The sequence below is a fragment of the Stenella coeruleoalba genome, assembly GCF_951394435.1.
Source record: "Stenella coeruleoalba genome assembly, chromosome: 4".
NCBI classification, from domain to species: Eukaryota; Metazoa; Chordata; class Mammalia; order Artiodactyla; family Delphinidae; genus Stenella; species Stenella coeruleoalba.
The window spans coordinates 3,232,888-3,476,680 of record NC_137149.1 but is presented as its reverse complement, the minus strand read 5'-3'; the positions used below and the strand labels follow the sequence as shown (position 1 = coordinate 3,476,680).

Below are 243,793 nucleotides of genomic sequence, written 5' to 3'. Positions count from 1 at the left end.
CATCCCTTGGCCTCTCTCCCTGTCCTTCAGTGGAAGTCTAGCCTTGTGTGAGCAGAACTGGGGCGAGAGGAGTTCTTGGTCCATAAAGCGGGGGCTGGTCCCTGTCTGCATCAGCTTGGAGTGCAGAGAAGGGGCTGGTACAGAAGGGGAGAGACCTGCTAAATCTCTCAGTATCCTCACCACATTGTCCAGAACCTTACATGCCTTTTTTACCCAGCAAGTGGATTAAGCCACTTCAACCAAAGCCACCAAGCTGTATTTTACTATTTAAAAGAGTTTAAGTCACAGGTTGGTACATACATAGATTTCTGACCAGCCAGCCTACCAGTGACAAAATAAAGGTATGGGTGCCCTTGTCCCCCAAGCCCTAAATGTATCCCCACATGGGACTGACTGGTCTCCAAGGTCCTCTACGCCACCACCATCACTCTGCTCTGGACTAGGATGAATGTGATTGATTGAATGTGAACCCACGGGTGCACGCATGCGTCCATTCAATGTTCATCTTCTGGCGGCGGTAAGTTGTGCCTCTTTACACAAGAAAATGATTCACATAGAAACTTGTACCAATAAGTAGTTTTCCCCTGGACTCTTTATCGAAAAAAATAAGCACAGAACAGGCAGCATTCAAAGTTGCTGAATTTGAGCCTTGTGCGCGGGAGGTAGGGAAGGAGGAGGGTTAGCGCTCGGTGGTCCTGGGCTGGAATCCCAGCACCTCTGCTGAGCAGCCGTATGATGGTAGATAAGTCACCTAATGTTTCTGAGCCTCAGTTTGCTCATCTGTAAAATGGGTGCTTGTTCAGCTAGATGATAAGGTATGTAACACTCCTCGCCCCACGCCTGACATGCAATTCGTTCTCCAACACGGCAATGACAGAGGATACAGACACGGGCTTTGGTCTGAATCCGGCTGCCAGTTACCAGCTGTGTGCTCTCGGGCCATTTGTCTAACTTCTCTGAGCCTCCATTGCCTCAGCTGTAAAATGGAGATACTGCTACCTAGTTTACCAAGCTTCCTGTGGGCACTCCGGAAGGATCCCTCGTGAGATGCGGAAAGTGTTTTCTGTAGGCTAGAGAGAGAAAGAGCTCTGTGTGTTAGTGAGTCTGGGATCAGCAGTGGGGGTGAGGCCACGGCGCAGGGCCTCTGCCCTACTGCAACAGCAGCGGTGCCCATCACCCAGGCTCCCTCCGTGGCCCTGCACGGTTATGCCACGTGGCTCTGCTCACACCTGGGAAGGCCAGAGCACTAGGCTGGCTGTAAGAGTAGACCTTTCTTTCCCTGCCCCCCGGCAGGGGCGGCCTGATGGAAGACAGGTGTCCCCAGAAGTAACCCCAGAAACCAGAACTCTGTACAAACGGTTTAAGCATGGAGGAGGGAAGGGCCGGGGAAGGTAAGGAAGGTGCCAAGGGAGGCGTGTCCAGGAGCAGGTGGCCGCCGTGGGCAGCGGGAACTCAAGCCCAGTGTGGACAACCTCGGAGATGTCCCACCCATGGGGGAGGGTCTGGGGAGCCTCACTGGTTAAGGCTTCCCCGGAGGTGGGTTAACTCCCTGGGGCTCCAGGCCTGCCCCTCACATAGGCTGAGCAGAGCCCAAGGCCGGAGGTGCAGATGGTCTCATAGGAGCCTCCAGATGCACGGATCCTGCTGGCCCCAGGCCTCCAGGCAGGCCCGGCAGCGTCTCCCTGGCAGGGTGTACAGGTCATTATGAGCCGAGGTGGAAAGTGTCCCAGGCACAGCCAGGCTACTGTGGAGCCCAGGGCAGGGAGGGCCCCAAACCCCAGATATACTGTGCAGCTCCTGGAGGCTCCAGGCAGCTTCCGGTCCTAAGCCTTTGCTGTGCTGTGTCCTCGGCCTAGAATGCCTCTTGCACCCGTCCTCACTCCGGCCTTCACTGGCCAACTCCTGCTCACCCCTCTGAACTCAGCTGTAGTGGGGCTGGGTGTAGGAAGCCTTCCCAGATGCCCGCCCCGCTCCCAGTTAGGGTCCTTCCCATGCCCCCACCCTCCATCACAGCACTTCTACCTGTGCTGCTGTTGCCTGTTCCTGTGACCCTTGTATCAGTCAGTCAAGCTGCATAACAAAATACCCAGACAGGGACTTAAACAACATTATTTTATTTCTCATCGTTCTGGAAGCTGGGAAGTCCGAGATCACGATGCTGGCAGATTCAGTTCCCGGAGAGAGTTCTCTTTCTGGCTTGTAGATGGCTACCTTCTCCTGTGTCCTCCCATGGCCTTTTTCTAGGGCCTATGCAAGAAAACTTCTTATAAGGCACGGACCCTATTGGATTAGGGCCCCACCCTTATGACCTCATTTAACCTTAATTACCGCCTTATACGCCCGTCTCCAAATACAGTCACACTGGGGGTTAGGGTTTCAACATATTAATTTGTGTGTGTGTGTGTGTGTGTGTGTGTGTGACACAATTTAGTCCATAGCACATCTCTTCCATGGGTTTGTGATCAGTTCTTGAGGTCAGGGACAGTATCTTCTTCATCTCGGCTTTGTCACACCCAACTCAGTAATATTTGTTCATAAACAGGGTTATCTGAATGGAAGGAAGGGTGGTAACAGTTTGGGGAGAGGGGTCGTATCCTGGAAGTCTTTGCAGAGAGGATGACATCTCAGCTGGGTATTGAAGGATGAATAGGAGTTTGCTAGATGGGGCAAAGCAAAGAGCCCTCGTTAAGGGTGCCATGTTTGGGAGGGAGGTGAGAAGATGATGCTCAAGAAATAAGGCTGCCAGAATGGAGGAGTAAAGAAGAGTCTGGAGAGGGAATCAGTGGCCAGATGGTGCCCATGAAGGAGTCGGAGGACAGGCCACGGAGGTCCCTGTGGTGAGGTGTCCAGGCAGGAGATAGCACAGTCAAGCCTGCACTACAGACCAGTTGCTGTGGGCCTCTGAGCACAGGGTGGACTGGAGGAATGACAAGGCATGTAAGTATTAGGACAGAGAGATTCGGGGTGTTGGAGGCGGGAAGCACGGGCAGGATGTGGCGCCTGCTCTGTGGAGCGCTCAGAAATGATGTGCAGCTGAGGAGGGTTCACAGTGCTCACGCTGCAGACAGGAGAAAAGGAAGCCTCTATTATTCATGAAACCTGGCTCAGTAATAGCCTGTCAGCCTCTGGCGGTCACCAGGGAGGCACTGATCGCCTTTCTCATTTAATTTGTCAGAAGTGCTCTCACACTGGGGGACGTGCCCCCTCAGCCCGTGGGCTGGGAACTGGGCCAGATCCTAGCTCGCGTAGCACAGGTGGGTGACTTACCCAATACCAGGGTTTCTTCCACTCTTGAAGGTGGGGAAGGTGGAGGCTGGGGAGGGGGAGACAAGGGGCCAGGGGAACTGGCTTCTGGAATGATCCAACTTTCACCTGTTTAGTAGACAGCTTTCCCTCTGCAGCGGCAGCCTGGGAACTAAGAAAGACAATGGCAAGGGGTGGAGGTGATGTAGGGGAGGGGGGCCTGGAAAGGAGCAGAAGGAAGGTGGGGGCGATGGCCTTGGAGGAGGCGGGGAGAGGCGGGGGCAGTGGCAGTGGGAGGGGCAGCTGGGGCTCGGCCAGAAGGAGCCCACCCTCCACCTGCCGAAGACTGAGCAGCAGGGCACGCTCAGTGCCCTCGGGGCCGGGGCCGGCGGGCTGTCTAGGGATCGAGAGTGTCCCTGACTGTCCACAAAGACCGAGGCTTCTCTGGATGGTGAGATGGAGTAGCTGCGGGCCTCGTCTGAGGGCGACCTGCGCCCAAGCTCTGCACCCGGGAGACAACGCCCCTTATCCAAATGCAGAGGGCGGGCTTTAGATCTTTTATCGGACATTCCCCGTGCCTCAGTTTCCTCATCTGCAAAGTGGGGATTACAGAAGGGTCCGCCTCATAGTATTATTGTGAGGACCTCAGGTGCTCAGAACAGGGCGGGACAGACAGTGAGATCTGTAAAGGGACTTCTTCACCTCCCGCAGGAGCTGTGCCCAAGCTGGGTCCCAGGCCGGGGTCCTGGGGGTGGGCCTGGAGGCCCTTCTCCCTCTGCTTCCCCGGGAAGGCGGGCTCACAGGCAGGCCCCCTCCTGGTGGTGCTGGCCGGTGAGGGTGCTTCTGCCAACCCCTGTGCCACCAGCTGTCAGCCGGTGGGACCTTAGGTCCAGGTGCGGGTCGGGTAGGACGTGGACCATACTTGCAGACTTTTCTGAGCTAAAACACACGAAGCAACGTCTTCCAACTGAGCTGTTTCAGAAGCTCCGCATTGGCGCTTCAGACTCTGGTGCGTTAAGGAAATTGATACAGTCCCTGGTTCCTCCTCCGTCTCCTGCTGGTTCTCACCCGGCTCAGGACTTAGCGCAGGGGTGGGTGGGCTTATGGCCAGCCCCAAGCCACCCCCAGGGCCACTCACGATGTCCTTCATGCTTGTGACGGGCCACTCCAGCTCCATCTCCTTCCTGCTTCCCCCTCCTGCTCTCCTGACCGACTTCTCTCTGCGCCCTCTCTTTACTGCGTGGGCCCTGCTGGCTTGCACTGTGGCTGGGTGTCCCCTGCTTCTGTCCACCCCCCGGTTGACTCATGCATCTCACAGTCTGGCTCCCTGAGAGAGTGCTGACTGGGTAGACCATCTCCACGCAGAATGGAGCCTCTCGGGCTGGGCCTGGGGAAGAAATGTCACACAGGGTGACCAGGGAGTCTGCTCTGCAGGGAGCTCAGGGGCCATTCTTGGTCTGGTTACCTGTGCTGGGGGAAGCAGGTCGTGGGCAGGACACGGTGATTTGTGGGTAAAGCGCATTAAGGAGGGGCCACGGAACATGGCAAAGCCTCGGAGGGACTGGGGTCCATGTGGTGCTGGTGGGCAGCTGGGTACTGATGAGTGAGGGCAGCTCACCTGCAGAGGATGGTGACCGGGGCAGCTGGGGGCCTCCTGACACGGAAGGCACGGGGGGTTGAACATGGAGACAAGAAGGCCTCGGGGAGCCTGGGCTGTAGAGCTGGGAGTGCCCACCCATAGAGCGGGTCCTCTCCCCTTCTCAACACAAGGTGCCGTGCTTCCCAGATGCCTCTGCAGCTGCGTGGAGCCACGGGACTAACTCTGAACAATGGGCCTGACTGGTGGCGACACGTGTCACTTCTGAGCCAAACCCTAGGATGGGCTGTGTGGTCCGCCAGCCTCTCTTCGTCCTCACGTTCAAAGCAGTGAATTCTGAAGCACTGGGTTGAGATTCCAGTGGCTTAGAAGGCACAGCTACCCTGGCGAGAAGGGTCCAGGAAGGAGGCCTGTAGACATCTCCCGGCCCCATGAGTCTCGGCGCTCCTGACACAGGCCCAGGCTGGGGCCAATTCGGGAATGTTGGTGCCATTAGCAGACTCCAAGGCTGGCGTGGAGAACGGGGCCGGACTTGGCTTGGGACTTTGGGGTGGGCAGCTCCTTAGAACCCGAGACAGCTGGGGCTCAGGTGGGGATGTAAGCTCTGGGGGGCACGGGCTGGCTGTGCATACCTCCAGCACCCGGGACAGTGCCAGGCGCAGACGGGGGCTCAGCAAACGCACTCTAAACGACCCTACACACCAGGCACCGAACGGACACTCCACTAGCCAGAATGACAGGTCCCGAGCCTCCTGCAGCAGCCGGTCTTCCCGCTCAGGACACTGGAAGTGTCTCATCTTCCAGGTCCGCACTGTCTAATCGACAGCTGCGAGTCACGCGTGGCTACTTAAACTGACCTTTAAACTAATGAAAACTTAAAACTGAATTCCCTAGTCACACCTGTCACGCTTCAAATGCTAGTGGCTGTCATACTGGGCAGTGTGGGTACAGAACGCTTTGCAGAAAGTTCTATTGGGCTGCGCTGCTCCAGGAGCACCGACACCAGGAGGAACTCTGGGCTCGAGCACCGACACCAGGAGGAACTCTGGGCTCCAGTCCTGTTACCAACTGGTCCAATGACGGTCACAGAGCACTGTTATAAAACCTCCAGCCCTCTTGCAGGGAAATCATCAGTAAACAGATAAGAAGAATGTGCTGGGGAACTATATTCAATATCCTGTGATAAACCATAATGGAAAAGAATATGAAAAAGAAGGTACATATGGGTATAACTGAATCACTTGGCTGCACAGCAGAAATGAACACCCCATTGTAAATCAACTACACTTCAATAAAATAAACTTAAAAATTAAAAAAAAAATTAAAAGAAGAGAGAAAATGCAAGATGTCTCCAAATCAAAGTGAAACTGTGATTTGGGAAAAAAAGAAAAAAAAAGAAGAATGTGCTGACACAGGGGCGGGCATTGGTGGGGAAATTCCTAGAGTCAGCAGAGGGGCCTGTCTGAGGTGGGAACTTCAGAGCCAAACCAAGAGGGGTGAGAGGGGCCCTGCCTGGAGAAGAAGCACGCCCCCGACTCCAGGAGGGAGCAGAGTGTGCGCAAAAGCTGAGGGCTTGTGCCGAAGGAAGGCGGCGTGGCTGTGACGTATGGACAGAGGCCAATCCCGTGTGGAGCAGGGAGAGGGGAGAGCGGGGGGGTCATAGAAGGTGCTGTTGGGGGCTTGACATGATCCAGCTGATGGTTGCAAAGCATCACTCTGGTTGTCTGTGAAAAATGACAGGTCCGGGGGTGAGAGTGGGGACAGAAGGCTGATGGGGAAGCTGGGTTCACCCAGGTGAGAGGTGAGGGTGGAGGGAGTATGGTCAGGGTGACCACATGTCCAGTTTGCCTGGGACAGGCCAGGTGTATGCTGTGTCCCTGGGTCATTGGGCCACCTTCCACTCTCAGGATGTTTTCTGATCTGGATAATTCCGTGACAGTGTCTGCTGAGACGGAGAGATACAGAGAGATGCTTCAGGGTGGAACCAGGACCTCTGACAGGCCATCCTTGGGGGCAAAGGAATGTGCTGGTTTCTGACTTGCAAACCTGGGTATACTAAAATGAGGCGGATTGCGTACACGTGGACAGGCTTCTGGGTCTTTATGAGAGTCATTAATGTCATTGGAATAAGATTAGAAACTGCTGTGGATTAAATGTGTCCCCCCAAATCCATATGCTGAAGCCCTAATCCCCAGTATGATGGATTAGGAGGGGCCTTTGGAAGGTGATTAGGTTGTGAGGGTGGGCCCCTCACAATGGGATTAGTGCCCTTTGAGAAGCTGAGCGAGATGAGAGGAGAGATGATCTCTCTCTGCCCTGTGAAGACACAGCTCACACCTCTGTAAGCAGGAAGCAGGCTCTCACCAGAACCCGATCATGCCAGCACCTTGATCTCAGACTTCAGACTCCAGAACCAAGAGAAAGAAATCTTTGTTGTTTAAGCCCCCAGTCTATGGTTTTTGTTACAGCGGCCTGAGCAAACAAAGGTAGAGATTATAAAGCATTTCATCCCAGGATGACATCTGCCGACCTGCTGGGCCCTCCCTGGAGGGAGCCCGGTCTTCATTCTCTTCCTTTCCTTAGCCACGTGCTCCAGCCATAACCAGCAACCCAAGTTTCCGTAACCGGGGAAGCCGCCTCTGGCTCAGGGTCCACTCCTGCTGTTCCCTCTGCCTGGAACACCCTTCCCTTCCTTGGCCTCTGGGAACACCTCCTCATCTGTCAAGAATTAGTTTGGTAACACCTTCTCAGAAAGCCCAGCCCCCTGACCTCTGGGGTGTATATGGGGCCTCCTCTGGACCTTCCCCAAAGGGTCAGTCTTGTTGTCATTGTCTGTTTGCCGGTCTGTCTCCCCAGCCTGACTGGGGACAGGCATAAGCATCCTTCCCGTCAGCACCTGGTGCCTAGCTGAGGGGCTCTAGAGCAAGCAGAGGGCCCCACCCTTAGGGGCTGCCCCTGAGAGTGCTGTCCCGGGGCGTTCCCGATGCCAACCCTGGGGCCGTCCCGCCCGGCTCTGTGCAGGCTTCCGGGGTGACCCCTTTCGGCAGACGCTCTCCCCAACGACTGTCAGCAGAAGGGGGTCCATGCCTAGAAACGACGCACCTTTAGAAGAAGTGGCTTTTCACTTTCACAAGTTATAATACATCATCCTTTATTTTTCCAGGCTCCCCTAGTCCGACATGACGTTCACTAGTGAGAAACCGGGGGTTTCCAGTGGTCAGGGCTCAGATCGCAGCGTGGAGGGACGCGTACCAGGTGCTGTGAACTCCGCTCCCTGGCCAAGCTGGGCTGGTGAGAAGCCGGGCGCGCAGAGGGACTGGCGTGTTACGGGGCCAAAAGGAAGCTGAGTGACGGTGACGCACGGATGGGAACCTCGAGGACACACAGAAAGATGCAGCTTCACAGAGACGGGGAGGGGGACAGACTCCGGGGACGCTTCTGCAGTGTTTCACAGGCCTCTCGACGCACTGACAAACACTCCGCGTCAGGCGCCACGCTCTAGCCCACACCGAATCACGAGCAGGACGCCTTCCCGTGGGGACCCGCCGGCCTCCTGCCGTGGATGCCCTGCTGACTTTGCGATCCAGGTGCCACCTCCCATCCCGTCTCCCCGAGGGTCTGGCTGTCGGTCTCAGGACCGGGCACGAGCATCCCTCCCTGGGGGTGTCTGTGTTTTATAGGGGAGAAGGGGGGAAGGGGGGACACCCCTGGCCATGTCACCGAGAGGGCACGGAAATCCTTCATTCTGGGGCATTGGCCGTCAGGGGAGGATGTCTGCTCTCCAAGACTTGGAAAATGACAGCGAGAGAAACAGTGGCGGCTGTACTTTACGTGTACTTACACAGCATTATGGGGGGGCGGGGAGTGGGTCTGCCTTTCGGGGTACCTGTATGACAGGTCAAAAAGCAAAACAGCACAAAGAAAACAGACAAGGAGTCCTGTGTGTTAGGAACACACCCCAAACCCGAAACCACGCAGATGCGAACAGTGGAGAATCAGGCTGGAGGTGCTCCCCTGCGGTGGGACCATAGAATTAAACTCTTTATATATGGCGTCTTTAAGTAGGCTCTACTTTTTAATAAAATAAAAACTTTTGTGTTACTCTAAAGATATCATTTCGGCATCTAAGGGGTGATCTGGAAGAAAAATGCAGCGCACGGGGGCCCTGGCAGAAGGTGCCTGTCTAGACTGAAGTTCCTCTCTAAACACCGATTCATCACAAAGGCGTAAAAACCGAGCCCCCATGCTTCTTGCAGCCCTGGGTGGCACTCCCCCTGCCTCGGGGGTGGGGGGCCATGTGCCAGGCCGTGCCTCCTGAGGCTGAGCGGGTGAGGGGGGCCACGCCGTGCGCCCACCCACCCATGACCCTGTCATCGACAGGCCTCCTCAAATCTCCGGTCCCATCGCCTCTGTCCTACCAGCGTGGGGTGGGCACTGCCCGGAGGCCTGGGGGCTGGGCTGCCCTTGTCTGTTCCCCCATCTCCGGGGCAGTGACCTTGCAGCATCTCCGTGATGGCAAGCAACAGCGGGGAAGGAGTAGTGCAAAGCCAGGCGTCTGGGCCCTAAACTACGGGCGGGAGCGCTGCTGGCGGAAACGGGGTGGGGGGAGCTGCACCTGCTCTGGGACCTCCTCCCGCCCCCAGGCCCCGGCCCGGCCCTTCTAGGCGCCCACCGTCCACCGTGGACACAGAGAAGCCGAAGCCAAGTGCAAGAGGAGGGGTCTGGTGGCTCCCGCAGGCGTGCCCGTGGTCGGGGCCTCGGCGCGTCAAAACAGCAGGGCTTTCTTCTTGAGGTCGTTCCTCTTCCAGAGGGCCAGGCGGTCAAACTCTTCCATGCTCATCCCAAACACTTCCTGGAACTCCTCGGGCGACAAGTGTCTCTTCAGATAAAAAGGAAAACCCAGAGGGGAGCAGTCAGCAACTTCGGCCCCTGAGACGGGATCTGCAGCAAGGATGGGGTGGTCCCCTCAGCGCACCCGAGGCCCTCGGGCTTCCCACCCTCCCTCTGTATCCCCATCGCTCTGCTTTGCAGTGGACAGAACCAAGCCCAGAGGAAAGAGATCCGGTTAGGGCCCCACGGTGACCAGCTGCAGAAGTGGGGCCAGAGCCCTGCCTCCTGACACCTACAGACACGTGTCCCACTGCAGACGAAGTGCGAAAGCACACCCGGGAGAGGACTTCCTCCTGCCGGGAAACGGCTGAGGTTTCAGGAGATTTGCATATGTGGGCACATTCATGATCTCATTTAATTTTCATGGCCGCCGTTTGAGAGCCGGAAGTGAGTGGTTTATTTCGCCCCCATTTCACAGATGAGGACGCTGAGGTGTGGAAGGTGAGCAAAGGAGCCTCAGTTCAAATCCTCCCTCTTCCCCTCCTCTGCTGTGTGACCGTGAGTTTTTTGTCTCTCTGAGCCCGATCCCGGGGGCACAATGGAGAGCCTGAACGGCACGGTGTCAAGGGCACCCGCGCCAGCCAGCCTCTGGAGCCTCAGTCTACTCACCTGTAAATGGGGTCACCCTGGCAACCCCCCCAGAGCTGTGTGGGTGAGTGGGTCAGTGCAGGTCAGCTCTCAGGGCTGAGCCCGGCCACGGGCAGGGCCAGTGTGTGTTGGGCACGTTTGTTATGATCCGAGATACAGCCACCTCTCTGGAGCTTCCCCTGACTGCCACCCGAACTCTAGACTGTTCCTTGCAGGTCTCTGCTCCCATCAACCCCACATCTGTCTTCCTCAGCAGGCTCTGAGTAACTCCTTGTCCTCCGAGACCCGGCTCAGGTGGGCACGGCACCATCTCCCGGGGGGCTTCCCAGGGGGAGTGAGGCTGTCCCCCTCCTGCCTGGGAGGGCTGAGGGGAAGACGGAAAGGAGGTGGGGGACAGTCTGCAATAGGAGGGGGGGTCAGGTTCTGGCCCCAGAGGACCCGGTTCAAATCCCCCTCTGGCCCCCATTTGAGAAGTGCGGCTTCCGTGTGGCTGTGTGGAAACCAGTATGGCCGTTCTTCCACGTACTTAGCAGGATCACCGTGCGACCCAGCAGATCCACTCCCAAGCAGGTCCCAGATGACCCAAACCAGGGACTCGCGCGGACACCCGCACACCCACGTTCACAGCGGCATCATTGACAAGGGCCAAGAGCGGAAACAACCCAACTGCCCATCGAAGGACAAACGGATAAACAAAACGAGCTCCATTCAGACTCGGGAACGTGGTTCGTCCATAAAAAGTCGTGAGGCTCTGACGTTCGCTAAGACACGGACACGGCCGTGAGGCTGATCCCACTTATACGAAACATCCAGGATGGGCAGATCCACGGGGACCGAAACCAGAGTAGTCACTGCCGGGGTCTTGGGGAGGGAAAGGACCGGAGAATAGCTGGTCAGTGGTACGGGGTTTCCTGCTGGGCTGATCCAAGTGTTCTGGAACTGGATAGAGGTAGTGGAGGTCGTGCAACCCTGAGAACGTATCAAACGCCACTCAGTCGTACACTTTAAAATGGTTAAAATTGTGACTTTTGTCATTTAAAAAACCCAATTCTTGCCCCTCCAAGAGTGGTTTCCTTAAATTTAAAACAGAACACCTCATACTCAAGGTTACTGTGATGATCGAGAGAAAACGGTGTGAGGACACATGGCTAACTACGGAAAGCAGAAACATCAGAGTCACTGCCACTTGTGTCCTGCATAAAAATCACCGAATATGTGTGGCACGCGCTGGGCTTTGGAGCCCAGCTGCTGGCAGGATATGGGGGAGGGAACCCAGGGGACCCATTTTTGCTGAGTCACAAAAGGCCCTCCTAACTGAATCTGGGCCTGGGGTCCTCAGAGGGCGCACACACTCTCACACACACACACACACACACAGACATATAGACACAGACAGACACGCACGGAGACACACACACAGACATACACAAACACATAGATACACACAGACATACTAGACACACACTCACACAGAGACACACAGACACACATGCACACACAAGACATACACAGACACACACAGAGACATATACAGACATGCAGACACACACAGACATACACAGACACATAGATACACACAGACATACTAGACACACACTCACACAGAGACATGCAGACACACACAGACACACACAGACACACGCACACCATGAAGCTAGTCTCTGCCAGGGAAGGGCCGCGAGCTGCCTGCTGCCGTCTCGCACCTGCGACCAGGAAGAAGGTTCTGGCATATGCCAGAAACGAGCCACCCGCACGGCGCTGACACTGGGGCTTCCTGCCGATCTGGGGAAGCCACAACCCAGCCCACGGGGACTCAGAACTGTCACTTCAGACAGCAGCACCCACTTCCAGTACCGCGTCACAACCTTCCCAAGTACTGTGGGTCAACCAAGACGCCCAACGGGAAGGAGAAAAGGGAAATCGCGTCTCCTGTTACTGGCTGGGTGTTGAGCGGGAGCCTGACACGGGCCGGGGTCCTGAGGCCCCGGGGGGCGTGGCTGTGGGTGGTTAATGGGAGCGCAGCGGGGCAGAGGAAGATCAGAGGCCTGAGCGAGATGCTGGTCTCCAGGGCCTGGCCCTGGGGAGGTGGAAGCCAGGGGAAGGGGCCCAGAGGGGACGGCGCACAGGGATCCCAGGGAGGCATGGACCGGGCTGGCAGGGTAATGCCCAGCACCCCTGCAGCCTGTGATCTCCTGCTTTAGGGCCCCCCGCGTGTCTCCGGGGTTGGGTCTCCCAGGCGGTGACACACAGAGGGGAGGAGAGGGGAGAGCGGCGACACAGGTCACCGCGCTCTAAGCTGGGAAGGGGAGAGCGGCGCGGTGAGGGTGACCCTGTGCTCACCGGCCAGGAGCCTCCCGCTAGCAGCAGGGGGACCACGGCAGGGCCTGCGGGGGGTGGCAAGGGGGCCCAAGGAGTCACTTCCCCCGGCACCCCCCGCAGGTCCCATGCAGCCCGTCCTCCAGCCTCCAGACCAAGATGCCCTGAGAACTGAGTCCGAAAAGCTGAACAGGAACCTGGGTTCTACGGGCAAGGGGACACCCGACCTCGGGGACCTGTGAACTGGGGACATGTGGTGGGTGAGCGGGCAGGAGGACAGGCAAAGGAGAGGACCCTCTGGGGCTGGCGCTCCCAACCCTGCTCCCCCCGCCTGGCCCCCACCTGGCCACAGGAGCGCACCCCATTGCCGGGGAGGCAGCCGGAGGCAGGAGGGAGGGAGGGGTGCTGCACGGTGTCCCAGCTGGGTTCCCAAGCCCGCAGGCCTGTCACAATGACCCTGGGTGCTTGACACATCTGAGAGTGCCTGAACCCTCCCCTCTGCCCCCCCAAAACCTCCCAAGGCAGCCTTAGGGGCCCAGGAGCCCACGTGTGTCACATGCCTCCCAGAGCAGCTGATGGCAGCTGGGTTTGGGGACTCAGGCTAAGGGCAAGTCCTGGGGGCTGGCAGGGACCCCCGGGCTCTGGTCCTGTTTCCCCATCTGTAGGCTGAGAACAAAACTCTCTGGAGGGCGGGAGAGGGTCACAGGGGGAAGGCCTGGCAGAGGGATCTGTTCAGCCATCCCAGCTCCAGCTGTGTGGTCTCTAGTATCTCGCCACACCTGGCTGATCCCACAGCCTCCCAGGGAAGAAGGGGCTAAGGGCCCCCGCTCCTGGCAGCTGGGAACTTGGTAATGTCCGTCAAGGCAGCGTCAGGGCCCCCCATCCAGGGCTCTTCTTGCCCGCCCGAGTGCCTGCCGCAGCAGGAGGAACGTGGCAGAGCACGGCTGACCCCAGAGGCCAGAGCCGGCTTTCTGACCCTGGCCCAACTCCCCCGGCCGCTGGCTCCGGAAGGCTTCCCTGCCCCGCCAGGCACGGCACGGCCGAATTCCCTCCTGAGCCGGCAGGAAGGCAGCCCAGGGCGTGGTGCCTGGGCCGAGGGACGTCCCGGGATGGCCTCGCTTCTGGGGTGCACTGGGGAGAGCCCCTGGGGAGGAGGCCGTTTTTGCAGCATGGTAGGGGTCCCACACGCTTTGCCAGGGGTCCGCCTATGTGTCACCCTCCAGGGCAGCATCGTGCAAAGACCTCGGGCTCAGGAACCAGACACACAGGAATCCGGTCCTGGCTCCAGGCCTGTCCAGCTGTGCTGAGCGACACGACCTCAGTTGTGATGTTTGTAAAATCGGAATCATCCTGTCTGTGCCTTAGCCCACTCTCCCTGTGCCTGGAGTGCCGGGCCCTCCTCCTCTGCCCACGTAACCCCTCCTCACTCCCCAGAGCTGGGCGTGGGCGTCAGCTCCTCCAGGAAGTCTCTCCTGACTGCACTCGTCACCCCAGGCTCCCAGACCCGCAAGCCTCCTTCCGTGGTGTAAATACACCACGGCCAGTTTCAAGCTTCCAACGGGACGCCACTGAATGCAGAGCTGGAAGGAGATGCCCGGGGGCACAGTCACAGCTTATTCCTCCCGCGCACAGATGCAAGAGCGGTTAAGTAACCTCGAGAGCACAGATGGTAGTAAAATGTGGCTGAGAGATTAGGGAGGAGGGAGTGTTGGGTATTTATCACCTTTGCTTTAAATGTAATTTTCATAATCCTAAGTTTACATCATTTGTTTTTCAGTAATGGCTGGTTTAACAACCAGCGTGGGAAGTTCCTGAAAATATAACAACACGAGCGGCTCTAGCAGCCCCTGATCTCTGAGCGAGCCGGATGCACTAGGGGTCCCTCCGTAACGAGCACCCCCGGGCAGGGAGAGGGCCTGTGTGCCCGGGACCCTGCATGGGGCACTCCTGGGTGGTAGGGTGAGAGGAGAGAAGGGAGGGGAAGGGCTGGTCCTATGCAGGCGCTCTGCTCTCTCCTCATTCAGGTGCCGGGACGCAGAAATAAACCAGACCAGGTGCGCCCACCCCACAGAGATCGCACACCTGCCGGGCAGGTGGGTCAGAGCACAATTAAGTCCATCGAGGGCCTGGGACCTGGAGGCCTTGAAGCCTTGTGAAGCACTGATGACATGCCACCAGCACCTTACAGCCAGAGGTAGTTTTCTGAGGGACATGATCTGACTTAAGCCTGTAACCTGGCTCCATTGCCAAGGGCTCCCTGAATACAGGAATCAGTAACGGCCACTAACCTCTGCTCGCAGCAAGGGCTCCTCAAGGGACGGCAGCCGGGAGCCCAGGGCACACACGGCTCTGTGACAGATGCACGCGTGCACTCACACCCAGGGAGGCAACGAGTGTGGGAGCTGGTGGTGCCCAGAGGACGCGGACCGGACCACAGACGGGGATGTCTCCCATGTCACCCAGCCTGCAAGTGGCACATTAGAACTCGGACCTTCTGGCCGGGGGGCCAGGGCTCTTTCTGACAAGGTGTCACCTGCTGTTCCTTGAGACCACCGTGCCGTTCAGACCAGCAGGTCCACGCAGCTGGGGGGCTACCCCTCCCCTTGGCAGACGGGCCCACCGAGGCCTGTATACCTGGAAGCCGGGCCATGCATGCTGTCCCTCTGGGGCAGAAAGCCCCACTATTTCTGGGTCACGGGCCCCCCGAAACGATGACGCAGTGGCCCATTTTGATAGAATCACGCACACTCATACACGCAGCGTCCGGGTCCAGGAGGCCTACTCGGGGATCCCAGTTCGGACCCTGAACCCCGCCATCCTCCTGCACTGATGCAGGACCACTGGCCAGGCTTGGGAAGGGACTTCATGACAGCTGCTGCCATCGTCACCTGCCCTGAGATTCTAGTTTTCATTTTACGACCTCAGGAAACCCAGGCTCCGAGGGGTCCCATGCCTCGCCCGAGGGCACGCAGCCTGGGCGCCAGGCCAGGTGGCTCAAGGGCCCTCCCTCAGTCCTGACTCCCTGCCCGCTGATGCAGCTTCTGGAAGCATCCGGGGCTTTGTGGTGGAGGCCCTCGGCCTGTGCTCCCCCTGCTCTGCAGGGTATCCCAGGCTAGCTGCCACCCTGCTGGGACTGGTCTGCAGGCCATTCCCAGTACCCCCTGCCCACCGCACCAAGTTCAGATGTCCCACGCCAGCCCACCGGCCACTGCCAGGCCCCCCGCTCCAATGGGGGCTGATCGGGTGGGCTCAGGCCCCAGACCCGCTCAGCCTGCGAATCCTGGACCGGCAAGGGCCCACGTTTCTTCTGAGGCCTGGGTCCCACAGTGCCTCCCTGCCCCACACACTGTACAAGGAGGCCCTGTCTGCAGAGGGGAGCCCTGCTGAGCTGGGTCCATGCTCTGAAGCTTCTGCCGTCTTAGCCGGAGGTCCCTGACGTCATCGCCATAACGACAGCATCACCATAACGACAGCATCACCATAATGACAATGATCCCAGCCATCTGCAGACTGCTCCTCTGGGCCAGGTGAAGGCCGGGAGCTCTCCATCACAGGCTCGTGATGTCTGCATAGTGTATGGGGAAGGACGGGGACGGAGGCTCCGAGATGTGGAGTGACGTGGCTGCCAGGTGGCCCCGAGGCCCTGCCTCACCGTGTCCTTGCCCACCTCTTCCACCACCGTTCTGCTCCACGGTGGGCACCTACGGGTTCTGGAACATGCCATGCTCTCCCTCCACTGCACAGAGCTGCTCCTCCTTCTTCTACAGGTACCAGTTCAAATGCCCCCCTCCTCCAGAGGGCCCTCCCGGATTGCACTAGCCAAGCGAGCAGGCCCCAGGCCATGTGTGTCCCTCAGTACGGAGCCACTGCTGATCTCACCTGGTTCTCAGCTCCAGTAGGGCAGGATGGGCTTGTCTCCCATCCTCACCCAGGGACAATCTGTGCTCTTTGTATCCCTGAATCTACATCCGTGCTCTCACCTTGCCGGCCACGCTGCCTCCCAGCTTCCTCTCTCCTCCTTCAGAGCCCATTCCACTTGCCTGCCCTACTCTGCACTGTGTCGCCCCCCTCCCTCCCCGCCCTCCACCCCGAAGTCCCTGCCACTTGGCCTGGCCTTGGAGGACTCTTCCTGTTTGTTCTCCGAGCCTCTCCTGGGAGGCCCCAGGGTCCCGGAGGCTGCCTCAGACCCATCTCCCAGGCACACCCAGTGGCCGGGAACCCACACTTCACCATCAGTCTGTCAGGTTCTTATCAGACCGGTTGGATGGGTCTAAACAAAGGACGTATTCTTTGACTGCGGGGCCTTATTTTTCAGGCACATTCCTACAACTTGGGCTTTTCCTGCTTGAGCAAACTCAGGTGTGCGTTTAGCCTCAGGGTCTGGCAGAGGGGGCCCCAGAGGAGCCGCTCAGCCTTGCCTCTGCTGAGCACTCAGAAAGGAGGATCCTGGGGACTCGCCGGGACACACCCTCCTTCCAAACCTGTTCAGCCGGCAGCCTTTGCTCTCTGCATGAGTCAGCCTGGCTAGGCCCTGGTGCCCGGCTGCTTGGCCAAACTCTAGTCTAGGGGTGGCTGGGAAGGTATTCTGTCAATGTGGTCATGCCTACAATCAGCCTTTAAGTGAAGATGACCCTCCCTAATGTGGTGGCCTCATCCACTCCACTGGGGCAATCACTGAGGGCTTCCTGGAGAAGGAGATATTCTGCTTCTACCTGTCGGCTCCTGCCCGAGTGTCCATCCAGCCTGCTGCTGGTCTGCCCTGCGGATTCCACACTTGCCAGCCCCACGGGAAGCCAATTCCTTAAATTAAATTTCTTAATACATGTCTATGTCCATATCTGTCTGTCCGTCTGTCTACCTGTATCCTGTTGGTTCTGATTCTCTGGAGGGCCCTGGCTGATACACTTTCCTACCTAAGGAGCCAAATGTGTGCTCTGGGAGGTTGGGGCAAGGAAGGGTGGTTAGAAATTCACTTTTAATTCTGTAATTAATCCAGGAAGATGCACAGCGCGTGGCCCTGTGTGACTACTTAGCTGGAACCCCAGGTCTGTCCCCCAGAAGCCGAGGGCCTGTCCTCCAGCTCCCCTACCCCCACCCCTTCCCACCAAGGCCTCCCTGTAGCTGCTGCACCAACTTGTGAAAACCAAGTACAGGAACGTGTCCAGTGCTTGGAAGAGCCTAGTGATCAAGAGCTTGTAAACAAGCCAAATCTGATAAATTCTCAAACATCCTGTTTTTTCCCCATATCGGGCATCAGGGAGGGACCTCTGTTCTCCTGGCGGCCAAGCCTGTGGCCGATCCTACCTCCATTCACAGCCAGCCACCTTGCTCTTCCACTAAGTTCTTAGCAATCATTGTTCGGCCAGCCCATAGCACCCCATCCCCGTGGAAACCTTTTTCTAATCCATACTGGCCTACTCGGTTCCCAGGTTGGTAAACTGGGGGCAACATGGACAAAATAATTGAAACCATGTGCACATCACACCTGCCTGGGGCTCGCTCACGGCAGGTGCTCATGGCTACTTCTGAACAACTGAAGAGATGCTCAAACCACCCAGCAGGACAGGCAACAGCGATGTCATCTGACAAGTAAGGGTCAGGCTCAGAGTGGTTAAGTAACTTGTCTGTGGTCACACAGCTAGACATTATGGAGACTGGGTTCACACCCAGGCCATCCCGACCCTAAGTGCTCTCTCCCTCCACCAGGATGCCACCTTTGGATGGCAAGAGGCTGATGCACGAGCCCAATGGCCAGTCTTTCGGCAAATGTCGGGCAGCCCGGCAGAGGTTTGCAGGAGTGGCCTCAGGTAAGAGGACACTTGAGTCTGCCCGGGGCAGGCAAGGCTCTTCCCCCTCAGAGTGGAAGCTCCTGGCACAGCCAAACGCAGGAAGGATCTGAGACCCTCCAAGGCATGAGGTCCTTGGGTGCCAGGGGTAGGCGTTGGGACCCAGACCCCCCAGGACAGAAAGTGCTGGATCTCAGGGATGGTGTGAAACTGGCCCCAGACGGGTCTCCCCGGGAAGCCCGAACCTGGCTCTGCGCACTGGGATCACACGATTCATCCGACCGCCTTCCATGTGACAGCGCTTCCAGAGCAGCGGAGGACGGCCACCCTCCTTCCAAACACCTCCATGAGTCACCAACCTTTACTGAGCACCTACTGTGGGCTTCCAGGGGCCGACATGGCACCTTCCTCGCTGTCAGGCTGAGCATCCTGTATTCCCTTGTCTGTGCCTCACAGGCCAGAGCGACAAACACCATCAGAACCAGGGTTCGTCCTGCCGCACCGCGTGACCACCACTTACCCAGCACCCCATCCCGACAGCCCGGAGTCACGCCAGGCGTGTCTCCTCCCCTCCCACCTTGACCTCCCAAATCGGGCCTGAATCTACCCGCTTCTCACCTCCGCACTGCCACCACCCTCTCCAAGATGCCATCATTTCTTGCCCGGATAACCCAACCGCCTCCAAAACGGTTTCCCTGCAACCACACGGCCAATTCAGGCTTCGCGGTGCAGCCTCGGGCACTGTTTTACTTACGTAATCAGGTCTTCCTGCAACTTAAAAGCCTTGCCTTTCCTAGAAACCAAACTGCTTATGTGGCTCAGGGCCCTACGAGGCCTGGCCCCTCCTGCCCATCACCCACTCAAGCACAGCTAGTTCCTTCTCAAACAGCCTATGATGCCTCTGCCCCAGGGCCTTTGCACCTGCTGTGGGCTCTTCCCGGAATTCTCTTCCTACCTGCCATGACTAACCGTAGGTGCACACGCGCGCGCGCGCACACACACACAAGCAGGCACACTTACTGCACCCAATTAACTTTTACCCCCTTTTAAATGCTCACAGGCCCACCCTCCTCTCCTTTAGAGCCCTTACCTTGGTGTGTAACTTCACACACTCATTTGGGTCATCAGTTGATTGACGTCTACCTCCCACCAAGCTGAGTCTACGGGCAGAGCTCATGCTGGTTTCTGCTCATCGTGTGTCCCCTAGGGCCCAGCTCAGTGCCTGGCCCGTGTTCACCAAACCAGCGAGACCCGGCCAAGCACTCTGGCGGTAAAGGATGGATAAGAAGCCTTGACCATTCGACGGACAGAGTGGTCCTCCTTCCAGGGACCGACCCTACAGAGGTGTGTGGGAGCCACCAGCTGTCTGCCCACGTCCATCTTCTCCCCTTGCTGAGCACACAGCAGACCTGCAGCTTTGCCATGTGACCGAGCCCCAGCCAACGGCCTGTCACTCCACAGCCTGGCCCCTGGGACCCTCCCCGGTGTGGAACTGAAGCTGAGCAGGACACTGTGCAGTTCCCGGGCATGGAAGCCTTTCTGTGCCCCCCGTTTCTTGTTTGTAGGGAACAGACTCCAGTCACCACGACCTTCCCTGAGTTCCAAAGGGAAGATTCGAACAGTTGCTAATCAGGGAAGGGACGGGATGCAGAAACAAGGGAAGATTGGCCAAGAAACGCTAGTGCAGCCTTGGGGCAGGTCCTGGCTCCACCTCGAGGGATACACAGAACAATATATTCTGCGCTCTTTATAGAACTAGAACCCCAATAAATGGAAGATGTCAGTATTCTTCATTCCAGAAAAGACCACCTGAGGCCAGATTAAAGGAGTGCAGGCCCTGCACACACCCTAATCTTATCAGCAACCCCCCCCCCCCCAACCATTGCTAGAAAACTCATCAAATCCACCCAGGTTGGGACATACAGTTTTCGGCCTCAGAACGGGATGTGGGACCACCACGCAGCCAACGAAAAGGACGGGCAGATCCCCAAGAAATGGCACGGAAAAATGTTCACATAACATTTAAGAGAGAAAAAGCAGATGTCAAACTGCATAAACAGTACGAGGCTACTTATCCAAAAGAGAATTCAGTTATCTCTGGGTATTTGTGCAAAAAAAGAGATTTCCGGAAGCATGTCTGCCCCGGAGCTAACAGGAGTCTTGACTCGGTAGGGGAATTCCATGTAATGTTTACGTTCTTTGTGTTTTTCTGGACTTTTACAAGAGTTATGAATTGTTTTTATATTAAAAATAAAGCTCTCTCCCCTGAAATAAAAACATCGGTGTCCCTTTCTCTCCTGCTGGGAGGTAGCCCCTCGTGAGCCCCTCCTGGCTCACACCCCAGCTCCAAACCCCGAAGGCTGTGGGACACGCCGTTTGTGAGAAGCTTCCAATTTGCCTCCCGGCTTGCCTGAGATCAGGAAGAGAATGATTACAGAGAGACGCACCCTTGGGTGTGTTCTTGGAGATTTGGGTGATTAAACCCATTACCCCCGTCCTCCAAGGTTTTTTTTTTAAAAAAGGGAAACATTTACACGTATTAACCACTTGATGTTTTGCACCTTCTCTCTGTACTGTAGGAAAACAAGGGTTGGGGTATGGGAGTTGGTTAAAGCGAACCCCAGACCCAAGAGGGAAGTAGCAAGTTCCAAGGGGCGGGTGGCCCCGCGGCTGCTGCTGCGTCAGGAGCTGAGCGGACCCCCCCACCCCGCCCCACGGTGGGAGCCAGGAGCCCTCAGGGCACCCACGCTTAAGGAACAAACAAGCAGGACAGCGGGATCTCTTCAGGCGGCTCCTGACTGAGTCACCCAGCAGCGACACCCTCCTGCTTTACGGCAGTGGGACAAGACCACACCCTCAACAAGGGCTCACCTTCAGCAGGAGCCAGAGTGTGTCCCCTGCAGAGGCAGCGAGGATTGCCGCGGGGGAGGCCCCGGAAGAGGCTGCCTAGGACCTCGTCTTCCAGATCACAGGGAAGGCACCCCTTAAGCTTGACTCGGGGCCTGCTCTGTGCATTCCTGCTCTCGGAGCACCTCCACGTGCTCTCCCTGCCCCCCACTCACACCCCAGCTTCCTAGCCGGTCCCGCTGCCCCGCCCCCAGCCCCGGGAATGACCCGCACACCTCCTAACAGGTCAGAACATTCCAGTCGTCCTTCCTCTTCTACGGGGTGAGGTCCAAATGTCCTGCTAAGTGGCCAGCCTCCTGAGAAGAGGCCCTGGGGTCATTCGGCTCTGCGGTCCTCTGCTGGCAAGATGCTGCCCACACCCTGGGGACGCCAAGACTCAGCGGGTGGGCTGCACTGCCTGACCACGGCATCCACGGGCTTGCTGGCTCTGCTGGCTCCCCTCCCCGGCCTCAGCTCCCCACCTCCCTGCAGCTAAGCCCTTGCTGCTGCTGTGAGCCCAGCATCAGCCTCCCTGTCTCCAGGTCCCAGGTCTCAGAGCCCCTCTAGGAGCCCCCGCACCCCGAGTCTCTTCCCTGCAGACGCTGAGCCCGGGGGAGGGGAGGTGAACATCTGTCCATCAGTCAGGCCAACACACACAGAGGAAACATTCAAGAGATGGAGGGAGGGAATCTGGGTCTGGAGACATGATTAAGCCCCACCCGAAGGGACCCATCAGTCGTCAGTCGTAGGAGCTGGCAACTCCCTTTCAGCTTAAACCACTTGGGGCCAAGTTCCTACTATTGCAACAGAGAAGACAAAATGGACACACCCCCCCCCCCCGACTGCTGCAGCCACACCAGCGTCCCTGTCCCCTCCTCGCCACCACTACCCCATACCCTGGGGGAGGGGCTTTATGTGACCTCTTGTGGGTACAGCCACCCACCCAGTGCATATCAATACCCTCACCCTAAAGGGCGGAGATCAGGGCTCCACCTGAGACGGCGTTTCTTTACAGATCTGCCTGGTCTCCACTCACCCTAAAGGGCGGAGATCAGGGCTCCAGAGCATCTGTCTGGACCACCTGAGACGGCGTTTCTTTACAGATGATTGGCTCCCACCTGGCAGCCCTCCTGAGCCCCGCCGGGGCACTGCTGGTGCCCCTCAGCCACATCCACGCCCCTACGGCTCCCTCCCAGAAGCCACCTGAGCCCCCGCCCACAGGAGCAGCAGGGCAGCGGCTGGCGCTGGCCGGACACACACTCTGCTTCAGGTGTTCCCAGCCCCGGGGCACAGGTGGGGCAGGTGGCCCTGGGCCTTCAGGAGCCTCCAGACCCCTCACCCCAGTGAAACCTTCCTGACGTGGCTCGGGAGGTGAAGTCCACTGGGGCCATTGATCTCCTCGTGGGAAGACAGTGAGGATGGAGGAAGTACGCGCTCTGGCCACTTGGGCCCATGGCTCGCGGTGGGGCCCGGGCAACAGATGTCTGTGCCCTTCACCTGCGGGTCTTGTAAACATACACTTGTTCCCAGAGCTCAGTATTATTCAAGATCGGGGTGAGTGTGGTCAAACGAGAAGCCATGAATTGGGCCGATTTTCTGAACATCAGCGCTCAGGGAAGAGGCGAATGTTACCCGGTTAAGCACAGTGACGAAGGCTTTCCTGCCCCAAACCGCAAGCAGCTGTGCCCCCCTTTGCACAGCCACCTTTGTTGGGTACATGACCATGTTCTCCGGTCTTTGAAACAACGAGGGACCTGACTCCAAGCCCATCGCCGGGCACTGTGCGGTCGCCACGGGGACCTTGGGGGCGACGAACGTCGACTTTGTGGATGTCAAGGCAGCTGCAGAGACTCGCTCAGCAGACGTGACTCTCCACCCCTGGGGGCCCCTCTCACCTCCAGTCTCGTCCGGTCCACGTCTTTAGGCAGCTTCACGCGGATTCGGTTTGTGACGATGAGGGCGTCATAAGGATAGATCTGCGGGGAGAAGAAAGTCCGGGTTCACCCGGGAAGTAAGCACGTGCGGGGACAGAAGAACCGAGCCCGAGGCCAGCGGAGAGGTACATACTTGCGTCTGCATCTGACACACACACTTCACAGGGAAAGCACAAAAGGAACTTTTAACCTGGGCAGGTGCAGGAGGTCAGCGCGGGAGCGGGCGGCCCCTCTTACCTTGTATTCTGTAAGAGAAAGCAGAGACCACAGGGGCCGGGTTAGAACACGCACGAGCTCGGCCCAAAGGTGGAAGCAGCCCGTCCGGGACCCCCACCCTGTGGTGGGTCGGGCCTCGCGGTCTCCATCCCCGCCCGCGGCATCCTCCGAGCTGCAGGGGGACGGGCTCTGGGATCTCCGGCGGGAAGCCAGAGCAGCAGGCATGGTCGGGAGGCTGCAGGCCAGACTGGGAGCCAGACGCGGCACTGTGTTCTCCCTCAGCCGTGCTGCTGTCTCCCTGGTGGTCCGGGCCTGCCTCGGTTTACCCCCGTGGAGACAGGCAGCCTTGCTGGGGTCGAACCTCCCTGCCTCTTACTGTTTTCCCTTCGTGACCCTTTAGCTCCTCCTTTTCAATACACAGCTCCGCGTGCTAGCTTTTTAAAAAGGTTTTCCTTCCAGACTAAAAGCGGCTTGTTAAAAATTAAAGTCGTACGGATGGGAGGCCTCCGTGAGCACGCAGAACCCACAGGGCAGCATCTCTGGATCTCGGCCACAAGCAAGCCTGTCTCGGGAGGGAGACCCTGGCGAGGGGCTGGGCACCGGGGGGCCGGTCCTTGAATTTCCCCATGTGCCATGCAGGGTCCCGGCCGCCCCGGCTCTGAGCCCGGGGCCCTGGAGGCCACTTAGAGCTCCCTCCACTCCCACATCCAGCGCGAAGCAGCCCAAGAGAGCAGGCTCCGGTCACCCTCGGGTGACAATCATGAGTGAGCATCGCGGGGCCCGGCGGCTCAGAGCTGGCAGAGCCCTTGGGCAGGCGCCTGCCACGTGACCGGGTCTCTCTAGTAACACCAACCTCCCTGCAGGCCACCCTGCTGGTGTGAAGCCCTGGGAGCCACACGGAGAGCAGGGCTGGGGCAGCATCTGACCCGACTTCAGACCCGCGGGCTTTTCACTGCGTCTCTGCCTCCTTTACTGCTATAGAATTTAACAGTAGGTGTGGGCTGGCCTCAGCCCTGGCGTGGGACGGACATTCAAACACAGATCTCTCCCCAGGTGACCCGGAGTGACAAGTAAGTCAGGGTGGGGTTGGCAGTGCTCAAGAGGCGAGCACCCGGGTCAGGCAGTGGAGAAGCCTCTGAGTTAGGAGGCAGGGAGCACCGGAGGGAGGGGAGAGGAGAGGGAACATCGCCGGCAACTTTAGGATGGAGGTAAACCAGTCCTTGACTGGAAGAGGCAGGGACATGACTGCCCCAGGCTCCCCGACGCCACGATGCTCAGAGCCTTCTGCCAGCGGCCCTGGTCGGGGGTGGTTTCAGAACGAAACTCGTGGAGACCTGTTAGCGACCCCTGCCCCAGCCAGAGACCCACGGGGTCCCCGCTTCCTGTACCTCGCGTGCCCCAGCTGGCATCCAGGTCTGCTCCACAAGGGGCCAGATTGGCATTCTGGAAGAGAAAGAGAGAGGGCGGCAGGGGGCAGGTTGCAGGGCGCAGGCTGTCGCCGGGCTCCTGGCGGCCTGGCCGGGGAGGAGGGTCAGCCCACGGTGCTCACTGAGGCCGGGCTCTGGAAGGACCGTGCGGCCGCCCACACTCGTCGGGGTTGCCGGCTTCCCACGCGGCGGGTTTGCTCACATACCTCCCGCCACCTTCAGGCCTGAGCTACCTCTGCCTGTCCAGCCAGCTCCTTCCCGTTGTGATGACAGCTCCAGGGCGCCCGGCCCCTCGGCCCGCAGCTGGCCTGGACCCGGAGGGCGGCTCACTAGGGCTACGGCTCTGCTCCCTCCAGACACACTGTCCCCAGGGACTCAGGTGGCCGGTGTCTGTAAAGTCCCCAGCACAGACCCCTATCGTCGTGAGCACCCCGTACAATCACTGTGGCCTGATGAGGTCCAGGGATGGTATTCGGAGGGGGCATGGACCCGGCCACCTGTCTCAGGTGCCTCCCTCACCTGTCCACGGCACCAGCAGCCAACTCTGCTGTCTGGAATTCTCTTTCCCTCTGCCCACCTGAAAAAGTCATCCTGCAAACCTCGACAGAGGGTTCCTGCCCCACAATGCAGGTGCTGAGGCCCCGCAGGGTCAGTCAGTCCCTCTCCTGTCCGACTGTCTTAGCCCTGCATCCGCTGCCCACGGTGGAGAACAATGTTTTATTTGCGCCCGTATCCCTGGCACCCGGTACAGAGTCTGACACGGGGCCAGGGGTCTTGGCCAGCGCTTCTGGAACTGGGTACAGGGGTTAAATTTCCACGGAGAGAGCTCTGCAGTTAAAGAAGCGATTATATTCCTCACCCTCGGGTTGTATTACAGGGAGAGAGCTTTCAGCACTAATTTACTGCAGGAGGTGATAAGCCAGGAGCTGGTCAGAGTCCTAGCGAGCGCGGGGGCAGGACGAGGCCTCCGAAAGCACCGAGTCCAAGGTCCTTCATCCTGAACAGGGGAAACTGAGGCCCAGAGACGCCGGGACGAGGGCGGCGAGGCGGGTAAGCACCTAAGTGGAGGGTTGGAGCTGGTCTTTACATTGCTGATACTTTGTCCGTCATGGATTTTTTCCATTAATTTGGAGTTTTCAAAACATTGTATTACCTTGTTTACCTTGATAACTGAGTCCTTTGGTAAGTGCCCTGAATGCCTCACCTTAGTCCCAGCACTGGGACCAGAGCCCGGCAGCCCCTCACCTGCCGGGGACTCTCCGTGACCCTGCACCTCCTCCACTTGACTGAATGATTCCCCTTGGGAGTTTTCAAGAGCAATATTTGCAGACATTTTCTCAGGCCACTGACAAGGACCCCCTCCCCCCCCCCCGCCCCCCCGGTTAGGGACGCTCCTGCATAAAGCAAGGCAAACCTGCCTCCCACCTGGCCCGGCTGCGATACGAAAGAGAAATGCCGCCCCCTAGTGCCCGCTGCCCTGCATCACAGGCTGTAATCTCCACGGCCACCGCCACCACCTTGGGCAGTTGGAAACCCACTTCCGGGCAGCAGAACCGGCTTCCTCTGGTCCGCCAGGCTCTGAGACTAGACAGGGGCTCTCAGGAGGGAGGGTGGGGCGTCCCCCGGGTGGAGGCGGGGGGCGGGGTGTCACGGTATCAGTCCAGAGCAGGGAAAGAGCTCTCTACTCCTGGCCTTCTAAATGCCAAGTGGTGATTATTATCACCATTTAATAGCCGAGGCTCAGAGACGTGAAGCAACTTGCCCAAGGTCACACAGCTAATACATGGAACTGTAAAAAATTTAACCCGTGCATTTTACTTTTCAAAAATTATACTGGGATTGATAACGGTGAAAAGGAAATCGTGGCCATCTCACCATTGTTCTTTTCTTGCTAAAGCTCACACTGGAGCGTGCCATTTTACTCACTAGCCACTGAGGTGGAAGTAAGAAGGAGTAGAGACTAGCTTTCATAATAACTATTCGTTTGGGAACTACGCTATAGAACTTAGAAGATTTCACAACTATAATGTTATGTGTCCCGGCAATAACCTTAAGAGGTAAGGATAATTTTCTTAAAGACTAGGAAATAGAGACTCACAGAATTTAAGTAACTTTTGCCCAAACACACACCCAGGAAGTGACAGAGCTGGGATTTGAACTCGGGGCTGCCTGATGACAATGCATGTACTCTTTCCAGCATATCCGACTTTTAAAATTTGTTAAGGTTTTCTTTGTAGTGACATACAGGAACCTTTTCATTCATGTTTTATGGATATGTGAAAACCCGATTCAAAATATACGAATTTTTTTCATATGCCTATTAGATTAAGTTCGCGGTTTGCACTATTAAATTGATCTCCATACTTTTTTTCTCCTTCACTAGATCCATGTCTGATTTCAAGAGTCATGTTCACATGACCTACCATACTTGCGTTTTATCAAGGTCTCTGGCATTGCCACGTTGCTTGGCAAGTTTACATTTATGAATGCCGTTAACTGCTTTATAACTTGTGTCATCACGAGCTAGTGTTCTTTCTTTTTACCACAAATTCTACTAATTCATCTTAACCTTAACCTCTACCTTATCTGACATTAATATTGCCACTCATGCTTTCCTTCTACTTGTGACTTTGGTATCTCTTTCCCATCCTTTGACCTCTAATCCATTAAAAAATAATTTGTGTTCATCTCATGATGATACATGTTTTTCTTCTTTTATTTAAAAAAAAACTAACCTGACAGTTTTTGTCATTTAGTAGGAAAATTCAGTCTGTTCTTAGTTAGCAACAGCGTTTTTCAAAATGGGACTCCTTCCAAGGGGCTACCGTGTGGACCTGTCGGTGACCAGCGGTCAGTCTCTTAATAGCAGACCGGGTGGCACATGTTGGAACCAATGCTGTCTCATCCACAGGAAAGCCTTTAGTAGGTGGCTGTTTCCCTATTTATTCCACAGAGAGGTGTGAATATCTACCATGTGTCAGGCTCTGTGGCGGGCTAGTTATCAGGACGTTTTAACAAGCTTTGGGACATATGGTGCTGGCCCCTTGTGACAAATCCCTTCCAGAACAAGAACCAGGCACATCTCTGCCTCCCCTGACTTACTGACTTCCTTCCTTCCATTTGACAATAAGAGAACTACACAGCCGGTCACGCTCAGGAAGCTCACAGCTAAGCGTCGGTGGGTTTTCCCAGTGTTCTGTGTGTCTCTGATGTAATCTTCTCCTACTGCTTTCTCTTCCTCTCCTTTGGGATTTGGTGTTACTGGGTTTTTGGTCACTCTGCATCTGGGCTTTTACTTTAGGTCACCTGGAATCCTTTCAGAAACAACTTCATCTGACATGGTTGAGCCGTAAAAGACTGGTCCTCAAAGCACCTGGCTTCTCAGCGGAGAAGCAGGCGTACGATTACATTAGAGTCTTAGAAAGAGTGAAGAAAAAAAAATAGAGAACATGAGTTGGGAAAAAAGAATCCCCCGAAAAAGTCAGCAATAACTTTTATCAATCTCCTGGCTATTGTAATGTGAAACGCTAGAAGTCCTCATGTGGTGATGAACCCCATCTTTATCGACTCCCCAGGATGTGCAGAAGGCCTCACTCGCAGGCTTTCTAACACTCTGCTCCCCACCCTGAGGCCAGCAGGGGAAACATTCCCAGAGGGTTCAGCTCTGACTCTGTAAAGCTTAGAATCTGCTCTCTGCTCTAGGAGAGGCCTGAGATGGTGTCCCTGCCAGAGTGTCTGGATCGTCTGTTCCCAGACTCCTTGGGGGTGGAGCCTCCGGAGGCCACGCCTTCCTCACAGGTGCTGGGAGCCATCGACCCACGTCCTTCCAGCCTGGCAACCAAGAAGGGACTCTCCCTAGAGGATGCATAACCCCGCCCCCGATGACGCAAGCCTGGAAGGGCTGACGTTCAGGCTCTTGTCTCCCACATTTTGAGAGAAACCCCAGGACTTGGCCTGGGGGGTGGAACGCCTCGGCATGGACATGGCCCAGTCCGTGACCTCGGCACTCAGGGCCCCGGAGTCAGAGCACAGCCGTGCCGGGTGAACAGAGAACGTTCTGACTGGTGCTGCTGCCCTCGGGACCCTCACGCTGAGCCCAAGGATCTACGTTCCCCGGCGCTGTGGATTCCTGCTTTCTCATGTCCCCTGCATCCGTCTCCTTAGAAGGGAATTCAGAGAAGCATGCTACGTGCCATTCCAGCTCGGCCCATTCTGAATAAACGGGGTGGGGGGGACTGGTTAGTGGGATGGGCGGGGTTCCCTCGAGCAAACCATGCAGAAGCACCTGGGCCCTGGACACACACAGCAGCAGGGCCCACAGACCTCGAGAATGACAGAGAGGCCCGAGGACACCCGCAGCTTCCGTGGTGGCGTCCCTGTTCTTGGATGTGCCCCATGGCCTGGACCCTGGATTTGAGGTCTGCCTGAGGGGTCGCTGTCCCCTGCGTTACACACTTGTTGCTGGGACTGCCCCAGGGCAACACACGGGGACTGAGGTCTGAGTGGCTTCTCTTGGGGGGTGAATGGCCTCGGTTTGTGGACAAACTTCCTCCGACCGGGAAAAGGCTGCCTCAATGGTAGCAAGTCTCCTGGGGCTGCGTGTGTGTGTGTGTGTGTGTGTCTGTGTGTTTGTGTCTGTGTGTGTGTCTGTGTCTGTGTGTCTGTGTGTGTCTCTGTGTGTCTGTGTGTTTGTGTCTGTGTGTGTGTCTGTGTGTGTGTCTGTGTGTGTCTGTGTGTGTGTGTGTGTGTGTCTGTGTGTGTGTCTGTGTGTGTTGTGTGTGTCTGTGTGTGTGAGTGTGTGTGTGTCGGGGGGTTGGCGGGGCGTCTGGTGTCATCACGCCCACTCCGCCTGAGGGGTCCTCACTGGAGACCTAGCAAAGCTGTGGGGAGAGGGACAAACACGAGGGCCCAGCTGCGGGGGACAAGTCAGGCACCACGCTGTGTGGGCTCACGTTGTCATGTCCCCGGATTCAGACAGCTGGGAAGGGGGCAGTCAAAGCAGCCTTCGGCTGGGAGTGGACAGAGAAAGCCGGCCCCTCGGTGTGGCCCCAGTAACGGTCACAGTGCTAAGGGCATCATCAGTGGTAACCATGGTGATGGTACGAACACTGGGGGCCGCGGAGGAAGGGCGCTCCAGGGAAGGAAGTGGATTCTGGGCCCACATGTCTCACGAAACCCCTCCATCCTTTAAGACCCTTATTAGGCTCCAGGTCACAGGAAAAGGACGGTCAGGAGGGCCTTAAAGAGGGTCTGATTCCTCTGGGTGGCCCCGCTGCCCCTGCCCCCCGACACTGAGGTCTCCCTGGGGGCTGGGGGCTGGGAGCAGAGGGGAGGAGGGGTGTTGCCGGGTGGTGGTCTGGCCCTGGGTAGAGCAGCAGGCAGACATGGGTGGGTGAGCAGGGTCCCCAGGGCCCGTCCTCCTGGCCGTGTGGTCACCAAGCTGTGGGAGCCGCCCTAGCTCACAGTGGCCGTTAGTACCCATGTGCTGGGGAGGGCGTGCGGGGCCGAGTACCTACCCGGTGGTCCAAGCCATTCTTGCCATGTCCTGGGACAGGGTCAGACTTGGAATAGGGGAACCCTGAAACAGACACAGCACAGCTGTCACGCATGCAGCCAGGTCGGCGGGGCTGCGCAGGTGACATGGGACGGCCCTGAAAATCCCACTGCCTCATTCGCGACCTCTATCCCCAGGGCACTGACTGAGGATGAAGCCAGGAAGTGGGGGACGTCCCGGAGCCCGCCCATGACACCAGGAACGTCACGGAGCCCGTCCCGGCCTGGCAGGCACCTGCATCCTCTGGAAGCCTCTATCACCGGGCCAAGCTCCTCACCTGGCTGACCAGGAGAGCGGGGGGCAGAGGGAGGAAGGGGCCCCCATGCAGGGTAGGGCTGTGCTAACCTGTGCCAGAGGCGGCCAGCGGAGGCCCAGCACCACCAGAGGTGGCCTGCAGACTATTTTTTCAAAACCCTTGAGCTGTTTGCAGTTGGCGGATTTCACATTAAAATCCTAATTTCTAGCTTCTCAAAGGGCCAGTCTGAGACACTGGGCCCTGGATTCCCTGTGGGAATCCCACACCTGGTCTCCCTCCATTGACCACATCCCTGGCTGCTCTGGGGGGGCCTAGGGCTTTGAGACCTCCCCAGTGAACCGCTTCAATGCCACGTCTGGAGAGAGCAGAGCGGAAACTCCTGGCTCAGAAGTCCGTGTGGGATGTGCCCCAGAAGGGAGGCCAAGGGGCACAGCCTGGGCCCCCTGGAGGGGCAGGGGACCTCCACCATCCTTAGAAGCACCCTTAGGAGGCCTTTCCCGGCTGCCTGAACTGTCTTTCCATAGCCTGTGGGCCCGTAAAAAGCAGGGCCCATGTCTGCTGCATCTGGGGGTCCCTGTCCCCCACAGCTCAGGCAATAGCACTGGCTCCTGGGAGCCACCGGGCTGCCCGAGGGCTCAGAGGGGACGGCGGTCCCATCCCTCTGTGTTCACGAGGCTGTAAACCGGAGGACTGAGCCTCCAAAGGCGAGACGGGCGCCGTGCCCAGAACTGCCTGTCCGTCCACCCACCCGCCCACTCCAGGAAGGCCCACTTCTGAACACAGGATGCTGGTCGATCCAGGTGCCTGTCTTGTGGGGTGGAGGGTCAGAGAAGACATTCTGTACAGGTCACACCGTAGGAAAGGCCTCAGCTGGGGACCTGCCTCGGGGACTTGTTTGTCCCAGGGTAGTCAGGGTTAGGAAGGGCCTTTCACGACATCAAGGGCAGGGTTCTCAAGCTGGTTTTAGCCAAGGAGCCCTCTCGTCACAGGAAATCGATGTGAAAACTCCGATACATGAAACAGGAGAGCGGAGCTGGAGGGAGAGAAGCGGGGCCAGACGCTCGGGCATCCCTCGCCCCTCCTGGCTGCCCTGGGCTCCGCCAGGTAAGTGACCTAGCCAGCTCCTCCCATTTCACAGAAGGGGAACTGAGGCCCGGGGACACAGAGGGACCTGCCCAAGGTCATCCAGCCCTGGGACACAAGACAAGGGCCTCCTGACTTACAGTCCTGAGGTCCCTCCAGGACACACCTGCTTCCCAATTTACACCCAGAGCCAGGCACACTTGGGCATGTGAGGCTGTCGGGCTGAGGATCTAAGGGACCCTCAGCTGAGACCCAGGAGCTCCTGGTCAGTCGGGGATGCCAGCGTCGTCTTCTCAAAGTGGCGTCTCCAATAATAAGCTCACCAGCCACGCCTGGGAGCTTGCGACAAAGGCAAATTCTCAGGACCCACCCCAGACCTACAGACTCAGAATTCTGGGGCTGAGGTCCAGCGGTCTGTGACTTCCAAGCCCTCCAGGGCATTTTGATACACACTAAGGCTTGGAAACCCTTAGGGCCCCGAGAACAACTATGCCCTCACCTCCAGCCTTACCTGCTCTAAACCAGCGGTTCTCTACCCAGATGCACTGCAATTACCTAGCCAGCTTCTAAAATCCCCTGTGCTCAGGCTGCCGGCCTCTGGTCTCACAGTAGGTGTAGAGACCTTACTTCCACTCAGGCCACTCCATCTTCCTCACTCATCAACTATGACTGTCTTCGCTCTTTCTTCTACCAGCCTTGAGTTTCCATATCGGATGGTGTAACAATTTTTGCTTCGATCATCAATGATTTAAGAAACTCATCACAAGAAGGACAGTCTGTTATACTGATCCCTAATTTTAACCTGTTTTGATGTTCTTCCTTTCTGAATTTCCGAGCTCTCTTATCACTTCCTTTCTGTTTGGAGAACTGCCTTGTGCCAAGTACGTCTGCGAGTGAAAACTTGTCTGAGTTTTCCTTTGTCTGAGAATGTCTCCATTTTCCATTCATTCCTGAAGGATATTTCCATCCGAGATAGAATTCACGTCCACAGCAAACGTCTTTCTGCACATTATATATGTGCCATCTTCCTCTGGCCGCCACGGTTTCTGGGCAGAAGTTGGCTGTCATTTGCGTTGGTGTCCCCGGTAGGGAGTATAATATGTCTTTTCTCTCAGGCTGTTTTCAGTATTATTTTTTTCTGTCTTTAGTTTTTGTAAGTTTAATTATGGTGTGTTTTGGTGTGGATTTCTTTGAGCTTATTCTACTTGGGGTTCACTCAGTTTCTCGAGCGTGTGAAGTTTATGGCTTTTGCCAAATTTGTTAAGTTTTCAGGCATTATTTCTTTGAATATTTTTTCAGACCCATTCTCTTCTTTCTGGGACTCCAGTGATACAAGTGTTGTCTGACAGGTCTCTGAGGCTCTGTCCATTCTTTTCTGCTATTTTCTCTCTGCTGTTTAAGTTGGATAATTTCTGTAGTTCTATCTTCAAGTTCACTGATTCTCTCCTCTGACAAATCCCGCTGTTCTGTTATTGAACCCATCCAGTGAATTTTTGAATCTTGGTTATTTTATTTTTCTTTCCCATAATTTCCATTGGATTCTTTTTTTATAACTTGTATTTCTTCTGTGAGATTTTCTTTTTTTCTTTTTCATTTGTTTCAAGAGTATTTGCAATTGTTTGTTGAAGCAGTTTTGCGATGACTGCCTTAAAAATCCTTCTCAGGATAATTCCAATATCTGATTCTTTTCCATGTTAGGATGTGTTGATTGCCTTTTCACATTCAAATAGTTATCTTCACGGTTCTTGGTGTGAGGAGTGATTTTCCACTGCATCCTGGACATTCGGATGTTAGGTTGGGAGACCTGGATCCTAGCTAAGTTTTCCATGTCAGCAGGCTGTCCCTGTGCTTAAGTTTAACATGTGGGGCATGGCTTATTATGGGCTGTGAGTCCAAAGTCAGTTTAGTTAAAGTGCTCTTCTGGTCTGCTGCGTCCACCTGGTGTTTCTGGTAGCAGGCTGGGGTGACAGGTGCTTCCCCGGTTGCCCCGTACCCCGAGGTGGGGGTGGGAGACACCAGCCATGGGTGGAGAGTGTTTCCCTGGGCTTATTCTCTAGGCTGCTGGGTGCCAGTGGGCCTTCTGCTGGGTACCAGGGAGGGCAGTCATCTACTTGGTCACCTTGTCCACTGCATGGGAGGTGAGAGACACTGGTCCCGCATATTTCCTCAAGTTCTCAGTTCTCTGGCCAGTCCACCTTCCTCTCTCTACCCTCCAGGGTTCTGTGATTGTCTACTGCCCTATTGTTCTTGGGCCTTTCAGTTGTACTGAGTGGGAAAGAGCAGGGAGAGATCACATCCCTGGGATGCTATCAAGACCCATTAGAACTGGTTTCTCTTGGGATGGGACCAGCCATCAGTAGATTTCCAAGGTCCCAGGATCCCACAGGCAGCCGTGATTGAGAACCACCCATTTAAAAGGTCCCCTCACGTACTCATAGATTTTCTTGACCGTCAACAAGCCAAGGCATTACACATGAGCCCATTTTATGTTTCAGGAAGCTGAGGCCTAGTGAAATTAAGTGACCTGTATAATATCAAATTGTTACTCATGAAGAGGATGAGACAATCTCCCAGGACCCTAGCTTCGGGAACCAGTAACCTTATCTGCTCAGCAGCTCTGCCCTGGTGAGGGTTTGCAGGCGTGGGAGTCTTCTAGGGACCTGCCTGGCCTGTGGCATGGGCTGGCCTTAAGAGTGTGTGCTGTGTGTATATTGGAGAGAGAGAGAAGGCACACAGGGAGAAGGCAGGTGTGCCGGACCTGGACAGGTGGCAGCTGGGTACTCGTGACCCCGAGTTGTATCAGGCCCTGTAACCACTGGACACCTGCCCACGCCCCATGTCCAAGCTCAGCCTAACTAGGCTCCCCGTCACCTCCTCCCAGAAGCCCACCCGTGGCAACCTTGCCCTCAGCGTTCTGCTGGGATTGATCTTGGGTGTCCTTGGGTCTGTCCGTCTTCTGGGCTGGCTTGTCAGAGGTTAGAGGAGCCACTGGACGGATGGGCAAGGAGAGGCCCCTTGCAGGTGGATGACTGTTCCAGGGGCAGCCTCAGGCACATGGCTCATCAGAGCATCCAGGGTGCTTTGTGGACGACGGTCAGGAAGCCACTGCCCTGGGCAGATCTTCGTCAGTTTCACCGGCATGGTGAACGGTTTCCAGTTCACTGATGTGCGAACGTGTAAGCTTGCAGCTGCGTGGCCCTGTGCAGGTTCGGGTCCCCTCTCTGAGTCTCGGCATCCCCGTCTGAGGAAGGAGGGGCTGGGACCCCCTTCAGCCCCTAGGAACATGAACAGGAGGCCCCTTGGGCCGTCTGAGCTTCAGGCTTCAGAAGTAAGCGAGAGGGGTCCACTCACCATGGCTGGCTTGTGGATCTGACCAGCTCTGTGTGACACCCCGGGGCTCAGCCCACAGGATGCCCACGTTTGAGCCCCAAAGCCCGGGTGCCGCCTGCCAGGAGGACTGGAACATCCCCACTTTTATAGACGAGGCGATTCCAAACTCAGAGAAGTTTGCTCTCGTACCCAAGGTCACATAGCAAGTGAGAGGCGAGGATTCAACCCAGCGGGATCGCACCCGCATCTAGCCATCTCTGCTGACCCCTCACGTGATCTCATGCACTCTGTCGCTCCCCCCCAGCCCCCACCATGCTGGGGCCCACGAAGGAGGGAAGACCTGGGCACCCGCCGCCCCGTGGGCACTCACTGGGGGGCTGCTGTGGGCACAGGGGGAGGCACGGGGGGCCCAATCTGGACCCTGCTCCCCAGGAGCTAACAGTCCTCAGGGGAGAAAAGGACACACAGGGTCATAGATAAGGTGCTCCCGGTGGGGGTCGGGGGAGGGGAGACAGAGCTCCCAGGTGGGTGGGAACACCTCAAGACCTGGGCAGAGTTGTGTGTAGGGGGACAGAGGAGGCCCTGAGAGCTGTGACCTGGGACGTGGGCTCCTTACCCCGGACGCCTGAGGGTCTCAGGCACTGCCTGCACCCCTGCCCACAAATCTGAGGCCACACCCTGTCCAGTTCCCCAGCTGGGGGCAAGCTTGCCCATCACGGGGGGCACAGGGACCTTTGCTAAAAGCGAAGAGTCCCAGCCAGCCCCCAGGGAACGGCAGAGGGCTCTGTCCTGGTGCCCCCCTCTCGCACCTGGAGGTGGCTTCTCCTGGGCCGAGGTCCCCTCCCTGACATCTGGAACCCTCACTGCTCTTGCTGGGGCCGAACGTGAGCAGGGGGTACTCTGTCCCTCCAGCTGGAGGCCGGGCGGGCCATGCCCTCCCCAGCAGGCTCTGCCCCAGGGGAGTCCCAGCCAGCTGCTGGATGCCGGGTGCCGGACGCAAGCCCTCCAGCTCCCTCGGGCCTCTCCCTCTCAGCCTTCCCCCGCCCCCTCCGCTGGCCCAGGCTCTCTCCATCCCTGGGCCTCCCCCTGCCCACACTTTCTCCATCTTCCCGCTGCGTCTGACGGAGATGGGAAACAGGGCCCAAGGACTGGGGAGTGAGGTAGGCGCTGAGCAGGAGAGTCACAGTTTCTTTGGGCCTCGGACCCTTCTGAGAAGTAACACAGCTCAGGAAACCACCTGGAGCAGGGCCTGGGTCTCAGGTTACCCACCCCCACGTCCCCGGGCCCATCCGGGAGCCCAGGACCCCTGTGACTCTGCCTACAGCCCAGAATCCTCTCCTGAGCGCCCAGCCCATCCGTCCATGGCCCGGCAGCTCCGTCTGGGCATCTCGGCCTCCCGACTCAATGTGAAGAACCCACCTTGCTCCTGCCCAGCTGTGAACAGAGATGCCTCCACCCACCTGCACCAGGACGCCCCGGCCACTCCTGATTCCGCACCCCCCGCCCCGCCCCTCCCCGACTGCTTGCACCAGTCCTGCTGTTTAGACTGTTCAGGGGGGCCTCCCCATGGCTTATCTGGACACCCCAGCCCCTTGAGCCCCGGCCCAGCAGCCTCCAGTCTATCCTCTGCAAAGCTGCCCGTCCGTGTCTGAACACATAAAACACATCACCTCATCTTCTGCTCACGGCCCTGCCGCACCGACCCTGGGCCCCAGCAGACAGAGAAGAAAATTCCCAGCATCACGCACAGACCAGCTATTTCTGGCTGTCCTCTCCTGCCTCCCCACTGGCTTCCTGTTTCCCAAACTGCTGCTCAGAACACCCCAGGACACCCCCAAAAGACTACCTCCCCCAGAACCCTCCCCCAGCCTGGATGACGGCAATTCCCCTCCTGCCCGGACAGTCCGGCTGAAACCTCAGTCAGAGGCGGCCAGGGCTCTGCTGAGAACCCCTAGGTCTGTCCTCCACTCCGAGGCCAGGCCAAGCCCTCCCAAGGCCCATAGAGCCCTCTGTGACCCTGTGCATCCCAGGCTCCAGCCCTCCCGCAGAGCCCAGCAGCCAGGCTTCACCTGTGTGAGGAGGGCTCACTCCCACGCCTACCCCTTCAAGCCTGCAGCCCTCAAGCCTGCTCACTCAGCATCTCCCTTCCCCGAGCCATCGGCAGCGCCTGGCCCCCCGACCTGCACGCGCCATGGGCCTTACTTTCTGACGTGCTTTTTGTCTGTGTCCCCGCCTCCTCTGGACCATCAGCTCCCGGGGCTGGGGTGCTGTCCGTTTGGCCTCTGCTCCGGCCCCAGGACCTGTTCGGCGGTCACACCCTGTCTCTGGGCCTTCTCTTGCTTGTCCAAAAATGAGGGCCAGGACTGAGGTCCCGTCAGGGTGATGCTCGTGGATCCTGCCCCTGGGGTCCTCAGGTCCCAGTGCCCAGACTGAGGATGGCCAACCCCCCAAAATTCTCATGGGGTTGGCAGACAGCGAATCAGGTCTCTCTCTCTTTCAGCCGTGGACTAAGAAATGTGAGAATGATTTTTTCTTGCCTGGAAGCTCCAGAGGACTTAACAGGGGGTGAGGAAAGCCACTTCTGGCCAGGCCTCAAACCCGCTTTCCTCCTGCCAGCAGGGAAGGAAAAGTGGAACAGAGGTGCTGTCTCCCGAGCTTCACACTGGTGGGCACTGGGGGTGGGTGACCCAGGAAGCAATCTCGGATCCCAGCCCCAGACCAGGCCCGGACTGGGTGGGCAGCAGGCGAAGACAAGGGGACGGGACTCCACGGGGACAGACATGCAGAGGGTGACGTAAAACGGCAAAACCACAGGCCGGGTGGGCGTGCAGTGGTCCCCACGGGACCAGCCATCTGCACTGCCTTCGTCTCCAATGTGGGGCTTCCCTCACCCCGACCTCCAAGCCCACCCTAACTCCCCTCACGTGCTGGGATTTGAGGAAGGGCCTTATTCCCTTTGGCAGGGTGGGGTCCTTTCCACGGGTCACTGAGCCCTCAGGGAAGGGTCTCCAGCTGGCCTGGGGCTTTGTCTTACTTCAGCACACCTGTGACCACCTGGAGGGGATGTGGGGAACCTCAGAAGGGAGGACAGGACGTGAAGGGTTAGGAAGGTGGGACGCAGAGGAGCAGCAGGCCGGCCCACAGGGTCTAGACCAGGGGAGGGGGGCCCACACCCCCTCGTGTTCTGCTGGGGCAGTGAATCCCATCCTGTAAGGCTCAAGACGCTCTTCTTGTAACAGAAAATCAATACCATCCCTTTCCTGTGCAGAAATCAGATTCCTCAATAATATAACCTACTACATGCATAGTCCAGATAATGCCCTAAGTGTAGCATAAAGGAAAACAAGCTGTCTGTCATACAGTGTGTATTTCAATGACACCTCCTTCGGAGGGGCTGTCAGTGCTGGCTGAGAACCACTGCCATAGCAGAGAGGGACGTCACACTGGTTTGTCAGTTGTCTGCTTCCCTGGGGAACAGGCACTGGGCCATATTCACCACCTCCTCTCCGCTGCCTAGCACTGTGTTCAGCACATAGTAGGTGCTCAGTTAATGTCTGGTGAAGGGGTGGATGAATGACTGAATGATGAACTCAGTCTCAGGTGAGATGTGCTGATGGTGTCATGAGTGGGATGAAGTTGTGCGTGGCCCCGGAGAGCCCACGGAGGACCCCAGGCAGGCGGCGGCAGGGTGCGTGTGCACTTGCTCTCAACGGCGTCTTTGCCTGTCCCAGCTCCCTGCACGCGTCTCTGGGTCAGGGGCTGCTCTTGTCTTCTCGGTCTCCCCCTCGGTGCCCTACACAGCGTCTGGCACAGAGTGGGTGCTCAATAAATACCCGTTGAATTTAATGCATCTCAATTCAACAAACATTTATTGAGCGCCCACTGTGTTGAGTGTCACAATCCTACCCTCCTTGGGGCGCTACAGATGGACGTCCCAGGGGTGCAGGCAGGCGTGCCTTGCCACATGCAAACACTTTGTTCAATAACGGTTGTTTGCAAACGAAACTGGTGTGGATGGACTCACAGTTGGGGGCTACATGGTGAGATTGGAAGGAACCCGAGAAAAGAAGGCGGATACCCCTCTCTTCTCAGTTTAAGAGTGTGCTCATCCCGTCCAAATGTCTCAAGAGGCCGGCAGATAGCAAGGCACGCCTGACCTAGGCACGACCAGCAGCCTGGGTCCTCGCTGCTATTTCCATGCACATTGGGAAACAAGGCGATGTCACCAGGACAGAAATAAAGGCACAATTGCAATTGTTAGACACAGTGGGTTTTCCATTCGGAGGAATTGACGTCAGAACATGTGTAGAAAGCGAAGGGATGACAGAACCATTGTCATGGTCATCGTGAGCCTGCATCCCTGAAGGAGGAGGACACACACACACACACACACACACACACACACACACGCAGGTTGTTTGTACTTTGCAGGGTTCGCCCCAGTTAGAACACGAATTCTAGCATAGGCTTTCCAATTCCTGCCGGCCGGGCGCACCTGGATGGGAGGCGGTCCATTCCCATCCGCGGCTACACCTGCAGCTTGTGATCGGAACACGGCAGCAAGGAACGGGGCTGACAAACAGACCTTGAAGGTGTGTGACTGGCCAAAACACTGGCACAGCCTCCGGGTCTCGCAGGGCCTACCGCCTGGGGGACGCCTGGGACGACCGCAGGGCGCCCCGTCCAGCACGTGCAGACGAGGAAGCAGTGCACAGAGGTGAGGAAACACGAACGGGTCAGCGCGGCACAGGGAGGTCCCCACGGGGCGGCCCGTCTCCTGCCCAGGCTTCTCCCCAGATGGTGTCCCCACCTCCCTAAGCCCCAAGCCACAGGCAGACCGGAAGGTAAGTGGGACTCCCTGGGGACAGCAGCTGCCCCCCTGAGGAGAGACAGCACGGGGAGCTGCAGATGCAGGCCCACCCACCTCCCAGCAAGGGAAGGACTGAAGCTAGAAAAGACCACCCTGAGGACCCCAGATAGTCCTTTCCTGGGTGCTCTCGAGTCCCGGGGCTAACGCTTTGGTGTCCTCTGGGGGACTCTCCGGTGTGACCTTCCAACGGGGATGTCAGCCCTGTGCTCCGGCTCTGGGTCCCATTTAGAGAGCAGAGGCCCAGGCGGACGGGGCCCGGGGCACACAGACATCTGCTTACAGAGATCACACACAAAACGACACACGCTTTCTCTGTTTAGGCGTCTTCTTTAACCAGTGATCACCTCCACGCTTCTCACCCTCTTCCCACGTCGGAACACACGCACTTTCATTTGTGAGATGGTTTACAGTCACGAGAATGGTGGTGATGACGATGAGCACCTACTACGGGCCCGGCCAAGTGCTGGCTGCACACGTGCCCCCTCCTCCGGGTCTCTAACGACCCCGCCGGGCACACAGGTGAAAATGGGGCCCAGCGAGTGGTGAGCCACCATTTGAACTCAGGTCTGTCTTACGGCAAAGCCAGTGTCTCTCCCTGGCTTTCTCACGTCCACAACCATCCCCTCCTGGCCTCTGCTTCCAAGCTAAGCCTCCAGCTTCTCCACAGAAACCCACCCACAGCTGCTGAGACCCAAAGACTCTGCCCACCGTCTACCGCGGGCATCAGACGACAGCTTGCTGTCGTTTCCGCCTGGAATTTACAGCCTCTGGACGTGAAGAACGTTATATGGGGAGTTTGGCCCGGCATCTGAAGGTCACGCCTACTGCAGCTTCACGACCCCCCGGATCAGGCAGACGGGGTCTTTGTCTCCTGCACTCCCTGAGGATCTGCAGTCCCAGCTCCCGGCCCCTCGCCCAAGATGAGCACAGGAGACACGATAATGCCGTTCTCGGCTCCGAGTCTGGACTCGCCCCCCTGGACCATGCTCCTGTCCACTCCGGAGGGAGCCGGGCCCCTCAACTTCCAGCCTGGCAGCCTGCAAGCCCTTTTCCCAAAGGAGCCCAGGAGGCTGAGTTGGCCTTCTGCCCTCTTGCCGGCTCTGGAGAGTTCCGGGAGACGCTGGCTTGGCCCTTGGGCAGCGGACTGGCTGAATCAGGGTGTCACCAAGGGAAGCCGGCACACGGCTACTGGTCTGCTTCCTACCGGGCTCGCCATTCTGTCTGTGGGTTTGCTCTCGTAGTTTTTAATGAGCAAGGCTTAGATCTGGGGGGGACTGGCTCGAGGTCGTGGGCCCCTTTTCTGTAAGGACTTTCATGCCACACTGACAGCTCCTTGCTCAAAAGAACCACTCACGTGAGTAAATGTTGTCCCCTGGCATCGTTTGGAGAGGACCTCTATCAGTCCCGCTACTGTGGGCCAAAGACTGGCTGTCTAGGTCTGGAGAGTTGGTCCTAGTGTCTCCGTCCCCCTTGAGAAGCAGCCAGTTGGTCTTCTGCTGAGAAAAAAAACAGAAGTGAATTTTGAGGTCACCTGCAGTGGCATCGCCCCACTTTACAGAGGAGGAAACGGAGGCTCAGGGAGGTCAGGGCCCACATGGCTTCACGAGGGGACAGCAGGGTAAGCCGGACTTGGGCTCTTTCCACACACACCTATCTTCCTTAAAGACAAGCAAAGGGGGTCGTACCCCTTGAGCCAGGGTGGGCGGGCAAACTCAGCCCATGGGCCAAACCCTAACATGTGCATTTTGATTTGTTTTCCTTTCCTGTCAGACATCTCCTTGGTTCTAGACCATGACCAGGTTACACAGCATAGAATGAGGACTTTGGTAGTAGACGTGCTAGTTCTAACTGTAAGGGGGCTGGTGGCATCATCACCTCTTAGATTTGGTCCCCGTTCCATGTGGCCCTGCCTAATCCCTAAGGAGCACAGCCTAAGGGGAGGAGCCCGAGGCTTGAAGCTGGAAAAGTCCCCACAGAAGCAGGTCTGCCCCTGCATTACCTTCCTGTTATCCGCGTCGAAACTTCCGTCCTCCCCATCTGATCGCCGCCCGGCTGGAAGGGAAAAATCAATCTGTCAGGGCAGCGCACCACAGATTCTGGGTTTCCATGTGTCAGTTCCCACTTCACAGTCATGCTCAAAGATGGAAAATAATCAAAGAAAAGTCGCCAGCACTCGTACTTTTAAGGGCTGAGGAACCAGCCCAGCTGGCGAAGGTCCCCGCAGGAATGTGGCCTGGGGAGTGCCTGGGGCCTCGCACAGGATGCGCTAAATCGAGAGCAGATGTGTGAAGTGATGCCTCATTGACGTTCCAGCCAACCACCCTGCGGCCACTCGGCATTTCGAAGAACATACTTTCTATCTTCCAAGTTCAAAGGCACAGAAGGGCCCGGCGATCCAGCCCCTACTGGGTCAGACTCAGCTGGGTGCGTCACAGACGTTACTGCTCATCCCCACCTGACCCATTTCACAGATCAGAGGACTGAGGCTCAGAGGCGCCTTTCTCAAGATCATGGATCAGCGGGGGGCAGAGGCTGGCATTTGAACCCAGGCCGCCTGACTCTAAGTCCTTCCTCTGTCTGCCCCACCTCACTGCTCGCAAAACACAAAAAGGTGAGTGAGCTGTGCCGCTGGGAGAATTCCACGCAGAGCAGTAGAGAGGGTACAACAGACAACCAGAGGTATGCTCTATGGAACAGAGCAAGCAAACGTCTGTTATTCAGCAGACTATCTAGAGCTGCGTCAAGAGGTGTCTGTGCCTCCACCTGCCTGTTTGGGGATGGGGGCTCGTCACCCAGCCGGGCTGACATTATCTCCAAGCAAGCATGATGAGTAAATCACACGAGGGCAGGTTGACGGTTCTCAGCATCCAGTTCGGTAAAGACCCACCCTGTGCCTCCCAAGCTAAACCACTGACCCCCATGCAAGGAACGATGAAAGGAAAGACCCCAGGGTCCTTCGCCACCTGCCACGGAGACCGAGGCCATAGTAAGGACATGCCAAGGGTGGGCTCCTTACCTGCAGCCTGCGGAGGGCTCGGACCTTCTAGCCTTTTGGAGCACCCTGCCTTGTGCACCACCAAGGACAAGACTGACATCAGGCCCGAGAGCTTGGAAATTGGGGATTGGGCTACAGGACCTTGACGAGATAAGGCCACAAGTGAAGATGGTTCTGGATACACGGACATTTCATTACTCCCGACGGCCACCTGCTTCTCTGTCTCCCAGGAGAGACAGTGGTTTTCAACGTGAAGATAAAAACCCTGCCGGGTCTACTTGCAGAGGCAAAGTGATGACAAGCCTGCGTGCGGGGCACCGTGCAGGAGGGGCAGGGAGCAGGGGGCTCAGAGGGACGCATGCCCGTCAGTGTAGGCTCTCCTGTTTCCTGGACAACGGCTGTCGCCAGGCAGCGGAGCCTTGAGCGTCTGACCATACATCGGCCGGGACTCTTGGCGGCGGCGCTGTCGCCCCAGGGACATCGGGCCGGCGGCTACCTGGAGCTCTAAGACCACTGCCCTTGTCCAGCCCAGAGAAGGCCTCCAGGGCCAGGTCTGCTGGTACAAGTAAGCTAGCTGGATCCTTGAACAGCCCACAGAGGCCCCCGAATGGACAGCCACACTTGGGGTAATTTGCAAATGCAAAAACAATTAAGTGGCTCCCACCAAAAGGCTTTTGGGAATGTTGAGATCCCAGGAGTTCAGATCACAGCGTCCCTCCTGGGTCCGAGGACTTTCCATAGCCTCGGGGAGCACATTGGGCCAGACAAACTCTGCCTGTAGAGCTACCTCAGGGCTTAAAGAAGGGCCCCACCTCCAAAAAGGGGGATATCCCACCAAGATTTAGCCAGTTTTCTCTGCCAACGCCACCAGCTCCACGAGGTGTGCACAAGCTAACCAGACTCAAACCAAGGGCTTTCCGGAGCCCCAGTCTCTGCCAGTCCGCAAAACACCCAACGGATTCTCTCGAGAAATGGAGCACGGCTAGGAAAACAGAGGAACCCGGAGCTCTGTGTTATTTTCGGGCTGCTTCCTTAACAGCTCTGAGCCTCAGTTTCCTGATCTGTAAAATGGGCAAATGACGCCCCCCCCCCTCCAATTTACGAGGATCGCACGAGATAACACGCAGGTGCTGTCACATGATGGGGAGCTCAGCTTACACGTTTGGAATATTAGGAATAAAACGAGAGGCTAACCGGGCCGCTAATTTGTAACATGCCGTTTCAGAGTCTCGGGAAAAGACAGATCAATTCAGGACAAGCAGAGAAGTCGAGTTGCGTGTGTCTTTCCTATCACACAAGGCAGCTCCTTCCGAGCCCTGGGAAGTATTTCCCAGTGAGCACCCTTTTGGGAAAGGCTGACGGCCGACTCCCTGCGTCCCTTGGGACCTTTAGAGGGAGCGTCCCAATGAGAGGGGGAGGTCTCTAATTTTCTTTCTGGATACAGGGCCATTCCCTTTCCTCCCATCCCCAAACCAAAAGGAGACTCGACCCCACTACAAAGGAATCCCAGAGACACAGGAGATGTGATTAATTCCCGTCTTAAACCAGGCGCCAAAGGAAGAGCTGAGAGTACAGGCTACACGGGTCGCCTCTACCGTCTGGCGTGGGTGGGCAGCTCTGGGAGGTGGGAGCGAGCCCCCAACCGTCTGCAGGTGTGGGAGGCGGTGAGACGCCACCCCTGCTTCTTGGGCCTGCGTCTCCGCACACACTGCCATCTGACGGCTCCCGTGTGCTTACCAAGGAAACAAAACGTCTGTCCCTGCAGCTGGACAGTCAGCTTCCTGGGAAATTTGGGGGAGACATTACTTTTTCCTCTTGAATTCATTTTAAACAGTCTAAAAACTGGGTCAGCTTCACTCCATTGAGAGGAAAGTCCCTGCTCTGTGCCAAGCATCACGGGGCTTCATGCAGAGCCCCTCGAAGCCAGAACTCCGTTCTTCAGAGCGAAAGACAGAGCTGGCAGGGGAGCGGCTGCGGCTGGAATCCTGTCTGCCTCCCAAAGAATCCTGGGTTCAACACTGTGATTGATTCAGGACCGTTCGAAAGACACCCAAAATGTCCCCATAGCAGCTGGACCTGTAGCCGGTGGTGGGAGGTCCCCCGCACCCCACCTCCCAGCCCGTCCAATGCCTTCCGCTGGTCCTGAAGCATCTCTGCCCGACGGCATGTGGTTCTTCCTTCCCTTCCTTCTTCCCCTTCCTTCTTATTTCCCATTCAGTTCTTTTGCTTCCTTTCTTCTCTTTCTTATTCTTTTTTGAAGCCATTAAATTGTAACCAAGTAGAATTGGAACTGAGGTAGTCTAAGAAAACACTATTGGTCTCTAATGATGCAAAATGATGTAAATTAAGAGTGGTGGGTTCAGGGGTCCGGCAGACCCGGTGTGACTTGGCCACTGACGGGTCACTTTGCGGCCCTGGCCTTAGTTCCCTTGTCTATAATAATACCTGCCTCAGGGCTGTGTTGAGATGAAACCCCAGCACACGCGATGCATTCAGTGGCAGCCAGCTGACTGCTAACCCTAAACCTAACCCTGGTCCTCAACGCCAGGGTCCCACCCCCGCTGAGTCCCCAGGCCTGACCATCCTCATGCTGGAGGCTCATTTCCCAGAAACACCAATGGGACTAGAGCACCAGAGAAAAAACCAAAACCCAAAACACAACAACTTTTGATGAGTTGGAAATAAAAAGTTGAAAAGTAAATACATTAATTAAAAGGCATAACATTTTAAAACTCACTGAAAATATTAGCTTAAGCTAATTAAATGATCCAGGAACTCGACATCATCACCCGGAGTTTGTTTCCAGAAAGTCTGGCTATTAAAAGGATGGGGGGCTTCCCCGGTGGCGCAGTGGTTGGGAGTCTGCCTGCCGATGCAGGGGACGCGGGTTCGTGCCCCGGTCCGGGAAGATCCCACATGCCGCGGAGCGGCTGGGCCCATGAGCCATGGCCGCTGAGCCTGCGCATCCGGAGCCTGTGCTCCGCAACGGGAGAGGCCACAGCAGTGAGAGGCCCGCGTACCGCAAAAAAAAAAAAAAAAAAAAAAGGATGGGTTCTCCGGAGGTGATCCTGAGGTGTGTGCTTCTCTCCCTTGACAGATGAGGGGACGGTCAGTTTGCTGAGATGGGGGTTGGTGGCTGGCTGCACGTGGGCTTTAAACACACACGTGCACACTCACACTCACGCATGCTCACACACACGCATGCTCATACACATGCATGCCCCCCACCCCAATGCACTTCTGCCCGGATATGGTCCAGCTCGATGGGGCAAATCTTGTAAAATTAAGACATCTCAAATCTACTGGAAATCAAATGCATCCCATCACGTCTATTATGTCCTTAGTTTACTTTTTTGGCCGTGCCACACGGCATGCGGGATCTTAGTTCTCTAAGCAGGGATGGAACCCAAGACCCCTCCCGTGGAAGCGCGGAGTCTTAACCACTGGACCGCCAGGGAAGTCCCACATCCGTTATGATCTGACGGTTGTCTAAGGAAAGCTGGTGGAGAGGACTACACAGCACCCGTGAGCACTCACTTCATTCATGGCCCATTTATAGTCAAGCAGGGACAGACTGCATTCATGTTCATCCCCACGACGTGGCTGAACGCGTGGCAGAGAGCAGGCGCTCTATAAAGTTCATTTCATAAAATAATCAGTAAACCCACATTCTAGAATGCTAAGAGGGTTTGGGTCATTGTTCAGGGTTCAGTCAAAGAGGAATTCACTTGCCTTTGGATAGAAGAGGTGTTTCTATCCAGATTAAAAAAGAAACACAAAGATTGCCCCTGGTAAGAGTAAACCAGGACTTCCCTGGCAGTCTAGTGGTTAAGACTCCGCGCTTCCACTGCAGGGGGCGCGGGTGTGATCCCTGGTCGGGGAAATGCGATCCCTGGTCGGGGAACTAATATCCCGTGTGCCGTGCGGCATGGCCAAAAAAGAGAAACCGAAGCTCCACTGCACGATTTGGTTAAGGGCCTTACTGTCAGAAGTCCTCTGTCCTAGATCGGGCTCCGTCAGACGCTCGTGAGCAAGTTCCTAATCTGATTTACCGCCTATTCCCCTCCCGGGGGCCGGCCCTCTGACCCTGTGTGTGTACATGATGTGTTAGCTAGTGGCTGATAAAAGGCCGAGTCAGTCAGTCCTTCCCGTGGACGCGGACAGCACGCACAGCCTCCTGGCCGCAGTATGGGCGCCACGATGGGAAGACACCACTCTGCGCCTGCTCATGCCTTCCTGTGCCTCAGTTTCCCCACTGGTAACACAGGGAGCTAGTCTGGACCACCTCTGAGGGCCCTGGAGTCTACGCGTCCCTTCCTCTCCGATCCCTCGGGAAGATCTGTGCTCCCTGCTTCTCCGACTGAGAGGCAATGGTGAGAGGTATCGCCTTGCGGAAACCCAGGAGTTCCCATTCATCGTTTTCTTTCTTGGGAAGAGGAAGAAATACACAAGGCATAGGGCCTATTGCAGTCAAGGAGAAAATTATAAAACACACAAAGCCTGTGCAACTAGAGCACGGATTTGTCAGTAAGTCACAGAAAACACACTTCTACAGATTCCACCCAACAGCGTCCATCCAGTTGTCAACGGGGGACGTGGCTGTGTTTTGGGTGCATCTGGACAAGGTCTTGAAGTACGGGGATCCCTCCTCCCATCTCTCTAGTGTCTGAATAACAACCCCCATCACGTGCACCACATTCGACAGTTTAGAACATGATTCCACGTTCATCATCCCATCCGGTCTTCATAACCAGCCTGTGAAAAGGGCCGAGTGGAGGGTCGGTCCTGTTTTGCAGATGAGGAAACAGAGGCTCAGGATGGTGAAGCAACAAGCCCCAAATCACCAGAAGTTCTGGGACGAAACAGAGGTGAGACCTGGAGCCTTCTGTTCCCTGTGCACCTGTCCCCTGCAGACTCAGGTGGAGTGGAGGTGTCTGGTCACCCCTGAGAGGGAAACTGGGGGGCGAGAGATGCCCTTGGAATCAAGCATCTTCAGCCCCTATTTGCTGATGCAAGAAATCCCTTTAACCAAAGGCTCAGTCATTTATTCTATCATCAGAAATTCTCAAAACACAGGACGTGGGCTTCCCTGGTGGCGCAGTGGTTGAGAAGTCCGCCTGCCGATGCAGGGGACGCGGGTTTGTGCCCCGGTCCGGGAGGATCCCACACGCCGCGGAGCGGCTGGGCCCGTGAGCCATGGCCGCTGAGCCTGCGCGTCCGGAGCCTGTGCTCCACACGGGAGAGGCCACAATGGTGAGAGGCCCGCGTACCGCAAAAACAAAAACAAAAAACAACACAGGACTTAAATTCTCATGGAGGAATAAATGACTGATTCTGGTTTGTCCTGTTTTACAAAGACCAGGCTGTGTCAGATTGTGGTCCAAGCACCTCCGTCCCTCATCATCTTGGCTAAAGTCAGTCTGGCTGCCTCTCTCAAAGTAGCGTCCCTGAAGCCACACACCAAGACCAGCTCTTGGTTACAAATCCCCAGCCCCAGCCCGGCCCACGTGTGTTAGCCCCGGGTTTAGACACACAGAGGCGTCCTCAGTAGGACACACCCTTTGCTGTAATTTATGAAGGGGCCTCTCGGGAGCCTACCGGCAAATTTGCACCTAATGTTTAGACTGCGGGGCCTCCGAGGTACCCTCCCCATCACGTATCAGAACACAACAACGGGAAGCATTCAGTAGCAAAGGCATTGACAGACATGCAGGGCAAACACAGCAGCAGAGGAATCCGACTGCATGTACCATGCTGCTTGTAGATGGGGGGTTTCCTATAGATGTTATCTTTGACGCCAGTGTCTGGGAAAGAAGAAAGAAAAAAAAAAAGGAGAGAACAGCAGGGTGAGCAAGCAAATTGTGGTGGTTTCCATCCTACCGCTTCTGTGTGAGCAGCAATCCGTCACCCAGATTTAGGGTCCCCAGCAAGGATCTGGCTCCCGCCCCGGAGCCTGGCACCCAGGCCTCACAGCGCACGTCAGCCTCGCTCAGCCCCGACGCCACCCGCCGTGTGAAGGGGGGCAGAGGGACAGAGGCGGCTGGAGCGGGCGTCCAGCGACGACTGTGACCCGGTCAGCCCCGCTCTCTCCAGCCCGTTCTCAGGGGGGCAGCCACGCCTCCCTGGTGTTTGTGGAGATTCAGGAGAAACTCAAACACGTGCCAGTTTGGGGATGCGCACACCCATCTGCGGACTTTTAAAGCATCTCGGGATTTAGGGGTGAGGGAGACGGGGAGGCTCGGGGACCACGCCACCCCCGAGAGGCACGGCAGCCCGCTCCCGCCCCCCTGCCCCGACAGCTCAGGGGCGGACAGACGGTCCGCCTGGCGAGCGGCCGTGTGTCCTGGGCGCCTACCTGGGACGTGGAAGTGGCGAGGAGCCTGCTGGTAGGTGGAGGGGGGAGGCTTGTTGTCTGAGAGCACGGAGAGGCTGGAGGTGCTCCGGCCACTTTCACTGCCTCCAGACGGGAAAGCAAAGCCGGCAGACAGAAGGCGGGAAGGGAAAAGCAGAGGAGAGCATTTCAAGCATGAAAGTGAGCCCCTCTCCGCTGCCCAGGGAGAGGGACCCTCACCGACACCTCCAGGTGGGCCCCACGGCTTGTTAATCCAACCTCGAGGGACCCCCTTCGCTGGCCCCGTGGTGAGGGAACAGGTACGCCCAGGGCAGAGCCCGTATTGGTTCCCAGTTCCTGCAAAGTCTGGCCTGGCCGTCGGCAGAGCTCCCTCTCCTTGGGACGGGCACAGCCCACTGCTGCTCTGCCGTGGCTGCCATTGGAACCCAGAAAGTCACAAATTCACCAAAAGTAAGCATCCCCCCCACGCCCACGTCCTGAGTATCCTTGCGTAAAAAGACGCGGATTTCTTGGAGAATTCACAAACTAGCCATTCAGAATCGGGATTAAAGGGCTAGAACTCATCCACATCTGTCCTGAAGAGCCACTGAGTAAGATCCGATCAGTCACAGGAGAATAAGAGACCACTGGTTAATCAGATGCCACGTTCCCAAATAAAGCGATTTTTTTGCCCAGTTAAACGGAAAGAGTCCTCGGATTCCGGCCCCGAGTTCTATCCCGTTGGGACTGTCATTTCTGTTCTGCGAACAAGGTTGGATTATCAAGTCACAAATTTAGACAGCCGTGGCCACCCGCCGGTCCTACCTGCCCCCCCCCACGCCTACTGAGAGATGGGGTGGTACACAGCGGGTGACGGGCGTCGGACACGGCACGAAAGGCACACGGCTCCTTTAGCGAGACACGCGAAGGCACAGCGCATTCCCCCCCTTTAGCCCCGGGAAACCCTCGCCCGTTATGTGACAGCTTGGCGAAGGGAGATGGACACCCCGACGTGAAAATCCCCCCGGTTGGGAGCCGCAGGACCCCGAGGTGACGTGGTGATGAGGCAGAGTGAGCGCTGGGCCCAACCTGGAGGTGGGCTAACGGGGGGGAGACGCGGTAGCCGGGCTCGTGGGGGACGCTCTCGCCTGGCGGAAGGGCGCGCTGAGGGCAAAGGGGGGCCCGCGGGGCGGGGTGGGCTCAGCAGACCACGGCCACGGCCTGAACCAGGCTGAGGCCACACGGGGGCTGCTGACTACAACTTGAGCATCTCCCTGGGTGCGGCACCAACGTCACCTGTCGGCGTGGACGGAGCTTCAGGTAGATGACTGCCCCCCTCTCGGGGCATGAACCCTGCTTCTCCCTTAGCTGCCGCCTTCCAGCACGGCACAGAGCCTCCCGGAGCCTCACGCCAGGCCAGACTCCTGCACCCGGGGAGACCACACCCACGGGCACGTAAAGAAAACCTCAGATCCGTTCCGCCGGCTGGGCTCGTGCTTCTCCAGGGGCAGCGGAGCACGGTGGAAGCAGGGGCCTCACATTCATCTGCTCGGACCCTGGGGCAGCCGAGGACGCTCACTTACGGCGGCACCACTGTGCCGGACACGTCTTGACCCAGCTTCCAGTGGCCTGTTTCTCCCCACCCCTGCCCAGGTGGCTGGAGTCCCTAACATGTCACGGGACTCCTGCCCACCCCCCGCCTCAGTCCCCAGGCCCACCGTGCAGTGTCTGACCTCACAGGCAAGACTCTGTGTGTGTGTGTGTGTGTGTGTGTGTGTGTGTGCACGCGCGTGCACGCACATACGCGCACACGTATCTGAGGAGGCCCACGGCTTTCACCAGGGTCAGGAGGCACCATGCGGTGGCCACACTGGGCTCTCAGGCCCCCCTTACACCTGCCATCCAGGGGCCTCTACACCGGTCAACAGACTCTTAAGACCTTGGACCTGACCCAGAATGCCTCTGCTTCTCCCCCATCCCCTTCTGGACTTCCTTTCCAACCCTCCCCACCTGTGCAGACCCTTCCTGGGTCAAGGCTCAAGTGCAAAGCCTTCCCAGAGAACAGAGCCCAGCTGACCATTCCCTTCTCTGGACACGCACCTGCCTGCCCGTTCACCGTGTTGCTAAATGATCATCAAATGCGCCCTCACACAGACCCTACACGGGGCCTCTCGCAGCACTTTGCTCACGACGGCCCGGCGGCCACGCCACCACGACTGCCTTTTGCAGGGGCCGGTGTCCTGGTGAGGCCCGGCCTCAGGTGCTGCTCTGAGGGCCAGCTTCTCCCGTGGGCCTTGGGGGCAAAACCCCCAACCACTGATGTCACCGGGGATGGGGGAAAGCCAGAGGTCACCCAGCTGAGCGGCAACTTTGAAAAGGCACGGAGCCCCTCGGGCCAAGGTGTGTGGCTTCTCCTGGAGATGGGTCAGGACCGAGGCTGCTTCTGACCTCTGCCAGGGAGGGGCCCTCAGCGTCCTCAGGGAGATGCGAGGATGCCGGGAAGGGGACCTCTCAGAGCCGGGGAACCCCGGCCGGTGAGCGGCCACCTCGCCTGTTTGTCCAAATTGATGCCTTGTTGCAAAGCAGCTCCGGGCAGCATGGAGCCTTCCTGCGGCCCCCAAGTCATTCCCGCCGTTACTTTACGCACCACCGGCGCGTTGCCACGCAGGTGTTGTCTAAACGCCTTACTTTATTTGGGTTTCACCCGTTTTCCCCTTTTGTATCTGAGGATCCGTCCAGGACACCAGGCGACACTGGTCCTCACGCGTCCTCAGGCTCCCCTGGGCTGTGACCGTTCCTCAGACTCTCCTTGCGTTTCACGGCCTTGGCAGTTTTGAGAAGTGCTGGTCGGTGTTTCGCAGCCTGTCCCTCAGCTGGGGTTCGTCAGATGCTTTTCTCGTGATTGGACGGGGGTCACGGTTTGGGAGGAAGAGCACAGAGGGGAGGCGCCCCCCTCCCATCACGTCAGGGGCACCGCCATCCACGTGGTCAACAACTGCGATTGACCTTGACCCCACGGCCGAGGTCGTGCTGGCCAGGATTCTCCCCGTCCAGCTCCTCCCACACCCCCACTCTGTGCTCCTTGGGAGGGGGCCGCCGTGCACAGCCCACACCTGACACGGGGCGGGGGGGCCCTCCTGGAGGGTGGAGGGTCCATGTGAATGATTGGGGATTCTTCTGCCGGGAGTTTGTCTCTTCTCCCCCAGTTACTTATTTATCCAATCGTTCCTTTATATCGGTGTGGACGCGCGGACGTTTGTACTTTGCTTTACGATCCAACACTGTGTCCTTTATTCTGCTGCTCAGCTGTCCCGGCTCTGCCCTCAGGAGCCCCCTCACTTGCTCCGTGGATCTGCTCAAGGTGACCAGAGGCGAGGCCAGCCCCCAGCCCCTTGCAGGGACCCCATGGGTCACCAAGACGTGGGTGGGTTTCCACCTGCCCCTCTCACTGCCACGTGCCACCTGAGTCAGCCAGAGCCACCAGGTGGAGGGCCCCAGAATGGGGGCGAGATGCAGAGATGGCTACGGGCGCAGCGGGTGGGTGGGGGAGTGGCCTTGACCTGAGGTTCCGCAGCTGCAGCCCCTCCTCTCCCTCTCACGCCCTGTCGGGAGCAGGCTCGGCAGTCACTTCCCGTCACTGCCCAGCAAGACGGTTTCGGCAGCATCACTTCCGCTTGCACGCACCTGCGGTGCCGCGGCCTCTGAGCCTTAACAGCTGAGAAGTCAGTCTTAAACCCGACACTGTCCTGGGAGACACTGGGGACTGAAATTCATACTAAAGCGTAAACGGCTGTCACTGGCACCTACGCTGCACGCGGGTCCCGGGAGGAGGGTGGCCCCAGGCACCAGGACGCGGTGGGAAGGTGTGTCTGGGATGGGGGAGGGTGGGAAGGAGGGGCACCTGGCCAGCTCAGGGCAAGCGCTGGCCTCTCCTTGGTGAGCCCTCCACCCACAGTGCCGTCCAGAGGGAGAATCTCCACCTAAGGAGCCAAAGAAGCTGAAGAGGCTGTGAGGAGGGACCAGGGAAGGCTCTTCCGCAGAGCGTGGGTGGATGCCAGGTCCCGTGACCAGCTGAGGAGAGGGCAGGTGGCCCCTGGCACAGCTGGCTGCAGGGTGCCCACGGGCTGGGATGCGCCAGAGCCCGTGGGCCTCAGTGAGAGGTGTCGGGGAGAAGTGGTGGCCCCACGGCCAGCAGGTGGACGCACCTGGTGAACGAGGGCCTGCCTCTGGGCTCTGCCCAGCGACCTGTCCCTGAGCCTTGGTCTCCCCAGGGGTGAGTCCTGGCAAAAGGCCGGGGCTCCTGAGGTCACAGACGGCCCTTGAAGTCAGCAGGGGGCAGAACCGTGGGTGCCAGGCTCCCCTGCATCCTGCACCAGAGAGGAGGGCAGGGGGCTTTGTCTAATTTCTGAACAAAGAGAACTGGGACCCCGAATAGCCAAAGCAATCTTGAGAAAGAAAAACAGAGCTGGAGGAATCAGGCTCCCCGACTTCAGACTATACTACAAAGCTACAGTAATCAAGACAGTATGGTACTGGCACAAAAACAGAAATATAGATCAATGGAACAGGATAGAAAGCCCAGAGATAAACCCATGCACATATGGTCACCTTATTTTTGATAAAGGAGGCAAGAATATACAATGGAGAAAAGACAACCTCTTCAACAAGTGGTGCTGGGAAAACTGGACAACTACATGTGAAAGAATGAAATTAGAACATTCCCTAACACCATACACAAAAATAAACTCAAAATGGATTAAAGACCTAAATGTATGGCCAGACACTATAAAACTCTTAGAGGAAAACACAGACAGAAGACTCTATGACATAAATCACAGCAAGATCCTTTTTGACCCACCTCCTAGAGAAATGGAAATAAAAATAAACAAATGGAACCTAATGAAACTTAAAAGCTTTTGCACATTAAAGGAAACCATAAACAAGATGAAAAGACAACCCTCAGAATGGGAGAAAGTATTTGCAAATGAAGCAACTGACAAAGGATTAATCTCCAAAATTTACAAGCAGCTCATGCAGCTCAATATCCAAAAAACAAACAACCCAATCCAAAAATGGGCAGAAGACCTAAATAGACGTTTCTCCAAAGAAGACATACAGATTGCCAACAAACACATGAAAGAATGCTCAACATCATTAATCATTAGAGAAATGCAAATCAAAACTACAATGAGGTATCATCTCACACCAGTCAGAATGGCTATCATCAAAAAGTCTACAAACAATAAATGCTGGAGAGGGTGTGGAGAGAAGGGAATCCTCTTGCACTGTTGGTGGGAATGTAAATTGATACAGCCACTATGGAGAACAGTATGGAGGTTCCTTAAAAAACTACAAATAGAACTACCATATGACCCAGCAATCCCACTACTGGGCATATACCCTGAGAAAACCATAATTCAAAAAGAGTCATGTACCAAAATGTTCATTGCAGCTCTATTTACAATAGCCAGGACATGGAAGCAACCTAAGTGTCCATCGACAGATGAATGGATAAAGAAGATGTGGCACATGAATACAATGAAATATTACTCAGCCATAAAAAGAAACGAAACTGAGTTATTTGTAGTGAGGTGGATGGACCTAGAGTCTGTCATACAGAGTGAAGTAAATCAGAAAGAGAAAAACAAATACCGTATGCTAACACATATATATGGAATCTAAAAAAAAAAAAAAAGGGTTCTGAAGAAACTAGGGGCAGGACAGGAATAAAGACGCAGACGTAGAGAATAGACTTGAGGACACGGGGAGGGGGAAAGGTAAGCTGGGATGAAGTGAGAGAGTGGCATGGACATATATCCACTACCAAATGTAAAATAGCTAGCTAGTGGGAAGCAGCTGTATCGCACAGGGAGATCAGCTCGGTGCTTTGCGTCCACCTAGAGGGGTGAGATAGGGAGGGTGGGAGGGAGACGCAAGAGGGAGGAGATATGGGAATATATGTATACGTGTAGCTGATTCACTTTGTTATACAGCAGAAACTAACACACCATTGTAAAGCAATAATACTCCAATAAAGATGTTAAAAAAAAAAAAAAAAAGAGAACTGGGGGCCAAAGCAGTCAGGAGGGAACCGGAGCAGAGCCCTGCCCACCGCGGGGCCAGTGCCCACCCGGAGCAGACCGCAGGGCACCGTGCCCCCTGACCTCAGGGACACCATTGGAAGGGCTATGACATTTAGAAATGTGGTTTCTAAACCACATTTTGGTGGGCAGTGGGGTGGGGGCCTGCCTGCCCCGCCTGCCCCCAGCACAGGATGGAAGGAAGGGCCTCGTTGCTCCTGCCTGAGGTGAGTGGGCTGCCCTCTCCTCGGCCTCCCTCCCTGGCCCTCTCTCATGTGGCTGAGGACGCGGTGCTGCAGGCCGGGGGCAGCTGCCCAGGGGGCCCGTCCTGGGCTGAGGTCGCCTGACGCAGTAAGAACTCGAGGTGGAGGCTCCTAAGGGGCAGCGTCTGTGATGGCCCCTGCCCCACCTGGACGGACGTAGGCAAAACCTCCCCCAGGCAGCCAGCCCAGCCCACAAGGGGCTGCCCCGGGGCGCGAGGCTAGAGCAGCCAAGAGGGCGAGGGTCCTGCCGTCTGGCCTCGCCTCTGGGCCGCACCTCTGCCAGGGACCCCAAAGCAGGGCCACATCAGGCGGGAGGAAAGCCCTGTGCTCTTCTGACCTTCAAGCAAAGGAAGAAGAGGTATCTCTCCTTGGTGACCTGCTGTGACTTGTCTAAATGTCAAATTCACTCCAGTTTGCAGTGAGTCTTCTGTCCACCTCTGGGTGAGGGCACACTCCAGCCACGCGACACCCTTGTGCCACGCGGGTGTGCAAGAGGCCCTGTGGGTTGCTCTCCCGCTCACAGGATTTTGGGCTTTGCTGCTTCTCAGAAGAGTCAGTACGTCCAGAACAGGCCATGAGCTGTGGGCATAGGTCCACTAAGAGGAGAGGAAGGCACCCCGATGACCAGGGGTTCTCTTCTCAGTTAGGCTGATGGAGTCAGGCAAACAGGTGATGATGACAATGAGAACCGTCCAAGTTGCAAGGAGCCCCGCCGGGTGACCATCCAATGATGGAATAATCCAGCCGAGCTGTCCTCCCTTGGCCCCTCGGGGACAGATGATTCTCTTGAAACTTTCACCACTCAGTAACTGTAAGGAACGGGGACCTTAACACGCGTCTGGGGGAATCAGCAAGAGATCATTGCTGCTCCTCTCGTGCTCTGGGAGTCTTTCCATGGTGTATTAATCAGCTAGGGCTGCATAACAAAGGACCACAGCTGCAGAGGCTGGAAGTCCCAGAGGTCTGGCAAGCCTTGGTTCTGGGTGAGGCCTCTCTTCTGGCTGAAGACAACTGTTCTGTCCTCACGTGGCCTCTCCTCTGAGCGCGTGCAGAGAGAGCGTCTGTTCCTCTTCGTAAATGCCACCCACGCTATCAGATTAGGGCCCCACCTGTATGACCTCATGTAACCCTAATAACCTCCTAAAGACCCCTTCTCCAAACGCAGTCACACTGGTGGTTGGGACTTCAACGTATGAATTTGGGGGGACGTAATTCAGCCCGTAATATACGGACTGAAAAGGAATTGGTCCTTTTCCTGGTGTGATTCACACACGCGTGCCCGGGCGTGGGTGGGGAAGAAGGGTAGGTCTGCGCCCTGGGAGGAGTTGCAGCCGTGCGGGGTACGCCTCCCGCCCGGCCACCAGGAGCTGAGGTCGTGGACGTCTCCACCCTCTGTGCCTTAGCACTTGCTCCCGACAAGCACGGCTAGCGGTCCCCGCACCTGCCGAGCTGACGTGGGAAAGAAAAGGAGACGACTTAGGGAAAGGCTCTGGGCACCAGCCCAAGGGTGGGCGCTGGGTAGGTCCTAGACCCCTCTTCCTGCCTCGCCGCTTGCTCCCTGACACAAGTTACTTCCTGGGAACGTGTACACGCCGACAGAGCTGGACACACAGGACGCAAAGCGGGGAGCATGGGCGTGGGACATGGGCTCGGGGAAGCCATGCGGCGCACACGGGACAGCGAGACACAGACGCACGGCCGGCCCTGCACCACAGCCCGCAGCCCTGAGCGCCTTACCTCGGAAGTAGGGGATGTAATGATGTCTGAACACGGAGGTAGGGCTTGGGTGTTGGGACAGGGACAGGCAGCTACTGGTACCAACACTCACAGTACCAGCTGCGGGCAACAGAGAACAAGTCAGAATCGGCCCTGCGCTCGGGGCCACAAAGCCGCAAAATATTCCTAGCCCCGCTCTGCTAGGAACATTTGTGCTTCCTCTCTTGAGGAATGCACACCTTTCTGAGGCACCTGAAGGGGCGCCGCTAAGTACACTTTGGGCCAGTCTGCCCCGGGTTCCGAGTGAGGAAGCCCTGCCCTCTGGGGTCAGGGTGGCAGCGCCCCCAGGCCTGCTGGGTGGGAGCTGCTGGCCCCTGAGCCCTGCCCACTGCCCCACTTAGGGGGCTCCTTGGGACCCAGGGCCCAGGTGGAGGGCAGATGGCCAGACCAGGGAGTGATCTGTCACCTGACAGGTGCCCCGGCCTTGCCCAGGAGAGATTTGGGTCTCAGCTCTGGGGTGACCACCTGACCAGGCACAACCAACAAGGCCAGAAGACCCAAATATGGTGGGCAGGGCTCAGCAGAGGCTGACAGCCCTTCTCCTGGGCTCACCTGCTCGCCTGGTCACTCGCTCACTCACTCATTCATTCATTCATTCATTCCCTCACTCACCCACTTTCCAAACATCTACCGAGCAGTGTGTACCAGGCACATTGCAGGGAGTCCATGAAAATAACTTTGCAAATGAATGAGTTGTGATTTTTCCACAAGGGCTGCAAAAATCAGAGTTGAGTCCATGGAGGTGAGGATAGAGCCATGCAACAGCTGGCCGAGGAGGAGATGTTTGGCAAAAATCCCTCAAGAAGCAGCTCTGCGTGGAGTCCCTGTGGCTCGGACACGCTGAGGGCAACGCGGATTTTTAAAAGGGAAAGGAATGGAACATCGCTGGGCGCCAGGCGGGGGATGCGGTGGGATGGGGTAGAGGGTCCTCCTCGGGCTTCTCCCCACTGGGAGGGGGCTGGCAGTGGCCCCTGGGGACAGCTGTCTTTGGGGCCACTAACCCAGCTACCGGTGAAGTGTCAGTGCATGTGCTGACTCTAGTTTCTGTGCGTTGGTTTTGTCTCCACAGAGCAAACCTTCCCAGAGCCACGCGAGCTTTCCACTAAGTGACCTCTGGCCTCCTGTCCTTCGTGCCGGTTCGCCTTCCTGACATCTCCTGCTACTAACACGTGAGCTGGATTCTATGTGCTCAGCGCTGCCTTGTGGGCGTCACGGGACGGCTCCTCTAACCAACGGGGTAACCGGCTGCCCCTGCACTTAACCTCCCTGCCCCGGCACGAGAGGGCCTTTTCATTCATTAAAAGGACGGGCTCTCCATCGCCCACTGGCAATCCCACGCCCTGTCGGTCGTTTCTCCAGGTGCTAAAGTAAGAGACAGACTCATAAGAGGAAAAGCCACAAGAAGCAGAGCTTCACGGGGGTAAAAGAGGCCGCGGGGGGCGTGTACCTGGACGGCTGTAGTGCTGGGGCGACCGCAAGGTCGGGGTGTAACGGCCGAGGCTGACCGACCCGGTGGAGCTCGGGCTGGAGGTCCGGCACTGCTTGTAGGAGCGGTCATCCTGATACCCCTGGGAGAAGACAGCCTGGTGAACCCCGGCGCCGAGAGCACCGCCCACCCATATCCACCCACCCCTCCGCCCTCCACTCGGCGTTTGCTCTCCTGACCCAAGAGGCTGACTCAACACGGCCCCAGGACGCAGTCCCCCCACCTTCCAGGGCACATCTGAAGAGCCAGACGGGGGGCTGGCCTTGGTGCTGACACTCCCCTGGGCCTGAGCATCGTCCCCGTGCCTGCCAGGTACTGGAGGGCAGGGTCCCGCCCACGCCTCCAGCAGCCCCTCCTTGTAGCTGGGGCTCCCACAGAGGAGGCAGAGGCACCTGCATCCACCTCCGTCTTTCAGCTCCCCTCTCGCCCCATCCTTCCCGGCACCCAAGGCCCCTCGGAACACAGTTTGAGAACCACTGAGATTCTGTATTCCCCCCGGCCTTGATAGGGGCTCCCCAGGAGCGGGCAGTAAGAAGAAGGCCCCCGCCCCGGCCCAGAAGCCCAGCTGAGTCAGACCCACAAGCACTGACAACGCAGACTCCATTCAAGCAGGATGGCCACTGTCTGGGGTGGTCAGGGCAGGTGACAGGTGGCATGAGATGGCGTGGCACTATGGCACGGGGGCAGAGCAGACCGCCCGCCTGCCACAGCTCGGCACGTTGGCCTCAGTCACGACACGGGCCAGCGTCCTGCCGTGGGGTGGACGCTGCCGCTCTGCCCCTCCAGGCTGGCGTGGGATGAGTAATGGAAGAGTCTGGGTCTGGCGCTCACGGCTCCCACGCCCTTCCAAGCTGACCTCCCGCCTCCTAGGGCTTGCTCTTTAGCAGAACCCACGGAGCCACTGTCCTTAAAGCTTGCCTGTGTGCCCACCTGCACGCTCCGCTCAGGCAGCCCTCATGCTGGGAGCACACCTGCCAGGCCCCACCCATGCCTCACCCCGAGCCCCTTCGGCCCGGCACATCCTGGCCATGGGCACACACTCTCTCCCCTGGGAGGGCTGCAGCCCTGCCGTCTAGCCTCCATCCCCAGGCATCCTCTGCACAGCCCCGCTGGCCAGCTGACATCATACAGATGTCCTATCTTCTCGCCTGCCCTGTGCCCGGGGCTCGCGGCCACACGTGGGCGTGGCAGCTCGGTGCTAGCCGCCCACGTGCAGGCTTCGGCTGTCGCGTTCCTGGACCCGAGGTCTGATGCCCACGCAGACTGGAGTCTGACTGGTGGCTGTCTACGTCGCGGATCAGTTTTGAGAAGCGAGAAAAAAGAGCGGGATGCTAACCCGTGCTATTTGATAGAGAAATGCTTCCAGCACGTTTATCCTCGAGGACCCAAGATATTCCCATAAGTCCCACCTGGAGGCGCATGACGTAGCCCAGGCTAACCCAGCCCCTGGACTTCTTCTCTAAAGAAAGCCGTGACCCAGACCTCAGGTCAGACACAGGTGTCCCAGGTGTCCGTATCGCAGGGCCGGCAGACACAAGGGAAGCATGCAGATGGGATACGATTATAAAAATAACCAACGCCGAGGAGGAAGCCCCAGCCTCAGAGGGTCACGGCCTGATGCCACAGGCAGAGGCCACAGTCAAGGGCCTGGGAGACCCTCCAGGGGAGCCCCGGTTGGTTATCTTTACCATCCGGGCGGCAGTGCCACGAGCAAACGGGGTGGGCCGGGGGCGGTTACCTCGGGCGGCGTCGGCGAGAGCAGCCGTGGGGACTGTGGACACAACACAGAGTTACCCGTTAGGCCCGGCGCCTGGTGGTCACTCGGGGAGGAGAGCGCCCCGGCCCAGGCTCATCTGCACCACGGACCCTCCTCCACGTGGCAGGGAACCCCAGCACGAGACCCAACACACGTCCCAAAACCTTTTTGGAGACACACAGGAAAAGGTCCCCAAGACAGTCCTCTCTGAGGATGAGCCTGGACCTTGTCTCATCCTGGCCCGCCCCCGCCCTGCCTCTCCCCCACGAGGACTCATTTCTGAAGGGAAGACTGTTGGCTCTGGGCGTTGGGTGGCCACACCCTGCGAGCCCATCACCCTCGGGTTTCTTCCGAAGAGAGAAAAGGGGCCCAGAGGAAGGAAGCACGATTCGGAGCCTCGGGGCTCGGGGTGAGGACAGTGTGCGGGGTAGGGGGGTCATCGGGGCCCTGGGGAGCGGTGACCGGCCTCCCCGGCCAGGCACCTCCCGCTGGAGCAGGTGAGCACCGCCTGCCACCTACAGACGTGTTGCCAGGACTTAGGGAGGGAGCGCCTGGCAGAAGGGGCTCTGGAAACGGGGCTTCCAGGCAGGAAAGCTCACCTGTCTCCCCCTCTCCTGGACAGGTAGGAAGACGCTGTGGAGAGTTTCCAAGGAGGAGCCCTGGCGACTGGGGACATTTTCTCGTACCGTTAGAACGGCAAGGGGAAAGTGTTTCCCAATCTTCCCATTTCATTGAAGGGGAGACTGAGGCTCAGAAAGGCTGGCAGATCTCTGTGCTCCCAGCCCACTGCCCTTCCCTCCGCTAGCTTCCCACACTCGATGAACTGCTGGAAGGCTGCCGTTCCAGAGAAGCAGGGGAAGCGGTCCGGCCCCGAGGCCAGGGTTTGCTCAGCTCAGCACACTGACCCACGTTCTGTGGCCCACGCCACCATCTACCCACAGAAGGGTTCCCACAGAGGACACCTCTGAGCAGGCTTGCAGCCGGGGCATGGCAGGGCCTGTGGAGGGCAGAGGCCTCGAGGTCCCAGGAGATGGAGGAGGGACAGAAGCCCAGTACCTTGCTCTGGGCAATGGCCGCAGTCGGCACGGCGGCAGCAGTGACCAAGGCCAGCCACGAGGGCCCAAGCCCCAGCTCTGCCCCCGTGAGCAGCACGGTCCTGGGCCCTCGCCCTCGTTCTCCCTCACCCTCGTCTTCTCATCTACACCCTGGGACGGTCATTCCCAAAGTGCCGGGCCACAGGAGGCGGGGCGACGCAGAAGCCCAGTGTCAGCGCAGAGTGAAAGCGGGCCTGAGGAGCGGGTGATGACTGTGATATCAGCGACAAGGGCTGGCCACTGCAGCATGACCGGTGAGCGTGCCGCGGACCCCCGGAGCCCCGGGCTGTCCCCGCCCTGCCCTCACGCCCCGCAGCTGCGCCAGCTGCTGGACCGCAGCAGGCGTCTGCGTCGAGCCGGGCGCCCCGGAGCCTCGGCGACACCTTGGGAGACTCGGAGCGGGGCGCCCACGCTGGGCCACCCCACGTGACCGGCACACAGACATGGCCGACAGCTGGCAAAACACGCCTCCTCTCCATCCCAGGCACCCCCGTGGCCCGGTCACACTGAAGTCTCACAAAGGAAAAGTGACTTCACCAGCAAATTCCAGGGTAAATGGAGAGAAGCGGCCACGATTAGGAAGGTCCAGCAAAGGACACTGCCCACGGGACAGCGGGGAAGAAGTCGTCTGGGGTCAACCAGGCGTCAAGCCAGCTCGGGGAGCTCACGGGACGGCGGAGTGGGCCAGGGCGGGGAGAGCCGGAGCGCGGCCTGGAGCGCTCTGGACAAAGGAACAGGATACATTTCCCAACTTAAGAAAATAAAGAGACTCTCGCTTTGCTCCTGTCACTTTCCTGATCGCCAGCGAGATTCCTGCTTTCTGCGCCCGCCGAGGGGGCCTGTCCAGACCCTCTCCGTCAGTGTGTCTGCGAGGGGCAGTTCGGGGCCAGAGCACACTGGGAATTCTTTAAAGAGGAGGCGCAGGTTATCTGAGGGGGTAGAGTAGGCTGAGGCCGCCGGACGGCCGTGGGGACGGACGCCAAGGGGACCGGCTATAGGTGCCACGCCCTGCAGGCTGGCCCCGGGCCGGGCCGTACCTCGCTGCAGCTCTGCCTGTCCCCCACCGAGTGGCTGATGAAGGGCGAGTAGGAGATCATGTCGGGGCGGTCGATGCTGTAGATGGCCTTGTTCTTAGGGAGAGCGGCCAGGTCTCTGTAGTCAAGGATCTCATCACCCAGCTTGGCCTGCGAGAGGAAGGAAAGAGTCGAGGGGGTGGTCAGACCCACACCTGGAGGCGTGGTCGCTCGGCAGCCGTGGGTAGAGGTGGGGCCGGGGGCAAAGGCGTGGGGAAGCCTCGTGGCACACGGACCTGCGTCCCCGCGGACAGTGAGAACTCAGCCCGTGGTCTAAATACACACACAGCCACACACACACACATCTATGCTCGCACACATACACACACATGTACGTGTAAACAAACACACGTGTGCGGGCACAGAACACACACGTGTAGACACGCACACACACGCACACGTGGATGCGTGCTCGTAGTATACTTGTACGCACACAACGCACACACGCACGTGTGCACATAAAATACACACGTACGTAAAAGATGCACATGCGTGCATTTCAGCACGTGCACGACGTGTGCAGGCATGTACGCACACACGCAAACACCCACCACGGACATGCAGACCCGCACGCACAATCTACGCATGCACGCACACGGGGAACACGCCCGCCTACAGCTGCGGAGGGGAGACAGACACACCCGCACCTCCACTCACTCGCACCCACACAACCTCACCCACCAAACTAGTGCACACGCACACACCTCCCTACCCAGCCACCCACACACACACACTCAGGGGCCACCACGTCTGCTTAGGTGAGGTCCGCCTGGGTGCTCGCTCCCCTGCGCCGCCCGCTGGCCCCTCCTCCTGGCTCCGGGCGCTGCCCGGGGGCGCGTGACTGACGGGACAGGCCTTGGAGCAGGGTGGCCGCCTCAGCTTGGCTCTCACAGCAGGGCCGAGGTTCCCCCCCAAACACCAGTCTCAGTCCCCGTGTCCCTGCAGCACCCCTCCAGCGCCGGCGGAATGTTTACAGCCCACGAGCCCTACGGAAGAGAGGACGTGAGTCCCCAGCCTGCTCCCAGCACGAGCCAGTTCCTGGTGCGGCGGATGCCCAGGCTCCCATCCCTCCTGGAGCTGACACACCAGTCACCTCCTTCCGCCGGGTCCCCTCCGAGGATTCATCTCAGCCTGGCGTTGCCAGCCACAGGCAAAGCTGGCCACTCGGGCTGCCGCCGCTGGCTCGGCTCGACCCCCAAACCCAGCAGGAACCCTCATCTCAACCTCGGCTTCCCTCGGTGCCCCCGGCCAGGTCAACGCTGCCCCCGCCTTCCTCTCTGCCCCTTCCCAGACCCAGGCGGCTCTGGTCAAGGCCCTCACTGCCCGCGTCCCTATCCAGCCACAGCCTCTGGGGGGCTGTCCTGCCACCAATTCTTCTAACAAACACCACCAACAGCAGCGTGACACTACACCTTCCACCCTGGACAGCACTGGGGGCGCTCACAGGACGTCCTCTTCACAGAGGAAGAACCGGAGCCCAGAGAGGCCAGGTAACTTGCCCAAAGTCACACAGCCAGGGAGGAGACGCAGGCTTTCTGAGTCCAGAGCCATGCTCCCCACCATGGCTCTCCTCCCCACCATGGCTCTCCTCCCCGCCAGGGCCACGTCACTCAAACTCCAGCTGCACCCCGTCGTCCTCCAGCTCACATCCTCCGGCAGCCCCTTCCGGGATGGGTGACACAGCCCTCACTGCAGTTTCCAAACTCGGCCCTGATGTTTCCAGCCCATTCATCATAAGGTGTCTCCTCCTTGTTCCCCCAGTGTGCCAGGCTCAGCCTCCACCCTCCAGCTTTCCTTTATCCTCTGAAGTCCGGCAGCCCACCTCCTCCAGGAAGACTTCCCTGACCACCAACTCCAAGGCTCGCGTGAGTCGTTGGGTACGCTAGGGGCAATCCCTGCCATCTGTGACGTAGGTTGAGAGAGTGAACACCTGATGTCTCAGGTCTCTGGCGATTCCCTTGGGAACCCTGGGCAACGTTCAGAAGACCTGAGTTCAAACCCTGAGTCTGTCGTTTGTAACTGTGGTGCCGCCCGATCAGCGTTTTTGAGCTGCTCCTCTCTGCCTTCCGGGGAAATCTGAACTCAGGCCCCGGGGGACCTGGCCCTTGTGTATCTGCTCATCCAAGCCTCTCACTCCCCCACCCATGCCCCTTGTCACGCTCGACCCCTTACAGTTTCCAGAACACCCACAGCCTGAGTGAAACGGAGCAGGACCCTATGGTGCTTCCGCCCACGTCCTCCGCCTGCCTCTTGTCTGCAGGAAAACTTCAGCCAAAGTTTAATCAGAGAAGTGAGAAGATGCAGAAACAAAGGAAACCATCAAAGGAGACCAAATGATAATAGTTTAATCATTAAGCAAAGTCAAAGACCTTTAGTTCCTCCTTAAGGGCTACAGATAATATTCTGAGCCGTATCCTGGGAGCTGCCTTATAGATACTGAAACCCCTACCAGGTGGAAGAAGTTAACTACATGATGACAGACGGTAGCCATGACATAAGTGGCCACAATTCCAAGAATTGACCTCAAGGAAATGGGAATAGACTGACCCTGAAACCGAAGACTAACTGTACTTAAAACAATCAAGATGACGCTGGTCAGACCACCGATGACCAATTTCAAGATGACGGTCAGAGCTGACTGTGCAGTTTCTGCATGTAGACCCCTCCCTCCGTCTATAAAAACTCTTGCCCAGTGATTGTCAGCGGGGGGAGTCAGCCTTTGGACAGGAGTCCGCCCTCCTCTACCTCGCCCTCGTTGCCGGCGTCCAACATAAAGCAATGTTTCCTTTCCACCAGCCTTGCCTCTTTATTGGCTTTTGAGCGGCGAGCAGCTGGACCGCACTTTCGGTTACATGAGGGCTTGGTACATTCTGTTCCCTCCCTCCGAAATGCCGTTCCCAGGCCTCTTTGCCCGGCTCATCCTCTGGTCCTTCCAGATTCAGCACGCTTCCCCTCCACCACCTCCCCTTCTCCTGTGAGTAAAGGTGCTGATTTCGTGGGTGCATCTGTCTCCTTTGCTCCTGAGGCTGGTGGCTCCTGGGGGTTCAGGACCCTGATTCACCATGGAGTCCCTCCCCCTAACTCCATGCGTGACGCGGCATGGGCCCTCGGGGCAGGCATGCCGAATTGAGCCAAAGTCGTTGCGCATTTGCCAAAGCCAGCTGGGTTCTCTGGGTCTTTGTCTCCCCCTGAAAATGGGAATACCACCTGGGCCTTGTCCATCTGCTGGATTTCGTGACCATCAACACAGCTCGATATAAAGGGCGATGCTGCCGAGGGGCTGGGAGAGGTCGGCATTCACAGGTCACTGTGGAGGCTGTGTCCGCCCACCCACCTCTGTCCTGCTATGATCGCAGCGCTCAGTGCCCGCTGGCTTTCTCAGCCCCAGGTGCACAGTCAACAGCGCCCGCCTTGCCCTGACACAGGGGATCAGGGAGGCGGCCCGACGATGCCAACTACCACCAACACGACCCTGCTCAGAGAGAAGCCTGCCCGCCCCCACCTGGCCGGCTAGGCGGCTGTGCTCCTGGCTCCTCAGCATTTGTCCTGCCCAGCGGGGCTCACAGATGCATTTCCCTGCATCCAAGTCCCGGGGCGGTTGCCATGACAACGGGCTATGTTGTCTCATTGGCGGAAGGCCACTGGAGTGTGTGTAAGTACAAGTGTTTTCCCTTAGCTTTCTTCTCTCCTACACTGTATCCAGCATAACAACTAATGATAAGATATGACCATATATGATGTTATGGCTATAACATAATCCTACCGATGATATAATCTCATGATGCCGCTTTTATGCTATGCCGACTCACTGCTTTATTGCCCTGCTGAAGAAAGGTTACAAAACAATATAGCCAATGTGACCGCACTTTGTTAAAAAAAAAAATACACGCACACAGAGAAAAAGAAACCTAAAGGGCATACTTCAAAATATTAACAGTGGCTACTCTGGCTGGGAGGATTATAAATGGTATTCATTTTCACCTCTGCACCAATCGCTATTTTGTTGCTAATAAATGTGGGTTACATTTGTAATAAAGAAAAAGGCGGTGAAAAGGTTACTTTTAAAAACCCACAATTTATTGAGCACCTACTGTGTGCATGTTTTATCCTAGATACTAAGGTGAGTGAGGCACGGTCCCTGCCCGCCAGGAGCTCACAGCCCGTGTGGGAGACGGTAGCCACATCACATGATAAATTCCCTGCCATTCCTGCACACAGGGACTTCGCGGGGAATTGATCTCTTCCTGATGGGCAGGAAGGGAGAGGGAGGGAGAGGAAGCTGCATTTGAGAACAACCATCCCACAGCAGGCGGGTCCCAGGCGGCTGGCATCCTTTTAAGCACGCTGAGCTGGTGCATGGATTGGGACCACCGTCCTGAGGTCCTGAGTGTGCCCGGCGCTGAGCAGAGTTGGGTGCACAGTAGGGTGACAGGAGATACCAACAGGGAGATGGAAGGAAGAGCAGAGGGGCTGAGCCTGAGATAAGAAGGGCACTTGCTTGACCAGACTCTCGTCTCCTCAGGGAAGGAACTGCATGGATGTGCACTGCCAACTGGTGCTGATACCGACCCTGACTTGGGAGGGATGGCCAGGGTGGGACGTTTCCCGGCTGGGCGCTGGCCATGGTGCTGGGAGTCCATGTGTTAGGGATGGATGCAGGTCCTTGGACGGTGGCCCCATGACTTAGAGGCTGTGACACAGACCAGCTTCTGCACCTCTCTGAGCTGCATCTAACTGGGATGCTGAGAGGCAAAAGGAGACGGCAGAGTACACTCCCTGGTACCCAGGACTCAAGGCACCTCTGCAGTGTCAAACTAACAACTGCTGCTTCAGACTCAGGAGACAGGATTAAATTAATTCGCCCGAGGTCTTCTATTTACTTATTTTTTTTAACTTTTACTTTTTAAAACATATAGCCATGTGTACACTTCAAGGCCTTCTGTTTAAGCTGGAATCCAGCACACTCGTATTAGCTGAGCGAGAAGTCTGTCTCAGCTGGGACGGTGCGACCAGCTGGAATCTACCTCGGCTGAAGGCACAGCCAGCTGGTGGGCAACTTCTTTGCCCACCGTCATCATTGGCAAGTTCGTGCTCCCCAAGGGCGGGAAGGCCATGTGACCCGATCAAGGGGCGTGGACTTGGCTGTGCTGAGAACTGCCAGGTGGAAGAAGGGACCCAGCAGGGCTGGCTTTCAGCACTGAGCAGCGGGGTTCCCTGGGAAGAACCCAAGCTCTGTGGTGGCAGAGACCTGGGTTCAAAGACAGCTCCACTGCTTACCGCTGCATGACCTTTGAAGTAACAGTGATCACAGAGCCCAGGGACTCTGGTCACTGCTCACTGCACCGTTACATGGGCACTACCGTACCTAAGCGTCTTACAAACACCAGTTTGTTCAAAAAATAATAGTTCATGTTTAATGAGCAGTTTACCAGCAGTAGCTGCAGTCTGGGGACACGACCATGCCTGGCCGCATGCCGAGTGCTTCACAAATACGATCTCATTCAGATAACAATAGTCGTTATTACTATTATTCATGATGATGATGGTATTAGGGGCCAAATCGTGCTTCCCCAAATTTCTATGCCGAACCACTAGCCCCCAGCACCACAGAAATGACTACATTTGGTGATATGGGCCTTTAAAGTGGTGATTAAGGTAAAAAGGGGTCATTAGGGTGGGATCTGATCCAGTACGCCTGGTGTCCTTCTGAGAAGAAGAGATTAGGACACAGATGTGCACAGAGGGACGACCACGTGAGGACACAGGGAGAAGACAGCCGTCTACACGTCCAGGAGAGAGGCCTCGGAGGGAACCAACCCTCCAGACACCTCGACTCAAGATTCCCAGACTCCAGGACGGTGAGAAATACATTTCTGCGGTTGAAGCCCCCTGGTCTGCGGGGCTTTACGGCGGCCCCGGCAAACGAGCACAGACGTCATAACAGTAATCCCAGCGAGCGAGCGTTTCCTGTCCTCCCTCTGGGCTCAGGGCTGTGCCCGGGGCCTCCCACTCAGTACCTCAGTGGCCCTGGGCAGCAGGCACTGTGGGTCCCCAGGTACAGGTGAGCTCCCAGAGGCTCAGAGAGGCCAACATCCCGCCCAAGGGCACACAGCTGCCGGGTGACGTCGTGCTGCCTTTCTGAGCCTCTGGGTTTGCATCTGCAAAGGGTCATTCTGCGATTTACTCTCCGGACTAGAACCCTTGTTATTATCACCTATCAGAATTAGGGTCAGGAACGGCCCTAGCCCAACTAGAAGGAGAGTTTGGGGAGTGAAAAGCAGTGTTGAGGAGAGCGAATTCCACCTCCATCGTGTGAGAGAAAAATGAGGCCCTGGCCGATGGCGGGGGGAGGATGAGAGAGGCGACTCGTCCCAAGTCACCGGCTGTCCTTCGGGTGTGCAGCTGGGCCAAGACACCCAGTCCAGGGCTCGCCCCCTTTCCCTCCCCCACCCCGCATAGGCTCTTTCCCAGACAATGGAGTTTGCCACTTAGACAAGTAAACTAGCAAATAATTACAACCATCACCTTCCATGTCTAATCCCACCACCCAGAGGTAACTGTTATTAACTATTCGTTAAAATGTTCCCAATCATTTTTAGACTTGTATGTGCACGCACACACATACACACACAAATACGCATAACACACACGCACGCACACACGTGCACACACACGTGCACACACACATGCACACACACATGCACACACACATATGCGCACACACACATGCACACAAATACATACACACACAAACGCAAACGGGATCCCGTAACATGTATTACCCTTCACATGCTTCTAAAAACACGTTAGGAACTTTCCACAGCAGCAGCCACAGATCTGCACCGTTATCTGTGACACGGGCCCGAGTGTTATTTACACAGGTGAGTCCTGGCTGTGGGGATGCGGAAGTGACTCACCGTCACCCCTGTAGCCACAGCTGTGAGCACACCTCTCTGCGCACCTGTCGCCATCACGGGGCGGCCGTGGTCACACAGCACATCCACACTGGAGGCTCCGACCCAGCCTCACGGTCTGCACCAATCTCCCGCGGCCTCTGGGGGGCGCTGGCCCCAGCCCCCCACTCCGAGGGCACACTCAGCAATGACCCCAGGCCCCGGGGCCCCTCCCCACTCTCCACAGAGAGAATCCAACTTACATAAATCACGCGGCTCGGAGACCCTGAGGTGCTGGAAGCAGGGACGGAAATGATGCTCTCTGAAGAGGTTCTGGTTTCCTAGGAGAGGAGGAGACAGGAGGAGGCTGAAGCAGACCGTCAACGCGAAGAACCTTTCAGAGGCAATTGCACTCCAACAGAAATGCCGGCTCACGAGATACTTTTTATTTGCAGGTTGAAACAATTCTTAAAATAAACATGCAGGCTTGAATGAACGACAGCACAGCTGTAACCAGAAGACACAGCAGGTGACCCTGGCTGCAAGCAGAAGCCACGCTTTCAGCGCCGGCCGAATCGCTCCCGTGATCGCCAAGCTTTCCCGGCGTCAACACTATCTGTTTTCCGGAGGATGAGAGCAAGCGATGCCGTTTCCGCGTTTCTGCGCGCTCCAACGGCAAAGGCGGAACTGTGCTGCTCAGAGACCTTATTCTCCACGTGGATTACGGGGGATGTACTGCAGCTCGTTCCGCCAGCCCCGCCTCTGTTGTCTGACTCGGCGGCCGTCACGTCTGTGGTCTGCTCCTCGCGTGCCCACTGTGGCTTGGAACCATTCCCCCGCCCCTCCTCCCTCGGTTCCAACCATGACTCCTGCACCCCCGAGGTGACATCCCCGAGAAGACTGTCCATCTCCTCCACTCCCCCGCGTCAGGCCCCCCATCAGTGCGAGGACCCTGCCTGTCTCCAGCTCCCACCCCACTCGCTGCACCTGTGCCCATCCCCACCTGTCGGGCGTGACCGGGTAGCTCCTGGACCCTCTCCTGGTCCAGCCCTCACCCCTGCTGGGACCACTCACGTACCTAACACTCCACACCTCCCACTTGCCCCGTCTAAACGGGACCCATCTTCACAAAGCGCCCCCCTCTCCCTACCCACTCACGGCTCCTCTCTTGTTTTCTCAGCAGGCCCCTTCCTCCCACCCCCTGGAATTCTGTCCAGCCCCTCTCAGTGGTCCACACCCGCTGCAGTGGTCCCAGCAGCCTGGGAGGGGCCGCATCATGAACTGAATTGCATCCCTCCAAAACCCATACGTTGAAGTCAACACCCCAGGACCCCAGAATGTGACTGTATTTGGAGGTACAGGGCATTTAAGGATGCAATTAGGTTTAAACGGAGTCTTTAGGACAGGCCTGGATCCAACCTGACTGGTGTCCGTATAAGAACAGGAGACTAGGACACAGACAGGCACAGAGGGATGACATGTGAGGACACAGGGAGAAGACGGCCCTCTACACGCTCAGGAGAGAGGCCTCAGGAGAAACCAACCTGCCCACACCTTGATCTTGGACGTCCAGCCTCCAGGACTGTGAGAAAATCCATTTCTGCTGTTTAAGATCCCCAAGCCTGTGGCATTCTGTATGGCAGCCCCAGGACACTAACACCCATCAAGGACCCCCGCCAAGTGGATGACCCCCAGCTCTGGCTACAGCCAGCACAACACCAGCGAGAACGGGACAACACCAGATGTGAGGCCGACACGGTAGTGGGAGGGACAAACCTGAAAGGCATAGGGGGTGGTGCCTGGGTGAACCTGACTGGGAGCCTGGTTCTGTATCTACAAGGGAAAGAGAAGAGGGAGAGGGCGTGATGCTCCGTGGTCATCTCTGCGCTAGGTCACTCGTCCAGCTGGTCCATCCCCTCTCCTTGCCCCAGTTATCACCCTGGCATCCTCTGGAGACCTGCCCTGCTTCCCCGGGCCCCTCGCAGGCAGGGGCTGGGGTCCCTCAAGGAGCTCAGCTGGACCCCTGAGGCTCGGCCACCCCCAGTAAAACACAACGTCAAGTGCTGTTGCAAAGGAGCTGCACCGTCGGAGCCCAGTGACACTGGGTCTGTTTTATCACCGTCCCTGTGGCCAGGCTGCCTATTTTACTAGGCAAAAATGATGTACGTACACACTTAATACATTTGAAAGAAAACTTTGACTCTCAGCTTCCTTCTCTATGAAGCGGAAAGAGCTGCTTGGAAGGTGCTTTCTGTCTCTGAGGACGTAGGCACAGCCTGCTAGGGGCTTGGCACTGTCAATCGTCCTTACTTTTATTTCACTTCAGTTGATTCCAGCTCACGGCAGGAAGCCCCTTGTCTGCAAAGCCGACAAACACTGGTTGTTTTACAAGAAAAGTGCCCCTAAGCTGAGAGCTGCAGCAGTGGCCCAAGAACTGTCCCCCAGACCAAGAGGGACGCTTCCCGGCACAGGTGGGGCGGCACCGGCTCACTGTCACCACGACCCCGACGGAAGGGGGCTTGGGCTCTGTGAGCGGCAGCGGGCGCCTGGGTTTGCTCTGGCATGTTTCAGGGTTCCGAGCAGGCAGGTGGGTGGCTGCACGGTGCTCTCCTCCCTGTGCCAGGTTCCCAGCCCCGGAGAGGGCCAGGGCGTCCCTGCGTCCCACAGGTCAGGGAGCCCAGACACGACGGGGCCGAGTCCAGGTGATTCTCCCAGAGTCAGGAGACCTGGGCTTTCTCTCACTTTCTCCCTACCCTGACTCCAATTCGTTCACAATCAAACCCAATACCCAGTTGTGTTCTCCAGGGCCTTGTTCACACCAGCAAAGGGCCGGGCAGCTCACCCAGCCCTGTCCCCACCGCTCAGCCTGGTCCCGGGAAGCGTCGTCCTACAACAGTGACGGGGGCACCTGGCTCTCATTAAGGTCCCACACAAGCTGCATGGATACCGCGTGAGGGGTCAGCACCCACTCATCTCCAACTTAAAGCCTAGGGGCTGAGGCTCAGAGAGGGCTAGTGATTTGCCCAAGGTCACACAGCTGGGCAGAGGCAGAGTCCAACACCAAGGCTTGCTCTCCCACCCCGGCGGCCTCTGCGAATTCCACTGAAACGTTCTCACTCATGCTCAGTCACCCCGTCCTTGCGTTTGGGCCTCTGGGACCATCTCAACAAGCCTGTCTTCTCCCTGCTCAGCGGCCTCACAGTTAGCGCAGGGGCTCTTGCTTCCCCCCAGGTGCCCCCGCGGTAAGCAGCCCGGACCTCTGTGCCCCGGGTTTGGGGTGGGGGTGGGGAAGGACATGGGCTCTTGAAACGGTAACTGTGGAGACCCGCAGCCTGGGGGACCAGCCCGGTCAGTCCAGGCTCGCTCTGCGGCCACCCGAGCAGGAGCATGCCCGGCTGTCCCCGGCCACCTTCTTCATGCAAGGAGCTCCTCTCAGCTACTCAGCTGACATGCGGCTGCCCCTGCCATGGCTCTGAAACCCTCATGCAATCCCCAGCAGATCGTGGTTCCTCTGGCTTGGGACCCAGAGCCAGAACAGGGCTGGGCCCTGTGACCCACTCTCCCACACACCTGCCAAGTCTCAGCTCCGGGAAGCTGGCCCCGTCCCTCCCCCCGTCACAGGCAAGCATCCTGCACCCTGGAGCCTGCCCATCTGTCTCCCCTGCCAGAGGACGTGGGCCCTCCTGTAGGGCAGGGACCCGCTGGTCTTATTCACCTCCGTGTTCCCGGTACCCAGCCCAGAAGGGACACAGCAGGTGCTCAGTGGCTGTGTGTTGAATGACCACGTGATCCACGGCCCAACGATGCACTGGGGACGGGCAGTTAGGACCACAGCCTTCCGACGGGCTTTCCATGGGCACGCTCAGCAGACGCACGTCCTTGTCCGGGGGGGCACCCATCCCCCGGGGGAGCACGCAGTCAGGGAGGCCTTCCGGGCAGTGAGGAAGGCCTGCCCTCCCTCTCCTGGCTCGGCCTGGCATGGACTCCGGTGCCGGCCCCTGCTGCTGGACGCAGAGACGGAGCTGGCTCCCGGGGGTCCTGGAGCCCACTGGGCCTGGCGTGAGGGGCACTAGTTAGATGACCGCTGAGCAGCCCTCCAGACGCGTGAGTTAGCTCTCGTCTGGATTTGCCACATAAGAGTGGAGCTGCCTCCACCCACAGGCCGGACTCAGAGGGAGTTAGTGACGCCACCTCTGCTGCCCTGCTCAGGGGCTGATGGCCCCCTGAGCAGACCCCGCTGGGCTGACCCGGAGCTGACCGGGGCTGGCTGGTTCATGCACGCTAGCTACCTTGCAGGCAGCGAACAATACAGAAAAGTACAGCTCTCTCCCGGCCCCCGGGCAGGAAGCAGTCAGCTGGCTGGAGAACTATCTCCAAGGCGACCTGAGTGCCCAGGGAAAATCATCTGTGCCTGCCCCACCCACCCACTGCCCGGCCCGCCCACTGCCCTGCCCACCCGCTGCCCTGTCCACTCACTGCCCCGCCCACCCACTGCCCCACCCACCACTGCCCTGTCCACTTGCTGCCACACCCCCCCACTGCCCGGCCCGCCCACTGCCCTGCCCACCCGCTGCCCTGTCCACTCACTGCCCTGTCCACTCACTGCCCCGCCCACCACTGCCCTGTCCACCCACTGCCCCGCCCACCACTGCCCTGTCCACTTGCTGCCACACCCCCCCACTGCCCGGCCCGCCCACTGCCCTGTCCACTCACTGCCCTGTCCACCTACTGTCCTGCTCACTGCCCTGCCCATCCACTGCACTGCCCACCACTGCCCTGTCCACTTGCTGCCACACCCCCCCACTGCCCGGCCCGCCCACTGCCCTGCCCACCCGCTGCCCTGTCCACTCACTGCCCCGCCCACCACTGCCCTGTCCACTCACTGCCCTGTCCACCCACTGCCCCGTCCACTCACTGCCCCGCCCACCCACTGCCCCGCCCACCACTGCCCTGTCCACTCGCTGCCCTGTCCACCCGCTGCCCTGTCCACACACTGCCACACCCCTCACTGCCCAGCCCATCACTGCCCCACCCACCACTGCCCTGTCCACTCGCTGCCCTGTCCACCCACTGCCCTGTCCACTCGCTGCCCTGTCCACACACTGCCCGGCCCGCCCACTGCCCCACCCACCCGCTGTCCTGTCCACTCACTGCCCTGTCCACCCACTGCCCCGTCCACTCACTGCCACACCCCCTCACTGCCACACCCCTCACTGCCCCACCCACCACTGCCCCGCCCACACACTGCCCTGTCCACACACTGCCCTGTCCACCCACTGCCCCATCCACTCACTGCCACACCCCCTCACTGCCCCGCCCACCCACTGCCCTGCCTACCACTTCCCCATCCACTCACTGCCCTGTCCACCTACTGTCCTGCTCACTGCCCTGCCCATCCACTGCACTGCCCACCACTGCCCTGTCCACTCATTGTCCCACCCACCCACTGCCCCGCCCACCACTGCCCTGTCCACTTGCTGCCACACCCCCCCACTGCCCGGCCCGCCCACTGCCCTGTCCACTCACTGCCCTGTCCACCTACTGTCCTGCTCACTGCCCTGCCCATCCACTGCACTGCCCACCACTGCCCTGTCCACTTGCTGCCACAACCCCCACTGCCCGGCCCGCCCACTGCCCTGCCCACCCGCTGCCCTGTCCACTCACTGCCCTGTCCACTCACTGCCCCGCCCACCACTGCCCTGTCCACCCACTGCCCCGCCCACCACTGCCCTGTCCACTCACTGCCCTGTCCACCCACTGCCCCGCCCACTCACTGCCCCGCCCACCCACTGCCCCGCCCACCACTGCCCTGTCCACTCGCTGCCCTGTCCACCCGCTGCCCTGTCCACACACTGCCACACCCCTCACTGCCCAGCCCATCACTGCCCCACCCACCACTGCCCTGTCCACTCGCTGCCCTGTCCACCCACTGCCCTGTCCACTCGCTGCCCTGTCCACACACTGCCCGGCCCGCCCACTGCCCCACCCACCCGCTGTCCTGTCCACTCACTGCCCTGTCCACCCACTGCCCCGTCCACTCACTGCCACACCCCCTCACTGCCACACCCCTCACTGCCCCGCCCACCACTGCCCCGCCCACACACTGCCCTGTCCACACACTGCCCTGTCCACCCACTGCCCCATCCACTCACTGCCACACCCCCTCACTGCCCCGCCCACCCACTGCCCTGCCTACCACTTCCCCATCCACTCACTGCCCTGTCCACCTACTGTCCTGCTCACTGCCCTGCCCATCCACTGCACTGCCCACCACTGCCCTGTCCACTCATTGTCCCACCCACCCGCTGCCCCGCCCACCACTGCCCTGTCCACTCACTGCCACACTCCCTCACTGCCCCGCCCACCACTGCCCTGTCCACTCACTGCCCTGTCCACCCACTGATGTGCCCACTCACTGCCCGGCCCACCAGGCCCAGAGTTTATTCTCATTTCCTGGGCGAGACAGAAGAGGCCCTGAGGGGCGGAGGTGGGGCTGGGACCCGGGGAGGGTGAAACAAGGGACAAGCAGGGCATGACTGGGGCCTGGATGCTGTCCCAGGACACGGAAGGGCAACTGTTGTCAGGCTGCTGGCCTCTGCCCCAAATGTTCCCAAAGCATCTGTGGAAACAAGCCCAGGAAGCCAAGTCCAGGGCAATGACCAGCCCCCGGGGCAACAAGCCTTCCCTTCCTCCCTGTCCTGCCAGCCTGCAGCATTCAGAGAGCCTCGCTTCCGCGGGGCCAGTGGCCTCCAGGCTGGGAGCAGAGGCGGCTGCTGCCACCAGGCCTGGCAGCAGCCTGAGGCCAGCTCAGCAGTGGGTCCAGAGTCCAGGGGCTGGTGCTGGGCACGCTGACCTGGCCGGGGGAGGCTCTGGGGGCACAGAGGGCCCGGGGCACGTGGTCCTCCTCCGCGGAGCCCTCCCACCCCGGCTCAAGGCCACCTTTCCCCAGGTCGCCGTGACACACCAGGGGTAGCAGGACGGTCCCCACGGCCCTCGGACGTAACGTGCCCCTAAGTCCCCCTGCTCCCGCCTCCAGCAGGAACAGCAGGGCTTGGATTTAGTCACCTCGGTGCCGCAGGCCGAGAGCCACGAACGCATCACGAAGGGGCAGATGCCCCAGAAGCAGCGGCTTCCAGACCCCCTGACATCAACTGCCAAAGAAAATGGGACGATTGCCCTCTGCAGTTCTCTCAGAACGGGCTTGGCAAGTGTGCTGAACTGGGCTGGGTCCCACCCAGCCCGAGGGCCCGGTACGAGGAGGGTCCCCTCCACCAGCCCATGCCCCCATCACGTCTCATGGGCCAAAGTTCACGAGGTGGGTCTCCATCCAGCCCACCAGGAATTCCCAAGCCCTGAGCCCCCGCGGCGTCTGCTAGGTCTGGAGACAAGTTTCTGCTCTGGCTCTGCTCACTCCCCACAGCCAGGGGTGGGGGGACTCTGCAGCCCTGACCCCTCGCTCCCGCAGTGCAAGGTATCAGTGAAGGACTCAAGGAACAGAACCAGCGTCAACAGTAAAGAGCAAAGTACGCCCAACAGCAGAGCTCTGCCCCTTTCCTCCTGGAGCAGAATTCCTCTGGGCGACGGTCCCTCCTGCCAAACGCAGCTGCCGCAGAGGCGCAGGAAGCCACCGAGACCCCCGGATCGGCCGGCCTCCCATGTGCTTCCCGGGGGACCTGCCTGACTGTCCAGCCTCTGCTCCTCTCAGCCCCTCCCCGCCTCCACCCAGGGACCCCGGTCACCTCGGCCTCTTGACCCAGAGCTGCCACCAGCAGAGCGAGCCCCTCACCCCCGAAAGGCATTCTGGGTATCCCACGGGCTTGGGTCCGAGAAGGCTGGGTCTGAACTCTGCAGTGATCCCAGCATCACTCTGCACACCACACACGGGCACGCTAGCGACCCCGTGCGTCCCCCCGCCCCCTGCAGCAGTTTCCCTGTCCATCTCCCAGACACGGATGCAGACCCGTGCTATGCGGCATCTGAGTAGCCAGGGTCTTCAAGGGCCCACTGCCACCCGGCTCATCCGTAGCCTGTCTGGTGGCTTTAAAAGGGTTGGCATGCCCGGGACACCACGCGTAGGGGACAGAGTGGAAAGCCAGGGGTTGCTGGCGTCCTGAGGCCGGGCCCGGGGTCCCGTGGGTCACACACCACTCGCCGCCCGCGGACCATCTACGCTATCCCGGGGCCCTGCGGGGCGTGGCTCCCAGTGGGGGTCCTGCAGGGGTGGGGGGCCCCCTGGCACAGGGCCTGGTAGTGCCTGACAGAGCAAAGCTGGCTGACACGCCTCCCCTCGAGGGCCTGCGGTCCCCTGGGCTGCAGTTCATTGTATTCACTTCCTTCCTTCAACCCGCAAACGCTTGAGTGTGTCACCTGCCAGGACTTGTGTGGGAGCCGGGAATTCAGGACGGAGAGACTGGAGCCTTTCCTCCAGGCTTTTAGGGAAGAGGGAGCTGCCTGCGGGGTGTGAGTTGAGGACGCGGGGCAGGAGTAGGAGTTGGCAAGGTCTTCAGGGGCTGACATTCTGGGTGAATCTTAAAACCCAAAGGAGGAGTTTGCCAGGATGCGTGATGCAAGGGCACGAGAGGGCATCTCTGGCAGAAGGAACGCGTTTGCGAAGGCGCAGGGGAGAAAGGGAGCGGTGAGGATGGAGGCGTGGCAGCCCAGGGGCAGCGGGACCCCTCCCCTGCTCACCCCACCGCCACCCAAGCCAAAGGGAGCTTGCCCTGTTCCTGCCCCAGGGCCTTTGCACGAACCCCCACCCTGCCTGGAACCGCACTCCCTCTCCCTCTCTTCAGGCCTGGCACCGTCTCATCTTCTGGCTCAGCTCCTGCTCATTTCCTCTGGAGGACCGCCTGCACCCCCACCCCCCCCAACCATCCCAGGTGAGGTCGGTCCTTCCCCCGCTCTCCTGCCCCGCCAACCACTGCTGCATTATCTTCTTGCTGAGGCGTTGATTTCTGCCTCTCTCTGGGACGCCAGCCCCGGAAGGGTCAGGGGCATGCCGGCCTCCTTTCTCACCCTGTACCTGCAGCCTGGCGCCCAGCACAGGGCCTCTGAGGGGCAAGGAATTTGGCCTGGCCTAGAGGGTGGTCTAGCCTGGCCCAGAGGGAGGTCTTGCTCTAGTTTCTGGAAGGTGATCGTACCCGATAGGATGTCTCTGTTTAGGAAGGGGGCTAACTGCACCCAAAATTCTTAGAGTGGGGCTGGCCACGCCAGAAAGACCAACCCTATGATTCTGGTGGTCTTGGGTCATGTCACCTGGAGAGTGAAATCAACCACATGGCAACCAATCAATCAACCAACCAACCGATCAGTCATTTAATGGAGCACCGATAAGGTCTCTGGCCCCGGAGCTTCCCTGGTTGGCAACACTCCGTGTGCGCTGTCACCCGTCACTGGGAGGGGCCGAGTCTGGCCTCCACGGGGAGAAGACAATGGTACCGTGTGTCCGGACCCCTCCTGGACCCCGCCCCATGCTGGGCTGATTTCACTCTGTATCTCCCCCTGCCCCCTGCCGGGATAAACCATAACGGGGCTGTAACAGTTCCGTGAGTGCTTCAGACACATTAATGAACCTGCGGGCAGCTGTGAGGACCCCTCGAACTAGCCGCTGGCGTCAGAAGTATGGACGGTCTTGGGACTGTTTGGAGACCCGCGAACTTTGCAGTTGTCCCAAAACTTCCACAGCCATCAGCGTCCACTGAACAAAGGAAGAGGTCGGCAGGGCCAGTGCGGGAAGGGCCCTGGTCCCACCCAGCAGCTGATCTACCTGCTTACACCTCAACATCGCCAGGCCTCGGGCCACCTGCCCCAGAGCCTGGTGGGACTGGCCGGCAAGGCTGCAGACCCAGCCAGCGTCCTCTTAACCGTGCGATGATAGCGCAGAAGCGGGGGGAAAGGCGTTGGAAGAGACTGAATTCCACCAACCTTGCTTTTGTCTTCAGCTCTGGCCGCCTGTCGACACGCCGGGTGCCAGATGGAGGAGCCTGTGGACAGATTCCCAAGAGGGAAGTGTTAGTGTTATTTCCGGAGATGCAGGGGCCGTGCGGAGTGTCAGGAGGAGGGAGCTGGCGTCCACACTCGGACCCTCACTCCCCTTGGTCTGTGCCGGAGTCACAGGTCAGGGCTGGGCCTGGGGCCGATCACGGGGGCTCACAGCCCCACCGGGAAGGGGAGGACGTGAAACAGACAGGAAACGCCCCACCACGAGCTGATGCTCCCATGGGGTCCCTCGGAACCCCGGGCACCCAGACGAGGCTTCTCCGAGGAGGGGGTCTGCGGGTGGCTTCTATTCAGAGGCAGGGGAGACAAGAGGGGCTGCCGTGCGACCTGCACCAGCTCCTCTCTGTGCGGGTGGGCAGTGGCCAGGCCCAGCCATGGGTGCAGTGGGGGGCCGGAGCCCGGTGGGACCTGCCTGGGGAACGAGGGCTTGGAGCAGGGCTCTCCTCGGGGACCCTCAGGTGGGAACCTTAGGTGTGGGGTGAAGATGAGGGCTGCAGGCTGGGGGCCCGACCCCGCGCTCACTCGCGGGGTGTCTGAGCTGTCTCGCTCATGCCGGCCCCGCCCACCTTCCACAGCTGCAGGCACCACCCTCAAGGTAACAGGTCACCAAGCGTCCCAAGGACCCCAAGGGCCCTGCTCTTTTCTAATTCAAACTCGACCTCCCCGAGTCTCAGAGTTTTCCCACCTGCACACAGGGCCGACAATAACCCTACCTGTTCAGGCCTTTAGCAGAATTTAATATAACTAAACAGGGGTAATAACTTCAGGGCCCAGAGCGCTTGCTTCCCCCCTCGGGCCTCCCTGAACCTCAGCCCGGCCCCCTTTCTCCCTCCGTACATCCGTACTCCACTCACGCACCCTCTGCGGGTGGCCACGGCTGCCGTGTCCGCGTTTACATCCACCGCTGCCAGGACAGCCCATGTGCCGCGTGGAGGTGGGAGCCTTGTCCATCCCATTCTCACATCCCCCGAACAAGCCACACAGAGTGGACGTAGTAGGGGCCCGGCACACAGCAGGGGCTTCAACGTGTGGTGGCAGGAAGGAGCTGCACCCATTTCCGCCTGCAAAGCCTCCGGGTCACGTGAGTTAACGCCAGGGAAGGGAACTTATTTCTGCTCCTCCCTGGGAAAATATCTGCTCCAACCCGGAGCTCCCAGGGAGACCGGGCCTTGGTTGGTTTGTGCGTAAGCTTTTCTTTTTTTAAAACATTGTTTATGATTACAGAGGTCATCGCTGTTTTTTTGATTAAAATTTAAACAAGTCTAAAAAAGAGTATATAGGAAAATTAAAATCATCTGTAACCTCCCACCCACTTTGGGTCGGGCTGTCTTGCAGCGTACACATACAGATTAAATACACCGTAGGTACACAGTTTTGTATCCTGCGATTTTTGCTTATAAATGTCTTAGTATTTCTCCATGTAATTGAATATCAAAACTGTAACTTTAAGGGCTGCATAATATTGCATCGTACGGATTGATGAGAATGTCTCTATCTGCTCCTTGCCTGTTAGTTCCAAAGTTTTATTTCTAAATAAAGTTGCAGGGAGGGACTTCCCTGGTGGTGCAGTGGTTAAGAATCTGCCTGCCAATGCAGGGGACACGGGTTCGAGCCCTGGTCCGGGAACATCCCACATGCTGCAGAGTGACTAAGCCCGTGCTCCACAACTACTGAGCCTGCGTTCTAGAGCCCGCGGGCCACAACTACTGAGCCCACGTGCCACAACTACTGAAGCCCGCGTGCCTAGAGCCTGTGCTCTACAACAAGAGAAGCCACCGCGATGAGAAGCCAGCGCACTGCAACTGCAACGAAGAGTAGACCCCACTCGCCGCAACTAGAGAAAGCCCGCGTGTAGCAACGAAGACCCTACGCAGCCAAATAAATAAGTAAATTTATATTTAAAAAAAAGTTGCGGGGAGTCCATTGTACACGAGTTCCACCTCATCTCTCTGATTTACTTGAGGGCTTCCTAAAAGTGGGGTCTTGGCTCAGAGGGTGTGGGCATTTTTTTTTTTTTTTTTTTTTTTTTGCAGTACGCGGGCCTCTCACCGCTGCGGCCTCTCCCGTTGCGGAGGACAGGCTCCGGACGCGCAGGCTCAGCGGCCATGGCTCACGGGCCCAGCCGCTCCGCGGCACGTGGGATCCTCCCAGACCGGGGCACGAACCCACGTCCCCTGCATCGGCAGGCGGACTCTCACCCACTGCGCCACCAGGGAAGCCCGGGTGTGGGCATTTTGAAGGCTCTTGGGGCATCTTGGCAATTCCCCAGTTTTCGCCCACGAGCCAGGTAAGACGCCCGTTTCCTCCAATCCCCATAGCATGGGGGTGTGTCTTTCCTTTTAACCCTCGTCAACCCAGTGGGAAAAATAACATTAACGCGTTATTTTAATCTGGGTCTCCCTGATAATTAGCGAGAGTCAGACTCCCCCCCGCCTATGTTCACTGAGTCTGCAGACAGGAAGGTGCGTCCAGGGCTGGGTGGCAGTGCTGGTATTTGGCAGGGGGGCACCTCATCTCCCTCGGAGGCCAAAGGGCTCTCCGGGACCTCTGCTCCTTGCAGCTTTTGCTGCATGGGATTCAGCCGTCAAATACGCCCTCCTGGAGCCCCAGCATCCAGCTGGACCAGGCAGAGGGTCTCGGGGTGTCCGTGCAGGGCAGGGCCAGAGCCCCAAAGGGGCCCCTCTCCATGGGACTCTGGTGCTCCGTGGAGTGGGGCATGAAAATCACCGACCGGGTCTGAACCCTTCCGGCACAGACTGGGAAAGAGGCTGGGAGGCGACGGGATGGGCTGCGACATCCCACAGAAAGTCAGGGCAGGTCCCGCATCAGGAACAGGGAGCCCAGAGCCATGAAGAGCATCTTTGTTCTGAGACTGGGTCCCCTTGATGGCCAGCTCGCGTCCCCAAGCTGCCGGCTCGATGCCACTGTGCCAGGCGTCAGTACGTCCTGAAGGTGCCACTTACAGTGGGCGCGGGCGCCTCGGGCAGGGTGACCCCTCCCCACCCAGACATACGTAAAGGACCCCTTTCATAAGCTCTCAAGACTGAAGAACAAGAGGGGACGCTGGGGACCAGGCAGTCCTGGCTGACGTCACCCCACGAGGTTCAGTCTCAGAAAGGGAGGCCTGTGTGACACACGGCCCCAGAAGGACGCCGGGTGAGGTCATCCAGTGGTCCGTCTGGCCCTACTCAGCTTGCCTCCGGGGTCACGGAGACACTGACGTCCTTGAGAAGACAATGTGACTACAGAGACAGGGGGTCTCAGCATCTAACCCAACCCACCCAGGCCCCTCGGGGAAGGCCTTCAACCTGCGAGCCCAGTGTCAGCGAGGGCACTGGGGAGCCTCAGCCCCACCACTGACTTTGCATCTAGGCCGCTGGCCTGTCTTCAGCAGGAATCCTTCTCGGCCTTTCCTCTTGGTAATTTTCCATCCACCCGTCTCCCCCTAATCCCCACTCCCTCCTTGGCTATAAATCCCCCGTCCTTATGAATTCGGAGTTGGCCTGACTCGCCTCCCACCTTCTGCCATGTCCTGAATATACCGTCTTCCTACTGTTTTGACAAGTGTCCAAATAATCTTTCTTTATCAAGGCTTGGGAATGAATAAGCCACAGGGATGGGGTGGGTCTTCAAGGTGATAAAACTAAGTGTAGCTCGAAGGAGAACTCCTAGCACCCCGGTGAACAAACACGTAAAGCAATAGCTGGGAGCTGGGTGCTCCGGTCTGAGTGTTGGTGCAATTTTTTGAACAAAAGTGGCAACGAGCTGAACAGGGTCACTGCAGAAGGGAGGGGGCAACTGGCTGTCACCTGCTGCTTCTCCAGGTCTGGTGGCCACAGGATGCCTCGCCTTTATTCTGTTGTTATTTTAATGGTGAATGGGTTGGGGATTTCCCATGAAATGCCACGAAATGGGTTAGAAGGTTGGCTATGTTTTTCTCCAGAACTCTCTTTACCGACACTTTGGCGACTCCCTTGACCAGGAGAAAAGCCTCAGGAGCGGCCCGTGGTCTCCACGCTCCCCCATCAATCAAGGGAGGGTAGTGCAGGGGAAAGCCCTGAGCTGAGGGGCTTTCAGGACAGGCTTGAAGCGACCACAGACCACATCCATTCCCGTTTGGCTGCTGGGACCCAAATTTCCAACACTCCTGCATCTTGCTCCTGAATTTGGCCTTTCTCTTATCGCGTCCATCTCAGGTTCACGGACATCACGTGGATGGACGATGCAAAACCGGGCAGGCTGTCACTCTGCCGACTCTGGCGGCTGCTCCGTGGGGAGAGCCTGCTGGGCCCTGGACCCCCATCCCTGCTGGGGGGCGGCGTTCCCTAACGAGCGGGAAAGCTCGCTGACACGCCAGGGCACACCCGGCACAGGGCGTTGGGCCCGGGAGCCGCCTGTTTGGTGCCCTCGGGTCCCGAGCGGCACGCTCTCCTTCTTACCTTGCAGATACATCTCCTCGCCTTCCGCGAACATCCGGCCGCACCCGACACATAGCGCACACAGAGGGTGGAAGTGCTTCTCCCCCGCCTGGAAAAAGCACAAAGCACAGGCGTTTCTGCTCAGGGCACGGCGTGTCCTCACGCAGGTGCTCAGGTGAGGCAGGAAGGCGGGCTGTGTGGTGGAGAGCCCACACTCAGGGGGATGGGATGGGACCGGTGGTGCCCCAGGCCGTCCAGGGTGTGTGAATGTGGCCTCTGCCCGCTGGGGCCACGCCTGGGAGCAGAGACCGGCCTCCGGGAGAGCAGCTGTGTCGCCAGCTCCTCCCAGCTCAGCGGTGGATGGGTCTGCCCCACCCACGAGGCAGAGGCGGGCCAGGTCCCATGCACCTCTGTATCTTGGTGGGGCGGGGAGGGAGGACCTAACATTATTTCCCCAGATGGAGGGACAAGACAGGTGGGGTGAAAGTGATAGATCATTTTCTTTTTGTCTCTCTGTATCGCTCAGTTTTCTCAAGGAGTGTTTTGCAGTTTTTATCATTCTTGAAACCCATTCAAATCGATTAAAATATTAATACCGAAATCACCAAAACAAAGGACATTGGCAAGTTGGCTTATTCCTACACGGGGTCTTCAGCGTGACTGTACGCTGCCCTTCACCTGGGCTGGGTGCGGCTGCAGCCTGCTGCTGGATGTGGATGTCACCCCCTCACTCTTTCCTGAGATGCGAAGGTTAATCACCGCTCCCTGAAACTGAATTAGTAATACTCTCCTGAATCAGTAACGGGGTGCAAATTCATTACAAGCACCTCACTTTCCTTCCCCTTCCCCACCGGTGCCTTCCGTGCAAACCAGGCCCGAGGGGACCCCTGAGTATCAGGGAGGAAGAATCCGGAACAGACTCCCTTCCTGCGTGTGGGACCGGAGGTGTCAGTCTGCGTGGCCCACACGTGTCTCCAGGCAAAGGGATGCTTGGGGAAGCGTGAGAATGCCGAGTGCTCAGTCCTGCCGGCTCTGCGGCCTCCAGGCCTTTGCACCTGCAGCCCCTTCCACCAGGACTGCCCTCCCCACTCTCGCACCCGGGACCACCTGGAATGTTCCCGATCTCATCTCCAACGCCACCTCCTCTTGGAAGCTTCCCCTGATTGCTTCCCTGCTCTGGGCCCCCACAGCCCCATTTTCACAGGGCTTGACAATTATTTCGGGTGAGTCTTCCCCGCTAGACAGTGAGCCTCCGAGGGCAGGGCCTGGCACGGGGCCATCGCAGGAACCCCTAGTCTCAGGAATCTATCTGGGGAGCAGGTCACATTGCAGCACTGGGCCCAGGCAGAGTGAGGGTGAAGCTGCCACTTCAGCCTTAAAATGCCGAGCGGTCAGAGCAGCTCCGTCCTTGAGGTACAAACAGGGGATTGGAACAGCGCTGTAGCTTTAACAGAAACCACCTGCTGTCAGGTCCCAGGTGTCAACTGAGGACTCATGTGCTTTAAACATTGTGACCTCTGACCTGTCCTCACGCCTTCCTCAGGCAGGCACCCCCTTCACTCTGGGTCGGGGGGACAACCCACCCTCATGACATCAAACAGCAGGAGTTCTGTGACAGCCACTTGGGGGAGAAAGCACACACTGTTGTCTACACGGCACGTCTACACGTGAGTCAGGTGGAGAGAGAAAGCCGTGGGGAGAGTCTGTAAGAGGACAGGCTTGAAACCCCAGCCCGACCAATGAGAATTAAGGCTGAGCAGAGAAACAGCCCTGCGGCCACCGCCAGGGCCCGGCCCAGCGTCCACACTCTTCCCTCTGGAAAGCACCCCCCAACCCAGCAGCCGGCAGACGCCCCAGCAGCGACGGGGACACCGCTTATTTCTACAGGGAGAGGCAAGAAGCCGCTTCACACACTGACTGGTCTTCATCCTGTGACAGCCTGTGAGGTTCATGACTACCTTTGTTTCCACCAGGGCACAGAGAGGTGGAGGAAGCTGAGCAAGGTCACACAGCAGGAGGGGGTGGAGCCAGGCTTGGTGCCCAGAAGTCTGCCCTTTGTGGCCTCTGTCCCCAGCCGGGAAGGGTCCCTGACTCTGTGGTGTGCACCCCATGCCCACGCACCCCCAAACCCCACACCCTGAGCAATCAACTTGGAGGCCTAGAACAGACTCAAGGCCGAGGAAGGAAACCAGACACCGCGGAGCCGATTCCATTTTTACAAAGTTCAAAACGAGGCAAATGAATCTATACAGTCAGAGTCAGGGTGGTGGCTGCCTTGGGGGCCCCAGGGGGCTGTTTGGGGTGCAGGGCATGTGTTTTCTTGGTCTGGGTGCTGGTGGCTTGGGTGTGTCCAGTGTGTGAGATTCATGGACTCCTCTGTGTGTTACATGCCAGTAAGAGAGTTTTCCCACAGAAGTATAAAACCACAGAAGAAAACACAGGGGTATATTTTGCTGACCCCAGATTTGTCCGTGGATTTTCGGATATGACACGGAAAGCGTGAGCCGCAACAACACAATAGATAAGTTGGACTTCATAAAAATTAACAACTTTTGTGCATCAAAGGACGTTATCAAGAAAGTGAAAAGACAAACTATAGAATGGGAGACAATATTTGCAAATCACAGATCTGATAAGGGTTTAGGATCAGAATATATAAAGAGCTCTTACAGCTCAACAACAAAAAGACAAACAGTCCAGTTAAAAGATAGGCAAACGGCTTGGATGGACATTTTTTCCCCAAAGAAGATACAGGAACGGCCAAGAAGCAAATCAGAGATGCTCAGCATGACTGTCATTCAGGAAAGGCAAATCCAAACGACAGTGAGACACCACCTCACACCCACGAGGGCGACTGTAATGAAAACAAAATGGAAAATAGCAAGTGCTAGTGAGGATACGGAGAAATTGGAACCCTTGCACATCGGTGGTGGGGATGTAAAACGGTGCAGCCACTGTGGAAAACACTGTCAGTGCCTCCAAAAGTTAAACACAGAACTACCACACAACCCAGCGATTCCACTCCTAGGTATTTAGGAAAAAGAGAACAAAAGAGATAAAAACCTGGGTCCACACAATAACGCGCACGTAAATCTTCACAGCAGCGTTATTCCCAGTAGCCAGAAGGTGGAACCCGCCCAAATGTCCAAATGTGAGTGTGATAAACACAACGGCAGATTGTTCAGCCATGAAAAGCCACGTGGGGCCCCCAGGATGTCTTATAAGGACACTCGTGTCCTTACAAGATGAGACAGCAGAGCTCTCTGCCACGGGAGGACACAGGGAGAAGGTGACAATCTCCAAGCCAGGAACCCAGTGCACTGGCACCTTGATCTCAGACTTCCAGCCTCTAGAGCCATTGTTTAAGCCTCGCAGATCATAGCACAGCAGCCCAAGCCAACTGAGACAGGCTCACGAAGTCCAAAGTAAAAGTGTCCTCACCCCTTGCATCAACCCCCACTGCTGCTCTGCTCTGTCTCGCAGTGGCCACGGTGGCCGGGGCGTTCCACGTGATCGGAACCCAGCAGCAGCCCCTGCTCCGTCAGAGCCCTTTCCTCCCTACAACTGTCCTAGAAGGGCCACAGTCATCTGTGCCGTCACCCCAGCCCCCAGCCCGGGAGGCAGCGCAGCCCCTTACCCAGGTGGGACTCAAGATGGCGCAGACTTTAAAAGTGTATCAAAAGCCCATGAGATTTTGCGGTGCGTGGTTTGAAAACGATGTCTTGTGCCTTCTGACAAGCGGCTGTCATCTTTAATCAGACAGAACCAGGCTCGTTAGGAACGCAGCCTCCGGGGGCACAGAGCGAGCGCTGTTCCTCAGCGGTACCCAGGCAGAGTGGAGGGCACTGAGCGCGGCCCGACCGTGGACATTAGGGACCAGCCTGGCAGTGTCTCTGGGCTGCAGAAACTCCCTCCCCTCCCTGCAGAGACGAGCAGCCAACCCCTCCCGCCTCCCCCAGCTGTGGGAAGCACGGAGGGATGGGCCTCCCCTACCCCATCGGAAGCAGGCACCCCCTTTTCCTCCCTAAAGCCATCCATGGCCTCTTCCATTCCCTGGAGAAGCGGCTGTGCCTCCGCCTGCTTTGGGGCCCTCCCCTGGGTCCCCGCTGCAGGGCGCACATCCCCCAGCCCAGCCAGCTCCCAGGGGCTGCTCCTGGCACAGCCCCCAGTTTGAAGCTTTAGTCTCCTTCGGGAATGACCAGAACTGGAACCGGATCTTGAAAGCCCTGATCTCCAGGGCGCACCGATCAAATGAAATTTACCGAGAAGCTAATCAAGATCTGTAGCAGGAAGGATGCAGTCGGGGGAGGGGGGAGCAACTGGCAGCCCTCCCAGCTCTGTGCCATGTCAGCAAAGACCCTCCCCAGAACCCCTGACTCAGCCCTGCCCCCTCCCCACTGCTGATGCCACAGGCCTCGGGACAGGCTCGCTCTGGGCTCGGGGTCTTGGGGGACCACATGGAGGCTGGCGTGGCTCCCTGACTGTGTTTGGGCTCTGTTCCTCTCTCTCCCCCAGCTCCAGGACTCGGGTGACCGCTCCAGGACTAAGCCTTGTCCCCTCGTTCTGTGCTGTCCCAGGCCCTAGAGCAGAGCTGCACGCAGAGGGGCTGTCCCATAAAGATGTTCTGAACGAGAAAATGGTACCCGCCAGGCAAGCATAACGGGGTCCTAGAGGACAGGGGGGTTCTGACCAGTGAGTGTGGGAGCAGCGAAGTGACATACTCCACCTCCAGGCACGTCAGCTATCAAGGCTCTGAGAAGTCCTGCAGTAAGGACGTGGGTGTGGCGCCCTTGCCGGGCTTCCTCAACCCAGATGCCCGGGAATGTGCTGACGGACCGATGGTTAAGGACAAGGACGGAACACACTGATCCTCGCTGGGTGCTGAGCAGGGCGTGGCGTCAGGCTGAAGGCAAGTCCGCGTGTGTCTCTGTGTGTCTCTGTGTGTGTGTGTGAGTCTGTGTACGTATGCGTGTGTATTTTTGTGTCCCTGTGTGTGTCTCTATGTGTGTGTATCTGTGTATTTGTGTGTCTGTATCCGTGTGTATCTCTGTGTCTCTGTGTGTGTCTATGTGTGTAAGTTTGTGAGTATCTCTGTGTCTGTGTGTCTTTGTGTGTGTGTGTCCGTGTGTCTGTGTCTTCGTGTGTGTCCGTGTGTCTGTGTGTGTCTTCGTGTGTGTCCGTGTGTGTGTGTCTTCGTGTGTGTCCATGTGTCTGTGTGTGTCTTCGTGTGTGTGTGTCCGTGTGTCTGTGTGTGTCTTTGTGTGTGTGTCCGTGTGCATCTTTGTGTGTGTGTGTCCGTGTGTGTGTGTCTTTGTGTGTGTGTGCGTCCGTGTGTCTGTGCGTGTCTTTGTGTGTGTGTGTCCCTGTGTCTGTGTCTTTGTGTGTGTGTGTCTGTGCGTGTCTTCGTGTGTATCCGTGTGTCTGTGCGTGTCTTTGTGTGTGTGTGCGTCCGTGTGTCTGTGTGTGTCTTTGTGTGTGTGTGCGTCCGTGTGTCTTTGTGTGTGTGTCCGTGTGTCTGTCTTTGTGTATGTGTGTGTCCGTGTGTCTGTGTGTGTCTTTGTGTGTGTCCGTGTGTCTGTGTGTGTCTTTGTGTGTGTGTGCGTCCGTGTGTCTGTGTGTGTGCACGTGATCCAAAAGGATGACGTCTAAATGCTAACGGTAGTTTTTCTGGGTGATGACATGCATTATGTATGATTTTTCTTTTATGATAAACAGGTATTCCCTCTGAGAGTGTTTTTAAAATAAACACGTTCATTAAGTTTTAAAAAGGGAGCGAGAAGCTGGGGTCTTGGGAAGCTGACTTCACCTCTGTCCTTAGGAAACGCCTTTATTTGTTCGGAACTCAGGGTTTGTTTTCTCCCAGTGATAAAAGTCCTGCTGGCTTAGGAGGGTGAAAAGTGCCAAGGAGAAAAGAGAAGAGGAAGAAATAAACACACCAGCATAGGGAGTCGCAGGAAAGGGTCCATTTGAAATGGAGAAACTTTCAGCTGGCCGCCCCCCTCCCTCCAGGGCTCCTCCAGGTCAGGCAGGGGGACCCCTGCCACCGTCCTCACGGGGAACTCCGCCCCCAGGCCAGGCTGGGACACAGTGAGCCTTCAGGAAGGTGAGTAGTGGATGGAGAAGGGAAGGAAGGGAAGAAGGAAGGAGGGAGGGAGGGAGGGAGGGAGGGAGGGAAGCACAGAGGAAGGAACAAAGGGAGGGAGGGATTAATTAGTGGTCCCAGGGGGACCCTGGGCTTCTCGTTACCATGGAGACAGCCAGGCTGCAGGAGGCAGGTGGGGCTCAGACAGAGGCCCCGCCAGGGTTATAAGGAGGATGGGGCTGGCCAAGACGCACCCCATTCCCCGCCCCCGCCCACCTGTTCCTGCTAATACTGTGAGAACCAGTAGAGAACAACGTGATGGCAGGGACTCAGCTAGGGACCCCCTCTCACGCAACACCCCCTCCACTCGTCCAGCCCTGGGCTGGTTGATCTGCTTAGACCACCGTCCCCTGGCAATGCACAGCCACCTTCCAGCTCTCTCCGTGGAGAGACTCCATCCCCAGGAGCCAGCACTGCAGCAGGGCTGCTCCCAGCCCCCTACCTCTGCTCCTTGCCCTGCCCCCCCCACCCCAGCCAGCCAACCCCGCGACGGGGAGGGGGCTTGTGTCAGCCCCTCCCAGGTCCCCACCGGACCCAGGACGCTCCTGGCATGGAGCTGGCTCATCAGGACAGACACCCCAGACACGCAGGATGCGAGACAACATGCAGTGGAGGATGTTAAATATTTCGAGTGACAGAGGGAGTGGGGGGACTGCACTACCACCAAATGCACACCTCACGGGCGGGCGCCCAGCGCAGGTTGGCCCCGGGCCCGGCGCATGCAGACGCGCACAGACTGAGGGCTCCCGCAGGGGCGGGGAAGAGGCCCGGGCTGCTCCCCTACTCCAGCACCTTGGGAGGCAGAGCCGGTGGGGTGGCAGGTGCCTTGGGGGCCTTGCACCTGGCTGATCTGCCCCGCTCCCTGCAATCCCACCCACCTGCAGCCAGTGTGGCCTCCCCATCGGCCCAGAGAGCTTCCTACCTGCACGGGGTCCTGGCGCCACAGCCCAGTCGGAGCAGTCGGCCCCTCGGCCCCTGTCCAGCCCCGCTCCCGGGACAGGCTGGCAGGAACAGGCAGTGTGACCGTGAGGACGGGGGCAGAGAGCGGGGGCACAGAGATGCCCTCACCCTCCAGCCAGCGGTCTGGATCCTCCTCTTTCTTTTTCAGGTCCTGTCCCCTGCCACCTGCCGGCCCTCAAGAGCCCGCTGCACGCCCGGCTGGGTCCCAGCACGGCGGCTGCTCCTTCCGTGGAGCCGGCTTGTCCCCGCCCGCCTGCCTGCAGCTGCCGCCTCGCTGGGGAGGAATCTCAGAGCTGTGCAGGTCCCGCTGACTCAACTGCCACACACCGCGGAGCTCGCCGCCCGCAGGGGCGAGAACAAAAGCATCCATCTTCCCTGGGAGGCCCTTTATCCTCCAGCCCCCATCAGCTACCTCGTGGCCGGCGCTGAGCTGGGGGGCACTCCGCAGACACGACCCCTCGGATCCCCGAGGAGGGTCTGGTGACCGGGCCGCCAGGGCCGGGGCTGGCGTGTCCCGCCCACCCCAAAGGGTGCCGGAAGCGGGCCAGGCTACAGTCACACACCTGTAGCGACAGCTGCTCAGCCCACAGAGCCTAAGATGCTGCCCGCTAAGGCCATCAGGTATCGCAGCGTGGCGGGAAACAGCACACAGCAACACCTACGCAGGGGGAGGCCAGGCGGTCGGGCCAAGAACAGGCACCGGGAGCCCGGCTGGGCCTCCTGGGCTCGGCACACGCTCTCCCAGACACACAGACACGAGCCCACAGAGTGAGGGCACCAAGCAGGGCGGGAGGGGGCCGGCACTCTGGGGAGCGGCTTGAAGAGACGGTGCAGCGGCTGGCGGACCTGGACAGGTGAGGGTTGCAGGTTTCTAGTCTCTTTAAACGGGGGCGACTTGAGCTGTTTCAACAAGCCACCAGGAGGATGCCTTGTGGCCCCCAGGGAGGAAAGGAGATGGCAGGGTAAGGCTCCAGAGGAGGCGGGCGGGGTTCGGACCGGAACACAGGGTTGGGGGCTGTGGCTGGGAGGAGAGACAGAGCCTCCGTCAGGAAGGGCAGGAGCGGGTGGGCTAGAAGCTTCGCAGACAGCCCTGAGTGGCGTCTGACCCTCTCTCTGTTAAGTCTTAGACAAGGTCATTGTGGCTGGCCGGCTGGGGTGGGAGGGCAGCAGCCCAGGAGAGCGAGGAAGGTCTGGAACAGTCTTTTGGGGGAACAGAGAGAAACAGGCTTGAACTGCCAGGCACTGCGGCAGGTGGGGCCCTGGCCGGGGGATCCTCCAGAAGCCTCGGTGCTGCTGCCGGAGGTGGCGGCTGCCCAGACTCCCCCAGAGCAGGGTCTGCAGCAGGGTCTGGGTGAGGAGAGAGCCCTGGAGAGACGGGAGGGCCAGGTGAGACGTCACCGTGGGGTACGGCGGGAGGACGCATCCTTCGTGCACGTTCGGAGGATGGGGGTACAAACATGAGGCGTGATCACCACCCCAGAAAAACATACAAGATATTCATCAGATGAGATGTCAACAGTCTCATCACGTGACCACCCGCCCAACTCCGTCAGAAAGACATGGAGCCCCCAGTGTAGAAACAGGCGATGCTGACGGAAGATAACTGAAATGCAAGAACTCTGATTGGCTAAAAATGACAAAGAAGACCCGGCACCACTAGGAGTGGGAGGGAAGCAAACAGCAGCGAGGCCCCACGTTCTCCCCTATCAGCTCGACACAGGATTTCATAAAGATTACACCCAGGGTGGGAGATGGGAAAGATCGCGCTCTGTTGATAAGCACGTAAATCAGAATAAACTTTCTGGAAAGCAATTTATGTGTCAAGAACCCTTACAAAGTTCATGGTTGTTGGCTCAGTTTCTATACTTCTGTGAATGAATCTTAAGGAAAACTAGAAATGCAATAAAAAAGATGTTCATCTCAGTGTTATTTATCATAGTAAAAAAGTGGAAAACGGTGCTCTGTCCAACGATGCATGATCAGCCTAAAGCATTCTGGTCTAATCCTACGAGGAAATACGATGCAACACTGAAACACTCGTATGTGCGATGCACCTGGAAATGTTATGTGAGACAGATTCAATCACAGAGGACCCCACATAGTGGACGATTCCATTTACATGACGCGTCCAGAACAGGGAACTCTACAGAGACCCAAGTAGATTGGTGGCTGCCACGGGCTCAGGGTGTAGGGGAGGAACAGCTAAGGGGTACAGGCTTCTTCGTGAGGTGATGAGAACGTCCTAAAATGGACTGTGGGGATGGGTGCACAGCTCTGTGAAGATACTAAAAACCACCGAATCACACACTTTATGCGGGTGAGTTGCGTGGTGTGTGAACTATATTCCAATAAGGCTGTTTACAAAAAGACCCATAAAACACAAAACAAAAACATAGGAGCCTATTAAATAGGACATGGGAGTTGAAAAAAATCAGGATATAATGTATAAATGGTTTGATGCCAACTCTGACATGTGGAGAGAGAAAAAACTGGAAGGAATCCAGCCAAAAAGTTCAGCTAAATATGATCGCATGTCAGTGACTTCCCCCTTTATTTGTGCTTTGCAAACTCTCAGTCAATGAGGGTGTAATCACAGCCCCCCCGCAGGGGCCTCTGGGCGTAGAAGGGCACAGCTCTGCACAGAGCCTGGGACCATTCCCGCTGTGGCATCTGGGAAATGGGGAGATGGTGGGGAGGGCCTCACTGCCCCTGGGTGGGTGTGGCCACCCCCTTCCCCTCCCCGCTACCTGGAGCTGAGGCCCTGGGGCAACTCTCTCCCTGCAGCTCTGATGTGAAGTGTAATTTCAAGAAAAGCAGCTCAGTGCTCAACGTGCAATTCACCAAGGCATTCTGCGCCCGCTACTGCTGGGCTCTAGCTGTGGGGCGGACAGCGCAGGAGTCCTCGAGGATGTGGGAATGCCCAGCCCTTCCTGGCTGGCCTCCCGGCCTCCGGCCTCAAGTCCAGCCTCAGCGGCAGCCTGAGGGAGCTCTCTGGTATGCAAATCCGACCCAGGCTTTCCAGGGTTCAGAAGCCCTTGTCTGGGAGGGTGGCCTGGGCCCCGCAGCCTCAGACCCCAACCTGTCTTCCCACCCCCAGAGGCTGCTTCTGTGACCTCCTTGGAAAAGGCTCCCAGGCCCCTTGGCTGGGTCAGGGCCCCTCCTCTCCCACTGCTCTGCCCCCTCCCCACCCCCCAGGTCCTCTGGTTACCTCTGCCCTCCCCAACAGACCATATGCTCGCCGAGGGATGGCCCATCCACCCGCCCCAGCGCAGAGCCCAGGAGGGGCTGCAGAGTAGGGTGGAGGGGCAGGCTGGGCCAGAGCATCAGGGGGGTGGGTTTGGTCCTGTGCACCCCATGGTATTGATCTTACTGAACAAATGTAGTAAAGTGCTTAACACATGTTATTTTCACAAAGGGACACACCCGTGTAACTACCACCCAGACCAAGAAACGCACCTGTCAGCACCCCAGAAATGCCCCAACCTGAGATCGCTGGGTGACCGGTCCGCCTCTGTGGACCCAGCCCTGCCTCCCAGGCTCCCTGTGCAACCCGCCAAGCCTCAGATTTCCCATCTAGATGCCAAAGGGCTGAACCAGGATCGCAAGTTCTTCCCACCTCTCTGTCAACGTGTAAAGGGCACAGGTGAGAGAGTGTTGCAGGGAAGTATTCCTGGAGGAGGTGGCACTCACTGGGCAGACCCTGGAAGGTGCCCTCTGGCAGAGCTGGGAGGCAGAGGCTCAGGGCTGCGGGTTCCTGCACAAACATACACCCCAGACGCCACGAGAGGCACCTTCTTATCCTCTCTGTTAACTCCTAGGGGGCGGGCAGACCCCCGTGCCCAGAGAAGACCTTAGAGCGGGCGAGGGTCATGCCTGCAGCCTCCAGGCGGCCTCCTTACCTCCAGCACGTGCCCCGTGATGTACTTCTCACAGCCATCGCAGCGGATCCCGAACTTGCTGTGATAGTCCGCCTCACAGTAGGGCAGCCCATCCCTGCAACAGAGCCGGCAGTCAGGACGGCGGGGGCACCCCCGGGACCCCCAAGCCCTCAGAGTCCTCGCCAACGAGAGCGGCCACGTCCAAGGGGCAAACGCCCACTTCCTCCTACTCTGGGTACAGCGTGTATGGGGCACTTACGGGCACCAGCACGGCCCCTCGGTCATCAGGGCAGCCCCAAGAGAAATACCACGAAGATCGTCCCATTTCACAGGTGGACAAACTGAGGTGCAAGAGGTGGGGCCGCCCGCTCAGGGGGCGAGCGAGGGCTGGCGGAGGGCTCCAAAGGCTGAGCGCAAGGAATCAAAGCTGCGTCTGGGAAATAAAAGACGTGTCCGCAGACGTGGCTCTTCCTTCCAGTTCATTCTGTCAGATGTTTAACAACCGGGGTGGGAAAGAGTCTATTTCCGCATTGGGTGGCTTCCTGCTCGTTCTGAAAGGGGTCTGGGGCGCTGGAGAAAAACGTGAGCCGACAAGGGGGTGTGACAAAGCCGCCCACGGTGGAGACCAGGTCTGGGGGTGACAAGATGCCAAGTGGCAGGCGTGCCTTGGGACCGACCCTCACCCTCCCGGGCGTGGCCGGGAGCTTCCTGCTCTCGAAATCCGAGGGGCGAGGGGCATCAGGCTGCGCAGGAAGGAGCGACGCGTCCACGCCCCCCGCGCACAGCAATGGCGGGCTTCCTACGCGCCGCGCGCGTGGCTCGTGACTTTGGGAAATTGGGACGAGCGGGACACCTCGTGGGCACTGCTCATGAATATCTGGGCAGCCGTGGGCGGGCTGCTTGAATGCCGAGCCCCCTTCACTGAACTGTAAGGAGAAGCTGGTTTGCAGGTGGTGGACGGAAGACAACGCAGACACAAGGCCTGGACAGTGTCTGGCCTGCGGTCGGAGCTCATTAGTTATCACTATGGGGTCAACGCCACGGGACGAGTGGCAGTGACGGTGTCGGAGGTGGTGCCAATGCTTCCTGCTGGGCAGCGGCGAGTGAACAGGCTTGCACTCAAACGCCCAGAGTCCCAGCTGTCACTGAACCCGTCTGGGCCTCAGCTTCCTGGCTGTAAAGTGGGATCGGTAAGTGCAAGGTCTAAGGGAGACAAGGTATGGCCGGCACCTGGCACCCGGTGGCCATCGCCAACCGGGGCTGTCCCCCTGGCCCCGGGTCCAGCCCAATGGGACTTGGGCGTGGAGGCGACTGGCCCGGGGGGTGCAGGGTCGGGGGCGTTACTCTGGTGCGTCATCCCCCCCCGCCCCCAACCCCGCACTGCTGCAGTTGCCGTGTGAGCCCCAGTTTGGTTTCGATGTTTGCTCAGCTGCTAACGGAAGGTGAGATTTCTCGAGCTTGTTGGGAGACTGCAGCTAGTGGCGCCCTCTCTTCCTCAAAGCTCAGGACCTCGTCTGGGTCACACAGATGACGGCAGGAGGGGTGAAGTCCCGGTGTTTCTCTGCAGCCTCAGAAACGAAGCAGCCCTTCCTTCCACAGGAGAGGGGACACGTATATTGGGCACTTAGGGTCCACCTTCAAATGCCCTGACCTCAGGGCCCCGACCTCTCCCCAAAAAAGGCTGTACATGCAGCAGATCCAGGAGGTTCAAAGATGACGTCTCCATGGCAACACCACCACGCCCTCATCACGAATTCCGGGCTGTCCCAGAGGCTGCTAAGTAACGCACACGCTGTGTGGGTGAGAGGGGCTGCAGCGCTCTGGGGGCTGGGCATCATTTTGTTTTATTTTAAGTGCTCTGTCCCCAAGGCTGCCTTGGCGTGTCACTCACCCCTTCCCTTTACTATGACAGAGGCAACGGGTCCTGGCCCAAGTGGCCAGAAACCCCCCCAGCCTGACCCAGCCTGGACAGAGGCTCATCTTGATGTGGGGACTCTCACTGGCAATGTTTGATTTTGAGATAATTGTGGATCCAAACACAGTTGTAAGAAACGGGACAGAGAAACCAGGACGGCCTTCGCCAGGTTTCCCCAAGGCTCACATCTTACAGAATTAGAGTACAAGGTCCACAGGAAATTGACACTGGCACACGCAGCGACCCGATTCGGATTCCCCCAGTGAACACCTGCTCTCGCGTGCACATGCGTGTGCATGCATGTATGTGTGCGTGTCTTATTCTCGGAAGTTTTATTGCAGCGGTTTTTGACCCCAGTCAATTCCTGTGATGGTTCTGTTCCCTCAGAGCCTCAAGAACTAGCACAGTCTTTGATAGAATTTGCCAGAAAAGCCCCTAACTGGCAGGAGGGAGCCGCTCTGCACTCAGAGAAGCTGCTCCTTTGAGCTCAGCCTGTAACCCTTCCCTCCCCGGTGCTGTCTGGGGGCTCACCTGACTCAGTTTCCTGATCTCCAGGGATTAGAATGCACCTGGCAGACCAGCTGCCTCTGCTCAGGGCCCGATCCCCAGAAGCTCCCTCCCCACTGCCTCTGGATAACGGTGCTCCCCCCGCACCCCAAACCAGCCACCGCTGCATCCTGAGCACACATCAGGGACCCTGTGTCGGCCAGCGGGAGCTGCCGATGGCCCCGCGGCAGAAGACAGGGCTGCGCCGTCACACCCGTGACACCCGAGCCCGGTCAGCCCTCTCTCCCTTGCTCTGCTGCCAGCCTCGGCCGACGTCCACTTTGCATCCTGCAGGGGTGCAGGCACCAGCAAGGGGGGCGAATTCCACGGGCGAGGGTGACACCAGGGGCGGTGTGGGGAGGTGTTTTACAGGGTCAAAGGTGGGAGCGGTAAAGTCTCTGTCCCAGTGAACAGCAAGAGCATGGGAGTCTCTGCAAACCACGCTGAGGACGCAAGGCTGGTAGGGAGAGGGGCCTGGCCGGGGCTCTTCCCCTGGCACAGACGGGAGGAGCTGGCGGAGGGTGGGCACAGGACGAGCCCTGCCCCGCCCCCAGGTGACAGGCCAGTGAGCCCCGCCCACTCACTTGCTGATATACTCCGCGTTCAGTTGTTTCCCGCACGTCTTGCACTTGAAACAGCCCAGATGCCAGTGTTTCTCCAGGGCCACCAGGGACTGGCCGTTTTTGATCTCCACTCCGCAGCCCTTGCAACCTGGAAGAAAGAACGGAGCACAGCCGTCATCCTCGTGGGTGTGGGCGAGAGGCGCAGGGTGGCGGCCCTGCACCGCTGGGACTTCAGACACCCCAGGGGCAGTGAGAGCGGGCCTGGGGACGGGACAGACGGAACCGTCCGCCGCGGCCGTTACACGACAGCCAGCGTGAGCGCGCGTCGAGCGCCGACCGCGTGCAGCCTGGGCCGTGCGCCTGGGGTACCAGCATGAACTAGACAGAGGCCCCACCTTCCAGGGACGGGCGTCCAGGCCTGCGGAAGCAGATGGGGACTTGCACAGGGGCACCCTGCAGTGGGCACTGCCCCAAGCATGGCCCGGGCAGCAGGGTGCCACGATGGCAGGAGCTCTGGGTGGCCTCGCCTGTCCTGCTCTGTTGGCAGGTGGACTTTGAACCTAATTGTGCCCCCCCACCAGGAAAGGTGCCGCTTTAGAGAGGTTGGAGCCCCGATGCCTATCCTCTGAGCGCTCGCCTGCCGGGGTGCCCCTCCCAGGAAGCCCTCCGGCCCCGGCTTCTGAGCTCCTTCTGTGGCCAGCCGTGCCACATCCCGGACATAGGACAGTGGCCACCCGCGCTTGTGCTCCCGGCCTCAGCCCAGGTCGGAGCCAGGCCCCAGGAAGCACCTTCACCCCCGGTGATGGGGGCTCTCCCTCCCATGGCCCCCAGCCTGGTCTGGGCCCCTGACTGGTCTCCCCGCTGCTCCTCCAGCCATGCCCATCCCTGATCAAGCCCCCCCCAGGGTCTCGGGTGCTCAGGACACAGCCCTGCTGCCTCCCGACCCCTCCAGCCATGGGCAGCCACACCGGGGGCTCCCACAGTCAGTGCCACGTGTGCTGAAGGACCGGGGGTGGAGCAGGCCGGGCAACGTCAGGGGCAGAGACAGGCAGCATGACCTGCCTGGGGCGTGCGTGTGTGTGCACATATCTGTATCGAGTACGTACACGTGTGTCTTATGTGCACGTGTTGTGTCTGATTACGTGCACTTGTATCTTTGTGTGACATGTCTGTGCAGACAGGTATATCTGTGTGTGACTGTGTGCAGGGGTGTGTGTGCAGGGGTGTATCTATGTATGCGTGTGTTAGTGCCTGTGTGTGTTGTGTGTATGCATGAGCGTACATGTCTGTGTGAGTGTGTGTCCCTGCGTGAGTCTGTGTGTGTGTGTAAGTGTGTCTGTGTCTGTGCATAAATGTGCATATGTCTGTATGTAGGTCTATCCGTCTCTGCGTGTGTCTGTCTGTGTGTGGCTGCATGTGTGTGTCTCTATGTGTGTGTGTGTGTCTAGTATTTCCATGTATATCTGTGTGTGTCGGGGACATGACAAGGGTGGGGCCTTGGGGACCCCAAAGGGCCCTGATGAGCAGAGGCGAGCAGGGGGTGCCCTGAGGGACTCAGCATTTCCTGGGCTCAGCCAGGCAGGGACCCCCCCACCCTAGATGAAAGAATGGGGCCCAAGGTCCAGCAGCCTGGCTCCAATCCTGGCCCTACTCCTCGGGGTCACACTGGACAAGGCTCTTTCCTCTCCGTGTGGAGCCCTGTTTCCAGCCGGGGGGTGGGGCGGGGCAGTCACATTCAGTGGCGGATCTCATATGAAGACAGCAGAGCCCGCACGTCTAGATGCTGATGCTGCCGGGACACGGCCAATGCACGGCGGGCTCACCAGACTCTGCTCTGACAGGGATTTGCTCTCCTTTTGGGCAGAGCCCAGCATCACGTTATCTTTAAGAATAAAAAATATTTAATATCTACAGAACTGTTGGTCAAACTCTAGATTTCTTAATTTACCACACCATCAAATCCACTGGCAACTTTGGAAAAGACCCGAAGAACAGGCTCAAACCCCAAGGTCCAGGGCTGGGAGGGAAGAGGGGACCTCCCAGCCATCTCAGGATCATGGAGCCCAGCCAGGCTGGCGGCAGAGAAGAGCTCAGTGAACGAACGCCTGAATGCATCGGAGCCAAGAGGAAGCTCCCTCCTCACGTTCAGGAGGCGTCAAGACCCCTCCCCTCCCGGCCCCTCAGTCTGTCCCCAGCAGAGCAGGGCCGACACCGCCTTCCAGTGCTGGATCCGCGCACCTAGCGGGTGACCGCGGGCACACACGGTACGCTCTGTGCCAGCGCCTCTTGACCAGGGCCATTTTGCTGCCGGGGGCTTTGGGCTGTGTCTGGACACAATTCTGGTCCTTCCAACTGGGCGTGGAAGGTGGGGGTTGTGCCCCAGGGGCCCGGAGGCCAGGAATGCTGCTCAAAACCCTCCAGGGCGCAGGTCGGCCCCCACCACAAAGAATCGTCAGGCCCCAAATGTCAACAGCGCTGAAGTCGAGAAAGCCTGCTCAGAGCCTCGGTCCAGGTCTTCGCAGACGGGCAAAGCCAAGGAGCAGCCCGGACCACGCTGGGCCTGGGGGGAGGCGGGGCACGGCAGTGGCTGGAAGCCAGGCTGTCCCCGCCAGCTGTGTGACAGTGACCGAGTCACTTCACGTCTCTGTGCCCACTAAGACAGGGACGCATTTTATGGGGGTAGTAACAGGACTAGCCTCACGCAACTGTCATGAGCTAACAGAGACAGGCGTGTGGTGTGAAGGATGCGTTTGAGGAATGAATAAGCGCACGTGAGCTGAACGCTCGAACTATTACCGCTGTCGTCTCGAGGGGGACACCTCGTGAGGGGCCGATTCCCTGCGGGAAGCCCCCCACTCTGCCTCTTCCTGGATCAGCAGTGTGCCCGCCCCCAGGGCAGGGTCCGAGGCTCCGGGCAAACGTGCCACCTGCCGCCGGGGGGGACGTGCTCCGCACCTCCACACCGCCTCCTTGTCCCCGTAGACTCGGGGTAGAGCCTCACTAATAGCGAGCCGTGAACGTGGAGGCCAGGGCCAGGTGCGAGGACTGTTGTCATGGAAACGGCAATCATCATTTTCTAAACACATCTGGAGCTCAGCATAGCTTCGCAGGGCTTTGCAAGTGACAGGTGAATCTTCTGTGATGAATCCACTCGACAACAGCTGTCAACGCACAGACGTCCTTGAGGGAGTGTGTCCCCACTGCCCGGGGGCAGAAGGGGGGCACACTTTGGCCTGGAAGGGCCAAAGCCTGCCATCCACTCATCCTCGCACCCTGGGCCTGGCTCTGCCATCACAGCCACAGGATGGACCTGGGCCCCTTCCCCAGCATGACCCTTCTAGAACCTTCCAAAAAGTTTCCTTGTTTCCCCTCAAGTGCCCCCTCCTCTAGCAGACGCGGTCACGGGTTCAAAGGCCCGGCTCTGCCACTAACTCGCATGGGACCCAGGACGTGTCAGGGGCCTCTCTGAGCCCCAGCTGTGGCCTCGGGCTGGGAGTGGGGTGCAGGGTCAGACTCCCTCGCCCACTGTCCTCCTCAGATCTAACTGGGAGTGGAGGGGGGTCTGGGTCGAATCTGAGATTGACCTTTGATGGCAAGAAACCGACAGAGTTCTAACTTTAAAATGCCTGAGACGTTACGGGCTTGGCTTGCGATTTCTCTAAGGAGCCCGGGCCAAGCAGGAGGGCCTGCGAGCATCTGCTGGGAGAGATAAAAAAGGTTCAAGTGCATCCCACCCACTGGGCTCTGCACTGAACTGGCGACTCGACCCCCTGACTGCAACGCAGTGGCTGGGGGGCGGGGAGTGGCGGCCAGGAGGGACATTGGTTCCTGGGGGCTACAGCACCCCACAAGGCAGCCACTGCACCCCACAAGGCAGCCCGCATGCCTGCTCCCCCCTTGGGGCCCAGCCCCTCCTCATCTTTCCACGTCACCCCCTCATTTAACCTCAGCCTCGCCACAAGAAAGGCTCACCCCATTTCCAGAGGGGGGACCAGGGCTCTGATCCCGTCACCCACCCCTGATCACGTGGACAGTGCAACCCCACGTGGGCGGAAGACAGAGAGGTTCTGAGGGCCACAGCCCAGGTGGATGCACGTCCGAAGGCCTGAGGACCCGCCCCGCCCACAGGACGGCCCCTCACGGGCACACAGCCAGCAGAGGTCTTGGATGCCAGGGCCCTGCCCCTTCCCTCCTGACTTCGGTGGGCCTCCTGATCCTGGCTCCGAGTGTGACCCCAGGTTCCGGGTGTGACCCCGTCCTGGCTGGGCTGGGCCCCAGCAGGTGGAGTCGAGCCTAAGAACGGGTCACGGGGGCTCCTCAGCTTGGACAGGGCTGCCCCGGTCCAAGGTCCCACATTCCCAGCTCCTGGCTGCTGCCACACCAGGCTGCCCCTCCGGGCCACTGCCCACACCCACTGCTGACCCCACATCCACTCCCAAGGCCCGGAGAGGGGACACAGCGTGCCCAGGGCACCCAGGTGGTGAGTGGCGGGGTCTATTCCTCACAGCCGGGCTCAGAGCTGTGCCCTGATTGGAGTGGCGCTGGGCCTCTCTGAGGGCTGCCCTGTGACTGGCTCCAACCAGCAACCGGTTCAGAGCTGGAGAGTACGGGAGGAGCCTGGAAAAGGGGAGCCTGGATGGGCGCCCAGAGGGCTCTCCGGGAGGAGACCCTCCCCCCAGCGCAGTCGGGGAGGCAGTCCAGGGCAGAAGCAGCATGGAAAGCTCAGGTGCGGTGGAGGAGCTGGCCACCCAGAAGGAGCGGAGCACCCCTCCCCAGGGAAGGCGTGGGCATCCAGCAAGAAGCGCTGATCCTGTTACTAAGCAACAGGCTCAGGCCAATGAGCGGAAGAGGGAAGCTCAGGTCCCTGGGACCAAGCCTGACTTCCACGGGAGCAGCTGGCCACTCTCCGCTTCCCCCAGGGAAGGCGGCCCCCAAAGGTGGCCATCTGCAGCTTTCCACCCTATGCAAGAAGGGCCGCGTCCCTCCCCCAGCTGCCACCACCTGCAGGGCAGACCACGCTGCGCAGGCTCACATTCCTAGCATGCTCCCAACCCACCCCGGCACTGTCTCCCTCAACAGCCATCTATGGCTCCTCGTTGCCTCCAGGATGCAGCTGGAGCTCCCTGGCATGGCTTTGCCGCCTGGTTTCTTCACTTCCATTCCCTGCTCCCACACAGCACCCCACCTTGTCCACTCACATGGGGGTGGCAGTTGGGCCCAGCTCATGCAGTGCCCTTCCCTCAATGCCTACTTAACGAAAACCTGTGTTTTAGGTTTCAGAACAAAGGCCACCTCTTCAGAAAGCCTCTGGTCACAGCAGGGCGGGCTCCCCTGCTTTGGACTTTAAAGGCCTTGGCTCAAACCTCAGTCCCACCCCTCCCTAGCTGGACACTGGGCACCCAGCACTTCTGCTGCTCTCCACCAGGCTCAGGGCACTTATGCTCCTGCAGAAGGAGGGAGGGACTCCTGCCTGGCCAGGCTGCTCTGGGGACAAAAGGAGGTGGGAGCTGGGAAGACAATGCAGACATCCACATAGAAGCCAAGAACTGGTGATGAATGTTTAATGCCTTCCAGGCACAAAAACGGTTCTAAGCTGGGGATTATCACCATGGACTGCGAGAAGGGATAGGTTATAGAAGGGGTGGGTTACAGACCCATCTGGGGGTGAGGGCAGCGTCTGTTCTTTGAAAACACAAATTTGATATTTTAAAATAAATTTCCATTTGGAGAGGGCAGCCTTTCTGCCCATGACATTTAAAAAAATCTCAAAAAAGTCTCAGACAATGAGTCTGTGATTGGGCATATTTCCCTTTTTACTTTGGCTACCAGGAAGCTCTGGACAAACTCTTCAAACTAATCCCCGCCTTTTCAAATTTTGCTGTAGTTTTTGATTACTATTTCAGGCTTAATGATAATAGGGCTGTCTGTTGAAGCAAATTCTCAAAAATGTAATCAATCCAGACCTCAGCTGGAGAGAAAGTTTTGAATGGAGAACTCTCCTAGCAGACCTCAAAGCAACAGCCTCACCAACTGTGACTGCCGTGAGCTTGCCTCCCCAAGGGATGAAGGCTTCGCCTCATTTCCCAGATAAAATTGTTACCAGTCCCTGAAGCCAACACTCGGCTCCTGGGAGGATGTGCAGTCTCCTCTGTACAGACTTTCAGTGTCGCGGACAAGGAAGCGGGAGAGGACAGGAGAGTGAGGAGAGCTGGGGGCTGGCTCTGGAAGTCAATACAAACCCCTCCTCTGTCCCAGGACACGTGGCTCTGGCACTGGGACACCACAGCCACCTTGCACACAGGATGGGCTCTGAACACCCCGTTTCTGCAGTGGGAGCCTGGTGGGAGCAGTCCTGGGGCGCTGGGCTCCCTCCCCGTCCCTGTGTCCCATCTCTGGTCCTGGAAGAGCCACCCACAGGGAAAGGCCAGCGCCTTTCTGCTCCCACCTCGCTCTCTGCCCCACATCCAGAAGCTCCTGACATGCCCCTGCTACTGGTTCGTTTTCACTAACAACCCCCTTCTTCATTCAAGAAGCATGTATTGAGCACCCACTGCATACGCACCCTGGCCCAGCTCCCAGGGGACGGAACAGGTAATCCAAGAGCCCCAGACCACAGGAGCCCAGAGGTCACTGTTCTCCTAGTGGCTCTCCTGAAGGGCTCCCGGATGCTCTGGAAATAACTGTGGGGAGCTGAGTGTGGGTGCTGGAGGGAGAAGGCCAGAAGGAGGCCAGAAGGCTTCCTGGAGGAGGTGGGCTAGAGCCGGGCTGAAAGATGGAGTGGCACAAAGGGGGGAGGGCACAGGCTGAGCAAAGGCTTAGAGGCAGGAGTACCCCAGAGACGCCTGGCCCTGGCTCCCTTCGTTGTGTTCATCCACAGTTATTTGCTTCCACTACTTCTGGTCCCAGTGGTGTCAGGCCCGCCACCCAGCACCGCCAAGCCCCCTCCGCCACGCCGCTCCACGTCCACTTACTCCAGAGGCCCTGGGACAGGGGCACGCTGCTGCCCGCTGACGTGGGCAGGGAGCACTTCTGGCACATGCATTCCTTGCCGTTGAAGGTCACTCGGTCCCCGGGCGGGAAGGGCAACCTGAAATAAGACAGCGCATTACCAGCCAGGACCACCTCCTGGCTCTTCTCCTGGGTGGGGGGAGCCCCATCCTAGACACCACGCCGTCACCTCCCCGGGGACCACAGGCCCAGGACGCTGGGTGTCTGCGTGCAGGCGCTGCCGCTGGGCCAGCTTAGCCTTAGTGTCCTCATCGGCACCGGCAGGTAGAATCGTGGTGCAGTGGGCCAGAGCAGTGGGGGCCGGCCAGTGCTTGCACGTGGCGATCAACTGGGCAGTCTCAGCCGTTGGCCTCCTCCATCCAACCCTGCCTCCTCTGACCGCCCAGCATGCTTTGTCGGTTCAACACTCATGGCAACAGCACCGTTTACTGAGCATCTACTAGGTGCCAGGCCAGGTTCTATGACAGATTCCTTAATGCCTGCCTCATTTATCACCATTAAGATGCTTGCCCAGGTTGGTCTTTGCTTTGTTTTTCTCGATGGGTGAGAAAATTGAAGTTCAGAGAGGACAGTTGACTTTTCCAAGGCCACACAGCTGCTGCCCGTCAGAACCAGACTCAAACCAAGACATGTCTGACTCCAAAGCGCCGTGATTTGCCTCCTGGGTCTCTCAGAAAGCAGTGCCGCTAGGAGCATGCAAGACTGTACGCTGGATTCCGTCTTTAAAGTCTGGCATTTTTTTCATCATGGATTTCTTTTTTGCATTCATTCCAATTTCTGAAGTATCACATTAAAATATCATTTACCTTGATCACTTTTTTGGCCTCCCCTTAAACTCTGCATCCAAAGCAGAGTCCCTAGTCCCAGCCCTGGGGCAAGGGGAAGTTACGGCCCTGGGCTGCCCAAGCGAGGCCGGTGGGGGCAGCAGAGCTGGCCCAGCTGCTTCAGCCCCGGAACTTCCCCTCTGGTGACAGAGGTGGATCGGGTGCCTGCCTCTGGTGAGCTAGGGTCAGGCCACCTCCTGCCACTGGGCCACCTCCTCCCCGAGTTCAGCCTGGCAAGAGAACCTGAGCCCTGCGGGCAGCAGTCTCTGAATTATCTGGACCAGGGCACGCCCCGTCCTCTGGCTTAAGCCTTCGTCGTGTCCCCCCTGCCTCCTTCGGGACTGGACAAGGCCAGGCACAGCCAGGTGCTCGACAGGTCACTGTCAGTGAAAGAATGAGCAAGTACGTGAACACATCAATAACCGAAGGTCCCCCTGGAGGCCTAGCTCAGCCGCCTTCCCCTGCAGGGCCTCCTCTCGGAGCCTGCCTGGGTCACGTCGGCTCCAGTCCGGCCCCGACTCTGCGACCAGAAGAGCTTTCTGACCCATGAGGCTGCCAAGCCTTCCCGTGAAAAAGCCCCGCCAAAGCCCCCCACTTTGTGTGGCTGGCGTTCAGGGCCCTAGGCAGATTCAGCAGGGCCCCAGCCAGCCAGTCTCAGCTCTTAGGGAGCAAGAACCTATAGAAGCTGAGCTGAACCCCGTCCCAAGACTTGCGAGATGGTCCTGCCGCTCTCTGTCCTTCAGCTGCCCGGGCAGCTATCTGACGCCGTGCGCTGCATCCCGCGTGGTTAGTGCTGGGGTCTACCTCTCTCCCGCCTGCTGTCTTGCAGCTGCCTTGGTAATGGGGGGTCTTGGGCCACAGCGGGAGTCCCTTGCCATCCCTGGATGCGCCCGGAGAGAATCTCCGGCTGTGTGACCCAGAGCAAGCTGCTTAACCTCTCCGAGTTCCTGCTTCTCACTTGTAAAACGGGACTGAGGACATCTGTGTCTCAGGCTGTTATTCATCCATCCATGCATCTGACCTACAGCGTGGAAAGCTCTAGTATTATGCCTGGGACCCAGGAGGGGCTGAATGAATGGTAGCTATTATTTTATTAATTCAACTTCATTGAAGTATATGTTGACAAATGTACACACTCATGTAACCAGGACCACAGTCACGGTATGGGACATTTCTGTCCACTGTAAAAAGCCTGCTGTGACCGTCCACACTCATCCCCCCACCCCGGCCCCAGGCGGCTATGATCGGCGTTCTGTGCCATGGATCTGACTTGATCTTCTGGGACTGCATATAAATGGAATCACACGGTACGCAGTCTTTGATGTCTTGTTCTGCTGCGTGTTTTTGAGATTCACTCACACGGCTGCACACGCCACTGGTTTGTTCTTTTTGATTGTCAAATGCTGCTCCTTTGCACGGATGAACTGTTCATGTCCAAGGACATTTGGATTCTTTCCAGTTTGGGACTGTTACAAATAAAGCTGCTAAGAACGTTTGCTGACAAGTCCGTGTGGACGTGTGCTTTTGTCTCTCCTGGGTAAATACCTAGGAGCGGAATTGCTGGGCCACGTGCTAACTGTGTGCCTAACTTCACAAGACACTGCCAAACTGCTTTCTGTAGAGGTTGCACCACTTTGCCTTCCCACCAGAGACCTGTGACAGCTCCTTTCACTCTGTATCCTCACCAACACTTGACACTATCCATCTCCTTACTGTGAGTCATTCTAGAGGACATTGGATGGTATTTCAACGAGTTTTAATTGGAATTCCCCTGATGACTAGTGATGTTAATGTAATCATTTAATTTGTTTATTGGTCATTTACATACATTTTTGTGGCGTATCTGCTAAACTCCTTTGCTCATTTTTAATAGTTTTTTTGGTCTTATTATTGAGTTGTAGAAGTTCTTTATATATTGTAGATAACTGTGTTTCACCAGATATGTACCTTCTATTAAGCTGATGGCTTGCTTTTTCATTTGCTTGACGTCTTTTTTTTTTTTTTGCGGTACGTGGGCCTCTCACGCACAGGCTCAGCGGCCATGGCTCACGGGCCCAGCCGTTCCGCGGCATGTGGGATCTTCCCAGACCGGGGCACGAACCCGTGTCCCCTGCATCGGCAGGCGGACTCTCAACCACTGGGCCACCAGGGAAGCCCTCAGGGAATTTTTTATTTCAGAAATTTCCATTTTCATTTCTATAATTTCCATTTGGTTTCTTTCCATGTCTTCTATAATGTTCCTGCTTATGTTCATGCTTTCCTCTGCATACTTAAATATATTTACATCGGCTGTTTTAAAGTCGTCGTCTGCTAGTTTCACCATTGATCTCATTTCTGGGTCTGTTGCTACTGACTGATGTTTCTTCTGGCCCTGGGTCACGTTTTCCAGCTTCTTCTTATGACCGGTCACATTTGATGGGTGTCGGACATTGTCGATTTTATGTTGTTGAGGGCTGGGTTTTATTCTCTTTCTACAAAGAGTGTTACACTTTACTTTGGCGGGCAGTTAGCTCACTTGCAGACCAGCGTGATCTCTTTGAGGCTTGTTCTTGAACTTCGAGCAGGTTTACGCCTTCACTCTAGGGCGATTTCAGTTCCGCTAATAAGGCATGATGCTTTTGGTGTCCCCACTGCATGCCTGGGTGTTCCACAAGGAATCTCCACCTGGCCAGAACTCGAATGTCTCCCAGCCCTGGGAATGTTTAGCTTACAGCAACCTGGTCATTTTTTGCCCAACCTTGTGAAATTTCCTCTCCGTCTACATGGCTTCGGGTTTAGTCCAAGAGTCAAAGGCACCTCTGTGCAACTCTCCTGAGGTCTCGTTCTGCATAGCTCTCTCCCTTCTGCTATGCTGTTCTGCCTCTCACATCACTGTCTCTTAACTTGGGGGGGATGCCATGCCCTACCTGGTTCCCTTCTTGTCCTCTGGTTCAAGAAACAGCCTCCAGGCAGAAAGCTGGGTGGTCACAGGGGTCCCTTCTTTCGTCTTCCCTCTGTTAGTCCTGAGCTGCCTGTGCCCCAGAATCCCAAAACAGTTGTTTTGTATGTTTTTTCCAGTCTTCTAGTTTTTTATAGTGGGTGGATAAGTCCAGGCCCAGTGACTCCAGCACGACAGGGCTGTCAGATATTATTTTTAAAATATCGGATTACAGAGGTGATCTTTCAAACCCCCTGTGATTATGTCACCCCTTGTCTCTAAGCTACGTTCACAGAAATCAAACATGCAGATTATCCTTGGGGGAACCTTGACCCACGCACGCTGCAATGACACACGGTGACTCTTCCGTTAGAAATGTCCCTTGTCATGGCTCCTTCCTGGCCCAGCACCTCCTCCCACGCCCACCCCCAACAAAAGCTTCCCTTTCCGCCTAGAGCACGTGCCACAACTACAGAAAACAGCGGGAACAACACTCAACAAGGCCCCTTTCAACTGGGTGTGGTGAGACAGACAGAACAGAGAATAAACTCCGGGGGTTTCATTCTTTGTTTTCTAGACAGAACATTCCCCCTGGGAGCAATGTGTCTGGGGCTGTGGTGGGTGGGAGGGAGGGAGGGAGGGGGGAGGCAGGATGCCCACATGGGAGGGCTGCCTGCTGCTGCCCCCGAGCCCCAGAGGTGCAGGGCAGAGAGGGGAGCGGGTGTAGCCTTGCTGCCGGGGCTGAGGACCTCATTCTGTCTCTAGCAGCCATTCAGTGGACACCTGCTCCGTGGCAGGCAGCAGGCGCCGGAGGAGTCAAATCCAGTCCCTGCCCACGTGGTGCTGCCATCAAGCAGCTCTGGGACACGGTGCCACAGAAGGGTTGTCGGGCCCAGGATGCAGGGGAGCCGTGAGGAGGGACAGGGAGGGGACTGCTTTCCCGGAGGGAGGCTGTGGGGAGGCGGCTCTTGCTGCCCTGCTGTGTCCCCAGATGCTGCGCCCGTAGGGTCTGGGCTAACGCAGCTCCAAGTCACCAGAGCCAGCCTGGGGCCTGGCCCACGTAGGCACCTAGAAAAGCCTGGACGAATGAATGAATGAATAAAGGAATGAAGGGACTGGAACAGACTGTGAAGCTCCCCTCAGCCAGGCTGGGAGGCTCAGACTTTCTCGTGGAGGCCATGGGGGTGGGTCGGAGGAGTGACAGGCAGAGGGAAAACAGGGACCCCAGTGTGGAGGCCTTGGCAGGACTCCAGGGAGGTGAGTTCTGGGTCTGAGTAAGGCAGTGGCTGGGCCGATTTCGGAAGTTCATGGGGGGGACCTGGGAAGATGCCCACGCTTGGGGCTCGTGTGCCTGGAGGGTTGGGCGCCTGTGCCCCCTACAGATCAGGGACTTGGGTACAGAGAGGCGGGGTGTGCAGGTGGGATGCGCCAGGACGGTGGAGGAGAGGGGAGCGGCAGTGGGTGGGCACGGAGACGCCAAAGCGTGGACACTGCAGGCACCGACGTGAGAGGAGGCGAGGTGGAGGCTGCGGACAGGAGAGGGGCTGGTGGGCGGGGCCGAGAGGGCACAGGCGGCGGGCGAGCACCTCCCCAGAAGCCATCAGAGGCCTCGTGCTGGCAGTCTCAGAACCCACGGGCCTCTGCATCCCGGAAAGAGGGCTTGATCCTGTGCTGCGGGCAAGGGGTGGGGCCTGCAAGGTGTGCGGCTGGATGAAGGTGTGCCTCAGAGCAGGGCCGGGGTCCACCTGCCATCCCTTGGCTGGGTCCCGCCTCCCTCCCGGCCATATGAGACAATGGGAGGGAGGGAAGGAGGGAGGGAGGGAGGAGGGAGGGAGGGAGGAGGGAGGAGGGAGGAGGGAGCGGGAGGAGGATGGAGGGAGAGAGGAGGGAGGATGGAGGGAGGGAGGAGGGAGGAGGGAGGAGGGAGGAGGGAGGAGGAGGGAGGAGGGAGGGGGAGGAGGGAGGAGGGAGGGGGAGGGAGGAGGGAGGGAGGAGGGAGGAGGAGGGAGGAGGGAGGGAGGGAGGAGGGAGGGAGGAGGGAGGGAGGAGGGAGGGAGGAGGGACGGGAGGAGGGAGGGGAGGGAGGAGGAGGGAGGGGAGGGAGGAGGAGGGAGAGAGGAGGGAGGGAGGAGGGAGGGAGGAGGGAGGGAGGGGTAGGGAGGAGGGGGGAGGGAGGAGGGAGGAGGGAGGGCTGGGGAGGAGCCGTTGCAGGTCCCACACTCACCGGCAGACGGCACACACGAAGCAGTTTGGGTGGTAGGTCTTGCCCAGCGCCGACACCACCTCGCCCTCGATGAACTGATCGCAGCTGAAGCAGCGGGTCCCGTACAGTCTCTGGTAGTCCTGGGTGCAGATGTACTCGCCCTGCCGCACGAAGAAGCCGCCTTGGGCCAGGTCACAGCCGCATTCTGGGGACACACGGGAGGGGCCGAGGTAGCAGGTGACCACCAGCTCCCCAGTCCCGACGGGCTCCATGCGTATCCCTCACTACACACAGGCTTCGGTGCGAACTCAGGGTGGCTCGCTGAACCCTCGGGGGGCCAGGCCCTAAGCACAGACTCCAGCTCCGGCCCCTCAGCCTGGAGACGAGTGGCTTTTCTTGTGGAAGCTTCTAGAAAGGGGCACGGACCCGGGATGAGAAGCAGGCTGTGCTGAGGGGCCAGCCCAGCGCCTCCTCGCCTCCTGAACCCACCAGGGACGCAGTGCTGATGCCCCATGAGCCCCCCCCAACCCCCGCTCCTCCAGGTTGGCTGTTCCCAGCAGGAAAATAACAGATGGGGAGGCGGTTCACACCTGAGCACCTACCGCGTGCTAGGCCCTATTCTGGGGGGGAGGATCCCCTGACCACAGTGAGGCTTCCTGACCCCCCTCCACCCGTCTCCCCCAACATGGACGAGGCCAGACCCCCTGCAAAAGGGAGAGAGGCCGGGCACACTCGCACTGACCCCTCATATACCTCCTGCCCCAGGGAGGACCAGGGGGACGTTGCCAGGCGGAGGATGGAGTGCCTGCCCTCAGGACAGGCCCCAGGGCACATGGGAACCGGGCCTGGTTCCAGAGGGAGCAGCCTTCGCGCCCTCCCTGGGGAGGCCCAGCCTGCCAGCCCGTCAGGGCGGGGTCTTTGTGGGTTGCAGCCCCCTAGCCAGAGCCTTGAAATACCATGTAGCCCATCTTTGAATCAACGCCTAAAAATTTTCATCAAAACTTTAACCGACTGCAGAGGCTGTAGTTTCTGGTGAACTGTAAGGACTGGCATCTTTAAATTAACTCGTAGACCGTGGATGTCGAAGCAAGATCACCGACCTCTGTTTACAAAACCCAGAGACAGGCTCTGAGTAAAAGCAGGCATTTCACCTTGTTCCTCGTTTGCTAGGAAAGCCTATTGCCGTCTCTTTCCCCCACAGAACTGCGTGCACACGTGACGTGTTTCAGAGATGGAAGGCGCCTCTCTGCAACAAAAATCCCTCCGTCTACGTGGAAATTGATTTATTAGGAATTTCTTACGGCCACCAGGCTCTAAATATTTAATAGCTTATTCTGGGTAGTGTTGTTATGGCTGCTACTAGTATAAAGCTATCGAAACAACACATATGTTGTACATTTTGGTAAATTATTATTACGTGGATAGAGGACAAGCTTTCCACAGTGCAGCTCTTGACGACACGGATGGCGGTGGTCGAGGGGAGTTCCTGGTGTCTGATCAAGGGAGCCCCGACTTTTAAACTCCACCTTGTTTGCCGCCCTGGGGGATTGGAAGGCGAGGGCAGCCGAGCAGCCTTCCTCCGCTGCAGGTGGCTTCTCAGGCTGGTCAGTTTGGGAAGAGCAAGCGTGGGAGTCTGAATCTCCAAGGGTCTTGGGGTCCCCGGGGGTCGGGTCTGCTTGGTCTGGTCAGCAGCGCCCTTTCAGCTCATGCACCGGGCAGTGCACACGACCCAGGACCTGGGGGCTCCGGGTGGCTCCGCCAGGTGGGGCCCACTGAGCTCAGCTCCCACCCCACACAGGGCGAGGTGGCGGGCCTCTCCCGGGCGCCCCTGTCCCCTCACCTGGGCCACAGGGCTGCACGCGCTGTTACCCGGTTACAGCCACCAGAGTGGCTGGAAATCCTTCCTTCCACATCGTCAAGGAGCTGTTGGCCCTTTGGACATAAAGCTGAAAGCCCAGACTCCAGGGCTGCCCGGGGGGTGCAGGCTCCACTCGTGCACTGCGCTGTGTGCCCCTGGGCAAGGCCCTGACCTCTCTGGGCCCCCAAGTCCTCATCTGGGCCTACTCAGAGGTGAGAAGGGCAGCACAGAGGCGCATCCTATGCTAGCGTGACATAAGCCCCAAGTCGTGCGGGGCCACCATCCAGGCCATCGTTTTACTGACGTCACTCACCCCAGGAGGCCCGAGGCCGGTGCCCAGCTCCAAATCCTTCTCTCACCCAGCCCGAGAGTGAAAAGTCTTTGTTCAATCTCGCACCACAGGGCTTCCCTGGTGGCGCACTGGTTAAGAGTCCGCCTGCCAATGCAGGGGACACGGGTTCGAGCCCTGATCCGGGAAGATCCCACATGCCGTGGACAACTAAGCCCGTGCACCACAACTACCGAGCCTGCGCTCTAGAGCCCGCAAGCCACAACTTCTGAAGCCCGCGTGCTACAACTACTGAAGCCCATGCGCCACAAATACTGAGCCTGCGCTCTAGATCCCGTGCGCCACAACTACTGAAGCCCGTGCGCCTAGAGCCCGTGCTCCACGACAAGAGAAGCCACCGCAATGAGAAGCCTGCGCACCGCAACGAAGAGTAGCCCCCGCTCAACGCAACTGAAGAAAGCCCGCGTGCAGCAACAAAGACCCAACGCGGCCCAAATAAATACATTTATATAAAAAAAGAAAATCTTGCACCACAGCGTAGGCCAAGCAGATGTACCCCGACTCGGGAGGCACAGGCTCCCTGAGGCCTCTGTAGGGGAATTAGTGCCTTTTTCAGTAACCGCTGCCTGTAACAATTCAGCCCTTGAGTGACGGGCTGGTTCACGGACACCCTTGGCTCTGGTACTAGGCTCATTTTTTTTCTTTTCTTGTTTTAAAGGTTTATTATTTATTTATCTTGTTTACTTTTGGCTGTGTCGGGTCTTAGTTGCGGCACACAGGATCTTCGTTGAGGCGCGCAGGCTTCTCTCTAGTGGCGTGCGAGCTCCAGGGCTCATTTTCTAATCTTCCTAAAGATATGACCGTATTGACTGTTCTTCGAAGGAGAAGAATGTGAAGAGGGATCTAGCGCCCCACTATAACCTGCATCTACATCACGGAGGCACCAGAAGACTGAATTAAAGCCGCTTTCCTGCCCCGAGAGCCGGGCCCGGCCAATGCTACGTCCTCCCTGCCCGGCCCCGGTCATCTCTGCTACTGACCGGATTGTAGCTGGCTGGGTCCACTAAGGTTGGGGCCAGACAGTAAACCCAGACCTCTGCCTGCTAAAAATCAAGAGTCCAAATTTGTTAATAATTTTGAACGTCCTAATCAAGACAATATATTCTCCTCACATTCCATCTGTCTATCCAAGTAGCCGAGACCCAGTGAAGGGCACAAGCAGCTGTGGGTGGCCCAGAGCAGCCCGCCCCCCATCTTTGGCGGTCACTGTGGTCACTTCTGAGAAACGGTCAGGAGGGGGCGGGCCATGGTGGGAAGACAATCTGCACCACTTTCTGGAATACCCTTTGGCATCGACTCAAAGGAATGTGAAAACCGCTCCTACCCTTTGACCCAGTCGTGTCTCTCTGGGACTCTATCCCGAGGAACTGACCGTGAACGTCCACAGAAGCTTTCTTGCATGGTGTTGGCTGCAGCATCACTACAGTATAATGTAGGAAATAAACGCTGGGCTTTAGGGACAGGCAGCCTGGGCATGAATGCTTCCTCCTGTTGCTTCCTGGCTGTGTGACCTGGGGCAAGTTACTTAACCTCTCTGAATCTCAGAGTCCTCATCTGTAACACTCATGGGATGAGGCATAGGAAACTGACTAGCCCAATGCCGGGCTGGAATCGATGTGAATGTTTAAGAGCTGAGGAACGGCTAAGTCTGCTGCAGGCCAGGCATCTGAAGGAATCTGGGTATATACTGAAATTGATGTTGAAGGATGTATGATGGGGAAAGGGCTTACACAGTCCCTTAAAGAGAATACATCGGGACACAGAAGTAAATATACAACAGGACTTCAGATCGAAAAGACTCTTACAAAGGAGAAGATTAGAAGGCTCTCTACCCAAATACGGACGGCAATTCCCCTGGGGTGGTCAGCTCAGGGATGCTCTTGTCCTGGTGTCTGGGAAGAGGAGAGAGTGATTGATGTTAAAACACAAAGCAGCCCGAGAACCCCAGGGCGTTCATGTGAGTTGGAGGGAGCTGGCTCAGGGCAGCGTGGTCACTGCCAGCCCAGGTCCTGACCTAACCTCTGCCTCAGATGCTCCATCTGAAAATAACAGGCCCACGTCACCGGAGATGGCTTCCTGCCGTGACTTTCCACAATTCTGCCATGTGGGCCTGTTCTCATAAACGCCCCTGGAACGCAATCCCTTTGCCCCATTCCCTTGTCACCCCCAGTCGCTAAGACCAGCTCTGGGTGTGTCTCTTCATGGTCCCCATGGGGTTGTGTCCTTGTGGACAACCCCACCTGCTGTTACCAAGTTACAGGCAGAGCTGGTGGCCTCTTCCCCCAACACACACACACACACACACACACACACACACACACAGAGGCTTCCCTCCCTCCTGTTTCCTTCGCTCATTCTGCAGTCATGAGCGCGCTCAGTCCTGCTGCCACACAGATCAGAAAACGCCTGCTTTCCTGAGGTCACACATGGTTGTGGCCTCACCTTTTCATCATGTCAGAGTCGGGGCCCTTGTTTCCCAGGCACCACGAGCAGGGCTACGAAAGCTCCCGGTTGAAAACAAATGTTCTAGGGACTTCCCTGGCGGTCGAGTGGTTAAGACTCTGCGCTTCCAGAACCCAGACCTTCCGGCAGGGGGCGCCGGTTCAATCCCTGCTCGGGGAACTGAGACCCTGTATGCTGCGTGGTGCGGCCCCCCTGCCACAAAAGTTCTAAAAGCGCAGAACTCCACTACACGTAAAAGGTCAAGAGAACCGGATTTGTTTTCCTGTGCGAATTTCAGTTGTAGCGGTGGCGACAGATTTCATTTTTTCTTGAGGATGTGCTATGTGCTGGATGTTTGCTATGTTTCTATCCTACACAGATTCCCATTTTGTATCGTGAAACTAGAGCTGGCTGGATTTCAAGACAATCCAGAAGCAGACGCCCCCTCACACGCTCGTCCAAGCTGCCGTGGTCTCAGGCTGGGGCCCAGGCCCTTCTCCCCACCCTGCCCTGGCCTCCCCTCATCAGCACAGCACCCAGTGGTCCATGAAACTAAAATGGACAGGATCCTCCTGTGTTCTTTCTCTCGCAGTGTCACAGCCCAGGTCCTCATGAGGACCCCCTTCCCCCCAGCCTTCCCCCACTCCCCCTCCTCACTCTACTCCAGACACACAGGCCTCGTGCTGTCCTGGAACCTGCCAGGCACACTTCCCTGCTTCAGTGTCACTGCACTGGCTGTTCCCTCTGGCTGCAATGCTCTTCCCTCACCTCCTTCAAGTCTTCAAGCAAAGGTCACCTCCTCCACGAAGCCTGCCCTGATTACCCAATTTAAAATAGTAACTCCCCGGCACTCCCAGTCCCGTCTTTATCTTGCTCTTTGTCTTCCCCTTCCTAGCACTTCACTTTCAGCATATGATGAAATTTGCTCATTTACTCTATCTAGTGCTTATTGTCTGTCTCCCTGCCCTAGAATGTGATCTTCACAAGGACAAGGATGTCTGTTTTGTTCACGGATGCATCCCAAGCCCAGCACGGAGTATGTGCCCAATCGGGTTGTCGAATGAAACTGAGGCTAAGGAACGTGTCTAAGACCCACATGAGCTGGGGGTGGAAGAGGTGGGAATTGAACCCAGACCTCCTGGCATCACAGCCCAAGCCTGAGGCGGCCAAGACGGTCTGGAGAATGATGTGATTTCTTTCACAGATTTTCAGGTTTAACGTTCAGATTTTGAGATGTAAACCAAGGCACATCAAGCCAGTCCCTGGGTGGCAGGAACCCAACACATCGGGATCTCCTGGATCAGAATTAGACACAGTTGTCTTCTGGGCTAACAGACCCTGTTTCGGTTGGCCTGGCAACACACCCACCCAGGGACGAACACGGCTGGAGTCAGTCAGTCCCCATCCTCCCATTACTATTTGCCGGTGGAGTGGATGTGTGACCTAGTTCTAGCCAGCAAGTCATACAGGAAGCCTGTGTGGGCTTCCAGGGAAAAGGTTCTCCTCCCTGATCGAAGGGAGATTACCCTGATGACCCAATCAGAGTAATCATGCAGGGGGAGGGCCCCTTTGCCTGTGCACACCCCTGCCCAACTTCTTCCCCAGGGCTGAGTGTCCACCTGTGAGGATGTGATGTTTGGAGCTACAGCAGCCATCTTGAGACCATGAGGAGAGTTACTGCTGACATGTATAAGATGGGGGGGGAGTGGGAAAAAGAACCTAGTCTTTGATGACTTTTTTGAGCCGTTAAATTAACCAGCTCTAGGGGTGAGGAGGCGACCTCCAGAATTCCTGTTAAGATGACACATATCTGCGTAACTTAAGACACTATAAGTTGGGTCTTCTTTTTTGTTCATCCAAGAGCACCCTCAATGATTCACAGACTTTGCATCTTCATGAGAGCCTGGATAAAAGATCGATCTAAGACTATGCAATCCTCAAGCTTCACAAAACACAACTTCTCAAAAGCTTGCAGGAAAACTCAGATGCTCCCTGTCACCCTTCAGCAGGTGAAGCAGACATGCCACCTACTGAAGGCAGGGGCCCCCGCTCTGCCGGCAGGCTGACACGGCACCTGGCACAGAATGAATCTGTGGGTGGGTGGACGCGTGTCCGCCCCCTCCTCACCGGGACGCAGACCCTGCTGGGGGCCCTGCACCCCGTCCCTCCATGCCGGGTCTGGGGCAGAGCTGAGGCTCGTGGGAAGGGCTCCCCCCGCTCTCGCCAGCTGCTCCCACAGGTGTCAACCAGGCGAGTCACACGTCACCCTTTGCTTCCTCATCTTTCACTGGAGACAACGCCTCAGCCCCCCTAATACTGGAGGACTTTGGAAGAAAACACACGCAAAGCACTGAGCTCACAGGAAGCGCTCAGCAGAGGTGAGAGAAGGTGAGAGAAGGAAGCCTCCTCGGCAGGACCGGCAGGCTCCCTGGCAGCCCCTGAGGTTCAGTCCCCCTCCTTCGGCCCCGCTGCACCTTCCACACTGCGCCCCGCACCGCGGGCACAGGCCTGGCCGCCTCCGACGGCCCAGCTCTCCTCTTCTTTCTCTGGCTGAACTTAGAGCCAAAACGCCACCTCCTCCGGGAAGCCTTCTCTGGAAGTTCCCAGATCCCTCCCGGTGGGCCACCTTCCCGGCACTCGGCTTCTACCACTAACACCCAACTATTCCCGGCAAGCTGGGAGATTGATCTCCTCACCAGACCTCACCTGTCAAAGCTAAGTCTCACGCCTTCCTACTTAGCGCTTTCCAGAGCCGGGCCTGGTGCACAGCAGGGCCTCCCGAGACTATGGTGGGCTGAGGGGACTCAGGCAGTTGACGGGCCCCGTGGTGCTGATAAACGCCACATCGCTGGATTATCTTACACGTGGCGTATTTCCCATCTTTGCCCATAAAGCCCAGGGGCTCACTGCCCCCGCGGCCCATCAGGCCCACATGCGAATGTCTGTGCCTCTCTGGACGTCGTTTCAAACCCGCAGGAGAGCAGGCTGTGACGACACCGCTTGCTGTCCAGAGGTAAGAGGGGTTTGCAGGGCCATTAAAAGAATTCTTTCTTTAAAACTGCCAATTCTTTGGGTTTGGACACTGTGTCAGATTGGTTTGATCCGCCCATCCCTTCCCCAAAATGCTAGTTTTCATTTATTCTCAGGAAACTAAATGCAAACACACGAAACCCCGTTGTGCACGACAGAATATGTAGTGACTGGAGCGTAGGGAGAAAGGTTAGGCTGGAAGGATGCTCTGAGCAAAGCCTGGCTCAGATAGAGGGACTTCAAGTGGTTTGTTTTACTTTCTTCTTATCCTTTTGGTATTATCTGAATTTAGTGATAGTCACGTTATTTTTTATAATCGGAGAAAAAGCCGTGTTCATTTGGAGTGAACAGTAACGTTTTCAGTCCCACTCTGGGAGGGTGCAGGGGCGCCCGAGGTTCGTGGCCCAGCTTAGGTCCTGTGCACCCTGAGGTGCTGAGTTCATGCCACCGGTGACGGCCATTTACCGTGTGGCTACGGGGCCCAAGCGGCCACTTTGCTCTGGCCAGTGGATCACGGACACGGCTACGGCCATCCGAGGACACTGCCCGGGACCTGGACCTCGTCCTCTGACCCTCCCCCTTGGGCAGATGCCCCCGTCACCCCCACAGGGGACACGGGCCACGCTGAAAAGATCACGCTGTTGTATGAAGGTTTGGGATCCGTTTTTCCAGCATCCCAGATCTAACGAGTTTCTGGGGCCCAGTGTGGCAGCCGGGAGGCGGGCTCGGCCACACGGCAGGGCTGTGCCTGGCCCCATCGCGGACGTGGGTCGGCGCTCACCTTTGCAGACGAAGCACTGGATGTGGAAGTACTTGCTCTGCACCCGCAGCACCTCCCCCCTGCACACGTTCCCGCAGGTGTTACACAGGATCGCCGTGCTGGCCGGCTTCTCCGGGGCACTGTGGGCAGCCTGGGGCTCCGACACTGTGGGGAAAAGGCGCTGTGTTAGAAAGTGGGACATGCCGGGCACCAGTGGGCAAACCAGCGACTGTGCGAGGACTCGGGGCCCAACGCATCTCCCGGCACAACCCACAGGGCTTCGGGGGACCAGTGGAGGTCAGGTCATGCGAGACCCCGACAGCGGTCCTGACCCCCACCTCTGCGTGCCCACCTCCCAAGGGCAGCCGATCCCCCTGCGGCCCTGACCTGGCACGACTGTGGCCCTCAGGGGCCTGGTGAGCTGGCCAGTCCTGCTGCAGCCAGGGACCCAGGGCCCCTCTCCTGAGAGTGCAATGACCACATCCTCCTGTGAGCTCGCTTTGAATCCCCTCTGTGCCCTGGGGACAGGGACCTGAATATTGTCACTGTCCCCCTTAGAGCCAGCCGTGACCTAGGATGGCTGAGGAGGCGCTGGAGACCCCCAGAGGGACAGATCAGGGTGGATGGTCAAAGGGCCCGACTGTGGGGCTCCTGGGGTCTGGGCAGTGCCCGCGGAGGCCGGCGTGCGGGACGCTGGGGCCCACGGCAGGTCTGTGCTCGGGGAGCTCCAGCCCAGGAGTGGCGGCAGCCAGGTGAGTACCAGCTGCAGGCCAAGCGGCAGAGCTGTGGTCGGGGGATGCCTAGGGGCTGGGGACCAGCTCCGTCCCCGCACAAGGAGGCGGTGGAACCGCGGGCAGAGAGCACAGCCCACGACGGGGCCCCAGCAGCCCGACACACCCCCCACTCAGGACCAGCCCAAGGAGGCGCAGCCTGCCTCTGGCCAGTCACCTGGGACACCCCTTGCAGCAGCCCCCCAGCCCCCATCAGAGGCCCCTGAGCCCCCTCTTCTCCACTGGGAAGCTCGCCCACTCCTCTGCCTGCCTCTGGGTCTCCGCCAGGCATGTGACGAAGGCTGACCCCCCGCCCAGCCAGCTCTGAGCAAACAGCCTTTGCCTTTCGCAAGCGCGGGTCTCCGCTTAGATCCACGTCTTCCAGTCCCACGCTCCCGTCTGGGTCTGGGGTCACCGACCCGAGGCTGAGGCAGGGGCGGGGTGCAGGTGGTGCACCTAGGGGACCCCGGGTGGCAGGAAGGAGTGGGGGCAGTGATGGCATGCTTTGAGCTGGACCCCACCTCGGAGCCCCTCCAGGGCATCCCTCAGAAGGAAGGGGGCCGGGGCACGGGTCCTGCTCCCGTCGCCCCAGTGAGGGTTGCCCCCAAGCTGGAACTCCTGTCTCCCTTTCCTGGGCTGAATGAGTTCTGAGGTTTCAGCAGAGGCTGAAAGAGCCAGGGAGCCGCGGGCACCTGAGGCGGGGAGCCCACGGGCCCAGGTACGCCATCCACCTGTACACCGCTGCAGCCACAGGGGGGCCCCGGGGAGGTGATGCGGGCCCAGAAGACACCCGCCACCTGGGATGCCCCAGATACACCACGCTTCATTGGAGAGTTAAGCATATTCATACACACACACACACACACACACAATACACACAATACACACGCAGAGACACACAGATATACACATACATACACACAGAGACACATACACACGAGACACACATATACACACAGATAAACTTTCACAGAGACACAGATACACATACATACACACACACAGATACACACACACACACAAATACACATACATATACACACACAGACACAGAGAGACACACATGCACACATGCACACACGCACATTTACAAAATTGCTGAACCCCAGCACTGATTGAGTATCAGCCCCAGAAGGTCTCCTCATTCTTGTAAAAACGGAGGAGGTGGCTGTAGACAGAGGAGGACACTTCTCCATCCAGTTTGCAGCCTGCACCCCAGGCCCACCAGACCCCGTCCCGTCCCAGGAGCCCCGCTCCTGCAGCACAGGGCTCCCTCCTCTGGGTCCCGTCCGCGGTGGGGAGTTTGACCATGGAGGAGGGCCTGGGCCACGCTGGGGACATCAGGCCTTCCAGGAGGAGGCTCTGAAGACCCCAAGGGTAGCAGGTGTCAGCTGTCTGGGGACAAAAGCCACACAGCCTGGAGACACAGGTGCCAAAAAGGAGACGATGGGCACAAAAAAATCATTTTTTGGTGTCGCCCTTAGTACCCCAGGCCCAGGGTCAAGGCCTGCCTGCATTTCCAAGGGCGTCAGGACCAGACGGCAGGCTGGACCGTGCAGAGCCCAGCGAGGGCCCCAGAGCTCCGTCTGCCGTCCTGGGAGCTGTGCTGACATTTCCACTCTGATTTAAGCGTCAACATACGATGATCACAGAAACTGCCTCATCCAGTACTTAGTAAAATTGGTAAAAGCGGGCAGAGAGCAAGGATGTCCTGGGCTAGAATTTAGGACTCCCTGTGCGGAACGAGCCATTGGACTTGAAGTTCGAAACCTCAGGCGGAGCCGGCTCATGGCTGTGCAAGGGCAGCGCCAGGGCTCACACGGGGCTGCTGGGCCCCTGAGTCACCCAGTCCACACAGGCTGAATCAGGATGTGAGGGCGTGGCCGCAAAGACCTCCAACGCTATTATCTTTTCATCCATCACGCATACAAAGGACCATGTGCCTCATGTCTCCACGGATAGCCAGGCAAGGTCTACCCACCACCCACGTGGTGGTGGTGGGGGATGGGTGTCAGAGCACTGGGCGCAGACGGCCGGGTGCAGCCCAGCTTCACCTCCTACATGCAGTAACCTGGGACTCCCAGCCGTCTGTCCATCTGCCATCCGGCCTCTGCTCACAGCATCTGCCCCAGGGGATGCTAGGACCACGGAAAGAAATGTTCGTCTAGCAAGCAGCCCAGGGTCCGGCAGACCATAAATGCTCAATACACAATAGCCATTGTCATTTTCAAGGATACACAGCCTGACATCACCAGTTTCCTGGTTACTGGAAATACTGTTTGATTTGGGGTGAAAGCTGCTTTAAGAGGATCGTGTTTATGGAAGCACCAACTCTGCCCGCCTGGCGCGTCCTCCACAACCTGCTGGGGCCTCTGGTGGCAGGGCGAGAGAGCAGGGTGCTGCCCCCTGGTGGTGGGAAGTAGACACTGCACAGAGGGGGCCTGTCTGTGCAGGTACCACCCGCGCAGGTGTTCCCTCCAACCCGCATCTGCCCCCTTGGCCCTGGGATCCCAGCCTGAGAATCCTGTGGATTTGAGGCGTGGGCCTGATTACCCCTCAGGATGGACTTACTCCTCGAACCTCCTGCAGCTGCCCGATTGGGTGCTTTGCAAAGGGGACTGGTGCTCCCAGCAGCCGGCAGAGCAAGTGCTGTGGTCACTGCTGCTGCCGCCCGGCGAGTGGACTGGGGCCAAGGAGCGGCGGCCCAGCTGGTACATGACTGCAGCAAGGAGGGATCGGGACCCTCACGTGGCAGGACAGGGCAGGAGTGGGCCCCTAGACAGGGATGCGGCAGTGCTGGCCAGACCTCATTACATCAAGAACTATCAAGACATGAGCTATGAAGCCATCTGAAGGCACCTCAGATGCACGCTGCTAAGTGACAGAAGCCAGTCTGAAAAGGCCGCACACTGCGTGACTCCAACCCTATGACGTCATCAAAAAGGCAAAACCACAGAGACAGTGAAAGATCATTGGTTGTGAGGGGTGGGGAGGGAGGGGTAAGTGGGCGGCACACAGGGGTGAATACACGTCGTTACACGCTGGTCCAAACCCAGAGAACACAACACCAAGAGCGACCCCCGATGGAAACCGTGCACTCTAGTTAATAATAATATAGCAAAACTGGTTCATCAGTTGTAACAAATGGAGCACACACAAACATTACAACAACCTAACAGGCAGATGCTAACAGGGGGAACTGGGGATTTGGGGTGGGGTGTATATGGGAACTCCTTACTTTCTGTTCAATTTTTCTATAAACTGAAAACTGCTCTAAGAAATAAAGTCTATTAAAAAAAAAAAACTTAAAAGAGAGAGAGAAACGGAGAGAGACGCGAACTACCACACTCCAGACCTAACCCTGAAGGCAGCAGGCTCATTTCTCTACGATTTCTGGATCGGCTGTAACATTTCATTTAACAAGTCTCTGACTGCGATGATAATAATAACGTAACACATAGAGTCAAGTGGTAACGGATCAATCCCATGGGGCCGTGACTACTTAATCCCCCGAGATAATGAAATCCCAGCCTGGGGAGCCTTGCTGGGAAGAAAGGAACGATTACCGGTAACATCAACACAGAACTCACGTTCACAGTGGAGGGACGTGGCTTCCTCGGGTCTGCCCTGGCAGTCGCTGTGACCCCGCCTCTATAATCCCTCCGGGTACAGTTCTGATCTGCCCCCAGTTACACGAGGCCTGGAGGAACCAGGACGGCGGCCGGCAGGCCCGGGTTTGGAAGCCACCCACCATCCAGGGGCAGCTGTGTGACCTTGAGAGCTGACTGAGCTCTGAGAAGCCTCTGTGTTCACGACTAATTTGGAGGCTGGTCTCAGGAGGCATCGTGTAGAACCCAGTGACGTGGAGAAAGCTTCTGGTACAATGCCTCACAGGTGCGGGGACCAACAGCTGCTGGCTTAGTCCTTCCGGGTCTCAGAGGCAGACCCGTGACGTGGGGGTGGGGAGGGGCAGAGGCTGTCGGGAGGGGGCCACACCTTTGCCCCCTCAGCAGCCTCATCGGCAGCTTGTCCCAGGTTTGTCTTTGGCCTCGGTCCGCGGCTGGGTGGGTGAGCAGGAAGGGGGGGCAGCCTGCACTGACCCCAGCTGCCCCCCTCCCTGGCTGTCACCCTGGGCAGGCCAACATGGCCATACAGAGCCTCAGTCTTCCCTTCTATAAAATGGGGGTAGGTATTCCTAAATGTGGGACCCTTGTCTGGGTCAGATGAGAACACACATGAGGCCAGCGACCACCTGGGCGCCCGCTGGGTAAGGCAGGCACAGGAGGCAAGGACTGTGACGGGGTGCAGGTGACACAGTTGCTCCCTCCAGAGAGGGTCTGATGGCGATCTCTGGATCAGTGGGGGCTTCTCGACACTGCCCTCTGCTCCCCAGCGATTGGCCCAGCTGGGGCCAGTCCTGATGTTCCAGATGGGATCCACCCTAACCCAGCACTGGGCCTCCCTAGTGCTTGCCTTGGGAAGCAGGCATGGTGGCTGAGCCCCACAGGCATCACTGCCAAGGTCAAGGTCAAGTTCTCAGCTCCATGTCCATCCTGGCGGGCAGACCCCCAGGACACCGGGCAAGAGCGTCAGGGGGCTTGTAGGTTTCTTTACTTTGATAGATGGGGCCTCAACACCCTCTGCCCAGCGAGCTGGGGGAGCTCGCCTCTGGCCGGGTTACCCACCCCATTCTCCCCTCCACTCCATTCGCACAGACCCACCTGGGTGCGGTTTCCCACTTTGTTCATAGTAACTCACCAAGCTGGCATCAGTGAAGACACACAAGCACATGTGCCATGTGCTCCTGTCGTGGGACCTGGGAGCCAGCTGTGATGCCACCTGAACACGTGTCCACCATCTCTCCTGCACGGGATCCTCGCTTGCGCAGGGAGCACGGCGGGCCCTGCCTTCTCCTGCCAAGGAGCGTCTACCCTGGCCCTTCCCGGGGCCCTAACCACGGAAACTGCTGCAGGTCACCTCGACCTCATTCTGACGGCAAAACCGCAGGGTGCTCGGCCGACGCGCGTTCAACTCCAAACACCAAACAGTAAAGCTCTGCTTCTTCTTGTTTGCTGTTCATTCATCCATTCACCCAACAAATGCCTGAGACCTACTATGTGCCCGGATTCCACTGGAACAAAACAGACCCAGCCCTGGCCACCATTTGGTCCATACCACACCCCACAGGAATGTCCTGTCACCCCCATTTCACAGATGAGGACATGGCGGCTCAGAGATGCACGGGGATTTCCCCAAAGCCACAGGGCTGGATTAGGGACTCAGCTGGGGTCCCCCCTCAGGTGTCTGATGCCACCATCCCCTCTGCCACCTGCTGGTCTGCAAGTCCCAAATCACGGGCTCACTTGTTCACCAAACAGGAACAGAGGAGCTGGTGGGCATCCGGGGAGGCGGGTATGCAAACTGGCCAGGCACGGGCGTAGGCAGGCGGCAGGAGAGGGGACATACCGGGCCCAGGGAGTGGGCGTGGAGGGGGCAGGCGCCCCTCTTCTTCCAGCGATTCACCTCATGTCTCACCTCCCAGACAGCACAGCACACGTCGTTCTGTGGTCCTTGGGGACTTTTTCAGCTGTTTATCTCCGCTGTCCCTCAAAGGCTCTGCATTTGGTCCTGTCCCTTCTCGAAGGGCCCAGTTCATGCTGGACCCCCAAGCAGGCACTGCTGGGTTGGCCAAAGACCAACAGCCCACGTTCAGCTTGCTTTCCAGGGTTTGCTCTTGAGGCAAATCCACCTTGGTATCAGGAGGTGGAGCTCCCTGCATCCTTGGGGATCTAACGGGGACCCACGCTCCGTCAGCCGGGGAGCTTTTGTAGAGCTCTCCACCCTGCTCCCGGTATTATGCAAACAGCTGGCTTGGGGTTTCCACATTGTATGACTCTGTTCTACTGTTGAAAGCTTTGGAAGACTGTGCATCACACCCTCTCCTGAGAGTCCCATCTGCCTAGAGCGGCTCCCAGGCTCACCGTTCTCGCCTCCCCTCAGGCCTTTCTTTCTAACCGTGACAATGAGCAGAGAACTATGGCGGGAGGCACAGGGCGGTGGGGAGGTGAACCTGTGTGTAGTCAGGGAGGGCTTCCAGGAGGAGGTGACACAAGAGGCACAGGTGCCTTCTGGAACAGCAGCAAGCACACATCACTGTGCTCATCTCCATCACAATACTGACCAATTTGGATGGCCCTTGCCTACTGGCCATCTGCCTCTCTGGCCTGAAGTCCCCCAGGGCCAGGGGCCAGGTTTGAGAAGTGCGGCTCCCTAGGACTGGGTACCAGTGCAGACAGAGCAAGATGCGCTCAGCCAGGCCTGGCTGGGAGGCGGCTCTCACATACCACGTGGCCACAAGCATCCTTGCAGCCAGCACGCCCTCCAGCACAGGGGTTTCTTTAGACTGGTTTTCTAAACATGGAGTTAATGACACAAAGGCCTTAGGGGGTCTGTCTCCCCTGCCCTCAGGATGTCCTCTATAGGTTCAGGAATAGGCCGGGAGCTCCCTTCCCGCCCTCCCAAGCGTTATATGTCGGAAAACCAAGCCAAATCACACGTCATTACTTCCATCTTAGCCTCCTTCAGGGCTGACTGCTAATTCTAACCAGGAGCCAGTAAGCGGCTCTCTGTTCCCACCTGTTCTCACCAAGGCCATCAGTAGCCTGGACCCAGCCAGCCGGCTGTGAGGGTCTCAGGCTGTCCCTGCACTGCCAGACCTCTCTGACTCTTCAGGCACGTCATTCATCTGTCCTCCATCCAGCGAAGACAGCTCTGAGCTCTCTTTGCACTGGGACAAGTTTATTACCTTCTGGGTCTGGTTCCAGAAACTGGTCCTGCCTGCTCCAAATTCAACCAGAGCTGTCCTAGCCAGTTCCCATGAGGCTATCTTGCTTAAATCCCCCAGGCGCCTGGGGCCCAGCTGCTTAGCCCGGGGAGATGCCAGGTTAGACTGCAGGTCAGCTGTCCTGGCCCCCAGCGACCAAGGGCAGAGCTCAGGTGGAGTCACTGCGGGGAAAACCCCAGATTCCTGCTTCATGCGGGGACCCCCACAGCCAGACATGATAACCCCACAGTGACCAGGAAGAGGAGCCACCGTGGATTTCCCAGGAGGCTTTGAAGGTCCAACCAGTGAGGGCAATGGGAGGCCAGCTGTGGGCCAAGGGCTCTGGGTGGCCATTCGCCCCTGGGCCTCGCCTATCATCTGTACAGGGCAGCCACAGCTCTGTGATGGAGTGGGGGCAGACAGACTCTCTCCCAAAGCTGTCCTCAGGGGTCCCAGCACCAGCCTTGGCTCCCACCATGCCCTCCTGGGGGTGCTGCGCCTGCCCATCGCTGCCTGTGAAAACCCAGCTCAGTCTTCAAGGCCCCCGTCCAGGGCCTCTTCTGTACCGATCCACTGTGTGCTGAGCGTTTCCCATAGCACAGTGATCCTGTAAGAACATGTACCCATTTTCCAGGTGTGAAAACCGAGGCACAGCAGGTGAGGGGACTTGTCCATTGTCCCCCTGGGTCACGGACTGTGCGACCTCGGACAAGTCAGGTCACCTCTCCACAATGGTGAGTAAGCCTCTGACTCGCAGAAGGTAGTCTGGGCTCCCCAGGCGGAGACACCCCTGGAGGCTCCTGTCTGCTTGCCGGGTCCCCCTAAAGACCTATGCCGGGCCAGGGAACAAATGACCCAGTTCCCCTGGACCATCCTGGGCTCTGCTTGCTGTCCCAGCATAATTATTCTATCCAACGTGTCTCAGTTGGGGTAAGGAATCCAGGGTCCCCATGCCCACAGTGGCGGTACTGATGCTTGGGTCCTTTTCTGGCAGGTCAGGGTCCCAAGACCCCCCCACGACCGAGAGGTTGGGGGACATTCACGAGGTTAAACTCCACTGACCCCGGGAGGCAGAAGAGTCAGAAGGGATTTCTAGCTGAGCGAGAAGAGCTTGGCTTCTAGATTCCAGCCAACTCAGCTCAGACCCCCGGGGGCCCCGTGAGGTGGGGTAGAGTCCCTGCAGCCCCAGGACTCTTCCTGTCCTGAAGCAAGGGAGCCTTCGGACTCTCAGCCATACAGAGATGGCCACGGGGTCACCAGCAGCCCCCCTGAGCCTGAAATGAGCCTTACTCCGGGCTGGGGCCGGGGGTCGGGCGGTACAGGAGGGGTGGCAGGAAAAGGAAAACCAGTGAGCCGCCCTGTCTCCCTCACTCTTAGCGTGTGTTAGCTGGAAAGCGCTGGGGGGAGCTCCTACGAGGCCACAGAAAGGAACGCGTCTGTGATGGATTGAACTACGTCCCCCAAACTCACGTGCTGCAGTCCTAGCCCTCAGCACCTCGGAATGTGACCTGATTTGGACAGAGGTGACTGAGTTAAAGTGAGGCCATTTGGGTGGGTCTGGATGCAATGTGACCGTGGCCTTATGAACGGGAACTAGGGCACAGAGACGCACAGAGGGAAGACGGTGTGAAGCGCAGGGGGAAGGACGGCCATCTGCAAGCCAAGGAAGCCACGCTGGGAACACCTTGATCTCGGACTTTTGGCCTCCAGAACTGTCCAAGAATAACGTCTGTTATTTGTTGCGGTGGCCCCAGGAAACCAGCCCTGTGGGGAGAAAGAGCTGGAGCGGGGCCTGGGACGTGCCGGCTCCCCGCCCCCGGTCTGAGCCTGTCTTCCTCTGTAGTGGGACAGTGACGCTGCCCCCGGCTGGGCTTCTGGAGGCTGGCACGTGGCAGGGGCCTGGCAGGGGTGGTGTGTGCTGGATTGGGGGGGGGGTCCTTCCAGAGGCAGAAGCTGGGGGAACACGGCAGTGAACAGCCCCCTGGAAGCTCAGGCTGCCCACAGGGGCGCCCAGTCACCTTCAGCTTGAGTTTCTAGCAACTCACAGACTCCTGAAGCTTCTAGCAGCTGGTCCAGGTGCCCTGGCCACCCACGTCCCTGGAGGGTGTTATTTCATCGCCGGAAGAGCAGCCCTTCCTGACCGGAGAGGCGTCTGAGGATCTCACGGGCAGCATTCCGGAAGGTCAGGGCTTAGCGGGCACCTGGGCCCATCCCCTCTCCCCACACACGGGGGGAGCCACAGATGGCAAGTCTGAGGCCAGGCCAGGACCGGGGCTTGGGTCTCTGGGCTCCCAGGCCAGTGCGTGTCCCTGGTGTCACCTTGCCGTGAGCCAGGGCGGCCACCACTGGACCAACAACGTATGCCTCGGGCCCGGCACACAGAAGATGCCCCGTAAAGGTTCCTTAAATCTAATGGGAAACAGGGAATGCATGTGGTGAGTCGGAGCACAGTACAGCGCCCTGCGGGGGTGAAAATTAAGAGTCTGAGTGACAATATCTATCGTCTTTCAGCTCTTGTGCCCAGACTAAGGGCCAGGCACTGCGCTGGGCGATTCCCACCCATGACCCGGGTCACAGAGCTGGAAATGGGCACACGGCACAGCTGGGACTGGAACCCAGGCCTGCAGGATCCCAAGCCCCAGCTGTCAACTCCCACTGGGAGGGTCTGTGAGGGCTGAGCTAATCCCGCCAGGGACCCTCACTCTCCAGGCTGTGTGCCGTGAGACACCGCAGTGTGGGAGCCTATATCCTACAGATATATATACATAATAACGCTTTCAACGTCCACCCCCGTTGCAGCAGGTGTCACTGCTTCATTCCTCTTCATGTCCAAATAACTCTCCACTACATGAACATACCACATGGACCCATTCATCGTTGATTCGGGGCTTGTGTCCGCTCTGGGGCTGTTACAGGTAAGCCGCTCCGACCATCACGCACCATCGCTTTTGTGTGGACACGTTTCCCTTTCTTGCCGGGTCACTCGGTAACTGTTTAACCACTTGAGGAAATGCCAGCCTATTTTCCTGAGCGGCTGAACCATTTCACCTTCCCCCCAGCAGCTCCTCCGCGCCTTTGCCAGTATCGGTTACTGTTGGTCCTTTTCATCGCAGTCACCCTGGTGGGTGTGAAGTCTGTCTCACTGTGGTTTGGGATCTGCACTTCCCGGTGACTAATGATGTTGAACATGTTTTCATGTGCTTGTTCACTATTTGAATATCTTCTTTGGGAAAACGTCTATTCGGATCCTTTGTCTGTCCATTGAATTTGGTTCTTTTCTGACTGAGTCATAAGGGCTGTTTACATATTCTAGATACAAGCCTGCCATCCGACAGACGATTGGCAAATATTGTCTCCTCTTCTGTGAGCTGTGTTTTCATCCTCCTCATAATGTTCTCTGCAGCACAAGGGTGCTTAATTTTGACGAAATCCAATTCATTTACGTTTTCTTTTGTCGTTTGTGTACGTAGTGTCATTTCTAAGACACCACTGTCCGAGCCGAGATCACAAAGGCTTAGCCTTACATTTTCTTCTAAAAGTTTTAGAGTTGTTTTTTTTTACTTTTAGCTCTTATGATAATCTTACATAAAGAGAATCACATTTCCCTTACTGCTATTTTTATCACAAGATGCCGTTTCTTCATCGGTGAATCGGGAACAACAGTGCGTATTTCTATTTCACCGGGTTTGTGCAATTTTTAATATTATATTGTTTTGCCCTTTGCCCATCATCTGGCGAAAGCACGGCAGGGAGTGAAGGGCGTTGCGTTCTCAGCTGAGCGGGGAGACCTGCCCAACCACCGCATGGAAATTCCATTTGAGAAATGAACATCGTCACATGTCTCAGCTCCTGGAATCTGCCGCTATTTTCAGAACAATCCAGTACTCTGAGCAGGTTGGGGGATGTTACCTGACCCCAAGCCAACGGGTGCCCTAAGTCCTGGAGTGAGACCTCCACGGGGGGCTGAGCCTGGCCAGGCCAGGGGCCACCCACAGCTACACGCTTTGGTGGGACAAAGATGGAGGGTCTGCGATGCTGGGCCACAGCACCCTGGGAGGGAGGAATGTAATCGCCCCCATTTTACAGTGGGTCCTTGAGCCCCCCCCCCCCGGAATGGGGAAGCACCCTGATCAGGGCCACAGTGAGGTCAGGCCAGAGGCAGGGCTGGAAGCTTCACTGGTCTGGCTTCAAAGCCACTGCTGCTGCCCCACCCCAGAGCTGCTTCCTTCCATAAAAATCTCCTGAGTCTCTCCGCGTGTGGGATGCTGACGGGGACATATGGACGACGGGTCCCGGATCCTGCCTCTGGACAGACTCCGCAGCCAGAAAGGGGGACGCCAGTGAGGGCAAGGCTCTGCTGTGGCTGCCCAGAGAGGAGGGGTCCGCTGGGCACCGAGCCTCGCGCCCGGACGGAGGCTTGAGGACCAGGGAGCGTTTCAGCCTGGAGGCTGGACCCCGGCTGGAGCCCCTGCACACCTTGGGCTCACGGAGGCTCCACCCACCTCTCTGCTTCTGGGGGTCCAAGCTCCTTTCCCTGTCCCTCCCCCTCTCCTCCGCCATCTCACTCTCCCACCCCGACCCTGCCCCAGAGCTTTCTCACCTGTCAACAGGTGGGGTTTGAGTGGATTACAAGTTACTTATTGTTTCCGTCTAACTAGCCCGATGGGCCCTGTTCTTTGCGGCAACGCCGGAAGGACTGAAGTCTTTTACGATATTCCTTAAGGCCGGTTTCTCAGCCTCGGCCCAACTAACATTTTGGGCTGGACCCCTCTTCTGTGGGGCCGCCCTGTGCACTGCCAGAGGGTGAGCGGCGTCCGTGGCCTCCATCCCCCACGTGCCTGGGGCACCCCTGCCCCTGCCAAGCTGTGACCATCAGAAGTGTCTCCAGATGTTGCCAAAGTCCACCTGGGGAGCAAAGCCACCCTCGGTCGAGAACCAAGAACCGCCTTAAAGGAAAGAAAGGGAGGGCGGGAAGGCGCAGAGGCCGAGGGCCCAGGGACTCGGCCAGACTACAGGATCCAGCTGCAACACTCACCACGGTGCAACGCCGGACCAGACCCTCCCCTTCCCCCAGTCTCAGCTTGCCCATCTGTAAAACGGGTCACTGCACAGGGCTGTCATCAGGAGTTCACGAGACAGTCCCCGGGGCCGGGCACAGTCGGCGCGCGTGAGCGCCGGTCCTCTGTGCCTTTATAAACAGAGGCAGAGCTCACGCTGCCCCCCTCGTGTTGGACCCCGAGCTTATCTGGGGGACTGGAGGCTTCTAGTTAGAAAAGAAGCCATCCTCTTGGGCTGGTGGTCCCAGTGGACAGGGCAGTGTGGGCCTTACCTGTCCCTCCTCCGGGCATCCCCATGGACGGTGGCCTCCACCCGAAGGGCCAGGACCCTGGAGGCTGCCGGCGGCAGCTGGGCGAGGGCTCGAGCCTCTGAGGCCAACATGGCTCCAGACGGACATGCCAGAGGGTCACATGGCAGCTGCCCACCCTCATGCCCGAGGAGGGACGGGCCAAGCCCTTCCCAGCACACCGAAATAGACTCCCACCCGGCTCCAGAATGCACCTGTTCCCGGGCGTCCGGGAAAGGGACTTTGCAGAGGCAGTGGGGGAGGGACTGGGGGAGGGCCGGGACCATCTACTGTCCCGTGTGCCAGGCGCAGCCCACAAGCCCTCCCAGCACCTCCCAGCCAGTACCCGTGTCCTGGGGCTGCCTGACAAAGCGACAAAGCCCCACAAGCTGGGGGCTTCATCAGGAGACGTTTATTCTCTCCCAGCCCGGAAGCCTGAAGCCCAGAAGCCCGAAACCAGGGCGTAGGCAGGGCCACGCTCTCTCAAAGGCTCTGGGGGAGGATGCTGCCCTACATCGGCCAGTTTCTGGGGGCTTGTGTCCACATCACTGCCATCTCCGCCTCTGTCCTCACATGGATGTCTTTTCTCTGTACGTCTCTGTGTGTCCTTTTCTGTCTCTTATAAAGACACCAGTCACTGGAGTTAGAGCCCACCCTCTTCCAGGATGACCTCATCTCCATCCTTATGTTAATTATATCTGCAAAGACTCTAGTCCAAATAAGGTCCCAGGTGGACCCTATTCCAGGTGGACATGAGTTTGGGGCCGACCTGCTTAACCCACTCCACGGCCCCAGCGTGCCAGAGGGGAAACTGAGGCAGGCCGCTGGGCATGGAAGGCAGCACTGGGGTCCTGCCCGGGTCTGGCTGACAGCCTGGTCCCTTAGGTGACCCCCGTTCTCCTTGGTGCCCCTCTGCTAGGCTCGGCTTTAAGATCTCCTGGGGCAGAAATGCGATGTGACCTGTCAGCTACGGAAGCAGGAAGCACCGCCTTGCCCCCAGCGCCGCAGCGTAGAACCCGCAGGCATTATCCCGGCTAATCGTGCACGTGATGGGTGCAAACCGAGCCTAGTGAGCCCGGGCCGGGACCCCACAGCGGAGAGGCTCCGGGGCCACGCCCTCCAGCCCGAGTCACATTTCCCACCACTCTGCCTGCCGAGGCCCTGGGTGGGCCGCGTCACCCCTCCACCAGCACCCAGCCGAAGATACCTCATCCCATCGGCTCTGAAGGGTCGGAGCAGGTGCTGGCAGCCAGCGGGGACTTTCCTGGCCTGATCTGACTTTCATGACTCACCCTGGTCTGAAGCTCTGCACCCAGCGGACAGGGGATGGTAGCCAGTACCCCTGCAGCAAACCCCAGGGCAGCAGAGCATCACCGCCAGGCCCACGGGTCCCGCAAGTGGGGACAGATGATGCATTCCAGGCGGAGAATGGCAGCCCCTCGTGCTTGTAAGTGAGAAGAGTTTCTCCAATCGTTTATTCTGTAGCTATCTATGCCCTGCGGCCCGTGCCCAGCTCAGGGCAGAAACGACAACAGTGTCGGTGACAATGACAGCAGTCCCCACCCAGCAAGTCCCATACACTGCACCACACCTGAGACAGGAACTGTCACGTCCCTACTTTCCCAGCCTGAGAGTCAGACGGGGAATGAGGGGCAGCACGGTGGGCGACCAGGGCCCGATCGAGGGTAGCACAGAGCGAGCTCCCGGAGGGTCGAGGGGATCCCTTGGAGGAGAGAACCCCGGGAGATTCAGAGGCCGAGGGGCGGCTAGTTGCTCAACAGCTGGAAGGGCGAGCCAGACAGAGGGAACGGCCTGTGCGAGGTTGGAAAGGGGGCGAGGCCAGTCCACATTCCCGGGAGGACGGGCGCCCTCGGCTACACGGGGCTGGGGTGGGAGGTGGGCAGGGGCCAGGGCAACGGACAGTCCATCGCAAAGCATGGGTGTCACCCTGAGAACAAGGGAGGCCGAGGGTTTGCCCAGGCGTCTGAAAGAATTGTAGCAGGAGGAGCCGTGGGTACCATCCATCCACTGGGCAGGTGCTGCTTCAGCACGGCACTGGACAGTCACAAGGACCCTCGGAAGGACCTGCTCCCCCTCCCACGAGCCCCACCCGAGGACAGCGTGGGCGCGAACCCCAAGCCCGCTGGCTCCCTGGTAGAGCGCCCGGCAGGGGGCCGGCCCTCTGCCTTTGGGCCACACTTCCCCAGGGCCGGCATCCCCCCGACTAGGGTCCCCCACGGGCCTGGTGCCTCCTGTCCACCTTGGCCGGAGGCCAGGACACCTGTGCATGGGACCATCTGCCACAACACTGCAAGAAGAGCCTCCCAGGAGATGGGCACGTTGGCGTAGGGGCTTCTTGGCCCCTGGGACCCTTGGGTAGAAATCAGCCCAGGGCCTGGCTCGTGCCTCTCCAGGCGTCTGCCCGACCCTCAGCTGCCTGCTCTCCTCCCCTCACACCAATGCCCCCATGGAGCTCAGCTCCCACCGCACCTTGCTCCCCTATCTGTAGTGGCAGCCAGGCCCCTGGGAGGCCGCCCCTGGCTCGTGGGGACCCCTCCCCTACTCACAGAGGTCCAGGGGTCCAGAGACCCATGGCCTCCTCTCCCATGGCCTCAGGTGGTTCCCAGGGCCGAGGGGTGGAGGGGGCGCCTGAGCCCTGCCCCTTGCCCGTCGGTTCTGGGCGGAGCGGACAGGAGAGGCAGCGTGGCCAGCACCCATGGGGAGGCACGGCCGTGGCGCCCGGCCTCGTGGGAGCTTCCTGCCCCATGACCTCTCCAAGGTCCCCAGTGTGGTCTGAAACCAGAGGACCAGGACCCCGAGGAACTCACGCTAATTTCGGATCTGCACGTCCCATCCTGGGGCCGCGACTGGCTGGGGCTGGGGAAGCAGTCCTCTTCCCTCCTGGGCCCTGCGGGATGAGCCCCTCTTCTCCTCTGAGGATGTGGTGGGAGAGGGTGAGGCGAGATGCTGTTCCAGCCCTACCTGGAACCTTCCAGACTGATTCTCAGGAAGAGTCGCAGAGAGGCAGAGCCAGGCCCTGAAAACCCGTGAACGCCAGGGTCGAGGGCACGGGGGATAGGCACTGGGAGCCAGGTTCTCTGCCCCCGGCCAGTGGCTCCCAAACTGTTCCAACATCAGCGCCCAGAGAGAGGGGTACACCGGGCAGTGGCCCCCAGGCACAGGTGTGCACACCTGTGGGATGAACTGAGTCCGGGCTCCCCCTGCAGCCTTACCCTCGCCAGGGTCTCCTCGGGGGAGAGGGTTCTTCCAGTCCCATAACTTTGTGCTGGCCCACGCGGCTGGCTTGGCCACGGCAGGCGGGCGGAAGCGACAATGTTCCAGTTCTGAGTCCAGGTCGAAGGCGGCTCCCTCTGCCCTACTGTGCTTCTGCCTCCTGCTGGTCCCAGGAGGAGGGTATGAGATGGGGCAGAGCCACCCCCACGGAGCCGAGCCTGGTGAGCTGAGCCCCGGCCAGCCCGCAGGCCCCCAGCCAGGATAACTGATTGCCGAGTTCTGCCTCTGCGCTTTGGGGCTGTTTGTTCCAAAGTGTATTTGTTTCTTGTAGCTGCGGTAACAAACCAACACAAACTGGTAAGACAACAGTTCTGGAAGCCAGAAGTCCAAAGTCGGTACCACTGGGCTGAAATCCAGGTGTCTGCAGGGCGAGGCTCCCTCTGGGCTCTGCGGGAGGATCCTTCCCGCCCCGTCCAGATCCTGGTGGCGGCCGGCATCCCTGGCTCACGGCCGCATCACCGCATCTCTGCCCCTCCCCCCACCCCATCCCCTTCTCTTCTGTGTGTCCGTCTGTAACCTCCCTCTGCCTCTCTAAGAGTCACTGTGATGGCATTTAGGGCTCACCCAGATAATCCTGGATAATCTCCCCAGCTCAGCGTCCTCACCTTAATCCCATCTGCAAAAACACTGCTTTTCAAATAAAGCAACACTCACAGGTCCCAGGATGAGAACATGATGTATTCTGGGGGGCCCGTTTTTCAGCCTACCACAGGCAGCAATAGTTTATATACTATGTGAATACATAACAGATATTTCTCACCAAACAATACCTAGTAGCCTTATGACTCGGGATGTGCTCTGCTCTTCTTCTATCTTTTCTTTTCTTTTTTTTTTCCCTGGGATGGGTCTGCTATCTTGCATTCAATTCAACCTCTTACGTAACAAAGTCTTCTGTGACCCACTAAACTGATTTCATGCCCACAAATGGGTCGCCACCTGCAGTGTAGAAAGTTCCAGCCTAACTTCTGCACCTGTACCCCTGCCAGGGTTGGGGACCCAGCAAAAGTGATGATGGTTTAAAGAAAGGAGAGAAACGCGGCTCCTTCTGCACACAGAGGGTGGGTGGGACTGACTGGTGCCTGGAAGGACCCCTGAACTCGAGGACATGGTCCAGGCCACCCTGCCCCACGGAGGGTCCTCCACCTGCAGCCCCCAACGGTGGCCTGCATCCTCCGAGTGGGCCGGCTCATCAGGTGACTTGAGAAGGGGCCAGGACCAGAAAGGCAAGGGGGGCGTGGTCGCAGGTGGCTTCGGCGGCTCCACTTGCTTCCCCAAGCCCCTGACTCCCCCTCCTCCTGGCAGACCCCCTGCTCCACATTCCAGAATCATTCTTCAGCCCTGACAGCCCCACACCATGTCCACTCATCACTGTGCCATCACTAGTTACGCCCACTCACATCTTCCTTTCTGAATGCCTCTTAAAAGATGAGAAACAAATGAAATCAAGGACCTGGAAACTTTACGACAGATGGTACAGATTTTCCAGGTGGGTTGAAGGCAAGGAAAACACTGGCGCTTTCTCAGGGGCATAAAAAATTAGGTCTGAAGGGATCTGAGACATCGTCCAGTCCCTGGGCAAGGATTCCTAAGAGTCCAGATGGGCCTCTCCTGAGCACTCAACCCCCAGAGCCAGCGGCGTGCTGGATGCCTCCACCTGGAAGCCCCCCAGGAACCTCAGAGTCAGAAAAGAGAATGCCTGGCTCGTTGCCATCCTCCCTCCCCCACCTCTCCCCACCCCCCAACAGGGCCACACATCACACACCAATACCCTCACCCAGCTGGCTCCCCTTGTGCCACTCAGGCAGACTTGTGTTTGCAACCGGCTCCATCTCTCACTAGCTGTGTGACCTTGGCCCAGCGGCTCTACCTCTCTGGGCCTCAATTTCCGATGTGTATAATGGGGGTGCCTGCCTGCTGGCTGCAGAGAGACCAAACAAAATGATACGTGTGAAGGGGCCAGGCACCTCGCCTGGTACCAGATGGGCACTTGGTAAATGGCATCTTTCTTTCCCAATTCCTAACTGTATGAGTTCCCGTGGCTGCTGGGACAAAGGACCAAAACCCGAGTGGCTTAAATAACAGAAATCTATTCTCTCCCAGTCTGGAGGCCGGAAGGCCTAAATCAAGGTGTCAACAGGGCCGTGCTCCCTCTGGAACCCGTAAGGGAGAATGCTTCCTCGCCTCGTCCAGCTCCCGACGGTGGCCAGCAATGCTTGGTTGAAGAGCCCTTCAACCTCTGCCTCTGTGGTCACGTGGCCTCTCCTCTGTGTCTCTCTTCTGCTTCTTATCAGGACGCCCTACTCCTTATGACCTCGTATTAACTAGTTACGTCTGCAACGACCCTATTTCCAAATAAGGTCACATTCACAGGGACCAGAGTCAGGACTTCGACATCTCTCTTTGGGGACACAATCCAACCTAGAACATGGACTTTCCCGTCGTCACCAAAATCATCCGTCGTCTCGGAACAGCTAGCACGGAACGTCGGCGTTACCGGTAGCGCTTTCTCCCTGTACCTCATGGGGCCTCCCCTTCTCTCTGGCCCCTCCCACCCACCCCTTCTCACCTGGTTGAGACCCTGTGCCCCATCACTGGTCCTCCCCGCCCTGCCAGACTGACCTCCGGGTCCCCAGCACCGAGCACCACCTCCGGGGGCTCACGAGGCCTCCCAGATTGAGACCGAACTCCTTGTCGCAGACACCCAGCCTGGCTGGACCGCATCCTTTCAGTCCACTCTTCTTGCCCCTGTCCACGTGCGGGAGCCGTGCTCACGAAGGGCCACACCGTGGGTCCTCACAGCATCTGCAGGACCATCTGTGACGTGTATGCCCCCGAGACAGTAAGTCCAGGGTCCCCTAAGGCAAAGGACAGCAAGGCCCCCAAGGTATCAGCCAGGAGGTGGCTTCAGCCAGACTGACCCAGATGCCCGAGGGCTGGGCGACTTGGAGGCTGTCCCGTCCACATAACGGAGGAATGAGTCGGGCAAGGTGTTCTGCCCGGTGAGGGGGAACCTGTCAGTCCTAAGCCCCCCGCCGGGAGCTGGCAGACTAGCAGGGCAACAAACACAGCCAGGGAAACAGATGAACGTGCAGGCCCGACCTGCGATCAGTGTAACAAAGGAGAAAAGCAGGGCCGGCCCCAGCGGCGGCTGCGGGGCAGCGGGGCTCCGCAGCCGCTGGGCTCAGGCGGTCAGAGGGCCTCTCGGAGGAAATGAAGCCGAAACGAACTTTGAAGGCTGAGAAAAAGCTTACGCGCAGGCGGTTGAGACCAGCAGAGGAGCCCGCAGGTGTGAGGCCCCCGAGGCCAGGAGGAGGCTGCCCAGAGCCGCAAAAGGTGGGCTTGCGCGCCGAGACGCGTTCTGATTTCACGGGGGAAGGTCTCAGCGGCCCCCCGAACCTGGTGAGCAGGGAGATCACCCGGGAGGCTGATCGGGGGTGACCGAGTTTCTGTCTCCCTGTTTGAACACCCCTTCCTCAGCCCACGCTGCCTTCCCCGCCCGACAACACACCTGGACGCGGCCCCGCGGTGCCCGCGTCCTGCCCACTGCCCCCAACACACACCGCCGCTCAGGCCCCACTGCCCGCGCTCAGATGGAGAGCCATTCCATGTCCCTGCTGGGCGGAGCGCAGGGTACGCACCCATCCGCCTTCTGAGTCAATACAGACAGACAAGCAACCCCACAGAAAATAAGCCGGGGGGGCAACAGCAAATTCACAGAAACACAAATGGCCCGGAAGCTAGAAAAATACCCTCGGGTGCCCGAGAAGGCAGATGAAAGCAGGGAGGTGTCCTTATCCCATCAGCTGGCAGATATGAAAAGACTGACAGTGCCCCGTGTTGGGCAGGGAGCAGAGAGGGACAAGGAACTCCGGTGCCCTTTTGGTAAAGGCGTGAACTGGGTCCGCCTCCAGGGAGGCAGCTCGGCAGACAATATTCCCATTTACCTTTCTGCTTCCGGGAATATCTGTAACTTCCACTCACAGGTCTATTTGCACATGGGTGCAAAGCCGTACGTGCGAGGATTCTCATCCCCGCGGGATGCGCTCAGGCTGTGCTAAAAATCGGAAAGCACACGGGACCAACGGGCCCTGTGCACCCCCTGAGCAGGAAGCAGGTCACACAGCAGCCTCTCACCAAAAATGCTCAGCCCGAATCCCATCACTAAGAAACAGATCCAACCAGATGGGGGACGATCCACAAGGCAACAGGCCTGGACTCTTTAAGTGTCAATGGCATGAAAGAAAACAGGTGGGAAGAACGTTCAAGAATAAAGGGGACTAAAGACAGAGAGACATGCTCACCAATTGTGGCGGGTGACCCTAGACTGACTCCTGAAGAAGGGAGGGTAGACACACGTCTGTAAAGGGGCCCTGGGGGCAGGGAGACGGGACCGGGGACTCTCTGTGGGTGATATTTGGGTACAGGCCTGTGCTAAAGCTTAGGTGTGATGACGCAACTCACTTTCAAATGGTTCAGAAAAGAGAGAGAGAGATGGAGAGAGCGCAAAATGTTAATAACGGACGCATCTAGATGAAAGTATTACAAGGCGTTCATTGTACTGGCTTTTCCCCCCAACTTTTCTCTATGCTTAAAACTTTTCAGAAGAAAGAGTTGGGGGAGAAACTGATGAAGAAGACAAAGAAATCCCCCAGAAACAGCATAGACCATGACCTGCTAACTTTACCTTCAAGGATCCTGGAAAAAACCTGCAGCCACAGAGACAGGCCCGGGGCTCAGAACACCTGGCTCTGTGGCTGAGGAAACCGTCTTCTCTCCTGGCCCTCAGTTTCCCCACCTGTAGCCAGAGTTGGCAAATGCATGGCTTGCACACACACCCCCCCCACTGTCCGTATCCGTGGAGACATAGATAGTCAATCAACTATTCTTTGTGTCCGTGTGATTCGGTCCCCATCCCGTGAGCTCCTAAGGGTGGGATGGAGCTGATGCATCTCGCCTGGCCCATCCCGGGGCAAGGAGGAGAGTGGATCCACTCAGTGTCTGATGAACGAGCAAACAGCCGAGAGAAGGGATGACTGCACATAGGCGACTGGACACCCCATGGGAAAGGTGATGGTGTGGGTTCTGAATGTGGAAAACCCTCCACCCAGTGCCCCGACACCTTGCCTAGAGGCTGGCATGGCAGGAAGTCCTTTCGCCTTGCTGGCCTCACTTTACCCATCTACACCGGGGACACAAGGAGTACCCACTTCACTGGATGGTGGGGAAGGACCAGTGAAGTCCCACATGTTAAGGGCTCTGGCCTGGTCCGCTTGTGGCCTGACCACAGGACCACCTGCCACAGAGCTGCCGCTGGGACCGTGAAAACCCAAACTGTGTATTTGCATATCCATTATTATTCCCACCAGCCGGAGGTGGGAGCAGCCCGAGTGTCCACAGCCCGATGGACGGACAAACAAAATCTGGCCTGTTCATACAACGGAATATTATTCGGCTTAAAGGGGAAGGGAGTTCTGACGCAGGCTACAGCGCAGACGACCCTTGAGGATGTTATGCTCATTGAAACAGACCAGTCACAGAAGGACAAATATTATATGTTTCCACTTATATGAGGTCTCTAGAGCCGTCAAACTCCTAGAGACAGAAAGCAGAAGTGTGGTTGCCAGGGGCTGGGGAGGGGGTGGGGGATTGGTGTTTAATGGGGACAGAGTTTCAGTTTTGCAAGATGAAAAGAGTTCAGGAAACGATGGTGCTGATGGTGGTACAGAATGAATGCATTTAACGCCACAGAACTGTACACTTAACGATGCTTATTTAAGATGGCAAATTCTAGGTTGTATTTATTTTACCACAATTTAGTTGGCCCCGTGCCCAGGTCAGCGAAACTCCAAAGCAGTAAGGTGTTGGCGGTCGGGGGGCGGGGGAGCTCTGGCTGAGCCTAGGGAGGGGTGGGCTTCACCCACTGACCCCGTCGGGTCTGCTTTATGGGTCAGGGGACCATCACCCACCAGCATCTCTGCATCACCAGGCAACGGGGTAGGTTAAGGGGAGTTACAACCATACCCCTCTGAGTCACGTCCACAGGCTAAGGGAAGTAGAGGAAGGAAGGTGCAGGACATTTTCTCATCAACGGGGCTAAATTTATCCCTCGCTGCCTGGGGCAGCGTCTTGCACTGTGGCCTTGGGTCCAGCTGCAACTTTCCCCAGCATGGCCGTGTTCCCGCTCAGGCCTCGGGGAACCAAGGCTGCCCTGCTGGACAGAGACGCTTCCCGGGTCCTGGGAGCTGTGGCCCTGGGACCCTCACCCTGACACAGCTCAGGCATTTAGGCCCCCATGGGTCCTGGGCCCCTGCTCTGCACAGGCGCTCATGGGCTCAGAGGATTCTGAGCCGGGGGACACAGTGCCCCCTCTGGAGTCCCTATAGAGGGAGGCAGATGGAAAGGGCCCAGACTCACCTGGACAAGTGGACAAGCAGTGGGGATGACAGCAGGAACGGGACAGGGTCAGGGAGCCAGCAGGACATCCACCCGCAGGGCAGATGCTGGAGGACTGTGGGGAGGGGCAGGGAAGGAAGGCGCCCCAGAAGGGGACCAGCCTGGGCAAAGATGGGGGGCTGGAGAAGGGGTGGCCCACTTGGGGAACCTCCAAGAGCCCAGCCTGGCCACTGGGCACAGCGACCACGTGGAATTGCGGGGATGCTCTTCAGCCACTCCAAGTCCGGCCGGGGCAAGGTGGGCTCAGAGGCCCACCAGACGAGGCCCCGTCCTCAAAGCACCCCGCACCGATGGGAAAGTCCACCAGGAAGACGGCATCATGGCATCTCAAGAAATGAAGCAGATACCTCTTGATCCAGCAATCCCACCCTGGGATGTGCCCCAAGGAAATGACTCAAATAGATATTGCTCACCTGTGTTCACAGTGGCATCATTCCCAACAGTCAAGAGGAGGAAGCAACCCACGTGTCCACGGAAGGATGGATGGATCGACAAAATGTGGTCCATCCCCACAATGGAATATTATTCAGCCTTGAAAAGGATGGAAGTTCTGACAGCTGCTGCAACATGGACGAACCTTGAGGACACTAGGCTCAGTGAAACGAGCCGGTCACGAAGGCACAGCACTGAATGATTGGCTGCACTTCTGTGAGGACCCTAGAGCTGCCACGTCCACAGAGGCAGAACGCTGGGCACCAGGGGGCAGGGGGCGGGGGGCGGGAAGGCGGATGAAGAGCTACTTAATGGGGACAGAGCTGGTTGGGGAAGATGGAAACATTTCTCGAGAAGGATGGTGGTGAAGGTTTCACAACAACGTGAATGTACTTAGTCCCACGAACTGCACACTGAAAAACAGTTACAGTGGCACAGCGAATACTACGTATATCTGACCACGACAGAAAAAGTTTGTTTAATGCAAAGAACACTCCGTGCTTAGTGATGGAAAGAGAATGTGGCCAAACCACAGAAAACCCACTCAGCGGAATCACACCCAGCTGCTCATAAGCGTGCTGTAGGACCGTATGTCCTGCGTGAGGGAAGCTTGCCGGGTGGGTCCCGAGGTGGGGTCCACGCAGACGGGACAGCCGGCCACGGGCCTCTCCAGAGGCACACGCTGTTTCCTCTTCAATCGTCCGCTCTTGCAAAAACAAACACCTGTCTTGTTTATTGTACAATTAATGATAAAGCAGACTCTGAAAAACTCAAGTGAGAGTGACACCCCTAGAAGGGGTCAGGGCCCCCCTTTAAGGTCCCTGGTGGCAGAGGGTGGCACCCAGATATGTGTGGAAAGAAGAGCCAGCTGTTTCAAAAGAGAGATGCCCCGGGCTTCCCTGGTGGCGCAGTGGTTGAGAGTCCGCCTGCCGATGCAGGGGACACGGGTTCGTGCCCCGGTCCGGGAAGATCCCACATGCCGCGGAGCGGCTGGGCCCATGAGCCACGGCCGCTGAGCCTGCGCATCCGGAGCCTGTGCTCTGCAATGGGACAGGCCACAGCAGTGAGAGGCCCGCGTACCGCAAAAAAAAAAAAAAAAAAAAAAAAAGAGAGAGATGCTCACGGTCCAGCTTGCCAGCCTGGAGGGTCAGGGCAGTGCAGTGGCAGCTGAGAGCTCTGGAGGACCAGCAGACTCTGAATCAATGCCGCGGAGGCCTGGGTGTGTGAGCAGGGTCTTTTTAAGCCTGTTTTCTCATTAAAACCAACGGCAATGCCTGCTTCCCTGCGGACATGCCTTCTGCAAGGTCACGACACCTGACCTCCAGCTCTCGCTGTCTGCACACCCCGTTCTCCTGTGATCCATCGCCGGGTGGTGGGGAGAGCCTGGGACCGACGGACAGCCCTGGGCTCGAATCACAGCTGTGCCCTGTTCCGGCTGTGTGACCTCAGCCGCCCCTTCCCCCCAACCCCTAGAGCCCTAAGCATTTCTGAGGATTCTGGGGAAACTCTAATGAGGTCACAAACATTGGAGCGCTCAGAGAAGTAATGGCCCAAGCACATGTGAGCTGTAATCTTATGGATTATAAGACCTAGAAAGGAACTTCCCTGGTGGTGCAGTGGTTAAGAATCCGCCTGTCAGTGCAGGGGTCATGGGTCTGAGCCCTGGTCCGGGAAGATCCCACATGCCGCGGAGCAACTGAGCCCGTGTGCCACAACTACTGAGCCTGCGCTCTAGAGCCCGTGAGCCACAACTACGGAGCCCGTGAGCCACAGCTACTGAAGCCCGCGCGCCTAGAGCCCGTGCTCCGCAACAAGAGAAGCCACCGCAATGAGAAGCCCGTGCACCGCAACAAAGGGTAGCTCCCGCTCGCCGCAACTAGAGAAAGCCCGCGCGCAGCTATGAAGACCCAACGCAGCCAAAAAAAAAAAAAGACCTAGAAAGACCCACAAGTCTGGGCCCCAGACGTGGCTGGTAGTTAATTACCAGCCCCTCCCCTTTCTGGGCAGGACCACGGCCACGCGTGGCCTCCTTCAGAGCCTGCTGTGCAGTTCATCTTCCCGCAGCTCGCGGGCACTCAGGGAAATGGCCTTCGCCAAATATTGACAGGATTCGGGTCTATTTGCTCCAGCAGAGGCGAGGAATCGATATCTGAATATTTCTGCTTCCACAGATGAGGGGAGGGTGCGTGAGACTGCGTTTAGTGTTCCGAGCAGACCTGTACACGGGTGTGATCACAGCTGATCCGCAAGTGAAGGCGATTCAGAGCCCCAAGTAAAGGCGCTGGCTTGCCGGGCAGGGTCCAGGGATCCACCGTGAAATTTCTTCCGTCCGCGTGCTTGGGGCAAAGCCCCTCAAACTTCCCAAGGGACAGCCTCCATGTCGAGTGGGTCCGTCACACTGTCTGGGCACGAGCTTCTGCTCCCCGGCTTCGAGCAGGAGGCGATAAAACACCCCGAGTCCTGGTGCAGGGGAGGCGCTGCTGGACAAGGCTGCCCTGAGCTGCCCAGGTGGCCGGTGACTCTGCCCCCTGACCTCGAGCCACAGATCCCAGCCACTAGCGCCGTTCCTCTCCAAACTGCCGTGGCCCCGAGCGCCAGGAGGTGCCGTGGGAAATAAAAGGTTCTATTCCTGGTGTAACCCCTTTCCCAGAACTGGGTCCTGAGCCTCCTCTCTGCGTCTCTGGGTCTCACCAGTCTACATGGCACTGAAGCCCACCGCTGTGACCCACCACGCCCAGGCCCGCCTCCCTGGCCAGACTGTCCTTCCAGGGGGCGCTGCCTGGCATCACCCAGTGGGGACCGGGCAGGGACCCCAGCCTCCAGGGTAGGCACGCAGCCGTGCGCGCGGCTCCCACCTCAGATGCGGTGGGCACACGTGCCCATCACCCGGGGTCACGGGTCGCCCTCCTCACCCAGGACCTGAAGAGCTACCGGGTTTAGGAAGATGCGCTAAAGCCTCAGAGGAGGCCACTTGTGCCCCAAGCCGTCTGCTACTCTTGAATGAAATGATGCCCAGGGTTGTGTGTGGGCTGCAAGGGCTCGTGGGGTCAGCTGTCAAGCACTGGGTCACGGGCATCCCTGCTGCTGGGCAGGGAGGGGGCCCAGGCTACCTGAACAGGTGCCGCACCTCCACCTGGACCCCCAGTGCTGTCCCTGCACGGCTGGAGAAAGGTGCCGCTTCCCTGTGCCCTCCCCCTGCCCCTGGAGAACAGGGCCACCGTTCCTGATGAAGCTGCCAGGCCCCTAGCCCTCTGAGAGGAAGTGGGCTGGGCACGGCCCTGGATGAGTCCCAGGTCTGGGGGAGGACAAGCGGCCAAGGAAGACAGCTGAGTGGGGCACCCGTGTCCCCTCTGCTGGTCCCATCCCCCCTGCCATCCACAGTGACAAACAGGTGAGGCCTCCCTGCCCCCTGGCCACACCTGCACCAGGGCCTTTACTCCCTCCCTTCACAGCTAGACGTGTTGAGAGGGCTTGACACCCCCATCCCCGCCCTGGCTCTGCCCGGAATCATGGCGGGCGGGCAGGGGGGACGCGGTGCAGCTCTAGCAGACGCCCAGGAACCTGAATTCAGCAGAGACGTGGTCCCACGCTCCCTCCCTCTCTCCTCTCCGGATGCGGTGACTCCTCAGCCACGTCATCACTGAGCGCTTCCTGCAAGCGAGGTGCCGTGCAAGGTACGTTGAGAGGTGACATAGTGCCTGAGAGGCAGATGGGCTGTGGGCCCCTGCCATGGGCCTGGCACTTACCCAGGGCCCAGCCTGGGGCAGAGGCGTGAGTGAAGCTCCTCAAACACTCGCTCTACTCTCACCTCCGCATGTCCTGCCGGATGCCCTTCTGCTGATTTGTCTGGCTAACTCCTACTTAGTGGGATGTCACCTCCTTCAGGAAGACTGCCAGGATTTCTCTCTCACAGCAGGTTCCTTACCAGCCTCCTCTCTGTCCCCACAGCCTCTCCAGTGAAGTGCTTTCTCATGGTGTGTTTTCCTCACGTGCTATCTGCCTTTCTCATTAGGCTGGGAGCTCCTGGAGGGAAGAACTCCATCAAGGCCACCTCCAGTGCCTGGCCAAGGGGTCCATACACTCAAGTGAAACCACCGGCTCTGCCCAACCCCCAGCCCGGGGATGCTGGGTTGACGCGTTGCCTGTCCATGAGACCCAGGGAGGGGGGGAGGGTCTCCTGTGAAAGGGGTGTCCTTCCCGGTGTCAGGAACTTTGTTGGGGAGGATTTGGGGAGCCGCCCCCTCCCTACAGACTGCTTTCAGGGGGTTGCCAGGAGGTGCCACGGCTAGGAAGCATTCTGAGGCCCAGCTCTCCCACCGTGAGCCCCAAATCCAGAGCAAAGCCCTGCTGAGGTCTCCTGCGGGGCTGCAGGGGTGCCCTGGGAGTGAGGGGAAGGGGGGCGGCAAAGCTCAGAGCGGGGCACCCATGGGGAAGCGGGCCCTGTGCCCGGCGGACGGGGGCAGGAATGTCCTGAAGGCCCGATTTCCAGCAAGATGTCCTGCCCAAGGGGCCAATCTTGGAGGCTGTGGGTCACACTTTAAGCGAAAAGAGGGAAAGTTTCTCCGTAAGTCCGTTTCAGAGGCTGCCCCCCCCACCGCCCCCTCCCAGGGGACGACATCCCTGTGCCATCACGCCCCAACCCAGCCGGCAGAGCAGGAACCCACCCTCTCTGCCACGCGAGGCGTGGAGGCACCTAAGCCCGGCTCATGATGAGCTGAGAGCAAACTGACCTACATGTGATGCAGATGACGAGGGAGCGAAGACACCGGCCAGCAGAAGCCCAGGCTCTGGAGGGGCTGCCTGGGTTCACAGGCCGGCTCTCCCACCGCCAGCTGGGTACTCGGGGCAGGTTTCTCGAGGTCACCTGGCCTCCGGGTCCCCACCTGTAAAACGGGCAGTCACGGAAACCACCCCCGCGGCGTCGGGAGGACTCGATGAGTGATACTGTCCGGGGCCATTACTGTTATTGTTACTGCCATTCTCTTCCGCCTGCGAGGCCTGAGCCCTTGGAAAAGCGTAACGATGCTTCTGGTCTCTCAGAAGACCCGGTGGGGAGACGCGCGCACGCAGAGGAGGCTGCGCTGGCGGTGCTCCCAGAGCGGGTAGTCACCTCCTCCCTTGCCAGCCGCTGACCTTGGGTTGACCTTGGGGGGGGGGGGTCTTGCCTCCTGTCCTTGTCTGCCTGCCCTCATCTGTAAACTGGGAGCAAGAATCCTCGCCCCACAGGGATTTGCGGCATTCAAGACGGAGCCTGGATGACGTCTCTACCAGGCCTGGCGTTACTACATGCTCCGTCAACAGCAGACATAGAACTTTATCAGACAAATCAATTACTCCCCTGAGCTCTGCTCCGAGGCCGGCTGGGCGTTGGGGCGCCCGAGGTTGCCAGCACACACCCAGGATATATTTAGCTCTCCGCTGGAGCCCTGCCGGGGCTGGGCATTCCCACAGAGGACGCCGAATTTCAGACCAGCTCCCAGCTCCTCATAGGCCACCGAGAAATTTGCCCCAGAGCACAACTTCCCTTGTTTATGACAGTAGACTAAATTATCCCAAGAGCACACACACACACACACACACACACACACTAAATTCCTGTATCATGTCAGTGCCACTCAAAGCCCTAGTTCCGCAGTGAAAGTCCACCTCCCAAAATAGAGAACGCCGTCCTGTCCCTGGAGCAGGACCTGGCTGCTGCCAGCAGGTCAGACAGCTGCTCTCCAGTCAAGCCTCTTGAGACCCATCCTGTCCCCCTCACATCCTTAAAATGAAGAAGCGAAAGGAAATAAAACAGCCAAGCGTCAGGGAAAAGGCAGCGTTGCCCGTAGCTCTTGCATCGCGATGTATTTTCTTCTGGTGCATTTTGCCTGCGTGTTTTGCAGATGACACGGCGTGTAATCTAGATTCCTCATTTATCGCCAGCATAGACACATGCATTGTACTCCTCCTTCACAATCACTTTAATGGCTACGTAATACTCCAGCCTTTATCACCAGTTCCAAGTTTGGTCTAGGGTACTGGATCCCCAGTACCCTAGCAGGGCACCTGCGGGGTCAAAGCCATGTTCATAATAACACTGAGATGGGGAATTCCCTGGAGGCCCAGTGGTTAGGACTCCGCACTTTCACTGCCAGGGCCCAGGTTCAATCCCTGGTCAGGGAGCTAAGATTCCGCAAGCCTCGAGGCGCAGAGGCAAAAATAAAAAAGATTGAGATGTTATTGTCTTCCATCGCTCCCACTCCCTCCTGAGTGTACAGTGGAGTTTTCCGGAAGCCCCGTGACATGTGACATCACAACTGATAGAAAACAGGCCGGACAGGAGCTCCGGCAGACGTCTCTTAAGCCAAATGTTAATGAGATTTGCAAAACCGTAAAGCAATGCCACTCTGATCCCTGAAAACACTCCTACGTTAACATACAAAGGGCTATTACTCTTATTCAATGAATTAAAAATTCTCCATTTTAAGGTCTAATACAGCAAATATCAATAAATACCATGCATTCAACCAAAAACTCTTTGGGGTCCCCAATAAATTTGAGTGAAGGGGTCCTACGCCCTCAAAGCTGGAGAACAGCTGCTACGGATGGACGGACGATGATGAGCTGGCCCAGCATCTGTGGCTGGACATTCACCCTGCAGAGTACATGACCCCTTCAGCGAACGACTTTTTATGCACCAATCACATCAGCCGCCTTCTTCTACCAAAGGGCACGAACATATTTAAGCCTCAGTGCGTCTCGCCTAACCACCTCTCAGAGACTATGCACACTGACGGTTAGCCGTCCCCGACGGCATCCAGCTCAGGGGATCGGGGGATGTGTACAATTAGCTCACTTAACAGTAACAATTTTTTTTTTTTTTTTTTGCGATACGTGGGCCTCTCACTGCTGTGGCCTCTCCCATTGCGGAGCACAGGCTCCAGACGCGCAGGCTCAGCGGCCATGGCTCACGGGCCCAGCCACTCCGCGGCATGTGGGATCCTCCCAGACCGGGGCACGAACCCGTGTCCCCTGCATCGGCAGGCGGACTCTCAATCACTGCGCCACCAGGGAAGGCCCAACAGTAACAATTTTTAACTAACGACGGGTCTTTCCTCTAACCTTCAGCTATTCTAGAGACCCACACAGGAAGGAGAAAGGGTTTCAGTCCCAGAGACAGAACGTTTGAGAAGCTGCCTGGGGATGCTGAATAATGCCCCCCCGCCGATATACCCACGTCCTAAGCCCTAGGACCTGTGGACGTGACCTTACGTGGTTAAAAATCATGCGGTTGGTCTTTGCAGATGTGATACAGTTAAGGACCTTGAGATGGGAGATTCTCCTGAATTATCTGGGTGGGCCCTAAATGCAGTCACAAGCATCCTCAGAGAGGCAGGAAGGGATCTGACCACACACACGGATGGGAGGGGAGAGACCTGAAGATGCTTGCATCGAGGTCGGGGCGATGTGGCCGCAAGCCAAGGAGCGCTGGCAGCTGGGAGAGACGGGGGGCGGATTCTTCCCAGAAGCTCTGGAGGAAGCGCAGCCCTGCCGACACCTTGACTTCAGCCCAGTGACATGGATTTTGGACCTCGGGCCTCCAGAACTGTGAGAGGATAGCTGCTGTTGTTTTAAGCCCCGAGGTTTACGGTGCTCCATTCCAGCAGCCCCCCTCCTACGGGACGCCCCAGTGACGGAGGCTGACCCCTCCTTCGCCAGCCCCATTCCCTCACCAACAGCATGGGCTGTCAGAAAACCTCGCCGTGCGCTGCAGAGCGCCTCCCCAAGGGGCTCACTGCGGGGCTCGGCGTGTGTGCTGCCGCCAGCTATTTTAATTCCCTGTAGCTCCTTCAAAGGCTGCTGGCCGGCTGCTCCGTTGTGCCCCAGTGAGCTGCTCTCAGAGAAGGAATTTGGGGTGTCAGGTCGGGAGATGGGTGCCAATGGAGGAAAGGAAGGGTCAGCCGCGGCAGGGGCAGAATAAAGCTCTCATGTGGCAGCCCCGGGCCTCGCAGGGCTGCAGAGGGGCCCAGCCTGGCCAGAGGGGACAGAATGAGTCGGCGGGAGGAGAGGGCTGGAAGGGAAGAGCAGCGAAAGCAACACTGAGGTCTGGTGGGGTCGGGAGGGCGGGGAGACCTGCCCAAGGATTCCAGAGGCGGCCCTGGCAGGGCCACCCTTCATCCTCAGCACACAGCCCTGCTCTGCACCCCACGCCCGTCCCACGCCGTCCCAGGCAGCCAGGGAGGCACCTGGCTGGACGCTGGGCTTCTGCACACATATCACGTTTCCTGATTTCCGCGGCACGTCGGAGGCGTGCTCAAGGGAACCGATGCTTGAAACCCTGCACTCCACAATTACCCTCCAAGCGCCTGGCAGACGAGGCCGGTCTCAGAGCCGAAGGACAGCAAGAGCAGCAGGAAGGCCCGCGAGAAGTGTGTCACAGAGGCCCCCGGGGCCTCGAGTCAACGCGGCGCGATCACAGCAGCAGCAGGGATGCTCAGGGCCGCAGGCGTTGGCCGTGTCGAGGCCCCGGGCCCGCCGTTGGGCGCACACCCGCTCACCCATCCGGACGGCCCCTCCCGTGCGGCTGGCTCACTCCAGCCACACTGGACGGTCTGCTGACCCTTCGCCACCTCCCTGCCTACCTGGGTCGCACTCCTGCGCGAGCGCACGGGTCTCGCACAGCCTCACCCCGCCTGGGTCCCCGCACGCCGGGGGTATCAGACTGCGCCCCGTCCGGGGGGGAGACTGGGCCACCTGAGCTGGCAGAGAGTGTGGCCGCAGAACCGGCAGGTGTGGACGATTCAGAGCTCACGGGTCAGGTGTTCACTCGGGGAACAGGAGCGGGAAGCCGACCGGAGGCCGGGGGGGTTGTTTCAGCAAGAGGCCATGCGGGTTTTGGACCAGGCAACTGGCCAGGCTAGAATCCCGGCTGCCAGGTTACCGGACACACCCCTGCTGTCCAGCCTCGGTTTCCTTACCAGTAAACTGCAAACTACCAGGAGTGACACTCAGAATAGTTACGAGGGTTCCCCACGCCCCACTCAGCAGGGGTGCAGCCACGCGCGTGCGCCCGGCGCGTCCTGAGCCCGGCGGGGATCCCCCGCCCCGGGTGTAAGGCCGCAGCCTGGGGCGGCCAGTTCTCCGTGCTACTGTCTCCTCCTTGGCCCCCCCAGGTGCTCATTAAAGCCCTTGGAGGCAGAGGCAGCCTGAGTAGGAAGAGGCCCGGCTGCGTGTGACACCACAGCCCATCACGCAGCTCCGGAACAATGTGCAGTTGGCAAAACGGGGCCGCCCGCCTTCCTCGGCTCGGGGCGCCTTCCCACATCTGCAAAGCCAGCAGGGCCGCATCTTCTCTCCTCTCTGACCTCTGCTTCCGCCACCACAGCCCCTCTTCTCTGACCCTCCTGCCCCCTCCTCCTCGATGGCATGGACCCCACCGCATCACCTGAGCCCCACTGCGAGCTCTCTAACTTAGTCACATCCTCGAGGTCCCTTCTGCCATGTAGGGGACACACCCACCGGGTCCGGGCATGAGGACAGGGACATCTTGGGGGGCCGTTGTTCAGTCTGAGATGAGGCAACTCAGAGAGGGGCAGTGTCTAGCCCCAGGTCACACAGCAGGCAGGACCAGGCACAAGTCCTCGGCAGGAGCCCCTGGCTCCGCCTGCTGCCCACGGTCCTGATGAGGGAGGGCCCTAAAGGAGTGGAGGAAAGGGTCCTGGGCGTCTTGGGTTCCGGGGGAGGTGTGGAGACGGAGGAGGAATTTCAGGACAGTGCTCTGCGCACAGCAGGCGTTCAACAAACCGAGTGAGCGAGCTTTTCCAGAACAGCTGTGAGCCCTCAAGAGGCGGCTGGTGGCTGGGAACAGAGGTGGCTCCGACCAGACGGAGGTTGGACCGTACTGGGGCCCGTGGGGGCCGCTGTGGGCGCTGCGGCTGCACAGTGCTGCCCGCCTCCATCCCGCCTCTAGGCTCCCCTGGGTGGCGGTGGACAGTTGTATAGTGCGGTGGCTGGGGGGGGGGGGGGGGGGTGCGCAATTCCAGGACCAGCCCTCTGCCCAGGAGGACAAAGGCCCCAGTGTCCCCTGGTTCACCTGCACTCACATCCCCGCCTCTCGGAACATGAATGGAGACAGCTGCAGGGCTGCCAAACTGATACGGGGTCCGCGGGGTGGTCCCCGCAATCCTTCCTTCTTGGAACTTCATGCCCAACTGCAGCGCCAACCGGGCCCTTGGAAATGTCATTTTCCAGCAAGATCCTGGGGCCACGGACGTCCGAGCAGAAGCAGAAGGTCAGAGCAGAAGGTCGGAGAGAGGCCTGACTGTGGGCCCTCGACCCGGGATGAGGGCAAACAGACGAGAAGGCTGAGCGCGAAGCGGGACCCAAGCTCCGGGTGTTCACGCAGCACCTGTCACAAGGCAGCCTGTGCGGACACGGGGTGGGGTGGGATCCACACAGCTCAGCCCAGCCCAGCCCCGAGGACAGACGCCCAGCAGGGACAGCCCCACGCGCGCGCCCTGCAGTGACACTGGGCGGTGGCTTCTTGGCGTGCTGGCTGGAATCGGGTTGCTGGCTCGCCTCTCCAACCCCTTGTTCTGCACGTGAGGAAACTCAAGCCCCAGGACAGCCAGCGTGCCCGCTACGTGCAGGGGGCCAGGCGGAGTCGCCGTGCGGGTGGTGAGGCTCCGAGGCAACCCAGACACCGCTAAGAACCTGGGAGCGGGCAGCTGTCCGGGGACTGGGCTTCTCCCGGCCCTCGGGGACGGGTCAGGGGGTGTGAACAGGACCGGCGGGCTAGGCGGGGGAGGGAGGAGAACCAGCAATGGAGGAAGAGCTGTGAGCCAGCTGACGATGTCAGCTGATGCCACGGTGGACCCTGCGGGCTTTGCCCCGAGCCCTGGACAGTGTGTCCAGCTATGATAAAAACCACCCCAGGCCCTTGACACCACAGCCCATGAACAGTCCTGTAAAGCGGGCGCTATTATCTCCACCTGACAGGCGGGGAAACCAAGGCAAAGAGCAGTGAGTTACGCAACCTGGTGACTGGGAACAGAGGTGGCCCCGACCAGACGGAGGCTGGACCATACCGGAGCCCAGGTGTTCTGACCCCAAAGCCACCTGGGTATCGAGACCACCTGCCTGGCTGCTTAGGAAACTTCAGCCAAGGCAACACGGTGCGTGAACCCCCCAGTCCGTCATTTTGCACCAGGACCCGTTTAACGTGGGCCTGGCTCCCCCCCCAGCCCGGCAGCCTCCCCGAGGGCAGGAGGCACCCGCAGGGCTCGCTGTTGGCTGAGTCTAAGGCAAAGTGAGCATCACAGAACTCAAAGCACACCTTCCACCCACCCCAGGCCTTCCTGCGGACACGCACTCAGATGTTCTCCTGGCTTGGATATCCGTCAGACATCCACAGATGCCGCTTCCCAGACAGGCTGCGGAGAAACCCCCGTACACTGGGACCCTCGCGTAAAGGGCAAAGTGCTTCCTGCCGCGATATTGTCAGATGGGGCCTACGTGGCACAGAGGGGTGCTCGGAGACCTCTGGGCTCACGTGGCGTGTTTCCCTGAAACGGTGGCCGAGCCTCAAAGCCAGACGATCTCTCTGGGGCAGTGGGGGAACAGGGTTGTCAGAAGGAAGCCAGTCCCACCCCTGAGGATGGCAGCAGTCCCTGTTTTTACAGACAGGTACCCTGAGGCCCAGAGAGGGAAGCTGGCTCACCCGAGGTCACACAGAGGTCCGGCAGGTGGAGCTGAGGGTCCAAGGAGCTCAGGCACTGACGGGGCTGGTTGACGCTGGAGGGCTGAGCTGGGGCTGGAGGGGCCTGGGACGGCCATGAATACTGCCTTCCAGCTCCGGAAGGCCACAAGGGCCCAGCAGAGGGAAGAACTGGGGCCAGGGGTCAAGGTTACAGGGGGGCATGGGGACTTGACGCGGTGAAACTGTCTCACGGTCCGAGCTGTCCATCCCCGGGTGGATCGCCATGACCCCAGACAGGAGCCCCCCTGGAGGCCAAGAGCACACGCTTGGGGGCAGACAGAGCAGGGCTGGGGCTGGCTCTGCCTTCCTGGCTATGCGGGCAGGCGCCGCGCCTGTAAATGGGAACACGCTTCTCGGCTCAGGGGAGGAGATGGGTTGTAACCACCACTCACACTGGAAAGCGTCATCGTGATGCCCCCAGTGGGTCAAACCTTACCCATCCTCGGCCACACGTTACAAAGTTACCATTGTAACCAGCTAATACATGCAGGGGCAGAAAAGCGTTCAAATGCAGCTCTGGCATTTGCAAACGTCATGAAGTGAAGCCAGGCACCTGACGGGCCCGCCCAGGCATCTGTTTCCCCATCTGTAGGTGGGGACACTCCAGCGGCCCTGAGAAAGGTCCCAGGAGCATCTGGTCCCGGCATGGGCCCCAAGGGAGCACCCCACAAGCCGAGGCTGCGTGACACTGAAGTAGGGTGCTGCCCGACACCCTAGAGACCTTGGCAATGGAAACATCCGCGAGTAAACAAAGACGCAGCACTCAGGTTGCTGTGCCTCGCGTCCTAGCGGCCCGAGGCCCGCTGCTCGGGCGGCCGGCGGGCTGGGCGCACATCTGACCGGTCCCCACGGCAGCTCGCGAGACCACGCGATCACCTTCAAGAAATGCACGCTGCCGTCCGAACACCACCCGAGTTTTCCTGCTGCGACTATTTTAACTGATTTCCAAGCTCCTCCGCGTGCCACGCACTCAGCACCCTTGGGCACCACGGAGACCCCGGAAGAGGCGGCAACAGAAGCTCAGAGAGGTTCGACGATCCTGTGCTGGCAGGTGGCAGAGCTGGGATCTGAGGCCAAGGAAGCGCCCGTGTCTGTGCGGAGCCGGGGCTCTGGGGTCAGGCATCCGGCGAGCAGCTCAGCGTCCCGGCAGCTGGCCTGGCCTTGAGGCCCGGCGGCAGGAGAGGCCCGTCCAGAGGCCAGACACCTCCCCGCCCGCTCCCTTCACCACCAGACTTGCTGCTTCCCTCTCACCAGCTCACAGCTCTCCCACAATGCAGACGATGCTCTGGACGGTCCGGGGGTCTGACAGGCGACTTCTCCAGAGGGAGGGTCCCACTCCCTTTTCTGGGACAGTAAGACTGGACGGTCCAAGAGTTCACCAAAGTCAGGGCTTTGGGTCTAGAGAATATGCCATCTACCCCCAAACTACCTCATGGACGGAAACCATAAAGAATCGAAGGGTCTCGGGTGGCGGGTTAGGAAGTGACCCTGGACGTGAGGGACACACAGTTCGGAGACCAGAATGCCCAGGCTGAGTGAAAGAGCGTCCCGTTGGTTCCTGGGCAACGGCCACCCTTTGCAGATGCCATTTCGGATGAATTTCTGGGTCAGGATGATTTCTCTTTGGCCACACCTAATTCAGATGGAGTCACACACGGAAAACGGGCACCCGTGTCGTTACCTGCCATCTGGGAGACCCCCACCCGAGCTAAGGACAGTGGCCCCCGCGGATGGAACCGTCCGACCTCTCACCAAGTCACAGACTCCGGAAGCAGCACGCGGCCGCCTTAGACCTGGAAGCAACACCCTCTCGTCTCAGTTGATTTCTCATTGCAAAAGACAGGCGCACACAGTGAAGAAAACTGGGGAAAGTGACGGGCAGTATAGAGACGCAGAGGGGGGAGCAGCGGCTCGTTTGCCACCTCCACCAGGAGGACGCCGTGCACGGCTTGACCTACTTCCCTTAGTCTGCTCTCCTCCACTGTCTTGTAAAGTTGCAGTCATATAAGATATACAATCTTGTCCTCAGCTGCTGTCTAAATTAAGCTCTTCTTAAGCACGTTCTCCTAGCATGAGAAACCCCTGTCATACAGTTAACTAGAATGTTCCCGCCACCCCCAGAGGACAGGTTTCAGGAGGATACAGATGCCGTTTGTTCTCATCCACGGCTGAGCCCCGGGCCCGGAGCAGTGCTGGGCACGTAGCAGGCGTTTCGTAAACCTCTGTCGAGTGGCTGAACAATCGCATGGCTAGTATCCCATCGCTCCCCCCCACACGTAGCTGGTTTCTAACTTTCTGCTGCTGTCAGGAACGCCGTGGTGAACGTCTGTGGTGACAGCAGAGCCCACACTTGGATTAGAAATGTGTCTCTCTGCTCCAAATGCCGGGGCTGAGCCAGCCAGAGCAGGGGACCGGGTCTCAGGCTGTCTGCCACACACCCTCCGGCCCCCGGAGGGCTGCCTTTCCTTCCCCAGCCCTCGGTTTCCCCTCTGTGTGGGTAGGTGGCTTTGGACTGGAGCATCCCCCAGGCCCCTTCCAGCTCCGTGACCCTAACACTGCAGCCACAGGTACAGAAGAGGGCTGCGCCGGCCACCCAGCTCTCCACCTGGCCCTGCACTCCTGTTTGGGGCCTGCATCCCCCCCACCAAATCCATAATCCAAGATGACTGGTGTCCTTATAAAAAAGAAATAAGGACACAGATACACACAGAGGGAAGATCATGTGAGGACACAGGGAGGAGGCGGCCGTCTACACGGCCAGGAGCGAGGCCTCAGAAGAAACCAATCCTGCCCACACCTTGATGTCAGACTTCCAGCCTCCAGAAGTGTGAGAAGATAAATTTCTGCTGTTTAAGCTGCACGGTCTGTGGTTACTTTGTTATGGCGGTCCTGGAAGACTAACACAGTCCCCCACGAACCTCTGACCACCTGGGGAAATCCTACCCACCAGGCCTGCAGCTGCCCCGGGGAGGACATGCAGGCTCCAGGAGAGCACGGACCCGACGGGGGCAGAGCTGGCGCCGGAGCCCCTCCCAGCTCAGGTTCTTTCCTCTGCCCCGCCTTGCCCTGCCATGACCACCTGGGCTGTGATGTTAGGAAGCCACCACGAGACTCACCATCATCTCCTGGGTCCCGCCAAGTGTGGGCCAGCATTGTACACAGAGCCAAAGGCGTTCCCTGCACACAGTGGGGAAACCGAGGCGGGGGTAACAGTGAATCAAGCACAGCTAGTGAACTTATCTGATGCAGAACGCCAGCTCCTTCTACCTCACCATGCTGCCACTTGAACAATTTCCCTGGCCACTCGAAATGACTGTGCAACAACACATGGAGGCAACTGCATGAGCCCTTGATGCCAACCCCAGAGCCACCTCAAAGGCGCCCTGGGTTATCGGACTAAAGGAAGATACGCCTGCGGCCCCGATGGCATAAAGGAAAGGGGAGCCTCCCACCCGGGGTGCTTGTACAGGTTGCCTCAGAGTCTGACCATCGGCTCGCCTGGGCAGCCAGAGACTGGACCACGTGATCCCAGCCACACCTACTGGCTGGCGCCAAGCTCTGGGGGTGATGCCAGCCTTCCCTGGGGAGGGCCGTCAGGGGACCTGACCTTGTTGATGATGGAAGCCCCTGACCTGCCAGATGTGCACAGTGGCCAGACGTTAGAGCCCGAGAGCCCTGCACAAGGGACCACCATCTGCTCTCCCCCACCACGGCTGTGGGTGAAAACTACTGCCTTGCAAATCATCAGCTGGGCTGTGAGCGACAGGTCGAGGGGAGAGCATGCCCACTGCCAGTTCCGAAGGGCTCGGTTAACTCAGCAAGGCTGAGGTCTACTGACCCTTACAAGCTACCGAGGGAGGACCTACTGCATGGGGGGCTTCCCACTCCTACCTTATCCCCTCCAGGGAAGCAGCAATATTGCTTTTACACATCAGGAAGCCAAGCTCCAGAAGGGGCCACGATCTGTCCGCGACTAGCAGGTGGGCGCTGTGATTCAAACCCCAGCCTCCTTGTTCTTTCCGCCCATGATCCCCCAGGGCCCTGGTGCCCACGTACGCCTTCTCCCAGGACAACCACACATGAGGAGGGGGAAAGGGCAGTGCTTCTTCCGGGGCTCCCCTGATTACAGGAGAGACCAGAGGTATCAATTATGGTCATGGAAAGCCTAAAATTCCCCTGTGTGCACCCTGCCATTACCCCCACCTGCCATTAGATAAATGCAGATAAATGGAGGTTCTGTGAAGTCTTGGGGTGCCCCGCTCCCCAGCCACCTCCAGAGAACAGGTTGGCCATTTCAGAAATCCTCTTCTAGAGAATTCTGCCTCCTAGGGCCTGCCACTTGCTCCCCGCCGCTTTCCCAATTCCCACCGCCCATGTGGTCCCTCCTTCCTCACCTAGGAGGGGGAGGGAACTGTTTCCCCCTGGGAGGGGTTGGTCCCTGGAAGCACACCCCCCAAGCAGAGAGCACACAGTAAGTGCTCACTAAAGGCACACTCCCTCCCCAGTCCTCCCCAGCCCCCCCGGAAAAACAGCTGTCCCCACTGTTTTCTGCACCATGGCCAGAGGCCATACTGCAGTCTGCGGCCAGACAGGCTCAGGGGAGAGCACAGGAGTCCGAAACCTGGCCCAGCTGCGTGAGCTGAGCAAGTGACTCAAGTCTGGTGAGTCTTGGTCGCACCCTGAAAAATGGGGTGACGGCCCCTCCCTGCCAGGGAACGTAGGGAGAAGCCCTCAGCCCAGTGGCGAGCCCCAGAAGGCTCTCGAAAAGGGGCTCTGGTCACTCCAGACTCTCTCCAGGAGCCAAGGCCCCCGGCTCTAGGCCTCAGTTTCCCCAAGCGCACTAGGCGCGGCTGGCTTGTGGCGACGTGGGATTTTTCAGCGCCACACAGAGGCTGTCAGACCCAGCGAGTGCGTCGCCAGCGCCAGCTGTGGGGATACGCAGGGGTGAGGGGCCGCAGAGAGGACGCGCGCACGTCCGGGCGGGTCGCACACACCTGCGCGCTCCGCGACCCCAAGTTTGACCCGGGCCAGCCCAGGGCGTCGGGCGTCGGCCTGACGGCCCCCCACCCAGGCGCTGCTGGAGCCTCACAAGGGCGGCGGCCCCTGACGCAAAGGCCCCATGTCACCACACCTCTCCGTGGCAGGGTCTACATTGGTCCCGTGCTCCCTCGCTGGACCCTGGCCGCCTCCTGCAGCCTGTGGCGACCCCGGACGCCAGGGAGAAGCAAAGCAGTGGCGCCTTCCAGACAGCCCAGCGCAGTCACCCCGGCGCCGCGCGGGGAAAGGGTCCCCAGTGCGCGCTGCCAAGCTCACCGCCTGGGGCGCAGGGACAGGGGGCTGCGCGCTGGACCCTCGGGACTGCAAGACCCTGAAGCAGAAGTTGGCTGGAGCAGACCCCCAGTCTGCAGGTGCAGCCACCCCAGCCCTCGCGGCGCCGCGACCCAGCTCGGGGACGCGCGGGTCCCTCGGTCCCCACACTCACCTGCGCTCATCTCAGCGGCAGCTCGGAGTCGGGTCGTCTGGGCTCTGCGCAGCCGATGCTTCTGCCCGCAGGTGCCGCGCCTACCGGCGCGAAGGGCCGCCCGGCCGCCTGCCCGCCTGTCCGCCTGTCTGCGCCCGCCTGCCCGCAGCGCCGCCGCAGCCCCGCGGCGCGTCCGCCCCTCCCCGCCCCGCCCCGCAGACCCCGCCCCGCCCGCGGCCCCGCCCTTCGCCCGCCCCCCGCCGCTTTGCGGGCGGGGCGCACCCTGGGAAGTGTAGGCGTCGCGCCCCCGCCGCTCCACCTTCACGCCCCGACCCCCGCAGGGACGGACTACAGTCCCGGCAGGCTGCGCGGCCCGCGCATGCGCAGGCGGGCGACGCCGCTGCGGCCTCCCGCAGTCACTCGTGGGTCTCTGCGGAGTTGTCCACCGGGGCTGGCTGGCGGCCTGGCTGGCGACGGCTCTCAGGATCCCGCGAGTGGCGAGGCGGGCGGCCGAGTGAGAAGCAAGCTTGGTGCAGCTCTTGTTGAGTCGTGCATCTGCAAAGGGTCAACTTCCCTCCTTCCCCAGTCCGCAGAGGGAGACTGAGGCGGGGGGCGCGGGCGGCAGGACTCGCCCACCCGCCCCGGCGAGGCTTGCGCTCCCAACTCTAGGTCTAGGGCTCGGCCAGGAGGGGCCGAGCAGAGGGGCCAGGAGCAGAGAGGCCAGAGGACAGCGGCTCCGGGGGAGACCCGAAGTCCTGCAGAGCCAGCCATGGGCAAGGCCGGTCGGACAAATCCCCACGTACCCTAGAAACCCAGAAGGCCTGGCTGGGTGGCTGTCCTGCAGCTTTCCAGCTCCAATGCCTGTCCCCTGGAGCCTTTTGCCCAGAACACAAGTGGATGTGATGACGGAAGGAGACTAGGAGGAGCAGGTGCCCTGTTCTCTACCCAGCTCTGCTCTCAGCAGTGCAGCCCTGAGCGAGTCCCTTCCCCTCTGTGGGCATCAGGGCCTCATCCATGAAGTGGCTGAGTGAAGGATCCACCATGGCTGAGAGCATTAAATTCAGGTGCTTACTGTTGGTGGGAATGTAAATTGATACAGCCACTATGGAGAACAGTATGGAGGTTCCTTACAAAACTAAAAATAGAATTATCATATGACCCAGCAATCCCACTACTGGGCATATACCCTGAGAAAACCATAATTCAAAAAGACACATGCACCCCAATGGTCACTGCAGCACTATTTACAATAGCCAGGTCATGGAAGCAACCTAAATGCCCATCGACAGATGAATGGATAAAGATGTGGTACATATATACAATGGAATATTACTCAGCCATAGAAAGAAACGAAATTGGGTCATTGGTAGAGACGTGGGTGGATCTAGAGACTGTCATACAGAGTGAAATAAGTCAGAAAGAAGAACAAATATCGTATATTAACGCATATATGTGGAACCTAGAAAAATGGTACAGATGAACCGGTTTGCAGGGCAGAAATGGAGACACAGATGTAGAGAACAAAGGTATGGACACCAAGGGGGGGAATGGCGGGTGGGGGGGAGATGACGGTGTGATGAATTGGGAGATTGGGATTGACATATATACACTAATATGTATAAAATGGATAACTAATAAGAACCTGTTGTATAAAAAAATAAAAAAACAAACAAATTCAGGTGCTTAGTCCTGGCTAGAGCAGAGGCAGGCCACTAGGGGTGGGGGGCCCGGGCATCTGACCGCCTGGTGGGGAGCCTGGCTTCTCCTCCGTGTGCATCGCTAGAGCGTTAGCAGTCCCTGCCTCTCAGGATACTTCTCAGGATGCCACGAGCTGATGCATGCTGTGCCCCAGCAGGAGTTGAGATCAGTAAATGTCTTTGATGTTATCAGCCTGTTATTATTCTTCTCAGTGCCTTTCATAGGGCCTGGCACGGAGTGGGCACTCCACGGGTACCAGTTGTCTAAAGGAAGAGAAGGATGGAGGGAAGGAGAGAGGGTGCTGACCCCCGGCACCTGGCACCTCTGGGCCATCACCCTGGGCAGCAGTCCATCCAACATGGGAGCACCCCTGCCTCCACTCGCCCTCTTCAGGAAGCTCTCCGTCAAGTTCCCCACAGAAAGGTGTGGTCGGGCACTTGCTCCCCAGTCCCCATCAGTCAGAGAGTGGGTCTGGGTGGCCCGGCTCTCAGCTGGTCCCAGAGCTCAGCCTGCCAGGCGGCCACCCAGACCTCCCCACGGAGCCGGCCCCACCTCTCTGCGCAGATACCAAATGGGGCAGGGACTGGGGAGTCACAGCAGTTCTCAACTCCTTGAGGAAGGACCTCGGGGTCCCATGGTTCCATTCTTCACAAGGGCAGAAACTGAAGCCCAAGGAAGTCCTGCCAGAGGCGCCCAGCCAGTTGACATGCAGGGACTTGACCTAGGTGTCCTGTAGCCGAGCCTCTGCCCTGGCCCAGCTGGTTCTCCCACAAGGGAACTCCAAGTGGGCCAGGCCTGCTGCACGGGGCCCGCAGAGACTGGTTGGTTTGGGTAGACGGAACCAGGTTTCGGTTGTCATCCGCGGTGCTGTGAACCGGCTGTGACCTCGGGCAACTTCCTTGCCCTCTCTGTGCCTCAGCTTCCTAAGCCTTCAAACCACAGTGCCTGCCTGATAGGGTTGTTGGGAGGATCGCATGAGTCATGTGACTAAAACCCTTCAAAGCTCAAAGAGTCAGGGCTCAATGCGTGATAGTTATCATGATATTTACTGTCACCGAAGCAGACCAGAGAGCAGTACGCGCCATCACCAGCCCGTCTCCATCCATCCATCCCTCCACCCACCATGTGTTCAATACCTTCAGTGAACTGGGCACCGTTCTAAGGAAGAAAACAGGCAAGACTTTATATCACGAGTCACATGATTCATTGGAGAAAATGCCACTACCTGCTTTTTTTTTTTTTTTTTTTTTTTTTTGGCTGCATTGGGTCTTCGTCGCTGCACGTGGGCTTCCTCTCTAGTTGTGGCGAGCGGGGGCTACCCTTCATTGCAGTGCACGGGCTTCTCATTGCGGTGGCTTCTCTTGTTGCGGAGCACGGGCTCTAGGGCCCGAGGGCTTCAGTAATTGTGGCGCACGGGCTTAGTTGCTCCGCGGCATGTGGGATCTTCCCAGACCAGGGATCGAACCCGTGTCGCCTGCATTGGCAGCTGGATTCTTAACTACTGCACCACCAGGGAAATCCCACCACCTGCTTTCAAGCAGGCCCTGAGGGAAGGGGTGTCAGAGGGGCTCCTTGACACAAGGAGGTCCTAGACAGGCTATCGGTCAAACCAAGACCCTTTCAACGTTTGTCCAGTGCGTTCAGATATTAGAGGAACAGCTGGGCCTTGCTGAGTACAGATGCAGAGGGAGGAACCATGAGGCAGTGGGAGCTTCCCTGGTCTGCCCCCCCCCCCCCCCCCCCCCCGCCGGGCTCACACCTCCTGCAGACAGAAGGGACGCAGAGTAGGGGCTATGCCTGCTCCTTGGGGCCACTCCCCCTTCAAGCGCTTATCAAACGTTCCCCCTGGGGGAGTTGCCAGCTCATGTCACAGGGGCCCCTTCCGGCCCCTCGCAGGTGGGTGCCCCAGGCAGTGGCCCCCTGGCCCTCTACCCGCTCCTGCCGCCTTTGCCCCATCATTCCTGCCTAAGGACTCACAGGTTTCATTTGCTTTCATCCTCCCCACGACCTTTGAAGGAGGGCCATGGTCTTCTACCCTACAGGCTTGGAGAGCGGATGTGACCAGGCCAGGCGTCACTCAGGGGGAGCACAGAAAGAGCTGAGCTTTCCAGGACATCTGCGGACTAGGCGCCCTGGCCAGAGCCTCCAGCGGTAGCGCTGGCCCACGTTCCTCCTGGGATGGATCTCAGGGCACTCAGCCTGCCGCCTCTGGGGCTCTCATGGTCACCTTCGCAATGAGGATGCCCTTAGAAGCGGGTACTTCCACTTCTCCCCTGCTCTGTGGCCTGGCGCCCTCCTTGTCTGAACCTGGAGGACAGCGGTATAATTGGAGCTGGGATGTGGGAGCCCTGGGTCATAAAGGGGGGGGGGAGGCGTGCCCAGTGCCAGCAGGCAGCACAGGGGGCCGGGAGCAGATGGGAAGAGCCCAGGTAGGACCCTGGAGAAAACACGGGGAGCTCTACCCCACCACCACCTCCTCTAATTTCCTACCACTTCGTATGGGATGTGGACTGTTCTGGTGATGGAGGCTGCGGAATATGGTGGGGGCAGCCTCAGAGCCCCGGCCCCAGCTGGTTCCAAGGTCAAGCCTCCTACACCAAACGCTGCTGTCTTGTGCGCACCAGGCTATAATTTGGAGGTTCCATTCCTGGTAACCCAGAGGTGATCATAAAACACAAAAATGATAAATGCAAACGTGCTCCTTTCCCAGCATCTGTTAACTACGTGAAACACCCTGCTCAGCTAAAAAACCACAGCGTTCCTGGTGTACCTCTGGGGAACATTTTTCCTGCATGGGCTGTGCCGGGTGACGGTTTTCAAGAAATGAGTCCAGTGGCCTGTGGGTAAAGACCTTTTCTTTCTGTGACAAATGCCCACCCCCTACCCCACCACTGCTCTGAGGGCCTGCAAGTCATTTCAAAATTCGGGTATTTGTCCTGCAAATGTTTACTGCCCTTTTGTGGAGCCTGAGACTCTTGGGAAGTGAAGGATCCTGAGTGGTGGGATGGGACCAGGGCAGGCTGGGGCAGACCCCATTGCTGACCAGCACAGTCTGGGGGGGAGTGGGGATTTATGTTGGGTTTCTTGAGGCCGGCCCAGGAGGGGCTGGGAGGGAGAGGGGCCAGAGGGCTGCTTAAATGGGGCAGAAGAGCCTGGGTGGAGAGGTTTTGTCTAACCCCAGTGGGGCCAGCCTCGTGCTCAGGTAGAGGGAACCAAGGATAAGTATAAAACTGCAGCTGAGGGAGTTCCCTGGAGGTCCAGTGGTTAGGATTCCAGGCCTTCACTGCTGAGGGCCCAGGTTTGATCTCTGGTTGGGGAACTAAGATCCTACAATCTGTGCAGTGCGGCCCAAAAAGAAAGAAAGAAGGAAAAAAAAAACCAAAAACCTGCCGCTGAGGAGGTTGCCCAGGGCCAAGCCAGGTGAGGCAAGAAGTCAGGACTAGGGCTGCGATGCCCGGGGACCACTCTGTGTCAGAGAACCCTCCATCCTCATCCTCACACCCATTTAACAGATGGAGAAATCGGGCTTTAGCTTGCCCAAATGCAAATATTCCCCAGTGGAAGAGCTGGGATGCACGCCCAGGCCCTTCTGAAGAGCGAGCCTCTGGGCTTCGGCACACGCCCCTCCTGGATCTGTCGGGCCTCCAAGGGGCGTTGTGGAGGCCAACTGACAAGGCTGAGGGGCCCGAGCCGAGGGTGAGGTGCTTGGCCCATAAGGACCTGCCCCACTGCATCCAAACCATGACAGGCCCTCTGCCCCCTGCGCTGGAGGATGCCCCACCCTCACCTGACAGCTCAGCCTCCCCCACTGGACTCTACTGGAGATTCCCTCCTTGGAGAAGACCGCCTGAACCCCCAGCTAAACCAGGGGCCACCTCTGCTCTCCGAGGCCTTGACTGTCCCTGCCAGGTCACTCTATGCTCTTGCCATTTATTTCCTGACTCCCTCACCAGACATCAGACCACCCAAGCAGGGCTATGTCGGGCTCATCAAGGGGTCTTCAGAGCACCTCAGGGTCTCCAGTGCATCCCGGGGTCTCCAGCGTGCAGGAGAGTAGCCACTGAACTCCAGGGTCAGCGTGCACCCTGCTGACATTCCCTTTTCTGCCTCTCACTCAGCACAGCAAAAGGAAAGATGTAAGACTCCCTGAGCCCCTTCCCAACATTCCTGACCTTGCCCTGGATCTGCTGAGGCTTCCCACAAATTGCTTCTCCACAGAGAGAGTACGGTGTGGCTGGGCTCACCTGGGGCCTGGTCTAGAAAGGTGTCACCCTGGAAACCCAGCTGTGCAGACATCCTGCAAGTGGGAGGCCCTCGGCCCATGGAAGAGCCACAGTTAGAGGCCCTGAATAACCCAGGGCACATCCAGGCCTTTTCTCGCCCAAGCTGTGGGTTTCTCTGTACTTTCCTTCACCTCCAAACACAGCCCAGAAATTGATTCACTTAACAGCCAAATGGAGAAACAAATGAAATATGATTTCATTGTGGGATCTTTCCAGCCACTCAATAATTTAAAACCCGGCCACATGAAACCAGGAGTAAAAATAACATGTGACTCACACCTTGGAGCCTCACTCCCTCAAACACAGGTCCACACACCTGGATTATTCAGCGAATTCAGGTCCAAGCTCAGCATCACACCCTACAGTTCTGAATTCTCCAGGCCGGATGGAAGGAGAAGGTGCATTGATTCTCCGTAACAGCTGAGTCTATTGAAGTGAGGGCTGAGGTCTGGCTCCCAATCCCGCCGTGGGTGGGAACACTGCCCCAGCAGAGAGGGGACCCAGCCCCATGTGCCCTGTGTCCACAGCACTAAAAACAATTGCTGGGAACTGTGCTGTTCTCCACCCCCAACACTCTAGGAGCCTGCTCCCTGTCCCTGGGGTGAGGCGAGCCTGGCTTCACCCACAAACCGGAGCTCATGCAGCATCCATCCCCAGGGCCACTTCCCCGAACCACCCCTTTGTGTCTGTCCTTTGTGTGGCTGGACACAGAGGCCTGGGCACTGACTGTGGGTCCAGGGCACAGAAAGCCTGGCACTTTGCAGGTGGGTAGCAAAAGTTTCCTAAAAGGAACTCAGTCGTATTCGTGAAGAGGCATATTTTTAACAGAAAGGTAACATGACTTCATGGAGAAAAATATGCTGTCATCCACACTTCTCAGGATACTGTTCTCACAGGAAGATGTATTGTTTCAACAAGGCCAATCAATCTCTTTGCTTCACTGCCCCCACGTGGTAGAGTACTCTAATTGCAGGCATGCTATCGCAGAGTGCTAATTCTCCTGCGTTGCAAGACTTTAGATCCAGCCTAGGATAGGTGTGCAGACATTGCTCTTGGTAAAGAGCACCCACGCACCTGCCTTCAGCCAACACCAGGGGAGAGGAAGGAAGGCGCAATTTCATGCAAGGTCTTCAGCCATCCTCTCACCCTTTCCTGATATTTGAGGTGTTGGCTGCAGAGGCTGTATGTAGTTTGTAATCATGACCTAATGAAGCATGTGAGCATGGAGAGGTGGGGCAGCTCTCGAGAATTCCTTACTCTCTGTCTCCCACTGGTGTTTACCTGATGCCCATTTCTCTTGCTCCTTGCTTTCTCACAGCACCCAAATTTCCATTCTTTCTCACCATGCAACCCCAGTAAGAAGTCCCCATGGGCTTCGCAGTAAGCTGGCCCAGTTCAGAAGGTTCTGAGGGGTCTAAGGGTGACTACATTCCTATGGAGACAGGGATCAGCTACACCACTTAGCACCCAGCTTTCCCTGGACACAGGACTTTCTCCAGGAATGGCATAGGACCCAGTTCAGGCCAATGGGATGCGAGTGGGGAGAAATGCTGGAAAAGATATTTGTCTTCCTTAGGAGAGAGCGTCAGGACACCCTCCTCTCTCCTGGTCTGGATGTTGTGATGGGGAATGTATTGCAATTTTGTCCCCATACGGACAGCCTGAGAATGAAGCCAACATCAGGAGGAAATCATGGAGAAGTGGGGCCAGAGCCCCTGGATCAAGCCAGTACTGAGACCCACCTATCTCTGGACTTCCAAGTCCATGAGCCAAGAAAGACCTTTGAGCCACGTGGGCTTGAGTCTTTCGTTATTTATTACACCACCCTCAAGTCCCCTAAGGCATCACTGTTTGTGATGTCATTGAAAGTGTCCTGGGCAGGATCTCCCTCCAGATGGAAGGATGCTTGGATTGCACTTGACTTAAGTGGCAGGACAGTCCAGGAAGCCCTCCCCTTCACCTGCTCCCTGGTCTGGTAGGAGAGATGGGGGAATTCCTGAGAGCCTCTGGCTTGCCTGACCCTCATCAGAGACGGAAAGAAAGGGGGCACCTCCCAACTGTGTTCCAGGCAAGACTCAGCAAGAAAAGAATATCTGCTGTGTGTCAGAGAAAGTCTTAGAGGTCAGCCTGCCAAGACCTGGAAGGGGAAGTACACTCACCATGGAATACTCCCTGGGTTTCCAATTCTTCACCCAGTGGGGGCTGATAGGAAGTCAGTGTTCAATTTGTGAATGATAAGCAGCAATATTGTCTATGTAGGCTCCTTAGGAAGAGGCCTCAGAACAGGAGTACCATTTTGCAGCAAAGAAGACATGACATTGAGTCCCACACCAAGGGATCTACTTGTCCTGCCCCGGAAGCTGCCAGCTGATAGAATGCCCCCTCCAAGGCTCAGCACAGGGACCGTCCCCTGCAGATGGAGCCCTGTCTTCCAGGATGCAGTACACGCCCGGAACCAGCAGGCGGTGCACAGGACCGAACCAAGAGCAGAAGCGCGCCTGGCCCCTGTCACCGTCATCCGCAGGGACCCACTAGTGGGATGTGTGCTGCTCATCTCTGCGACCTTGGGCTCTGCTGGATTAGTGGTCCTGGCTCAGCACGGGCGGAGCGGATGGGGATGCTTCCACCAGGGGACGGAGTAAAGATTCCATTGAAGTTGAAACTGCCTGCGAGTGGGGACCTCAGACCAACGGACCAGAAAGGCAGAGTTACTCTCCCAGGGGTGGGAGTGGCGGGGGACGGTGACGGCCCCTGATCATCCTGAGGAACTAGGGGTGCCCCTACAGTGAGGGCAGGGGGCGTAAGCCCGGAACCCGGAGGACCATGGCGGCATCCCTGGGCTCTTCCACCCGCGGTGGCAGTAAACAGGCAGGGCAAGGACGTCTGTGTGAAAGGGGCCGGCAGTAAGGGCTGCTGAGGGTCTGGGCCTCCCGCCCCTCAAGCGACCTTGATGGAGGTGCCGGTCAAGGGCAGGGAGGAGAGAGAGGACGAGCGTCTGTGGGAGCCTCTCCTGAGGCCGCAGGGCCAAACCTTGTTTTGCTAAACCTCCTGAGTGAGTCTCTGTAGAGGCCGCGTGGTGGCCGGGCCTTGACGGGGACGTGAGCAGAGCTGAGTCACGCAAGGGCGGGCCTGCAAGGCTCTTCGATTCTGCCCTGGGCTTCGCTAACGCGTGGTGTGGATGCCTGCGTGACCGACCCGTCTGCCAACCCAGTGGTGCGAGGCCACCATCAGTCAAGGCCACCCTTGACCAAGGGGGGCTGGAGTCTGGGCACCCACGGCCCCTCTTCAAGGCTCGAGTGGACAATTCCCAGGCACATTCCTCTCGGCTCCTTGGAAGATCTCAGAGGGATCAAGGTCCAGGGTGAGTAGCTTGACAGCATCCATTCATCACTGGCCCCCACCCCGCCTTGCGGCCCTCTCCTCGGGCCTCACTCCTGTCCCCGGGGATCACTTTCCCAGTCAGCTTCCTCTTCAAAGAGCTGTCTCCCTTTCTGGAGTGGGGTTAGGGAAGGAAGACCAGGCTTAGACAGGCAGGGCTCGGAGCCAGCAGGAGAGGAGGCTGCCGAGGCTGGGGGTGGGAGCGATGACCGAAGGAGCCTTGGATCCCAGGCACAGATCCCAGGCGCCGGGGCTCCTGGGAGATTTAGAATCAAAGCGGCCGCGTCTCGTGTCTGAGCTATCTGAGTGACTGTGAGACGGCAGAGACTAGAGACGTCAGGCACGTGGGGAGGAGGGGTGGGCAGAGAGGGAGAGAGACACAGAGACAGAGAAAAAATGGAGAAGGAGTTGAGGGTAGGGGAAGGGAAACGGGAGCTGGGAGTGATGGGAAAGGGAAACAGAGCCGCCTTTCTCCGGCCAAGTTCTGAACCCAGGACTCAGTGATGCGCGGGCCTGTTTTCTCTCAGAGCTGCTTAGCCGTGGACGTTCTAGCTGCATGGGGGTGGCAGGGGGTTAATTCATTAGAACAATGGATGCCTGAGGGTATTAGAGCTCCATTTTCTCAAGGAATCCTTGATGAGAACAGTTGAAAGGAAGCAAAGGGTGAGAGAGGTTTCATTGGCGTTAGAATCCCGCACCCTGGATGCTGTCCTCGTTTCTCTAAGCACATCCCGGGCCGCTGCGAGGGAGAAGGGGGAGGAGTTCGGAGGATTCTTGCTGATAACAGGTAATCTGACCTATTCTCTGAACGGCAAACTATCTGTCTTCTTACACTCGGCTAGAGGGAGAGAGAGAGAGACAGAGGCCGAGGAAAGACGGTAGCGGCCCTGCAGCCTCCAACTTCTAACGAAGGAAAAGCCCGCACGTGGGTTTTCTGAGCAACTATGCCCACAACCTGAACCACCAGCCACAGAGGAAGGATGTGCAGTTGTCATACTGTCATCCTTCTCCGGGCCTCACTCTTCTCATCTTTGAAATGGGAACAATACTAGGGCCCTCGCAGGCTGGCACGGACAGAATAATGAGGTGATGTGAGCCGTTGCTCAGCGACCCGTCCCCCCTGCCACAGGCGAACGGGGGGCGTGAGAGCCCCTCAGTGCCCCTGGCTCTAGCAGCTTCAGTCCTTCTGGCCTCCGTGGACCTCCTGCCACAGAAGTCCCGACTGTGAGCAGAGCACCCACCACCACTCGGTGAAGCGCCCTCCCTGGGCCTGGGGGGCGGGGGCCAAGGAGGCTGCCCACCCCCATGCTGCCCATAAAGAGAATACTGGGGGTTGCACGTCAGAGAAAACCCAGAGCTGGATGTCAGTTAGAGCAGTGAAAAGGGATTTGATTCTGGACTATTGCAATAGGTGGAACTGGGCTCAGTCCTGAATACAGGGCGGACAGGTGGGGTTTATGGCCCAGGAGCAGGGGGCCAGGTGGGGTCGCTGGATGGAAGATTACTAAGAGGGAACATCGGGGTGAAAGAGGTTCCGGCTAAACCCCCGGACAGCATCCTTGCTGAAGGCTGGGAATCGGACATCCACTAGGGGGCGCTGGGGTCGAGGCGTTGGACCGGCTTAGCGGGGTTCTGTCTCTTTAGGACAAAGTTAGAACGAACACTGAATCTACGGAACCTAAAAAAAGGGTACAAATGAACTTATCTACAAAACAGAAATAGAGTCACAGATGTAGAAAACAAACTTACGGTTACCAGGGCGTGGGGGGGGGGCGATAAATTGGGAGATTGGGACTGACATATCCACACTACTATATGTAAAATAGGTCACTAATAAGGACCTGCTGTCTAGCACAGGGAGCTCTACTCAGTACTCTGTAACGGCCTATATGGGAAAAGAATCCAAACAAGAGGAATCTATGTGTATGTCCAACTGCTTCACTTTGCTGGACAGCAGAAACTAACGCAACATTGTGAATCAACTATACTCCAATAAAAATTGTTTTAGAAAGAAAAAAGCAAAAGGGCTCGGGGGGGCCCGACTAAGTTTGGGTCAGGGTCTTAGTCATGCACACGAGAGACAGATCCATGTAGCCCTGCAAAGGCTTCAGAAGCCGAACTGGCCTTGGAACTGCCGTCCACGCAGACCGGACGGGGACGCGGGGCCCAGCCCGCCAGCTTGACCGCCTCCAGCTAAAAGCATTGCATGCGTAGTTCAGAGCGTGTTTGGAGAGGGGACAGAATCATTTTGTATTGTCGTGGGGCGATTATATGTGCTAAAACTGGACACCGGAGCAAAAGTAATTTTACTGTATGTAAAATTTGTAAAAATAATGGAAACAGCAAGATGTAAGTGCTCTCCCTGTGCTGGGCACACAGCATTCCTATATGTTACCTCCAGTCCTTCACCAGCTCTGTGTCACGATCACCACACACAGGTGAGGAAACAGGCTGACGAAGGGAGGGGTCTCCCCAGGTCACGTCACTGGGGGCCAGGGCACCGGGACCGGAGACCCAGGTCCACCCTGTGTTCTGTAGGGTCTGGTGCACAGTAGGCGTACAGGGCTGGGCTGAGGTCTGGAATGGCAGCCGAAGCCCGTCCAGCCATCTGGCCCGTCCGCTGCGTGAGCAGAACACGCTTGCCGGCTTGGGCTCATTCCTTCCCTGTGGCTGGCTAACCAGGGTCCCCTACAGCAGCGCTTCCCTGACCGTAACTGGAGCTGCCCACGGCTGCCCAGTGCCGAGGTGGCCCCAAGGAGGCCGGGCCAGAACGAGGGAGACCAGCCAACGCCCCGGGAGGGTCCTCTCTCCCCACCTCTCTCGGGTCTCCTGGCCCCCACCTCACCTGTGGCCTTGCTCCTGCTGGGTTTCCCGGGTCCCTACAAGAGGTGGCTCCCGGGAGAGCCAGAGACCCAGGCTCCAGCCCCTCTGGGCCACTGCTGAGCCGTGAGACCCGAGCAAGTTTCCTGATCTCGCAGAGCCTCAGTTTCCTCATCCATAAATGTGGATGATAATGTTGACCTCACAGGGAGGTCGAGGCGTGGATACGGTTGAAGAAGGACAGTCTGCAGGCGGTTGTACAGTGAGACCGGGTCTGCCCGTAAGAGCAGGACCTGGAGATTTTAGATTGATGGATTCAATAAAATCTGGACTCAGATGAGAAGGCAGACTAGGGGACCCAGGGACTCCCAGACAGACTCCTGGGGCAGGCAGGCTGGGGGGAGAACAGGCAGAGCTACAATATGTCCGTGTGTCATCTGGTCCACGCGTGACCCACCTCACAGCTGGGCACACCAAGGCTCAGAGAGGGTGAGCACCCTGCCTGCAGTCACACAGCCAGCCATCAGCAGAGCCGGGAACACCCCCAAGATCAAGTGCTTTCTAATCCCAGGTGCTTTTTTCGTGAACTGTGGCGACCAAGGGGGTCTGCCAGAGCGTTTTGTCAAATCACCCTCATCCTCGTCCTTCCAGAAAATCAGGTCCTGTTTGTCATTTGCTCTCCCAAGGTGCAGTCAAAACAGACCTGTGTTTCCTTCTCCAAACAAGGAGATGACATTCCAGGGCGATGGGGGAAGGGAGTAGACACTGATGAAGCAATGACCACCTGCCAAAGGCTCGACCCCAGAGCAATGGGCGGTCCTGTCAGCGAAGGCATTGCTTTTGCTTTACCCGAGTTACCCTATCTGTCCTCCTGGCAGCCCCTTATACTGCTGGCTCCATTTCACAGATGAGGAAACTGAGGTCCTCCCGAAGCTAGCAAATGGCAGAGCGGAGAAGTGCACAGACCCCAGGGGTGACTGATGCCGCTGTCCGTGTTCCTGTCCTGTGGGTGAGCGCTGTGATTTTTAGCGGCTCACAGACACCGACGTTTCTCATCACACAGTTTCTGTGGCTCAAGGGCTCTTGGGAGGTTGCAGCCAGACCGTCGGCTGGGCTGTGGTCTCATCCAACGCTTTGCTGGGTGGGGAGGATCGCTTCTGAGCTCATTTTGAAGATGAATAACGTGAAGCTGGGAGACATTAAGTGTCTGACTCAAGGAAATACGGCCGGAAGTGTCAGAACCAGGTGAGTTTCTCTCTTGCCACCCCACCCTGCCTCCTCTGAAAGGTGGGTGCCACGAGGGGCAGCCAGGAGGGAACGGTGCTTGCAGTTTCCAAGGAAAGGGCACCTGCTCTGTCCTTGTTGGCAGTTCCCACCGCTGGGGGCTCACACATGCCCCATAGATATTGCCGCACTGAGTCCTGGCTTGGCCAGCTCTTTCTGCATCCCTGCCGTGACCTCACAGATGTTACTTAGGCTGGGGGGGAGGCATCTGCCCAGGTGTCTTGCTGGGTGGCTGGTGGAAGTGGGACTCAGGCTAGGTCTTCCTTGTTTGCCCTCAGTCAGCTAGCTCCCTGTCTGGAGCAACAGAGATGGCTGAGAGCTCGTGCAGGGCCCTCACCTTGACTCCGTCAGCCGATGACCCCATCACCCCGAACACGGCACCCCAGGCACCAGCCACTTCGTGGCTGGCCACAAGTCCTGCCAGTGGGGTCAGAGCCCCTGGCCGTATTTATGCTCAGTCCTGTCACCAGCTGTTGACCTCGGGCTCACTCTGTCTCCTCTGAGCTCCTTTCTAAGGAGGCGAGGCCAGAACACCCACTTCCTAGGACAGCTTTGGTGATCAGGTGAGGACCCAAGTGACCATGTGGCTGGGGCCAGTATCGTCACTGCAAGCTCTCAATATGCGTTATCTGTCGCTAAATTCTCCATACTATTGTATGATGAGAACCCAGGGCTTTAACAAGTAGAGAGAACCAGGTGAAGACAGCTCAGCACTTCCTGGGCAAGCCCCGCCCCTCTCACCTGTTGGGGAGTGGGTGGTGATTATAGGAACACAGCCTTGGGGTGCACCTCCTGAGGGCGCCACAGGGATCTTAGCCCCGCGGGCCCCAGAGGGGTGACCCACGCGGCGTTTTTTGCGCTCAGTCTTCCACTAGAGGGCAGTGGTGGGCAGGGGCCACCACCACTCCCCCGTCCCCCCAACCCCCGGGTTTGGCCTGAGCGTGAAGGTGGGACTTGCCCAAAGCCACTCAGGGAGAGAATTATACCCCCTCCCCTGGGCTCCCTGGGGCTCATCCACGTGCCTGTTCACAGTGGGGGTCTGGAGGGAGACACACCATGAGCAAGTGACAACACCTTAAAGGATGAAAAACGGGGGGCAGGGGGGCCGGAGGTCCCGAGCCCGGGGACTCCCGAGGAACTTGGCTCCAGGAGCCCAAGCTCTGGGGGCCGCTGCCAGTGTGCTCCTCCTGGGCTCAGAAACTTGCTCAGGAACGCCTGCGTGTATAAACGTGCATCCAAAACATGGTTTTCATTACCCACCAGTTGCATTGTTTCTGAGTACAAAGTAATCATCTTCTGATTTTTTTTTTTTTTTTTTTTTTTTGCGGTACGCGGGCCTCTCACTGCTGCTGTGGCCTCTCCCGGTGCGGAGCGCAGGCTCCGGATGCGCAGGCTCAGCGGCCATGGCTCATGGGCCCAGCCGCTCCGCGGCATGTGGGATCTTCCCGGACCGGGGCACGAACCCGTGTTCCCTGCATCGGCAGGCGGACTCTCAACCACTGCGCCACCAGGGAAGCCCTTATCTTCTGATTTTAAAGTGAGACACCCTGAAAATACAGAAAGCATGTAATGAACATTGAATGGCCCCGACCTCATCACCCTGATGACTACAGAGAACATTTTCATATTCTTCTGTCCAGTTTTCTTCCTCTAAAGAGCATTTTCAAAACCACAGATGGGCTCTGATCATCCAGGATGTTCTGAAATCCCCTCCTTCAGCCTGACCTCGCAGGATACGTTGAGAATATCTTCGTGTAGTCAGTGTTTATCCTGCCATAACATCTACAGTAATTGGCAACTTCCCGCTGTCTGTGGGCTGGGATGGACCCTAGTCCTGGAGGGAGCCCCAGGCGACCTCATGGGAGTGCGCTGAGATAGCCCCCATGACCCTGTCCCAAGAACCAAGTCCAAGTCCACGTGGCCTTGGGGTGTTGCCCCAACCTCCTACTCACATATAAAGCTGCTTTGTGCCCATGGGGTCATGCCTGTCCCCACCGGGCATGCAGGTCTCAGCCTTGTCTTTGCCCCTGTTTCTATGTCACTCTGGCCGCAGGGAGCTCTGCTTATCCCAGAAGGGATCAGACCAAGTACTGTCCATTTAATTCATAGCTTTTGCTTCCCGGCTGTGGGTATCTCGCCCCGTCAACACACGTTCTAGGGTCTTCTAGCTGCTCGTGGAGGGGTCACGCCTGCCCCTCAGGCCACCTTCTGCCCTTCGCTGCATGGCTCACCCCGGCCCCTCCACGCTGGGGAGACTCACCCGGAAGACAGCCCCAGTCCACTGTGCTCCCTCTTGGGGATCACAGCTGGTGCCCTTGGCTTTCATTATTTTCAAGCAAGATTTCCAAAATGGTCTTTAAAAGGTTAAGACAAGAAATTTAGGATGTAGGCGATTTGTTTGTTTATAAGTGAATTCTGGGCTCCACAGCGCCAATCCCCAAGGCGAGATGGTTTGTACATCTCATGTACATCAGGGAAGCCCTCGTGTTCCTTGTACCAATCCTGAGCCCATCGAAATGAGGTTCAAGGAGGCGGATGTGAGGATGCTGTGTGGTTGAGGAGAGGCGTCAGGGCATCCCACACAGGCTCACAATGGCCTCGGGCCCCTCAGCCAGCACCGCTGAGAGGAGCAGCGATGCCTGCGGTCTGGTGGTTGGGAAGAAGGTGTCTGCTGCAGAGCCGTGGTCCCCAGAAGGTCCCCAGGCCATCCACTTCCCACTTGCAAATGGGGAAACTGAAGCCCAGAGAGAGCTGTGTATTGTCCGAAGTGACCCCGGGATTGAAAATACAGGGCTCCCTGAGAACTCCCTGGCGGTCCAGTGGTTAGGACTCCACGCTTCCACTGCAGGGGGCGCAGGTTCGATCCCTGGTTGGGGAGCTAAGATCCCACAAGCCATGCAGCGCAGTGCAAAAAAAAAATTTAAAGGAAAAGAAAATACAGGACTCCTGACACAGCTCAGCCCTGTGAGAGGACCCACGGGGCTACGGAAGGGCAGGGGAAGGGTCTCTAGCACAAGAGGGCTTCCAGACTCGAGACCTGAGCAGGAGAAATCCTGCAGTGGGACCCTGGCTAGGGGACTTCCAGGGGGAGAGTCTGTCCAAGCTGCTGGGCCCCTCGGGGCCTTGGTCTCCAACCCTGGAAATGGGCAGTGGCTGGGGGATGGGAGCCCTCGGGATCTAAGCCTGAGCAGGTGCGTGGCACCCTGCCAGCCCTCGACCTGGGGGAGGGCCCCCCGAGGAGGGTGGTCGGACCTAACTACCTCTAAGCCCCCGGCCTGGCCTCCCTCAGGGTTGGGACCAGCACCCTCCCCTGGCCCCCGGGTGGGGTCCTGCAGGTCAGCCTAGGCCTGCAGCATTAGAGAGCTTGGTGGGGGTGACTAGGAATTTCAGGGCCCCGGGCAGGTTCCTGGGAACCAAGCCGCCAGGGTTTGGCCCAGGGAAGCGGGGTCACAGCTCAGTGCCCGCAGGGTGCCAACGCGGGAGCCAGGGGAGCCCCTGGTGGCCGTGGCCATGGGAGAGCTCACCCTCCATGCAGGGGCAGCAGGCCCTTGGTGAGCGGCGGGGGAAGGCTGCTCCGTGTGTCCAGGCTTCCCGACTTTCCAGAGCAGCCGGATATCTTAGTGTGAAATTTCTACTTTCCGTGGTTGAAAACGAATCAGCGGTCTTTACGCCCTTCGCCTGTGGCCTGACGGTTGCTGACACCCGCAGGAATGTGAGGCCTGAGGCCAGAGCCCCGGTCCTGGGACAGGCCAGACAGGGCGAGCCCAGGTGAGCCCAAGGGGTCACAGGAAGCGAGCCCAGGTTTCTGGACTGAAGGAAGAGTGTCAGGGACCACGGTGACCAGTATTATCAGGTGTCAGCCAGCGGGGCGCTGTGGGAACCAACTCTGTGCTCTTGTAAGTAAAAGCAAAGAAAATGTCAGACACTTTGTACCTCATTCATTCACTCATTCATTCGTCCATCCACATGGGTGACGGGCACTGAGCGGCCAGCTCTTGTCCAGCCCCAAGGCCAGCGCGGGCCCAGCACCTCCTGCCTCCTGCCCAAGCCAGCTCTTCCCCCAAGACAGCACAGATCATCTCGTGTGGCTGAGTCAGAGCCAGCAGGATGCCTGATAAAAATGCACAGCTGGGGTGTGCGTGTGCGTGTGTGTGTGTGTGTGTGTGTGTGTGTGTGTGCGTGTGTGTATGCATGTGTATGTAGGGCATTGCTTTGAGCCCTTGACCATTACTAACTCTTTTATTTCTCACGAATACTGATGGGGGGGCCGAGTATCTAGCATTCTTCCATTTCAAAGACAGGGAGAGAGAAGCACAGGACTTCCCTGGCTGCCCAGTGGTTAGGGCTCCACATTTCCACTGCAGGGGGCCCGGGTTCGATCCCCAGATCCCTGGTTGGGGAACTAAGATCCTGCATGCCTCATGGCTTGGCCAGAAGAAAAAAAAAGGGAGGCACAGAGAGGTTAAGAAACTTGCCTCAAGTCACATGGCCAGTCCTGGGAGCAGGGGCCCCGCCCCTCGTGGTTCAGGGATCTGTGGAGGGGCACGGGAGGCTTGCCTGTCACAGGTGACTCTGCCCACCTATTTGAATGTCTGAGCATAGACGTGTCTTTGGGATGGGGTGCTCAGACTTGCCTGATGACAGGGGCCCCTTGGGAACTTGTTAAAAATCTAGATTTCTGGGCCCTGCCCTGGAAGGTGCTGACGCGGTGGGTCTGGAGTCGAGGATCTGTAACTTTAAGGACACCGCCGGTGACCCAGGAGGAACTACTTTGGGAAATGGTCTCTCTGGACGCCCTGAGATCTGCTGTTGCCTCGCACAGGGCCCAGCACACAGCAGTTGCTCAGTGGATGTTTGCTGAGCTCCCAGCTACCGAAACCGGCCCCAGCAAGAGGGGTGAACTCTTCTTGGACAGCCCAGCCGTGCTCAAGGGCCCATCCTCCTGCCTCTCTGCGGTACAGGGACCAGGGGGGTGCCTCCCCTGCCCGCCCAGCTCAGGAATGCTGACCCGGGATTGCTGACTTCCACGGGCCGGTGAGGAGGAGGAAGGTCGTGGAGGAGACTCGGCCCCTTCCTGACGGGGCGGGCTGACCGCGGGCACAGCCAATGACCCGGGCTGACAGCTCGGGCCGCCTGATCGGAGCCTGGAGGGCCAGCTTGCTGCAGATGTGCGCCTTCCTGCCCGCGACAGGCATCGCACAGCCAGCGACCGTCCCGAGGGGCCCCGGGAGCCTCCCTCCCTCCCTTCCTTGGCAGGGTGAGTTCCAGACCACCGGGCAGGACTGCTCTAGGAGGAGCCGCCCCTACGCTGCGGGTCACCTGTTGGGGCAGGTGAGGCCAGGGGAGGGTGGGCGTGTGTCCCCAAAACAGTCCTGGCCGGGGAGCGGCAGGGCAGTGCTCAGCTGGTCCTGCGCCTGAGAAAGGGGCCAAGGGCTGGTGGTGAAGCTGGACGTTGTCAGGGTGGCAGCTGTGAGGCAGGAGGTGCCTCCCCGGGGTGGGGCTCATAGCGGGGAGCAGGGAGGGCTCTCGAGGGCCCAGGAGGCAGCAGCCCCAGGGATTCCGATCCTGGCTGAGCCCCTGGCCTGCGAGTAAGCGCCTCCCCCTCTGAGCCTCAGTTTGCCATCTGCGAGAGGCGAGCGTCCGTGCTGGGGCTCAGGACGGTGTGCCCAGGGGGTACGGCGCCCACAGCCCTGGAGAGGAACAGAAGCCCTGGGCTGGGGGCCAGGTCCTGGCTTCCCCTTGCCTCTAAGACTGCCCCGCCCGCCCTGGGCATCAGCACCGGGGGTCTCTGCTCTTCCTCTTTCCCCCAGCCCCCACCCCACCCCCCAGGGGCCAAAGTCCCTGCAACACTGGGCAGTGGGCCCGAGAGTGGGTTTTGAATGGGGACGGGGCGGAGGTGGAAGGGGTGGGGAACGTCCCTGCCCCGCGGCCCTGGGGTGCACTGCAGACCTCACGTAGACTGATGGCGGGACGGGGCGGGGTGAGGGGCAGCCCTGTGGCCCAGGCGAGGCACTGAGAGCCTGGTGACTCTCCCTCTCCCCCTCCCCACCTCGGGGGCTGCGGGTCAGGCCCCAGACTGAGTTTTGTTTACACAAAACAGAGCCTACAATTCTCAGGTGACCTGTGGAGGGGCCCGGCCCGAGGCTCGAGGCTCGAGGGGGCGTAACTTGCCGGAGATCACCACCAGGTCGTGGCTGGAACCCGGGCCTCCGCTGAAGGCCTGCCTTGGCTCTCCCAGTGCCTCGGACCGCAAGGAGAGCACAAGGAGAGCCAGGCTCGGCCCCTCTCGGCCTCCTCGTGCAGGCTGGGCGGCTCCAAGGCTGGCCCGAGGCCACAGGGCAAGTAGGCCTGAGACACGCCCTCCATCCTTCTCTCTCCACACTTGCAGGTTGTTCCACCTTACTGGGCCTCTTTAAAAAAAAAAGATGTGATTTTTTTTTTTTAAAAATACATGGACTCCCGTATTTTTTTATTTATTTACTTTTGGCTGTGTTGGGGCCTCGTTTCCGTGCGAGGGCTTTCTCTAGTTGCGGCAAGCGGGGGCCACTCTTCATCGCGGTGCGCGGGCCTCTCACAATCGCGGGCTCTCTTGTTGCAGAGCACAGGCTCCAGACGCGCAGGCTCAGTAGTTGTGGCTCGTGGACCTAGTTGCTCCGCGGCATGTGGGATCTTCCCGGACCAGGGCTCGAACCCGTGTCCCCTGCATCGGCAGGCGGACTCTCAGCCACTGAGCCACCAGGGAAGCCCCAGAACAGTTTTAGATTTACAAAACAATTGCAAATATAGCACAGAGAGCTTTTGTAAGCCCCACCCAGTCTCCCCTGTTACTAACATCTTACGTCGGTTCCATACATCTGTCACAGTTAGTGAACCAATAGACTCATTATTACTAAGTGAAGCCCATACGTCATTCAGGTTTCCTTTGTTTCTACCTAATGTCCCTTTTCTGTCCCAGGACCCCATCAAGGACCCCATGTGACATTTACTAGTCACATCTCCCAGGGCTTCTGGACTGTGACCATTTCCCAGACTTTCCTTCTTCTTCTTTTTTTTTCTTCTATTTTTTGAAGTAGAGTTGATTTCCAATGCTGTGTTAATTTCTGCTGTACAGCAAAGAGGATATAAATCCTCTTTTTCATATTCTCTTCCACTCTGGTTTATCACAGGATATTGAATATAGCTCCCTGGGCTCTACAGTAGGACCTTGTTGTTGACCCATTCTCTATACAATAGTTTGCACCTGCTCATCCCAAACTCCTACTCCATCCCTCCCCCCCCCACCCCCTCGGCTACCACAAGACTGTGCTCTATGTCTGTGAGTCTGTTTCTGTTTCGTAGATAAGTTCATTTGTGTCATATTTTAGATTCCACGTATCAGTGATATCATATGGTATTTTCTTTCTCTGTCTGACTTACTTCACTCAGTATGATAATCTCTAGGTTCATCCATGTTGCTGCAAATGGCATTATTTCGTTCGTTTTTATGGCTGAGTAATATTCCATTGGATATATGTGGCACATCTTCTTTACCCATTCCTCTGTTGATGGACATTTAGGTTGTTTCCATGTCCTGGCTGTTGTGAATAGTGCTGCTGTGAACATAGGGGTGCGTGCGTCTTTTCAAATTATAGTTTTGTCTGGACATATGCCCAGGAGTGGGATTGCTGGATCATATGGTAGTTCTATTTTTAGTTTTTTGAGGAACTTCCATTCTGTTCTCCATAGTGGCTGCACCAGTTTACATTCCCAACCGACAGTGTAGAGGGTTCCCTTTTCTCCACACCCTCTCCAGCATTTACTCTTTGTAGACATTTTGATGATGTCTGACTGGTGTGAGGTGATACCTCATTGCGGTTTTGATTTACATTTCTCTAATAATTAGTGATGTTGAGCATCTTTTCATGTGCCTGTTGGCCATCTGTATAGCCTTTCTTATTTGAATTCTTTTGTTTTTGAGGAGTTTTGGTTTGGTGCTTTGTAAAATGCCCCTCAATTAGGAATTTTCTGATTAGACAGGGATTATGGGTTATAATCTAACGCTAATTAGTTTTTTTTTACTCAAGTCTTTCTAGCTTTGGCCACGGAGGGCTCTTTCAGCTGGCCCTGCCTCCCTCTGACACATCTCATCATGGTGGGATTTCATTCATTTGTTGCTTCATTCATGTCCTTCCTTACTTTTCTGCCACTACAAGCCAAGCTCATCGTGTCTCTATCCTGGCCCAGTCCTAGAATCAGCCAGTTCTCCAAGAGTCCTGATTCCTTTTGTGGGAGAAAAGTCTTAGGAACCAAGATTTACCTGCACTCTGTGTGTGCTTGTTGCTACCTGGGTGTCTTTTAGGACCTCTCAGCAGATGTGTATGTGTATACGAACCCATGTATAAACACACATGTATGTGTACACGTATGTGTACACGTATCCATGTAAATACACACATCTATAAGTTAGCCTGTATATATGTGTGCCCCAGCCCGTGCAGACACACGTATCTGTAAGTATCTACTCGTGTGTACGTGTATCCGTATATATACACGTATCTATAAGTTAGTGTGTACGTATGTGGATACTAACCCATCTATACACGCAGATCTGTAAGTTAGCATGTATATATATGTATACTAACTCGCGTATACACACATACCTAATAAGTGTATCTATATGTAACCTGTGTATCTCTATCAAGTGAAACACGAATTCACAGCGATGTCTCCACCTCTAAGCCGTCACCCATGGATCACTCCAGCCTCCTCTCCTTGGTTTTCTGTAGCTCCCACTCCAACAGTGAGAAACCCGGCTGTCACCACCCACCACCCATTTACTTAATTATTCACATTCTGATTACTGGACACACGTATAGAAGCGTAAGATTTTGTAACCCAGGCCCCCGTGGGTTACACCCACGGTGTAACCCAGCTTGAGCCCAGGGTACACACCCACGGTGTAACCCAGCTTGAGCCCAGGGTACACACCCACGGTGTAACCCAGCTTGAGACCAGCTTGAGCCCAGGGCCCGTGTGTGAGGTCTTTTGCCTTCAACCTTCAGCCTCCACTCGTTGCCAGCCTGATGTGCAGGTCCCTCTCCCCTCTCTTCGGGGACGCTGTTTCGTACATTTGTGATACTGTTCACTGTTTTGTCGTACTCTGCCTCCAACCTGGCATTCCCCTGTCCTCCTAAATTTGTTTTATTTGCATACGTTCAGGTTCACTTTGTGCTATAAAGTTTAAAGTCTTTTGACACATGCACGGTGTCAGGTATCCACTGTCACAGGATCACACAGAGTTTCGCAACCTGAAAAAAATCTCCCAGGCTTCCCTACTCAACCCTCTGCGGCCGCTGATTTATTTGACACCTGGGTCATTTCCGAGAAGTCACTGTTATAGAGCCCCCGCCCCCTCGGAGCCCTGCCGTCTCAGAAGCAGGCAGTCATCTGCGGAGTGATGCCAGAGGCCGCCAGGCAAAGGGTGAACTCTGCGGCTTTACAGGAGTTGGCGGGTAACCCAGCCTCAGGTGGGCCTGGCCCCGGGCTCGCCGCAGCCCTGCTGAGGGTGTCCTGACAGATGCCGGTGGCTGTGGAGCTGGGAGGTGACAAAGGGTCTCTTGGGACCACTTTGCACTTCCAAGCATCATTTCATGCATTTCAAGGACACGGACCCGTGTCCAGTCCCCAAGGTTTTCTGTAGAGTCATTGGCTTCTTCCTCCAGCATGGAATATGGGGGTCAGCATCTCAGGTGCAGTTTAACTAGAAACACCTGCTGGGAGAGGGCCGGGTCCAGCCTGACTGGGAACCAAAACCCGCAGCAGATTTTGTTTGTTGAAAATGAACAGTAAAGGGACTGAGAAAAACAGCAGACAAATCCCAGCTGAGGTCCAATCTGCAAAAGTACCTGGTCAGGCCTCAAAACTGTCAAAAGTCATGAAAAACATGGAAAGTCTGAGAAATCAGCACAGCTCAGAGGAGCCTAAAGACACACGATACTGAAGTGTGAGGTGGTGTCCCCAGTGGGCTCTGGGGACAGAAAAGGACACTAGGGAAAAGCTAAGGAAACCGAATGAAGTATGAACTTCAGTTAATGGTGAGGTATCAATCAATATCGCTTCATCAGTTGTGACAAACGTACCATAACGACGTGAGATGATGTTGCGGAAACAGGGCGTGGCACCAGATCGGTGGGTGCTCCAGCCAGGCCCCCCACGCCGCGGCCTGTGAAACCTGCCGCTGGGTGGCTGGGCGTGTGAAGGGCTCAGGTGCGGATGTCCACCTGCAGCGGGGCTGCTGCTCGGAGCCTGCGGTGGCCCGTGGATGAGACCTGAGTCCATCCCACCCAGCTGCCACCCTGGAGAGCCAGGAAGAAAGGGGGGAACTACAAATCGGCCAGGAGGAGACGGGTGAGCGTCCTGTACGGCTTTGCCCTATCTGAGGCGGTAACTCAGGGGGCTACCCTTTCTGCGAGTCTGGGGCAGGCGGGTCCTTCGCACAGGGGCTCCTGTTCAGGTGCCTGTTTGTTAGTCATTCAACAAACGCTCGCAGACTTCCCCGGCAGTGCCCTTGAGGGTCCTCGAGTGTTAGCCGAGCGGCAGCCTAGAAAGAAACCCCAGTTACAGCACAGATGTGCCCAGGACCCTCAGGGCTGGGGAAGGGGTGGCTTCCACGTCAGCGAGGCCTCAGAAGGAGGCAATGCAGGAAGGAGACAGACAGGAGTTGAGGTCACAGCCTGGAGGAGAAGGTGACCAGGAAAAGGATGTGCAAATGCAGAGGAAGTGGTGGGGGGCACAGGGGATCAGGGAGCCCAAGGACCCCAACCATCGGGGGAACGGGGTGGCCTGAGTGTGACAGGTCAGTGGAAAGTGAAGGACCAGGTGCTGAGTGGCCGGTGGTGCTGTTTTCTGAGATTCGGGGGATGGAGGGGTGGGTGGTGGGCAATGGGGGCAGTGGTCCAGTCCCACCGAGAGGAAGGCCTGGCATCGCCCTCAGGTGTGAGGTGGCACCTGGGCTGTCGGTGTGGGCAGAGGGCTCTGAAGTCCCCGACCTTCACGCTCACACCTAAGAACGAGTGTAGACAGAGCAGTGTGGCAGGTAGGCAGAGGGTGGCCGCTGAGGGGCCAGCGAGATGAGGACGGGGGCGAAACCATTGGATTTAGCAACGCGGAAGGTGCTGGCGGCCTGGGCAAGGGCAGTTTCGGGGAGTGGGTGAGGAGAGGCTCAGGAGGGGTACAGAGCTGGCTGGGGGAGAAGGCTCTAGAGGTCTCGCCAGAGGGAGCAGAGATGAGAAGTCGCCAAATGAACGACACGGGGGCTGAAACGGGGGCTACGCCCCCAGCCAGCATCACCCATGTGTAGTCCTGGCACAGCAGGGAGCGGCATCGGGGGGGCCTGCAGAAATCCCCCCCGAGCCCTCCTGCCCTGTCCCACCTGCAGCGGTGGGTCTTGTCTGGGAGGCCTCTGGGAAGTGTGTGCTGGGGCTTGGGTTAATGTTTGCACAGCCAAGTTCGAGATCCATCCCCCGGTGCCTGGGCTGGGATAACGCCCAGAATCCCAGTGGTTGCCACACCCCGCTTCGGGAATGCTGGTACCCTGGAGGGTGAGGGCCCACGGGATCGGGGTGTCCCTGGGGTCTCGTTTATAAGCTGGGTGACTTCCCCAGGCTCCCAGGGAAAAAGGCAGCCATGAAGGCCACACCGTGCATCCCAGTCTGGAGCCCCCTACTCCCATCTCCTCCAGGCAGCCGCCTCCTGGTCACCCACGACTCAGGGGATGGATGGTCCAGGGCAGTGGGGCGAGCCTGTCCTATGATGGGAGGAACCTCTAAGACACGGCCACTGCCAGCTGTGTGGCCGCTTAGAACCCCATCCCTTAATTCTTTTTTATATATTTATTTAATTTATTTATTTATTTGGTTGGTTGGTTGGTTGCATCAGGTCTTAGTTGCAGCTCGAAGGCTCCTTAGTTGCGGCTCACTGGCTCCTTAGTTGTGGCATGCGAACTCTTAGTTGTGGCATGTGGGATCTAGTTCCCCAACCAGGGATTGAACCTGGGCCCTCTGCATTGGGAGTGTGTACCACCAGGGGAGTTTCCACCCCGTCCCTTAGTTTTTAAAGGAGGGGGCTACTTTGAACTGGTGGGTACCACAGGGCCCCCCCTAAGGATGTGACAAGGAGGACATGCCAGTCCGGACCTTGCTCCCTTATAGGCTGTGAAAACAACCTTTGTCCTTTCTTACCAACTTGCTCCGAGTGCCCTGTCACATTATTTGGGGTGTTGACGAGGGAGCACCCCTCTTCTGGATGTGGAAGATTCCCAGGCACAAATACACCCAGGCACCTGGCCAGCTCGTGGGCCGAGGAGGGGAGACAGGGCAGCAGAGTCAGTGATTCCCGGACAGAGGGCGACGCCTGCCCGGACAGAGCCGGACGGGCTGGGGCCACGGCCATTGCGGGTGGCGTCTCCGGTCCACAGGAACTGCTGACCGCTTCCTGCAGGCCTTCGACCCGGCCCGGGTGGCCGTCAGTCATCTGGAAAGGCTGTTTAGTCCCGATATCCTTGTTTTGCAAAGAGCAGTTCCTGAAATCACGGGGCCTAGAGCTCTGCTCATCTTTGATTGGGCCTGGTTTCAGCTGCTAAGGCCAGAAACAACAAACACGGACCGAGCTCTGCTGAGCACACGCATGGTTCTAGCCCTTGCGGCAGGCCCAGCGGCAGCCGGGTGCCTGGTTCCAGACCAGCAGCTTCTCCCTCCATCCGGGGCTCCGACCTCAGACCTGGTTGTGCAAAGGAAGGACGTCTCAGGCAGATTGCTCCTTAGACCCGGGTGGGGCTCAGGAATGCGCTGGCCTTGGCAAGAGTGTCTTTCTGGGAGATTGCTTGAGTCGGGTCCCATCTGCATCTGACAGATGTGGAGCCAGAGACCAGGGAAGGTGAGGGGGCGTTGCCTGGCGTGGACCAGTGGGGGTACTGGATTCACCCCCTCCTGTGACCTTGGGTGAGGGGCTTTCTCTGCCGGAGTCTCAGTTCCTTCGAAGCCTGAAGGACGGACTTTGCTACCTCGCAGCCCTATCGCCTGTCTTTATTGGGAACATTCTCAAGTGCCAGTTCTCGGTAACCCTCGATAACTTAGCAGCTGCAGTCCTAACCAGCGGGAGGAGGGAGGAAGGGTGCAGCTTCCTGTATCGTGTCCTGAGCCAGCATCAAGCACAGGACAGTCTTCAGCTCTCTGGTCATTACTGGTCTTCCAGGCTGCCTGGTGCTGGTGCCGGCTCCACCGTTCTCTACTGAGATGCTCTCCTAATGTTACCGAATCCAAGCCCGGTCTGCTCGCTGCACTACAGGCCCATAAATCGGGACGAGATGTTGAGGCAAGGAATAGCGTCTTCATTTGGAAAGCCGGGCGTCTGAGAAGATGGCGGACTAATGTCCTAGAGTACCATCTTTCTTTTTAAACAAAATTTATTTATTTAATTTTGGGCTGCGTTGGGTCTTCGTTGCTGCGCGCAGGCTTTCTCTAGTTGCGGCGAGCGGGGGCTACTCTTGTTGCGGTGCGCGGGCTTCTTATTGCGGTGGCTTCTCTTGTTGCGGAGCACAGGCTCTAGGCATGCAGGCTTCAGTAGCTGTGGTGCGCGGGCTCAGTAGTTGTGGCTTGCGGGCTCAGTAGTCGTGGCACACAGGCTCAATAGATGTGACTCGCGGGCTCTAGAGCGCAGCCTCAGTAATTGGGGCGCACAGGATTGGTTGCTCCGCGGCATGTGGGAACTTCCTGGAGGGCTTGAACTCACGTCCCCTGCATCGGCAGGTGGATTCTTAACCACTGCACCAGCAGGGAAGTCCCCTAGAGTACCAGGGAAGTCCCCTAGAGTACCATCTTATCTGGGTCTCATGCCAGTTTTTTTTTATAGAACAGAGACAGGGAGGAAGTAAAGCAAAAAGGCTTTTTTTTTTGCCTGTTTTGCAAAATATCTCCTGGCCTGGCCAGCCTCCGGGAGGGGATGTGTTAATTTCTTTTCTGCAGCCATTCACAGGTGGGCAGGGTCAGAATGTCTTCCTGTGAGGTGAACAAAGGCACTTTGGTTTAACATTCAGGCAGAGGGGCAGGGTTCCCCAAGGCAGGCCATTACCTATGCTTGTAGCTATCGGCAGCATCCTTTTAGTGATCATAGCAACAAAAGCAACAAAAAGCAAAGATTAAAGTAAAAGAAACAGATCCAACATGGAGTCAGATTCTGTTCTTCCCTGTTTCCCTAATGGTGAACCTTTCCACATCCCAATTCCGGGGTGGCAAGGGATGCTTTGTGGTGACTCCTTCCTGCGTCAGTGGCAGGGTGATCCTGAGGGGCTTTTCCATGAATTCCCCATCCCGCCCCGTTCTCTAGAGCAGGACCCATACCCAGGGCCAAATCCCACCCCTGTTTTGCAAATAAGGTTTTCTTGGCACTGGACCAGGCCCAGTCATTTCCTGTCACCTAAGCCTGATTTCAGGCTGTAACTGCAGGGTTCTGGTGGATCCCACATTATGACCTGAAAAGCCAAACCTATTTGTTCTCTGTCCCTTTATGGAAAGCATCTGCTGCCCCTGTTCTAGAATCACCTGTACATCTTGCTTCCACTGTCTGGGCTGTTGCAGAGACCCAGCAGGGAGTCGTCCTGTCCCCCAACCCTAACCCACCCCCTCCCCAGGGCCTCTGCATTCCTGGGATTCACCATTTATGTTTATGGCCTGTTGTAGTTTAACCCTCAGGGCGAGAGGGTGACCTGCCCCCAGAATCTGCAGCCACCAGGAGTGGCTGTGGGATGCTTCAGCAAGCTGCCTACCTGGAGCAGGCCAGGCTCATGTGCTCTTCTGGCTGGCCCTGTCCCCAGGCAGACCTTTACACCTTCTCTCTGCCTAGTCCCTCTTCCTCCAAGAGTCAGCTGAGGCGCTTCCACCTCCAGGAAGCCTTCCTAGATTTCGCCTCCCTCTTCTTCCCCTTCCTTTGGCACTGCCCAGATCGTGCTACGTCATCCCAGTCTGTTTCCAAGTCTGTAACCCCAACTTGTCTGAGCCCCCTTGTGGGTGGGGACTTGAAGTCAGAACTGGGATGATGGAGCCAAGATGGGGTAGCTCTGAACCCCAAAGTGCAGAGCAGTCACAAGGCAGAGTGTGGGACCCCCCAAGAGGCTGGACCACGTGCCAGGGAGGCTGTCCAGAGGATCACAGCTGGGCCTGGGGGTTGGGCTAGGTCACCTTTCCTGGCCCAGGACTGTGATGATACAGCCCCTCCCAGCCCCAGAGGACTGAAAATGCTCTAAGATGACATGACAAAATTAGAAATTGCTTTTGTCTTTGTAGGACCACAGTTGTTGCTATTTGCTCCATGAGTTAAAACATAAGCAGAGGATGGAAGGCAGGGCACCCCACAGCCCCTGTCCCCCAGCTCTGGATGGCAGCCCAGGGCCAGCGTCTATGGTCTAGGAATCAGGCGGGAGCCGTCCTGGGAGCTCATTGGGAACCTCCGTCCACAATGGCAGAGCAGGGTCCAGGCGGGCTGAAGGTGGGAGGGGGCCACCTCGGACCCACAGGGATGGTTAAAGAGAAGCTGCAGCTGGGTTGCTGGCGGGTGGCCACAGGATTTCCCACAGGAAGTTCCTGAGAGCTCTTCCTCTGGCCGTGTGTCTCATGCCTTAGAGTGTCAGGGGTCCGCTTTGACCCTGGGCAGCCCTGGTGTCAGCCTGGGGACTGTGTGACCTGATCCGGGGCAGGTCCTGCCTCTCCTAAGCCCGTTTGCTACTCAGTCCAGTGGGATGGTGGTAATACACTGGAATGGCTACAATCCATGCATCCAGCATCTTTTTGGCAAGTGATAACTGGAATTTATTACAACCCTGCAGGGATCAGAGCTTCTGACCTGGGAGGGCACTTAGAGATCTCTAAGCCCAAGTTGACCATTTAAAAGGGAGGAAGTGAGGCCCAGGGGGTGACAGACTCTCTCAGGGGCACCCGAAACCTGGGCTGGGCTGGGGTTGAAACCAGCCTCTTGCACACAGGGCCGTACGGGGCTGCCCTGTGGTGCAACTTCCAGGAGGGACCCCTTATTTGGAAAGGCTCACATTCTTCCTCTGGAAGGCTATTAGGGTGCACTTGTAGAGTTGGGGTACACGCTGTGAAGTTGGGGTACGGTATGCAGAGCTGAAGGATGCTGGGCACAGTGGGGGAGGCTCTTGGAAACCCCCTCGGCCTTGGGCCAAGAATGCAGCTACAGAGACAAACAGGATACGGGGCTCGGGCCGCAGCGGGGCACAATGGCCAGGAGAGGAAACGCGTCCAGACCCTTTTATGGTTGTGGAGCCCATCTGGGGCCTCTTTCAACACAGTTTCCAGAAAAACAAAGGGAGCAGAAGCGAGCAGCTCATGTTCCGCACAATGTGGGGTTCTGGAGAGGCGGCTGGAGAACTGGGGGGCCCCAATCCACAGACAGAGGCCAGGCTTGGGGAGGCCGCACCTCCCTGGGGCAGAGAGGGAGAGCTGCTGGTGGGAGTGGCTGCCTGGCCCCCTGGGACCCAGGGGGTGGCGTGAAATCCTCCCCCATTACTTGGCCTGTGGTCTTAGGGGACTGTGAAAATGGCCACCTAGAACCTCTGGCTCCTGCCTTGTGGTCGCCGAGCATGTTGGTGGCGTGTGGGGTGTGGCCCAGCTGGGCTGGGGGTGTGGGCAGCCCGAGCTCCGGGCCTGGCCTTTCTGGGGCCCCCGGAGGGAGTGGCTTGCCTGCCCTGGACCTCAGCGGCCAGAGCTGCTCCGAGAGGGGCTCGAGCCTCATGCTGGCCCTCAGTGGGGGCTTCGCTGGTGTGAGCTGGCCACGCGCCCACACGTCTCCAGCTGCCCCCTCACGCCTGGGCTCTGGCCCACTGGGGAGGGGAGGAAGTTTGTGACATTGGGGTGACTGCATTAATGCTGGGAGTTGATCTGAGGAAGGACGGACGGGGCGGGGAGGGGGTCATCCAGAAATATCTCGGCCCTGAGTGGTTCTCACTCTGGGTGACATTGCCCCCAGGAGACAAGTGTCTGGAGATGTGAATGGTTGTCACAGCTGGGGTCGGCTTCAGCTGGTAGAGGCCAGGGATGCTGCTAAAATCCCAGTGTACATGGCAACCCCCTCCCCGTGACAGAGAGCAATCGCCCCAGCAGTGCCGCAGTTAGAAGCCGAGCCCGGGGGCTTCGGTGTCGGTCAGACCTGGTTCTGGGCTCACCTTCTAGTTACCACCGGCCTTGGGCATGCCACATCATGTCCCAGGCCCCAGTTTCCCTGTCTGTAAAATGGGCACATTACCACTGAACTCAGAGACGTTCCTGGTCATGAAGCCAGGCCATGAGTGAAAGTCCAGCCTTTCTCAAGCACAGGATGGAGCAGGTGGCCCTCTGTTCTTGATTCCTGGGTCTGGGCTGGGACCAGCAACCAGAGCCACACCCCTGCCTCCGTGAGGGCCTGAGAGCACATGGGAGGCTAGGGCCAGGGGCCGACCCGCGTTCAGTTCCTGCTTCTTGTCTGAGACCCAGGAGACCCAGTTCTGGCTTCCCAGGCAGGGCTGAGATCCCCTGCTGTCAAACCCAGGTCGGGCCTGGAGCCCAGCGGAAAGACAAAGAGGGAAGGACAGCGGACGCCCAGCTGTCCCCTGTGTGCATTCCCATTGACTGGGCCAACGGGCCGGGGCAGCACCGGGGCAGAGGGAAGGAGCTGTGCGTATGCGCATGCACGCACACACGTGTGCACATGTATGTCTTGTGTGTGCACATGTGCACACGTGTGTGCGGTAAGTGGAAGAGGAAGAGAGAGCAGAGCTGAGGTTGGCGGGGCAGCTGTCAGACTTCCCCAATCCTGGCAGCTGAGGCGGTGTGGCCTCCACATCCGAGCCTGGGTGCCGGGCCCTGGGCAGGCGGGGCGGGGCCGGGCCCTGGGCAGGCGGGGCGGGGCCGGGCCCTGGGCAGGCGGGGCGGGGCCGGGCCCTGGGCAGGCGGGGCAGGGCCTGGAGCCGGTCCAGGACGGAGCTAATGATCAACCAGCCCTTGGGGGCGGTGCAGCAGCGTGGGGCCTGCCTCTCTCCGGAGGCACGGGTGCAGGGAGGAAGTAGGGCAGGAAGAGGGGCCGGTGGCGGCCACTGTGCAGTCAGCTGGGCTGCGGGCGGCAGAGACGGCCTGCGGGGCGAGCCAGCGAGGAGCTGGGAGCGGCCGCCTGGTGCCGCGGTCCTGCAGAGCGGGGCGCAGGTACGGGGCGCTGACGGGCGGGCGAGGACGGCCGAGCAGGCGTCGTCCACGGAGCTGGGTCTTGCCACGGTCGGATCTGAGCCGTCTTGCCTTTCACTTTCTTGGAGACTTTTCTGACCTTTTAGGATCGGGAGGGAGAAGGAGTGGAGTCTGGGGAGGCCCGAAGGCTGTGGGCACTGGTTAGCGGACTCCCGGGCAGAGCTCTGGGAGCACCCCGTGCTGGCCGGCAGCCCTGGCCCCAGTGATGATGTCGGGTTTGACAAAGCACAGTCGCTCCCGTGATCTCGCTTGTCCCCCACTTCACGCAGGCAGCCAGCCAGCGCGTCCCGAAGGTCTGGCCAGGACGCAGGAACATCGCCAGCAAGCAGGGTTCCGGGTCTAGGGGGCCTCAAGTGGGCCTCCACCCTGGGTTGACGCCACCTCTGGTAGACACCACGTGTGTCCCGGCCCGAGTGGCGCTGTAGCTGTGACCTGGCCACTCTGAGGTCACCGCCCCTGGGCCTCTTCTCCATCAACAAATGGGACGAGTGACTTGACCAGGGGCCCCAACCGGAAGGTTCTAGGGGAAACCCAGACCCAAGGCTTCAGAGCACCAGGTCCTGCCCTGGGTGTGTGGTCCCAGCACATCACTGAGACCCTCCCCCGGCCTGCAGTGACCCCCGGCCCCCTCCGCCGGGAGCCCCAAGCCCTGTCTGGGGGAGTTTCCTAGAGATGACGATGGCAAAGCCACACTGGTGGGAGTTAGTGTTGCGGGTCCCTTGGGGCGCAGCCTCCCACGGGGCGGGGGGCTGGGTACGGGGGGCCGTGCCGTGGCTGAGCTTGTGGATAGAGGCGCAGCCGTGGAGGGTGAGCTCAGGTTCAGGGTGGGTGTCGAGGGCTGGACTCAGACCCTCCTGGGTTTAGATCCCACCAGAGCCGCCCCGGCCGGGCGGAGTCAGCACAGCTGCTCACGGAGCCGTCTTGGCTCCTCTGTGCAATGGGCGCAGCGCTTGCTCCCGCAGGCCGTCATGAGGACTAAGCGGGACACTCAGCGCTGCGGGGCGGCGGCTCCCGACCATGACAAGGCTTCCTGTATCCGGTGTTGAGCCGGCGTCTGAGGCCTGAGGTCACTTAATCCTCCTCCCAAAACGCCAACTTTACGGCAGAGAAATTCAAGGCGCGGGGGACCCAGGGCGACTACTGTCCTGGGGCTGCCGTAACAGAGGGCCACAAACTGGGGGCTTCTAACCACAGAAGTTAATTCTCCGCCAGTTCCGGAGGCTGGAAGTCTGAAGCCCGGGTGTGGGGGGGGGGGGCTCTGAGGGAGGGTCCTTCAGCTCTTGGCCGCTGCAGGCGACCCTGGGCTCGTGGGGCGCATCGCCCTGGCCTCCGGCTCCATCTTCACACAGCATCCCAGGTGTGTCTGTGTCCCTCCTCTTCTTATAAGGACCCCAGGCATGCAGGGACACCTCGGTCCTGTGTGACCTCATCCTAACCTCACCTGCAAAGACCCTGTTTCCAAATAAGGTCACCTGGGCTTCCCTGGTGGCGCAGTGGTTGAGAGTCCGCCTGCCGATGCAGGGGACACGGGTTAGTGCCCCGGTCCGGGAAGATCCCACCTGCCGCGGAGCGGCTGGGCCCGTGAGCCATGGCCGCTGAGCCTGCGCGTACAGAGCCTGTGCTCCGCAACGGGAGAGGCCGCAACAGTGAGAGGTCCGCGTACCGCAAATAAGGTCACCTTCTGAGGTTAGCGGTGGACATGACTTTGGGGGTGCACTGGTCACCCCAGTACAGGGGGTGACCAGACAACCCTCAAGAGGTGCTTCTTGGTGAGGTGGACGAGGTCTGCATGGCCCTCGAGGCATTTGCTCAGTACGGGTCCAGAGAAAGCTCTGGCCAGACCTCCCCAAACCATCTCTTCCCTTTGTCCCGCCCGCATTTATTAAACGCAGCTGTAACCCAGGAGCACCAGCCTTTAATCCATTGACCTCCTTGTAGGTGGTGTTTTCATTCTCATTCTCTGGTGGGTAAACTGAGGCATGGGGCGGTGTTCTGGTGCCAAACTCCCGTCCCCTGGGTTTGGGTGCTGGCTGGGACCTGGGGCCTGTTGCTGACGCATCGGGTGGCCCAACAGTGAACAGAGCAAAGGGGCCAGAGGCCACAGGGAAGGACAGTCCCTGAGTCTCCGCAGGGCCGCCCGTGGGGGCTCTGGACACCCGCCAGGCTGCGGGCTGGGCGGCCCCTCCTGCAGTCGGGAGCCGGCAGCCTGTTGGGCTGAGCAAGGCTATTTTAGGACCCAGCAGGGAGGGACCCTCCCAGGGAGACAGAGCCCACTTCCTCACGCGGGCTGTGACCAGGAACCCCACGCTTACGACTGTCCCCGGCAGCCCTGCCTGATGGGCAGGCCCCTCATCAAGACTGGGAAGTCCCCTGAGCCCCGAAGCCTTCTGTTTTCTCAGGAAACCAGCCCTGAGCTGCTGGGGGCAGGCCTGTGGGGCAGGGACACAGGCGCTGATGGGCTGGTCCTGACTCCTGGGCGGAGGCGGGGACAAGAGTCAGACGCCCTGGGTGTGGGTTGTGCAAGATGCCTGGCTGTAGAGAGGGGGGGACGAGGACCCCGGCTGGGGGTTATAGAGACCCCACAAACAGGACCTGTGCAGGACAACGGGTCCAAGTGCCCTACTGAGATGCTTCAGAAGAGCAGAACAGCGGGGATAGCAGCCTGGCCTCCAAGCCGCGTAGCTGCGTGCTTCCCGGTCCCGACACCCACCTGTGACCAGGCCACGGTGCCCTCGATGACAGGTGTGGGGCTCGCCGTTTTCAGAGTAAAGAGAGGAAGGAAACAGACGATGGCTTGGCTGGGGGCTGAGGAGGGCCAGGCAGATGGAGCGGCACCCTGAAAGATGCCAGGAGGTCTTCGTGCGTGACAAGGGCGGGGATGGCCCCCGGGGACCAGGGCACAGGGAGTGCAAGGCACCAGGGCTTGAAATGACATTGGACATTTAACAAAGGTTGCTGGAGAATTCTGCAGCAGTGCTGCGTTCCTGGAACCTGCCGGTCCACGCTGCTTCTTCCTCTGGCAAGGGAGCACCCTCCGGCCTCCTCCCTCCTCCCTGGGGGCGAGGGGCTGCCTAGAAGGGTAGCAGGGTGGGCATGGACAGGGGTGTCTGTGTGGGGGGGGATGTGAGTGTGTGAGAGAGTGTTAATGTGAGAGTATATATATGTGTGTGTGTGTGTGTGTGTGTGTGTAGGGGGTTGAGTTGCCCCCCGCCTCGGAGCCCAGCCGGTTTCTCCATCTGTAGAACGGGGTGATGTCCTTTCCCCGCCGGCTGCAGTGCACCTGGCTGAGGCACCTGGCGCATGCAGGTGTTGACAAATACTTGCGTCTGAGGCCCTCTGGGAGCCTGTGGAGACTCGCCACCGCCCTGGGACAGCCTTGGGTCCGTAGTTCTGAAGAAAATACTCCTTGCTGGGTCTGACGGAGGTCCAGCTTCCCTTACCCTGGTGAAAATTCGAGGCAGGGAAGTGAACCCAAGGCTCCACCCCTCGCAGGTCCCACCTCCACTCTCTCCTCTGTCCTTTCTGCACAAATACAGGAACGAAACTTCCAAGGGATAGAACGCAGCCTTTCTCAGGGTTTAAGACGCTCTGGTGGCTCCTCTGTGCGTTCACGGGGCGCTCAGTGCTGTGCCCCCCGCAACCCTGCGTGCCCCGTGTCCTCTGCCCCAGCCCCCAGCCCCGAGCCCCCAGCCCCGGGGTGACGCGACAGCTGCCGCCATCCGCCCCTGCATCTGCTGCCCATTCTCTGCTGCAGGAAGCGGGTGGAGCCGGGAGGCCGGCCAGGGGCTCTCGGGGTTGTGCAGGCCCAGTGGGTTCTGAGCCCCATGCTCCTCATAGCGTCCTCTGGTCTCTGCTGGGCCCCCTGTTCCCCAGCACCCACCGCAGGACGGGGTGTGGGTCTGGAGGAGGCCACACCTGCTCTCCAGTTTGCAGTTTTGTCCCCAGGAAAGGGGCTCAGAGGTGCGCTCTCCTGTCTCCCTGTGCGTCCCGCTCTGTGCAGAGGGAATTCTTGCCGGCCTGGTCGGGGTTTGGGGTTGAACCCTCCCAGCTCTTCATCAGAGAACAGAGACCTGACAAGAGGAACTTCTCTTGCACTTGCTTCCCGGCCTTGCTGTTGCCCACCTCCGTGTGAGTGAGCGGGGCCATTCCTGTCCCCTCTGTCCCCGAGGTGGAAACTGAGGAGGGCGTAGTTGACTCCCGTCCTTGTGGATGGGGGCAGGGGCTCTGCCTCTGTGCCTCAGCCCCCAGCCCAGGCTGCACATCCGCCCTCCCTGTCACCTGTGCCTGGAAGGGGCTCTGTGTCCTGCTGTGTCCTCTAATTGGTGACCAAACCCCAGACCCTGGCAGCACCGTCTGTCGGGTCGGAAAGGGCCTCACTCCTCTCTGGCCCCAGGAAAGAGTGGTGCATAATGACCGACTCTCGGGGGGAGGCCCAAGGGCACCCCGGGAGTGGGGAGCGGTCTCTGGTTCCTCCCCGGCCACTTCCTCCTTTCCCTCCCTCTGCCACCTGCTTCTTCCCCTCACGGGGCAACGTGGGACCTGGCCCATTTCCTGCAAAGCTGGACAGGGTGAAGTCCTCTTCCGGTGAGAGAAACGGGGCCCACTGAGGCCCCCAGGACGCGGACTTAGTTATAAGGAGCAGCAGGACCCCCTGGGAATCCGAGGCTGGAGTCACAGCCCAGCTGAGCCCCGTATGCACTGGAGCTGCGTACTCTTCTCTCAGGAGATGCGCTGTCTTTGGGGGAGTCTGTCCCTCCCAGCCCTCGGTGGGTGGGAGGTGCAGTGGGCTTATCTCTAAACCACGGTCCCGGGATGTCCCAAGAGGACACCTGCTCTGTTCCCTGTTCCCACACGGCCTTTATTGCTTCCGTGTCGCGCTCGTTGCGGTGCGTGGGCTTCTCGTTGCTGTGGCTTCTCTTGTTGCGGAGCCCGGGCTCTAGGCGCACAGGCTTACACTAGTTGTGGCATGTGGGCTCAGTAGTTGTGGCACCCGGGCTTCAGTAGTTGTGGCACACGGGCTTCAGTAGTTGCAGTGCACAGGCTCAGTAGCTGTGGCTCGCGGGCTCTAGAGCGCAGGCTCAGTAGTTGTGGCGCACGGGCTTAGTTGCTCCGCGGCATGTGGGGTCTTCCCGGACCAGGGTTCGAACCTGTGTCCCCTGTATTGGCAGGCGGCTTCTTAACCACTGCGCCACTAGGGGAGCCCCGGTGGGAAGGTTTTGAGCAGCCTCCAGGTGCCAGGATCTGAGCTACCTCCTCAGGGTCTGTTGATGAGTGAGAATGGCCCCTACCCGCCCAGACTGTGCTGTCTGGAGGGGAAGTGGCCGGTGAGCAGAGCTCTGGAAGGATGCTCAAGGGTCCACCAGGCAAAGAGGAGGCGTTCTCTCCTCTTCCCCCAACTCTGGCGGCAGATCTGTGCTGGTGCTGGCCGCCTGTCTTCTTAGAGAGGTCCCCACTGCTGACCCCTGCACTCTCTTCTCTCCACAGAGGCCAGCCCGGCATGCCGGGCCCTTGGCGCTGAGTCCACTGCGTCATGGAGGGCCTGACGGGGAGGGGGCCCGTGGGGCCCCCGGGAGGCAGCGGTGGCCGCGAGGTCCAGAGAGCGGGAGTGAGTGCGTCAGCCGTCTGGGGGCGAGCAGGGCCTGAGGAGGCCAAGGCTACCGTGGGAAGCGGTGAGTGCGGCGTGTGCGTCCACCCTGCCGTCCATTGCACCCAGGATGCCGCTGGACGCCTGCACTGTCAGTGCTTGTGTTGAAGGAGGATATGCCCAGTGAGCATTTACGACAGAAGGGGGCCCACCTGGTGCTTCTCCAGGGCGCGGCGGGAGGGGCAGGGGTTGGAACCTCTAGAAATGCAGCTTTGGGTGCCCACAGTTCTGCTTTGTCCTTGGAGGTGAGTCCCGGGGATTCCTCAGGACGGGGCGTCCCTCATTCTTCCAGGAGCGCAAACCAAGGCCCAGGGAGGGGAAGGAAGCAGGGCCTGGGCCAGGCCCCGGGCAGGATTACTTCCTGAACAGCGGAGGATGAGGGGTGTGACCAGGGCAGAGCCGTCTCCCACCCGACCTGCCCATGTGCGCGCGAGAGGGGCTGTGCCGGGAGCAGGGCTGGGCCACGTGACGTGGAAACCCGAGGGGTGGCCTAGGAGATCTCCAGGACCCCTCTCCCTAACTTCTTGGGTCCTGGAGGCGAGGAGGGAAGGGCGGGGGGAAGGCTGAGGTGGGCCCAGGCCCCTCCCCGAGCCCGGGACAGCCTGTCCTCCTGTCCCTCCCTGGGCTTCCCTTCGTCACATCGTCACCTTCAGCCTGGTCACCTGCTTAGTTGCCTCCAGGGCTCAGCACATAGCAGCTGAGCACATATTGGAATGACGAAGGATCGATGCTTTGGGAGGATGGAAACAAAACCTCATACTCGGTGCCTGGCCCAGAGCCTGACGCCGTGCATGCTTGGCGATTAGAGGTATTTTTACACCTTGGCGATTAGCGGAATTTTTACACCTTGGCGATTAGCGGAGATGGGAAAGGTCGGGGTGGCCTCGTGGGTGCTGACTCCTGTAGTCAGACACCTGCCTGGCCTGGGGATCCCACTGGGCCGGGCGCCCTCCAGTGCTCGCCAGCACGCCACAGAGGAGCTGGGTTCCGCCGGATGCCTGGGGGCCAGACCAGCCTCCCGCACGGCAGCCCAGCCCCGGAGGGGCCGTGAGTCCTGGAGCACGGGGATTCCTGCCGTCGGTGCCGCGGCCAAGCCAGAAGCATTCTGACCGTGTTGCCAAGTGTTTCCTGCCCTAGCTGCCCCACAGCGCAGCTGGCATTGGCTGGCATTGGGGTGGACCTGTGAGCCCAGGCAGCGGGGTCTGGGAGCCCCTCCTGTCTTCCTGGGCTCTCTGGCCCCGAGTAGCCAAGTGGCCAGTGGACTCTCACCCCATCCACCCAGAGCCCCTTCCCGTTTCAGCTTCTTTTGCAAATTGACAACAAAAGTCACAAGAAATAATATAAATAATTCCCATGTACCCCACCCAGGTTCCTCAAATGTTGACATTTTACTATGCTTGCCTTCTGTCTTTCTGCATTCACAGATCTATTTATATTTCAGGACAGTTTAAGAGTAAACTGCAGACACAATGCCCCTTTATCCCCCAGTGCTCTGGCGTGTGTGTTTCCTCAAACCAAGACCTGCTCGTACAGAACCATTGTGCAATTTTTTCAAACTTCCAACTCTCCTGGTTTAAACAACACCATTATCTAATCTGCAGACGGACCTCACTCCCATCCTGCCATCTGTGCCCGTAATGTCCTTTCCACCAAAGAAAACCCTGGTCAGGCTCTGCGTGCTGTGGCCACGTGCCTGTGGAGCTTTCTAGCCTGGAGGTTGATACTTTGAAGATTCTGGGCCAGTATATTCTGTAGAACGTTTGGGTGCAGCTCAGTCCAAGCGTGGCAGGCAGGTGCTCTGGGCAGAAACACCGCAGAAGTGTTCGGTTCCCCTCCGTGCGGCCGACCAGGAGACCTCGATGTCCATTTGTCTGGTCCCTGGTGACATCCACGGCTCACGTCCATCCTTGATTAAGGAGATGTTTGACAGCGTACATGTCACTGTCAACGTCACCCTTCTTCCCTTTGTCATGAGTAAGGAGCCCGTGGGAAGATACTTGGGGACTTTGTGACTAGCCGGTTCCTCTGGTCCTAATCAAGGACTAGTTTTATCATCCGTGCAAGGTTCTTGACTGAAATCATAACATTACGATGGTTGCTAAGTGGTGACTTTCTAATGCTGCGTTCTTTTGACATTTGTTAATGGACCTTCCACTGAAGAGAAGAGCTGTCCCCTCTCCCCAGGTATTCATTGATTTATCTGAGCGTGGGTGGGCTCAGAGGTCTTTATTTCATTCTCTGGACTCTATCAGTTGCTGTCATTATTTATTTTGTTGTTCATATTGCCCCCGATTTCGTCTTGTGATGCACCTCCAGCATCCTGTGAGCACATCCTACTTTCTGGGACAAAAAGAGGCTCACATCTCATCTCTGCTCTCCCTGTCGTAGCCCTGGAATCAGCCGTTCCTCAAGGAACCCTGGCTTCTCAGGGGGAGGACGGAGCTTAAAGCCGAGATCTGGGTGCCGTGCCCTTGTTCGGATTTGACAGGCATTTCTGAGCCCCCGCTCTGGGGATGCAGAGCAAGGAAGGGCTGGAAATGGGCTCTGACCACACAGGCTTAGGGCTGGTATAACGTAGGTGGGGAGAGAGCAGCAATGAGCCTATCGTTTTGCACGGTCCAAGGCCAACGTGGCAGCACCGTGCCCACGGCTGAGCGGTACTTCCCCGGGGTGAAGAGGCTGCAGTGAGGTTCAGCACCGTCTCTCGGAACCACAGGTGCTTCCAGATCAGATCCCCTTTGATCTGAAGGCCCTGATTGCTCATCCCATTGTACAGATGAGAACCGAGCAGGGCAGAGACGGGTGTGTGCGTGGAGGGGCCTGGCCGAGATGCAGACTGGGAGCTGGCTTCCCGGCTGGGGGCTGGGGGCTGGGGGCAGGGACAACCAGCAGAGGACCGGCCTCACAGGCCAGTCAAAATCAGAATGCAGCCCCATCTGCCACAGACCCCGAGTTCCCCCTGGGCTGTCACCGGTCCTCTGTGGTCAACAGAGTAAAGGCCCCCAAAGAAGTCCACATTCTAGTCCCCAGAACCTGTGCGCACACACACGTTACCTCCGCGGCCAAAGAGACTTTGCAAAGGGGATTAAGGATCGTGAGACGGGAAGATTATCCTGGGGTCAGAGTCACAGAGAGGTTGGAGATGCTGTGCTTTGGGGATGGAGGAGGGGCCTCGAGCGAAGGAATGCGGGCCCCTCTGGAAGCTGGAGAAGCAAGGACACAGATTCTCTCCTGGAGCCTCCAGAAGAAAGGAACCAGCCCTGCCCACACCTTGTTTTGTCCCAGCAAGACCCGTCTCAAACCCCAGAACAGCAAGATAACACTGTTGTTTCCAGAAGCCTCTAGGGTAGGGTAATTAGTAACGGCACAGCAGGAGACTCATAGCCTCCGACCTTGTTGGGCTTTATGACCCTGGAGGAAGGGTGTGAACGGTGGTTTATAGGGGTGTGGACATACCTTTCTTCTGGAAATACCTGGGGGCTGGCGCCTGTAGCTGAGAGTTGCCTGTTCTCACCTTAATCACAGGATCCTGCTCTGTTACAGACGCTGCCGCCCCTGGCGTTTCTCCACCGGCTGCTGGGCCCTCTCCTGGCCAGATGGGCTCCTACCCCACAGGTAGACGTCCTGGGCGCTACGCCACGCGTCGGTGTTAAGTCTGGGCTGGGGACGTGAATGTGGGATCCCTGGGCGTCCCCCCTTCCCTCCGGCCTCACCCATCCCGTGGGCTCCTGGTTCAGGAGCGTCTAACCCAGCCTTCTCTAATGTGGACGCCCTGCTTTAAGGTCACCCTGAATGAGAGGCTTGTTAAACACTGATGCCTGGGTCCTGCCGGGGTCTGGGGTAGGGCCCAGGACTCTGCATTTTCCACTTGGGGACAGGGTTCGCCTGCACGTGCAAAGGGCTTCCCTCGACTCTGTGTTTGCATCTGCCCACACAAGAGGGGGGCACGGCCCTGGAGGCTGCATGCAGGGGAAGTGAAACCCCAGGAGGGACACCCTGGGGGGGCAGGGGGATGGCAAGGGCCCTCGGGAGAGGCATCGGGGGACTGCTTCCGGGGAGGGGCTCCGAGGACGGAACGGCGGGACTTCCGCAGGGCGCTGATGGGCGGAGGGGGGCAGCAAGAAGCCCCTAACGCCGGAGACCCGACTCCCGAGCCCCAGCTGTGGGGGGCATGGAGACCCCAGCGTTGTCAGCCGCCCACCTTGGCCGTGACAGCCGCCCGTCCTCCGGCTTTTGCTTCGGGTGGGCAGCGCTGCCTGTGGTCACTCGGGATGACCAGGACTGTTGAGCAACAAGGGAGATTATTATGTGATTGACAATTCAACCCCACCCTCTTACGGGAGTAGGAGGGGTCACTTGTTAGAACCGGTTGGGAAATGCTGGGCTGGCTTCCTGCTGGGGGAGGGGCCTGATTCCAGATCCCAGATGTGCTCCTTTGCTCCTGCCCTGGCCCCCAGGAGCGGATGGGGATGTCTGCTCGAGGGTCCCCTAGCTGGAAAATTCCAAGGCAGGTGCAAGGCTTATTCAGAGGGTGTGAGGAATCTCCCTCCCCCTCTCCGCGTCCTGGCCCTCTTCCTCTCTCCCTCTCTCTTCTCCCCTCCCCCTGCCCATCCTCTCCCCTTCACCTCCCCTCTCCAGTTTTGGAACAGCCCATGATCTGAGGATCCCTGCGGCCAGGAGGCCTCTCAGGGGGACGGGGTGTGGGTGGGCAGGGGACATTTGAGCTGGGATCCAATCATAGCGCACCAGCCAGGCCAGGAATTGGTCTGGGAGAGGGTGCTTCAGGTGGAGGACAGGGTGAGTGCAAAGGCCCTGGGGTGGGTTGGGGGGGGAATGCCTCGATGTCTCAGGGCATCAGAGAGGCGGCCACAGGCTGGAAGGGAGGGGGAGGAGAGGTGGGGCTCTGCGGGGCGGGGTGAAGCGCAGGCTGCTCCAGGCTGTGCCTGGAAAGGTGGAAAGGATCCGCATTTTATTCTTCCCGAGAGGCAAAACCACCGGGGCTGCGCTGTCTAATACAGTAGCTACCTGTGGCTGTTTATGTTTAAATTGAACTTAAAGAAAATTAAAAATCCAGTTCCTCAATTACACTGTCCACATTTCAAGAGCTCAGGGCCCTATGTGGCTGGTGGCCTCTGTGCAGGACAGTGCAGAGAGCAAACATGTCCATTGCTGCAGAAATTTCTGGGGAACAGCAATGCCCGGAGGGCTGAGAGCCAAGGCGTTCCATAAGCCAGAGCTGGCTGGGAGGGGACCCTCTGGCCCTCTGTGGACCAGAGAACCATCTGGAGGGAGGGCCAGGGCTCAGACACTGCTCAGGAGGCCCTATGGGGCGGGGCCACGGTGAGGGGTGAGCACGGTGCGTTCAGCCTGGTTTTGCAGGTGGGTCAGTGGGCTTCGCTTGTGGACCAGCCAGGGGTGTGTGAGGGAAGGAGGTGTCGTTGGTCTGAGCAGGGTGGGGGAGGCGGTCCTTCTGGAGATGGTAAAGAAAGGAGGACAAGCCAGTTTTGGGTGCGGGGGGCGATGAAGAGTTCTAGGATGCCCGTGGGGTGTCTGCTGGAGTTTGGATGTCCCGTTGGAGCCCAGGCGTGGAAGCAGTCGGGGCTGGAGGTCACGGTGACTTGGGACCATTTGCTGAATGCCTGCCCTGTGCTGGCCTGTCCTGGGGCTGTGACACAGTCCGCTTCCTCCCATCTCTGTAAGATGTGGGTAGCACGTAACTCATTTACCACCAAAGAAACTGGGCCTCAGGGGAGAAAAGCACCTGTGCAGAGTTCTCACAGGCAGTGCACGTGGGCTGTGAATCCGGGTCCCCGTGATTGTGGGCGAGGGCCCTCAGGGAGGGGAGAGCACCTCACAGAACTGGCCTGGGCCAGGGAAACTGCCCACCTTCATCTTCCCCTTTCAGACCTGACTTTGCAGCTGCTGGCCGTGCAGAGGAAAAGCGGATTGCCCGACCCCAGCCTGCAGCAGGTCCTGCGGGGCCGGCTCCGTCTTCTGGAGAATGACAGCTGGGAGGTAGCCCGTGCTCTCGGGGTGAGTCTGGCTCCTCGGGGGGCCTGGGCGGGCAGAGGTGCAGGGGATCCACGCTTGTGAATGGGGTCGAGGAGGAGAGGGCAGTGGACGTAGGAGGAGGTCTGTCCATGGTGTCCAGACCTTACCTGATGGTGCCACACTGGGGTGACTCGTCCCCCGTCTGCTCTCCTGGCTGTCTGGCTCCGGGAACAAGGGTCACACAGCCCCAGACACACGTGGGCCACCACTTTCTGAATGCCCCAGTCCCTTTCTCCATGGACGCCCCACCCTGCTAGGAGTTTGAGTCTCTTCATAGGGAGCAAAAAGGACGGCTGTGAGTTGATTTTATTCTCTGCTTGATTTGTTGGTGACGGGCCTCGCACAGACGGACGGTGTGTCAGGAGGTTGGTGGGGGAGGAGGCTGAGCTGGGCGACCTCCCCATGGCCTAGGGTTGAGAGGCCACAACCTGACCTTGCGCTCAGCCTGGCCTGACCTTGGCCGAGGTCCCTCGGCCTCTGTGAACGCAGCTTCCTCAGCCACATACGGGAGATGCGTAGCTTTATCACGCCACGGAGCTGCCGTGAGGACCTGCGAGCAGCGGGCACGGTGCACCCAGCTCGGTGCTCTGCAGGGGGGCTGCCCCTGTGATGCCCGTCCTGGGTGCCTGCTGGCTCTGGGCTGAATCCCGGCTGTCCCAGGGTCAGACCTCGGAAAGGAACCGGGACCTTATTTCTTAATCCAGATGGAGATGATAATAGTACCCTCTCCCCCTTGGTCAGCGTCAGCTGGTGTCACTTTTAATGCCCCAGCACCACCAGGAGTGTTCATGGGATGGGTGACAGGAGAGGGGATGCTGGACCTGCCACAGAGGGTGCAGGTCCAGGGCATGGAGGCTGTGAGCTCCGGGAAGGAGTGGGGCTTGGTACAGCCCTGGGGAGCCACAGCTGGCTTGAGAAGCAGGAGAGGAGCAGCTTGGTTGTAAAGGGATCAGCTCTGTGCTTGCTGTCCATATCAGGGTCACTTAAAAAAAAATTAACTAATTAATCTGTGCCGGGTCTTAGTTGCGGCGAGCGAGATCTTCATTGCAGCTTGCGGGATCCTTGGTTACAGCATGCACTCTTAGCTGCGGCATGTGGGATCTAGTTCCCTGACCAGGGATCGAACCCGTGCGCCCTGCATTGGGAACGTGGAGTCTTACCCACTGGCCCCCACCAGGGAAGTCCCGCCAGGGTCACTTCTGCAAAACGTTTCTACTGCGTGGCTCCGTCCTCCTGATGGGCAGACGCCCCAAAGCCACTGGGACTGTTTCTCATTTCTGTTTCTTCCCCGTAAGGAGCTATCGGCCAGGCTGCTGTCCATCCACAGTGACCAGGATCGGGTTGTGGTGACGTTTAAGACTTTTGAAGAAATCTGGAAGTTTTCCACCTACCACGCTCTCGGTAAGGCGGTGACCCTCGCAGACCCCGTCATGGGGACGCGTGTCACACACCAAGCGTTTTATGTTACCAGTCGGGGCTTTAGACTAAGTTAGTTCATGATGGCCTCTGCGGACGTCACCTGTTCTCAGTGAGGTTGTGATGGGCGGAGTCGCAGATGCATACGGGTCTGAGCGCAACTCGCCCCCAGGGCAGCTGAGCTCTCATTGGCCGAGCACAGACCAGGAAACCCTGTTTCAACCTCAACCCAAGTGCTTTCTTTCTGAAACATTCCCTGTTCTAAGGGAGACTTTGGCCGTCGAAGTGCGTCTCCTGGGGAAACTTGCTGCCCCACTCCCGCACTCTCTCAGGAACCTGAGGGCTGAGGAAGTGAGAAATTAGACTCACAGTGACCGTTTCTTGTGCCCCTGGAGCAGGGCTGTGCCCACGCCTGCAGCGCACGTGATCTCCTTGATCTCCCGTCCCATCTCATAGAAGAGGAGACCGAGGGTCTTAGAAGAAGTAACTAGACCCCGCCCGAACTTCCCAGGGCACAGGGAGGCAGATGAGTTGTCCACCATCACGGCTGGTCCTCTCGCAGCCCAGATGGTCTGACCTGTGGCCTGCCCAGGTAGTGGACGGTACCACGAGTCCCCAAGGACCGGGTGGTCCATCTCCCTGGGCTTGGTCGGCGCAGGGCTCGGCCAACACCCAGCCATCAGGGCTTCCCTGCCGCCGGCCTGGAGCCCACTGGTAACCAGGGCTGTCTGCTCCAGGCTTCACTCATCACTGCCTGGAAAACCTGCTTGTGGACCAGACCTTCTGGCTGCTTGAGCCTGATGAAGACCAGGAGACGGCCATCCAAGTCCACGTGGATGAGGAGGCCTTGAAGCTGACGCACGAGAGCCTCCTTTTCCAGGAAGGTGAGTGCTGCGCAGGCGATGGTGACCTTGGGTAGCTCCTCGCCGGGCTGGGGACGCCCCGGGGCCGCAGGCAGCCTAAGGGCTCTGGAGGTGCCGGAGACTGAGGGCGCTTGGGGCAAGGAAAAGCCCCCCCAAGAAATAACAGAAAAGGGGTTTGGCCAGCGCCCCCCTAAGCCCAAGTTCCTGACGGAGCTATTGCTCCCAGTACCTCGGTGGCCTCACCGTTGGGCCCCGAGGCCGCAGCAAACAGGCCATTGGCTGCCTGCCCTTCCTCAGCCACAGAGTGGACAAGAGGAGGCCGCTGCGGTCCAAGAAGGAAGGGCCCTTGCGATCACATGTCGAGCCCCTCAGAGCCCAGACAGGGAAACTGAGGCCCAGAGAGCCTGAGGCTGAGCCAGGCTCCCGGGCAAGTCCCGGCGGAGTGGGGACTCCAGCCCAGGTCCAGCCTCCAGGTCTGGGCCCCTGGGGCCTCCAGTGTCTTTCTGTGAATGCAGAAACTGGGGTGGGGGAACCCCTGCAGGTATCCCTGGTGGAGAACAGGTAGTCCCGCCTGCAAACTACAGCTGCACCTGTGTCCAGCCGCCTGAATGACCACCCTCTGCCGCTTTGAAGGGCCTTTCTTTGTGCTGTGTCCTGACCACCATGTGAAAGTGATGAACGGCCTCCAGCCCCTCGGGCAGGCTTCGGGGTTTCCCCGGGCAGAGGCGGCCCTGCCAGTGGACTCTTTGGCCCCCAGCCACAAGACATCCTCAGAGGAGCGGACAGCCGCGGAGCCCTTGATTCCGTTCCATCAGTAGGTACCGACCTTTGTTTCTCTGCTTCCTGTGGGTCCAGCGTGTTGTCCGGCCTCCCGGAGACTCCCCCAGGCCCGGGTCCAACCGTAGGCCAAGGCGGGTAAACGGGAACCGGTGTGAGCCCGAGGCAGACCTGGCCACGACCCCTTCTGCTATTTTCAGTGCGTGGCTTCAGCTAAGCCAGTCCAGGTCTCTGGGCCTCAGGGCTGCCACCTGCACAGCAGGACAGCGACACCTCCCAGCAGCGCTGTCCTGGGATGGGATGGCCTGGGAGTGTACGACATGGGGCTCTGGCTTCCTGCTCTAGCTTGTTCTGGAAAGCTGTTGCGGGAGCTACATAGCCTGTGCTCATAGCAAGGGAGCACGCAGGGATGTGTGCAGATAAGAACCAAGGCAGGGACGGCCTGGGGAAGGCAGGGACAGGTAACACGCAAGTTCATGCTCGTGTGCTGAACGTGGGGCGTAAACTTGGCTTGAGCTTCCTGGCGGCCAAAGCAAAGAGAGAAACTGCATCTCCTCATGTTCAGTGTCTATGAAATGACAGTCTGTGGCTGAGTTTCTCTCCCGGGGTGATGGAGGGAGGTCCCCGAGGATGCCAGCGTGAGGGACGGCAGGAGACACCTGGGCTGGGGGCCGTGGGGCATGGCTGGAGCTGAAGGCCGCGCACCTGGGCGTGTGTGTGTGCACGCACACGTGCAGTGGGGGCAGGTGGTGGATTTCGCTCGGGTCCCTGGGGGCCGTTGACCTGTCCAGCCTACACACAGTTTCAATCTGCCCTAAACCTAAAATCCTCTCTCATCCCACTCCAGGTGGGCTCTTAGGGTCCCCTGGGACCCCATCAACGACTCCATGGGTGGACCTGTGACGCCGGACATCCAGCAGATGGGTAAGTATTTCCACCGGCTCCTCCCCTGGGGAAGAGGTGGGTGAGGAAGGGCGGGCACCGAAGCTTCTGCGCCCACCCTGAATCCTCCCCAAGGCAGAAGAGGCAGCTAGAATCCCCTCCAGTTCCTGAGGCAATAACAGAGGCTCAGAGAGGTCCACTGGCTGGTCCAAACTCACACAGCACATGGGGAGGCCAGGCCGGGGTCCCTGGGCACCCCACCTCTAGAGAGTAACTTCCACACCCTATTTGACCAGCACTTCTGCAACTTCTGCTCTCTTTCTGGCACTGGGTCAGACACCTCGGAGGGCCCTCAGACGGTGGAGGTGGGGTGGGCAGGGCCCCGGCTGAATTCGCCACGTGTGCAAATGGAGGAGCGAGAGGCAGGGGTCTTGTTTAGAAAAGACGGCCTGGGTCCCTGGTCCAGTGCACTGGCTCTGCCCCAGGCTGCTTGCTGTCTGGGTGGCCTGTGGACCTGTTAAGTGGACATAAGGCCCCGTGGGAGGACACTTACAGCTGGATTTGCCCTGGGTGGGCCCTGGCCTTGGAGGCCGACAGCCTGGGCCGAGTTAATCGACATCCCCAGGCCTCAGTTTCTTCTCCTCAGCGTGGGGGTAAAGAGGCCCCGCTTCAGGTACCGCATGGATGTCCAGCCCCTCGTGTGCGGCAGCCCCGCACCCTGGCCAGGTGCTAAGCCAGTTCCTCAGCAGGACGGCATGTTCCCTGGCCAGGACACCACCCCTGCGGCCGAGGGCCGCCCGTCCCTATACCCCCCAGCACTGACCGTGTGGCCTCCTTCCTGCAGCTGTGGGCCTGGCCTCGGCCGTGGCGGACTGCCAGGGCTCAGGGCCCGAAGAGATGACCTTCCGAAGCGGTGACCACATCGAGATCCTGGGCGCCCAGGTGCCCGGCCTGCCCTGGTGCCTGGGCCGGCACGCGGCCTCCGGCCAGGTCGCCTTTGTGCAGACGAGCCTCATCAGCGCGCAGGGCCAAGCGTCTGAGTGAGTGGCTGAGGCCTCGCCCCCTTCTGACTCCACCCCTCCCCCCCGTGGGAAGCCTACCCCGTCCACCTGCTTCCCAGGTGGCAGACCCGCAGTGTCCTGGACGGCACCTCCTGCCCCTCCCTAGCCCCTCTTCCTGGTCGTCACTCCCACCTCCGTCCCCGGGGCTGGGCCTAGCCCAGGGCCACCCCACTGTCCCCAGGGCATGGCTTCAGCTTCCTGTCTGGACCCCTCCTGCCCTTCCTCCAAGTGCTGCCAGGTTTGGTCCCTGAAATACAAAGGTGTCCACGTGCACAGGTGTCCTGGGGCTGCGGGGACAGCACCACAGACTGGGGACTTAAAACAACAGACTGGAGGCCGGACGTCCAAATCACGGTGTGGCCAGGGCCGAGCTCCCGCTGGGGGCTCCTCGGGAGGGGACTTCCCGCCTCTTCCAGCTCCTGTGGCTTCAGGCGGTCCTCGTGGCCACATCACCCCAACCCCTGCCTCTGTTCGCGTGGCTTCCTCCCTGTCTGTCCTCTCGTCTGTCTCTTGTAAGGGCACCAGTTGTTGGATTTAGGGACCATCCGGATAACCCAGGACCATCTCCTCATACCAGGAGCCTTGACTTGGTCACGTTTGAAAAGACCCTATTATTTCCAAATAAGGTTGCCTTCTGAGGGTCCAGGGGAACATGGGTTTGGGGGGAACGTTATTCAAGCCAGTACACCCTGCCATTCCCCTTCATAAACCCCTTCGAAGCTTTGGGCCTGTCTTTCAAGGCCTTTTGCAACCCAGGCCCTGGTCACCCCCAGTTTCGAAGGCCACCACTCACCATTGTGTCACCCTGAGGCCAGCGTGCGGGTTGGCTCACCCCTTCTAGAACGATTCTGGGTTATGCGCCTCCCTCTACGTGAGATGTCCCCTCCACCCCGACCATCCCGTTTTCCTGGGGGCTCTCCATGGCCCCTAGTCTCACCTCCAATGGCTCATCCCTGGGCGCACCCTTCCTGGCTGTGCTCTACTCCCCGTGTTACCTCCCCACCCCCATCCAGGGGATTCTGAGCCAGGACTGTCTGGTCACCTCCAAGTCCCCACTGCCTGGCCCTGGGCAGCAGCAGGGGGGCCTTGAGAGAGTGGTCAGCCGGCACAGCTGTGCTCTTGACCTTTTGTGGTTAAGACCTCAGCCCAGGGGTCAGTGTAGAGAAAGGACCCTTCACTGGGTCAGCGTCTGCCCCTCGGACGCACTGTGAGATGCTCGTCCTCGGCGCCCCACTAGCCCTGACGTACACACCGTCTCATTCTTGTCTGACACCTGAGACAGACCAACGCCTCCCAAACCAAGTCTCAGAGGCCACTCTGGCTTCATGACCTGTCGCACCAGTCCCTCTGTTTCCTAATTCAAGTGTCTGTCTGCTCCATGGCCTCCTGTTCATCAGAAACTGTTTGAAGCTGGGCTGGGCTCGGATGCCCAGAGCAGCAGCTAGACCCAAGTTTCCCAAAGTGTGTTCCCCCCAGGGCTCCATCTCAAACTTCATCAGTGACGGTGTGCTTTCCACACGCCCTGGCTGCTGGTCCACGGGGATTCCCAGCGCAAGGAAGGCACCCAGAGTCTGAAACTTTTCTTTTTCCTGTTGAAACGCGTTCTTCACACTTGACCTCCAGACAACACTACTTTTTTTTTTTGTGGTACGCGGGCCTCTCACTGTTGTGGCTTCTCCCATTGTGGAGCACAGGCTCCAGACGTGCAGGCTCAGCGGCCATGGCTCACGGGCCCAGCCGCTCCGCGGCATGTGGGATCTTCCCGGACCGGGGCACGAACCCGTGTCCCCTGCATCGGCAGGCAGACTCTCAACCACTGCGCCACCAGGGAAGCCCCAGACAACACTATTAGCTGTTGTTTTGTGGAACACTCCTTAGGCACCCTTGGTCATCATCTCTGGGGAGACCACAACGGCTCAACAGACGTCTGGGCTCCATGTGACTTAAACCTGTCCTGAGCTTGCTGACGGGCTGAGCTGCAATTGCTGTGGGAATGAGCCAGTCTGTTTTGCCCTCCCTTAACCCAGAAGGGTGACGGGGCCCAGTGCCATTGGTCCTGTTTACAGCTGGAGAAGCCCTAACAGCTTCCCTCATTCACTCAACAGATGTTTACCAAACATCTTTCCTATTCCAGATCTGAGTCTTTTATCTTCTGTGTAATGAGCATTCTGGTAGCTATTCATTTCTTTTAACTTTATTTTGACATAATTTCAGACTTAGGGAAAAGATACAAAAAGGGCATAAAATTCCTGGATGTCCTTCACCCAGGTTGCCCAAATGTTGACATGTTATGATGTTTACTTTCTCCTCTTTTTTTTTTTTTCTATGGGAGTCAGTTGCAAACACAATGTCCCTTTACCCCTAAATAATGCGATATGTGTTTCCAGAAATCAGGACATCATTTGCGTGACCAAAATCAGGAAGTTAACGTTGATAGAATCCTGTTTCTGCAGACCTTAGATTTTACCACATTTTCCGGTAATTCCCTCTATAGCCAAAGAAAATTCCAGACCCCATGTGAGCACCTGTCTGTCTCTTTAGTCTCATTTCCTTGATCTGAGACAGTTCCCTGTTCTCTTTGTCCTTTAGGACACCGACACTTTTGAGGAATACAGGCCTATTGTATCGAATGTCCTGCAATCTACCCTAAGGTTTTCTTTAACTTCTCAAAAGAGCTCCCTCTAAGTTCCAAAGTACGTGTGAAAGTTTCATATTTTGCTGGTAATTTAGCCCTGTAAGCAGAAGTTGCCTCCCCCTCCCTGTCTCCTTCCTGTTTTGAGTTTTCGGAGCACACACGTGCCCTGAGCTCGTGTTGTGTGAGGCTCTGTGTGGAGCTTACAGTGTGGAGGAATTGAGTCTGCCTGCAGCTGTCATGGCCGGCCTTGCAGGGGAAGGGGCATTTAAGGTGGGGCTTTGAAGGCTGCCCAGGAGCTCACCTTCCCAGGATGCTGTGACCAGCTGCATCTGTCATGGCATTTCCCACTCCTGGGCGTCTGCCTCTGGCCAGACAAAGCAACCTTAAGAGCAGGATCTATTTTGTTTTTATCTTGGTGTCTTCACCGCTGGGCACAGGATAGGTATGCAGGGACCATCTGTCAAGTGAGGGAGTGGAAAAGGGTCTTTGTGTGAAATCTTGGAAACGTGCAATCTAAATGCACTTTATTTTTTCCAGCTTGGAAAATGTGATTTTTCTCAATGAAGAGGAAAGGTCTTTCTTCAGCAGCGAAGGACGCTTTTCTGAGGAGGATGCCAGGCAGCTACTCAGGAGAACGTCCAGCACGGACGTCTGCACTGTGTACAGCTTGGGTAGGTGTGTGGGGTGTTGGGGGGCGCTCTTCCCACCCCCCTCGGGATGACTGCGGGCCCCTCTCAGGACCCGCCGCTGGTTACACCCTACAGCCCATGATTTAGGACAGTTTTCTCGGGGCAGACTTCTGGAAAGACCACGAAGGGTGCAGAGCTGTCCCGTGGCTGAGACCCCATCAGCCCTATTCGGTCGGCACCGGGCTCTGAGTTTGGACTGTCCATTCAGCAGAGCTTTGGATGGACCTGCTTAACCCACTGTTCACAGCGGCACCCACCCCGCTTCCCTTCGGGAATGTTCTGCTTCCTCCGTCACGCCACAGTAATGAATGCCAGCCCCTGGGCTCTTAAAGGTGACCAGCCAGTTGCTGTCACTGCCTTCCTGGTAGGTGGGGACATGCCGGGCCAGACACAGAGGAGCCAGGGTGAGGGGCCGGGAGATGCAGGAAAGCGGGCCCGAGCCTCCCAGCTGCCCGAGGATGGGCCTCAGCGAAGCCTTTCCTCCGCTAACTCCAGGTGCCCGCCTAAGGCCCCCTGCTGCACTGGGGCAGGGCCAGCGTGCGGGCCCCGGGCTGCAGTGCAAATCGTAGATGAAGGAAGCGTGTCAGCAGCCACAGCGAAAGGAAATGCAGCAGAGGGGACGGTGCTGGAGCAAACTTACCCCCAGCTCCCACGGGTCGTGGGGACGTAACGTTACAGCTCATTCCTTCACCCCTCTGGATGGAGATAAACGCTCGCATGTGTACACACCCACACAGATATACGCACACACATGCACACACACTCAGATGAATACATACAGACACACTCAGAGCCATACACGTACACCCACATACCCACCATGTACATACACATATGCACACACTCGTGAATACACACATATGTACACATACGTGTACCTATGTACACACATCCACACATATGTCACATGCACACACACATCTTTTCTGCCTGCTTGCTGCCACGTGTTATAAGGCTTTTCCTGCCAATATTAGATTTAAACTTTCGAGATCCCACAAATCAGTTTTTCTTCCTAAACAGGCATACTTAAATTTGACCTTGGCGTATCAGGCTTAAGCCAGCCTGGCCCACGATTTCTTCTCTTTCTGCGGAGGCCGCGCTGGGACCCTCGTTTGCGGGGTGTTGTGGGATCCTCTCTGCCGGGTGCTCCGTAGTTGGCAGCACGTCACACTTCCCATGTGTCTTTGCAGCTCTTTTTCTCCTTTGGTTTCTATGGCAACGCCGTGGGCAATTAGCGCCAGCCCATTTTCAGGAGGTGGGAACTGAGGCGCTGGCAGTGGGAGAGGAGGGGTTCAATCCCAGATCTGCCGCCCTGCCCCTGGGAGAGCTGACGGGATCAGTGGGGAGCGCGTCCCCTGTTCCCAGAGCGGGAGCTGCAGAAGTCGTCAGCCTCTCAGGGAGGATGGAGTCCTGCAGGGGAGGCCTAGGGCGGGGACACGTCCTGGAAGATATGGCTCCTCGGCCAGTGCCCCACCCCACCCCCGGCCCAGTCCGTTTCCCCTCAGGGAGCTGGTGTCAGGGACGTTACGATTCTGGTGCGCACCCCCCCCGCCCCGCCCCGACTTGGCCCTGGACACACAGGGTGCTGGCCGGACGGTGATGCTTTCCTTCTCTCCCTTTTCAGACACAGAAGAAGCTGAGATGCAGCAACAGGAAGAACATGGTACGTTCTTCCCACACGGCCTGGGGTCCCTCCGGTCACGGGGCTGGGCCGTGGGGTGATGCCAGACAGAGGGGGCAGAGCTGGGCTTGGATGGGTGCTGGCCATGGACCTTACTGCTCCGTGGGGGAGGGCTGGAGGGGGCACGTCGGGTGAGGTGGAGGCGAGGCTCCCCTCCACTGCCGCAGCAGGTCCCCAACAAACGTGCCAGCCCCCCTGCACTGTGCCTGTGTAGGGAGGGTGACCTCTCCACGGCCAAGCCCATGCTGGGTCCCCCTGCACTGTCCCCAGCAAAGACGGACCATCCCCGCCATTGTCTGAGCTCATGCCTCGTTCTGGGCTCCTTTCAGGTAACCTAGAGCAGCTGAAGTTTGCCCCGCGCCCTGCTTGGAGGGGTGAAGGGGGTGTGGAGCTTGCTGAATTTGGAGGCTTACGTTGGAAAAGTCCCTTGAGGATCTGCTCTTTCCTGTGGGGGGCTGATTCGGGGAGACCCCCTCCTTCTCCCTCCACACTCCCCCTCCCCACAGTAAGGGGTCGGAGGCAGGGAGAGCCTGGGGACACAGGTGCCAAGGACCCTCTGAGATTCCCTGGGGATGGGCACCATCTAAGCACAAACACGGACGGACCACTGTGGGATGTGGTTGAAGAGGCCCGGAAGCCAGCCCCCGGGGCCCCAGGGCGATGCCAGGGCCCTCCCTCCTCCCCAGACCCTCTGCAGGCTTCTCTTCGGGGAGGATCTCAGCTGTCGGGGACAGGATAACCAGGATAACGTGGGAAGATGCCCTGGGGAGCCCACTTGCCGCCACTGGGTGCAGGTGTTTCTTAGCTAATCGAGTACACGGTCACGTCGCACATTTGCCGCTCAACCGTACTTAATGTTTTAAATTCTTAGGCTTTACAGACTAACAGACAGTTCTGAACATATTTTTCTACAAGTGAACTCGAAACAGAAGAGTCTTTAGATCCTGGTTCTTTCCTTCCAAACAAATTCCCCTTCAAAGCCCATGTTTTTGCAACAGGAAATGTAGCGTGTTTGCTCCTCGAGGCTGGACATGCCTCCGGGCGCTGAGTCCATCCAAGGCCAACAGTCCCTTGGCGGGCAGCTGTGGGCACCTCCTTGTCCCCAGGCTCTCTGGCACTCCTCTTTAACCCTTTAGTGACCGTGAGCCTCAGATTCCCAAACCAGCCAAGATGAAGGGGGAGCCCCGGGCTCTGGGAGCCATTCCCGGTGTTTCCTGTCATAATGACCCCCACGCTAGAGCCGGGCAGAGGGACACACAGGCCACTGTCGGTTCTGTGGGTGCTTTTGAGCTCACGCTGGCCAGCAGGGCTGATTGGCTACTGATTGATTTCACGGGGGCTCCTCACCTGGCTGAGAGGGAAGGGCAGAGGCGAGGAGCATCCCTCGATAAAAGCTTGGCCAACCTGCTCTGTGACCCCCAGCAGTCACTCCTACTGCGGCCCCGCACTGCGCCCAGCTCTGCGCTCCACAACCCGCAGAAATCTCAGACGCTCAGGGCAGCCCCGTGGGAGAGGTGACAGGGACCCTGCGGCTCGGGGAGGGACGCGCCCTGGCCCAGCCTGGACTCAGGCCACACTCTAACCCACGTGGGCATTCTGGTCACTTGCAGAGATGCCCCCGCCTTGCCTGCACCCAGAGCCACGTGAGACCCTGCAGAAGGTGAAGAATGTCCTAGAACGATGCAAGTCCTGCCGGGGCTGCCCCAAGGAGCCAACGTCCCCGGGCGTCCACGGGGCGTCCGGTGGTGCGAGCTCGCCGGACACCAAGGACCTCTCCTTCCGCCTGGACGCCGGGGATGCCCGGGCTGACCCGGAGGCCCTGGGCTCCCTGCTGCAGTTCCTGGATAAGCCCGGCTTCGAGGCCGGCTTCCAGGGCCTGTACGACCTCGCCCCGCCCAGGCTGAGCGGCGTGTTTGGCGGCTTCACCGACGATGAGGAGCTGGCCCGGCTTCTGGCTGAGGCCCGGGGGGTGGCCAAGAAGGCCGGGCTGCCCATGGCCCTGGCCAGGCTCTGCTTCCTGCTGGGGCGGCTGTGCGTCCGGCGGCTGAAGCTGTCCCAGGCCCGCGTGTACTTCGAGGAAGCCCTGGGGGCGCTGGGGGGCCGCTTCGGGGACCTCGTCCTGGTGGCGGCCGTGTACACCAGCCTGGCCGCCGTCCACCTGCGGCAGAAGAACAGGGAGAAGTGCGCGCAGGTGGTGCCCAAGGCCTTGGCCCTGCTCCTGGGGACGCCCGGCCACATCGGCGGCTCCGAGGCCGAGTCGGGGCTCCTGCAGCTGGGCCTGCGGAGGGCTATCGGCGCCCGCAGCCCGCAGGCCGAGGCCCGGGCCTGCTTCCTGCTGGCCGAGCACCACGCCCGCGGCAAGCGGCCCGAGGAGGCCCTGCCCTTCCTGGAGAGGCTGCTGCAGCTGCACGGGGCCTCGGGGGCTCCGGGCGCCTCGTGGCCCGTCGACTGCTACCTGCTGCTGGCAGACGTCTACAGCCGCAAGTGCCTCCCGCACCTGGCGCTGAGCTGCGTCAAGGTGGCCTCGCGGCGGGCGCGGGGCTCGCTGGACAGCGCGCTCCGGAGCGCGGCCCTGGTCCTGCGGGGCAGCCCCCAGCTCCCCCGCCTCCCCGCCCAGCTCGCCCCCTACCTCCTGCAGGCCCTGGCCTCCCCGGCCTCGGGCACGGGGCGGGCGCTGCGCGGCCCCATCTACGCCAGCCTGGCCCGGCTGCACAGCCAGCACGGGCGACAGGGCAGGGCCATCGCCTTCATGACGCGGGCCGCGGAGACGGACGCCCAGATTGGCGGCCGCACGGTCGTGGACCGCCTGGTGGCCCTCGCCTGGTTGCACGTGCTTCACAGGCAGATCCCGGCAGCCCTGGACATCTTGGAGTCCGTCCTGGAGGCGGCGGTGGCCGCCCTGGACCAGGAGGGCGTGATCGCCAACATGGCGGCTATCGCCCTGAAGAGGATGGGCAGGACCCAGCAGGCGGCCGAGGGCTACTACCGCGCCCTGCGGGTCGCCAGGCGCCTGGGTCGCCAGCGGAACAAGGCGGTGGTCCTGGCCAACTTCGGGACCCTGTGTCTGCAGACCGGCGCCGGCAGGCTGGCCCAGCACTACTTCCTGGAGGCCGTGAAGCTCTTCTCGCGGCTGCCCAGCGGAGAGTGCGGCCCAGACTTCACCCAGGTGCTCCTGCGGCTGGGTCACCTGTGCACCCGCAGGGCCCTCACCCGGCAGGGCAAGTGCTACTACGAGTGGGCCTTTCTGGTCGCCGTGGAGACGGACCATTTGGAGAGTAAGTGTGGGCCACACTGGCTTCCTGGAAAGAAAGAAAACACGTTTCCTTTCCACCTCTGTTCAGAACACACCTGGGGTTTGCGATTCAGAGGCGAGCGGTTGTTTTTGCACTGACAATGCCGAGTGCTGGAAACCAGCAGACGTTTGCAGACGCCTTGAGGGTGTCCCACGCCGGGTCGATGTCACCAGGGCAAACGACTCATCCCGGTTTGCCTGGGACCGTCCTGCTTTGTACATTGAAAGTCCCGAGGCCGGGAATCCTGGCCATCTCCGGCAAATGGGCGGTGGTGACCCTGGACGTAGCCCAGGCCGGGGGGGGCAGCCGTGCCGAGGAGCCCCCTGGGCCTTGAATGCTGGGTGCTTTAGCTGGTGCTGGCGTCTCCCTGCAGCCCTGGCGTCTCCCCTGCACAGAGGGTGCAGGACAGTTGCTTCATCCAACAGCTACTTGTGTGAATACTCCAGGCTCTGTGCGGGGCTCCACCTGCAAAGGGACCCGAGCGGTCCTCACTGGGGGCTGGCAGCCAAGCGTGGGAGACAGATGCCTGGGTCACAAGAGCCACAAAAGCAGGAGCTCAGCTTAAACATGGGGGCCAGGCCTCAGCTCGTAGGTCGGGGCAGTCTGATCAGTTCAGCTCGTAGGTCGGGGCAGTCTGATCAGTCTGGGACTTGAGGGAGGAGGAGGCTTTCGCCAAGCACGGGATGGGGGTCTGGCAGAAGGAGCAGCCAGTGCAAAGGCCCTGGGGTGAGTGAGCTGGGCCACACAGGGAGGTGCAGAGTTTGGAGTGAGAGGGTCAGGTGGGGGTGTGGTGAGAACCTCAGGTGGGAAGCTAGGCAGGGGCCCAGGAGCCCAGACTGTGGTTTGGTGTTTTTCCTGAGAGCGCTGGGGAGCTACTGAGGGATGTAGACCACTCACTGAGGCTGGAAGGGGTCCCTCTGGACCTCCAGAAGGAACCAAGAGCTGGGTCCCTGACCGTCCCCGTGCCCTCAGGCAGGTCCTGGTGGTGCTTGGCCGTGGAACGTGGCCCCCCCGTGTGCCTATCAGAAACCTCCTTTGACCCACCTCCCCAAACCCGGGCCCTGGGGACTCAGACTTGGAAATGCAGAGCTGGGGGACCCAGAGGGTCATGTTGTTTGCTCCTCCCCCGTATTGAACAGTGAGGAGACTAAGGGCTAGGGTGACACCCCAGGGTCACTCCGTGCGTGGTCTGGTTCCTTTTTTAGCCCCTTTCAGTAGTTTGTGTCTTCCTAGGATTTGTCCGTTCCATCCTGGTTCCCTAATTCGTTGGCATACAGCTGTTCATAGCATGCCCTTTATTTCCGTGAGATCGGAAGTAATGTCCCCTTTTTCACTCCTGGTTTTAGTGATTTTCATCTTCTTTCTTTTTTTTCTCGGTCAGTCCAGCTAAAGATTTGTCAATTTTGTTAATCTTTTCAAAGAACCATCCCTGGGTTTCATTGATTTTCTCTATCTTTCTATTCTCTATCATTTTATCATTTCCACTTGAACTTTTATTTTTCCTTCCTTTTGCTTGCTTTGGGTCTAATTAACTTTTCTTTTTCTAGTTTCTTCAGGGGGGAGTTCAGGGTTTTGATTTGAATTTTTTACTCTTTGTTTGACACAGGCATTTACAGTAATACAGTTCCTCTAAGCACTGCTTTCTCCGCATCCCCTAAATTGTGGTACGTTGTGCTTTCATGCTCACTCATCTCCAGTATCTTTTAGTTTCCTTCCTTGACCCACTGGTGATTGAGGAATATGCTGCCCATGTGTACAGGTCTGTGAATTTCCCAATCTTCCTTCTGTTACTGATTCCTGATTTCATTCCGTCGCACCTGGAGAACACGCTTCGCATGATTTCAATCCTTTTACGTTTACAGAGAATAGTTCTGTGATCCAGCCTCTGGTCCGTCCTGGAGAATGTTCGTGGGCATGTGAAGAACACGTGTTCTGCTGTTGCTGGGGACCTGTTCTGTGGTCTGTTAGGTCTGGTTGGTTCGCCGTGTCGTTCAAGTCTTCTCTTGCCTTGTTCATCCCCGGGTTATTTTTAAGAGTGGAAGCTCCCAATGGTTCCCAACCCTCTGGTTTTAGGAGAGGCAAGTACGGCTGAGGGCTTGGAGCCCGGCTTCATGAAGGAGGATCGGCTGTGGAATAGCGGAGCTGGATTTGAATCCCTTCTGCCCCGCATGCCGTGTGCCCCAGCTTTGAACTCAGCTTGCCGTTCTGCCACAGGGGGTGCTGGTGATCCCTGCCTTGTCCGCTCAGTGTGAGGGCAGCCCCTGTTGGGCTGGGAGGAGCTCTGTGAAGCAGAAACAGCACCCTGGCGCGGTGGGAGAGCCCGGCCAGGACGGCCCAGCCTGAGGGTTATAAAAGTGGTCGGTGCTGTCCCTCGAGCCCCTGTGACGTGCCTGGCCCGGCCCTGTCTCGAGATGCTCGCCGGCTGTGTGACCTTGAGCAGGACACTCAGCCTGTCTGCATGTGCAATGACCCCAGCGCACAGAGGCGGGCACCCAGCAGGGGACTTTGACCCTGCAAACGTTGCTGTGATGCATGATGGGAGCCTTTTCCTTTTGTCTCCCGCCCAGGCCAGCTGCACGCCGTCCAGCGGCTGTGTCACTTTTACAGCACAGTCATGCCCAGTGAGGCCCAGTGTGTCGTCTACCACGAGTTCCAGCTTTCGCTGGCCCGCAGGGTGGCCGACAAGGTGCTGGAGGGGCAGCTCCTGGAGGCCATCAGCCAGCTCTACCTGGCCCTGGGCACCGAGAGGTGAGGGCTGGCCCTGGGGGCGGGCAGGGTGGTGAGGATGCTGGACCACCATCCCAGGACAGCCCCTCCTCAAGGGCCATTTCATCCCTTAGGGTCAGACGGGCTCTGGGCCAGCAGGCCTGGTCTCATCCCCAAGGGAGGCAGAGCATGTGTTTCTGGACCTTTCTTCCTGCCGTGGTGGCTTCTGGAAGCTGACCCCGCTCTGCCCTGAGTCTTTTCTCGCTGGCCCAGCTCTGGGCGAGGTAGTCTGGTCCTCGTCTGTCCCCTCAGATGTGAGAACAGCAGCCACGTGTGCCCAGAGGCTTCTCATCCACTGGAGACAGCTGCTTCCCTGGGACAGGATTTCAGAACCACATGTGAAGAAGCCCACCCAGAGCATCTTGACCGGGGGTGGGTGGCACATGGCTGGACCACACAGCCTGCAGGCTGGTAGTCTCACAACACCCCCGGCAGCGTGGGGGCTCCCCGAGGGCAGGGAAGGAGCCAGGTTCCCCGGGACTCAGGTGTGCCCGTCCTGGCCTCCGCCTCTCATCCTCGGGCCTCCGTTTCACAGCAGGGCCAATGGGCCAGCGACCTAGATCGATGCTCCACAAAGTGGGGACCCCGGATCAGCAACCTCCACCTTGCCAGGGCGCTGGCTGGAAATGCACATTCCCAGGCCCCGCTCCAGACTTCCTGAGTCAGCAGCTCTGGGAGCAGAGCCCGGCGATCTGTGTCTGAACAGCCCCCCGGGTGGTTCCGATCTTCCCTTGGTGTGATAGCCAGTAGCCTGGACGATCTCTAAATTTCTGCCCAGTGGCCACGATCCCTGCTGCGTCTGGAAGTGACACGGGCCTGTGTTTGGGGAAGCGAGGCAGACGAACGGTACGCCCCTCCTGCCTTGTGGTGCCTGCTTCCGTCCCAAGGGCCTCCTTCATCTTTGCTGGACGAGTTGCTGTACGTTCATCCCGGATCTCCCAGCAGCCTGGGAAGGGCAGGCTCTTTTCCTGCTCCTGACGTTTCAGGTCCATGGTCACCAGACGGCCCCGGGGAGAGCCCCGTCCAATCCACATGGGCGGCTGGCCCGGGAGACCTGTTCTGACCGCCCACCTCTAATTCCAGGGCCTACAAATCCGCGCTGGACTACACCAAGCGCAGTCTGGGGATATTCATCGACCTGCAGAAGAAGGACAAGGAGGCGCACGCCTGGCTGCAGGCGGGGAAGATCTACTACATCCTCCAGCAGAACGAGCTGGTGGATGTCTACATCCAGGTGCGAGGGCTCCGGGCGTGCGCGCGCGGTCGCTCACCCACCCGCCCACTCACCCCTAAGCTGCCGCGTGCCAGGTGCCCGCGCCATCTCCCGCCGCCCCAGACCTCCAGCATCCTCCATAACCAACTGAGCTCTGGGGACAGAGGCTCTGGGGACAGTGCCCCCGGCTGTGTTGGTACACAGCAAGTGCTCGATAAATGTGCAAATGTCGTGCCCGCTCAGCTGACACACAGAACTCGCTTCAGCAGTGCACGGCATTTCTCCTTAAAAAACACATTTATCACAGAAGCTCCGTTTTTTGACAGTTTCTCAAACATGACGTGATTTGTGACAAATTGAGAGACTCAAGAGCCTTGCGGGTTTTTTTCCTTTTGGGGCACCTGCTGTGTACCTCCCCTGGGCCAGGCCGGGGTTGACGAACCAGATCAGTAGCTGGCGGCTGGTGGGGGTACAGCCTCCTCTACAAGGAATGCTGCCTGGGGCCAGGGCTGCGGCACAGAAAGGAGCGGGGGGTGCGCTCGGTCAGCCTGGGGTCACGGAGGCTGTTTGAATTGTAGGGCGGTGGTAGGCATATGGGGTATTCCTGCACCAGGACTCATAGGTGCAAAGGCCCAGCGGTGCCCGGGAGCGCAGCAAGGTCAGGGCTGCGAGCCGCTGGGTGTGGCTGGACTGCGGACCAGGGCTGGTCCCCTCAGTCACTCGGCGTTTTTTTCTGAGCACCTACTACGCGCCAGGCACGTGCAAAGCCCTGGACGCGGCAGAGGAGCGACAGCCTCAGTCCTCTGGAGGGAGAGACAAGTGGACATGCGGTCGGGTGTCTCTAAGTGCTCGGGAGGGAAGATAGGGGGGCCCAAGGAACCAGGATTTGGGGGCCCCAGGTGAAGCCGCGCAGAGGGTGCTGTGGTCTGGGCACGGCCGGCAGGATTCAGAGGCTGGCTCTGAGCTCCGTCCCGAGCGCCTCCCCAGCCCACACGTGCCGGCTCCTGGGGCCTCAGCTGGAAAGGCCTCCTCCTGGGACACAGAGCTTAGATGATTTGTCCTCATGCCAGCAGGGGACAAGGGCCCCGCATGCACAGGGACTGAGGTGTATGAGAGGAAAGAACCCTCGCTCCGTGTCGGTGTGATAGAGGGTCCCGGGCGGCCGGCAGGTGGCTGTGAGCTTCCCCCAGCGGGCCCTGCCGCCTCGCCCTGCCGGGTCACTGGGGGACCCATGAGAGTTTCTGCATCCCCACAGGTGGCACAGAACGCGGCCCTGTACACAGGGGACCCCAAGCTGGGGCTGCAGCTCTTTGAGGCGGCTGGAGACATCTTCTTCAACGGGACCTGGGAGCGGGAGAAAGCCGTGTCCTTCTACCGGGTGAGCGGCGGCTGTGGGTCCAGGCGGGTGGGCCTCAGGGGGCATCCCTCCTGGAGGCGGCGTCCCCCACGCACATGTTTAGTTTCCCGGTGGTTTGGTCAGGGATGACCTTGGCCCCCAGCCCCAGCCTGGGAGGGACAGAGCAAAGAAGGACCATCGGAGGACATGCATCTCCGTGATCCAAACACCCCTGGGAGGCGAGGACTGTCCCCGTTTTACAGATAAATAAACAGGCTCAGAGAGGCACAGGGGCGTGCCTAAGGACACACAGCACATCGGGGGGAGGACCCGGAGCAGGGCCAGGTCTGCACGTGCCTGCCAGGGAGGGCAGCTTCTCCCCGGCCGTCTGCCCAGCTCGTGCGTGTGGCTCAGCCCCAGGGGACAGATAAGCGCGGCGTATTTAGAGCCTAGAGGGGTGTTGGACCTTCCTGGTCAGGCGCCCACCACCCAGGAGGGTCAGGGCTGGTCTGAGTGTGTGTGGTGTAGCTCGACGGGCAAGGCTCACACCCAGCTGACTCGTGGCCCAGTGACGCTGGGGGTGTCACACCACTCTGAGCTGGCCTTTCCTGGGGGGCAGAGCTGTGTAAAGCTCCAGTGGGTTAGTGGGGGCTCTGAGGAGGGTACCGGGCCTGGCTGGCTGCTGCGGGCGGAGGCCTGACCCGCCCGCCTGTGCTCGCAGGACCGGGCGCTGCCCCTGGCCGTGAACACGGGGAGCCAGGAGGCCGAGCTGCGTCTCTGCAACAAGCTGGCAGCGCTGCTGGCCGAGACGGAGGCGCCGCAGGAGGGCCTGGAGTTCGCCCACACGGCCCTGGCCCTCAGCGTCACCCTCGGTAAGCCGCACCCGGGGCCCAGGGCCTCCCCCTCTGAGGTCTGAGCGCGGCCGCGCGTCTCCCGGGCTGCAGGCGCCTCTCCTGCGGGCCAGGCTGCTGAGACGGGCAGCAGCGCACCCGCCCCGCCCGCCCGCCCGGGGTCTCAGGAAGCGCCGCAGGCTGGACGAGCAACGCCAGCTCTGCGGCTCCCCCGCCGCCCCCCACCTTGCTGACCACAAGGCTGGCCAAGGCCCCAGGCGGGCCCAGCCCGTGCCTTTCTGCCTGCTGTCCCCTCCCGCTGTCCCTTCCCCACTCGCCGCCAGCAGCCCCTGCTGGCTGGCCAAATCCCGGTCCCCTTTTCAGAGGCCGGTCCCTCAATGCCCGCATCCCTCTGTGCCTAATGTCTTCCCCGAGACAGGGAGCCCAGGAGGGCTGGGCACACAGTAGGTGCCCAGCAGGGGAGCCCTGGAAGGGGGAGGATCTTGGAGACAGCCTCGTGTGGTGACTCCCCGAGGACGGGGTAGGGACCGCTGACTGTACAGCGGGAGGCCAAAGTCGTGTTTTCAGGTTGACCGGGGCCCTGGCACCTGCAGGTGCACAGACCGCAGGACTTTGGGTTCTCCAGTCAAAACAGTCACCAAAGCCCCCTGTCCAGGGGGGTCCGTGCAGGCCCAGAGCCAGGGCAGCGTGATCCATGACTCTGCCGCATCCCCGAGGAAGAAGGGGAGCGGGCCTTATCAGGTCCCCTTCACAGATGGGAAAGTGAGTCTGGGGCCAGGAAGGGGCCGGCTGGAGCTCGGAGACGGTGACGGCCGGGTGCTCCTGGCTGACCTGTGCCCCGCCACCCTGAGCAGCCGTGTCCTCACCCGTGACCCCTCCCTGCGTCCCCAGGGGACCGGCTGAACGAGCGGGTGGCCTACCATCGGCTGGCCGCCTTGCACCAGCAGCTGGGCCACGGGGAGCTGGCCGAGCACTTCTACCTCAAGGCACTCTCGCTCTGCACCTCGCCACTGGAATTTGACGAGGAGACCCTGTACTACGTGAAGGTGTATCTGGTGCTCGGAGACATCATCTTCTACGACCTCAAGGTGGGCGGGTGCAGGCAGGGCTGGGACGCTGGGGTGAGGCGGCCATCGTGCACGCACACCGGGGAGGCCTGGGTCCCAGTGGGCTTCCTGTGAGGAGAGGCAAGGCCAGCGGACACTCTCTGAGTCCCCCTGCGGGTCAGGCCCTGCCCTCTAGAGCCCAGGGTCAGTGCGGGAGGCTGACGTGTGAACAGATGATGCAGCCATTGGGTAAAGGACAAAATGGTGCGTAGTGGCGGCGGGGGGCTCCTGGAGGAGCTGAGCAAAGCTGAGTCTCGGGAGTCAAGCAGGAATTAGCCACAGAATAATGGGGGAGGGGGATAAAGACATTCCTGGGGCAGGGGAAGGGTCGCCGTTATTCCCAGAGACCCACGTTGCAAGGTGCAACCCAAGCCCTGGCGTCTCCTCCAGGAAGCTCGCCAGTCTGTGCAGAGCGCTTCCTTCCTGGAATCCTCACATCACCTGGATGGGGGTAGGGGCACTGTTATCACCTCACTTCACAGAGAGGGAACCTGGGGCTCGAGGTGGGGTGCCACAGGACTGGGAGGAGAAGGGGACCGCTTTTCCATTTGTCTCTGAGCCCCGCCGTGGATGCAGACGAGGGCCTGGAAATGTCTCCTCTATTGTTCCCCGCCGCTCCCCGTACGGGCAGACACCCCCCGTCACCCCCACTCTGCGTCTAGCACAGCACCTGCACAGGGTCCCTGCTCTGTGTTGGTTGAGGGGTGAGGGTGCCCCAGCGCAGGGGCTGAGCACTTCCCTTTCCCCTCCCCAACTAATGGCATCTAGGAGCTGGCGTGGCCCTGGAAGATTCCCCACTCCCTGCAGGCGACCCCCAGTCCCCTGCCTATAGGGCAGACCAGCCGGTGCACTGGTGACACATGGTGGTCAGAAGTGGTCACTGCAGCCTCTGCTCTGTCAGAGCCAGGCAGTGCTGGGGGATCCCAAGGGCAGTGATGACCCCTGCGGCTGAGCCCCACCGGGGTCCAGGCTCCGTGCTGTCCGGGCTCCATGCTGTCCGGGCTCCATGCTGTCCGGGCTCCGTGCTGTCCAGGCTCCTTGCTGTTCAGACTCCATGCTGTCCAGGCTCCATGCTGTCCAGGCTCCATGCTGTCCGGGCTCCATGCTGTCCAGACTCCGTGCTGTCCGGGCTTCGTGCTGTCCGGGCTCCATGCTGTCCGGGCTCCATGCTGTCCGGGCTATATTCTGTCCAGACTCCGTGCTGTCTGGGCTCCGTGCTGTCTGGGCTCCGTGCTGTCTGGGCTCCGTGCTGTCTGGGCTCCATGCTGTCCGGGCTCCGTGCTGTCCAGGCTCCTTGCTGTTCAGACTCCATGCTGTCCGGACTCCATGCTGTCCAGACTCCGTGCTGTCCGGGCTATATTCTGTCCAGACTCCGTGCTGTCCGGGCTCCGTGGTGTCCGGGCTCCATGCTGTCCAGACTCCGTGCTGTCCAGGCTCCGTGCTGTCCGGAATTTGTGTGGTTGGCTCTTCAAATGCTTTGCTGTAGGAGGAGCTGGTGAGTCCACAGGACAGGGCGGAGACTGAGGCCAGGAGTGGGTAGCTAATTACGGTAGAATGAGGAATAGCGCACTTCACCTTCAGCGCCTGGGACTCTGCAGCCCTGTGGCCCTGCGGGCATGGGCCTCCGAGACTCACACCCTGGCACCCTGGGGCCCTGCGACCCTGCTCGTTCTCTCCACATCAGGGCCCCCCTCCTGGGCGGGGGGCCTGGTGGTGGAGCGAGTGGGGCCAGCCTCTCCTGAGCCAACCTCTCCGTTCGCCCCGAGCCCTGTGGCCCTGGACGGTCTGAGGATAGGGCCACATCGAGCACGTACCACCCCAGGTTCTGCATGATCGCTTCTGTACCTCAGCAGGGAGCCGTGTGAGGTTCCTCAGCTCAAAACAAGAAGGGGAAACTGAGGCTGGGGAGGTGAACAGATTTACCCAAGATGGGGAAGGGGGGGTGAGCCAGGCCAGGGTCAGTTCCAGACCCCAGGTATCTGATCTAAGCCCAGGCGGAACGCTCGCTGGCCCCTGACGCTGGGAGGGAGCCCTGGGGACGGGCGCTAATCCCTCCACAGTCACTCTGGGCAGGAAGGAAAGGGCAGGGCTGCAACTGAGGCCAGGTTCCCTTGGCTGGGCAACTGGGGTCAAGGGGCAGAGAACGCCTTCGCTTCCCTCCAAATGGGCTTCCCAGGCTGTGCTACCATCCACAGCCTCACCGTGATCGCCCTGCCAAGGCCACGCCTGCCTTTACCACGCTGAGGCCTTAGAATTCCCTCACCTCCCATCCTTCTCCACGTGCCCAGGAGGGAAAGCGGCCCCCTCGTGCCCTGGGTGTGACCAAGGGGCTCTCCTGCGTGGGGCAGGGATGGGAAGGAGAAAGAGGACCTGGACAGAGGCAGGACCATCTTTAGCCTGTGTGTGGTGGGTCATAGCTGAAAGGGCGAGGCTTGGACTAGGAAAGATTTGGGTGTGAATTCTGGGTCTGCCACCCGCTAGCCTGTACACACACATGTGCACACGTGCACAGGAATGCACACCACCACCCCCAACCGCCCACTCTGGCCAATTCCTTCCATTATTTGAGATGCCTCCTCCTCCAGGAAGCCCTCCCATCCCACCCCAGGCTGAGTCAGGTGCTTCCCAGGCTCCCACAGCTTCCCTCTGTTTCAGTGCTGGTCGACCCTTGTGGTCCTGTAGTTCCAGAATCAGCCGTGTTGGCCTCCCCGTCCCTGCCTTCCACACAGGGTCCTGTGCCTGGCCGGGGCCGGGGCTGGGACAGTGTCGCTGAACTGCTACACACACCTGCTTTAATTGTCTTCTGGGTCCTTGCTCGGCGGGGGGTGGGGGGGTAGTGAGGGGCCAGGGCTGGTGACATTGGACTTTGTCCTGTGTCCTGGGCAGGCATTGTGAGCAGGGGGTGGCCGGGCTGGGTTTGGGTTTAGAGCAGTCCCTTGGGTGACCTCGGGTGGAGGACCTGGGGATGCTGGGGTGGGAGACAGGAGTTGGCGGGGGTGGGGAACATCCCAGCCTGGGAACGCTGGGTTTGAGGCAAAGATGTGTCTGAAACGGGATCCCATGACCTGGGGGGAGGCACGCCCCCTTGGAGCTGCAGGGAATTCTGAGATGATACCCATGAGCGGCTTTGCGCTGGGCCTGGCCTGGGGAAGGCCGTTCGTGCTGGCATCAGTGTGGACGTGGGCTGGAGGGAGTCAAGCCGTGGCCACCCTGGGCCGGGGTAGCCCTGCTGGGAGCTCTCAGAGCAGCCAGTCAGACCCCAGCTCAGCTCAAGGGGAAGCCACAGATGTCCCCCCAGGTCCCAGGGGTGAGCAGGGAAGAGGCTTCCAGGACGAGGGGACGCTGGGTGCTACGAGGTTCGAGACCCTGGCCCCAGGAAGGGGGAGGACCAGTGGGTCTAGAGCACAGGAGGGACCAGGGCCACCGAGACACCAGTCCAGGCCCCCGCAGACCTCCAGTTGCTCTCAGGCAGCCCCGGGTGTGGCCCGTCTGGGGCGACGAAGCGTCCTGTGCCCCTGGAGCTCTGTCGTGGGCCCAGCCCTGGGGTTGGAGAGGCAGGCAGGGCACAGCCTTGGGGGAGACACCTCCCCCAAAGCACCCGGTGCGGAGCTGTCCTATTGATTACATGCCGTCTCCCCTGCAGGACCCGCTCGACGCGGCCGGGTACTACCAGCTGGCACTGGCAGCGGCCGTGGACCTGGGCAACAAGAAGGCGCAGATGAAGATCTACACGCGCCTGGCTGCCATCTACCACAACTTCCTCCTGGACCGGGAGAAGTCCCTGTTCTTCTACCAGAAGGCTCGGACCTTTGCCACCGAGCTTAACATCCGCCGGGGACACCTGGCCCCTGGGCGGTGCTGCGGGCGGGCGGCCTGGCTGGTCCCCGGGCCCCCGTCCTGAGCCGTGGCCTCCGTCTGTCCCAGTGTCTCAGGGGGCTCGCTTCCTGGGAAATGCGGGCACGAGGGCAGAGGTCAAATAGCAATAAATGTTTTTTGCCGAACCCTGGAGTCCTCAGGCTCCCCTCCCTGGGCTGCCTCCTCGGGAGTGTCTGGGGACTGGGCCCTGTCCCCGGGGGCCACCCTGCTGCTGCATCCCGTCCTCGGGTATGAGCGGGCAGGACTGTGAGTCTAGCCGACCCAGGCCAGGTCCCCCCAGCCTGTCACTCACGGTGTGGCCTTGGGCAAGTCCTTCCCTCAAACCCCAGTTTCAGGTGGTGGGATTCCCTGGGCCTCTTCTCCGTTCCCTGGACCCTCACTGAATGTCCAGCACTGTGCTCTGTCTGCCTTTAATCCTCAAACCACCCTGTGAAGTCGGGACTGTTATATCTGTTTATAGTTGAAGAAACAGAGGCACAGAGAGGTTAGGTCTGTTGCCTGAAGTCACACAGCAGGTAGGTAGGGGCAGAGCTCCAGAGCCCAGCATAGTAACCACTGCACCACTCTGCCAGCCTGCCCCATGCGATGTGTCCCATTAGGACCCAAGGGCGGGTACATGGTTCCATACCTCTCTACCCCAGTTCTGTGTCCTGAAAGTGATGGAGACAGGAGAAGGGGGTCCAAGTGCCCCCCACCTGGCTGTCCTCCTGCCCAGCCTGGCCACTCCCACCTCCAGCCCCCAGTCGGCCCTCAGGACACGTGGTGTCAGGGCCTCCAGCCCGACGTGGCGTCCACTGCGGAGTGTATTTAAAGGCTTACCTGGGCCGTCTACCCCAGCCCTCCCCGCCCTCTCTCTCCCCTTCCCTCCCAGCAACCCGCCAAGCACCAGGAGTCTAGGCAGGGTTGAACTCAGCTCCCCGACTTCCAGACAGGGTGCCAGGTTCAGAGGCCGTGGGCATCCCCAGTGGCTCTCACCCACCCCACAGCACTATTCCAAGCTTCTCTCTCTCTCTCTTTTTTTTTTTTTTTTTTTGGCTGCGTGGCCTATGGGGTCTTCGTTCCCCGACCAGGGATTGAACTCATGCCCCTGCGGTGGAAGCTTGGATTCCTAACCACTGGACTAACCAGGGACGTCCCGAAGCTTCTCTTTTTCATGAGATGAAATGCACGTAACATAAAATTAACCATTAAAGTGAACAGTTCAGCGGCACTTAGGGCTTCGCAGTGCTGCGCAGCCACCACTCTGTCTAGCTCAAAACATTTTCGTGTCCCCAAAGAAATCTGCCGGACCCTGAAGCAGCCATTGTACTTCCCATCCTCCCCATTAACAGAAAAAAACGGAGCCTGGAGAGGGGCTCCCGAGGCAGGAGAGCCCTGGTTTGGTTTTGCGCCCGGGATGCAGCGCCTGGAAGGCCCGGGGAAGGAGGGCAGGGGGGCTCCATCATCCTTCCTCTGGTCCTGGGGTGGGTCGGGGAGCCCCATAGTGGCCCTGCCACGCTGCAGGCCCCTCCCAGGCCTCCCCCACCAGGGGGCAGCAGAGAGCTTCCAGAACTGGCACCTCCTGGGGGAAGGAGCTGGTCCCAGCAGAACTGCCAACAAACCTTCCATCTAACCTTGACCCCAGGCTGCCTTCTCTGTGGGCTGGGCGGGTGTGGAAGGTAGGAGGAGGCCAGCTGTAATTGGAAACACGGAGGCGGGGTGACCTGCGCTGGATGCAGCCGGAAGCCCCATCACAGTAACCCCAGGGACACAGCTCTCCGAGGTCATGGGCCCGTAGCCTCGCCGCATGGGCTGGGGACGGTGGCCGGCTCACTCCTGGCCCACCACGTGCCTCGGAACCCGTGCCTTCCCTGACCTTCCACAAGCTGTCGTGCCCCTGCCCCTCCCGCCTGGGGTCCCAGTCCCCCACCCCAGGCCCCCCCTGGGGGCTCTGGCCTCCTGGGACCCCTTGCCCTCGGGCGGCAGACCTGGAGGTCCAGGCGAGACTCGGTTGTCCAACATCTGGGTTCAAATCCCAGCTCCCCACTTAGAAGCTGTGGGCTCTGGGGTGAGAAAGTTTACTTCTCTGAGCCCCGGTTTGGTCGCAGCTAAAACGAGATTATCAGAATCCCTGCATCTGGGTCGAAGTGAGTATTCGAGAGGCAGAGGGCTCAGCGCAGCGCCAGGGCCAGGCCAGTAGTGGCCTGTTTCCTATTAACGGTGCTTATTGCTACGGGAAGAGCTCCAGCAACCGCAGGCTGCAGAGCCCCGAACCAAAGCTTGAGTCACTCTGATCGAGTCGCTCGGCCTCTCAGACCCTCAGTCTCCTCTGCATCTGTGACCAAAACCAAACCCTACCTCAAGGTTCTGAGCATGAAGAGAAACCGTGCCCGCACACAGTAGGCACGCAGAACAGGGTGGCCGGCCCCCCGCTTGTGGCCAAGGCGAGAAGCAGGCGGCTGGAGGCCAGCGCGCGGCTGGCTTGGGCCCCAGGCCAGCTGGGCTCCAGTCCAACTGGGCTCCGGTCCTTCTCTGTTCCTTTGGTGGCCGGGGCCCCGGGCAGCAAGGCCCCAGTCTCCTCTTTCAGCAGAGTAGGCGTGAGATGGGCATGCGTCTGGCGCACAGTAGGCACACAGCCCAGAAGCCCTGCTGCCCCAGTTTTAGAAACGGTGTCTCCACTGGGTCCATCCAGTCACCTGCTCACTCAGGTTCACTGTGATCTTACTGTGCACAGGCTCAGTAACGACCGTGGACCAGGCACAGGGCGGAGCCATGGAAGCAGGGAGAAGGGGCCCCTCCTGGAGGAGTCCCCAGGGCTGGGGATAAAAATCGCGCTCCTTGTGGGGGGGGGGTCCCTGAAGACTCTCCCACTCACTTTCCCAAACAGAGAAGGAAAGCAACCTGCCCAGGGTCACACAGCACCCTTCCTGACTACGAGGCCCTGAAGCTCCCTGCCAGCACGCTGTCTCCACCTTTGGAGAACCAAGTTCAAGTTCGCCCCTAGCTTTGCATGAGGAAACTGAAGCTCAGAGAGGGAGAGTGGCATCTGAAGCATGCGCGTGTCCGTCATCTTCATCTTCATCTTCATCTTCATTGTCGTGGTGGGGCCCCAGCAACCCATCACCTCCGAATAACGGGCGGGTGGGAGCTGCAAGGAGGTGGGTGTGTCTCGGCATGAAGCTGAATTCTCCGGCTGAGTTCTCAAGAGAAGGGGAAGCTTACCTCAGGGAGAAGGGAGCTCTCCATCAGCAGAGGGCTTCAGGCAGGCCACGGAAGCTCTTCCTCCTGAACGGAGTCTGAGAGTCTTCAGGGGATGTAAGATGCCCCTCGGACTAGGGTCTGCACCATCCGTGATCCCGCCGCATTTTGGGGGAGTTGAGAGCAGTCAGCTTGTGCTTCCTTGGGTGCCCAGCGCCTGGCTGGGGAGGGGCTGTCAGTCACAGGCTGTGTAGGTGGTGGGACCTGTCGGCAGCCAGGTGGGGGTCTGCTTGTGCAAGGTCAAGTCCAGGCTTTACCTCCCTCCAACCTGGTGTGACCTGAAGCACCCAGCAGAAGGCACCCTTCATGTGCCCTTCATATGCCAATGTGCTTTGAGCCTCGTTTTTCTCATCTGTAAAGGGGGTACGTTCCTCGTCAGACTGTTAACGAGATTAACAACAGCATAAACACCTAGCATTTTCTCCCAGGTTTAAGGTCGTGAATGAAGATGATGATGTTCATTGACGTGAATGAAGATGATGATGTGTTTTCACCCAGAGGGAAGGCAGAATTCCATCTTTTTTTTTTTTTTTTTTTTTTTTGGCTGTGCTGCACGGCACGTGGGATCTCCCTGACCAGGGGTGGAACCCGTGCCCCCAGCATTGGGAGCGCAGAGTCTTAACCACTGGACCACCAGGGAAGTCCCAAGGGGCAGAATTCTAAAAGGGCCAGTATAATCTGAGTGCAACCGGGAATGTGATGGGATTTCACTCTCATAATTAGGTAATGTATGTGCAAAGGTGAAGACGTTGCAGATGTAATTAAGGTCTCTAATCAGCTGACTCTGAGTCACTCAAACAGGAATTACCCTGGGTGAGCCTGACCTCATCAGGTGAGCCCTTTAGAAGAGGGTCCAGCCTTCCCTGCGGGGAGAGATTTGAAGCTGCAGAAATTCTCCTACAGGCTTGAAGAAGCAAACAGCCATGGAGTGAAATTCCTATAGAGGGGGCCACATGGCAAGGAGCTGAGTGGTCCCCGGCTGGTAGCCCTCAAGGGTATGGGGACCTCTGCCCTGCGACCACAGGGGACCGAATTTTGCCAACAACCACGTGGCTTTGACGGGGCCCCTGATTCTCAGATGGGGTCACAGCCCAGCTGACACCTTGAATACAGTCTGCTGAGACCCTGCACAGAGATCTCTGCCAACTCCTGACCACAGAAAGTGTGAGATAGTAAACGGATGTGCTTTTAGCCACTATGTTTATTATGAGACACAGATAACGCATACCAAGGCCACGCCCCAGGTGTCCCTGCAGCCTGGAGCCCCACTTTGAAGGACCCACGTTCTGGCCTCCCCGCAGACCTCCATCCTCACCCTCCCACAACCCACCTGCCCATGCTCTCCAGCCTCTACACGTCCATGTGTGAGGCCTTGAAGTTCAGCTTCTGCACCAGGAGTAAAGGTGGGGGCGGGGGGGCCCGGGTGTCAGGACCCCAGGCTTTCAGCCACCCTCCAGCACAGCTGCAGCCCCCGGGGCAGCCTGGGCTTCAGGGCCTCCGTCATGGAGCAGAGAGCAATCTTCTGGGGTGGGCCTGGATCCATGGGCTCTGAGGGGCATCCCTCTCCCCCAGGCACAGTCGCTTGTGGCGCAAGCATGACCCTTGCTTGCCCAGGACTGTGCTCAACAGGCCAGCCGTCTCCGCCGGCCAGAACCAAAATTTCACAATCCCTGTGGCTTCGGGCTGGGTTTGCCCTGTGTCCCAGGAAGGGGAATGCAGGGTAGGGGCGTCTCCAGGAAACGGGGGCCGTCCCTCCGGGAGCACACAGACAGGGTGGGCTCCACGTCTCTGACGGCTCCGGGTGCCCCATCCACAGGGTGAGGAGACCTCTCCAGGGACCTCTCAATCTGGGGAGGCCGTGAGGCTAGGGGAGGGCGGGGCTGGGATTCCAGAGAAGTCAGAGGGAGGGAGAAACAGCTCTTGCAACACTGCTATCTCAGGCTCCTCCGGCAGGCTCGCCCCTCGGGGAGGGCAGCGGGAGTGGCAGGTCCCCTCACCAGGACTGGGACAGGCCCAGGATCAGGCCCCCTTCTCCCCTCCACCCCGTGGGGCAGCCCCTGCCTGCATCGCGCATCCCGCCGTGAGCCGGCTGCTACCCAGGCGGCCAGGCAGCCTCCTTGAGGCCAGCAGGCAGGACCCCGCAGAGCGCGGTCACGGCTGCACCCCGCAGGCTTTGCTGTCCAGCACGAGCAGACACGCCTGTTCCCGACATGGCCTGGATCCGGGAGCCGAGTGGGGGCATGGGCGGGCCTGGACGTCTGCTTTCCTGGACATGGCCAGAGGGCTCCGCCCGGGACAGGCTGGCCGAGATGGAGAGGCCCCTGGGGACAGCCCTCTGTGTGTGGATGGGTCCTGGCTGGAAGGAGGCCAGGGCCTCCGTGAGCTCAGCTGCTCACCTCGTGGCCTTTCACAGGCCTTGATGTCTCACCCCAGTCCCCAGCCAACAGAGCGAAGGAAGACCCCCAGAGCCACCGCAGCGGGTGCAGGAAACGCACTGCGTGTTCTTTCACCCAACCCGCGATAAATCCTCTCAGCAAATAAGAAGCAGACCCCCTCGACCTGAGAACGGTTTTCTACCATATTTAGTGGAGCCTAAGACGTGTTCCCCGTAAGTTCAAGGATGAGGCCAGGTGGCCTCCGCCACCACTTCTAGTCCATATCGCTTTGAAGGTCCCAGAAAACGTAGCAAACCAAGGAGAAAGAAATAGGCTTAAAGGTTGTTAAAGAAGAAACAAACGGCCATTATTCACCAACGGAAATTGTTTACACAGAAAACCCCAGGCGAGCCTCAGACAGCTTTTAGGATTATTACGAAGCCAAGTTTCCTGGGAGAAGAGGGAACGAAAGTCGATTTCGTTCTTACAGACATGAGTTAGGAAATGCCATTTGGAAAATCATACAGTTCAGAATCCTTGCCCTATAAGATCCAATGGTTTATTACAAAGTTACTTCATGGATACAGGGTAGTATTGGGACAGGGATAAAGAAATAACTATGGAAAAAACCAAAAGCCTAGAACTGAACTACCCAGCATGTGGACACGGTATAAAGTGTGCAGATCTTCAGGGAGAAGTTAGATATTTGAGTTACCACCTAAGGACACTGAGTTGCCCACCTATGAAATGCTATCCCTACCTCACAGCCTCCTCAAATACCCATTCCTGTCAGATTAAAAACCAAAATATGGAAAGAAGAAATGATGTGAACTTCTTAAAAAAAAAAAAGAATATTTTCATGAGCCAGGCTAAAGAAGAATGTCTCCAGCAAGACACAAAGAGCACAAGAGGAAAACATTGATGTTTGTTTACCATTAAAGTTGTGAACCACTGTGCATGAAAAGACAGCTCAGGAAAAAAAAAAGCCACAAGCTTGGAGAAGATGTTTGCAATGCGTGTATCCAGAGCAGTGGTAACAATCTGTGTGTGTGTGTGTGTGTGTGAGCGCGCGTGATGTGTAATGCACACGTGTATATGCACGTGTATATAATAAATAATATAACTGTATACACATATAACTGTATATAAAGATAGATAATCTCAAAACATCATATATAACCAAACACACACACACACACACACAGAGTCATTTTGCATAAAGGGACAAACATAGAAGCAGACAAATTATGGAAGCAGAAAGCAAATGGGCCAATAGCGTTTGCAAAGCCTCAACCAGCAGCCCTGTCAGTGAGCTCCAGCCAGTGAGATGCCCGCTCATCCCAGAGCACCGGAAGCACTGGTGAGCCCGCGGACAGGGTAGTGTCTATACGCTGCTGCTGAGATTAGGACAGGCACAGCCATTTCCAAGAGCAGCACGGCACCTTCATACACAGCAAACCTCACACGGGCCCCAGGGACGCGTAGGATCGCACAGAAGCGGCTTCGTGATGGTGAACGTGGCAGAAGGTAACGGACACAGTTCTTCCCTCCCCTCAGGAGGTGGAGTCTCCTTCCCGCACACTGAATCCTGATTGGTCAGGGGAGTGGCTTCGGCCAGCGGGCATTAGCACGTGGGATGCGAGCAGGGGCTCGAAAAACGCTGTGCACGGGGGCTTGGCTGCAATGACTCGTTCACGCGAGAGAGCTGAGCCTCCTGCAGAGCAAAAGGCCACAAGGAGGAGGACCCAGGTACCCTCATCGATCGCTATCCCCGTGAGCAGGGCCGTCCCAGGTGATGCGATCACGCAGCCGCCCGCTGGCCACCGGGGCATGAGAGAGCTCTGCGGCCACCAGCCAGGCCGGCCCAGTCAGAGCTGCTCGGTGGTTCAGGGACGCCTGAGCTACATAAAAGCGTCATTGTATAGACCCACTAAGTGTTGAGATGGCTTGTTGCCTTGCATCTGTCAGCAAAAGTTGACAGATACAATGAAAAACTGAAGACTTCATCGACATCCAATGGGAGAATTGAGTGCATCCTGATCTGTGCAGTGAGATGCCATCCAGCAGTGAAAGTGAAGGAATTAGGGCCATTATTAGATGAATCTCATAAATACTGATTAAACGAGAACAGATTACACACGCTGCACACGGTCTGACACCACCGATATGACGTTTGTTATCTTGAAACGCTGGTTCCGGTGGCGCAGATCCTCCCGTCCCGACCAGTCTCCGGGGTTATGTCCTGCAGTCCAGAGCCTGTCCCTGCCCCGACGGCACCCCTCTCGCCCCCTCTCTCTGCCCCATCTTGACTCGGAAGCACTTGACATGGAGCGGGCTTTGTTTTTAATCCCAGAAGGGCTTGGCTTGGATGGTTCGGAGCAAAGGCTAAAGGGATGAAAACAGTTTTATAATTATGAGCCTAGATTAACAGTTGGGAAAAGGTACCCCAAAATGCAGTTCCCTACTAACTTTGGATTAGGGCCCCACAGACCGGTCAGAGCGACCGAAAGCCAGAACACTGACAACAGCAAACGCTGGCGAGAACGCGGAGCAGCAGGAGCTCTCGCTCGCCGCTGGTGGGAACGCAGGACGGTGCAGCCGCGTCGGAAGGCAGCGCGGCAGTCCCTTCCAAAACTAAACGTACTCTTAAAAACAGGCATAATCAGTTCATAGCGATTATCCTTAGTGACTGAAAGGGGCTCAAGGAAACTTCTGGGGTGCTCGTATTGTCAGGGGTTTTGATAAGGCTGCTTATACGAATGCGTTTGTGAAAATTCATCAAACTGCCTTGCTCACGATGTGTACACTTTTATGTATGAATGTTACAATTCATAATAACTAAAATGTAAAAAAAAAAAGTAAATGTTAGACTTGATTGGACTATTCACAAGCCCAGTTTTAAAAAATAAAACGAAACAGGGCTTCCCTGGTGGCGCAGTGGTTGGGAGTCCGCCTGCCGATGCAGGGGACACGGGTTCGTGCCCCGGTCCGGGAAGATCCCACGTGCTGTGGAGCGGCTGCGCCCGTGAGCCATGGCCACTGAGCCTGCGCATCCGGAGCCTGTGCTCCGCAACGGGAGAGGCCACGACAGTGAGAGGCCCGCGTACCGCAAAAAGAAAAAAAAGAAACATACTCTTACTATTTGCTCCAGCAATCAAATGGTATTTACTCAAAGGAGCTGAAATCTTATATCCCCACAAAACCTGCAGACACGTCTTTATAGTAGCTTTATTCGTAATCGGCAACACTTGGAAGCCACCAAGATGTCCTTCAGTAGGTGATGGATAGATAACTAGCTGCCATCCAGGGCTAAAAAGGGATGAGCTATCAAGCCACTAAAAAACATAGTGGTGGTGGGGGGGGGACCGTAAATGCATATGTCTAAGTGACAGAAGCCCATCTGAAAAGGCTACGGACTGTGTGATTCCAACTATAGGACATCTGGAAAAGGCAAAAACTGTAGAAACAGGAAAAAGTCCAGTGGTTGCCCAGGGTGGTGGGTGGAGGGATGGAGAGGTGGTACATAGGAAATTTTTAGGGCAATAGAACCACCCTGTGTGACTCTGTAAGGATGGACACATGTCATGATACATTTGTCCAAACCTATAGAGAGCACAGCACCAAGAGTGAACTCCGACGTAAACTGTGGCCTTTGGACGATGACGATGTATCACTGTAGCTCGGTGACTGTGACAAAGGGACCACCCTGGCGGGGATGCTGACGGTGGAGAGGCTGAACATTCTGTGGGGAGGAGGTATATGGGAACTCTCTGTGCTTTCCCCTCAATTTTTCCGTGAACCTAAAACTGCCCTTAAAAATAAAGTCTTTTTAAAAAAAATCGGTCAAGGGTCCACTGAAGACAGACGGTGCGGCGGAGGTGCTGTGAATCAGAAGAGGGTGACGGCTCCGATAAACGCCCCACGCCCTGCCCTCTGGAAACTGAAACCCATCAAACTCTCTTAGGCGAACTGGAGCAGGGGGGAGAGACGAAGTTGGTCCAATGTGGCTCCCCGCGGTGCAGCGGCCGTGTCTGGGGTGATAGCCAGTCAGAGGGACCCGGAACCCAGTTCGGGGGCCAGGAAGAGCCGAGGGGTGTGAATGGAGTGGGGGGCTCATGTCGGGTGACCTGGGCAGGACCGTGGCCGCCAGCAGGGTGACATCCAGGACTGGGGTGTGGGTGTCCTCGGCAGCTGGGGTCCTCCCTGACGACAGAGTCGTCTAATAGCCCCCGAGAACTGAGGGGAAGGGGGCAATGCCTCTCTGGGTGGCTGAGTTCAGATCCTAAGGCTGCCACGTTTAAAGCCGAGAGTGACACGGTCACGGGAATGGAGCGAGCATGGCCACTGCCCTGAGCTTCTCGTTCATTGGTTCAAGGTGGGGACCTGGCAACAGAATTGGTTAAAGCTGAGACTTCCCTGGCGATCCTGGTTCAGACTCTGCGCTTCCACTGCAGGGGGCCCAGGTTCAATCCCTGGTTGGGGAACTAAGATCCCGCATGTCACGTGCTGTGCAGCCCAAAAAAAAAAAAAAAAATTGGTTAAAGCTCCCTGATGACTCTGAGAGCAGCCTGAGAGAGAACCTTGATCTTTTCAGCGCTCAGGGCCATGACTCTCACGTGGTGGGGTCTGCCCTCCCCGTACCCACACCTGCCAGCTTTGCCAGGGCCCATAGGTGACTTGGGAGTGCTCCAAGTGTTGGTTCAAAGCAAGCCCTTCTCCTCTGCAGGCTTCCAGTGCAGGGTGGGCCCTTCTGGAAAAATGCAGGTGGCGGGGCAGGGGCTCAAGGGAAGCACACCAGGTGCACACAGGGATCTGGGCTGGTAGCCAGTCCTTCCTTTTAACTTTTCACCCGTTTATTCAGGTATAAGAACCTATTCGTTTCCTGTGGCAGCTGTAGCCGATGCCCACAGACTGGCTGGGTTAGAACAACAGAACTGTACGCTCTCAGCTCTGGAGGCCAGAAGTTTGAAATCCAGGGTCCGCAGGGCCCCCTCCAAAGGCTGCAGGGCGGAATGGCTCCTCGCCTGTTCCAGCGCCGCTGCTTGCTGGCCTTCCTTGTCTGCGGCCGCGTCACGCCACAGCCCCTTCAAGGGCAGCATCCTCACGTGACCCTGCTCCATCTTCACATCACCATTGGTCTACCTCCCTCCCGTAAGGACACTTGTGAGTGCGTGCAGGGTCACCCAGATAAGCCGAGAGAACGCCCCATCTCAGGGTCCTCAAGGTAACCACATGTGCCATGTAAGGTCCCAGAGCCCAAGGTTAGGGAGTGAGCATTTTAGAGAGCGCCATCCTGCTGCCCACAGCCACCTAAGGCAACTCAAACCCTGTAGGTGGACTTACAGAGCCAGGTGAGGGAGATGGGATGCGGGCGCACTTTTCAACAGACCCTTGTCTGTGCGCAGCCCCCTGCCAAGCGCCAGAGAGAAGTGGGCAGGGGCGGTGGTCCCCTCCACACCAGCAGCCTGGGACAGGCAGGCTGAGTGCCCCAGAGGGAGGGAAAGGGGGTGGCCTGGAGCCTGGGAACGCAGATCCTGTGCGGGCACCACTGGCTCTGCAGGAACACAGGCGGGGGCTGGCACGTTCCTCCAGGAAAGTGGAAGCCCTCCGGCTGCTGTGTGTGAGTCCCTTGTGCCCTTGAGGGCTGCTGTGTGCTGGGGCTGGGGTCTGGATCCTGAGATCTGGGTTTCTTTTCCTTTGAGAGATATGTGTGTGTGTGTGTGTGTGTGTGAGAGAGAGAGAGAGAGAGAGAGAGAGAGAGAGAGAGAGAGAGAGACAGTGGTGGGGGGAAGGAGGAAGGAGAGGAATCAGGGGGAGGGAGAGAATGCAGCCGAACGGGTTCCCACCCAGGTCTGCCCGGCTCCATCGCCTTGCTTGAGGGCACTGACCTTGTCTCTAATGCAGGAAGCGGCAACCCCCAGAAATGCCTGCCCACGTGGACAGACAGACCTCGGAACGGAGCTGTCAGGGGCACTGGCACTCCTGACAATCGCACCGGGCCTATGAGGGACCATGTGGGACCTGTCCAAGGCATAGCCCAGAGCTCAGAGCTACCTACACCTGTGATCAGCTTAACCCCCTTGGAGTCTTGGTTTCCTCATCTGTAAAATGGGGGTAATGATGTCGATTTCAGGGGTTACTGCAAGGATCATGTGAGGGTGTGTTTGTAAAGTACAAACTCTCAATAAATGGCCCTGTTCTTATCTTTTTCTGGGAGAAGCATGTCAGGGATGACCCACAGGCACTGGGCCATAATCCACCCATCACACCTCCTTTGCACATGCGTGCTCCCTCCTCTACCCAGTGGGCTCCTACTCGCCCTTCAGGACCCACTATGAATGGCCCCTTCCGTAAAGCCTTTCCCGGCTGCAGGGCTTCCTCGCCAGGACACCACTTTGTTCTCTACACCTCACTGTGCAGCAGTCTTCACACTAGACTGTCACCGCCGGCTTGCCCGCCGGGGTCCTGCTCACCATGGGGCCTGGGGTGGGTCCATCCACCGTCTGTGCCACTCCCAGCACTGGGCTGGTTCCCAGGAGGCTTAGCACAGGAAGGCACGGGCCTGAGACCTCCTGACTGAAGGCGGGTCCGGGAGGAGTAAGCCTCCCGTGAAGATGGTCAGGAAGCAGACGGAAGTGTCCCCAGGGGTTGGGGTTTGAGGGAGCCTCTCAGCCTCCCTGGACACGGCAGCAGGTTTGCCTTGCGTGGCTGAGAAAGGGCTTTGAACCCACGTGGAGGGAGACTCGGAGAATTTCTGCACAGAACAGAATGTTCTTTTCTCTTCTCAGAAATCCCTTAAGCGCCTCTTTCCCAGGCCGTGTTTTTCACCATGAGTTATTGTCGTATATATTTTCCACCGAAGGACGGGCCAGGCAGATCGTTGTTGGATCTCCTGCTGCAGAGACTTTGCCAGGCTACTTCTGTGAATTGCGTGTTTGACGAATGCACGTGTGGGAGTTTCTGTTCTGAACTACACGTGTCCTGTGTCCTGCACGACAAATGCACGTGTCCTGGCTGGATGGTTGGAGCCGTGGCTTTTTCAGGATGAAGCACCTGCAGGGACCGTATGACCCCAGCCCCTTCTGGAAGCTGAGGCCCAAGGAGGCGACGTGAGCTGGCAAGGACAGAACCCAGACCCAGCCTGTGGTTCCCAGCTCCCCCCGACCTGCACCCTGGGTGGCATGTCCTGGTAACCCTGGGGTGGTTAGCACATGGGGGTGGGCTTACCCTTATGGGAAGTGGGCTGGAGCTGGAGCCTGGATGGTGTCCAGTAGGGGCTGTGAATGTCACAGATCTCCCCTCATCACCTGTGTCAGTTTCAACGCTTTCCTTGTCCCCTTAATGGTTTATTTATTTAACTGTTGCATGAGGACCCTTGGCCTACAGCTGGGGCAATAAAATGGCACCGCGATTCAGGGTAAAAAAAGCATGCCAAGTATTATTTCCCTATTGGTCAGGCTTCAAATGTAGCTATAATCTCAAGGAGGCTGGGAAGGCCCTGAGGACAGGTCGTGGGTTGAATAGCATCCCCCAAACTCAGGTCCACACGGAACCTCAGAACGTGACCGTGTTTGCAGCGCGGGTTTTTGCAGGTGTAATTAGTTAAGGACCTGGAGATGAGCTCATGATGCAGATGGGCCCTACAGCCAAAGACCAGTCCTTACAAGAGAGAGAAGAGGTGGTGACAGATGTGGAGGTTGGGGTGACGTGGCCACAGCCCAGGAACTTCTGGAGCCTGCAGGAGCTGGAAGAGGCAGGAAGGATCCTCCCCTGGAGGCTTAGGAGGGAGCGGCCCTGCCAGGACCTCGATTCAGACTCCTGGCCTCCAGGACTGCAAAAGCAAACAAGTTCTAAGCCCCCAGTTCGTGAGAGTTTGTCTTGGCAAACAGTGAGGGCGAGAGCTGTGTCCAGTCTACCTGGACTCTCGGGGCCGGTAAGCCCCTCCCTGGCTTCAGTAGCGGACAACTAGGGCTGGTCGCCACCTGCTGCTTGACCTGGTGGGGTGATACGGGAGTGTTGTCTGTGAAAATCCTTGCAGCTGTCCACCTAGGCCCTGTGCCCTTGGCCGCGGCGCGATGCTGCACTTCAGTGAGAAGACATAAAATTGCTTCTCACTTCCCTGCAACCCACACGTTCCTCCTTGTCACACACGGGCCCTTCCCTCTTCTGAGCCTCGGTTTGAACACCAGCCACACAGGAAGAGAAACAACGGCCCCCCGCCCCGGGGTGTGGGAGACCAGAAGTCTGAACTCCAAGTTCAGCGAGTGGTGATTGGAACTCGGGGGGGGAGGTGTTTGTCGACTGCCTCTCGTGGGCGCCCCCAAGCTCCGACAGCCTCTGACTCAAAGCCCAGCCTCCCCTACTCCCGTGGGGGCTCTTTCAGTCCAGGGACATCCAGCCCGGTGTCCCCTGCAGAGAATCACAACCTCCTGCAGCTGGCGGGACCTGGGGAGGGCACTCTGGCCTAACCTCAGGTTGGAGAGACGCCTGCCAGCTGTGGGCCGGGGGACCAGCCACTCCCTTCTTGGGCCCCAGGTTCTCATCTATAACATGGTGATGGGAGAAGGGGTGAACATGTTTCAGAGCGACAGGAAGCGGGCGGACTCCACACAGTGTACCTGAGAGACCTGGGTCCCATCAGTGAGGTGAGGGGTTCACGGAGCCCCTGCCGGGTGGGTGCTGGGTCTGGGGTCCCCTTGGGGCCGCTGGGAGGAACGATGCAGCTCACGCTGGGGGTAGAGGCAGATGCTCCTTCCTCTTGCCATCAGATGAGGCAGACAGAAAGCAGAAGTGCGTGCAGAGAAGGGGCTGGACACCCCGCCTGGGGACTGGGGAGGGTTCCACAAAGGGGAAGCATTCAGGGGCCTGACTCTGTGCGACAGCCAACGTCTCCAGCTCTCAGTGTTGTCTGTGCGGCCCCAGGATGCCACGTGTGGATGGGTGAGTGCGCGGGAGGCAGCAGCACGTAGAGGGGCGTCCAGGGCAATTCCAGGAAGAGCCACGCCAGGGCCAGGGCCAGGCCCTGGGACCAGCAGCTGCAGGGTGTGGCCGAGGGCAGGGCTGCAGGGAGGGCCCAGGAAGCAGCCGCCAGGTGGGAGGGTTTGGAAGTGAGCAGCTGTCGGCCAGACCCCAGGCGTCGTCCCCGAGCACAGGTGGCTCTCCGGCCTTCCGTGCTGGACACCCTCCCCGTCACCTTCCGAGGACACTCCTCAGGCAGCAGGAGCTGGGCTGCAGGGGTACCGCGCGCAGCAAATATTCTTTCAGAGATAAGACTCCAGGATGGCCAAGGTGCACCAAGATGGGCCCTCCTGCTGGAGGAGGGATGAACCAGTAGAACCTTTCTAGAAAGCAAGTTGGCTCTCAGTGCTAAGTCTTAAAGGAGTTTATATCCGTGACCCCGTGACTACTCCTACAGGACTTCCCCCCAAAGACACCGTCACGATGCCTGCAAACATTCACGCCCGGGACATTCACCCCGGCGTCATCAGTGGCAGCGCACCGTGCGAGGAGGCGGGGTTGACTGAACAGATGACGGCACCCACCCGGTGACACGTGGCCACCTAAAGCACACTTTTGAGAAGGTTTAACGAAGGGGGAAGTGGTCGCTCTGTGACGTGAGTCGATAAACGTGATGCACAGCCATGGTGGGAGCGTCCACTACGCACACCCCGCTCTTCACTGACCCGGCTTCCCCAGCGCCCCTTCGTCTTCCCTGTATCCACCTTGTGTCTGGGGGAGAAGAGCCCTTCAGGGCTGCCAGCTGGCTTCCAGCTGGGCTCAGCTCCCGGGAGAGTGGGGAAGGGACAGGGATCCCCAGATCTCTCCCAGCTGTGGCCAGGGGACCCCAGAGCTTGGGAACCCCCCCTTCCTCTGCCCCCAGGGGTGGAGGTGGCTTCGTGCACTGTTGCAGCTTTTCTGTGCCTCCATTGCTGTCCCGTGACCAGTGCCTGTTTTTGTTTGTGCGTGTGTGTGTGTGTGTGGTACGCGGGCCTCTCACTGCTGTGGCCTCTCCCGTTGCGGAGCACAGGCTCCGGACGCGCAGGCTCAGCGGCCATGGCTCACGGGCCCAGCCGCTCCGCGGCATGTGGGATCTTCCCGGACTGGAGCACGCACCCGTGTCCCCTGCATCGGCAGGCGGACTCTCAACCACTGCGCCACCAGGGAAGCCCCAGTGCCTGTTATTCATCACCTGTTTGAAATGTCGAGACTGGTGTCTGTTTTCCCAGGAGGATGTTTTTAACATTTTATTTTGAAATAATTATTGATTTGCAAGAAGTTGCAGAGATAGTACAGAGAGGTCCCATGTACCCTTCAACCAGCTGATTGCATCTTATGTAACAACGGCACAGAAACTGATGTTAGAAGGTGTGCGTGTGTGTGTGTCTGTGCCACTTTATCACATATATAGATTCACGCAACCACCCTGCAGGCGCGACACAGCTAATCCTCCCCCACGGCCATCTCCC

General features: G+C 58.5%; 2 protein-coding genes across 9 annotated transcripts; one reads left to right on the top strand and one right to left on the bottom strand.

Annotated features, from left to right (window-relative positions):
* Positions 1-8,081: 8,081 nt before the first annotated feature.
* On the bottom strand, positions 8,082-160,013 carry ABLIM2 (actin binding LIM protein family member 2). 4 transcript variants are annotated; one of them, XM_079920549.1, is made up of 21 exons: positions 159,871-160,013; positions 119,557-119,700; positions 111,118-111,301; positions 105,116-105,231; positions 98,166-98,292; positions 95,142-95,235; positions 84,162-84,249; positions 79,648-79,706; positions 69,987-70,064; positions 62,795-62,941; positions 58,869-58,989; positions 57,383-57,481; positions 49,327-49,428; positions 48,722-48,775; positions 41,976-42,028; positions 41,331-41,472; positions 30,400-30,461; positions 24,845-24,899; positions 23,478-23,485; positions 23,202-23,282; positions 8,082-9,719 (listed from the first exon to the last, which is right to left on the bottom strand). In XM_079920549.1, exons 1-21 carry the CDS (start codon positions 159,878-159,880, stop codon positions 9,606-9,608), a joined length of 1,938 nt encoding a protein of 645 aa, XP_079776675.1. In that variant the 5' UTR covers positions 159,881-160,013; the 3' UTR covers positions 8,082-9,605. The 4 variants fall into 4 exon arrangements, with proteins under 4 accessions (XP_079776675.1, XP_079776674.1, XP_079776673.1 ...); XM_079920548.1 differs by lacking the exons at positions 8,082-9,719; positions 23,202-23,282; positions 23,478-23,485; positions 24,845-24,899; positions 57,383-57,481 and adding an exon at positions 27,908-28,299; XM_079920547.1 differs by lacking the exons at positions 8,082-9,719; positions 23,202-23,282; positions 23,478-23,485; positions 24,845-24,899; positions 57,383-57,481 and having other exon boundaries at positions 30,086-30,461.
* Positions 160,014-178,467: 18,454 nt separating this feature from the next.
* On the top strand, positions 178,468-227,834 carry SH3TC1 (SH3 domain and tetratricopeptide repeats 1). Of its 5 annotated transcripts, none has more exons than XM_079920133.1 (18): positions 178,468-178,569; positions 197,060-197,244; positions 200,763-200,834; positions 203,125-203,252; positions 204,566-204,671; positions 205,424-205,570; positions 206,183-206,363; positions 207,174-207,250; positions 208,053-208,248; positions 211,442-211,575; positions 213,218-213,256; positions 214,885-216,549; positions 219,135-219,315; positions 220,417-220,567; positions 221,802-221,924; positions 222,604-222,754; positions 223,625-223,821; positions 227,483-227,834. In XM_079920133.1, the coding sequence occupies exons 2-18, from the start codon at positions 197,106-197,108 to the stop codon at positions 227,738-227,740; spliced, it is 3,945 nt and encodes a 1,314-aa protein (XP_079776259.1). In that variant the 5' UTR covers positions 178,468-178,569; positions 197,060-197,105; the 3' UTR covers positions 227,741-227,834. The 5 variants fall into 5 exon arrangements, with proteins under 5 accessions (XP_079776259.1, XP_079776258.1, XP_079776260.1 ...); XM_079920132.1 differs by lacking the exon at positions 178,468-178,569 and adding an exon at positions 191,319-191,536; XM_079920134.1 differs by lacking the exons at positions 178,468-178,569; positions 197,060-197,244 and adding an exon at positions 191,319-191,536.
* The last annotated feature ends 15,959 nt before the right edge of the window (positions 227,835-243,793 follow it).

Bases quoted from the DNA above. Each gene is read 5' to 3' on its own strand.
- ABLIM2 (XM_079920549.1), bottom strand. The intron at 41,473-41,975 runs GTAATGCAGGGG...TTTTTTTCTCAG, and splicing joins TCGACGCGGATAACAGGAAG to CAGAAGACCAACTGGCTGCT. The intron at 24,900-30,399 runs GTAGGTACTCGG...TTTCTCTTCCAG, and splicing joins AGAATGGCTTGGACCACCGG to AATGCCAATCTGGCCCCTTG.
- SH3TC1 (XM_079920133.1), top strand. From the start codon at position 197,106: ATGGAGGGCCTGACGGGGAGGGGGCCCGTGGGGCCCCCGGGAGGCAGC. The intron at 205,571-206,182 runs GTGAGTGCTGCG...GCCGCTTTGAAG, and splicing joins GAGCCTCCTTTTCCAGGAAG to GGCCTTTCTTTGTGCTGTGT. The intron at 223,822-227,482 runs GTGGGCGGGTGC...TCTCCCCTGCAG, and splicing joins TCATCTTCTACGACCTCAAG to GACCCGCTCGACGCGGCCGG.